We start from the raw sequence: 288,358 nt of genomic DNA on the forward strand, positions 1-288,358 counted from the left end.
TGTTTTTGTTTTTCTTAATAACAAGTAGATAATAATAGATAGAACCTCTTAATCTGCCCTTCATTTCTGAAAGACAGTTGTGCTGGATATAATGCTCCTGATGGACAGTATTTTTCTCTCAGCACCTTGACCACCACATCCCTGCCTTCTGACTCCATCAGCTCTGATGGGAAACCAGCTGTTAATGTTATTAGTCAGGATTTCTTGTACATGATGGATTGCTTCTCTCTTTCTGCTTTCAAGATTCTTGTTTTGTCTTTAGACAGTTTGATTATAATGTGTGTAGGCTGGCTCTCTTTGAGTTTATATTCTTCTTGGGGTTCTTTGAGCATTTTGAGTTTGTAGATTAGCATTTTTGAAATTAAGTTTCAGCCATTATTTCTTCAAATATTCTGCCTCCTTTTCTTTCTCTTTTCTTTCTGGGACTTCCCTTGTGTGCATGGTGCTATGTTTATTGGGATCTCACAGGTCTCTGAGGCTATGATCACCTTTCATTTTCCATTTTCTCCTCAAGACTAGGAATTGACCTATCTTCACACTCACTGATTCTTCTGTCTACTGAAATCTAACATTGAGTCCCTCTATTCAAGTTACTGTGATTTCCAAATACAGAACTTCCATCTGCTTTTAAAAATATCATCTCTATTCTCTCTTTAGTGAGGTATTTTTTAAAAAACTTTAATTCTTTAGACATGGTTTTCTTTAGCTCCTTGAACATGTTTAAAATAAATGATTTAGCTTCTTTGTCTAGTAAACCCAATGTCTCAGCTTCTTCAAGGGTCGTTTCTATTGATTGTTTTTCCTGTGTGTGGGTATTATGTTGTTTCTTGGCATATCTCCATCTTTTGTTGAAAACTGGGCTTTTAAAATAATATAACATGGCAGTTCTGGAAATCAGATTCATCCCCCTCCCCAGAGTTTGCTGTTACTGCTGCTTGTTACAGTTGTTTAGTGACTTTTCTGAACATGTTCTGTAAAGTCTGTGTTTTTTGCCATTGTGGCCAGTGAAGTCTCTACTCATTTAGCTTAGCAGTTAACTAATAATTGGACAGAGGTTTCCTTAAACATCTGAGACCAAAAGAACTCCCTGGTTTTTGCCAAAGGGCTGTGTATATAAGGGCACATCTTCAAAATGCAGCTTGGCCGTTGAAAACTGGCTTTCACTTCCTGTTTGTGCAGAGCCTCAAAATTAGGCACATGTAAGAATTTAGGGTAGCCTCGGTCTTATACAAGAAGCCACACAGACTCATGTGTGTGTGTGGCATTCCAGATTTCTTTTCAAAACTCTTAGGGACATCGCTTCCCCTAGCTTTTCTTTTCAAGCTTTTGGTTATCTGTTGCTTGCCTCAGCTCTTATCCACCTCCGAAGGTAAGGGCAACATTACAACTCTTGCCTGGCGCTGGGGAAACAGGAGAGCTACATGTAAAAGAATGAAACTAGAACATTCTCTAACTCCATACACAAAAATAAGCTCAAAATGAATTAAAGACCTAAAGGTAGGGTGGATACTATGAAACTCCTAGAGGAAAGCAGGCAGGACACTCTGACATAAATCACAGCAAGATCTTTTAGGATCTGTCATCTACAGCAATGGGATACAAACAAAAATAAACAAATGGGACCAAATTAAAACGTTTTTACACAGCAAAGGAAACTGTAAACAAAATGAAAAGACAGTCTATGGATGGGGAGAAAATATCTGCAAACAATGCAACCAACAAGGGCTTACCTTCTAAAGTGTACAGCTCATGGAGCTCAATGTCAAAAACAAACCAACCTAATAAACGTGCACAAGACCTAAATAGACATTTTTTGCAAAGAAGACATACAGATGACCCACGGGCACATGAAAAGATGCTCAGCATCACTAATTATTAGAGAAATGCAAATCAAAACTATAATGAGGTTATTACCTCATGCCAGCCAGAATGGTCATCATGAAAAAGTCTACAGATAATAAATGCTGGAGGGGGTGTGGAGGAAGAAGAACCGTCCTGCAGTGTCGGTGGGAATGTAAACTGATGTGGCCACCAGGGAGAACTATATAGAGGTTCCTTAGAAAACTAAAAAACAGAGCTGCCGTATGGTCCTGCAAGCCCACTCCTGGGCATATATCTAGAGAAAACCTTAATTGGAAAAGATGCATGAACTCCAATGTTCACTGCAGCACTTTTTACAATTGCCAAGACATGGAAGCAACCTATGCAACCAGAACACGGAATCAGGACATGGAAGCAACCTATCCATTGACGGATGAACGCATAAGGACGTGGGGGGTATGTGTACATACACAGAGATACAGACAGTGGAGTATTTACTCAGCCATAAGAATAATGAAATAATGCCACGTGCAGCAACATCAACGGATGGACCTAGAGATTATCATAGTAAGTGAAGTAAGCCAAAGAAAGACAAATTATTATATGATATCATTTATCCTATGGAAACTAAAAAAAAAAAAAAAAGATACAAATGAACTTACAAACAGAAAGAGACAGACATAGAAAATAAGCTTATAGTTACCAAAAGGGAGAGGGGAGGGGAGGGATAAATTAGGAGCTTGAGATGAACATATAGACACTAGTATACATAAATAGATTACCAACAAGGAGCTACTGTATAGCACCGGGAGCTATACTCAATATTTTATAATAACCTGTAAGAGAAAAGAATCTGGAAAAGGATACCTATATATGTGTGTATGTGTAACTGATCAATTTGCTGTATGCCTGAGACTAACACAATATTATAAATCAAATGTATTTCAATTTAAAAAATCCCCCCAAAATTCTTCCCTGTAATTGTTTTCAACAAATCTCTCTTCAGGGAAAATAACTTTCACAGTGGGTCAACTGTGAGTTTGCTCAACTGACATGGTAAGTGGGATCTTCCAGGGAACCATTGCGGCTGCTGCTGCTGCTAAGTCGCTTCACTCGTGTCCGACTCTGTGCGACCCCATAGACGGTAGCCCACCAGACTTCCCTGCCCCTGGGATTCTCCAGGCAAGAACACTGGAGTGGGTTGCCATGTCCTTCTCCAATGCATGAAAGTGAAGTCGCTCAGTCGTGCCCAACTCTTAGCAACCCCGTGGACTGCAGCCTACCAGGCTCCTCTGTCCATGAATTTTCCAGGCAAGAGTACTGGACTGGGGTGCCATTAAAATGATGACAGTTCTCGGGAGTGAGGCTTTGAGAGGACTCTTGTTTTGTTGTGCTCCTTCCCATGGCTGCCTGGCTGCACCGGGAACGTGGGCTTGGTTGTCAAGGCTCCCCAGAGGTGGAATGAGAAATGCACCTAGAGCAAGTTGTAACACCATGGAGGTCACTGATCTCATCGAGACTCAGCGGTCCTTGCTGTTTTCGCTGACATCACTTGGCAAACGCTTTTGGACCATTAGGAACGTCCTAGGTCCTACTCCTATTCCTCGCCTAACTGTAGGCAACCAGTGGCACTTCTCCCCACGTCCCTACCCTTACAAGCACCTAGAATGTGAGGAGAGAGACAAGGTCCTTCTCCAGACACCCCCTTTCCTTGAATTCTCTTCGTTCACATTCTGTCATTTCATACCAGGAATATCAGAACCACAGGAAACTGCTCTCTAGTATACTGGATCCCACCATCTCCATGGCAGGCACAACGAGGGTTCAAACCAGGCTACACAAGACCATGTCGAGTGCAAAACTTCCCGTGGACGTGAAAATGCATTGTTTCCACTAGGTCTGCGGCAATGTAACTCACAGTACTCCGCTATTACCAGAAGTGAACCACCTCTCCATGTTTGGGCGGGGTGTGGTCAACTTTACTGGAAAGCCTCTTTTAGAGCTTAGTGCTCACCTAACCTCAGTCACTGGGCCATGTTCATTTCAAGCTAAAGATTTAAGCGAGTTACATGTCACGGACTAGGGGTGGTGGAGCCTACAGGCATCTGAGAAACACTTTCGATTAAACCAGATCCCCTCTCTTTAAATGCCAACTGATGCTTGGGTTAAGCTATGACATGCTTTGGGCTTCCCTGGTGGCTTGGATGGCATGGAATCTGCCTGCAATGCAGGAGACTGCGGTTCAACCCCTGGGTTAGGAGGATCCCCTGGAGAAGGGAATGGCTACCCACTCCAGTATTCTTGCCTGGAGAATTCCGTGGACAGAGGAGCCTGGCGGGCTACAGTCCATGGGGTCATGAAGAATCAGACATGACTGAGCGACTAATACTTTCACATGCTTTGGGGTTAAACCTCAGGTTTGCTTTTGGGGATTAGGTTGCCATCTTTGTCTATCCTTTTCCTGCTTTTATTAATTTCTTACTTCAACATTCTTCCACTTTGTCGGCAAAATCTTATGGCATTTCACATCAAAAATTGTATGATTCTTGAGTGTATAAATGAGGGTCTTTTAAATCAAGGATTTCCCACAACTACCAAATATCACTTCCCCGACTAAAATGTATGCTTCTTGACGGCAGGAAGTTTATCCCTGCCATAGCTCCGGGCTTTAAGACAGTGCGTGCTGCACAGTATGGACTCAAAAAATGTTTAATGCTAAAGGCCTTAAAATCGAAAATGCAATTTTTCTTTAGGTTGAGAGATGGGCACAGAGAAGTTTTTAAAGATCAAATCAAAATCATGGCTTTTCAAATTAAGGAAATGCCACACCGCAGCCTGTATTTCAAACCTAATCAAGAAAGAAGGCAGGTAAGAATCAAAGGAAGGGAAGAGGGGTACAATACTCTCAAGGAAATGAGAAATAACACAGACGGAGGAAGGCAGAGAAATGGGAACTCATACGAGTGCTGGGGACGAGCTGAGGAGGTGACCTAGCTAGTGGAGAGCTGGAGCGAATGGTCACAATCAGACACTGGAGGGGAATGGCACGACATTGAAATCCAACACCTACCCTATCAGTTCAGCACTACCAGGGAAGAGCTTTCCAACTCCAAATTCATTTCTGCACCCCCCCTTTTTAATATCTGAACCTCCTACACCAGCAGGGGAACCACAAGAAGGGAAGGAGCAGGCAGAGAGCAAAGACTGCGAGGCATGTCCATGGATAAACCTAAAACAATGACAAGATGGTGTGGCTCATCACTTCAGGGCTAAGTTCATTGTGAACTGAACTCAAATTCTTCTCCGACAAGCAGCGCCAACTGCCCCATCTCGCTGAGGCTGGACTCGGCAGTGGCCTATCAGCCACTGTGACGCAGAGGCGTGACCTGTGTGCGCGGACGGCAGGTTTGCCTTCTTGTGCTCGGGTCACAGGAACACGGAGCAGGACAGATGGAGCCCAGTTCACAACGCGGCCAAGTCCACCCAGGCTCCAGCTTGAGCATCACCCAGCCAAGCCCACGGGCTACCTGCAGAGGCACAAGTGAGGATGTTAGCTTGACAAGACTTGAAGCAGCAATAGCAACAGAAACACGAGCAGCTGTCCTTCTCTGAGGCTCCACCAGGAGGACACACTCTGGTAACGCTCTGCCTTCTCCGCACTATACCCAGAGCCTAGCACAGTTCTTGCTTGGGACACAGCAGGTGCTCAGCAAACATCTGTTGCAGTACCTGTGTTTTTTTTCAAACTCGTGACCTGGGATAATAAAGCTGAAAGGAACTTACCTCATTTAGTTGTCAAGCATATGGTCCAGTTTCAAAATGGCCAATTTCAACAAGGACTAGAAGGCATTATCAGAGGTCATCAGGTGACCGAACAGCAAGGATGGAACAACTGCCTGGATGTGGACCTGATGAATTACGGGCCAAACAAGCTCAGGCTCACCTTTCTGCCTCATTCCTCCTGTGTTAAATGGTGCTATGAATAGGAGCTACCTCATAGGACAGTTGCGTGGATTAAGAGAGGGATTTCAAGTACTTACAATCTTGCCCGGTGCATGACAAACACAGTATATGCACTTTCTGTTACTATTATCAGCATTAAGACGATTTGGCAAAGTTATTCAAGTCTTGGCCTGCTCCTCCCTTCACTTATTTATATCTACTTGCTCTCACTTCCATCTAATCTCTGTGCATAATAAATACTTCTGTAGGTTTACATTCTAAGTGCTGATATCCATTCCATCCACCTCCCCTCCACCAAGCATTTTAAGAACTGCTGATTCTGTTCTCTCTCAGGCTATCATTTGCCCCTTCTCCACCTGCTCAAATCAGATTAGTTCCTCAATGTTCTGCCTAAACAGCACCTCTTCCAAGTCTGTTCTGATCACCCTTCCCACAGGGATCTCGCTGCAGTCTTGACTTGCTTCAGTTAGCAGTTCCTCAGTTACACTTTCACTTTCCACTCTTAGGTACGTGCCTTCCCGCGATGAAACTATAAGCTCCAAGCGGACCAGACCCCAATTTTGAGGCTCACTTTTTTCTCAAGCATGTAACAGGCAAGCAATAAGTATTTGTTGAATAACTGTATTTAAAATGCGTGTTTAGAAAGGGTCATCTAAATTCTAAAACAGCTTTATTGAAAATTCAGTTAAGTTAGTAAAGAAAGGTGAAAACCAGTTATAATTCAACACTAGTCAGATATTTTAAGGGAAAAAGAAGGTTGCACGTGAAAAAGAAAGACACTTGACTTACTGCATTAAAAAACTTTATTTAAAAGGTCTGACATAAGCCAAATTAAACCCCGAATCGACAGCTATACGTAGACAGCTCCTGAACTAAACGGTACTGTTTGAGTTGTGTGTCTTGTTAAAGGAGGTTATTTGCTATTATCACCACTGCCCTAAAAGTAGTTCCAGAGCAGAAGCTGGTATTATAATACACATCAGATACTTCAGATGTCATCTTCCATGCAGAAGTTAAAAAAGCAAACAGGCTTTTCTATTCTGTGTGAGTATAAAAACCATTACAGAATAGGGCCTGGACGCCTTTGATGCACAAGGTTTAACTATAAAGGAACTCGCGGGTGCTGTGTCCTTTCATTCAAGCAGTCCGCTGTTTCCCTCCAATACCAGTGCTCTTCCAACACTGCTCAGGACGATGCTTTGGGATTTGCTAACCAAAGGAAGCAGCTGATCAAGCAAGGGGACAGCCTATCACAAATGAGATCATAAAGCAATGGAATAGCTTCCCTAGTGGGCAAGTGATCAGAAGACCCACTTCACAAGTACTCCTAGTCACGGCATCATGTACGTAAAATGACGCAAGCTCTGAATTCTGGTGCGTGTGAGGATAAATTAAGAACAGCTTGTTACTTTATAGCTACACCTTGAGTTTCATCAGAGGCAGTAAATCTAACAGTGTGTCTAACGAGCCCTTCTGGAAACCGCTTCAGCAGATGAGTCCAGCAGCCTGCAGAAGAGGGCGTGTGTCATCCTGCCGAGGTTCTCCGCGTTCTCTTGGAGGACGGACCCGGGGCCCAAGGACCTAAGTTCCCGGGAGGGAGGGAGGCTTCAGCTCCACCTAAGGAAGACCTTTCTAACAGCTGGAGCTGCTCAGCAACTGAGTGGACTGCCTGGTGAGGTAGAGTCACTGAAAGTGTTCAAGGTGGAAGGATCACCCTAGTAGAAGGGGCCTCCTGCATTTGTTAAGAGGCTAGACTGGATGAACCTCAGGTCTCTTTCAATTCTGAGACTCTAGGAAATTCCCTCAGGGAATTCAGAAGAGAATTCCTAAAAGGAAAGAGAAAGTACACATATGCATACTTTTAGAATCCTCTTGAGTTTTTTTCTTTTTTTTCAAAAGGTACAAAAGAAAACGTAGTCTGCTGTCTTTAAAATGCATATAACACCTTCCTGCCACTAATAATTAGGAAGGGTCCGTTATGACTTCTTTATACTATAAAGAAAAGATGGACAATTACATTTATAATTTCTGTAAATATTTTAGAAAAAATGCTTAAAATCTAGTAGTCAATGCCCTAGAAACTTTATAGATCTTTAAGTAATATGCACAGATACAAATACATTATGCATTAAATACAACTCACATCTGTGTTTTATTATACTCTAAAATATACAGGAATCTTGATGTACTGAAAGAGTGCAAGTAAATACAATATTCAAGCAGTCACTATTTCTATTTACATGCTCATTAATTCTTCAAAAACCCACAAAATTATCAAATAGATCAAAATACTGTTCTGTGTTTTCACACTTTATATTCAGAAAAACCAGCTGATAATTTACAATGTCATAAAGTTTCCAGTTTCACGATACAAAAAGAATAAAATGAAATTGGGAATCACTTTGTGAAAATTCATGGAACTCTACCCCGACCTGGAAGACCCCCTACGTAAGTGAAATCATTTTCACTGGGAAGGGGTTACAGTAAAAGCAGGCCCATATAAACTGCCGTTTAAAGCCTAACATCAGCCTTCCACCCCCCTTTTTGTTATTTGAAAGGCAGTCTTCCAATCTGGTTGGCAGTTGCTTCTTTCCCTAAACAGTAGCATGTTATAAACATGCTACTTTAAATGTGAATAAGACCTAAAGGCTTTAGTATTTTAAACCTTGCCCAGTACAGAAATGCCTTCCAAGAGACCTGACGATGTTAACTCATGAGTAGCAAGGGAGTTTTCTTTTTGATTCTTCACTAAACAATGACAACAAAAATACCCTAACCCACTGGGAGGCACGGGGGTGACACAAAGGTGACAAAAGTATACCATCCAAAGTAGTGAGGCTGAAAACGCCACTCCCCAGGACCACTTGGCTGCAACAGGGTGAAAATCATTCACATCCTGATTTTATGAAATTTCCTTCTTTGAGGAAATCCTTTACATTTTCAAACAAAAATAGTTCAGTTTTAAACCTAAACCATTCAAAACCTGGCAACCAACAGCCTGACCCCAATCTATCGTGTGTCTACATCACAAATATTTTCACCCTGACTGCACCCAGTCAGCTGGTTTTCAATTCTAATATTATAAAAGTTGGAATTTTAAAATTTTTATGTAAAAGGAAAAAAAAATGTAAAAATACATCTGCTTTCTCTCATGGTTTAATACATATTAGAAGGCTTTCAGATGTTTTCTTTTAAAAAAAAATCAACATTGAAAACCAAATCTCAGCTTCATTTTCCGAAATACTGAAGTTTGGTTGAGATGATGTCTGGTTTCACCCGCTCCAGTCTCCGCAAAGTGGTGCTCTGCTAAAGCCCGAGTTATTTGGTCCTTTGGCAATTTGCTGTGCACATCATGCCTACTGTACCAAACTTTTATTGCCCTTAAATTTAGTTGCAGTTTTATTGATTAAATTGAAATCTAGTGTCCTTATCTCTTCTTACGATAGTGTTGCTTGTGTGAGCAGATTAGGGTGCAGTGTCCCACATAATCCCCGGCACTGCAAACCCGAAGTCCACAGCTTCACAAGGCTCTGTGCCATCAAGGGTCCTCTGCTCACGTCTGCTTCAAGACCCTAGAAGGTCCTCTCGTAAGACGTGCCTTCACAACTCTCCTTCCTAATGAGCTTGTATTTCTTCTGTTTGCGCACTCTGCTATCTCTCTTAGGTTGCACTTGTATGTGAGTAAGAAAGTGCCTTTTTCCTGAAAAGCACAGTGTGATGTGAAGCCTCCCCGGGTCTCTGGCTCAGCCTGTCAGTAGGTCTCTGAATCAGAGTCATTGAGCTCGTCCACATCCGTGTATAGGTACTCCTGCTCCCCGCCGATGTTGTTGAAGCTACAGTAGGAGCTAGGTTCATTTCTCATGATGGGCAAGGCTTCAAAGCTGACAGTTTTCGAGGTGTTGGTGTAACGGTTAATGGCATTGAATGTCAGGGATGATAAAGGGCTACTTGACGAGATAGGCATCATGGTGGCCAGAATGAGAGCGAGGCAGTCTGCCACATCCTTGTTGGGAGCACAGGCCAAAGCTGGGGTATAGCCTGGAATTAAAAACAAGTTTAAAAATCACTCATCCTGACACTCATTTCACTAAAGAAAGGCAGTAAACCTACCCTGGTCTTCAACTTCAGACATATTACTTGGCTTATATAATAAGCTGGCTTAATTAGAATGACTCAGAACTTTGTAATAAATAGTAAAAGAAGAAAGTCACAGAAACCTAGGGTGGGAGGAGACCTAACAGACTACAGAGGAATCTGAGGTCCCAGATAGATGATTCCTCCACTATCTCATAACTTACCTGCGTCCGTCCAAGGTCCCAGATGCTATCAGGCTAGACTAAGGGGGGAAAGTCTGGTAAAACTTCATTCAGAATGGTGGGGGAGTTTTACCATTAATTTGTAGTTCTGTAAGGAAGGGCTTACATGCCCTTCCTAAATGTGCACAGATTTGTGAACGAGGCTCTGAGCTGGTGCTCAAAATATGCAGTTCAGTGAAAACACATGGCCACCATTTAACTTCTTTTGGGGTCATAGTCCACTGAGAAAACCATAAACAGGTTTAAAGCTCCTAAATCAAACAAATGTTTCCTTTGTATATGTTCCCTTCTTCAGCAGAAGACTGACTTTAAATGCTGGGCTGGATGAATCAAAAGCTGGAATCAAGACTGACATGAGAAATATCAACAACCTCAGATATGCAGATGACACCAACCAAATGGCAGAAAGTGAAGAGAAACTAAAGAGCCTCTTGATGAGAGTGAAAGAGGAGAGTGAAAAACCTGGCTTAAAACTCAACATTCAGAAAACTAAGATCATGGCATCCAGTCCCATCACGGCAAACAGATGGGGGAAAGTAGAACAGTGACAGACTAGTTTCTTGGGCTCCAAAATCCCTGAGAATGGTCACTGCAGCCCTGAAAGCCAAAGACGCTTGTGCCCTGGGAGGAAAGCTATGACAAACCTAGACAGTGTGTTGAAAAGCAGAGACATCACAGGGTCCGTCTAGTCAAAGCTATGGTTCTTCCAGCAGTTATGTACCATAAAGAGAGCTGAGCAATAAAGAAGGTTGACTGCTGAAGAATTGATGCTTTCAAACTGTGGTGCTGGACAAGACTCTTGAGAGCCCCTTGGACAGCAAGGACATCAAACCAGTCAGTCCTAAAGGAAAACCAACCCTGAATATTCATTGGACGGACTGATGCTAAAGTTGAAGCCCCAGTACTTTGGCCACCTGATGTGAAGAGCTGACTTGCTAGAAAAGGCCCTGATGCTGACAAGACTGAAGGCGAGAGCAGAAGGGGTGGCAGAGGACGGACATGAATTTGAGCAAACTCTGGGGGACAGTGGTGGGCAGAGGCATCTACTGTGCTGCAGTCCATGAGGTCGCAGAGGGTCCTAGCGACTGAACACCACCACCACCACAAGGTATCCGGCAACAAACTGGAGCCACTTTGGCTGGGGCAGGAGAGAAGACAGTGAACACAGAGTCTAATTCAATCACCACCCTCTCTTGTTACTGGAGCAATTTATAACAGGATCATTAATCTGAAGGTTAGAACTGATTACAAAATAAGATGAGTACTTACTATGACTTGCCACCTTTGGACCCTGATTACTATCTCATAACTCTGGTGTGAGTTACACCACACCAGAGTCTCTTAGGTCAAGTGGCAAAGGATCTTTGTGTCAGGGAGACCAAAGCTAGTCTGAAAGGGAGTAAGTCTAGACTGGGTAACAGGTTCACAGTCAGGGCGGGAGGAGGGAGTGGGCAGAATTAGAAAGTATGCAAGAAGACATCAGGTCACAGGCGACCTTCACTGCCATCGGTTTATTATCCTTTCCATATGGAAAAGCGATAGAAAACCTTGAAAATGACCAACAAAGACCGTCTATTGGCTATCTGATGTACAGCCTCATAATGTGACCAAATATCTTCTACAGGTTAGCAATTAGGCTCTTCATTTTAATCTATATTGCTTATTTCCAGAAATGTAATTTGCTGACAGTGAAAGTTTCTTTTAAATTAGGTGAGACTGAACTTATCTTAGTGGGTGGTACCACTCACTTCTATGGATTTCATGACTATATTAAACTAACGACTCCCAAATCTCTGTGTCCAACCTGGATCTTGCTGACTCTGGGCTCCAGGTCCATCTGTCTATATCCAGTTACTCACCTGGAGTTGCCAGTGAGCTTTTCTCATGTTCCCAAATGAACCCAGCTCTTCCTCCGACATTCTCGTCTTAAAACAATGGCCTCCCCTCCCCTGCCCACATCACTCCATGCCAGACTGCAGGCCGCGTCTTCCCTCCCCAGGCTCCAACGCATGCCCTTTTGATGGGATTCACTGGAGCCTGGGGAGGGAAGAAACATCAACGTACTTTCATCTGCAACATCTCTGCCATAATTCTGCCCACTCCCTCCTCCCGCCCTGACTGTGAACCTGTTACCAGTCTAGACTTGCTTCCTTTCAGACTAGCTTTGGTCTCCCTGACACAAAGATCTTTTGCCACTTGACCTAAGAGACTCTGGTGTGGTGTAACTCAGTACTCACGCTGCCCTGCACTGTGTCTCTATTAAATATGCCACTCTCTCAGCTTTGAAAGTTTTCTCCCATAGTTTTACTTGTCCTTTGGATTCTGGCTCAGAAGGCACTTTGGGGGGGATACCTTCCCTGATATCTCTCACGGCATTCTAGGTTTATTCTAACTGAACTGCTTCAAGGGCCTTCTGACAGCCTATTTGTTCTCATTGTTGTTCAAGGCAGTAGGCTGTCCTGGACGCTACAGTGTGTCTGAAGGACTCAGCACACCATCACCTACAGACACCCGCTGAGCTCGATGTGGCCAGGGGCTCTTCTAACCACTCAGAACAGACTCCTGCCTCATAGGTTAGAAGATACACTCTGTGGAAAGAAGGAAAAGGAAGGAATAGAGCAGCATAATAAGAACTGAGAATGCGATGGGGGTGATCAGCAGGCTGTGGTATAAGAAGGGCAGTCGGGATAGGACTCACTGAATAGATGACACTTAGCTAAGACTGGAAGCAGGTGAAGGGTTTCGTCAAAGATCACTGGGGGCAGAGTGTGGAAGCCGGAAGAAAGAGGATGATGCACGTCCGTCACGTACATGGTGTGAGGAGCCGGCGTGGCAGAACTGGACAAGGGGGGAGGACGGGGGACAAGCGGGAGTGGTCACAGAGCGAGCTGACCCGGTCAGCCCCGAGAGCTCGTCTAAGGACTGTCAGTAAACTGAGGTGCGGAGGAGCGGCAGCTCCCCCCACACTTCTCTGGCCTCAGTGCTGGGCTTCTCCCCATGGTGGCTGCTCTCACTGTGCAGCGCAGGCCTACAGCACCCAGGCGTCAGCAGTTGCGGCTCGCGGGCTCTACAGCATGGGCTCAGTGGTTGTGGGCACATGGACTTAGTTGCTCCATGGCATGTCGGATCTTCTCGGACCAGGGATCGAACCCATGTCTCCTGCACTGGCAGGCAGTTTCTTTATCACTGAGCCACCAGGGAAGCCCCTTCCCACGCATTTTAAAAGGATCCTGGCCAAGGGTGCTAGTAGACAGGGAAAGTGGACATACTTGAATATACTTTGGAGGTAGATCAATAGTAGATGCTGGTGAATTGTGCCCTGGGTATGAGGGGGGTCAAGGAGCAATCGCAAGGATGGGAATGGTCATCAGTTGAGCCAAGTATGGCTGTGCAGAGAGCAGGCTTGGCAGTGGGCAGAGAGGGCCAGCAGTCCAGTTCTGGACCCGTGCATTACACATTCACAGGATACGCTGTCAGCCAGGCAGCTGGAGACGTAAAGTTACACATTCTCAGCCCAGATGCCGTGTTTGGAACCCCAGAACTGGAGGAAGTCGCCCAGAGAGTGAATGTAGGTAGTGTTGTTGTTCAGTCCCTAGGCTGTGGCCAGCTCTTTGCAACCCCATGAACTGCAGCACACCAGGCTTCCCATCCTTCACTGTCTCCCTGAGTTTGCTCAAACTCATGTCCATTCAGTGATGCCATCCAACCAACTCATCCTCTGTCACCCCCTTCTCCTTTTGCCTTCAGTCTTTCCCAACCAGGGTCTTTTCCAGTGAGTCGGCACTTTGCATCAGGAGGGCAAAGTATTGGAGCTTCAGCTTCAGCATCAGTCCTTCCAGTGAATATTCAGGGTTGATTTTCTTTAGGATTGACTGGTTTGATCTCCCTGCTGTCCAAGGGACTCTCAAGAATCTTTCAGCACCACAGTTTGAAAGTGTCAGTTCTTGGGTGCTTAGCCTTCTTCATGGTCTGACTCTCACATCTGTACATGATTACTAGAAAAAAACCATAGTTTTAACTATATAGACCTTTGTTGGCAAAGTGATGTCTCTGCTTTCTAATATGTTCTCCAGGTTTGTCATAGCTTTCCTTTCAAGGAGCAAGTGTCTTTTAACTTCATGGCTGCAGTCACCATCTGTAGTGATTTTGGAGCCCAAGAAAATAAAGCCTGTCACTGTTCCCACTTTCCCCCCATCTATTTGCCATGAAGTGGTGGGACTGGATGCCATGATCTTAAGTTTTCTGAATGTTGAGTTTTAAGCCAGCTTTTTCACTCTCTTCTTTTGCCCTCATCAAGAGGCTCTTTAGTTCCTCTTCACTTTCTGCCATAAGGGTGGTGTCATCTGCATATCTGAGGTTATTGATATTTCAGTTCCAGTAAATATAGTTATTTAACAACAAAATAAGAAGTTAGAAACCCTCATCCAGTCACTAATTCAAGGAACCAGATATCTGTGAAAGAAGAACATCCCTAAGAAGGACACTGTAATAAACATCATATGCATTCTCTCTGACCCTCCGCCTTATCCTGCCGTAAGAGATCTGCATCCGCTGGTCAAGGGAACAGCGTACTGCAAATGCAAGTGTGGAGACTACCTGGGGGAGCATCAGACACTAGCTAAGGCAGACGGCAAGCTTCACATCTGGTATTTCACATACATTTTAAATTCCACATTAAAAGCCTATTCCTAAGGAAGGAAGAATCGGTTGTGTTGAATTCTGTAAGTCAAGTCAAAGCAGAGTTGATTCCTAACACTGTGGAGGTCACTGGTGGTCTTGCTGAACACAGTGCTGTAGTGTGGTGGGGGTGAAGGTCTGACCAGAGGGGACTTAAGGGAGAAAGAAAGAGGAGAAGAACTGGAGACAGAGGGAGAAATGGCTCCTGAGTAACTGAGCTGCAAAGGGGGACAGGGAAATACGGCCGCAGCAGGAGCAGAGGGAGTAATGAAAGGTGTGCTATGATGAGAGAGATCCTATAAAAGCCATTATTATAGGACACAAAGAAAAGAGATGCCGCAGTGACTGCCTCAGGCAGGCAAAGAGGACAGCACCCAGCACATGGGTGGGAAGACTAGACTCTGATAAAACCTGGCATTCGAGTAAGGGCCTTGATAAATGTTTGCTGAAAGAACAAATTCTTTGAATACTAAGATAACAAAGGTGGTATCACCAAACCAAAGTTAATAAACCCTAACTCTGATTAGGGGTTCCCAGCTGGTGCAGCTGGTAAAGAGAATCTGCCTGCCAATGCAGGAGACCCAGGTTCGATCCCTGGGTCGCAAAGATCCCCTGGAGGAGGAAATGGCAACCCCTGGAAAACCCCATGGACAGAGGAGCCTGGTGGGCTATAGTCCATGGGGTCGCAGAGAGTTGGACTCGACTGAGTGACTGAGCAGGCAAACACAACTCTGATTTAACAGATACATGAAACTCAGGAGTTTACCTGTTAGATGGGCTTTCCCTGTTTCTCCTGCCCTTGTTCCCTTTGCACAAGGTAAGCCCTAGAAAGAAAGTGAAGTCGCTCAGTCGTGCCCAACTCTTTGCGACCCCATGGACAGTAGCCTGCACCAAGCTCCTCCATCCACAGGATTTTCAAGGCAAGAGTACTGGAGTGGGTTGCCATTTCCTTCTCCAGGGGATCTCCCTAACCCAGGGATTGAACCTAGGTCTCTCACATTGTAGATAGATGCTTTACCTTCTGAGCCACCAGGGAAGTTCAAGGTAAGCCCTAGTCAGTATTAACTCCAGCTCTCCTCCCTGACCAATAAAAAATCCCCAAGTCTCCTTTCCTTCAAGTATGGATCACTGAAAGGCCAACGCCTCTAATAGGTCAGGGAAAGAGGAAGCAGATGCTACTCACCGTTCTCATCGACCGCAAGCACACTTGCCCCTTTCCCCAGGAGTTCCTGAACCACCATTGTCAGCCCGTTTCGGGCAGCAACATGCAGAGGTCTGGAGAGAAAAAATACGCGTACACATCCATGTGTGCAGGCCCACGCATGTGTGAGCTCACTCTCTACCCTGGTTGCTGCAGGCCACTTATGCTAGGCTATGGAGACCCACAGACGACCAGAGGCCCTTGGTCCCAACGGCAGTGACGAGGGGAGCGAGGCCGGGAGAGCCAGGACCCAGAGCGCCTGTCAGCACTGCACCCAGCACCGGCCATCAGCAGCTCCCACTTCTTCCAGACCCTCGTGCCACCTTCCTTCAAGACCAACGTGCAGAAAGGTTTACTAACTAAACCGCATTCTTAAGTCGTTTTAAGAAATGTGGTTGGCAAACACACGTATTAAACAACAAAAACTGTACCCTGCAACAGCCCAAGTGCCAGCAGGCTTTGAAAGCAGTTTACAGGCTCCATGGCTCACTCTGGACCCTGAAGGGATCCGACTGAGACCTGAGTGGGAACACTGTTGTAAGATTCTTCTCTTTACTAAGTCTCAAAGCAGAACAGCAAATGAAAATGGTGAGCAACAACGGGAGACGCTGGGCCAGGATTTAGGCAGTCACCCAGGACTGGCGGCTCACATTAAGAGCCTTATTATTTCTGAAATGTCTCTAGCTACAGACACGTATAAAACTTTTTGCCTCATTTGTTAAGTGTATTATTCCAGTTGGTTGCCATAAAACAAAAAGAATAGTATTACTTTCCACCATAAAACTGGATTGACAAACGACCTATTATTTTCAAGAATAAGGGTTTCAATTGAAAAACTTTTAAAATAATGTCTTTTAATTATGATGGTTTTAGAAATGAGTTCTGTCAATTATAAGAACTGTTTTTTATTTTTTAATTGCTTCTGTGACAGACTGATTCCAATCATATTAGAAAAGAATTCCATTAATCACTTTTATAATGAAAGGTCACAAGGTTCACGCTAGACCCTGGAAGTACTCACGTTTGCAAAGCTGCATTGGTTGCATTGATGAGGTTTCTATCTGTTATCTTTTCCAGTATTAACAAGGCACTAGTTTCATGACCCTAAAATTATGACAAATAACTCTTAAAAACTTGGGCACCATCAAAGATAACTTTATACATTCAATACATCCCAGTCGTTGTCCATATTATATATGTGTGTGTGTGTGTGTGTGTGTGTGTGTACCACCATTAATATGCTATGCTTTTTCTTAGCTAATGTCTTAAATATACATCCAAACATGAATTGGTGTAATGGGGTTATAGAAGAGGACAAGAATATTTAAGATTAGAGAGATTAGAGAAAGACAATAATTACATTTAAGCCTGTGGTCCAAAACTTACTTGGCTTACCAGAAATTTCATATACCATGGTGCTTCACACATAAGTAATTTTTCTTCCAAGAAATCTGATGCCAGTGATTATCAGGTTTGGTCCCTAGCTCTGTCCATCTTAGCTAAGTGGAAAACCCTTAAACGCCACTGTCGGTATCAACAATCAGGAAATACTGTTAAGCTGTGCGCTTACCTTACCGCAAGCCAAATGCAGGGCGGTGCTCCTGCTGCCGTCTCGTGGAGTCAGATCTGCACCAGCACTGCTGACCAGCATCTCTGGGAGGAGAAATCGCATCAACTCTTTTGTATATGAACATGCACTTCAGATTACTAATAACTCACTGTAGAGAAATGAGGACAGAAAGGGAAAATATCCCTCTGACAAAAATGTGAGTGCAGAAACACACTGCGATAGAAAGGCCTATATTATATTCTCATATTCTCATGTGTGTGTGTGTTGTATAAGGAACAGACAAGAACAGCAGCAGCTGATGTTCATTCTGTGAGTGCTTACTAAATTTCAGACTGTTTTAAGCACTCTAGATTTACAGTAACTCATTTACCTCTCAAAACAACCCTATGAAGTAGGTACTGTTATTTTTGTCACTGTACGGATGGAAACACTGAGGCATGAGGCCACTCAGTTGGCAGATCCAGGACTCACATTCAGTCTGACTCCAGAGTCAGGTTTCTTGACCATCCTAACACTGCCTGGAACATGAGGGCAAGTGAAAATACTGTGGGCCTAAAAGAAAACACGAGTGTAGGCAGGTAAAAGGTTTCAAATCTCAGGAATGGTGAGGTAATGAATGGAAAATTCAATGAACCAGAGTCAGATGGAAGCTATATTGTACATAAGCAATATTCACACTTAGAACAATAAAAGCCTCAAGCGGTTTCTTTACCAACTGTGTTTGTCTGTCCGTTTTCTGCAGCCATCATGAGAGGTGTTTTCCCAGAGGAGTCCACAGAGTTCACATGAGCATTATGGCTGAGCAGAAGCTGCAGACACTCCACATGGTCTGTGAAGGCGGCTGCATGGAGAGGAGTTCTGCCCACAAAGAAATGCAAAGACTGGGCTAAATCTGTACGTGTATATTCTTAATTTATGACAAGCAACTTTCAAGGATTTTCATACCAGGCTATAAAACCATTGTCCAGATACAAATAGGCTTACTAATTCCTGCCACAAAAATTTGTATTTTTGATAACTATTGTTTAGGTAAACTAATATAAATAAGGGTAAATTATGAAACAGCCAAAAAAATTACATTATTAAAGGAAACTTTGAAAGAAACAAATCCGGCCCCAAATACTGTCATCTATTACAACTGTTAGACTTTTTGTAATTAGAAATCTGTTAACTTTATTTAAAAAGTCTTTATGGGGACTCCCTGGTGGTCCAGTGGTTAAGAATCCACCTTGCAATGCAGGCAACACAGGTTCGATTCCTGGTTCACAAACTAAGATCCCATATGCCACGGGGCCTGTGTGCTGAGACCCAACACAACCAAACACATTAAAAAACAGAAAGAATCCGCCTTGCAATGCAGGGGATGAGAGTTCGACCCCTGGTGGAGGAGCTAAGATCCCACTGAGCCTGTGTGCCACAATTACTGAGTCCACACACTCCCGAGGCTGTGTACTACAACTAGAGTCCTTCAGTCAAAACAAAAAACCCGGAGTGCCACAATTAGGGCTCAACACAGCCAAACAAAAAATAAACAATAACAACAGAGAGTCTTTGGGTAACAAGCACATGCTAAGTTGCTTCAGTTGTGTCTGACTTTCTGCAACTCTATGGACTGCGGCCCACCAGGCTCCTCTGTCTACGGGCATCTCCAGGCAAGCATGCTGGAGTGGGCTGCCGTTTCCTCCTCCAGGGGATCTTCCTGACCCTGGCAGGAGTCTCTTCCGTCTCCTGCATTGGCAGGCGGGATCTTTCTCATGCATGCCACCTGGGAAGCCCAACAAGAACGTATGTTTTTAACAAAGGGAAATCTTTAGCCAGTTTTCCTGGTCAAGGTAGAAAAGCCTTTTATAGTAAGAATATAATTAAGATTTTGTAACAATTTATACTTGTAAATATAAAACCAACCTTTAGGTAATAATGGGGTTTCTTTAAATTCTCCCATATTAATCTAATAACTAATGAAATCTTCTACATGGTTGAATTCCTACCTTCCTTTTGAATCTGTGGCGTTCACAATGCTGGAGCCTAACGTATCAATTAACATCTCAGCAGCACCTTCGTTGTCATTTATTCTGTGAAGGTAACAAGGTGGTCACTCAAAGCTATGCTTTATTTCTTAAACATTCAAATAAAACCTGAATCGTTCTGCCGTTACTTACACAGCACAGTGCAACGGACTGAAAGCATTTCCTTCTGTTTTCTGGAAAACGTCTTGTTCTAAAAGGAGTTCTACACATGTCTCATGACCTAGGTAAGCAAATGGGAATCAGATATTAAAATCCCAAGAAGATACTGAGGTGTCCATACGTATCCACATATCCCAACAGATTAAAAAAAGGCTTTACATGGATTACAAGTAGTCAGTTCAGTTCACTGAACCCATTAAACATCACAGTTTTAGGCACTTTGAAATCCAAAGTACAACTTCAGCAGTTTATTATTGACATGACAAATATTTACTTTGTGGGAGACAAAAATTAGTCTCACTTTTTCCATGGTGACCAATTAAGAGTTATTTGGGCATTATTTCTTGAAATGACCTATTTACGTATAATAGTGTAACTTTCAAAATAATATATATTTACGTAACTTGTTGTTTTAGTAGCTAAGTCACGTCTGACTCTCTGCGAGCCCATGGATTGTAGCCCACCAGGCCTCTCTGTCATGGGATTTTCCAAGCAACAACAATACTGGCATGGGTTGCCCTTTCCTTCTCAGGGGATCTTACCGATCCAGGGATTGAACCTACGCTTCTGCATGGGCAGGCAGGTTCTTTACTAGTAAGCAACCAGGGAACAACTATTTATGCAGCATAATTAACTTCAGAATTGAAATATTTTCTGGTTATAGGAATGAGCTAATGGTATTATTTTACAGAAGTGTTTAGAGGAAAAAAAAGAACGTGTCCCTGTCCGCACTCCCAGTTCTACTCTCTAGACCTACTGCCTTACAGTTCCAGAACGTTTTTAGGCACATAAAACTGCATGTACATAAAAACACACTTTTTCATTTTTATGCAATTGGGAGATTCTACAACTTGTTTTTTACTTAAAACACTATATGTCTTTTCATATGCAGACATCCTATTGCTGAATGTTTGGGAGAACGTCACAGTATCAGAACGTATATAAATGATTTAATCTCTAATTATGGATTTCACGGTGACTGCTAGTTTTTCTTTGTGATATTATCATCAATGTTATAAATGAAATAGTTCAGATCTTAAAAAGAATAGTATTCATTTCTTTTGTATTTCCAAGAACAATTTTCTGGAAATGATACTGCTGGGTTAAAGGGCAATTATTGATTACTAGTAAGTATCAGGTCCACACTCTTTTCAACAATTTCGTTTATTCTTGGCTGTGCTGGGTCTTCACTGCTGTGCAGGCGCTTCTCTAGTTGCAGAGACCAGGGGCTGCTCTGCCGTCGCGGTGCTAAGGCTTCTCACTGTGGTGGCTTCCCTTGCTGCAGAGCGTGGGCTTCAGGCGGCTCCAGGCTCTAGAGCCCAGGCTCCGCAGCATTCTCCATTCGGGACTGACCCGTGTCTCCAGCACTGGCAGTGGGTTCTTTACCACTGAGCCACCAGGGAAGCCCCCAGGCCCACAGTTTTCAATAGCAACTTTAAAAGCAGGAAAACCCAAACCTCAGATTTTCTTAAACCCAATTTTCAAAGCCAGGGTTTTAGTAAAAGTACCCCCACTGCTGTATTAATGATGGGAAATTAAATGTTGCTTCTACCTTGTTAGTCATTTGGGATCCACATTAGGAATAAAGTAGATTTTTAAAGAGCCTCTTAATTTATTTCCATGGCTTAATATTTAGTTAACAAAGTGATGCTATATTTCTTTTCTAATTGCTCTAGCAGTCTCAAACAACAGTTCAATTTAATTGTTATACTATAATCATTTCTACCAGGAAAAGAAAGTATGTTTTAGGAAACCTGTGGTTATGTTCCATCACCTGTGAGTTCTTTCATTTAGAGGTTCTCAACTGGAGCAATTTGAGCCCTCAGAGGACCTTGGTCACATCTAGAGACAGTTCTGCTTATGACACTGGAGATGGGGTAGCGAAGTGCTGTGGCATCTAGTGGGTGAAAGGCAGGGCTGCTGCTAAACCTCTTGCAAGCACAGGACCGCTACAACAAAGGAGTAAACATTATCTGGCCCCCAGTGTCAACAGAGCTGAGAAACCCTGCTTGAACTCTCCCTCTCCAAAGGTTAACTCATGGCCAAGAAGTAGCGAAGGACAATGGTCCAGTACTGATTCGAGGGTTTCCTATTTTCCTGGGATAGCAGTTCTCAAGGTGTGGTCTCGGAACTCCAGGGTGGGACCGTAAACTATTCTTTTCTTAAAACAAGCCATGGAAGAAATCTGCTACTGTATTTTTTAAAAAATAGTTATTTTTTCATAAAAATGCTATTTATATTAACATGTAATAGATTCATTATTATTTTAAAATAAACATCTTAAATTTTTCAGTCCTAATGTACCATACAGTAAATATTAATAGCTATAAGCCACAGGTCCTGAAATGGAAAAATATGAGAGTCACCACCTGAGCAGACTGTGGACAGCTAAAGGGGAGTCCTAGGGCCAGCAGTCATCGCTGGATCATGTTAAGCTGAAAAACTTCACTTTGTGTCCTGGTTTATCAAAGAAGGAGAAAACTGGTCTCCTCACGTTTTAGAGGGCTATTTTGAAGATGCTTACAAGCATCAGAAAAAATTGATAAATTTTTGAAAGGAACACATGAGATCATGTAAATATTCTTAGTTCTGCAACTAAATGACTCCACAAACCAAAAATCTGAATGTTAAAAGCTGACCATGTATAACTGGTTCTCTTCTAAAGTGCTGTCATCATTCCATTTTAAGAGACTGTTTTCTGTTCTGCTGGAGTGCTTCCAATTTTCTTTTCAACTGTACAATTACTAGTCAAAGTAAAACTATTTACATATTCTACTCTCAGAATGCCAAAACTGTAAAATAGCCTTTTGGCTGTAAATATGGTATTAGTTTTACACTGCCTGTATGTTCCCTGCACATAGAGGCAACACACATCTGATTTCTTCCAGCTCAATTCAGGATCATTACCAATTCTACTAGAGCCTGGAAACTAGACACATCTGTTATAATCTTTAAACGGCAACCGAGCATGTAGTTTGGGCAAAATTTTGTCTTGCACACAATGTGCTCAGAGAGGCTAAATTCAGCAGTGATGGAGTAGGGAACTCACTTAAAGAAAACCATGTTCTCCAGAAGGACCTGGTAGGAATGTTATAATAATAAATACCAACTCTCCAAAGGACAGATGCAACAGTATTTTTACAACTAAATGCTCTACCTGAGGAAAAATACCTTACTGTATGATGTTTCCAAGAGCTAATTCTCACTGATCAAAAAAAAAAAAAAGGCAATAAAAGTCTGCTTCAAAATAGTTTTATCTCACTGATTTCTTAAATAAATTTCCCATCTCTAGATGTCTTACTCCTATTTGATTTTCCCTGTACTTATAAGATGTCAAATTACACTGTAATGCAAAGGAAGAGTTGAAATCCAAAGGTTTTTATAGTTTCAAACCTGCTCTGGCTAAAGATCTGGTATAGTTAAAAAAAAAAAAAAAAGAAACTGACTAAGCTTTTGAATTAGCAATATATTTAACTATTCAAGTTTTCCATGGTACCATCAATATAGTGATGGTGTGATCACTCACCTAGAGCTAGACATCCTGGAATGTGAAGTCAAGTGGGCCTTAGGAAGCATCACTATGAACAAAGCTAGAGGAGGTGATGGATTTCCAGCTGAGCTATTTCAAATCCTAAAAGATGATGCTGTGAAAGTGCTGAACTCAATATGCCCGCAAATTTGGAAAACTCAGCAGTGGCCATAGGACTGGAAAAGGTCAGTTTTCATTCCAATTCCAAAGAAAGGCCATGCCAAAGAATGCTCAAACTACCGCACAATTGTGCTCATCTCACATGCTAGCAAAATAATGCTCAAAATCCTCAAAGCTAGGCTTCAACAGTACTTGAACCAAGAAATTCCAGATGTTCAAGATGGATTTAGAAAAGGCAGAGGAACCAGAGATCATATTGCCAACATCTGCTGGATCACAGAAAAAGCAAGAGAATTCCAGAAAAACATCTACTTCTGCTTCACTGACTATGCTTAAAGCCTCTGACTGTGTGTATTACAACAAACTGTGGAAAATTCTTAAAGAGACAGGAATACCAGACCACCTTACCTCCCTCCTGAGACACCTGTATGCAGGTCAAAAGGCAACAGTTAGAACCACACATGGAACAAAGGCCTGGTTCAAAATTGGGAAGAGAGTCCGTCAAGGCTATATACTGTCACCCTGCTTATTTAACTTCTGTGCAGAGTATATCACATGAATTGCCGGGATGAAGCTTACGCTGGAATCAAGATTGCCAGGAGAAATATCAATAACCTCAGATATGCAGATAACACCACCCTTATCACAGAAAGCAAAGAGGAAGTAAAGAGCCTCTTGATGAAGGTGAAAGAGGAGAGTGAAAAAACTGGCTTAAAACTCTACATTCAAATAAGGAAGATCATGGCATCTGGTCCCATCACTTCATGGCAAATAGATGGGGAAACAGTGGAAACAGTGTCAGACTTTATTTTTTTGGGCTCCAAAATCACTGCAGATGGTGACTGCAGCCATGAAATTAAAAGACGCCTGCTTCTCTGAAGAAAAGCTATGATCAACCTAGACGGTATATTAAAAAAGCAGAAATATTACTTTGCTGACAAAGGTCTGTCTAGTCAGAGCTATGGTTTTTCCAGTAGTCATGTATGGATGTGAGAGTTGGACCATAAAGAAGGCTGAGCATCAAAGACCTTTTGAACTGTGGTATTGGAGAAGACTCTTGAGAGTCCCTTGCACTGCAAAGAGATCAAACCAGTTAATCCTTAAGGAAATCAATCCTGAATATTCACTGGAAGGACTGATGCTGAAGTTGAAGCTCAAATACTTTGGCTACCTGATGTGAAGAGCTGACTCATTAGAAAAGACCCTGACGCTGGGAAAGACTGAAGGCGGGAGGAGAAGGGGAAGACAGAGGATGAGATGGTTGGATGGCATCACTGACTCGATGGACATGAGTTTGAGCCAGCTCCGGGAGATGGTGATGGACAGGGAGGCATGGCATGCTGCAGTCCATGGGGTGGCAGAGAGTCACACACGACTGAGCTACTAAACAACAACAATCAATATTCAGAGTTGCAAAATGACCAAATGTGGTCAATCCTCAAGAAGAGAGCAATGCTTTCTCAGAACAAAAGAATAGAGCTCTCAATTCTGATACAAGGATTAATATGAAAATTAAAATAGTGTATCTAGAAAATGCTCATGAAAATGTTTAAATTATTAATGTAACTTTGCAAGATTCATATTTCTCCTCTTTTACTGCAACTCAACAATTATTTCTCAAAATGGTTCCCAGTAAGAGAATCACGTGAAACAGTGTATTACAAAAAGATAGACGCCTCCTCTGTGGCGAGGCAGTTAGCTGAAGTTTAGAACAGCCACTATATTTATTCTTTTTAAGCAAGTGGATATTATATAAAGAGGTAATTTCTATTTTCTGTACATTTTGAGGGAAAGTTGTTAGAATTCTCAGCTAGTTTTATAGATATGTTCTTATGACTAACAATAACCTGAATGCTACACTGAAATTCAAAACAACAAATAAAAAATCCTTCATATCCTTGATAATACCCTAAGCACACACTTCAACAGAATTGATGTTTTACACTATACATAATAGAGTCAACTGTTATCTAAGATGAGCAAATCTCTCAACAGGCTGTTAGTTAAATTATTTTAGTGACATTTCAAAAGCCAAATCCTGTTTTTAACATCTGTGCATTAAAAATAGCTTTATACTTCTCTCACTGACCTTTGGTGAGATTACCTGTAAAAGGACTAATGGTGACAATTATTCTCCCAGAAGCTAAGTCTGTCGTAACCATGCAGCCAAGTCACTTAACTGTGAAAGTATCCAAAAGTTTCTAGTTTCCACTTCTATGATCTATTCTACTAGGACTCCACTCTCTTAAAATGTCGACCATACATGTCACTGTTGATATAAGGATCCTAACTTGCAGAGAGCTCAGAAAGCACCTGCAGACGCCAGTCTAGCATCTGACGTTCTCACGGCAGTCAGGACGTGGCACGCGACACAGCGGGCAGGGGATGCGGGTCTGTGTACTTAACCATTGTAGCAGGCCCAGTGGAGTGCTGTGTATCCGTGACTGTCCACCAGGGCTGGGTTTGCATCCGCAGACGCTGCTGACTGCAGAAGGGCTCCAAGAACACCGATGTGTCCACAGGCAGCTGACAAGTGTATTGGTGTCCGGCCCCTGCTATCTCGAAATAAGCAGTTAGCACCATGTTGAAGTAATGCATCCACACACTCTTCATGGCCTGTGACTGCCTGAAAAGAAAATTTTTGCATGCCACTGAATGCACTATGTTGGGCACTACATGCCAAGGACAGCGAACTAGGGATTTTCAAGTCCATACTCCCCATGTCCTCTCACCAGGCAAGGCATTTACCGTATTTTGAGTACTTTTTTTGAAAGTGGCTTGAGAATTTAGTTACAGCAGTGATTTTTTCAAAATAAGAGTAATATGAAAACTAGGAAAAAGGGCCTTTTAATTGAATGAAAATATTTCAAAGGTGAAAAAGTTAAGATTAAAAATGTGTAAGAAAGAAAAGAAAAAAAATGTATAAGACTATTCAAGATTTTAGGGTTTTTAAATTTTGTTTCAATATTATCTTTCTCTGGATTAAGTTGTGCTTTGTGGTTGCTTAAAATCAGAGTTCAAAACCTGAGACAGTGAAAGAAACAGTAAAGATTATTTGGTAAAAACTTAATGAAGAGAAACAGAAACACAGCCTTGTTCAGTTTTAGGTAAAATGAGGTCATAAAAACTTTCAGGCAAGAATGCTTCTGCTTACCCCTCTGTGCAAGGCCGTCCTTCCCCACCTGTCTTTGGCATCGACGTTTGCGCCTTTGTTGAGCAGTGAGTACACACAGTCTGTGTGCCCGTTGAGCACAGACAGCATCAGAGGAGTCCTGGGCAACAACAGGAGCAGCTCCGTCACCACTGAGACCTCGCCCGTGAGAGCACACTGAGCTGGCCTGCTTTCTAAACAAGTCTTTCTGTGACTCACCTTTAAAGTACACTTAAAAAGCTGTACTGGATGTTGCTTAGTTACACACTGTGCCAGACTTACCAAAATAGGGGCAAAAGTATGAAGACTGAAAATCCTTAAACTGATTTAAAAAATGATGAAAACTTACTGTCCATTTCCATCTTGAATATCTACTGCATTCTGTGGTTCAGCATTTCCTATTAGTAGCCGTAAGCATTCCGAATGACCATTGGTTGCTGTAAGGGATATTTATAAATTTCAGCAATTATATATACATACATAATGATACAGTAAAAAATGTCCATCTTAAACCACATTTTCTTGATATAATTTTAGACTACTCATTGAATTAAGCAAGAAAGAAAATGCTCATGTGATTTAGTGCTCTGGTGGCGGCAATGTACTTCGGAAGGGCAGCCTACCCCCAGACACGGGGTGACACCACGATCAGACAGGTCAGTCACAGTTTCCTTTGCCAATGGCTGGTTTCAAGCTCTGCCCACTGAGACGTTCAGAAGTCTGAAGGGCATCTGGGAAATATTTTTATCCCTGATAGTGAAAGTTCTCCTTCTTTCCTGATTTTAGATGTGATTCTTGTGGATTCTTCTAGGCAATTCGGTTTAGTCCCATCATTTTTTTCTTGTTTTTAAACTTATTCACTGATACTCAGTACACGGCAGCTAGCTACTGATGAGTGCACAGTGTACTGGGGATGAGAAACATACTCGACTAGGACTTCTTCACCTCTATCGGTCTTGAATTCGTTATTTAAAATGAACACTGCCTTGTAGTAATTCCAGTAGAGAGTGGTGACTCTTTATCTGTAGTGATACACAGAGAGTACCGAGTCATCACAGTGGCAGGGTTATGTGGCTTTCCATTTTCACAAATCCACAACATCACAAAACACTCCGAGAAGTAGTTCTCACATGGCAGACACTTTGTAACTCCTGTCTGATTAAATGTTTAATGCAGTACCCTGGTACAGTAAGTAAAATATTTATCAGTTGTTAAATGAAAGCACACACCAATCCAAGATAATTTCCATCAAAATGAAGTAAAAATGTATTGTGCTTTCTTGGTGTTGCTGATAAAAGTACTTCAAAAGTTAGAGTATTATCCAATTTCTAAAGTAGAAAATATATTTTTTAAAGTGATATAATCTTGCTGTTATCTTTTCCCTGAGAGTAGAATCATTATAATTTTTACAATCAAAATGTTTAAAACAATTACCAGGAGTATAATATACAAGAAAGTGAAAAAGAAGAGCGTATTAGATGGAAAGTAGTAAATAAAATCGTTCAGAGTCTTTGACATACCTGCTGCATGTATAGGTGTTCTCTTCAAAATATAGTCTTTGACTAAGATTGAGGCTCCCTGATTAATGAGAACGTCCACACATTCTACATGGCCCTTGAAGGCCGCCAGGTCCAAGGGCGTTCTTCCACTACTATTCCTCACGTCGAGATCTAACAAAGACTGTACTAACACTTCCAGGGCTTGATGGTGACCATGATAGGCCTAGGAACAAACAAAATATAAATTAAAATAATACATGTATTTAGACTGATTAAGTTCTTAGAAACCCTAGAACATAAAGGAGTAAGCAAACTTGTCTTCACGTCATTGTATTTAAGATGATCCAAAACTTCTGTATTGATAATTAAGAAAGTTAACTAAAATTTTTCTAATAATCAATTAGTAGGCTGCAGTGTTAGGGATGATTATTCCACAAATAATACAAGATCAAATGACAGGTGATCTTTTCACGAGTATATAACATCTGGTTTATGGCAGACACTCTGTGATGTGTGACGTGGGTTCTAAGGAAGACTTTGCTCTGAGTCTCTGATTCCAAAGCCCAAGTTCCTCATCATAGTTCAGGGCCCCACTTCACCCTGGCAGAATGCTACTACACCTCAATCATGAGAGTAGCAACTGAAGCTCAGCCAGCACTTGCGCCCTGTGATTTCTCAAAGTCAAATGATGACCCTATCCTACAAGGTGCCATATTTCAAACAAAAATTTTCTTTTCAAAAATATTTAAACTGAGCCCTGCTGGAATAACTGCTAGGTGCTAGGCACTGTCCTAGAGTACAGCAGAGCAAGAAGATTTTAAGATTTGTCTGAAACTCCCCCTTTACACAATCTGAAAAAGGGGCTCTCCAGAGAATTCACTTCAAAACCAACATGTCAACTGAACATCTATCACGCTTATTGGACTGGATGCTGAGCAGGACATAAAGGCAACAAAGACGGTTCTGGTGGGGAAGGAATGTCTTCTCTGTTCACTCATGTCACCCCTTTTAGACAAGGAACAAGTAATTTTCTGATGCTGTTCAGACCTGCAGCTTAGCACATACAAGCAAAACTGTAAATAATCCCGTGTGAACTTTTCATTTAGAATTGAAAAATATAAGATCCTACCATGTTTGTGCTAAATATCACTTGCTTCTAAAAAGAGGTATTTAGCTAGAAAGAGGGCCCCACACTGTATCAAAGGGCTGTTAAGCTACTTCTTGTGGAAAATGTCACAAAGGACCACCAGGAGATAAAGCTGCTCTGGGCCTTACTGATCTCTTGATGTTTCTGACTCCTTCAAGGTGAAATGACTGGAGATCACTGAGCTCTACTGTCTGAGGATCACCTCTAGGCTTGTTCTTCAATATCAGGTCAATAAAATGACACCTAAGAGAAGGACAGCTAGAGGCCAGGATGGTGTGCACAGGGCTCCTGTCCTCAAGGCGCCTCTGACAGGGCTAGGACAGGGGCTCGGGTGTCTAGCATGTGTGAAGGCAGAACCAAGGCCAGTTTCCTCAGCCCTCAGGCTGGTGTGTCTTCACTGCAGCAAGCTGTCCCAGATTGGGAGTTTAGAAGGAAAAAAATCACTTAGGTAATTTCTGAAAACCACCCAGGGACAGACACAAAATGCCAAAGTGGTGGTCTAACCATATTTCACTGAACCTGATTATAAAAATCACAAAACTGTTTCCATTTCAGCTTAAAAATACTATTTGGCGCACCCCTGTTCATAACAGCACTCTTCGCAATAGCCACGGAGTAAAATGACTAGTTAAAAGAACTAAACTTTTGGAGAGAATGTATTCAAAAACTTGACAGAGTGCTTGGTCTGGCACCTAGGAAGTGCTTCAGAGATGAGGTGCTATTATTGTGAGAGTGAGGATAACAACGCAGGGAGAACTGCCTCGTCATCTGCTCAGACATCAGTTCTTGCCACCCATAGTAAAATGGCTATTTTCTCCATGCTGGCTTTGCACTTCCAGATGACTTATTTACTATGCAGGTCTAGAAGAGTAGATAGTATTTCCAAAGACCCAAAGGGCAAGGAAGCAAGGAGCTTCAGCACGTCTTCTTAGTTATCTAGACCATGGTAGGAAGTACTGCTGGGGAGAAAGGGGCAGAAAGATAAGGCAGAAAATTCAGTGTACACGTGTCAGTGTCAGAAAATACGCCAGAAGGATATTAAGACAAAAAATGATAGCATTTGTGAGAGGAAACAAATGGGTCGCTGAACTTTTAGTGACACACAGTAAGTACAGACCCTTAAACCAGCTTACTGCACTTGAGACCAGAGGCCTCACAAACAGTGATAGTGCCCAATTCTCCTAGCCCTCGAAGTCCCCCACCTCCCACAACACGCTGTGCTTCAAAGGCAATTCTCTCAGCACAGAAGGAATGAGATTGAGCCCTGCCTGAAACCCTTAAGACCATCCATTCCTGTATATGACTTAACTGTCACACTCTCTCCTACCTTCTCCTCTTAGTGATGGACATTAGCGAAGCTAGAAAATCATGAAACTAAATCCTATAGCATGAGCAACCAAAGGACCAGTGAACACACTCTTACCACCCCCAAAATCACAAAGTAAGCAAAACGTTGTAGAAATGCACAGAAATTACTGTTCCTGTATTATCTGCTTAAGAATGCAAAGCCATTCCACTAGGGCGGGTCATTTTAAAGTTCACATCTCAGGCATATTCTCTCCTTAGAGCAGGTCTGGGGGAAATTAAACTCATCCCCCCTTCCTTTTTTAAAGACAAACAAACAAAAGCACATTAAAGAATTCTCTGCATCAATCAAGTTCTCACAGCTCTAATTCTACGACCATCATCATCAGGACCCAAAGTCCCCGGGCCCAGTTTGAGTCAGCACAAACAGCTATGAGATATTTTCAGTAAACCACCCATCAAGCTGGCTGTGAAGGCAGTACTTACAGCCAAGTGTAAAGGGCTTATTGTTGCTCTATTGTCTGAATCACTCAGCATGTCTGTTCCCGATGTTTCCATTAACTGAGAAAGAAAAGAATTTTAAATGTCAGAAATGGCACTTTTAGACGTATCATAGCAGTTATTCCTCGTCCCCCTCCCCCAAGTTCAAATCCATTTTTAGAGTACAAGTGGATACTTGAACATGAATTTAAAAATCCCAAAACATTATATTACGAAAACTAAACTCAGAAACCTTACAGAATGGATTATCCTGAAAATCTGGACCACACACTAACAGTTCTGAGGGAATGGCTACAAAATCCGACTTTGACAGAAATGCTATTTAACTGCCACCAAGTAAGAACCACCTCCGTCCCCCTCCCTCACAAACATGATTTCACCATCTTTGTTCCCAGGAATGTGTCAGACAGGCTCCAGTTCAAGTGAGAGCAAATACTGAAATACTCTGAATAGAAGTGGGAAAACTGAGTAATACTTACAACATCTAAAGGAGTTTCGCTTGCAATCTGAAATAAAATTTAAAATAAAAATATTGAGTTGAAGAAGCGGTCATATATAGTAAAGAGATAAATGCAAACTACATGTCTTTATTTACCTATGGCTTTGTTAAATTCCCTTCTGAACTTGTGCTTTGCCTCCAAAATTTTATAGTCTTTTAAGTAAACAACTGTACAATAGACCAAAAATCTATATACAAGGGTTTCAGATTCTAGTTTAGAAATACCATACTAACCTAAGGAAATAGTATTTCTGTAGCAGGGTTCTAAATGCTATAGTGAGTATGACAACCTCCGTTTTCTTTTTTTTACCCACCCTTCTTGAATTTTACTCCCCCTTTAAGGAAAGCAATGTTACTTTATAAGTAAACTTAAATGAAGAAACCTGTAACGTGAGGCATGTACCACACACCTGAGAATCATTTAACTTGCCTTTTGGTTTGGCTGAGTTGGGTGAATGGCGTATACATTCAGGAATGAGACCACATTGGAAATAAAAAGTTCCATTGCAGCCGACGAGTCTCCCTTTTCAGGACAGACTGCTATCAGACTGGGCCTTTCAGAACACCTAAATATGCAGGGGAATCTTCTCACAGGGACATGATTTCTCACATATGCCAAGGTTACAGTTCTTTAATGCCTTCTGGAAAACGTTTCACGAGGCAGGGGCAGTGAATGTTAGGTGGGCATAGGGCTTTCTAAGGGAAGGACACAAGGAGACCTCTCCAGAGATCTAACTTCTTTCTGCCCTTCTCTGTGAAAGGGAGAGGGAAAGAAAGAAGGCTTAATGAAGCAGTGTGAGTTTAAGATGGAAACGGATCTAAAGACCTTACAAGACAACTATTTCTTGATCCATCTACTCTCACTGTCATTGCGTTATCAGAACGTAAACTCACACTGGTCCTTCCACAAGAACTCAGGATTCTTACCAGCTGAAGACACAGACGGTGACCATACGCAGCTGAATAATGAACGGCATTGTATCCTTGCTTGTCCCGGATCCCTGGATTTGCATCATTTCTTAGTAAGTATTCCAGGCACCTATCACAGTAAGATATTTCAAAATTCTAAATCCTGCATTTTAACCAATGATAAAAACAAACTCAAAACTGGCAATTTTTCTTACCCTTGAATAATGTAAAAATGATGAATATACCTATACTACATAAATTTAACATTTAAATGACACTGACTGCATGTATCACAAAACTACAAATGAAATGTTCATAAGAGAATCTTCTTTATCCACAGCTTGTCCGTCAATGGCACCTGTCAGCCTACTCAGTTTGACAGATTAGACTCCCAGTGGTGGGAGGCTCCAATCTATCTGGACCACAGAATAAGTATGATATCTCATTAGGAAGCTCCAGAAAGGATGTAGAAATACCTCCCAAAACCAAGATCAGAATTCAAAGATCTTGCTTTAGAGAACTGGAAAGTGTGGGAAAAATGCACAACTGGTATACAGGTAACAAGAAAGATCTTCTCACAGGAAATACACTTTATTCCTGTGCTATTACACTATGAAGAAAGTAATTTTAAAAGGACTTTAAGATTCACAATTTGTTATAATTTTGATAACTGTTATTGTTACTATAGCCAAAAAAAGAGTACTGAATTAGAAATTAAAAGATTTATCTCTAGAGTTAGTTTGATACCATCCACCTTGGACAAATAGTTTTTCACCTTTATGGTGAAATGGTTTCTGTTTATTCACCTTACAGATGGAGGTACAAATTCAACTAAATAAACACCATTCATGTTTTTTATTAAGTTTGCTTTAAAAGCACAAACATTTCACTCAAGGGCATATCTTTCTATCTTTAATCAAGTTTTCTAGATGTGAATGATAAAGCAGAAATAGTTGTCCTTACCAAGACTTGAATACAAGGCAGATTCTATCAGTGGAACAAACTATTTTAAGATAACTGGCCGATACATGAGTACAGGGAAAAAAAAGATTTATTTAAGGAAAGAAAAACAAGTAGGTTAGTTCATTCTTACTTTCTGAAGTAGGAGGGCAAGTCTCAAAGCACTACTTACTGTGACTAACTGCAAGTGTACAGCATTAAATGGTCTGAAATAATTCAACCATAATACATGCAGAAGTTCCTATCATATAATAGTTTACCTTCACATTATTAGATGACTTGTCTCCTACAGCAAAACAAAGACTAAAAGTTGATTTACAACTATAAAATTACTTCTATTGCCATGTCTTTCAAATTTTGCGAAAGCAGTATGAATTTTCATAACTACTTTGTGAGCATTATCTTTAACAAATGAAAAAATTACTGACATTCAGGAAAAGTAAATCACTTGCTCCCAATCTTTGGGTTAGAAGCAAGGACTAGACCTTGTGTCTTTTCTTCAGGTGTTCTTTCCTTGCTACAAATGCTTCAGCACATGGGTTAATGAGTTAGTGACACTTTAACCTGGGTGTTTATAAAATACCAGACCACAAAACTGCTTAATCTTGAAAATCTAGACCTCACTTCTGACTTGCAATTGAGAAGGCAGAGAGTCGACCCTCACTTTCTCACTGTAAGTTAACACATGTTCATTTTTTAAAACTCAGAAAATTAAGACAGGGAAATTTTCTATGAAACCCTCGTTCCCCTAAAATTAACTATATGTATGCAAAATCTGGAGGAATATTTGTGGCTAAATACCTAAGTAATAAACCACACTCACTGGTAAATACTTTGTTTTCTTCATCTGTTAGACAAATTAAATATCTTCATCCCAAATAAGCCTCTAATTTAACCTGGGGAGATGCTCAAACCACTTAGATTCCTCCTACTCTCCCTCCACCACCAGGACTCCTACCACTTTTTCTGGACTGAATGCAACGCACGTGCTCCATGGCTGCTCAGAGCCCTGGCAGAGGAGCGTGCACCCACGGGCAGGGACTGTGGCCCTGTCAGCAGAGGCCTCCGACTCTCCCTGACCACAGGGCACACACAACAGCCAGTGCTTACATAAGACAGGCATTAACCAGAGTTTAAAAACTATGGCTCATCCATATAGGAAGATGGTAACGTATCAGGTATTGTTCAAGCAATTTTGATGCTCTATCTCATATGACACTCTACCTCAATATGCTAGAAGAGATCAGTGGAGAAATAACTCCAGAAAGAATAAAGGGATGGAGCCAAAGCAAAAACAACGCCCAGGTGTGGATGTGACACGTGATGGAAGTAAAGTCTGATGCTGTAAAGAGCAATATTGCATAGGAACCTGGAAAGTTAGGTCCATGAATCAAGGTAAATGGAAGTGGTTAAACAGGAGATGGCAAGAGTGAACGTCGACATTTTAGCAATCAGTAAACTAAAAGGGACTGGAATGGGCGAATTTAACTCAAATGACCATTATATCTACTACTGTGGGCAAGAATCCCTTAGAAGAAATGGAGTAGTCATCATAGTCAATAGAGTCCAAAAGGCAGTACTTGGATGCAATCGCAAAAACGACAGAATGATATCTGTTCGTTTCCAACGCAAACCATTCAATATCACAGTAATGCAAGTCTATGCCCCGAACAGTAACGCTGAAGAAGCTGAAGTGGAACGGTTCTATGAAGACCTATAAGACCTTTTAAAACTAACACCCCAAAAGATGTCCTTTTCATTATAGGGGACTGGAATGCAAAAGTAGGAAGTCAAGAGACACCTGGAGTAACAGGCAAATTTGGCCTTGGAATATGGAATGAAGCAGGGCAAAGACTAAGAGAGTTTTGTCAAGAAAATGCACTGGTCATAGCAAACACTCTCTTCCAACAACACAAGAGGAGACTCTACACATGGACATCACCAGATGGTCAACACCGAAATCAGATTGATTATATTCTTTGCAGTCAAAGATGGAGAAGCTCTATCAAGTCAGCAAAAACAAGACCAAGAGATGACTGTGGCTCAGATCATGAACTCCTTACTGCCAAATTCAGACTTAAATTGAAGAAAGTAGGGAAAACCACTAGACCATTCAGGTATGACCTTAATCAAATCCCTTATGATATACAGTGGAGTGACAAACAGATTCAAGGGATCAGATCAGATAAAAAAAAGTGCCTGAAGAACTATGGACAGAGGATCGTGACACTGTACAGGAGGCAGGGATCAAGACCATCCCCAAGAAAAAGAAATGCAAAAAGGCAAAATGGTTGTTTGAGGAGGCCTTACAAATAGCTGTGAAAAGAAGGGACGTGAAAAGCAAAGGAGGAAGGGAAAGATATGCCCATCTGAATACAGAGTTCCAAAGAACAGCAAGGAGAGAGAAGAAAGCCTTCTTGTGATCAATGCAAAGAAATAGAGGAAAACAACAGAATGGGAAAGACTAGAGATCTCTTCAAGAAAATTAGAGATACCAAGGGAACATTTCATGCAAAGATGGGCTCGATAAAGGACAGAAATGGTATGGACCTAACAGAAGCAGAAGATATTAAGAAGAGGTGGCAAAAATACATGGAAGAACCGTACAAAAAAGATCTTCACGACCCAGATAATCACGATGGTGTGATCACTCATCTAGAGCCAGATATCCTGGAACGTGAACTCAAGTGGGCCTTAGAAAGCATCACTACAAACAAAGGTAGTGGAGGTGATGGCATTCCAGTTGAGCTATTTCAAATTCTGAAAGATGATGCTGTGAAAGTGCTGCCCTCAATATGCCAGCAAATTTGGAAAACTCAGCAGTGGTCACAGGACTGGAAAAGGTCAGTTTTCATTCCAATCCCAAAGAAAGGCAATGCCAAAGAATGATCAAACTACCGCACAATTGCACTCATCTCACACACTAGCAAAGTAATGCTCAAAATTCTCCAAGCCAGGCTTCAACAGTATGTGAAATGTGAACTTCCAGATGGTCAAGTTGGATTTAGAAAAGGCAGAGGAACCAGAGATCAAATTGCCAACATCTGTTGGATCATCGAAAAAGCAAGGGAGTTTTAGAAAAACATCTACTTCTGCTTTACTGAGTAAGCCAAAGCCTTTGACTGTGTGGATCACAAGAAACTGTGGAAAATTCTGAAAGAGACTGGAATACCAGACCACCTGATCTCCCTCTTGAGAAATCTGTATGCAGGTCAGGAAGCAATAGTTAGAATTGGACATTGAACAAGACTGGTTCCAATAGGGAAAAAGAGTCTGTCACGGCTTTATATTGTCATCCTGCTTATTTAACTTATATGCAGAGTACATCATGAGAAACACTGGGCTGGATGAAGCACAGACTGGAATCAAGATTGCTGTGAGAAAGATCAATATCCTCAGATTTGCAGATGACACCATCCTTATGGCAGAAAGTGAAGAAGAACTAAAAAGCCTCTTGATGAAAGTGAAAGAGAAGAGTAAAAAGGTTGGGTTAAAACTCAACATTCAGAAAACTATGGTCATGGTATCTGGTTCCATCATTTCATGGCAAATAGATGGGGAAACAGTGGAAACAGTGTCAGACTTTATTTTGGGGGGCTCCAAATCACTGCAGATGGTGACTGCAGACATGAAATTAAAAGATCCTTACTTTCTTGGACAGAAAGTTATGACCATCCTAGATAGCATATTGAAAAGCAGAGACATTACTTTGCTAACAAAGGTCCATCTAGTCAAGGCTATGGTTTTTTCAGTGGTCATGTATGGATGTGACAGTTGTACTGTGAAGAAAGCTGAGCACCGAAGAATTGATGCTTCTGAACTGTGGTGTTGGAGAAGACTCTTGACAGTCCCCTGGACTGCAAGAAAATCCAACCAGTCCATCCTAAAGGAGATCAGCCCTGGGATTTCTTTGGAAGGAATGATGCTGAAGCTGAAACTCCAGTACTTTGGCCACCTCATGCGAAGAGTTGACTCATTGGAAAAGACTCTGATGCTGGGAGGGATTAGGGCCAGGAGGAAAAGGGGACGACAGAGGATGAGATGGCTGGATGGCATCACTGACTCGATGGATGTGAATTTGAGTGAACTCTGGGAGATGGTGATGGACAGGGAGGCCTGGCGTGCTGCATGGGGGTCACAAAGAGTCGGACACGACTGAGCAACTGAACTGAATTGAGTGACTGAAGTGAAACTCATATAGGTCAGACTATTACTCCCACTTCACAGATGAAATGCAGAGTTTAAGTAACCTACCCAAGGTCTCACAGCAATGATAGTACAGGTATCAAACCTAATGCTGTCCTACATGCATAACCAGAACAGTTAAAAAGGCTGCTGAATGCAAAATTATATACAATAGTCAAATGTATTTCTCTATTTCATAGCAAAAGGAAATTTAAAGATAAGATTTATTTTGGCAGTAAAAATATGAAATACTTAGAAATAAACCTAAGGATTATAAAAGTTCCAAGAAGAATGTATGATTCCACTTATATAAGGTTCAAAACAGGCAAAAATACCCAATGCTATTAGAAGTCAAAATATGATTTCATTTTTGTGAAAATCTATCTCCACTAAAGTGTATCTTAGTGAAATATATCTATGTATTCATAAATACATGTATCTATAACCACTTGAACACAGAAAGACTATATAGTAGGTCTGTAACTCGGATGACACTACGCTGCTGCTGCTGCTGCTAAATTGCTTCAGTAGTGTCCGACTCTGTGCGACCCCACAGATGGCAGCCCACCAGGCTCCTCCGTCCCTGGGATTCTCCAGGCAAGAATACTGGAGTGGGTTGCCACTTCCTTCTCCAATGCATGAAAGTGAAAAGTGGAAATGAAGTCGCTTAGTCATGTCCAACTCTTAGCAACCCCATGGACTGCAGCCTACCAGGCTCCTCTGTCCATAGCATTTTCCAGGCAAGAGTACTGGAGCGGGTTGCCATTGCCTTCTCCCGATGACACTATGAGGGACATGAAACGATCTACATAAATTTATGGAAATACCTGTGTTACTGGTGGTTATCACAGAAGAAAAGGCATGAGGACTTCTTCCTTATACGTAATCAGAATAAGCATCCTTAGCCCCAGGTCCTTACCCTTGTGCTCATAGCCAGCCCTATTTCTGTTCAAATGGCAAAGAGTTTTGTTTATAAGTACTGAATACATTTAATGCTTTTGTTTGCTGAGTCATGACTGCCTATAGCGATTGCAGGCATCAGGATGATGGGCACAACTAGCAGGGTGAGTAGAAACGATGTCATGTATTTTTCCAACACTGATGGAAATTGAAGATAGAGGGACACACAGAGAGTAGAATTGTGCTACTAACTGTACATTAATAATAAGTTAGTATTTGTCACTTTGAAAACAGAGAACCAATGGCAGCGTGTCAAAAATCCCACAGTGTATACAACGTTCCCTGGGGAGGGAAACAGGACATTATCGACCATTAAAGAAGGAAACCAATAGACACACATTGCTAGTAACAGTATTTGAAGCCATTGGGAATTTGTTTCTCCTTTTAGAAAACATTTCACTCTGGCTTTGGCAGCAGAATGAATTATTCCAGATTCTCTTATTACCTAACCTATTCCTGGGATTTATAGCCTTGGAATCCGAAAAAATAAACCAACGCTTTAATTCTATTATGTAAGCCTCCAAAACTTGCTGAGAGAATGCCTCTGGTCTCTGTGGTTACTGTGGCGTAGAGCTTCCAGAAGTTCCCAGGGAACAAATCAGAGTTAATAAATGATGGTGTTAGACAAGACCTCAGGGATTCTGATAGTTTAAAAAGAAGAGAGAGGCTCCAAAAACAGCACTAGATTCTTTAACACACATGACCTTAGTTTTCCCCACAATTCTGAGAATGAAGCCTACTTCTTAGAATTGTGGGGAAAACCGAGGTCATGTATATTAAAGAATCTAGCTTCTCTGGTGGCTCAGACGGTAAAGAATCTGCCTGCGATGCAGGAGACCTGCATTTGATCCCTGGGTTGGGAAGATCCCCTGGAGAAGGGAATGGCAACCCACTCCAGTATTCTTGCCTGGAGAATTCCACGGACAGAAGAGGCTGGAGGTCTACAGTCCATGGGGTCACAAAGAGTTGGACACGACTGAGTGACTAAGACTTTCACTTTTTCAGGATGATTCATTCTAATTTTATAGATAAGTAAGTTTTTGCCTAACAATTACTTGCTCAGGCTCAAAGAGGATAATATGAAGACCTCAACACTTAAACTGGGTCTTTTGGATAAAGCTCATGTTCTTTCTAGTACATCAGGCTGCTTGTATTGATACTGAGAATTAAGTGTCTAAGTAATAGATCTCTCTGGCCTACTGCTCAAAACAGCTTATATTAGTTGAGAAAACTAACAATTTAATTCACTTCAGTACTAAGTACAGTTCTAAAGAAAAAGTAGACTGGCTTAAAATAAAACCACAAATCTCAAACAGTATAGGTTAAGCATTGTCATTTTTATGTTTTTGTGTAGGAATTCAGGTTTAACTGTCTAAGGGCAGGAGGACCATGGGGTAATCTCTGTGTCTATGTGACCTCAACGCAATTTATGTACATCATTGGGTAACATCCAATAAGCAGTTTATGGGAACAGTGGTAAAGGACTATTGATGTGATATAGTCATTTTAACTATCATCTATTTTAGGAAAACCTATAAATCAAATCTTGAAATTACAAAATTTATAAAATAGAGAATAATCTACTTACCTAAATTTACCCAAACACTTTCTGATTTACAAAGTGTTTATCACAGATTTCTTTAAAGCTCTACTACCCAAAAACATAATTCAAATAATTTATAGCTTCTCTAAAAAATTATCTATATTTAACTATTCTGATATATATGAAACTATATAAATTATATATTTCTCCAAAAAGAAAATATAGTCATTCTTCAGTATCCAAGGGGGATTGGTTGCAAGAGTGCTTGTGGATATCAAAGACCATGAACCCTCAAGTCCCTTATAAAAAAGTGAACATAACCCTACAATGAATATAGTCAGCTCCCCAAATCTGCAGATGCAAAACCAGCAGACACAAAGCGCTGATAGCATATTTACTAGAGCTTTCAAGATTAGAATTTTAACCACAAATCCAACATAACAAAAGGGATTTGCAACTACAGACACAGAATTTATAATAAATTAATATTTGTGAATAATATCATTAAATTATGCTTTTTATAAGGAAACAGATCTCTATTAAATGCAACTTCCTTGAAGTATATTTTATAAAATCTTTCCCTCAAAACCATTATTTTTATTTTCTACCCTTCACTGACTCAGACTCATGGGGAATACCACAGATTCTGAAGATACCTTCTCTGACTAATGAGCTCATTTTCTTCCTAGAAGGTAATATACATTAAGGTACGGACATCTGACCAACTTCAGGTGAATATTAATTATGAAAGAATTTATAAATCTCTCATTTGTTTTTATTAAGTCATCCTTGGGCAACATTTATTCACTCGCTATCTACATAATTTACTTAAGTAATATTTAGCACTAACTATGTGTCTAATTCTGCCAGTTCAATTACTCCCCATTTAAGCACAAATTTACAGGGATCCCTTGGGGATATGAACGCTCTGCCTCTGGAGGACACTGGTAGTCCAGTCTCTGCCCATCTTCTGACGGCACTGTCCGTCTACCTCTTGCCTCTCCTTTTCCTGATTATACACTCAGCACTGCTGCCTCTGAGAAGTCAGGTGGAAAAAGCCTGGAGGTGATAGATACTAAGATGTGCTTCTGGAAGGGAGGACAAAAAGGGACCTTTATACTTCTTCTACCACCTCATTAGTTCAGAAGGCAGGTTGCTGGTAGAAGCAGGTAGTAATAACTATGATTAAGAATAACTATAAAAACAACTTATTTTCCACACTAAACACCCAGGGAAAGAAATAATAAAGAGCACAAAAAGGAAATACAAATTTGCTATGAAAGTCGCCACCCGTCTAGAAGGTGCTGGTCTATGGAAACAATGACCCTTCATTCTCACCACGTGACACTCACTTGCCATCTGTGTCTGACGTCGCCGCATAGTGCAGGGGTGTGCATCCTCTCTCGTCAAGGTCATTCACGCTTGCCCCTGAGCCCACAAGAGCAAACAGGCACTGGTAATTGCAGTTGGCAGCGGCATAATGCAGTGGAGATCTTTTTGCCCAAATTAAAAAAAAAGAAAAAAACAGTCAGGGACACACCCCAGGAAGTAAGAGCACAGTTGATCCACCCAATCATAAATACTGTATTTATAGTAAGTTGGAGGTTGATTTCTGCCATATACTAAGTCTTACAAAGGGCCAGACAGAAAGCTAGGAGGAGAAACCAAGATGCCTGAGAGCCTCTAAGAAAACAAAATAAGACAGAAAGACAGTTAAAAGTAAAAGAATGTAAAATAAGATAGAAACACAGTTAAAAGCATTTCATAGCTCAGACAGTAACAATTACAGTTTTTTGAGTGAATTATGGATGATACCCTTCATATTCTGCTCCAAAACTTGAAAACTTGTGTTCTTCTTCCTCCCTAATACCATCAGCAATCTGAGAATAGTTTTCATTTTAACAAAGCTTCCCTGATACTAATACAAATGTTTCACAGTACAGAGGTAGCAGCTTCTGTTACGTCTCAGTAGAGGAATAAATGGTAAGAAAAATACAGAAGTATTAAAAAGATTGCTGTAATATCAACTATGTGGGAGAGCTGCACAGTAATATCAGATTTCTCAAGCAAAAAATGCATAGTTTTGAAGATTTTTCACCACTTTGAAGAGCTAGGGTACTGTGTTAATTACCAGAGATGGAATATTTGTAGCTTATTTCTTTCCAGTTACTGAAATGAAAAAGAATGCTATTAAATTTAGGAGTTTCTGTATTTAGATTACAAAACTGTAATGATTCATATGACTTTTCATTTAAAAAAAGAGGAAGAAGAAAGAAAACAGAAAAGTGAAGGTGAATTTAGTCCAGAGTCTTCATGGCATATTGTTTTCTAAAATATATACCTGGGAAAATGACAGTGAAGACTTATTTTACTTCATTGGGTAATAGTATAATATAGTAATAGTATTTTTGAAGATGCAATTAATCCTGAATTATTTTCAAGCCTGTAAACTCAGAAGCCCTATCTGTAGCATACAGTGCTTCATGCACTACAAACTAACTAATGTGAGCTGGATTAAAGTCTGCTTACACCTGCATGCCCTAGAGCCTGTGCTCTGCAACAAGCCACTGCAACTGGAGGGAGCCCCGCTCACCACAACTAGAGGAGAGCCCACACAGCAAAGAAGATCCAGCACAGCCAAATACATAAAATAAATAAATCTTAAAAAAAAAAGCACACTTACAAATATAAATTAGCTATAAAAATATTGCACTCCAAAGAAAAAGTGATCTTTGATTTCCTGGGTCACTGGCTCCTTCAGTCAGAAGGCTTATGGGAACAGTCTGTTCCTCAAAGGAATGGCGGGGTCAGACAGTTGTTTTCACTTTTCTCTCACACACTTCTGATTCCCTACCACACCTGATTCTATTGACCTCTGCACTATACCATTCCCAGGCAGTGATACATTATTCACACATTTCCTTCCAACACATACTCTCTCTTATCACATGCTCTGATATAATTCTCAAACTCTTGACACACAATTTTGCTCATATTGCCACCTTTCTTTTTCTTTTTCTTACTGAGGTAACACTGGTTTATAACACTGCATAAGTTGCATGCATACAACATTAGACTTCTGTTCACACTATAACATGCTCAGCTGTTTTTCAAACTGCCTTCCACCCTTTCCTATATGGTTCTAACAGACATTGGGTCAATGCCCACTCTAAGTAACTTAGCAGACCCCGGTGGCTTTAATCACTGCAGTCACAGATGCAAGCAACAGTGAGGTCTGGGGCTGAACAGTGAGAATGCGGACTGGCTGAGTGACTACACAGGGAGCCTGCATTCACATTTGTGACCTGTTTCCTCCCTCCTAGTGCTCTGGAACCAAAACTAGGCCATAGAGTCTCTAAGAAAGAATGACTTGAGGGAATGGAGAACTACCACTGCTCTTGTAAGGTTCTGTTTAGGGAGCATGGGTTTAAATTTTCATAGCTATAAAGGAAGCGGAGGAATGTCATCATAAAAGGTGCATAGTGCTTATAAAGTAAAACTGTGGCTGGTAGGCTGGGGCTATGGGAGGGGCCCAGTTGGAAGAAGGTTGTGGGTAAGAATGAATATTCAGAAGTTATCTACTTATTGGAATCTTTCAACAAATCATGATCACAATGTAAAAGATGTGAATTTTTTTTAGTTAACTCACAGAAGCCAAATAACAAGGTTAAGAAACTCATTAAGGAAGTCATTAAGGACTTCCCTCATGGCTTAGACAGTAAAAAACCCGCCTGCAATGCAGGAGACATGGGTTCGAGCCTCAGGTCAGGAAGATTCCCTGGAAAAGGGAATGGCAACCCTCACCAGTATTCTTGTCCGGGAAATTCCATGGACAGAGCAGCCTGGTGGCCTACAGTCCATGGGGCTGCAAAGAGCTGGACATGACTGAGTGACTAACACACAGACGCCAAATTATAATTTAAGAAAGTCATTAAGCAAATAACATTAAGCAGGAGCCACAGAGGAACTGTACCACAGCTCACCTTCCAAACTTGTCTTTTTTGTTGAAGTCTGCACCAGTATTCAGCAGAAGGTTTAGGCACTCCAAATTACTACCCAGGAAAAATACAATGGGAAGATGCAACTGTCAATAACTTTATGATGAAATTGGGAGGTTTAAGTAAGTATAAAAGTATGTTTTCAAATGAGGTCAGAGTGAATAAAATACTATGACTTATATTTTACGAAACAACAACAAAAAAACCTGCCATGATCAGCTACATTTTTCTTAAAAAAAAGTAAAAATTTTGTTAACATACCCTCCAGCTGCAGCTGCATGTAGACAGGTCCTGCCAAAATCATCTGGGGTATCTATATCAAATCCTACAAGAATGAATACATCTTACATAATACTATATGCATGTTACTTTATGTTAAAGCATTACATTAACAATGTAAAAAAAAAAATCACACCCCATCATACACAAAATTTTGACTTACAAATAGGTACAAATTAATTGAAAACAGATTAATAATGTATTTTTTTTAATTACCACTAGAAGACTGAGGGTTTTTCAAAACAAATGTTAGAGTACTTGTTTAAAAGTCATAGGATACAATGGAATATTATTCAGCAGTAAAAAGAAATAAAGTACTGATACATACTTATAACACTGGATGACCCTTCAGAACATTTCTAAGTGAAAAACCAGTCACAAAACCACGTTAGGTGATTCTACCTTTACAACCTACCTAGAACAGGTAAATTTAGGGATGGAAAGTATATTATTGATTACTAAGGGCTGGGGGAGGGAAGAAATGGGGAACTGATGCCAAATGAAGTTTCTCTGGGTGTGGGCGGTAGCAAAAATGTTCTAAAACCCACTTAGTCATGGTCACGCATCTCTGTGAATATACTCAACTGTAAGATACGTGAACATCTGGGGGGGCAGGTGTGCCACGCTGCACGGCATGTGGGATCTCAGTTCCCAGACCGCAAACTGCACCCCCTGCCTTGAGAAGCACAGAGTAACCACTGGACTGCCAGGGAAGCCCCATGAATGATTTCTTAGTAAACTTTTTCCTTTGCTACCCGTGGATTACTACTAACACTGAGAAGAGAGTTTTATAATTCTCTTTCATAGATAAATGAGTATGTGATTACTTGTGGCATGCATACACTTAAAAACACTCAAAACACAATTACATCACTTAAAAGATATCACTAAGGGATTCCCTGGTGGCTCAGTGGTAACGAATGCACCTGCAGAAGCAGAGATGCAGGTTCAATCCCTGGCCCGGGAGGATCCCACATGCTGCAGGGCAGCTGAGCTCGAGCACCACAGCTACCGAGCCTGCCCTCTGGAGCCCGGGAGCCGCAACTCTGGAGCCGGCACGCCTAGAGCCAGAGCTCTGCACCAAGAGAGGCCAGCGCAACACGAAGCTGTCACCACAGCTACGGGGCAGCCCCTGCCCTCCCCAACCAAGAAGGAGCCCTCTCAGCAATGAAGACCCAGCAAAGCCAAGGCGGAAAAAAAGGTATCATTAAGAAAAACTCAGAAGGGTCTGCCTCACAATATGCTGATTTTTCCCAGAAACTCCCATAATTCTTTCAGCAAGCATAAGTATTAAATAATGTATAAAATTTGTTCAACTTTTGTAACATGCAAATAGAATACTATTTAAAGTAAAATCTCATATATTTAGTACTTCTATGCATTTTCATAATTATCTTTATAGTAATATTTATATTAACAGAAAGCTACTGATACTGTTTTGTTTCAAACTATGACTGTGGTATTTTAAAATAGTAATTAAATATGGTATAAATTTCAGACCTAGAAGAGACTGTAAACTGGTCACTGGCTCTTAAAAAGGAACCATGCAAATGAAGATATTTTGCTTCCAGACATAAAGGGACTACTTTAGAAATATTCCACATGCCATTCCCCAACTAAGAGAAAAGAAGAAATCACTAGAAAAATAAAACCTTTCCCAGAGTTGAAGGGAAAATCAAATCTTATAGGGCCCAACATCTTCTAAGAGGGGTTAATAAATGATCCATATGTGGACATATTTGTATATAATTTTGCAAAAGCAGGATAGAAGGGAGTTTGGGGGAAGCATAAAAGAGGATAATTTGTCTGTGAAGGTTCCACTCACCAGAAGAAAGAAGTTTCCTACAGCAATCTGAAAAACCACTTAAGGCTGCCAAATGGAGGGGGAACATTCCATGTATGCCACGTCTAAAGCAAAGAGGACAGTATCTTTATCACAATGTGAGAAAAATGCAATCACTTAAATAAAGTAAAAAGAAACTACTTAACTTCCCCAGCAACTTTCCTCTTGCAGTAGGGTTTTTCGAGCTCAGACTACTGTCACTGTGGACTTTCTGTGGGTCTGTGTGTGTGTGCTGGGGAGAGGGCAGCACATCACCAGTGTCCCTGGGCTCGACCTACATGGGATGGCAGTGGCACTCTCCCCAGATTAGGACAACCAAAAATGACTCTAGACGTTTGTCTCAGAGCAAAAACAATCCCACCTGCTTTGCCATCAAGAATCATTACCACAAGGCAAAATGTTTTGCTTAAGACTGTTCACTGCAGTAATTTTTCCTAGCAATAAAAAATCAGAAGTTGTGTTTGTAAATGAGAATGAATAAACTGTGAAATCTTTACACAAGAATTAAATTTTATAAAACGAATGAATTAGAGTTACTTACAGAGATTAGGAAAGGAAAAAAAGCCCAAATTTATATTCACATGGCTAAATCAACAACCGCGTGTAGAAAAAAAGCTTCATGAAGCATACAGTAGCATACCATTTTTAGAAAGCTTAAAAGAATATTTAAAACACATTTATGAACATATAAAAGTATAATAAAAATTTAAAACTACACATAGGAATGATAAGCATCAATTTAAGTAGGGTGTGTATTTCTGCAGAGCATGCAAGAGAACCCATCTTTCAAACAAAATTTTACATGGAAACTTAAACATATTAGTCATAATCTAGAAAGAACTGGGATAAAAAACATAAAAAGACCCAATGAAATTGTATTAAACATTCTATTACATCATCAACACAAACAGGAAAAAGCTCAAGCAATAGTACCATGTTAAGGACAAAAGTCACGCACTTCCCTGCCAAGCCATCAACACCTGGCAAGCACTTACTTGGTGGTGTCGGCCCCACTTGTAATGAGGGTGTTGATGAGCAGCTCGTGGCCATACCTCGCTGCTATGTGCAAAGGAGTGTTGCCATTCTTATCTTCACAGTCGATTATAGCTCCTGCAACAAAGGAGGAATAAAATCCATAGATTTCATCCACAGCACAGTTACTGGGGCAGGCACTGGGATTACAGATTTTATACTTGAAGCAATTTTGTGAACTGAGCATAAGATTTTAATAGATTTAAAAATCAGAAGACAGTCTGCAATGCCTCATGAATTATCTGATCAGGAGTTTACTCCTACCCTTTCCTTGCCAAATGAGAATAGCTGTTGTCTTAAGTATCAATACTACTTACAAACAGTTCCTTGGAACATGGCTTGTGAAACACTGCCTTAAAGTAATGTACCCAAAAGTCCTTTTTATTTAAAAGTTTAGCTTGTCTAGTACTAACTCAAATACAAAATACAAGTTTAGAAAAGAAATGAAAATGCTAAAAACAGTTCAAAATATTCAAAAAAGGAAACAGAAATGCAACTGATTTTGTCAATATATAATAAATTGCAGTGGAAAGGCAGAGTTACTTTTCTATTTAGCATGTTTTTTAAAAGCCAGTACTGTTAGTGATATTATATAAATAATCTAAGCAAAACAATACAGAAGTAAATAAAAAACGACTATAAAAGATACATGTACGTGGCATTTAAAATTCATTATCTGATTTTCATGAGATATGATATCAAATGTCAAAAATATGTATACTGCTATGACAATTCCTCAATACCATTCATTATGTGGATGCTTTTACTACACTTTAGAAAAAAAACAAACAGAAATACTTTTTACCACTCTGGATAATGGTTTGTGATCTGGAGAATCTACCATGGAGGGCAGTCATGTGCAGTGGAGTTTTTCCATCTTTGCTCTGAAACAGACATAAAAAAGATTTAAAATTCTGGTTCTATTCATAACACATAATTCTTCCTTTTATTTTGAATGTCCTCTTGCAACTTTATTTTGTGTAACTATCACCCAAGCATTAGGTCTAATAGATGCCTATGGCAGTGTAAAACAGTTATCTGAAATTATGAACTAATGTTTTAGTATGTGTACCATAAAGCACAAATACACAATGCCTACAGTTTATAGAAGGTCCCGAGTGGTAGCTGTCTTATAATCTTAATATCACTCCTATTTCACAGATGGGGGAACTGAAGAACAAGGATACTAATGATTTGACCAAGGTCACGTCATTGGAAGTGGTACAGCCAGGATTTGCTGCCCAAGGTTCAAAAATTTCACATTGCTATAATTCTTTTGTCCTAAAAGAAATGCTGAATCCCTCCCTGACCAAGGAAAAGTTGAGTGTCAGAATTAACTTCAGCCACTATAATTCACTTTAAAAACTTTATACATTATTTAGTTTATAATTACTTGTAATCAATATTGTTAGCTATTTTCTCAAATTACTTAAGATAATAAACTAGACTGGTTGTGCATGTGTATTCAATGTAGAAATTCTGAAATTTCAGAAGAATTCCAAATATGAAGAAAAACAATGCCTGAATTAGTGGTATCTTTTACTGTGAATTAGGTAAAGTCCCTTCTTTCCTAAATTATTTTGTTAATCAAAACATACATGTGATTATCACAAAGGAAAGAAGTATTTGGGGTACTCTGGTTATCTCACCAAAATTTAAAGTATAGGATGGGGGTGGGAAAAGGTATAACAGCTATCTGGTTTGACAACTGGATATATTGCATGAAATTGTATTTTTTTTTTTTGCTTTTAACATACATACTATACACAGTTTCTATCCTCTATAGTAACCGATTATAGAATAAACACTTGAAGAATGGAAGGAAAAAAGGCAGTAAGTGACATCATCAATGTAGCAGGGTTCATGATAAGCAAGGTTATGAAAAACCAGACCTATACTGCTCTTTTAAAAAGAACATCCCCTTTACATCTAAATAGTATTTTGTAGGACAATCAATTTAAAAACTTACAAACTGAATATTTATGAATCTAATTTACATTCCAAATGTAAGTCATCCACAACCTGATCAGGTCAGAAACATCAAAATAGAGAATGAAATGGGAGGAAAAGATGAAGGAGAAAGATGACTTGATAAGGAGGACCTGAGGTCAGCAAGTATGATTTTCTTTCTTATAAGGCAAATATTAAAGCCATAGTGCCTTATTCAAATAACCACCTGACAAATATAGGAAACGTTGGTGTCAGGAACGAAGATATATTCTTGAATGAAAACACATTCTTATTACTTGAAAACTCACTACTATCTACAGTTTTTACATTATGTCAGGGTTGGACGGTACCCAGAAATCGTCAACAACCCAGAGAGTATGTTTCAACGAGCTTGGCGCTAAGGTAACTGGACAGCTGCACATCAGCAGGAAGTCACACATCCTTAGTCAAGATCAAAGTAACTTTTATGAAATCTAGTTTTAAATCAATGTCATGGCCTGTTGTCTTCAAATCTACTTCACCACCACATCTTAACTGCTTTGCAAAATATTCCCTTGTCATGTGTAAAATCCACCACTGAATTTTCTAAATCATTAAGGAAGTAATGTCAAATAGGACCATTGATATGAGTAAGTAACCCTCTTGTAGAAATGATTCTCATCTCTATATTTCAAAAGAAAACACAGACTTAAAAATAACCACAGGTACTGGTCAGCTACATAGGCAATGACGCATGAACCAAGTAATTATCTTCAAACTATAGTAACTGTCTGTCTAAACAGCACTGTGTAAAATAAACAGCTTAATTTTTACTGAGCAATCGATACACTAAAACAGTTAATGATATAGGTGGCTCAGAGGTTAAAGCGTCTGCCTCTAATACGGGAGACCTGGGTTCGACCCCTGGGTCGGGAAGATCCCCTGGAGAAGGAAATAGCAACCCACTCCAGTATTCTTGCCTGGAGAATCCCATGGATGGAGGAGCCTGGTGGGCTACAGTCCATCGGGTTGCAAGGAGTCGAACATGACTGAGAGACTTAAGTCTCTCTTACTCCAAGACACTTAATATTTAACAAAGATAATTTTAACTATAGCCACTTTATCATAAACAGATCTATCTAGACTAAAAATATCTGATGAGATCTTTTCATTTGAAAACTGTTAGGATAATTTCAATTTTTTTTTATTTTGAAATACTCTTTACTAAAAAATATTACTAGGCTTTTGAGGAAACAAGGAACAAACTTTCCACTCCTGTAAGAATTTTTTTTTTTTCTGAGCACTGATTATCCAAACAGCAGGAATTCTTCAAATCAAGATAAATTCAAATAAATTCAAAATAAGTTAAAATTTATTATGACATTTTTAGAAGTTATTTAAATTATTAAAAATAAAACTTCAGTAGGTGATCTATCTGACTGAGAACTAAAAGCTTTAAACGTGTTTTCTTAAAAGAAACACTTGTACCAGAGAGGGATTTTTTTTTTAATATATTATGCCCTTTCCTTCCATGGTTTGATATGTATAAATTCTGTCCTTTAGCTGGCAGAGGGCAATTTAGAGCAATGACCTAAATATAGATGGGCTTGCTGCTGTTACAGCTGTCAGAGTGGGTCAGAGGCATTGTTATAGGATGTTTTCAAGTTAGAGGTGAGAAAATGGACTCCCTTTCCTATCCTCTGAAAGACACCAGCTCATCACACCTACAAAAAGAGCTGAAATGTTATGTAATGAAGCTCTGAAAACATTCAAATTCGAAGCTTAAATGTTTTTACTAATCCTAAATGGTTCCATTTTTTTTAATGGTTTATTTTTTTCATAGCACAAGCCATGGTTTGGCAAGTGCTCAAAGAATGAATTAATAAATTAATGCAGACACAATCAGTGAAAGCAACTTGGAAAATATAAAGGACAAGTACACATTATAAAGTAGTTATGTTCAGAATTGTGGTTACATGTGCATTTCCAAAGACTTATGCAGTAAAAGTACGTTTATTTTAGCTCCAGAACTTTTATGTATTTCTAAAACTCAAATGCTCACTCTTGAAAGCGACTGACCAAAAATCAACTATTCCTTGTACGTAAAACACTGATATTCGTCTTTTAACTTTTCTAATGTGAAAAAATTCAAAACAGGAACGTTGAAAGAATATTACTGTGAACACCCGTGTGCATGCCACCTAGAGTCTACTGCTAACATTCTACCATATGAACATTATCATACATCAGTCTCTCTCCACCCACCCACGCTATTAAGTGATTTTTTTTTTTTTTTTGACCAAGCTGCGTGGTATGCAGAACAAGGGATGAAACCCATGCCTGCCCCATAGCGGAAGCTCAGAATGTTAACCACTGGACTGCCAGGGAAGTCCCTAAATGATACTTTTCAAAATTAGCTACAGATAACGCTCCTTATTGCCTCTAAAACAGTTTGGTATGTGTATCATTAACTAAGGTTCAATATTAGCTTGGTTTGTAACCTTCTAAGGGAACATATACATGCAATGAGGCCTATGAAATCTTAAATGTACCACTTGATGAGTTTTGACTAATTCTTATTCATATAACCCAAGCTCTCAAAATACAGGACATTACCACCATACCAGAAGGTTCCCCCATGCCTTTTTATCAATCCCTCCTCCAGAGACAATAACTGTCCGGTTTTCTACCCCCAACTACAGATAGTCTGGCACCCCATTACTATTCGTCTGTTCTAAAACTTTATGTAAGTGGGAACAGTGAACAAATTCTTGTGTAACACTTTTACTCAGCATAGTACTTTTAAGACTTATCTGTGTATGTACCAGAAACTCATTCCTTTTCATCGCTGAATGGTGTATTAATATGGCACAACCCGAAACACTAGGCAGGGACTTTGATTTGGCTCCCTACCTTCATATTGACATCGGCCCCATTGCCCACTAGAAGCTCTAAACACAGTGCTCCGTGTGTGGATGCAGCGGCGAAGTGCAGAGGAGTGAACCCTTTCTCATTCTTCTGATTCACATTAGCACCAGAGTCTATCAGTTCATTCACGACAACATCCTGTCCATTGTAGCAGGCTACGTGAAGAGGTGTGTTTCCATAGGCGTTCGGTTCATTCATCTATTGGAAGACAAAAATGTCAATGTTAATGCAGTCTCCCTAATTACTAGTGTTGTAAGCTACCTTAACAATGTTGTGGTTGAAATCAAATTATTAAAGTGAGAAACAGGGATAAATAATACCGATAAGGCTTATAATTTTAAACTTATTTTTAAAAAATGAATATAACTACAGCATTTGGTGTCAAATGAATTTTGTATCATCAGGGAATATAATTCATATAGACAATGTCTATTTCAAGACAAAATTGAATGATTCCAAGAGATATTTTAGGAAAATGAAAACAAATATTTTAAAAAGCATTCTCGATAAGAGACAATTATAGCATTAACTCTAAGAATCATGAAAAATGAACACAAACTGAAAATTGACATATACTGAAAAACACACATATTTTCTCCCGGTTCATTTACAGTGACCAAAGACGAAAGTTGGTTTTTAGTAGACGGCAAGATTTTTTAAAAATGAGTGACATCCTTTCCTATTTATTTAACTCATTTTTGCAACAAACTTAGGCTCTAGATATTTTCCAGCCTACATACTGATACACTGATACGTTACCAAAACGAGTATGCTCTAAACAATGTAATCAATACTGAGAAATAATTCATGTAACTCAAGTTTATCTTTCTATTCCTTAAAAAATATATTGGATTAATATTTTCAAGTTTACACAGCTTTCCTGTAATGAAGAATTTTACCTTTGCCCATCCTCTGGGAGGTAACCCATGGTACACCTGATAGACATGTCTCTGTCTAGGGTGGGGGCTGGCTACTCTGCCCCTGAGGGAGGGTCAGCAGAGCGGATAGTCTTCAGGGGGCAGGGCCACACAAACAGCCATGTGATCAGGGGGCAGGGCCACATAAGCAGCCATGGGATCTGGGGGAAGGGCTTTGGATCACTTGGTCTCAGTGGACTGAAATCAGCCACATGAGCAATTCTGGCCAACCCTGCCTGTGTAGTGGGATCTCAACAAAACTCTGACAACAAAGCTCAGGTGAGCTGCTCTGGTTGGCAGCACTGTGTGCCTATGTACACTCTAACTCTGCAGGGAGAGGCCAACGGGAGCTTTGTGTTTAGAATACTTGTGTGTCTCTTCCTTTGGCTGATCTTAATTTGTATTTTTTCTGTGTAATAAATCATATCTGTGAGTATAATAGTGCTCAGTAAGTTTCTGGAGTCCTCCCAGTGAATTATCAAAGCTGAAGGTAGTTTTGTGCCCTCTATCCTTGTGGTTGGGCCCAATTTATCACAACTTTAACATTTTCCTTTCTCAGATATCCAGTAACAGAAATTAGAGGAACTGAAAAAGTCACATGTAACTTTAGTCAAATCATCTAGATTTCATCACCAAAAGCTGGCGACCTAAAACAGATTCTCCCTTGGAGCTCCCAGAACTTTGAGAGATTACATTTACTGCCTTCAGGCACCCACTTCATGGCCATTTGTTATGGCAGCTCTTAGAAGCGGAGTCATGCAATCAGAGGCCATGGGTCACTAAGCGGCTCAAAGGCTGACCACTTTTTTTGAAAAACACTCTCACCAGAGTTTATTTTGTTGCCAATAAAATATGCTTTGTCCCAGTACAGACTTGAAACACTGACCAGAAGCAGGCTGTCTCATTTGTCTAGATTCAGGGTCTCTTGGGCATTATAATCTCTGTGCTGAAACAGAGCTATAGGAAGTGCTGAGTTGAAAAAAAAAAACAACCTTTCATCTGTCTGCACTCTACAAGATTCTACCTAACTGTGTTTGGCTTCCTGATCCCTATCTTTCAAAAATTAAGAGCTTCACACAGTCTTTAAATTAATAAATAGTTCAACCAGATCACCTCATCAACTATCTTTGTCTTTGCAGCTGATCTGAACTACCTCCCTCTCTCCTGGTTGTTTTAAATCAGTGGCTTAGTGGTAAAGAATCTGCCTGCCCATGCAGGAGACAGGGGTTCAATCCCTGGATTGGGATGATCCCCTGGAGAAGGAAATGGCAACCCACTTATTCCTCAGAAATCCCACGGACAGAGGAAACTGGTGGTCTACAGTCTATGGGGTCATGGAAGAGTCGGACATGACTTAGCAACTAAACAACAACAAATAATCTTTGTTTTAAAGAACGAGATGAGCTTGTCAGACCTGTACCTAAAATAAGAGTAGATCTACTAAGTCAAAGTTGCTCAGTCGTGTCCAACTCTGCAACCTCGTGGACTATACAGTCCATGGAATTCTTCAGGCCACAATACTGGAGTGGGTAACCATTCCCTTCTCCAGGGGATCTTCCCAACATAGGGACTGAACCCAAGTCTCCTGTCCTGCAGACAGGCTCTTTACCAGCTGAGCCGCCAGGGAAGCCCTGAGTCTGCTCAGGGTGGGATGGGACACACGTGTGTGTAAAGCATGGACTGTGGGGGCTCCAGGCATTCTTAGCTGTCCTGGTTCTACTATCAGAGATATTCAGATGAAGCAAGCAACCCCTCCCTAGCCAAACAGATTCATATAGTAAGGAACACTTGCAGCTAACTAGAGGCCAGAAGCCTCCAGTTTCCCTGCCTACTTCTGGCCAATACACTGTAATCTGAACAGCTACAATCATTTAAAGGAAATATTAGACAAACTGGGCAAATACTACTAACAAAAACCAAGCCACTTAGGAAAATAATTCAAGTATGTCTGATCTGCTGGTTTCCACAGTTGAAATGAAGCTACAGGGGGCTAGAATGTGATGGAAAAGGAAAACCTCTGTCAATCAATCATTCATCTTTGGAAAATATTCTACCTGTTAACACATTTGACTAACTTCATGTCTAAGTCAGACATCAGCAGACTGCATATTATGTAAAGGAGTATAAACATAACACTATTAAAAGACAAAAACGTTACTGTAAGAAAACATCTTTTAAATTTGAAAAAAGTTCCACCGACAATGAAATCACAAACACACAGAACGCTCCACTCTTCATCCTGCTTAGTCTGTACACCTACATCAACCCCAAGATCGAGAAGGTACTTGACTACGCTGATCATCCCGCTGGAGGCTGCTGCGTGGAGAGGCGTGTAAGACTTCTTGTCCTTGCATGTCACCTCAGCTCCGTGTGCCACAAGTAATTTCACTACTTCAATGTGACCTAAAAATGTGTTTATAAAGAAAAAAACAAGCAGAGAGCGTATGGAAAATATGAAATACAATACGGTCCTGAATATCTTTAAAGACAGGTAAAAATACAAATTAACTAGACAATGCTCGACAAGTCACCAATTAATCGTGGTATAACCAGAGAGTGGACACAAGGGAAAAATAAGAATTTAGGATAATTTTGATAAATGTTGACAGGAGCAACAAATAGCTGAAAATAATACATTTAATTATCTTATCCAGTGATGACCCTGCAATCTTCCTTTCCCCTAGATCATGTTTCCAAGGTTGTTTTTAATACACTCTCAAGTTACTAAGCTAGCTTTTTATGTCTAATATGAGACACGAGTTTATGTTTGCAAGCTTTAGTGGAATCTTCTATTCAGAAATCTGGGAGTGAATTGGGCATACTTACTAAAAATGTCAGGTCTTTGGAACATTAAGCTGAAAACTTCTCTCTCACTATTTCCACCAGCTGTCCTTAACAATCTTAGTTTGTTACTCACCCATGCTAACTCCCAAATCTCAGTGGTCTAAATAACTAGTGTTTTCTCATTAGCATTATCAGAGAAGGCAATGGCACCCCACTCGAGTGCTCTTGCCTGGAAAATCCCACGGACAGAGGAGCCTGGTAGGCTGTAGTCCACGGGGTCACTAAGAGTCGGACACGACTGAGCAACTTCACTTTCCTGCACTGGAGAAGGCAACGGCAGCCCACTCCAGTGTTCTTGCCTGGAGACTCCCAGGGACGGCGGAGCCTGGTGGGCTGCCATCTATGGGGTCGCACCGAGTCGGACACGACTGGAGTGACTTAGCAGCAGCAGCAGCATTATGACAGCTTGTCAAGAGGGCTCTGCTCAGTCCCTCAAGGATCCAGACTCATGGAGCTGACAATCTTGAAGGCAGCTGGTCACTGTGCCAAGAAAGGGGACTTCAGAGCTTCATACCATTGATCAAATGCTCTGGTCCAGAGACCATGCTGCTTTCATTAGTCAGAGCTAGCCTCAGGCTCACCCAACCACACAAGGAGGCCCAGAAGGGGGGCCTGTATCTGAAAGGTGAGAGAACCCCTGGTCTCCCTTCCTGTCTCCTCACATCTTACCAGATTAGGCCATACAGTGCTTTCTCCTCCTCCCCAAAGCTTTCCCACCACTGTGCCTTTGTTCATGAAACCGATTTCTTCATTATACAGAATGTTCTGCTGGGATGTTTCTAATCACTGCTATTAATCCATGAAGAAGGCCATGTCAATTCCTATCTTCCCTACAAAGTCTTATAAATAAGCCTTTCTATAAGGTTTCCAGTTCCCTAGAATTACATGGCCAAAAACATCCTCTACCCACAAATACTATCTAATAAGCACCTAATACCTTGTGATGTTTCTTATACTTGAATCATTATTTAACTAACACTTTAATTACTTTTATGTATGAGGTTCCCAAATATGGATCTTTAAAGGAAAATGTCATAGGTTCTTATGTTCTCCTTCGTGGTACACTTTAAACAAAACAGACACCCAATAAATATTTGCTGCATTAAACAAGTTGTTCATGATGTCCTTTTTAATATGCCTTTATAGGAAAGGAGTATATAAAGTTAATAACTATAAATATGAGATTTTCAAACATAGGACTCACTCTCCTGAAAAAAGGATACTATAAGATGTATAAAGAATCAAGTATATTTAGTTGTTTATATATATAAATTATCAATTAATGTAGATACTTTCAGACATTTTTTTCCCATCTTTATATGAAAAATATCTACTACATTTTTAGGAGAGGAAAAATCAAAAGAATATCTATTAAATCATTAGATGTCAAAGTAAATGCGACTATCATATAAGAGCAGTAGCTGGTATAAAAGCTCTCTCAAGACAGACATGATACTTCTCTGACCCATGGCTCTAGAAAAAATAACTACTTGGGTTTGTCGTAATGTGTTAAAAATCAGGACCTATAATACCCAGGAGGGTCACACATAAATGGAGCTTATTTAAACCAGGCAAATGCATATTATTCACTAATAGGCCAAAAAGAAACAAATTCTTCTGATTTTTAAATCTAGAAGGCCCATAACACAAACATACTGGAAAAACTGTACAAAATCAATATATCACTCTAAGTAAATGACACAGATCGTATTAACTATGTAGATTCCAGGAAGTGTGAACTTTTCCTGATGTCGATAAAAACCTATTTTTAAAAGGTGCCACATGTAAGCAAATTTACTGTCTTAAAACTGACAAATATTTAAGCACGTTTCTGAAATATGCATAAATTGCTTTAATGGACCACTGAAAACATGAAGAAGAGGTCTTTCCATAGTCAGTTTGGTGTGACTTATTTAAAAGAAAAAAGGCAAGAGATTTCTAGAGTGAAATAAATATACTGTTCTAGCTAGGCAGACCCTAGCCAGAATATGTATGTGTTTTCCTTATCAGTATATAAAATGATGGTACCCAAGGGGACTAGATTTCATTCAATTTATCTGAGTTTATTTTCAGAGGATAGCATTCAGTAGATAAGCATGGCATACTTAATTCTGTAATCAGTAACAACATTCTTTAAAAATAATTACATCCAAGCAATGTAAGTTTGGTAAGTATAATCATTATCCTTCATGAATTTGGAAAATTCTCTGTATTTTTCTTTTGTTCATGAATGTATAAATAAAACAAGCTGTGTTTGCTTCTTTTTTTTCTTCACTTGTTACAGGCGTATAGTTGGCTTAAAATGTGTTAGTTTCTACTACAGAGCAAAGTGAGCTAGTTACACATATACATATGTCCACTCTGTTTTAGATCCTTTCCCCACACAAGTCATTACAGATTACTGAGTAGAGTTCCCTGTGCTATACAGTAGGTCTGCTTATTTTTATGGAAAGAAAAGGTGCAGGAAAAAAAAAAACCCAAAACCAAATCATTTCATAAATTATGAACTGCTTTTAGAAGAAATAATGTAATGAATTGCTAAGGTAATTAACCTTTATTTAGTATCCTCTATCTTAGAGTCATCAGTCAGTGCATTTTGTTAAAAGCACTGTGCAACAGAAAAGATGAGTGAATAAACGGGCTCTTAATGAAGGTTCATAGTAGCAGCAAATACAGGGGAAGGAGGGGAAAATGATCAATTCATTTGGGGTGAGGATGGAGCTGAGAATTCAGAGTATTTAGTCATAGCTCAAGGGTAAGAGGTAGAGCCTAAAGAGAAAAGTAGTCTCAGCCAGGAGACAGCAGGCAAAGGAGGAAGCCTGGGAGAAATAAATTACCAGAACACATGTGATTCCAACATTTCCTGGGCTAATACTGACAGTCTCTAGAGGTGACAGTGATCTGGACTTCAGGCCTGTCTAATAGACCAGGTAATAAATAGCTCCCTACTTTTATATTTAGCTCCTTTTAATTCTGAACACCTAAAACAACTGAACAGCTTTTGAAATTGGGTATAAATACTCTTCTTTCTCCAAGCTTAAAGAAAGGAAGAGACAAAGAAAAAATATTAACCTCTGAATGTTTACACTCAAAAATTAAATGGACTGTGAGGCACAAAAAATACAAAATCCGCAATCAGCCTAAAAAAATGACATTTAGCAGATCAAGAAAAACAAAGCCATCCAAGGACCCTGAGATACACACACACTCAATTAGAGGCAGCCCACAAAATTCTGTGGCCTTTAATTTTATGAAAACTGCTGGTGAGCCAAGCCTAACTCTTTGAAGATAAAAAGCCTAATGCTCTCTGCTTAATGTGTGACACTTTTACTCAAGACTCATTGTTCCCAAACTGTCTTCAAGAACAAGCTACTCTAGAGTATTCAGGAAAATCCCCAAGACTTTAATACAGAAAATCTACAGGCTGTGAGGAGACGGCAGGAGGACATTGCAGGAGGCTTGCTTCTAGATGTTTTCCCTTCAATTAACAGAAGAGAACTGCCCGTAACATAACTAGAGGCACAAACCTCAGGAGTGAGAGAAACACCAACAGCCCCAGCGTCACTTCCATGGTAGGTAAAGGATCTTCCTGGACATGGCGTTATTGACAAATTGCTTTGAGTTCATTTGGTTTCTTACATTTTTCTATTTTACAATTTTATACAGTAATTTTAAAGCAGTAATCTTCCATCAGTCTTCTAGTTTTAAGAGAGAGCTAGGAAAAAACAAAGGTGAATGCAGGAAGTAATGGGAATAGCCCATGCCTGTGTGCAGAGGGGCTAGACTGCCTGTGTGGTCAGCACGAGAGGTACTCCAGTATGAGAGGGAAGAGAGCGGCATGACACAGCAGCGCCATCAGTCCGTGTGACTTTTTCTAAGCAAGAAGAGACAGCACAGCAGAAGCAGAATGGACTTCTAGGAGGAAGATAAAAAGTCCTGAGCTCCATGGCTGCAGAGAGAGGAGCTCCTCTCCACTTTAAGATGCCTCCATCCACGGCTCCTTCCTGAGGCACAGCCAAGCCCTGCAGGACGTGCAAAGTGAGGGGCAGGCTGAGATTCACTTCAGCCTGCGTGGTTTCAGCATCCACAATCCAGCATCTTTTCTGTTCTTTCGTAAGTATCCTGAGGAAGGCTGACGCTTCTCCCTCGCTGTCCAAGTCACCTCGAGAACCCGTGAATGCTTTGGTAGTGCTCTGCTCATGGACTGACACAGGTCTTAAGCGGTCTGCCCCAGTACCATTTCCCCACAGACTGTTTCAGACAGCAGATTCTGGAGATCCTAAGACTTTTCAAGAATTCCAGCTCCCTTCTGGCTGTGTGGCGCAGTTTGTGGGATCTTAGTTACCTGACCTGGGACTGAACATATGCTCTTGGCAGTAAAACGCAGTCCTAACCACTGGACCACCAGGGAATTTCCTCAAGAATGTTAGAAGCAGAAAAGTTGATGTCTACACCTGTTTCTTTCTGTGAAATTACTGTGGTAGAAACCAAACATGATATGCCTATTTAGTCCAGTGCTTGGCCCAGTGGGTTTTCAAAAAAAATTATTTGTTTATTTTTGGCTGTGCTAGGTCTTCACTGCTTGCTCAGGCATTTTTCTAGCTGCGGTGAGCAGGTGCGACTCTCCGGCTGTGGTGCACAGGCTTCCCATTGTGGAAGCTTCTCTCACTGCTGTGCATGGGCTGCAGGAGTTATAGCGCATGGGCTCGGGAGCTGTGCTGCATGGGCTCGGGAGCTGTGCTGCATGGGCTCGGGAGCTGTGCTGCATGGCCTTAGTTGCCCTGCAGCATGTGGGATCTTCCTGGACTAGGGTTGGAAGCTACATCCCCTGCACTGGCAGGCAGGCAGGTTCTTATCCACTGCACCACCTGGGAAGTCCGGTAACAGGCTTTCTAATACATCTTCACAACTTCTACCTTAATATCCCCATACAAACAAAGATGTGTTCAGGATGGGTTTAAGAATGAGCTTTTAGTAAACACCAATCTAAACTGTATCCCAGGCTTCTGTCTAGGAAGTCTCTCCCTTTAAACGTACACAGAATTAATTTTAAACAGCTTCCAAGGGAAATGGGGAGAAGGCACTGGTGACCCACTCCAGTACTCTTGCCTGGAGAACCCCAGGGATGGGGGAGCCTGGTGGGCTGTCATCCATGGGGTTGCTTAAGAGTCAGCATGACTGAGCGACTTCACTTTCACGCATTGCAGAAGGAAATGGCAACCCACTCTAGTGTTCTTGCCTAGAGAATCCCAGGGACGGGGGAGCCTGGTGGGCTGCCGTCTACAGGGCTGCATGGAGTCAGACACGACTGACGTGACTCAGCAGCAGCAGCAGCAGCAAGAGAAGTGGACCCAAGGTACTCCTGTCCTTCCTAGCCTCCCCCATGGCAAAGCTGGTTTCCTCTGGGTAGCAAACTGAAATATAACTTCTCATTATCCTAAAAGATGTGCTATACAAATGCAACAATGACAACGTCCAACTTTTCCTTAATACTTAACGTAAAAAAATTTTGAAAAATACGTACCCATATATGCTGCCCAGTGGATAGCACGTCTATCTTTCTTGTCAAAAGCGTTAATATTGGCACCTCTAGACAAGAGTAATTTGACCATCTAGAATAAAAATGAACATAGTTTCATCAAAATTGAGAACTGTTCATGAATATCCATCATCAAGACTCATCTCAAATCTCTCTGGCACTGAATTTCTGCACTTGCAGAAACACTGGATTATATACTGAATGCTTTAACATAATTTGATAAACAACAGGACAAAATACAACAAAAGGTTTTCTTGTAGTTGTTATTGAAGTCAGGCATCAATATCTTTTAAAGATGCCACTTTGTGTCCTGGTTTTTTATGAACAGCTGAGCACAAATCTGGGAGGTATAAAGGGAGAGTATTTAACAACATGTTTTATTCCTTTTTTTATAGCTCAAAGTATTATTAAAATTCAAAGTGCTTTCTGATTCCAGAAATGTCTTAAATTTAATTCAAACACAAATGAAGTGTCCATAATATGATTAGACCTGAAGGCCACTGCAGTCTACTTAGCTCAAAATGTACCAAGAGTGGTTATTTTCATTATGTCTAAACATATTTACAGTAGTTTCCCTGTTGGAAAGGGCACTGCAGATGTCAAAAAGGGACTCATCTAGTGACTGGAACTGCAGTGGAGGCAAGAACTCTTTATGTTGCAAAAACCGGGAAGAAGCTGCAGCAGCGAGCGCTCAGCCAGCGAATCCAGGGAATGTCACTTTCTTTTTTAAATCAAAATATAGTCGATTTACAAGGCTTCAGGTAGACAGCAAAGTGATTCAGTTAAATATACATATATATATATTTCAAATTCTTCTCCATTATAGGTTATCATGAGATATTAAATGTAGTTCCCTCTGCTGTACAGCAGGACCATTTATATTTACCCCTTTCTGCATCTGCAAAAAGAATGAAGGTCTGGACAAGCTGGCCTCAAAGGCCCTTCTAACCGAGTCTCATGTTTTCCTACATCTTCCGTGCACGTACATAAGCCCCACTCTTTGCCACAACACACCCAACATCACCCAATGCTTGCTGCATAAGATAACTACTATTTTTTTAAACTGTTTTCTTTTGATGGCCTGTCATCAATGAAATCTTGACTAAATGTTCAAAATAAACTGTAAGAAAAATGTTTTCTATACCTTTCTCTGCTACCATCTTTCTGGGACAACAATGAAACTGCTCTGACTTCCTAGATATTTTTTCGTTCAATGACAGAATAAACTTTTCAGATTGTTTTCCAGTTAGTAGTGTCAGTACTCTTGCCTGGAAAATCCCATGGACTGAGGAGCCTGGTGGGCTGCAGTCAATGGGGTCGCTAAGAGTAGGGCACGACTGAGCGACTTTACTTTCACTTTTCACTTCCATGCACTGGAGAGGGAAATGGCAACCCACTCCAGTGTTCTTGCCTGGAGAATCCCAGGGACAGAGGAGCCTAGTGGGCTGCCGTCTATGGGGCCGCCCAGAGTCGGACACGACTGAAGCGACACCGCAGCAGCAGCAGTGTTGGTTGGGGCTGTATCTGATAAACTTCTAAATGTGAGAAAGTTAGATCATGAATTATGATGAAAAGAAGTCTGAGGGTTTGAAGAAGGCAAACATAAATGAAAAGGAGCAGGACAGGCGAGTTCACTACTAATGGGGGTGGGGGGTGCAGAGAGTCACTGGGGGAGGGGCACCGCCTACCTCCCCATGGCCGCTGAGAGCCGCATGGTGCAGTGCAGTCCTCCCAGCCCGATCGGACACGTTCACATTGCTCAGAAGAGGCACTAAGGCCTCCGCGCACTTGACGGCTTTGTTAGCGGCCGCTGTGTGCAAAGGGGTTTGCCAGTTTTTGTCTCGAGCGTTAACATCTGCAGAATGCTTCAAGAGCACCTGAACTGCTTCCTGAAACACATGAAGATATAAGTTACATAAGACAAATGACTTAACAGCTTTAGAAATTGACATGCAAGATGGAAAACCAATTTCTTGAGGAAATAAAAAGTTTGGTAGACCCTGCTATAAACAAGCCAGAAAACAAAATACCTTGAACTAAAGGCAGTACTCAGAGCCCTACAAGATACAGCAAGATAAAATATTCCCTTTGTTCATCCTCCAACTGAGGCACAGCCATCAATCTCCACCAAAATGTCCAAGAAGAAATACTGACAAACATTCTTCAAAAGCATTCATCACTACTCTTGCTTTTCTAGATGGTGAGATACAATTAATTTCTAATTTCAAAGCTTTAAAAATTAGATTTATCACTTTGCCATTAAATACAAAAAAATTTAAAACATACTATTTCCTAAGGTTTTACACATGCTGTATTTTACAAAATGAAAAATCACTAGGATCTAGTTCATTAGAGAGAGAGAGAGAGAGAGCGAGGGGGGAGGGAAGAAAGGAAGTTTTTGCTGTGATTCTACCTTGTGGGAGAGTTGGTGTTAACAAGGCAAGCTAACAGTTTACTATTCAAAGTGACTGGTCTCCCAGAACACAAGGAAAATGTCACAACACATCCATAAACTGGACTTATGGCAAAATCAAAAGGAATCCAGTAAGCCATCAATATTAAGTAGTATAATCAGAACTAAACATAGCAAAAATCTCCTTGCAGGGACAATCCTATTCTTGGCAGATGACTGACAAACTATACACGAAATGAAAAAGGCCATAACCAAATTACCTCACTTCTGTCATTTACAAGGTATAACTATTCAAGTCTAGTAGAACTGAGCCCCTGGTCTTCTTATCAGTAAAGGGGGGAACTAGCACCTGCCCACCACTCCTTTCAAGACTGTTATCAAGCAAAAAAAGCTAATGTACACAGTGTTCAAAAAATTAAAATAACTTTAACTATGCAACATAGCAAGAAACACCAAACAAAATACTATTATTCATGATTCACTTATAGCCTTTGAAATAAAAAGTAATCGGGACTGTATGAAATCTGGGAAACGGCAAAAGGCTGGAAGATGCCCATCAACCTATCAATCTTCTAAGTAGTTAATCAAGGACATACAGAGGCTTGCCCTGTGACCTCGCAACTCTATTCCAACTATTTTGCCCAAGAGAAAATTTAAAAGATGCATCTGAAAATGTCATAGCAATCTTTTATTTACTCATAAGAGTCAAAAAAGAGATGCAAATGTCCACCTATAGGAAAACAGATACAACTGTTGCATATACATACAGCGAAACACTACTTCGCAATACAAAGGAATGAACCACCAATGTACACAACAAAAAGGACAAACTGCAAAAGAAGTCAAGGTGTAAGAGCACACTGTATGATTCCATTCTTACAAAATTTTAGAACAGGCAAAATCACTCCGTGGTGAGAGAACTCAGAACAGCGCTTGCCGCTGGGGACAGGTGGGACTGACTGAAAAGGGACATGAAGGCACCGGCTGGAGTGACAGGATCGTGTGAATCCAGACTCGGAAAAAGGCTGCATAGCTGTACACACCTGCCAAAGCTCAAGACTGCACACCTAGAGGCTGTGCACTTTACTGTAGATTACATTTCAATTTAAAAAAGGGAACACAGGGAAAATCCACATGCAGAGCAATATGTGCTCAGAATCATGGAGAACGGGGTACAGGCACTGTCCGGATCTCTGCAACACGCTCAGGGGAGAGAATCAGAAGCAACATAAGGAATTTATGATTAGGTAAATGGGGCAGATACAGCGCGCTGCAGGTGACAGGTGTGCCTGCCTTAATCGTGTCCAGCTAGGGTGTGCATGCCCACCTGTAAGCTTCTGAAGAGTGTGTGGAGGATTTATGTTCCATCAGTGCAGAGAGAGAAACCAAAGCTATACTTTTGTTTCACAGAAAAGCAAGAATAAATCCAGTTTATGGTTGACGGTGGGTAAGATGGCATCCACCACAATGGCTAAGACTCTAGAATCAGGACAGATTAGCCTGAATCCTGAGTCTACTGCTAGGGACTTAACTGTGTACCCCGACGCTCACACGGTGAAGTCCTGCCTCCCCCCACCACAGCGTATTTAGGAGGGGAAGGGAGATGAGGCGATTAGGGAGGGCCTAATCTGACAGACTGGTGGCCTTCTGAGGCCAGGAAGAGAACCTCCCCTGTGCCTGCCTCACCAGCGTGGGGGCACAGTGAGAAGGCAGGCGTCACAGCCTGGAGGAGAGGCCATGTCGAAGCTGACCCTGGGAGCCTTCCTCAGGGACGTCTAGCCTCCAGACTGTGAGAAAACGCAGTTCTGTTGTTTAAGCCACCCAGTTTGTAGTATTCTGTTGTGGCAGGTGAGCTAATATTGACATATCTACACTACAACTCAGAATAATATAGGCCAGTGTCATATCACAACAGCAGTGACCTTCGAAAATTTGGAGAAAACTGGCTTCCCTGGTAGCTCAGATGGTAAAGAATCTGCCTGCAGTGCAGGAGACCTGAGGGTTCAATCTCTGGGTTAGGAAGATCCCCTGGAGAAGGGAAGGGCAACCCACTCCAGTACTCTTGCCTGGACAGTTCCATGGACAGAGGAGCCTGGCGGGCTACACAGTCCATGGGGTCGCAAAGAGTGGGACACCAACGAGTAACGCTTTCAAAGAACTAAGGACAGCAGACATCAAAAACAAAAATGAAAAAAGGGTACATTTCTGGAAACTGCAAACCAATGAGCCTGATGTCAAACCCTTGTAAAATTCTAGATTTTATTATCAACACATTCCAAGCATTCAGGAAAAAACCTGTAGGGATAACTATGTAGGATATACATGGTTTTACTAATGACAAAATTACCAGAATAACCTTGATCTTAAAGTGAAGTCACTCAGTTGTGTCTGACTCTTCGTGACCCTGTGGACTGTAGCCCGCCAGGCTCCTCTGTCCATGGGATTCTCCAGGCAAGAATACTGGAATGGGCTGCCATTTCCTTCTCCAGGGGATCTTTCCAACCCAGGGATCGAACCTGGGTCTCCTGCATTGCAGGCAGATGCTTTATCCTCTGAGCCACCAGGGCTCTTAATTTCCCCATTATTAGAAGGTACATAATATGTGTTTCCCTCATAGCTTAGTTGGTAAAGAATCTGTCTGCAATGCAGGAGACCTGGGTTCGATTTCTGAGTTGGGAAGATCCTCTGGAGAAGCAAATGGTAACCCACTCCAGTATTCTTGCCTGGAGAATCCCATGGACAGAGGAGCCTGGCGGGCTACAGTCCATGGGGTCGCAAGAATCAGACACGACTTAGCGACTAAACTACCACCAGAGGTACATATGTGTACATATGTGTAAGAAATGTTGCAGGTGGCCTTGACTTCAAACACACAAGTTATACCCTAGGACACTGATTTACATATGATTATGAAATATGGGGATGGGGGGATAAACAAAAGTTTAAATAATACCTGAAGAGTATTTATTCATAGCTTGGGGTCAGGCACAGCGAAAAGAAGGGCTAACCCATTTGCAAATAAATGCAATGTTCGGGTGAACCACTAATACTTCACATGGTGATCTATTTTAAACTCAGTTATCTTGACAGAACTAAAATGATAATTCTTGGGGTTATGTTAAAAGACAATAAATGCATATCCTTCAGAGGACCCAGTGTGATGTGGCTTTTAAAAAATAAATAAATAAATACATCCCTCCCCCCCAACATTCAGAAATCAATCTATTCAGAATACAGAATGCATTTACAGAGAGGTGAACTGTGTGCGGCACTTGAAGAATGACAGTCACAAACCAGTGCCGGAGGAAAGATGAGGCAGCCAGGCAACGTGAGCAGGTGGGTCATGGACGGAGAGCTGGAATGGGGGGTGCTTCACTGGAAGCAGTCTTTCTCAACCCAAGCTCAGGGAGGAAACTAACCCTTAAGACATCCACTATCCATAAAGAGTTAACTTCTGTGGAAGACTAAACTTAGTTTTAGGTTGAAAAGCTTAAACTTATTAGGATTAGCTTTCTAACCCACAGCTTGCCCTTAAGTTCAAGCTACATACATAATTTTTAAAAATCAGCAGTTAGGTCTCTGGGTGGAACCTGCAATCTGCCTCTAACGTTACATTTTAAGAATTTTTGGCCTGTTATCTCCACAAATATACAAAGTGTTCTTCCTGATAATTTAATCTGGTAAAATTCCACTAAATTTAAGTCACATTCCCAAGGGTCATGCCAACAAAATAGGCAAATATGATAAACTTACCCAAAAGTTACAATGATGGTAATGCTTATCTTCCTTAATTGCCTTTATCTAAAGAAACTTCTTTACAAGAAGGCTAGCCACAATCTCAAAGTGGCAACCCACTCCAGTGTTCTTGCCTGGAGAATCCCAGGGACGGGGGATTCTATGGGGATTCTACGGGGGATTCTCTGTGCTATCTATGGGGTCGCACAGAGTCGGACACGACTGAAGTGACTTAGCAGCAGCAGCAGCAGCCACAATCTCGATAATATGACCATGAATTTCAGAGTTCAAAGTATTTTGGTTAATATGTCTTAAGTTTCCAGAATTTCCAGATTTGCCTAAGATCACCCAGCTAGAATGTGGCAGGTGATATCTGAAGCCAGTTTCCCCTAGTCCGGGCCTCACAGTTCATCAGTTGTAGCCACCAAGACCCCTGTTCCCTCCCTCCTTCTCCCAACCTGAAGGCGTATGGCCAACAGACCGCCTCTGTCACACCCCAGCATTCACAGTCCTTTCCAGGCACTTCGTCCTCCGCTCCTCTTCACCTGCCCAGCTCTTGCTTTGTGTTCAAGATGTAGTTTGCGATTAGTACAGAGAATGGGCAGACTTAAGAAGGACCTGGTCCCGCAATGGGGAGGAGCAGGAGTGACCCTCTCCATCTCTCACAGTCTCAGTAACTGAAGAAAATGCTACTTCACACCATCACACCCTTTTATACTTTAAATTATTTAAAAAAATGTTTTCAGCAAGAATCAAATACAAATGGGTAAAAGGTGTGCTCTGGGCACAATGCATCTGTAACACACGCACAATCCATTTCAGAAAGGCAGTGAAATGACGGAAAGAGAGAGGGTCCACATATTCGTTATCACCTTTGCTACCCAACAGCTGACTGGTTTCTAGCAAACTGTTAACTACACAGTTTCTTCAAAATATTTTTATTCTTCAAGGATTTTATGAGGGTTAGAAGATAATGACAAATATAAAAATGAATTCTCACAAAATGTCAGTGATCTTGAAGATCAAATAAAGCACAGGATTATAAATAAGAAGGAACTGTTGTTCTTCATAAGACACTTAACATATTTTAAGATTATATTTAGAACTGGCAACACAGGAGAACTAGTAATGTTTCCAAAATGAATTTTGCAGTTTTCCTAAACAATATTTCATTTAATCATCACATTATTTCCTGGTCACAACAGCAGCACCTCTGAAATAAGTCTATCAGGCTACTATGAACCAGTCAGCAGAGACAAGACTTGATGAGGGATTTCTAAGATAGAAAGATAACTGCTGTCCTGTAGGAAGTACAACAGGGGAGTTTTCTATTCTCTGCCACTTCAGACTCTCCAAGGGGTCTTAGTCACAAAAGGAACATGGAACAATTAGCTTGGTTTGTACAAACTTCAACGTGAAGTGACCCGTCTAGGTAGTTTCAGTTGCTTGTTCCTTTTTTAGAAAAGACAGGATCTGCACATGGGCTCACAGGCAGGCTTGCGTAATGATTTCACATACAATGTGTTTACCAAGAGAAATCTCATACCTCACTACAAGATGCAACTGCTCTGTGTAAAGGTGTCAACCATTTGCTGTCTTTGGCATTAACTCTAGCTCCTGCAACAAGAAGAAAAAAATTAAGTGAAATATTTTGCATAAAATAATTTAAAATAAATAACTAGTTATATACAGTCCAAATTGGATAAACAACAATTGAAAATGTAGTACTTCATTTTTTACTTTTTGCTAATAAATTATCCTTAAATTATAAAACAAAACTATTCTTTTTAATTGATATCCAGTAAGGTATTAGCTCTTTTTATTAAAAATCAAAGAAATATCATTTTATATGTAGGCTAGAAAAGCCACCTTTATACAGAGCATATCCAAAGTGAAAATCAGACCCCACTGCAGAGTGTGTATTAAAAACCTGATACTTAAATAAATAAATAAGAATATTCAGACATAAAGTATAGATCATGACAAAGTCTTCTTCTTTACTAATATAAATATACATTTATATATAATTATATAAACATAATTTATACAATTATATAAATATAAAATATTTACAAACATATTAATTTATAATTTTATAAATATATAAAATATAAACATAAAATATTAATTATATTCTTTACTAATAGAAATATAAAACATAAGACCATTCATTACAAAGTCTTCATTTCTTTACTAATGAATGTATCATGTTATAATGCAATACAGTAATATCAAAATGGTTCTCCAGTGATTATTTAAAATGCTCTAATACTATAGTCATTTTATAAATGGATACAATGGCTTTAAACTTAGGGGAAAAAAATTAAGAAATAAATCAACTAACCCACATGTCTTTCCAGGTTATACCTGAAGTTCTGAAGAAGTAGTCATTAAAACAAATCAACTATGTATTTTTTGCTTAAAAATTAAGTCAACAGACACAAATTTTCTTTAAAAGAATGGAAATACCATTTAGTAAGACAGTAAGTGTATTACATAATGTGGGGGGGGGGGGGTAGGATTTATCACCTACGTAAAATCTGCTGACTTGGTGCTTAAATCCCTACACATCAGAAGCAGCACACCACGGGATCACTCCAAGCAGAAACAGCCTTGGCTCTCAGGAGTGCAGAGGATCTAGTGACAGGCCCAGCACGACGAGCAAGCCTCAATTTACGTCTAGAATCACAACTAGCTCATGAAAAGAGGCTTTAGGTACCTAGTCCAGCCCCCAAACTTTCCAGATGGTGAAACACTGGTACAAGGAAGCGGCTCAACGCCATCAACTGCGGCAGAACCAAGGATAGAACTCAGACATCCTAAGGTCCTAATGTTTCATTCTATGTTTTGAGTGTGAGAGTCTAGGTAACAATCAAGTGCAGTGACTCCAAGCTACAGCCTGAATGACCTCTAGCTGTAGGTCCCTAACTAACCGAGTGTGAGCTTCTAGGTAACAATCAAGCGCAGTGACTCCAAGCTACAACCCCAGCGAGTTCCGTGATCCCTCTGGACCTACATTCTCATCCATAAGACAGATCTCCCAATACCCTGTTACAGAGGTTAACGAGGGGAGTTCCCTGGCGGCCCAGTGGTTAGCACTCTGTGCTTCCACTACAGAGGGCACGGTTCCATGTCTGGTTGGGGAACTAAGATTTCACATGCCGTGCAGTGCAGCAAAAACATAAATAAACTGACACATAACCACTGTATATAGTACACACAGGGCACAAACCCAGTAGAGGTAGATTTTACAAGCCTGAACGCGAAAGGAAATGAATGAAAGGCAGGTGTGGGAAGCCATCCACAATGCAGCAGCTGAAGCTGAACTCTGTGTGGGCAGGGTCAACCAGCAGAACACTCGAAAGAATCCTGAACCAGCAGGAGAGCTTTCAAGACTGCTTAAGGCTGTGGGAGAAAGAAGGGGAGTCAGCAAAATAAAACAGCCAGAGACAGTGTGTACATCCATGTAATAAACATCCGAACAACTACCAGCCAAGTTCTCTGGAGGCCAAAATGGTGACAACAGACCTTCCTGACCACAATAAAGCCGGTGTTTGTTCTGGGTAAGAACACAAGCCCCTGAAGGCGGAGCCCTAGACTGTGAGGGGCACCTTCCTTCTCCCTATTCACCCCTTGGTTCTCTATAATCCCCGCACCTCTTTCTAGGATTTTGTATTTATGTGCACAGGAGAAGGGCAGGTCCTGGCATTTTATGCCTGAAGGGTAGTGACATAGACACTCAGAAGACACAAATACCCTGGAAAGGTAGAGGCAGAGAATTTCTAGAGGCCAGAAGATGTTTTTGAGCCTCCACAAATGGGAAGGGTCATTAGTCTGACCCTAGGTATTAACTGACAAGGAAACAGAGAGTAGCTGTCACAAATAATGAGGATGACGTCTGTGTGCTGATAAAGATCCGAGAAACGAAAAGTGGAAACAGCAATAAGAATTGTAATAAATAATGTTCTTTGCTTTTACATTGTAAAAGGAAGATTTAAACATCTATATTTACATAAGGAAACCCTGGAGGAAAGCTAAGCCATCAAAAATGGTGGCTGCCCGTCTGTCTGTATTGGCAGTGGGGATGCTGGGACCTGGATGATGTGAGGGGAACTAGGGTGCAAAAGCAGCTGTGAGGAGCTGTGCGGCTTTAAAGGTGTGTCCACTTTAATTTGGAAATGAAACAGAAATACTATATATTTAGAAAGTGAAATTTACTGATGAGGAAATAAAAAACACTCCAAGATTTGGCTTTAAGTACAAAGAAAAAAGTTGCAAAGTAGGAAGAAGGTAAAAATAGTCTTTCTTTTGGAAATGGGTTATCAGATAGACGAGTGAACGAAGAAAATCTAGTTTTTATGGTGCACTTGGCAGCCCAAAGTAAAAAGTCCTGCTGGCTTCATTCTTCCATTTTAAGTTACAATAATTAATTAAATCATCTTTCTCTTTTAATAACAAAGTCAAAGTTAATTTTATCAAAAACATGAGTGGTTGTAACAAATAATTCACTAGTGGCTTAATGAGGATACATCATGCTGCCATTAGCAACTAGTAGAAAACCTGATAAAAAATTCGGCTTGCTCTTTTTGAAGATTCTAAAGATACTTCAGGAAGATCAACACAATGGAATTTTGGACATCTGATCATATCCTTTCTCAGAAGACACTTATATTCCATTAAATCATATTTCTTTTAATAACACTAATTAGATATTTTAATCCCTTGGAAATTAAAGGTCATGTGAGAAACGGCTGGGCTACCTCTAAGGGCATAATACAACAAATTCCCCTGCCCACATGGGTTAATTAGCACGTGCTTTATATATTAACAGACAAACATGGCAATGTGCATTATAAGAGCAGCAGTTGGGTGCACAATGAAAAATGGCTTAAGAGTAATAAACATGGCAGGGCAAATCAGACGTCCAGGCTACCAGAACTCATCTCCTGTGAGCTCTCCGAAGGTAACCAGATGTCCGATCCACACAGAGAGCGCCAAAATTAGTTACATATTCATATAACAAATTACAAAGTAATTCCAGTAATGGAAAAGACATTTCCAAAGTAAAGCAACTAATCCAACAGCTGAAGACTAGCCACGAAGAAGATGAAGACAGGCAAAAGAGAAGGAGAGAGGAGGGAGAGGGACCAGGAGAAGGAAGGGAGGAGGGGTGAAAGAGGGAGGGAAGAGGGGGAGGGGAGAAGGGGGGAGTAGAGGGGGGAGGGGGGAAGTAGAGGGAGGAGGGGGAGGGGGGAGGGGGAGAGAGGGAAAGAGAAGGAAATCCTATCCACTTAAAACACAGAACAGTCTTCCTACAGAGAAATGAAACCAAAGGTAACAGCTCTGAGGGCTCCATCACAGGCTCTCTACCTGGCAGAGTACATAGTATCTGTGATGTAAAAGGAAGACCGTAAGTCACTAAGAAAAGATTCCTTACTATTTCTCAATCACTAAAATAGAACAGAACAGAACATAGCAGCACTGTCTCAACTGCTGAAATCAGGCTACTGGGAGGCCGTGCGGTAGGAGAGGCACGGCTTGGAAGCAAGACCAGACAGCAATCTGAGGAGGCATCACCAATGACCACTGCAAACCAACACCCACAGAAGGCCTCCTGAGCACCAGGAGCATACCTCCCTAAACCCTGGCTATGCTCAACTGCGCAAATCACACACAGTCTTTACTAGAATCCCCCCTTTCCTAGTAGATCAGCTGAGCTTTCCTTTAAGAAAAATAAACGGCCAGAACCTACACCACATAAAATATCTGAATCTGGATTTACCTTTTTAGAGCAGAGATGTGATTAGACTTGGTAGCACAGTTATATTAGACGGAAAAACCCACATAATCTTCCTTTCACCAATCTTTCCTTTTACTACTTCATACACATAGAATACACTCAGAAACAACAGCTTTTTAAAGATACTTAAGGTAAGAGTCCTTTCAGAATTACATAAAAGTCTACTTCATTTGGAGATAAAACAAATTAATTTTTAAAAATAAAAAAATCTGGTTTACCTACATCAGTCTATCATGGGCTCTTGCCAGCAGTGCAGCCCGAGAGGTCTGCACAGGTGAGGAGACAGGCGGGTTGTGGACAGAGGGGCCCAGGAGGAAGACCTGTGATCTAATAATGGCTCTGTAATCAGCAGGCTGTGACTCGCAGCTGCGCCCTGTTACCCCTGGAGCTTCATTTTATGAAATGCAATCTCCTTGTGCACGTGTGTACATGACCACACCATGCACGCACACGTCTCTGTCTCTCTAGGGAGGCTAGTCAGTTCAGTTCAGTCACTCAGTCCTGTCCGACTCTTTGTGACCCCATGGACTGCAGCACGCCAGGCCTCCCTGTCCATCACCAACTCCCGGAGTCCACCCAAACCCATGTCCATCGAGTCGGTGATGCCATCCAACCATCTCATCCTCTGTCGTCCCCTTCTCCTCCTGCCCTCAATCTTTCCCAGCATCAGGGTCTTTTCAAATGAGTCATCTTTGCATCAGGTGGCCAAAGTATTGGAGTTTCAGCTTCAACATCAGGCCTACCAATGAACACCCAGGACTGATCTCCCTGAGGATGGACTGGCGAGGCCCCAGGTTAAAACACCATAGGGAGCACCTGTTTCTGCAAAGTGAGTTCTCTGAACTCAGGCATTCAAATCACCAGTGTCCCAACTGACTCTAGGTCTTTCGGGTCTTCTCTGCAAGAAGACTAATTCATCTGCTCTCTCCCTGATCTGTTTGCTCACCAAGATCTGCCAATTCTTTGATTTCTGAACCTGTTACCAGTAAAACAAGTGAAAGTATTAACTGCTCAGTCTTGTCTGACTCCTTGTGATCATATGGACTATAGCCTGCCAGGTTCCTCTGTCCATGGAATTTTCCAGGTAAGAATACTGGAATGGGTAAAATAAGGGCTATGGCAGATGATCTTACGATCCATTTCCAGTGATGATATTCTATTTTATTTTGAAATATTCAGAATAAATTATTTCATGCTTATTAAATACCCTACCCTACTTTAATAAGGCAGTATCACTATATTCAATGTCAGGGTTCTTCAAATTCAGCCCACAGGTTGCCAGTCACCTATTTTGTAGTTTTACCACCTTAAAGGAGTCAAGATGAGTAGCTGCCACTGCCTGGATGACCCCTCACATAAAGTTATCAACTTCTGATCTGGGCAAAGAGCTTGATAGTTGACACTATTGAAGTTATTTCTCTTTTCCTGTGTGCTGTAATAATCACAGTCTCACTAATAATTTTCTAAAACTCCTGCTTACAGAGCATAGCTTTCTTCTTTGCTCCTAAGCCACAGAGGAGACAGTCCATATCCAGAGAGCTGGGCCAGCAGCCAAGTATTTTAGCACTCTTCCCAAACTGGAAATAATGCTTTCCTTTGGCTGACTACCAAAGCCAGGGTCAAAGCTTCAGATTCTGTTTTGAGGTTGGGAGTAGAATGAGCAAAAGGCAAGTACACTTTCGCTTTTCCACTTGTGATGCTGGATCATCCCCACCCCACCGCCCCAAGCTGGTGCACTATACCATTTAAGATGGCGTTACTGACACTAAGGGGCTTCCCTGATAGCTCAGTTGGTAAAGAATTAGCCTACAAAGCAGAAGACCCTGATTCCTGGGTCAGGAAGCCCGCTGGAGAAGGGATAGGCTACCCACTCCAGTATTCTTAGGCTTCTCTTGTGGCTCAGCTGGTAAAGACTTCGCCTGCAATGCAGGAGTCCTGGGTTCAATCCCTGAGTTGGCAAGATCCCCTGGAGAAGGGAATAGCTACCCACTCCAGTATTCTGGCCTGGAGAATTCCATGGACTGTATAGTCCAAGGGGTCGGACATAACTGAATGACTTTCAAGAAAATAAAGTGTCACTGTTTCCATTGTTTCCCCATCTATTTGCCGTGAGGTGATGGGACCAGACGCCATGATCTTCCTTTTTTGAAAGTTGAGTTTTAAGCCAGCTTTTTCACTCTCCTCTTTCACCTTCACCAAGAGGCTGTTTAACTCCTCTTTGCTTTCTGCCATTAGGGTGGTGTCATCTGCACATCTGAGGTTACTGATATTTCTCCCCGCATTCTTGATTCCAGCTTGAGCTTCATCCAGCGTGGCATTTCGCACAATGTACTCTGCATAGAAGTTAAACAAACAGGGTGAAAATATACAGCACTGATGGACTTCTTTTCCAATTTTGAACCAGTCCTTTGTTCCATATCCAGTTCTAACTATTGCTTCTTTACCTGCATACATGTTTCTCAGGAGGCAGGTAAAGTGGTCTGTTATTCCCATTGTTCAAGAATTTTTCACAGTTTGTTATGATCCACAAAGTCAAAGGCTTTAGCATAGTCAATAAAGCAGAAGTAGATGTTTTCCTGGAATTCTCTTGCTTTTTTGATGATCCAGCAGATGTTGGCAATTTGATCTCTGGTTTCTTCTGCCTTTTCTAAATACAGCTTGAACATATGGGAGTTCTCAGTTCACGTACTGTTGAAATCTATCTTGGTGGATTTTGAGCATTACTTTGCTAGCATGTGAAATGAGTGCAATTGTGTGGTAGTTTGAAAATTCTTTGGCATTGCCTTTCTTTGAGACTGGAATGAAAAGTGACATTTCCAGTCCTGTGGCCGCTGCTGAGTTTTCCAAATTAGCTGGCATATTGAGTGCAGCACTTTCACAGCATCATCTTTCAGGAATTGAAATAGCTCAGCTGGAATTCCATCACCTCCACTAGCTCTGTTCATAGGATGCTTCCTAAGGCCCACTTTCTAGGATGTCTGGCTCTAGCTGAGTGATCACACCATGGTGGCTATCTGAGTCATGAAGATCATTTTTGTATGGTTCCTCTGTGTATTCTTGACACCTCTTCTTAATATCCTCTGCTTCTGTTAGGTCCCTACCATTTCTGTCCTTAATTGTGTCCATCTTTGCATGAGATGTTCCCTAGGTATCTCTAGTTTTCTTGAAGAGATCTCTAGTTTTTCCTATTCTATTGTTTTCCTCGATTTCTTCACATTGTTTTCTTAGGAAGGCTTTCTTATCTCTCTTTGCTATTCTCTGGAACTCTACATTCAGATGGGTATATCTTTCCTCTTCTCCTTTGCCTTTCACTTCTCTTCTCAGCTATTTGGAAAGCCTCTTCAGACAACCATTTGCATTTCTTTTTCTTGGGGATGGTTTCAAAAATACAAGCATTAAATGAATAGCTCCCAAGAAAATATCTATAGTAGGAGATCAGAAAATTAAGCTCTTAAAACAGAAGTTCTTCAACCAGTCACTGCCTACACAAATCCTACTACATGCTAAGTAGATGGGGGTGGCGGGCAGAGTGCAGAGGAGAGAAGAGTGGTTCAGAATGTAGCAGAGTTAAGAACAGAAACCTCACAGTCACACAGCCTGGGTCTGAAAGCTGGCTCTAGCTATTATTAGCAATATTATTTTCAAGCAGTTACTGCATCTCTAAATGCTTTCAGTGCAGTTCAGTTCAGTCACTCAGTCATGTCCAATTCTTTGCGACCCCATGTACTGCAGCACACCAGGCTTCCCTGTCCATCACCAACTCCTGGAGCTTGGTCACACTTACGTTCATCGAGTTGGTGATGCCATCCAACCATCTCATCCTCTGTCGTCCCCTTCTCCTGTTGCCTTCAATCCTTCCCAGCATCAGGGTCTTTTCAAATGAGTCAGTTCTTTGCATCAGGTGATCAAAGTATTGGAGTTTCAGCTTCAGCATCAATCCTTCCAATGAACATTCAGGACTGATTTCCTTTAGGATGGACTGGTTTGATCTCCTTGCAGTCCAACGGACTCTCAAGAGTCTTCCCCAACACCACAGTTCAAAAGCATCAATTCTTCAACATTCAGCTCTATTTACAGTCCAACTCTCACATCCATACATGACTACTGGAAAAACCATAGCTTTGACTAGACGGACGTTGTTGACAAAGTAATGTCTTTGCCTTCGAATATGTTGTCTAGGTTGGTCATAGCTTTTCTTCCAAGGAGCAAGCATCTTTCAATTTCATGGCTGCAGTCACCATCTGCAGTGATTTTGGAGCCCAGGAAATATTCAAGTCTGTTACTGTTTCCACTGTCTCCCCATCTATTTGCCATGAAGTGATGGGACTAAATGCCATGATCTTAATTTTTTGAATGTTGAGTTTTAAGCCAACTTTTTCACTCTCCTCTTTCACTGCCATCAAAAGGCTCTTTAGTTCCTGTTCCTTTTCTGCCATAAGGGTGGTGTCATCCCCATATCTGAAGTTACTGATATTTCTCCCGGAAATCTTGATTCCAGCTTGAGCTTGTCCACCCCAGCATTTCTCATGACGTACTCTGCATATAAGTTAAATAATCAGGGTGACAATATACAGCCTTGACATACTCCTTTCCCAATTTGGAACCAGTCTTTTGTTCCATGTCTGGTTCTAACTGTTGCTAAATGCTTTAGTTTCCTTTATTGATAATAATACCTTTAGAGATAAAGCGGTATAATGCGATCATACATGAAAGAGCTACGCTTAACACAGTACTTGAGAGTACACTCACTGCTTCCTATTACTTCATCCCATTCAATAATAATCATAAAATTAATTCTACTAACCTCTAGTGTTAATATAGATTCTACAGATGAATACACTTGTTTGAATTACATGTAACATGTCAAGTTATACCCCTCATTCACAAATCTTGAAGATGCATTATGTACAAATATCTGATTTCTAGTGAATTTATTCTGGACTGCAGGTTAAAGGGAATAAGTAGTTTTACGCAGAAAAGGCAAAACAAACCTAACTGGCCAAAATACAAAAGAGAAGGGGAGGAAACACCACCTTCAGTAGAAGCAGCAAACAGTTACACTCACAGACAGAAGTATGAAGAATTTCTACCAAATACAGCGAAATCTGTACCAAATGAAGGGCGTCAGGTGAAGCTTCTTCAATCCTCGGGAAAGCTACAAAGTCATCTAAGCCACACTGATGTGCATGTCCTTCTGACCCATTCTCTCCTCTGTCTGCGTCCCAGAATCCCTACCACCCTTTCAGATGATCGAGAGGTCACCCACAGGAGAATCTCCCTTCATACCACAGAAGAACAAGCTAAGGACGCTGCGTGAGAGACCAAGCAAGCACCTTCATTATTTTTGATAGAGCTGCTGGAAATTGAGGGTAAGAATCAATCACCATCGATCACAACCTAAGTAAGAATCTATGATCCACGTTGCTGCCAGTCACCTAACTGTCTGTAGTCCATCAAGAATAAGCGAAGCTAAGCTACCAGGACTGACAGAAAACACATTCAGTCTGAGAGTGAGGTAAAGAAATAAACACAAGGGATGCTCACTTTTGCCCCTCCTTATTCTATTCTTTACTGATGGATGCTTTGGGAAAACATATTCCTCAGTGATATATAACAGAGGTCCAGTGGTTAGGGCCCTGTGCTTTCACTGTCGAGGGCTCAGGTTCAATCCCTGGTCAGGTCACATCCCACCAACCAACAATCTTAAAGGATTCAGCACAGGACTAAAGCGAAAATATACAAAGGCAGAGAAAACTGAGCAAGATAGTTAATAGGTAAATATATTTGAAAGTAATCCCAGGAAAGGAGAGGAAGAATTTGTGAACTACCTATTATACACAGGGGCTTCCCAGGTGGTGCCAGCGGTAAAGAACCTGCCTCCCAATGCAGGAGACACTAGACACGCGTTCAATCCCTGGGTTAGGAAGATCCCCTGTAAGAGAGCATGGCAACCCACTCCAGTATTAATGCCTGGAGAATCCCATGGACAGAGGAGCCTGGTGGGCTACAGCCCACAGGGCTGCAGAGAGCCAGACAGCACTGAAGTGGCTGAGCATGCACGTGTTATACACAACTGCAGAGAAATTAAATTCTGAGCAGAGACCTCAAAGAGCTCCAAGAAAGATGAAAGACAATGCAAGGAGATGAGAGCTGGCAGACCAGGATCGAGAAAAGGAAAAAAGCAGTTAAAGATGAAAGCCTAGAAACAACAAAAAGCAAAATAGATATGCCTTAAAACATAGTCAATAATCTGAAGCCACAGCTAGAACGAACCTTTAAAAACCCAGGTCAGGCTCTGTCCCTCCACTGGTTTTCCACATCACTTTAGGGGCCAAAGCAAGTCCTTAATTGGAATGCTCCTACCTCTGCTTTATTTCCTACTGCTTTTTTCACTTGCCTTCATACATGCTACACTTTGTGATATTCATTCTCATTAATCTCTTCATTTCCACGAAGTTACTGCACCATACGCAAGGCTCTCTCCCTTATTTGCTTCAGTTATCTCCTCGTATGTCCCTGAATTCTTTCCTCATAATCCAACACAAATAGCAACTGATCCCCGCCCAACATACTATTCTTTGACCTTATCCATAGCAATTATCATCACATGACAAACTATATATATTAACTTGCAATTATGTCCCCATTAAAACATAAAACCTTTGGGATTGAAATGAAAACTGACCTTTTCCAGTCCTGTGACCACTGCTGAGTTTTCTAAATTTGCTGACATATTGAATGCAGCACTTTCACAGCATCATCTTTTAGAATCTGAAATAGCTCTACTGGAATTCCATCACCTCCACTAGCTTTGTTCGTAGTGATGCTTCCTAAGGCCCACCTGACTTCACATTCCAGGATGTCCAGCTCTAGGTGAGTGGGAGTGATCATACCTTCGTGATTATCTGGGTCGTGAAGATCTTTTTTGTACAGCTCTTCTGTGTATTCTTGCCACCTCTTCTTAATATCTTCTGCTTCTGTTAGGTCCATACCATTTCTGTCCTTTATTGAGCTCATCTTTGCATGAATGGGCTTTATTGAGCCCATCTCTGCAGCTGCTCAGTGGTGTACAACTCTTTGTGACCCCATGGACTGTCCATGGGATTTTCCTGACAGGAATACTGGAGTGAGCTGTGATTGGCAAATTACTTTCACCTATTTTGTAGGATGCCTGTTCATCTTGTTGGTTTCCTTTGCTATGCAGAAACTTTGTAGTTTGATGTAGTCTCACTTGTAACATCTGCTTTTGTTTCCTTTGTTTTTGGTGTCAAATCTAAAATGTCATCACCAAGACTGATGCCAAGGATCAGTCTTACCGTCTATGCATTCGTCTGTGAGTACGATTTTTACGAGTATGATTCTTATGCTCAAGTCTTTAAGCCATTTTAAGTTGATTTTTGTGTATAGTGTAAGACAGTTGTCCAGTTTTCCCAAAACCATTTATTGAAGAGATGGTCCTTTCCTCATTATATATCCTTGCTTCCTTTGTCATAAATTAACTGACCATGATATGCATGAGTTTATTTTGGGACTCTCTTTTTGTTTCACTGACCAATGTGCCTGCTTTTACGTCAATACTATGCTGTTTTGATTACTACAGCTCTGATCCTTTTACAACTACACAAGGCATTACCAAAGAACTCAGTGTTGACAGGTCTATGGTTATTTGACACGTGAAGCAAACTGGAAAGGTGAAAAAGCTCAATAAACGGGTGCCTCATGAGCTGACCAAAAATTTTAAAAATCGTCATTCTGAACTGTCATCTTCTCTTACTCTATGCAACAACAACGAGCCATCTCTTGATCAGATTATGATGTACGACAAAAAGTGGATTCTAAATAATGAAAACCAGTGTTCATAGTTGGACCGAGAAGCTCCAAAGCACTTCCCAAAGCCAAATTCGCACCAAGAAAGGTCGTGGTCACTGTTTGGCTGCCCGTTGCCCATTCACTACAGCTTTCTGAATCCTGACAAAACCATTACATCTGCAAAGTATGCTCAGCGAATCAGTGAGATGCACTGAAAACTGAAACGCCTGCAGTAGATACCGGTCAACGGAAAGGGCCCAATTCTTTTCCACGACAACGCCTGACCGCCTGTTGCACAACCAACACTTCACAAGTTGAACTGGGCTAAAAAGTCCTGCCACATCTGCCATATTCACATGACACCTCCTGCCAACCGACTACCATTTCCTGAAGCATCTCAATAACTTTTTGCAGGGAAAATGCTTCCACGACCAGCTGGAGGCAGAAAATGCTTTCCAAGAGTTTGTCAAACCCTGAAGCACAGATTTTTATGCTATACGAATACAGAAACTTATTTCTCATTGGCAAAAATGTGCTGATTATAATGGTTCACATTTTGATTAATAAAGATGTGTTTGAGCCTAGTTATAATGATTTAAAATTCATGGTCTGAAAGTACAATTATGTTTGCACTACCCTAATATAACTCTATACACTCATGCAACTTGTTATAAAAACCACAGTAAAAAAATTTATTAATTTATTATGGCAAAAATTCTGTTCAGGCTACTATTTAGTAGGATTTTCACTCAGAATGTCTCTTCAGTGCTCCTTCTCCCAAATATCAAAGGAATGATACTATCTCTCCAGCTGCCTTATGCATATCTCTGTGCAATCTGACAACACAAGCTGAATTTGAACATAAGCATCCTTTCTCAATAAATATCAGATTATTGTAAAATAATCTTGGTACCACAAAAATATTTCTAAGCTCTCTTTGATCACCTATTTTAGGTTTGCAAGAAGTCTGACCACCATAGGAGCTATTCTATAGGAGACTGTTATATAATTTCTTCATATATAAGGTTCTGAACAGTTCAGAAGTTAAAAATAAAGTACAATCTCCTAAAATAAATTTTATAGGCCCTCAAAAAGAATTAGATATATGCTATTTAAAGACATAAATCTTGCTGCCATCATTTTCAAACTATACCTACTATCATATAATTTCTTATCCCTCCAACGCTAGACTAGCGCCAAGCTACCATCAACTCCTCCTTGAAGAACTGTAACCATCTTCCAGTAACTCCATGGTCAATGAGGCCTTGTATGACTACTTTGTGTAACACCTAACACTATATAATGCTTATCCCACTCCATCATAGCTATCCCTCATCATTCACAGGGAAACTGGTTGGAAGACTCCCTGTGGATATCAAAACTCACAGATGCTCAGAGTTCTTATATAAAATGTCATAGTATCTGCATATAACCTATACATATGCTTCTGAATATTTTAAATTCTCTCTAGATTACTTATAATACCTAATACACTATACAAATAGCAGTAAATAGAATATAATGCTATGTAAATAGCTGCCACTGAATGGTAAATTCAAATTTTCCCCCTGGAATACTGGCATATTTTCAGTCTATTTTTCACCTGTGGTTGGTTCAATCCATGAATACACAACCCGTGAATACAGAGGGCTGACTGCATTCTGATCTATTTTTTCATTTTTCCAAAGCATTTATCTCATTTTACATACTGTAAAGTTTACTTGTATCTGTAGCCTGTTTTCCTTCAGAGTTACATGCTCCACAAAGGAGGTGACTTGTTTTCCAATGTGAGACCATTACTTCTAGAACAAACAAATAAGTTTCAGGTTGTCTAACAAATATGAAGAAATAGTGAGGTTTAATAAATATTAATGACAAAAATATACATGATGTGCTCTTACACAGAGCTGGCCATACCAGATAAAATAAGCAATTCAATGATTTCTGCATCTCCAAGATAGGCAGCAGCATGCAGTGGAGTTCTCTTTTCATTGTCCTGTGATAAGAAGGAAAGGTGGAACATAAATTTCAATATAAAGTTAACTTTAATATACTTTAAATGAAGAAAATCCACTATAAACTATAGCTTACTACTTCCACAACTCTAGTATGCAAGTCCCATTAATGGAGTATTTCTTTGCTAGGAGAAGAAAAGCCTAAAAAATATATTTTGGCTTTAAAAGAATAGTATAAAATATAGCAAAGAATAAAAGATAAATCTAAGATGACAAAGCAATAGCTTCTTAGACTTTCTTTGAATAAAGATGACTATATTGCTAATATATATAGGAAAATTTCCTTTACTTCATACTACTTGCCCACCTCCCCCAAATATACTTCCACAATTTCACAGTTTATAAAACAAACCCTAACAAACCAAAAGGTTGATTATCAAAATGTTCCCCACCAGGAAAGCCCCTATCAAAATGTTTCCATAGAACTACAGTGGCAAAAGTAGAAAATATCTCTGGGGATCTGAAATTATCTCTTCAAATAACCTTAAGGTTTTTCTTAAAGTTCCTGCCAATTTTGGTTTTGGCTCTAAAATATACTCCTATCCTATACATAGTCTTCCAACCTTCCTCTAGAAATAGAAGCTACATCTAAATGCACAGCTGTGTATACTTCTTGCCTCAAACAATAAGATCCTCCAGTTTGAGAAGCAGGATCTTAGAGTAATGTCACATTTAGAGATTCAGTTCAAAGTATACCTCATCTAAAGTTTCAACAGTGTTGCTGAAGTCACTGCATCTGAGAAAGCTATTCAATTACAAATATTTATTTTGAAATTTACAACCAAATTTTTAGATACTGGTTTTTGAGCCAGATTATTAGTTTTTTTCCTTGCCCGTTTCCCTCTTTGTCCAGAGGAATGAAGTTTTACCTGGTTATTGACCGACCCAACAAGAGAACAGACGCCTAGCATGCCTTGAAGCGTTGCTACTTAGTGTGGACAGATCATGTGTGGGAGGAAGGAACGGCACAACTTTGACACCTTCAGCCTAAAAGAAACTACTCCAGAGCCAAGACTAACATTTCCCACCTCCCTCACCCTGGACAGCATGTGTGAAACTGTGCCAGCTTTGACCAGGCAGAGGTAGGCTAATATCCTACAAGACTTAAGCAAAACATATGGAATGATCTTGCAGAGCAAAGCTGCACCAACAACACACAGTTAAGAACCACTGACTTCTAGACTATTAAGAGAAATAAAATTCTTAAATAGGTATCAGGGACATCCCTGGCAGTCCAGCGGTTGGCAGCCCGCCTGCCAGTGCAGGGGACATGGGTTTGATCCCTGGTCCGGGAAGATTCCACATGCCACTGGGCACCTAAGCCCGCGTGCCGCAATTCCTGAGCCCGTGCTCCACAATAAGAGAAGTCACAGCAACACAGAAGCCCCAGCACTGCAACTAGAGAAAACCCACGCGGCAGCAACACAGACCCAGTGCGGCCACACACGAGCAAGTGAGCAAATAACAACCGCAGAGCGGGCGTTTTGGGGGGGGGCCTCTTGCATTACGATAATATTGTTAACCTTCAAGACTAAAAAAATGAAAAATTTCACATCACAATAATTTTCCAGTTTGGCAATACTCCAGTTATACTAAGAAAAGATTGTTAGGCAAATGGGAATAAATTAGGGGAAAAAACTGCTATTCAAAACAGGGGTTAAAAATATTCACAGGCCATTCTAAAAAGGTTTAGATGTATTTCTATAAAATTATTAGAAAATGTGTATAATACATAATTATAACTGGCTCCATAAAAATTTCTTCATATAATGTTAATATATTTGTGTCCTTAAAATAGTAACAGGTGAGAAAGAAAAAAGAGGTTGATATAGTGGTTGTTACTGTTTTTTAATAAGCTAAGAGTTCTTGTCTCTCTAAAGCCCAGTTAATTTCCACAAGATTGTATTTTTTATTCCAATACATACCCCATTAAACAAATGGTTTGCACAGAGATTATTGGACAAACAGTCATTTGCCGGAGTCCAGCTCCAGCAGCCAGGGAATCAGCCTGAAGAGATGAGCGGTGTCGGCGGAGAACGATGCAGCCTCTGACTCAAGGTGCGGGACTGCATGTTTATTTCAAGCGTCAGGTCTTCTTTTATACTTTGACAAAAGCATCAGATCAGAGGTTTTACATTTCAGCTCCCCCTCACCCAGACTTTGTCTCCATAAATCACTGTTGTCCTTCAACCAGAGTTACACTGTAACTCATGCTTATGTCTGGCTGCATACCACATCCCTCAGTTTATTTCTTATCTTTTTAAATCCTGCTTGCCCCTAGTATCCTAAGCTGACTATCTCCTAAAAAGGCTTCCAGCTATTTTTAATTATTCCTAAACCCTAAGCTCAGCAAACTTCCTTTGCCATAAGCATTCCCCTCACAAACAGGTCTCAGATAACAATCTTTCCCATGGTCTCAAGCTGCAGCCTATGTGCTCATCCTGGGACATTCTTTGCAAAGATCCTTGAACATATGTCAATGGTTTCTTTATAGATTATTTTCTGGGCACAACTGCAGAAGGCTTTGTGCTTTCTCATGCTTCTCTCAAGAACAATAAGCACCTTAACATTCTTTCCAGCCAACTCAACCAAAGAACAAAGAAGGCAATGGCACCCCACTCCAGTGCTCTTGCCTGGAAAACCCTATGGACGGAGAAGCCTGGTGGGCTGCAGTCCATGGGGTCACTAAGAGTCGGGGCACGACTGAGCGACTTCACTTTCACTTTTCACTTTCATGCATTGGAGAAGGAAATGGCAACTCACTCCAGTGTTCTTGCCTGGAGAATCCCAGGGACGCGGGAGCCTGGTGGGCTGCCGTCCATGGGGTCGCACAGAGTCAGACATGACTGAAGCGACTTAGCAGCAGCAGCAGCAACCAAAGAAAGGAAAGAACAAGTCAGAATCACAAGACCTAACTCCTTCATCCCGGGACCGTGCCTGCAGGATGAGGAGAGGAGCTGGGGCCGTGCCTCCATTTTGTCAGTAATGCCTAATGCAGCTCCTGACAGTCATTGAAAAAGCTAACACAGAACCACTAAAATATAAGGCTTTATTCAAAGCTGAGTCCTAAGCTTAATCACTTTAATAAAAGGATCCTTGGCTGAAGGCTTTCCAGTGTTAATCACTAACACATCAGACTTCCCTATGGTATTTGGTGGCCAGTGGTTTAGTCAACAACTAGTGTCCAACTCCTGTGACCCCATGGACTGTAATCTGCCAGGCTCCTCTGTCCATGGGGATTCTCCAGGCAAGAACACTGGAATGATCTGCCATTTCCTTCTCTACTCTATGGTATCCCTGGGTCAGGAAGATTCCCTGGAGAAGGAAATAGCAACCTACTCCAGTACTCTTGCTTAGAAAATCCCACAGATGGAGAAGCCTGGTAGGCTATAGTCCATGGAGTCGCAAACAGTCAGACACAACTGAGCAACTTCACTTTCTTTCTTTAAACCCACTCAAACTGAGGAAAACATCTCCTCTGCAGTATAAACCACATACACAGCACTCACATAACACACACACACACACACACACTCACATTTATGTGTGAGAGATGTCTGGAATTCTATGACTCAATGCCTTGAATCCTATTAATGTATTTTATGACTATAAATGTTTTTTCCCTTTGATCTGTAGAGAGGAAAAACTAAGGAACAAATTAATTTTGAAAGAAAAAATTTTACCTATCATATTTAGCTGCAATTAAATACTGAAAATGATACAATAAAACACATTCCTTTTAACAAAATTTATTAGAATGAAAAAATGACTATCCTCTTACAGACACTGAATTTCACTTCAAGGATTTTTTTTTTAGATAAAGATACTGCTATGTGTGAGAAAGTATATTTATTGACCATAGCTGGAAGCAAAATGCTGAAAACAATGTAAATGCCCATCAACAAGCAAACGGTTATTAAAAATTATGAAACACAAGCAGTTCCTAACCAACCTTCAACATTCTGTTTCCCGAGTAAAGGTGACTTCGGCACAGCATGTGTTTTGAGTATTAGACCGCTGCAACCAAGGCCCTGCGCGCGCACCCATATCGCTGGGTGTGTGTGCACCAAGCGGAAGAGAGGCGTGCTAACACAACTGCTTGTGCCAACTGTGCCTGCAATCATACATGCGATTTAAATACTATTTAAACTGATGAAACAGGAGTGAGGAAAAAGCAAATTGTCTGTATGATCACTAGGTTAAATACTATATAAAGACTCAATACAGGCAAGCTACCAAAAAAAGTACTGTTGGAACTGGGTGCAGCCAAGACAATTGATACACTAAGGCAGTTAACATATGCAGAGCTTGTCTTGGGTATCTAAATTCTTACATCACTTTAAGAAACCCCGAAGAGGAATTAGAACTAATACCCTGGGCAATGGTCTATGCAAGGAAAGTAACACTGAACTCCTGTTAGTGGACTCCACATTGTCAACCAAAAGCCTTACCCCAATTTTTAAAAAACCGGCTGGAATATTACACATTATTACAGCAAAATGATTAAAGATCATTTAAAATACTTCCTTTTGTCAGACTTTGATTAGCTTATCAACTACCAGTTATGAACATTTTTTTTTTTTAATGAACATTTTTAGATGAGAGTCTTGGAGCTGTATATCCATGGAATGAAACACTATGTCCAGTTCCAAAGTGTGTGGGTTTTCCCCACACATCCACACAACGTTCCAACGCCAGCTAGCTGTCCTACAAATTAACACAGTTCTGACACTACCTGCCAGGGGACAGCATCAGATGCCACAGGTTAAGGACTCAGTCCTGCAAGAGGGGCTCCCCGCTCCACCACAGAGGTCAACAGCAAGTTCAGGTTGTTATCAGATCTCTGACTGGGTACAAATCCAGGTTCCGCTGACCTCCTTGGGTGTGACTAATTGCTAGAGCAGCTGACAGGACTTAGAAAAGCAGTTTACTACCTAGATTACCAGTTTATTACACAAGATACTGGAGGACGTGAATTAAAACAGTCAGATAAAGAGGAACACAGGACAAGATCCTAAACAAAGGAGCTTCCGTCCTCAGAGTTTGGAGCCTAGCCCAGTGGCACATTTAAGCATTTCTGGTTCAACAGCCTGGAAACTCTCTGAACACCTCACCTTGTGGGTTTTTATGAGTTCCTACTGACTGCAGGCAATTGAACTCAATTTCCAGCCCTTCTCTCCTCAGAGATCAGAGGGTGAGACTAAAAGTTCCAATCAAGTTCTTGCCACGTGGTTGGCTACATAGGCAAGGACCCCACATTTAGAGCCTTTCCAAAAGTCATCTCATTAACATAAGGCACCACGGTTTTCCTCCTAGGAAATGTCAAAGTTTTTTCTGTGCTAGAAATAGAGACTAAGACTAAATATATATATTTCCTATTATAAACCATAATATTACACTATGCTTTCAATTTAAAATAACAAGCAGACCCCAATGCTCCTTATCAATGGAACATCTCTAAAGCGAAGTGTTAAATGAAAAAAGCAGCCTAGCAACAATTGTGTTAAAGATTCTATACACTCCTAGACTCTCCTAGACTTGAATATGCATAAAACATCTTTCAAGGATACTCAAGGACATCCTGTATATTTAAGATACAGTGACGGCCTCTAGGTGAAGAACACTGACACACCAAAGTCTGAAGGTGAGAGAGTTACTCCTCACCACCTGTGGCCTTTGGTACTGCCTGGAGTTACTACCATGTACCTCTTTCAAAAAGTAAAATTAAAAATTAAAAATAACATTTCAATCAGCTGAAAAGCATTTCAGTAACTTGCCATACCAGGCAAGTCCAAGTGCCCATTAAAAAAAATGTTTCTTGGATAATCAGTTTTTAAAGAAATTATTACCTCCATGTTGTATTTCAAACAAACTTGACTAGAATTATTAAATACACAAAATAGACACAAATTAAAAATTTAACTCATTTGTTCGCAAAGCTTTTTGATTATATCCACAGAAGTAAACACATTTTTCTTGTAGTTCTCATGTGGTGCCCTGAAAAGATATTTTGTGCATATGATCAGGACTATAAAAATTATTTACCCTCCCCCATTAAAAGCAAAACAAAAAATAGCTATAGTTCTTATAAGTGATTATCCCAAAGATGAAAAAAAGGACACATATTAATGGAGACTAGTGACTGCTAACCACTTTGAGCTGATAGTGTTACTGTTAGTTGCTCAGCTGTGTGACTCTTTGCAGCCCCATGGACTGCAGCCCACCAGGCTCCTCCATCCATGGGATTTCCCAGGCTAGAGCACTGGAGTAAGTTGCCATTCCCTTCTCCAGGGGATCTTCCCAACCCAGGGATCGAACCCAGGTCTCCCACACTGCAGGCAGAGTCTTCAGCGTCTCAGCCACCAGGCGAGCCCCGCAGGCAAATGCTGTGCTGGTGCAGCACACACCAGTGACTGGACAGCGAGGACGTTCCTTTGCGGTGGTACAACAGCTCTCCGTCTTGAACCTGTGGGCGGTTATACAAATCTACACATGTGGCAAAATGTTCTAGAATTATGTACGAAGACATTACTGCTACTCTGCTCCTCCTCCCCCAAATGAGTGCATGCATAAACTGGTGAAACCCAAGAAAGGTGTGTTGTCTAACTGAGTTGTATTGTGCCAGTATCAACTTCCTGCTTTGGGGGTTTCCCTGGCGGTCCATGGTTAAGACTCCATGCTTCCAATGGAGGGGGCATGGGTTCGATCCTTGGTTGGGGCACTGAGATCCCACCTGCTGTAGTGCAGCCAAAAAAACTAAACTTCCTGCTTCTGATAATGCACTGTAAGTAACAGGTCATCATAGCAGGAATCTGATAGATGGAAACACAAAACCCTCTCTCTACTATTTTTAAAAATTCTGGAGTGTCCATAAATAATTTCTCCAAAATAAGGCTTTTAAAAAGTGTTCACAAACATCCTGAATTATACTTTCAGTTTTTATGCTCTCTTACGGTAAACTCTGAAATGCTCACCAAAATACAGACAAGCAAGGTTAACAACTTGTGAGAAAGAAGGAAATCCATGGTGTATCTAAGCACAAAGTGAAAGAAAGTGAAAGTGAAGTTGCTCAGTCGTGTCTGACTCTTTGCGACCCCATGGGCAGTAGCCTGCACCAGGCTCTTCTGTCCATGGGATTTTCTAGGCAAGAGTACTGGAGTGGGTTGCCATTTCCTTCTCCAGGGAATCTTCCCAACCCAGGGATCAAACCCAAGTCCTCCCGCATTGTAGACAGACGCTTCACCATCTGAGCCACCAGGGAAGTCCTATCTAAGCACAGGCCAGGAAAAGGGTGAGATTCACTAGGAAGTGCCTTATGTCAAACCTGGGAACTCAAACTTCACCTCTACGTTCTCAACATTTTCTGTGGAAGTTTTAACTTAAAGCAGATTTGGGGACCTGGCTGGAATAGAAGGAAATGTTTATGTGAGTACTCAGTGGTATCCAACTCTTGGGGACCCCACGAACTATATAAAAATAGGTAAGTGAAAGATAGAAATGATAAACTGAGAGATAGAACATCTGTATAAGGAGAAATAGAGAGTCTAAGAATTCATCTATTGATACGGATTCAACCACATCCTCCACAGCAATGACTCAAATCTGTAACGCGGCCCTGCTCCAGGTGCTGAAGCTTTCACGTGTATTAGCCAAAACCAGGAAGAACAGTAACACTAGCATCCCACAGCTTGCTTTATATGCTAGGACCGCTCTAAACACTCTACCTCAACAGGTTAAGAAAACGAATACAGAATAGGAAATCCAGTCACAGAAAAAAGTTTAAGGAATTTACTCATCTGGAATTGGCAGAATCAGGACAGAAGCACAGGCAGTTGGGCTTCAGGGTGCATGCTGAACTTATTTGACCCAGTGGACCCTAGCCCGCCAGGCTCCTCTGCCCACAGCATTTCCCAGGCAAGAATACTGGAGCGGGTCTGCCATGCCTTGCCTTTCTCAGGGGATCTTCCCGACCCGGGACCAAACCTGCATCTCTTACATCTCCTGCACTGACAGGCAGGTTCTTTACCACTAGCGCCCCCTTGGGAATCTCAATTTTACTATACAGACTCTATAAGGCTCCACTGAATACTGAACCATTGTTCGTTTAAAACTAATCACTCTCCCTCAAAACCTGTGGCCTGACTTCACTTTTTCTTATCAACTTCTTATAATTTTCTAAGCAGTTTTTTCTCTGTTTTCCATTTACTTTCCTCTAATGGCTACTTCCTTGGCTGCCACTGATCATTTTTACTTTTGTTTCTACTAATATCAGACTGAAACTTTCTTGTTGAAAATCTGGGTATCATCTTTCAAGGTTCAGCTTCTGGTCCACATAACTCAGCTGGAATTACCCAGGAACGAGTCAAATCTACTCTTTGTCTTCACCTCTTCATAAAGTAAGTTATGACGGCTGACTGTCCTCAAGACCCTGCACTCAGAGAAGCCCTGCGGCTAACCTCTGCCTTGGGGATATAGCTCTACAGGGTGCTGGTGGGTGTCTAAGATACTTCATATAAGAGAACCCTAGTTTTCTTCAGTATGGAAGTGACGCTCTGTACACTTAAGAACCATCTGGAAAAATCCTCAGACTGCATTTTTAGTTTTTACGTGGCAGCAGATCAAAGCTGGAAGGCAATTTCACATTCACTAAATCGTAAGCTCAATCACCTTTAGTGGCACCAATCGTCTCCACTCTCCCTCATTAACCTGATGTTTGAAAGCATTAACCTATCACTGAAACCAGTTGTGGTTCAGTTGCTCAGTCATCTCCAACTCTTTGTGACTCCATGGACTACAGCATGCCAGGTTTTCATCCTTCACCATCTCCTGGAGTTGGCTCAAACTCACGTCCATTGAGTCAGTGATGCCATCCAACCATCTCATCTGTCGTCTCCTTCTCCTCCCGCCTTCAGTCTTTCCCAGAGTCAGGGTCTTGTCCAATAAGTCGGCTCTTCGCATCAGGTGGCCAAAGTATTGGAGCTTCAACTTCAGCATCAGTCCTTCCAATCAATATTCAGGGTTGATTTCCTTCAGGATGGACTGGTTTGATGTCTTTGCAGTCCAAGGGACTCTCAAGAGTTTTCTCTAGCACCACAGTTCAAAAGCGTCAATTCTTTAGCACTCAGCCTTCTTCCTGGTCCAACTTTCACACCCATATGTGACTACTGGAAAAACCACTGCTTTGACTATATGGACCTTTGTCAGCAAAGTAACGTCTCTGCTTTTTAATATGCTGTCTATTGAGACTAGTTAATCTCTACTAATGGAAAGAATAGTGGCACCTTTTCATCTTTCACCTTTGTTTCCTTAACCAAGAATGCATTTCCCCTGCCCAAATCCTTCCTACTCTTTATGGCCCAGTTCAAATTTCATCTCCGTCACAGTCTTCAGGACCATGTCAATTCACTGGGATCCTTCTACCCCGTGCTTCTATTACGACATTATCATCTGTACTATTCAGGTGGCAGTCCTGTTATTGCTCAACTCTGGTTTATATCATGGTTTCATAATTAGGTAATAAGTATCTGGAGGAAGCAAACTATCTAATTTTATACCCACACAGCACGTGGCTCAAAGTTACATACCCCACAGGCACTAGAGAGGTTTAAACAAATTAAAACATTAATGAAGGAAATTCACCATCAATCAATGATGCACTAATGTAATGCAGCTCGTGAGAGACACGTGTGTCGATTTCTGGGTCCCAGAACACAGTGCACGCTAGAAGAGCCTCTGGCAGCCAACTGCCCAGACCTCTGGGCACACACCACCACAGAAAGAGCCAGAACCACTAGGATGCTTGTTATGATTCTTTTCCAAGGAATACTTTGAGAACCTCTGTGGAACCTTTACGTTTCAGATTACAACACGAAAAATCATCTGCATTTAGCAGAGCGATGTGACTTTAAGGAAAAAGTATTTCCGACTAGCAGGTGGTCTATGTCTCTCTCACTATCCCTAAGAGTCACTGTCTATTGACCACATGCCTTAGATGGCATTACTGGGCGCGAGGGAAAGAAATCTAAATAGAATCTGTTCAGGTGAAATGAATCTGTCAGAAGGGTGCCGGAATACTTCATGGAGCTGAGCACCAAACAACTACAGTTTTGGTAAGGAAGGCACGTGGCAAGGCCACAAGGGAATATGAAACATTCAGGACTCTTGTCTTTTTCTGTTTTTTTTCAGCATCAGTTTCTTTTCTTTGCCTTTACCAACAACACTTCCCCTCACATTAGGAAACAAAACTAATAGAGATCCTGGGGTTTACTTTTAAAAATTCAGCAGCCCCAAGAGAAGTCTTTAATTTTAAACCTGAGAACAGTATTCTGATAGACTCCACTTTGGTAGGTTGCTTACCTGTATACCAACAGAGTGTAGTAACCATGTGGGATGACAAGCTTCTCAGAACAGGAGTGCAACCCACGGATCTTTATTTTGTGGCAGGCACTGCACAAGGCATTTCACATATCTGCTTTACTTTGCAAAATGATTGTATGGTTTAGCTTGCATTATTCTTAAGAATATGCCTACTTTTAAACCCAGGCTCTTCACCAAAACACTGTTAACAACAGACCAATTAAAAGTATTTATCAAATTTGGCAAGCTGTGGCTTCTCATGGGAACTGTGAAAAAAGCAACACTGCGACAAGTACACTGCTTAGCTCTCTGGATTGGAGGCTGGCCTTCCCCACACTTGGGGACAGTGAAATCTCACTTATTCCTTCTACGCACAGAGCAGAACTATCACTAGCCTATAAACGATGTCCCTCTAATATTCTCTTTCTATATTCACACAGGAAGGAAAAGGAATGGCTAAGGAATAATTGGGCAGGCTATTTCTCCTTCCATTTCTTTAGAAAAGTGTGCTAGCCAGAAATCCAGGATTGCATATACATTTGACCCTTGGACAGCATGAGTTTGAACTGTGTGGATCCATATATAAGCCAGTTTTTTTCAATAAATATATTAGGAAAAATTCTGGAGATCTATGACAATTTGGAAAACTTACAAGTGAACTATGTAGTCTACATATACTGAAAAAACTAAGAAAAAGTTAGGTATCATGAAGGCATAATATACATGTAGATACTAGTCTATCCTTACTTAGGCATAAAGTGAGTGATATTTAATATATTTATGTTAGTTTTCTTACTGTTTTATAACTTTGCTTTCAAAGAATTATATTACTATATGGTATTCCCTCCTTCTCCTCCTCCCCCATCTTGTAACTGGAGAAACTGCGTTACCAGCCTATCAATGACACAAGTAAGTGGTTTTTGTACAGGCTAGGCTTCTGAGCAACAATTGATTACACCAGGCTACCCCAGAGCAATCATATTGTTGTTGCTTCAATATCACTGCATGAATTGTACTTGTAAATAAACATGAGTTTCTTTTTCATATTTTCTTTTTTGATGTCTAGGGTTAGCAACACATATAACATCTAGTGATTTGTTTTATTATAAGACAATATTGATGGGGGTGGTGAGAGAGATGATTCATCTTATAAACAGATGATGCAAACTTACAGTACTGATAAATGCAGTCAAGTACTGTAAATGTATTTTCCTATAATTTTCTTAATAACATTCCTTTTTTCTAGTTTAAGAATATAGTGCATGCATGGTCAGTCATGTCTGACTCTTTGCGACCCCTACTCTCAGTAGCCCACCCAGCTCCTCTGTCCATGGGATTTTCCAGGCTAGGATAGTAGAATGAGCTGCCACTTCCTTCTCCAGGGGATCCTCCTGACCCAGGGATCAAACCTACATCTCTTGAGTCTCTTGCATTAATAGGTGGATTCTTTACCACTGAGCCACCTGGGAAGCCCATACAATACGAATAACATACCTTATCTGCGTTAATCAACTGCTTATGTTATTGGTAAGGCATCCAGTAAGTTATTAGTATTAAGTTTTAGATAAATCAAAAAACATACATGAATTTTCAGCTGCACCTGCTGGGTGCAGAGTAGAGGTTCAGCTCAGTTCAGTCGCTCAGTCGTGTCCGACTCTTTGCGACCCCATGAATCGCAGCACACCAGGCCTCCCTGTCCATCATCAACTCCCGGAGTTCACTCAAACTCACATCCATCGAGTCGGTGATGCCATCCAGCCATCTCATCCTCTGTCATCCCCTTCTCCTCCTGCCCCTAATCCCTCCCAGCATCAGAGTCTTTTCCAATGAGTCAACTCTTCGCATGAGGTGGCCAAAGTACTGGAGTTTCAGCTTTAGCATCATTCCTTCCAAAGAAATCCCAGGGCTGATCTCCTTCAGAATGGACTGGTTGGATCTCCTCGCAGTCCAAGGGACTCTCAACAGTCTTCTCCAACACCACACTTCAAAAGCATCAATTCTTTGGCGCTCAGCCTTCTTCACAGTCCAACTCTCACATCCACACATGACCACAGGAAAAACCATAGCCTTGACTAGACGGACCTTAGTTGGCAAAGTAATGTCTCTGCTTTTGAATATACTATCTAGGTTGGTCATAACTTTCCTTCCAAGGAGTAAGTGTCTTTTAATTTCATGGCTGCAATCAACATCTGCAGTGATTTTGGAGCCCAAAACAATAAAGCCTGACACTGTTTCCATTGTTTCCCCATCTATTTCCCATGAAGTGATGGGACCAGATGCCATGACCTTAGTTTTCTGAATGCTGAGCTTTAAGCCAATTTTTTCTCTCTCCTCTTTCATCAAGAGGCTTTTGAGTTCCTCTTCACTTTCTGCCATTAAGGGTGGTGTCATCTGCATATCTGAGGTTATTGATATTTCTCCCAGCAATCTTGATTCCAGCTTGTGCTTCTTCCAGCCCAGCGTTTCTCATGATGTACTCTGCATAGAAGTTAAATAACCAGGGCAACAATATACAGTCTTGACGTACTCCTTTTCCTGTGTGGAACCAGTCTGTTGTTCCATGTCCAGTTCTAACTGTTGCTTCCTGACCTGCATATAGGTTTCTCAAGAGGCAGGTCAGGTGGTCTGGGATTCCCATCTCTTTCAGAATTTTCCACAGTTTCTTGTGATCCACACAGTCAAAGGCTTTGGCATAGTCAATCAAGCAGACATAGATGTTTTTCTGGAACTCTCTTGCTTTTTCGATGATCCAGTGGATGTTAGCGATTTGATCTCTGGGTAGAGGTGGGTGCCCTTTATTCCCATGCTGTTCAAGGATCAACTGCATTTAAGTACCAGGGATAGTACTGGGCATGAATGTCTGTACTCCCGCACTTCTGAAAACACTTAAGAAAATATATACCCAACAGTTCACCAATGAGTACATAGTAAGTCAGCTATATTAACACAGCAACAGATGCTTTACAAACCCTAATCTCAGTACAACAAATGCAAGCCAAACTTTAAAAACTTCATAGCAGTAAAATGGACGCTTAATAAATATCTGCTGGTTTTTATCAAACTCACAGGCAAATCTCATAAGACAGATAAAAATTAAAGTCAATGAGTAGCATAATTCAAAACTGAAAGGAACCTGAAATGTTTAGCTTTTGACAGTAACAATCATTCTGGATAACAGACAAGGAGATTTTACCTGACCTTCAATCATCCTTGTAAAAGGTCACAGTTATAAAAATATTCTAGGGAAGTTGGGGAAGGGGGAAAAGGCGGCAAAGAAGAGGGTGAAAGTTATTCTCTTGGTTTAATATGTTATTAATGAGATTTTGAAAATAGCACCATCTTTTAGGACAGAAAATGTTTACAGTTCTTTAATTGTATCCTCTTATTTTTCAAGTACAGGAAAACATCAATTAAAAATGGTTTTAAAATAAAAAGGTCTCCTCTCAGAAGGGCAGGGACAACACTGGTTGTCTCAGCAGCTCAATGACATCAATGAGGTCTCTCTCAGAAATCCTACCTGTCCACTTTGCTGCCAACCACAACTATATGTTCCAACCACAGTGTAAAGGCCCATCTCAAGCTGGTTCACCTCAGACCACATCCAGCAACTATCCAGTAGCAGAGGTCATCTACTCCCTGTGTGTCTACTGTAATTAATTACTTAATGGAATTTCAAAAACAGTTTTAGGTTTTAAACACATCAATATATGACAATCACTCAAAGTCAGAACCTTAGGGTTCACTCTTGATGCTGTAAATTCTATGGGTTTGGACAGATGTTTAATGGTATTTATGTATCTATCATGATGGTATCAGAGCATTTTCACTGCCCTAGAAATCCCATGTGCCCTGCCTATTCATTCCCACCCCCTAGCAACCCCTCATGTTTATAATGTCTCCACAGTTTTAACTTTTCCAGAAAGTCATACAGTTGGAATCATACAGTATGTAGCCTTTACGACTGGTTTCTTCATGTCTTTTCATGGCTCGACAGCTCATTTGTTTTTAGTGCTGAATAATAATCTATTATTTATCCATTTACCTACTAAAGGACATCTTTGTTGTCATTGTTGTTCAGTCACTCAGTCGTGTCCAACTCTGCGATTCCGTGGACTGCAGCATACCAGGACTCCCTGTCCTTTACCACCTCCTAGAGTTTGCTCAAACTCATGTCCATTGGGTTGGTGATGCCATCTAACCATCTTGTCCTCTGTCGCCCCTTCTCCTCCTGCCCTCAATCTTTCCCAGCATCAGGGTCTTGTACACTGAGTTGGCTCTTCACATCAGGTGGCCAAAGCACTGGAGTTTCAGCTTCAGCACCAGTCCATCCAATCAATGTTCAGGACTGATTTCCTTTAGGATTGACTGGTTTGATCTTCTTGCTGTCCAAGGGACTCTGAAGAGTCCTCTCCAACAGCACAGTTTAAAAGCATCAATTCTTCAGCCTTCAGCCTTCTTTATGGTCCAGCTCTCACGTCTGTACATGACCACTGGAGAAACCACAGGTGTGACGAGACGGCCTTTGTCGGCAAAGAGGTGCCTCTGCTTTCTAACACGCTAAGTGTGTCACCACTTTTCTCCAAGGAGCAGGTGTCTTTTAATTTCATGGCTGCAGTCACTGTCGGCAGTGATTGCAGTGCCCAAGAAAATAAAGTCTATCACTGTTTCCATTATTTCTCCGTCTATTTGCCATGAAGTGATGGGACTGGATGCCTTCATCTTGATTTCTGAATGTTGAGTTTTAAGCCAGCCTTCTCACTCTCCTCTCACTCTCATCAAGAGGCTCTTTAGTTCCCTTCACTTTCTGCCGAAAGGTTAACGTCATCTGCGTAGCTGAGGCTGTCGATATTTCTCTGGCTATTTTGATTCCAGTCTATGCTTCATCCAGCCCACTGGGTTGCTTCCAAGTTTTACACCTTCCTTCACAGTCTGTATGCCATTTATTTCCTTCCCTGTTGTTTCCACATTGGCCAGAACTTTCAGGATGATGTTGAGAAGAAGCTATAAAAGGGAACACTCTTGTCTTACACCCAATCTTAGTGGGAAAGGTTTGAGTTTCTCACCGTTAGCTGTAGATTTTTTTGTCGACATTCTTTATCAAGTTGAGGTAGTTCCCCCATTATTCCTAAGCTTAAGGAGAGACTTTATCACAAAGGTGTTGGATTTTGTCAAACACTTTTTCTGCACTACAGATATGATTTTGTGATTTTCTTTTTTAGCCTGTTGATATGAGAGTTTACATGAATTAACTTTCAAAGGTTAAACCAGACTTGCATAGTTGGCATAAATCCCAATTGACCACGTTGTAGAATTCTTCTTCCATATTGTTGTATTTGGTTCGTTAACATTTTGTTGAGAAACTTTCACATCTTATGTTCATGAGATACTGGTCTGTATTTTTCTTTTCTTATACTGTTTTTGTCTCGTTTTCATATTAGGGTAATGCTGGCCTCAAAGAATGAGTTAGAAAATATTCCCTCTGCTTCTTGCCTTTGAGAGAGACTGTAGAGAACTGGTATAATTTATTAAGTGTTTAGTAGAATTCATCAGTGAATCTGTCTGGGCCTGGTGCTGTTTTAGGTTATTAATTGTTGACTCAATTTCTTAATAGATATAGCCTATTTGTACTGTCTGTTTCTTGAGAGAGTCTCAGCAAAAGAGTTTTTCAAAGGAACTGTCTCTTTCATCTAGGTTGTCCAATTTCTGGGCACAGAGTTGTTTGCTCCACTCCTTTATAATCCTTCTCAGGTCCACAGGCCCCACAGTGACAGCCCTTCTTTCATTTCTGATATTAGTAATCTGTGCCCCTCTCCTTTTTTTCTTAGCTGGTGGAGGCTTATCTATTTTGTCAATCTTTTTAAAGAACTAGCTTTTCTTTTCACTGAAAACAGAAAATCAATAGAGAAAAATCAATTTAGTTGACTTTTGCTCTAATTCTATTTCTTATGCTTTTTTTGGATTTAACTTGCTCTTCCTTTCCTAGTTTCCTAAAAGCTTAGATTACTAATCTTCTCTTCTAATATGTACATTCAATGGTGTAAGTTTCCAGAAAAAGCAATGCTTTCATTGCAAGCAATGCTTTCATTGCATCCTCCAAATTTTGATAAGCTGCGCTTTCACTCTCAACACAAAATCTTTTATATTTCACTTGAGATTTCCTCCATGGCCCATTGTTATTCAGAAGTTTGTTGCTTTAATCTGCATGTATTTCGGATTTTCCAGTTAACTTTCTGTTAGTGACTTCTAGTTTAATTCCATTTTGTTCTGAGAGCAGACATTACATAATTTCTATTCTTTTGGATTTGTTAAAGAAAGTGTGTTTTATGGCCTAGAATGTGTTCTATCATGGTAAATATTTCATGTGAACTTAGAAGGATGTATACTCTGAAGCTGTTGGATGAAGCAGTCTACAGATGTCAACTATATCCAGCTGTTTGACAGCGCTACTGATTATGTCCTTACTCATTTTTTACTACTTGATCTGTTTCTGATAGAGGAGTGTTGGAGTCTCCATCTCTAATAGTTGGTTCATCTATTTTCCCCCTGCAGTTCAATCAGTTTTTCTCTCACATAGTTTGATACTCTATTCTTAGGTGCATACATATTAAGGATTGTTATGTCTTCCCAAAGAATGGACCTGTTATGCCTATATAAGGCCCTTCTTTATCCCTGATAACTTTCCCTGCTTTGAAGTATATTGTATCTGAAATTTATATGGCTACTTCTGCTTTGTCCTTTTTTTAAAATTGAAATATAGTGATTTATAATGTTCTGTTAATTTCTGCTGCACATCAAAGTAATTTCAGTTATATACAAATACATATATATGAAGTGAAGTGTTAGTCACTCAGTTGGGTCCAACTCTTTGTGACCCCATGGACTATAGCCCACCAGGCTCCTCTGTCCTTGGGATTCTTCAGGCAAGAATACTGGAGTGGGTTGCCATTTCCCTTTCCAAGGGATCTTCCCAATTTAGGAATTGAACCCAGGTTTCCTGCGTTGCAGGCAGATTCTTTACTGTCTGAGCTATAATGTATATATATTACATACACACACACACACACACACACACACTCTTTTTAGTGCTATTTTCCATTATGGTTTATCTCAGGACACTGAGTATAGTTCCCTATGCTATACAGTAGGACCTTGTTGTTTATGGTTTCCTGCATTGCAGGCAGATTTTTTTTTACTATCTGAGCTATAATGTATATATACTATACACACACACACACACACACACACACACACACACACACTCTTTTTAGTGCTATTTTCCATTATGGTTTATCTCAGGACACTGAGAAGGATCTTGTTGTTTATCCATTCTATATATAATAGTTTGCATCTGTTAATCCCAAACCTCCAGTCTATCCCTCCTCCATCCACTCTCCTCCTTGACAGCCACAAGTCTGTCTCTCTATGCCTGTGAGTCTGTTTATGTTTTGTGGATATGTTCATTTATGTCAGGTTTTAGATTCCATATATAAGTGGTATCATATGTATTTGTCTGACTTACTTCACTCAGTATGATCATATCTAGATCCAACCATGTTGCTGTAAACGGCATTATTTCATTCTTTTTTTATGGCTGAGTGGTATTCAACTGCATATTTGAGCCACATTTTCTTTATTCATTATCTGTTGATGAACAACAAGGTTGTGTCCATGTCTTGGTTACTGTGAATAGTTATGAGCACAGGGGTGCATATATCTTTATGAACTGTAGTTTTGTCTGGGTATATGCCCAGAAGTGGGATTGCTGGATCATATGGGGTAACTGTTCTTAATTTTTTGAGGTACTGGCATAATATTTCCACAGTGGCTATACCAACCTACATTCTCATACTTCTGCTTTCTTTTGATTAGTGTTAGCATGGTATTTTTTTTCTTCATCCATTTACTTTTATTTATGTCTTTCTGTTTAAAGTGGGTTTCCTATACACAACATATTGCTGTTCTTCAATCCTTCAGTTCAGTTCAGTAGCTCAGTCGTGTCCGACTCTTTGCGACCCCATGAATCGCAGCACGCCAGGCCTCCCTGTCCATCACCAACTCCCGGAGTTCACTCAGACTCACGTCCATCGAGTCAGTGATGCCATCCAGCCATCTCATCCTCGGTCGTCCCCTTCTCCTCCTGTCCCCAATCCCTCCCAGCAACAAAGTCTTTTCCAATGAGTCAACTCTTTGCATGAGGTGGCCAAAGTACTCAAGTTTCAGCTTTAGCATCATTCCTTCCAAAGAAATCCCAGGGTTGATCTCCTTCAGAATGGACTAGTTGGATCTCCTTGCAGTCCAAGGGACTCTCAAGAGTCTTCTCCAACACCACAGCTCAAAAGCATCGGCTTTCTTATCTCTTCTTGCTATTCTTTGGAACTCTGCATTCAGATGCTTGTATCTTTCCTTTTCTCTTTGGCTTTTCACTTCTCTTCTTTTCACAGCTATTTGTAAGGCTTCCCCAGACAGCCATTTTGCTCTTTTGCATTTCTTTTCCATGGGGATGGTCTTGATCCCTGTCTCCTGTACAATGTCACGAACCTTGTTCCATAGTTCATCAGACACTCTGTCTATCAGATCTAGGCCCTTCAATCTATTTCTCACTTCCACTTGCAACCCCATGGACTGCAGCATGCCAGGCTTCCCTGTCTTTCACTATCTCCCAGAGCTTGCTCAAACTCATGTCTGATGAACTGGTGAGGGCATCCAACCATCTCATCTTCTGTAGCCCCCTTCTCCTCCTGCCTTCAATCCTTCCCAGCATTAGGGTCTTTTCGAATGAGTTGGATCTCCGCATCAGGTGGCCAAAGTATTGGAGCTTCATCTACTGCATCAGTCCTTTCAATGAATATTCAGGGTTGATTTCCTTTAGGATTGAATGGTTTGACCTCTTTGCTATCCAAGGAACTCTCAAGAGTTGTCTCCAGTACCAGAGTTTAAAAGCAACTTTCCATTGGCTCATTTAGAGCACTGACTACTGATACACTTGGATTAATATTTACTATATTCATTACACTTTTTCCCTCATTCTTTATTTCTATTTTTATCTTCAACTCTTTTCCTGCCTTTTGCAGTTTTACTTGAGCATGAATTTAATAAAAATCCATTTTCTCTACATTCTTAGCCTACCAGTTGCACTTTAAAATAATTTTAATGGTTGGACTAGAGATTACTGCACACATTTCCAGCCAATCTATCTACTTTCATAGGTACTTTCAGTTCTGTTAGAAACAAAGTAACCCTGATTCCTCAGCCTGACCACAAAGTCAGACCTCTGCCCATCAGAAGGAGGGGCAAAATTAATGAACACTAAGAAGCCAAAGTTTCTGCTACTTTGAGTTTGCTAGACAATGTGGTATGAGGAAAATATCAGAAGAAGCAAGACACCGATTAGAGAAGAAAGTCAAAGCAATTTTGTGACAACCCACTGAAAAGAAAAATGTAATGAAAGAAAAAAGAATCATTAGCTGTATTATAAGCTAAAATGTGACCAAGCATCCCGTTGTCACCCCTAAAATCACTGTGAAATAACCCAGGCTTCAGAGATATATTATAATTCACAGAGCAAATAGAATAGTTCGCAGAGCTGTCACCACTGCAGACAAAACAGCCTCAGAGATCATCTAGTTCAAGTGCTTTATCTTACAAATGAGAAAAACAGGTTCAGAGAGGCTGAGCCTTGGAAGGGCACACAGGCTAGCATCTGGTTTGTCTGACTTAGGAGCCACGGTTCTCTTGCTATTACATTCTGAATCTCTTTACCTTCTTACAGTTTAATAAGTTAACCGCACCAATGTGGTAGCTAGCATTCTTTATATTCATGTGTTTAGCTGTAAATATCTGCACATATTTGGATTTTGGAAAATAATATATTTAAAAAATCATAGCAGTGGGCTTCCCTGGTGGTATGGTAGGTAAGGATTTGTCTGCCAATGCAGGGTACATGGGCTTGACCCCGGCCCAGGAAGACTCCACACGACGTGGAGCAATGTAAGCCGTGGGCCACAAGTACTGAAGCGAGAAGGCTCAAGAGCTGGCGCTCTGCATCCAGAGGAGCCACCGCACTGAGAAGCCAGTGTGCCACGATCAAGAGCAGCCCCTGCTCACCCAAGCAGAGCAAGCCAAGACAGCAACGAGAGCCAGCGAGCCAAAAGCAGATAGATGCATAGCTTTTAAAGCAGTAACAAAGGACTCATTACTATCCCATAACTGTAGAAATGTGGTCCCACTTTAGAAAAAATTTCCATATAGCATGACAACCTTAATGTTCTTTTTTATAGCCCTCTATCTGTGGTAATTACAATTATGAAGTGAAACTCACAGTACAAAGTCCAAGAATAAGAGACATTTTCAGTTCTTACAAAAGAATCACATAAAACATGAGACTCAATCGTTAGATAATTTAAACACTAAATATCACATTGCTTACTAGAAAATACATGTAACTGAAAGTTAACATTAAAATTTATTAAATTAATGCTTATTAAAACATTTATTAAAATTATTAGCAGTTTTTTATGGTTAGTAAACAAGAAATGGGCTTTCCTGGTGGCTCAGCTGGTAAAAGATCCGACTGCAATGTGGGAGACCTGGATTCGACCCCTCAGTTGGGAAGATCCTCTGGAGAAGGGAACGGTTACCCACTCCAGCATCTTGGCCTGGAGAAGTTCATAGACTGGATCGTCCATGATGTGGGAAAGAGTCAGACATGACTGAGCGACTTTCACTTTCACTTTCAAATAAGGAAGATACACACAACAATTCATCGTATTTCTTGGTAAAGCTTACTTTGAACAGTCTCTGTTTATAAACAAATATTTTAAATAAGGCTAACTCAAACATGCCCTCACTCAACTATAAGTATTAATCTTCAGCACGAGATAACATTTTATATTATCAGCAGCTTGAGAAAAAGAAATCTAGTCACAAATATATGCATATGTCCTAAGGTCATGATATTTAACTATTAAATCAAATGCACATTCTCAATTAATAGATAATCTAAGTATGTTCCACCAGCAAATTACATGTATTATATATAACCTTAAACATTAATTTAGAATAGGGCTAAAAAATCAACTAAGAATCAGATTTCACAGATACTATTAAGGGAGTGGTCTTCATCCTGATTTGAAATATACCAGTTAAAATCATTAGATACACTAGAAAGATCTGATCTTATCTCGAAAATCCTATGCTTGAACTCTACCACGGTGAGTAAATACAAACATGGCTTTTTGTGGTGGGTAAGAACCAATGTGGCTCTGTAAATGTACGACACACAGAAACCTCTTCTGGGTGTGGGAAACAAAATGACCAACTTTATTAAATGGGTTTATGAAAATGTATTAAAGTCAAGTCTATGCGGTAGCATTTTACTTATTAAGTGATTTTGTTATTAAGTGACTTATATAATTAATATTTTTTTCCATTCAGCAGCTGAACCAAAAGGAAGACTTTCCCCAGTTACATAACAAGAGTTGTCAATACCTTTAAAGAAATTATCCTTGTATTCAGTAAGATTTTCACCATAACTATCTGTTCTAATACAATATCAATTTGGGAAAATATACAAAAATTAACATTTGTGTCACTGGAGCCCTAGAAGGAGAGTAGAAAGAAACTAAGAAAAGAAAAAAATTCTGAAGAAATAACAGTTGGAACTTTCACAATTTTTGGTAAAGATATAAACTTATACATTCAATACATTTAGTGAACAACAAATAGGATAAATGGAAAGAAAACCATGCTGAGACACACCATTATCAAACTGTTAAACCCAATGGTAAAGAAAAATTGTTTTTCTCAGGCTACTTTTAAAGAAAAGTTACATATGAAATAAATACTCAAATACTGTAGATTTCTTATCAAAAACCAGGGAGGCCAGAAGACTGAAAAAAAAATTAAAAAATAAAAACCTGTCAAATAAGAATTCTGTATGACATGAAAGGATCTTTTAGAAATGAAGGCAAAATAAAAACATTCTCAGATAAAACAGAACTAAAGGAAATTAACTCCCAGCTGACTTGGTCTATAAGAAATGCTAAAGGAAGTTTTTTCAGGCTGAAGGGAAATGCTACCAGAGGGAAACAGACCTTCAAATGTGAAGGAAGCAGGATTTACTGAAAGCAAGGAGTTTACCGTTATCTGGGAAGGACTTCAGTGTGCTACACTGTATTACATGGCAAATCTAACACAGAGTGGGGAGTAAGGATTTTTGGATTTCTTTAAATTTGAGGTGGTAAAATTGACTGAAAAGATATATATTTATGTTACAATCCCTAGAACAACTACTATGAAAATAGTAAAGATATGGTCAAAATGCCATTAGGCATGCAAAAATAGTATATCCAAATAATCCAAAAGAAGGAAAGAGGGAACAAAGGAGCAAAAATTAAAAGGGATGGACAAAATTAACAGAATCCAGCCATATCAATAAACACATTAAATGCAATGAGCTGAACACAACAGGGTCAAGTCATGAAACAACAAAACAAAAGCAGAAAGCCATCAACAACATTAATGTCTTCATGCCTGATAACAGCTTCAGAGTGCATGGAAGCGAAAGATGATTTTATCAGGAAGGGACAGACAGATAATCTACAATTATGAAAAACTTCAGCATGTCTCTCCCAGTATCAAAAAAGAAGCACCAAAAAGAACAAGTAAATAGAAAAATTAGCAGAGATACAGATGACCTAAACAATGCTATTAATCAATTAAGCCAGTGTTTACAGAATGCTACAGAACATTCCACCTAAGAACAAAAGAATATACATTATTCTTAACTGCACTTAACACATTCAGCAATGCAGACCATATTCTGGGCCAAAACCTGTAACTTAACACAATAAAATAAAATGAAAGCATACAAAGGATGTGCTCTGGCCATGAGAGAACTAGACCAGAAGTCAGTGAGAGAAAGACACTGGGAAATCCCCAAATATTCGAAAATCAAAATATATTCTTTAATAGTAAAGCATATTGAATAAAAGGGGAAAACTAATTCTAAATATCCCATGTAAAGAGGAAATCTAATAGGACATTAGAAAGCATTTTGAACTGAATGAAAATGAAAATATATCAAAATTGTGATATGGAAATTAAAGCAGTATTCAGAGGACAATTTACATATTAAATGTTTCTAGCACAAAAGAGAAGGCAATGGCAACCCACTCCAGTACTCTTGCCTGGAAAATCCCATGGATGGAGGGTCCTGGTAGGCTGCAGTCCATGGGGTCGCTAGGAGTCGGACATGACTCAGTGACTTCACTTTCACTTTTCACTTTCAAGCACTGGAGAAGGAAATGGCAATCCACTCCAGCGTTCTTGCCTGGAGAATCCCAGGGATAGGGGAGCCTGGTGGGCTGCCGTCTCTGGGGTCGTACAGAGTCGGACACGACTGAAGCAACTTACCAGCAGCAGCACAAAAGAAGTTCTCCCAAAAGTAGGAAGTCAAGAGACACCTGGAGTAACAGGCAAATTTGCCTTGGAACGCGGAATGAAGCAGGGCAAAGACTAATCGAGTTTTGCCAAGAGAATGCACTGGTCACAGCAAACACCCTCTTCCAACAACACAAGAGAAGACTCTACACATGGACATCACCAGATGGTCAACACCGAAATCAGATTAATTATATTCTCTGCAGCAAAAGATGGAGAAGCTCTATACAGTCAACAAAAACAAGACCAGGAGCTGACTGTGGCTCAGATCATGAACTCCTTATTACCAAATTCAGACTTAAATTGAAGAAAGTAGGGAAAACTGCTAGACCATTCAGGTATGACCTAAATCAAATCCCTTATGATTATACAGTAGAAGTGAGAAATAGATTTAAGGGCCTAGATCTGATAGATAGAGTGCCTGATGAACTATGGAATGAGGTTCTGACACTGTACAGGAGACAGGGATCAAGACCATCCCCATGGAAAAGAAACGCAAGAAAGCAAAATGGCTGTCTGGGGAAGCCTTACAAATAGCTGTGAAAAGAAGACAAGCGAAAAGCCAAGGAGAAAAGATACAAGCATCTGAATGCAGAGTTTCAAAGAATAGCAAGAAGAGATAAGAAAGCCTTCTTCAGCGATCAATGCAAAGAAATAGAGGAAAAGAACAGAATGGGAAAGACTAGAGATCTCTTCAACAAAATTAGAGATACCAAGGGAACATTTCATGCAAAGATGGGCTTGATAAAGGAGAGAAATGGTTGGACCTCACAGAAGCAGAAGATATTAAGAACAGGTGGCAAGAATACACAGAAGAACTATACAAAAAAGATCTTCACGACCTGGATAATCATGATGGTGTGATCATTCATCTAGAACCAGACATCTTGGAATGTGAAGGCAAGTGGGCCTTAGAAAGCATCACTACGAACAAAGCTAGTGGAGGTGATGGCATTCCAGTTGAGCTGTTTCAAATCCTGAAAGATGATGCTGTGAAAGTGCTGCACTCAATATGCCAACAAATTTGGAAGACTCAGCAGTGGCCACGGGACTGGAAAAGGTCAGTTTTCATTTCAATCCCAAAGAAAGGCAATGCCAAAGAATGCTCAAACTACTGAACAACTGCACTCATCTCACACGCTAGTAAAGTAATGCTCAAAATTCTCCAAGCCAGGCTTCAGCAATACGTGAACAGCGAACTTCCAGATGTTCAAGCTGGTTTTAGAAAAGGCAGAGGAACCAGAGATCCAATTGCCAACATCTCCTGGATCATGGAGAAAGCAAGAGATTTCCAGAAAAACATCTAATTCTGCTTTATTGACTATGCCAAAGCCTTTGACTGTGTGGATCACAAGAAACTGTGGAAAATTCTAAAAGAGATGGGAATACCAGACCACCTGACCTGCCTCTTGAGAAATCTGTATGCAGGTCAGGAAGCAACAGTTAGAACTGGACATGGAACAACAGACTGGTTCCAAATAGGAAAAGAAGTACGTCAAGGCTATATACTGTCACCCTGTTTATTTAACTTCTATGCAGAGTACATCATGAGAAATGCTGGGCTGCAAGAAGCACAAGCTGGAATCAAGATTGCCGGGAAAAATATCAATAACCTCAGATATGCAGATGACACCAGCCTTATGGCAGAAAGTGAAGAGGAACTCAAAAGCCTCTTGATGAAAGTGAAAGAGGAGAGTGAAAAAGTTGGCTTAAAGCTCAACATTCAGAAAACGAAGATCATGGCATCTGGTCCCATCATTTCATGGCAAATAGATGGGGAAACAGTGGAAACAGTGTCAGACTTTATTTTTAGGGGCTCCAGAATCACTGCAGATGGTGATTGCAGCCATGAGATTAAAAGACGCTTACTCCTTGGAAGAAAAGTTATGACCAACCTAGATAGCATATTCAAAAGCAGAGACATTACTTTGCCCACAAAGGTCCGTCTAGTCAAGGCTATGGTTTTTCCAGTAGTCCCTATATGGATGTGAGAGTTGGACTATAAAGAAAGCTGAGCGCCAAAGAATTGATGCTTTTGAACTATGGTGTTGGAGAAGACTCTTGAGAGTCCCTTGGACTGCAAGGAGATCCAACCAGTCCATTCTGGAGATCAACCCTGGGATTTCTTTGGAAGGAATGATGCTAAAGCTGAAACTCCAGTACTTTGGCCACCTCATGTGAAGAGCTGACTCATTGGAAAAAGATTCTGATGCTGGGAGGGATTGGGGGCAGGAGGAGAGAGGACGACCGAGGATGAGATGGCTGGATAGCATCACTGACTCGATGGACGTCAGTCTGAGTGAACTCCAGGAGTTGGTGATGGACAGGGAGGCCTGGCATGTTGCAATTCATGGGGTCGCAAAGAGTCGGACACGACTGAGTGACTGAACTGAACAAGGACCTGCTATATAGTACAGAATACTATACTCAAGATTTTGTAATAACCTGTTACAGTTAAACTAGATAAAGAACAGAAGCACCACAAAGCAAGCTGAAGAATAGTATTGATAAAGAATAGACATTAACGAAGGTGCAAACAGAAAAAGAGGGAAAATTAATGAATCCCAAAGCTAGTTCTTTGGAAAAAAATCATAAAACTGATAATCCTCTAGCAAGAATTACAAAAGAAGACACAAGCTTGCATCAGGAGTCAAAGAGGGGATTATCTATACCTTAAGGCATCAAAAAGATTAAAGGAATACTATGAAAAATTTTAACACAAAAATCCCACAATTTGGCAGCGTCCTTGGCAGCTCAGTGGTGAAGCACTCACCTGCCAACGCAGGAGACAAGGGCGCGTTCCCTGAATGGGACGATCCCACATGTCATGGAGCAAGGAAGCTTGGGTGCCTCAGCTGCCGACCTCTGGAGCCTGAGGGCCAAGACGCCGAAGCCGCGCCCAGAGCCCGTGCCCCGCAATGAGAGAAGCCACAGCAAGGAGAAGCCACGGGCTGCAAGGGGGCACTCCCCAAGGAGAGAGAAGCCCACATAGCGACAGACACCCAGTGCAGCCAATAACATAAGTAAACTTTCTTTTAATTCCACAATCTGGATGAAACAAGCACTTCCTAAGAGACATACAAATTACTCAAAGGAAAACAAACAAAAAACAGTAACCCAAATAGTCCTACATTTATTTTAAAAAGTTGAATTCATAGGTAAAAACACATTCTAAGACAGAAAACTTGAAACCCAGACAGTTTCAATGGCAAATTCTACTAAACATTTAAGGAAGAAATGATACAAATTTGAACATCATCTAGTAAGCAGAAAAGGAGGGAAGGCTTTCCAATTTATGAAGCCAGTATGTTATTATCCTGATACTCAAAACAGGCAAAGATATTACAAGAAAACCATAGATTAATGCCACTTTATCAACACAGACACAAGTACCCTCAAATAAATATGTATATAGCAGACTGAACCATGCAGCACGCTAGAGGAATACTGCGTCACAGACAAGCGGGGTTTATTTTGGGATCACAAGTCTCATTCAAACAGAACCAACATACTTCAACATATTTAGACTAAATAAGAAAAAAAAATCATCATTATCACATTTTTTAAAAAGTATTTTTTCATGATTAAAAAAAACTCTTAGCACACTAGGAATAAAAAGGAACTTCTATAACTTGATAAAGAGTATTTACAAAAATTACAGCTAATATCCTAAGATCAGGAACAAGGCAAGTTTGTCTATACTTTTGTCACTTCTATTCATTCTCATACTGGAAGTTCTAGTTGGCAAAGTCAAGAAAAAGAAATAAAAGGCATATAGATTAGGAAAGAAGAAATAAAACTGTCTCTATCCACAGATGGAGTATTATCTATAGAGAAAATCCCAAGGAATCTATTAAAAAAATCCTAGAGTGAGTTTAGAAAAATTGCTGAATGCAATGTTAACATACAAAAAGCAACTGTATTTCTAAATATTAGCAATTAACAACTACAAGTAAAAATAATTTTTTAAAAACTGTACATTTACAATATGAAAGAATGAAAGAATAAGATAACAGAAATGCTTAGATATGAATCTGACAAAAATTTTGCAAGATTTGTATGCTGAAAACCACAAAACATGAAAGAAATAAAGACAACCTGAATAGACAGAGAAACCATGTTCACAGATTGGAAGACTCATTATTGCTGACATAATAATTTGATCTATTGATCTATAGATCCAGTGCAAGCCTAATCAAAATCCCAGCAGGACTTATAGTAGATATAACCACCTCAGATTTATGAGGAAAGGCAAAGACTTTAAAATAGTGAAAGCAATTTTGATAGAACAGAACATAGCTGGGAGTCTCACACCACGTGATTTCAAGGATTACTACAAAGCTGCAATAATCAAGGCAGTATGGTATCAAAAGGGAGAGCCGTAAGCAGAATAAAGAGTTCAGAAATCAACTCACACAAATATAATCAACTGATTTTTGGCAAAAGTACAAAATCAATTGAATGGATATATAATCTTTTCAACAAATGGTTCTGGATACCTGTGTGCCAAAAACATTAACATTAATCTATACTTAATACCTAACACATATATTAACTCAAAAACATCATAGACCTAACTGCCATATCCAACATTTTAAAACGTCTAGAAAAAAAGACATGAGAAAACATGTAGGTTAGGCAAAGAGTTCTTGGATATGAAACCAAAAGCACAGTCCATGACACGGATATTTTAAACCTGATCAAAATGAAAAACTTTTGTTTAAAGGAAGATATCAGTTAAGAGGATAAAGACAAGACATACACTGGCAGAAAACATCTGTAAATCACACATCTGACAGAGAACTCGCATTTGCAATATATAAAGTACTTTCAAAATCCAAAAATAAGAAGAGAGTCCAACAAAATGGGGGTAATTGAATTGTGTTGGGACAATGCAGTATCCATTTGGAAAAGAAAAAGAAGAAAATCCACTAACTTATGTTATATGCCTAATTTAACTACAAGTGTATCATAAAGCTAAATTTAAAGAGTATAATGATAAAGCTATAAGAAACAAATACATTACCTTTGTGACTTAGGTTAAGGAAAGACTTCTTGAGGTAACAAAAACTCAAAATCATTAACAATAACGGAAAATGCTGAAAACCTTGACTACATTAAAATTAAGACCTCATGTTCAATGACACAATAAAGAATGAAAAGGCAAACTGGAATGGGAGACGGTATCTGTAAAACACACGGTTCACAAAGGGATCATATCCAGAACACATCAAGGGCTGCCACAAATCAGTAAGGAGAGAGAGAAGGAAAAAGAACAGGCGAGTGCTTTACAGGCACTTCATCTGTGTGAGTGCGCTCAGTCGTGTCTCTGTCTCTTTGCGACCCCGTGGACTGTAGCCCACCAGGCTCCTCTGTCCATGGGATGTCCCAGGCAGGAATACTGCAGTGGCTTGCCATTTCCTTCTCCAGGGCATCTTCCTGAGCCAGGGATAGAATCTGCATCCCCTGCATAGGCAGGTGGGTTCTTTACCATTGAGCCACCTGGGAAGCCCCAAGAGACTACACAAATGTCCAATGAACATCTAAAAAGGTGCCTGACACTATTAGAAAAAACAAACAAACAAACCTCTCCAACTTCATAAATAATAAGATACTACCACATACCACAGAATGGCTAAATAAGGAAGTATGACAAAAACCAAGAACATGGTTCAACTATGCGGACCAACAAGAATTCTCATACAGTGCTAATAGGAGTGTAAACTGTTTAAGAATATGACATTCTCTACTGAGTTGAATATATGCATAGTCTTAAATATCAGGAATTCTATGCCTACATCTATACCTTATAGAAATGCATGGTTATGGGCAACAGAAGACAAGCTTATGAACAACTGCATTGTTTACAAAAGGCGAAAACTGGAAACAACCCAACTATCCACCAACAGAAGAATACGGAAAAACCGTGGTGCAAGCATTCAGTGGAATATTATGAACAATCTTTAGCAACACATAACACAGGCAAATTTTTAAAATGAGATAGTTTCTGCAAAAGACCCAGATCCAGAAGAATACATGTGGTATGACTCATTTAATTAAACATGCAAAATTAAATTATATTGCTTAGGAAAGAATAATTAGGTGGCAAAATTATAAAAGAACACTAAGAAAGAGACTATAATAAAGTCAGGCTACTGGTCACACTGTGGTGTGGGAGGAGGCAGTTCTAATCACTAAGGGGCACCAAGGGCCCTTGTGAGGCGCCAGCATGTTCTGTTTCTTGATCTGGGTAGAGGTTACATTTAAATAATTCACTATATTCTCTACTTGTTTAATGTTTTAAGTGAGCTATATTTCATAATTTTAAAGAGATTAAAAGGAGAAAAATTCAGATATAAGTGCTTCAACATGCTTTCAAAATATCAATTAAAACACATTTAAACTAAGAGGAAACGTACATCAAGAAATTGGCAGAAGACACAGACTGAAATGATATTTCAGCTTCAGAAAAGTAGCTTCTTTTGTTGGTTTGTCAAGTTTCGCTCTCCTGAACTAATGTTTGAAATGAAAATGAAAGTCACCTGAGTATTGGAAAAGAAAGCTACTCACCCTTACACCCATGCCTTTCCCCCAACTATCATTTGGATCTACAAGGGAATTAAGAATAAAAATAGAAATTTTATTACCAGAAATTTGCACAAGGCAATCTGAAAAAATTCAAATAAAAGAATTAATGTAATACAGTTTCTATGTAAACAAAATCCCCAAATCCTCACTGTACATATCTAGCTTCCAAACTAATGATAAAAGCTTGACATAAAGCATTTTGTAACTGTTTTGTTATATACAAAGACAAATATATTTTTAAATGAATAGATAATTATTTTTTGAGCTTGTACAAAGGAATATGCTTCATTATCACTTGGGTAAGAAATATTCAAATCACTGAGTCTCTAGAAAAACTACTAAGGGAAAAAAATGATACATTAATAAAATATTTATGTAATTTACATGTTTTCCTCAAAAAGTAATTATACTAAGATATGAAAAAATATCTCAAGGTTTTATCATTATAATTTAATAAAAATGTATATTTGTTTAATTGACTCAAATCATTCACTTTCACAGTAGATATTCTAAAATTATCATCTAAAATATTTTATTTGTGAATACATGATTTGGGATGGGACATCAGAAGTTTCCTTTCCCAAATCTGACTCTGGCTAGTACAGGTTCTTCGGTTTATACAAAATTATCAGTGTATTAGGTAGCTAGACTTGTTTTCGTGTGCTGTTCTGGCAGCATGACCTGAATGAAAACTGAAGCCCATATCATCAAAAAATGGTTTTATTACACAGTTCTTGGCTTTATTAGGCAGTTCTTAACACAGAGTAACGTCCCTGAATCCCCTCTTCACCTGTGACCTTTCCATTGTTTCCTGTGCTGCTTTTGAGCTTTGCTCAGTAATCCTGCAAACTTTACTTTTATTTACTGATTATGAGTGAGACTTGTCATTAAACAGTAAAGTTTGGCTTTTGAGGGCTGACAGGGAAATGCAATGCTAAAAACTTAATTAAATGCCTTCCTTAAGAACCAGCGTCCATCCCTCAGCATTCAGGAAGCCTTTGGCAGAGAACAAAAAGCCACCTCCTGCCGTCCCCTTTAAGATCAGTATTCTTGACAGACCTCTAGCAGAATGGGGCATACAATAAGATTATTCTTTATAAGAGCCTTTGCTTGCCTGCATTTCAAGTGCATTTATTTTTTTGGTTTTGGTCCCCTCTTTTTTTTTTTTTTTAAAGCATTCACCCTTCCTCTGTTATAGTTATTTGAACTGTCTAAGCAAGTACTGATGGGAATACAAGAAAGGAAGCCAGTTTACCTTAGTAGGAGTTGGGCAACTGAGTAGTAGGGGGCTTCCCTGGTGGCTCAGTGGTAAAGAATCTGCCTGCCAATGCAGGACATGAGGGTTCAATCCCTGAAGAAGGAAATGGCAACCCGCTCCAGCATTCTTGCCCAGGAAATCCCATGGACAGAGAAGCCTAGTGGCCTAGAGTTCATGGAGTCACAGAGTCGAACACAACTTAAGAGATGAAACAACAACTGACAGAAGATTGCTCCTATCCACTAAAACCAAAACCAATACACGCCTGACACACAAAAAAAACACCGACAAACAACACAGCCAAACTCAAGACTATAAACCTGCTGAAGTCAAAGATTATGTCTTATTATTCATTCATTTCTAACACTATACAAATGGCTACACAGGACTGGAAGAGGTCAGTTTTCACTCTAATCCCAAAGAAAGGAAATGCCAAAGAACGTTCAAACTACCACACAACTGCACGCCTTCACACACTAGCAAAGTAATGCTCAAAATTCTCCAAGCGAGGCTTCAACAGTACGTGACCCAAGAACTTCCAGATGTTCAAAAGCTGGATTTTGAAAAGGCAGAGGAAACCGAGATCAAATTGCCAACAGCCATCAGATGACAGAAAAAGCAAGACGGTTCCAGAAAAACATCTACTTCTGCTTTATTCACTATGCCAAAGCCTTTGACTGTATGGATCACAACAAACTGTGGAAAATTCTCTAATAAGAGATGAGAATACCAGATCACCTTACTTGCCTCCTGAGAAATCTGTATGCAGGTAAAGAAGCAACAGTTAGAACCAGATATGGAACAACAGACTGCTTCCAAATTGGGAAAGGAGTATATCAAGGCTGTATATTGTCACCGTGATTATTTAACTTACACGCAGAATACATCATGCAAAATGCTGGGCTGGATGAAGCACAAGTTGGAATCAAAACTGCCGGGAGAAATACCAATAACCTCAGATATGCAGATGACACCACCCTTATGGCAGAAAGCGAAGAGGATCTAAAGAGTCTCTTGATGAGTGAAAGAGGAGAGTGAAAAAGCTGGCTTAAAACTCAACACTCAAAAAACGAAGATCATGGCATCCATCCTGTCCCATCACTTTATGGTAAATAGAAGGTGAAAAAATGGCAACAGTGACAGATTTTATTTTCTTGGGCTCCAAAATCACTGCAGATGGTGACTGCAGCCATGAAATTAAAAGACGCTTACTCCTTGGCTAAGACCAGCCTAGACAGCATATTAAAAAGCAGAGACATCACTTTGACAACAAAGGTCCATCTAGTCAAAGCTACGGTTTTTCCAGTAGTCATGTATGAACATGAGAGTTGGACCATAAAGAAAGCTGAGCATCGAAGAACTGACGCTTCTGAACTGTGGTGTTGGAGAAGACTCTTGAGAGTTCCTTGGACTACAAGGATTTCAAACCAGTCCATCCTGAAGGAAATCAGTCCTTAATATTCATTGGAAGGACTGATGCTGAAGATGAAGCTCCAATATTCTGGCTACCTGATGCAAAGAACCAACTCATGTGAAAAGACCCTGATGCTGTGTAAGATTGAAGGCAGGAGGAGAAGGGGACGACAGAGGATGAGATGGTTGGCATCACTGACTGGATGGGCATGAGTCTGAGCAAGCTCCAGGAGTTGGTGATGGACAGGGAAGCCTGGTGTGCTGCAGTCCATGGGGTCACAAAGAGTCAGACACAACTGAGCAACTCAACAGAACTGAACATATAGTTAGTCCTTTGTATACCTGGATCATATATACTTGAGAAAAACAATTCCAGACAGTTCCCAGGCCAGCAGCTATGTATAGCATTTACATTGTATTTACAACTATTTATACAGTATTTATTCTGTATTAGATATTGTGAGTCATCTAGAGATGATTTAAAGTATATGGGAGGATGTATATGGGTTATACAAATGGCATATACTACTATTTCATACAAGGATCTTGTTGATCATCCACAGATTCTGGCTACCTGGCAGATGAGATAGGGTAACAGTGGGGAGTTCCTAGAACCAATACTCTACCAATGAGGGATGACTATACTGGGTCTAAACATAGAGAATTCAAACAAACTGTCTATCTCCAGAGAGTTACTGAACACGACACAACTAAAGTAAGACGCTACGAAGCAGATCAGAGTAATACAGCCATCTAATCAGGGTGACAGAATACCACCCGGGGGAGCAGGAAAGGTGCTCCATCAAAAGAGATGCTTAAACCTCATATTAATTTTGTATTACGGCGTAAGAAATGACCGTTAAGTACAGCAGCTTAAAGCAATAATCATCTACTGGTTAGAGTTCTGTCGGGTAGAAGTCCAGGTATGGTGTTGGCTGGGTTCTTTGCTGAGGGTAGCTGGTAAAGTTGGAACCAAGGTGTCAATGGGCTGTGCTCACAAAAGGAGGCCTAAGGAAGAATTCACTTCCAAGGCTCATTCAGGCAAAATCTGGTTCCTGCGGTTGTGAGACTGAAGTTCCAATCTTCCTTCCTGTCAACCAGAAGGTTCCTTCCTTCTGCTCCCATAGACAATCGTTGACCTGTGGCCCCTCCATCTTTAAAACCAACAACAGAGAATCTGTCTCATATCACATTCCTTACTCCCTTTGTTTCTGACTCTAGACCCAGATTTAAACAGTTCACGTCATTAGGTCAGGCCCACCCAGCTAATCTCACCTTTAGAAAGTCAACTGTGCTGGATGTCATAAACTCACACGAGTGCCATCCTATCGTACTTACAGTACCGGGGATTCTACAGGATATGTGCACCAGGAAATGAGGGCTTTGTGGACCACTGGAAGCACCCTGACTGACACGAGCTGCGACTTGTAGGATGAACAGAAATGGGAGGCAAGACAGAGAGAGCGGGGAGCAGTGTGGGCACAGCTGACCCCCCGAGTCGGGACAGAGCATCAGCAACATGGGGAAAGGCATGTATGACGGTCTCCCCAGGACCCAGCACAGCTGACAGCACCTCGTTGTTAAGGGAGTGAACCAGCATACCAAATTACATCAAGTTAGACTACCAAATATTTACTAAGCGTTGGCTCAGATGGTAAAGCATCTGTCTACAATGCCGGAGACCCAGGTTCAATCCCTGGGTCAGGAAGATCCCCTGGAGAAGGAAATGGCAATCCACTCCAGTACTATTGCCTGGAAAATCCCACGGACAGAGGAGCTTGGTAGGTTACAGTCCATGGGGTCGCAAAGAGTCGGACACGACTGAGCGACTTTGCTTCTACATACTTACAGCTACAAGAGAAAAGCTAAGAGATTTGTTCTAATCCTAAGTCACTGGGCAGAAACAGGGGTGAGAAGCCAGTGCGGACAACACGGACAGAAAACGGAACTGGACATTAAGAACATGAGGCTCTTACGCTATCTCTGCTAAATGCAAGTGACCACATCAAACTCCAGGGGTCTTAGCCGAAAGACATAACTACTACACCTCCAAAACCCCTTTCCAGTGCTATCTATCTTACACAATGGAAGGCTTGATTCTTGCCCTGGAGCAAATTCTATTTAAGAAGTTTTGAATCTAGTTTTAATTCATGTTGTAATCTAGATATTGCTCTATCAGTAGTAATATTAAAATGACAAGTCCACAGAGCATCCTAAACATTGAATTTACTCTCTGGTGTACGCATTTAGCAGCAATCAGATATTCCTAGGCTAAGGCTTACTTGCTTTTCATTAAAAAGAAAGAAAGAAAGAAAAAAACACCAAGATTCCGTATCAATAAGAGTAAGAGGAGGCAAAGGTAATGCCATCTATGAATGGGCAATTTTAATTATCAGATACAACACAATTGTTTCAAAAACTAATGGAGAGAAATTCTTTTTCAAAAAGACTGCTGGACTATCATAGAAAATTGCCATTCCACAAAATATGTAAGGTGCAAGTGTGAAAACACTCACTGGAATGTCAGCTGTTTCAATCAGTAAAATGCTTCTTAATGGCTTTTTACAGAGCTAAGTATATTTTTAATAGGCATATTTCCCTGAGCTGAAGAGACAGAGCTGGCAGTCTGGGGAGAAAACTGGGATAAGAGTTCTCAGGGCAGAGTATCAGAGTGGAGAGATGATACAAAAAGAGAATCCTAAAGACCTGCAGAATATCCTTTGTGCTAAGAACTGAGCAGCACATGTGCAAGGGACTTTTAACGAGTGGAGACTTGTGAAAAGAACCACCCAAAATGACTAAAGCAGTGCTTTTCAATCTTTTTTTCTTTATCACTTGAACCCAAGAGACTTTTTAGATGACTCTTTCTTAATTGCCTTGAGGAAATTTTAATGACTGTGTACCTAATTTATGTTCTTTGGCCCTTGGGAGGGCCACGAATTATTGTAATATGAAAGACTTTTCACACACACTCATGCATCCCAACAAAAAACACAATTTGGAGGTGATAAGGAAATGGCAACCCACTCCAGTATTCTTGCTTAGAGAACCCCATGGACAGTGGGGCCTGGCGGGCTACAGTCCATGGGTTCAGAGTTGGACACGATGAAGTGACTTAGCACAGCACCACATATCATCGCCAACAGGAATGCACGCATCAGAGGAGACAGTACTCAGTCTTCACACAGGGAACCGTGTACTGTTCCTACCAGCCAGGCTTGAGAAACTTACCACTCCCAGAGCCTTGGGCAATGTACTCAGGAAAAATTACCTCAGGAGTGGGGAAAAATTATCCTACTTTGAAATTAAACAACATTTATAGTAGGAACAAAATGTGTGAGATATGGACAAATCTGAAAAAAAAAAAAAAAATGTAATGGACATGAGTTTGAGCAAACTCCGGGAGATAGTGAAGGACAGAGGAGCCTGGCGTGCTACAGTTCACAAAGAGTCAGACCTGACTCAGTGAATGAACAACAATAAAACTTTTAGAAGATAGGAGAAAATCTATGTGATGCTGAGATAGAGACTTTTTTTTTTACATACCCAAACCAAAATCCATAAAAGAATAAATTGAGAAACTGGATATCATCAAATTCTTAAACCTCTGCTCTCCAAACACACTCATAAGACTGAAAATAGAGCCACAGATTGAGGATTTGTGGTCAGAACATATAAAGAGCTCTCAAAACTCAAGAGTCTATCTAGTAAGACAAAATATTACCAAAAACATTTGAAAAGACATTTCCCAAAGGATATAAAGACTCCCTAGGAGCAATGAAAAGATGCTCAACATCATGAGTTATCTCAGAAATGTAAATCAAAGCTACAGTGAGATACTCATCTATTAGAATGTTTAAGATTAGAAAATACTAATCATACCAAACATTGGTGGGATGTGGAAAAAATTGGAATTCTCAGTCCTGTTAGTGGGAATGTACAATGGTTGATCCAGTTTGGAAACAGTTGGCAGTTTCTTAAAAAGTGAAACATACACCTACCATATGGTCCAACCATTCTGCCACTAGGTATTTACCCAAGAGAAAGGAAAGCATATGTTCATACAAAGACTTGTAGACATACCTTCAAAGCAGCTTTATTTGTAACAAATAAAAAAAAAATCCCTCATGAACAGGTGAGTAGATAAACAAATTGTGTATATCAATACAAATGAATACTATTCAGCAACAGAAAGGAATGAACTATTAGCATAAGCCTCAAGATGGATGAATTTCAGAACACTTATGCTGAGTTAAAGGAGCTAGACGGAAGAAGGACCTATCGTATAAAGCATTCAAGTTAATCTATCGTGACACAAAGTAGATTAGAGGTCAGGGGCAAATAGAATCTTTTGAGAATAAGAGGAATGTTAACTATCTTGACTGTGCTGATGGTTTCACAGGCGTACACCCATATCAAAACTTATAAAATTGTACACTTCAAATATATGTAACTTACTGCATGTCAATTATATCTCAATAAAATTTAAAAATAGACTGAGGCACTAATTGAGACTTATCAGAGCAATTAGCAAGTTCAGCTCAGTCTGCAATTCAGGACACAATCTAAGACATTGTTGTTATATAATTATCATTATTTATCTACCGCCAATTTATATAAACATGTCCATTAAAATTGCTTCAAATAAAGAACTTACAGAACATTTAGTCTATTTGGGAAGCTGATAATATATTTACAGTAACTCATAATAAATTCCAATATTATGAAAGTTTTGCTAGCATGTGCTCACCTTGGGTCAGCCTACACTGTCTATGAAGTGTGTGTGCATATGTGCTCAGTTGTGTCCGACTTTGCAGCCCATGGACTGTAGCCCACAAGGCTTCTCTGCCCATGGGACTCTCCAGGCAAGAATACTGGAGTGGGTTGCCATTTCCTCCTCCAGATGATCTTGCTGACCCAGGGACTAAACCCACGTCTCCCACACTGCAGGCAGAGTCTTTGCCACTAAGTCACCAGGGAAGCCCCATCTATGGAGTATGTATCTCCCTAAATAAACCTTTCACTTTAAAAAAAAAATTAAATAAATAAAAATTCTGCTTGCTCATTAGAATTTTTCTTTACTTGGTGAATTTATCTCATTTATTACCAATCAGCAAGACTAAAAATAACTCAAATGTCCTCTAAGAGGGGGACTGATTAAATACTCATAAACACATAACGGCAGAACTATGTGAATATAAGGAATAAGGAAGCTCTCTCTAGGCTAACTAGTATGGACTAATTCTCCAAATACATTGGGAATTAAAAAAAAAGGAAAAATGGGGAAACATATTTGTTAAATAAAAAGCAGTTAGTGGAATAGAGAGATAAGTCACCATCAGAGATAAGTCATCATCAGTTTCTAGCTACAAAAACTGCTGGTTTCATTGGACAAAACTTTCTTTGTTTCAGGCCTATCATAATAAGACATTCACAGACAACGACATGGAACATATGCTCATTTATGGATTCTGGAGGAAAGCTGAACACTGGTAAAGAAACTTTGAAAGTCTGAGGCTGAAACCTAGAAGCACTAGCAAGAACAGAGGAGAGGCGCAGCATTTAGGGATGGAGAAACTACAGGTGGCCCTCTCAAGGGTGGGAGCGAAGCTGGCTCTTCTCTCGGTCCTTCCCTGTTTTACCTCATGCTCAGTGGAAGCCAGCTGGGAACCGTGTGGGTACACGTGAGATGGGGGTTTGTGGGCTCCAATACTAATTACTGTAAAGAGCTGCAAAAGACTAGGCACACAAAAACGTTTTGGGGACAGAGAGTACACGTAATAACCTTAAGTAACAGAGAGGAGGTTGTTAAAAACCTCTTCCAGAACATGAACAGCTTGGTGTACTGACAGCCAGCAGAGGCACTGTGTGGTCACCAGAAGGATTTATTAAAGATTAGGGCACTTCTTGGTAATTTCTAGAAAAGGCTAGAGAACAGTGAAGAATGAGGGTGGGTAGAATTCAGGCAATTTGTGTAAACTTACAGTTTACTATTTTGTGTGAACTGCCAACAATCTTATTACAATAATACTGAAAACAAATGATCTGCTTGTGTGATGTATGTACACATATATGCAGATGTATGTATTTGCCAAACAACTTCATCTGACAGAGTAAAGCAACCTCATTTCCATGATCCCAGAAAGTATTTTTTGAAAGCTTAACAGACATCAATATTTTTAAGACTACTTTGGCAAAATCAATCCTAAAAATTTTTCAATAAAAAAGTACATCTAAATTTAGAAACCAATATGCAAAATATACAAGGCAGCATTTTCAAAATTATCAAGCTTATATGATACAGGCAAGATCTACTGACTAGTTCTTAACGACTCTTCTGAGTTTAAAAAGGGTCACAGTCATAGAATTCATAATCTAAGACTTCCTCTGATTTAAACACTTTTAAAAGCACTGTTGGCTGGATTATAATTACCCCTGGTTTGATACTACTTTGAATGACATTTTTATCCAGCCAAAAACTATGGCACTAAAGGAGGCTTGTTTATTCACTTATTTGCAATGCTAAAATTTACCAGTATTTGATTATGAAATTTAGGATTACATTTGTATACAGAATGTGGACATAACTTTTAGGGGAAAGAAAATCCATTTTTTTAAACTATTACTGTTTTATGGCACTATTTGGCAAAAGAAACAAATATCTTGAATTTACTTTTTAATTTCCCCAGGTTCTGTCAAAACTGCTGCCACTGCTGCTGCTAAGTCGCTTCAGTCGTGTCCAACTCTGTACGACCCCACAGAGAGCAGCCCACCAGGCTCTGCCATCCCTGGGATTCTTCAGGCAAGGACACTGGAGTGGGTTGCCATTTCCTTCTCCAATGCATGAAAGTGAAAAGTGAAAGTCAAGTCGCTCAGTCATGTCCGACTCTTCGAGACTCCATGGACCGCAGCCCACCAGGCTCCTCCGCCCATGGGATTTTCCAGGCAAGAGTACTACATAGGTTCAAATTCCTGTTCTGCTAAATACTTCCTGAGTTTTAGTTTTGTCACCTATTGCTGGGATGGAAATGTCAACCTACCAACTTTACAAGATTGTTGTGTGAGTTACAGCAAGTAACCGTAAAAAGGTTTAGGCACACTGCTGCCTCTGAAATACAAACTCAATAATTAACACCAATTTATATCACTCTGGATAGAAAAAAACAATTCTTGCTTGTGGAAAATTTTCCAATAAAGTCATACCTTTTCTCTGAAATGTGTAATTAATATTTCAAATTATTTGGGCTCCATAATATGTCATTAAATTCTGATAATACTAGGGAAAGGTATTATTATTATTGCCATATAAATCTGAAAACACAAATGAAAACTTCTGGACAAAAGCAGGAGATCATTCGTCTGACATTTTTAGAGCCTCACAAGTTTAAGTTTAGGGTGTGAAGAAAACCATGAGGGCCATTAATGTAAACCTACACGTTTTACAACAAAAAAAGTGAGTCCTAAAGAGTCAAATGGATTTGTGGCTCAGCTGGTAAAGAATCTGCCTGCAATGCAGGAGACCTGGGTTTGATTCCTGGGTTGGGATGATCCCCTGGAGAAGAGGAAAGACTACCCACTCCAATATTCTGGCCTGGAGAATTGCATGGACTGTATAGTCCATGGGGTCACAAAGGGTCGGACACAACTGAGCAACTTTCACTTTCACAATAAGGGTGACAGAAGCACTTAGACCTTTCAAATTATATTCCTGTTCAGATAATAATCTTGTAAACTGTTCTTTACATTGTTGCTGTTCAGTTGCTCAGTCATATTCAACTCTTTGCGACCCCATGGACAGCAGCACACCAGGCTTCCCTGTCCTTCTTGTCTCCCAGTTTGCTCAAACTTACAGCCATTCAGTCAATATGCCATCCAACCATCTCATCCTCTGTCACCCCTTTCTCCTTCTACCCTCAATCTTTCCAGCATTAAGGTATTTTCCAATGCATCAGCTCTTTGCATCAGCTGGCCTGGACAGAGTTACTGAAGCTTCAGCTTCAGCATCAGTCCTTCCAGTGACTATTCAGGGTTGATTTCCTTTAGGATGGACTGGTTGGATCTCCTTGCTATCCTAGGGACTGTCAAGTCTTCTCCAGCACCACAGTTCAAAAGCATCAGTTCTTTTTTTTTTTTTTTTTTTTAATATTTGAGACTTGGTACATATTCAAAGTTAAAATAACTCCAACTTTTATAGCTATACATATTGTTTTTAAAGCAACTTAATATATTTTAAATTTCATATATACACTCTCAAAGGTTCTTCAGGTGAGGTATGTAAACACTGTCTAATGAAAATTTTTCAATGTTTCAAACCAACAAATTCACAGCATACATTGAATTTTCATCCATAACAGACACAGTATTTTCCTACACTCACTAACATAGTGGAAATCCAGGCCCAAGGGAAACATGCTGATCACCAGATTACCATTTGCAGGATTTCTCATGTCACTACTTTTGACAAGACCATCTTCACACAGGTCAGGAGCACACACATGGTACCAGGAAGGAGCGAGGCCCTCTGGAGACTGTCCTTGGGCAACTCACAAGACAGCACACCTGAACAGCTACGAGACTGACCTCGGCAAGGACAACAAAAAGCATCAATTCTTCAGTGCTCAGCCTTTTTATGGTCCAACTTTCACATATGTACATCACTAATGGAAGAACCATAGCTTGACTATACTGACCTTTGTCAGCAAAGTGATGACTCTGCTTTTTAATATGCTGTCTGCTGCTGCTGCTGCTGCTGCTAAGTCACTTCAGTCGTGTCCGACTCTGTGTGACCCCATAGACGAGAGCCCACCAGGCTCCACCATCCCTGGGATTCTCCAGGCGAGAACACTGGCGTGGGTTGCCATTTCCTTCTCCAGTGCATGAAAGTGAAAAGTGAAAGTGAAGTCGCTCAGTTGTGTCTGACTCTTTGCAGACCCCATGGACGGCAGCCTACCAGGCTCCTCCGTCCATGGGATTTTCCAGGCAAGAGTACTGGAGTGGGGTGCCATTGCCTTCTCCAAATATGCTGTCTAGGTTTGCCATAGCTTTTCTTCCAAAGAACAAGCGTCTTTTAATTTCATGGCTGCAGTAACCATCTGCAGTGATTTTAGAGCCCAAGAAAATAAAGTCTCTCACTATTTCCACTGTTTCCCCATCTATTTGCCATGAAGGGAAGGGACCAGATACAATGATCTTCATTTTTTTTGAGTTTTAAGCCAGCTTTTCACTCTCCTCTTTCACTTTCATCAAGAGGCTCTTTACTTTCTCTTCACTTTCTGCCATTAGGGTAGTGTCATCTGCATATCTGAGGTTACCGGTATTTTTCGTGGTGATCCTGATTCCAGCTTGTGTTTCATCCAGCCCCGCACCTGGCATATAATGAGCAGGGTGACAATATACAGCCTTCATGTTCTCCTTTCTGAATTCTGAACCAGTTCATTGTTCCATGACCAATTCTAACTGTAGTTTCTTGACCTGCATACAGATTTCACAGGAGGCAGGTATGGTGGTCTGGTATTTCCACCTTTTAAGAAAATTTTCCACAGTTTGTTGTGATCCACACAGTCAAAGGCTTTAGCATAGTCAATGAAACAGCTTTTTCTGGAATCCTCTTGCTTTTTCTATGATCCAGTGGATGCTGGCAATTTGATCTCTGGTTCCCCTGCCTTTTCTAAATCCAGCTGGTACATCTAGAAGTTTTTTGTTCATATACTGTTGAAACCTAGCTAAAGGATTTTGAGCATTACTTTACTAGCATGTGAGATGAGTGCAACTGTGCGGTAGTTTGAGCATTCCTTGGCATTGCCTTTCTTTGGGATTGGAATGAAAACTGACCTTTTCCAGTTCTGAGGCCACTGCTGAGTTTTCCAAATTTGCTGGCATATTGAGTGCAGCACTTTCACAGCATCATCTTTTAGGACTGGAAATGGCTCAGCTGGAATTCCATCACCTCCACTAGCTTTGTTCGTAGATGAGATTCCTAAGGCCCACTAGACTTCACACTCTAAGATGTTTGGCTCTAGGCGAGTGATCACACCATATTGGTTATCTGGGTCATTAAGATCTGTTTTATACAGTTCTTCTGTGTATTCTTGCCACCTCTTCTTAATATTTTCTGCCTCTGTTAGGTCCATACTGCTTCTGTCCTTTAGTGTACCCATCTTTGCATGAAATGTTCCCTTGGTATCTCAAATTTTCTTAGAGAGTTCTCTAGTCTTTCCCATTCTATTGTTTTCCTCTCTTTCTTTGCATTGTTCACTGCAGAACGTCCACTTGAGAAGAGACACAAAAGGCAACAGAGGAGAGGAAAGATACACCCACCTGAATGCAGAGTTCCAAAGAACAGCAAGGAGAGATAAGAAAGCCTTCTTAAATTCTTTAAATTATGACTATCAAGCTTCCTTTGAATTTTTGTTTTTAACTGTTTTACCTATTTGGCATACAGTGCTTCTTCCACATCCGAGTGACCTATTTTTCTAAAAGTTTGCTATTCCAACTGTTTTTAGGCAATCAAAAATCTTCTACTAGGTTACCTAGCCAAACAACTATTCCCTTTATTCCTTCCTGAAAACGCTGATTTTCTCCAGATAGAAATATAATCACTGAGGATAAGCTGCTACTCTCATGCCACAGGATGAACCTGGTGATGAACAATGACTTATCTAAACAAAAAGCTAATCCCATTCTACCTCTGCTGATGGACTGGTTTACAGTGGGCTGGTAACCAAGGAACCTCAGGAAGTTTTGTAGGGATTCTGAAAAAGATCTTTTGCTTGATTGAAGAAGAAAAAAAGGAAATTTACAGAGAACTTCCTTTGCCAGTTTCTCTGGCAGGATGCAGCAGGTATCCCTTCACCAGGAGGAGAAGCAGAGAGTCGCCCAGAGAAGCCCACCTAGGGCCACGATACTACTGTCTGAACCAACCCCCAAACACCCTGTTCTGGACTAAATTCCTGTATAAGCAACAAATTCCTGTATTTACTCAGATAATCAACCACTTGTGGGCCAAAGTCTCCAAAAAGAAAACTCCCATATCTTCTAGTGAAATCATCTCAGGTAGCTTCCACAATAAAAGACTTCCTTCTCAGACCAAATTATATGAATGCATAATATTTTTTATCAGTTTTTAAAAAATCAATTAGATACGTTACTAAGAAAGATGCTATTTAGTGGTCCATAGTATTCAATACTTCAGGATATGACTCAAGAAGCTAACCTAAATTAATAATGTTTATTTAACAGTATAGAGACAAATCTGAACTCTTTTACTCACTCTAAGAACAAAAGTAACTTTAAAAAATTTAAGTTTCAAAAAGATGTCATTCTCAAATACTCATCTGAATAAATTATTTTAGAAAACACCACTGTTGCACTGACATAAAGCTTAAAAATATTTTATTACCTATCTAGAATGAGTAGGTTTTATATTATAGAACAGTGTAAGTTTTATTACAAACATACACACTTGCCTCTTAAAATCCTATGCAATTCCTTATCATGAGGATAAAAATAAGGGTAAAAAATTGCCACCCTAAATTAGAAGGATAGCCAAAGACAACAAATATGATGATGACAATACTGTCAACTATCAAGAGTTACAAGAGAAAAGGAACCATTAAAAAACTGTCAAAACCCCATGAATCATTAAAGACAAAGTCTCCCTCAAGAAGGGTCTACTGATTTGAAACACTAACCAAGCTTTTAGTTCTAAGCTTGGTTCTATGTTTCAGACAAGAGATCAAGCTAGCAGATGTTAAGAAACAATATTTTAAAAGTAAGCAAAGAAAGGAATCTATAAGGAGAAAAGCAAAGACTAAAAGTCATAAAAGTTAAGAGGTCACACACTAGTTACAGACACAGAACGGTTTCTAAGGATATCACAGTGGAATAAACTGATTCTTAAAAACAATCTTTTGAGGATAAAACTTTTAAAATTTAAGATAATTTGATTATTATAGCAGAAAAGCAGTTGGCTATAATGAGGCTTTATAATGATAGAAATATTAACCATGGTTAGTAGGATTATAGACCAAACTTCCTCAATAAGATGAGATTTGTTAGAGTTCTGTTTAAAACAACAAAAAATAGTATATTAAATAGAACAAAATGCCTTTTTCTCCTTCTCCTAAGTGTATACCCCTACAATTATTTTGTCTTGAGTATACTCTCCAGGATACCCCAATTATATAAAGTAACCAGCACTTCATTTAAAATAAATCCTGAATGAGGTAGATGTTTCCAGTAAATATAAACTTAAACACAATGTTTAAGGGAAAAATGTAATAATAGCATTTTGGTTACATTTCAGAATGTGAGGATGAATCATTTTAGCTAACGATTCAAATTTACTCAGTTAATTCAACCTTAAAAAATAAGATACTTCTTATATCTACTTAACATCAAGTGGTCATGATACACTGTCCAAAAGAAGAGGGGAAAGATGAGTGCTGGAGATGAGGTGGCAGAACACGGCTTTCTTAGAACTGGCCAATCAATTCCAGGTCATCTGTTTTGCTGTTGCTATAGGGACCTTATGAATCACGACTTCTCCCTACTCTCCATCATTTAGAGAACTGAATCACGTATGAAAAAGATACTGAAAACATTAACTTCCAGTAAAAATATATACAGTAAAAAATTTGATGTTATTATAGTTAATTATGTATTTTCACCCACCTCAGCTTAGTAAATTAAAAAGTTTCGCCACTGGAGAAACATACACAGAATTAGCTACATAGCCACTCTCCAAAACTGTCCCTCACATCAGTCCTGAATGTTAAATCCACTGTATCTTTAAAAGTCTGAAGAACTTTCAAACAATGTTTTTATTTACTGTGATACCCAAATAGATGCATCTCTGTGTATAATGTTTACCATGATTACTTACAGAAAGCAATTTAACCTCAGAACCAAGTTAGATATATTATAAATTTAAGGCATGTCTCTTATTCTAAGTTCACAATAAAGAATCCTCATCTGAATATTTAACAGTGAAGTGTCATGATGTCTATAACTTACTTTCAAATGGGATTCAGAAAAAGAATAAATATATGTGTAGTATAAATATAACTTGTGTAAATATTGGAGAGAAAGCAAATACGGCAAATGTTATCAATGCTGGAGGTTATATGGCTATTCAAAGAAGTTTTTCAATTTTTCTGTGAAAAATTTCAAAGTAAAAGGTTGGGGGAACAAAAATCCTTCACTGACTCCTACTTGTCCTAGGTTTTAGTAATTACCCTGAATATACACGTCCAGTCCTTTCCTTTTTACCTCAAGACCTTTCTACCTTTGCTTAGAGAAACTTACAGAATTATGTTAGGTCTTTTAACAAAAATCAACTCTAGCAAAGTACGCTTCAAGGCTGGTATCAGTGAAACTGTTTTACCTGAAAGTTAACATCTTCTTTCTTAAATATTAGTGCTCGAACTTCATCAGGATCTCCATTAAATATAGCTTGCACCAGTGAGGGCTAAAATACAAGAGAGTAATAAAAACATTAATCACACCACAGGGATGATGCTAAAGCTATTTCCACATAACTTTTAAATCTAAGATTTTTCTTCCCTATCACAACAAAAATCACTTGGCTTTTGACACGAACCAAGTTTCATGAAGTCAAATCATATGAAAGTACAAGATTCCTCTGAAATCCCTGGAAAAAAGAGTAGGCCTAATTGAAAAAAAAAATCAATTCCACATGACCAAAATTAGGTAGTATTATAACCATAATTAGATTTTATATGAGTGGAAACCTTTTTTTATACAGATGGTAAAAAGAAAGTATCTTCCAAATAAATACAAGTGAGACATCTCAACACATACTTGCAGGACACAGCTCGTCAAACAGGCATTTGACAAGGAGCCCACAGAGGAAGCCTCTTTGAGCAGCTCTGTTCCGGGGACCCGAATAATTTGCATGAGTTAGCATTCCATGTGTAAAGATAAAAATCCAAAGAAAACCTGACAGCTGATGAAAATCATTATTATTCAAAGACCAAAAATTACTATAAATCTGAGTAACATGAAGAAGCAGACACATGCATGTCTAAATGTAACAAGTTCTTAATCAACGATATAGCCTCTCTGATAAGGTATCACATTATACTCTCAAACAAAAAGTTAATTGATAAGGTTTAAAAATAAAATTAAAGATGAAGTCTGATTCTTTCTCTGTAACAGCCCTGCATGTAAATATATAAAATTCACGACAGAGAAGGCTGTGTCTCGGTGTTGCTGACAACAGTCAACTTTCCTAAAACGTACAGTTCCTCATACTTGCTACATTAGTTTCTAAAACCACAAAGTAAAAACTGAAACATGGGTGCTGTAGCCTACTATCCTCAAATTATTTTTTAGACTCATTTTAAGAGATTAAGAGATAAAGTCTGAAATGTTACCGAAACATCTGAAAAAGTGAAAATAGGAAATGTGTGCATTTATACACAAGTAATATTACATCATACTCACACACCTATATTGCTTTCACTTGAGTTTTTAATGAAACTAGCGGAAATTAATTTGCATTTATTCTTAAAAAATAAAATTTACCCTGCTAGTTCAGTAAAAGATAGTAAACATATAAACTCTCGTATCTTACCAATACATTTCCCGAAGGTGGAGAATGTAGGGATTTATTTTCCTGTGGCAATTTAGAAATGAATGCAGGAGACTCATCTTCTACCTCCTCCAAAACAACAATACACACTCGACTCATTCGTTCTTTTAAAAAGCTGAATTCTAAGCTACGTGGTAAAAGTCACAGTTGGAAGAGCACAAGTAGCTTTTCCTCCTCTTCTGTACAGCACTTAGAATCATCCTCTAAAAAGCACAGCTGGTGTTTTTAAAGTTAACAAGCACTATCAGAAAAACTAAAGCTTAAAATTATAACTACATAACTCCCTAAAAAAAGAAAAAAAAAACCCCAATTCTATTATTTTCTGTCGGTTAACTGTAAAACTTAGAAGAAATTTCACATCAACATGTCAAGAACTAAAACTGAGTCCGGAATCAGCTCATTTAAAACTATTTTTCCGCTACCAAAATAGTCATATTACTACTCTGTTTTACAGAAATTCACTTGCATAAAAAGATCACTGTTCGGGTGATAGCACCACACACAACAGAATAAGACGAGAAGCAAGTGCTGAGACAGACGGTCACAGCGATGCCCACTCCTGCCTGCAAGGTCATAGTTACCAGCAGCTGGCTTGCTTATCATTGAAAATAAAATATAAAATCTCACTATTCGGTTTCCACTTCTAATTTGTCTTCACTTCTTCAGCTTCGCTGGTTTAATACAGATACTATCCAGAGGGAAAAAAAAAAAAACAAAAAACTACAGCTAGAGCTCTCAAAACGTTGCTCAGAGGTTGACAATTCTTTCTGTGTTTGAGAAAGAAAAAAAACAACACTCTGCATTAATAGCAAAGCTGCAGTACATTTACATGCAATGAGTCAGACCACAAGAGACAATAGGACTCTTGGTACTAGAATACGGCTTGATTAGTCCAGATATTCCATATAAGAGAGGAAAACAGTTAGCTTTATTCCCATCGACAGCACAGGAAAAGCAGAGTGTTCACTGCTCCTCCATCAGGCAGTGGTCTGTGGCTGCTTCAGCGAAAGGGCACAGGCACCAAGCAGACGCGGTGTTAGCGGAGAATCCTAACGGAACAGGCAGGCTGTGAAGGAATTAGAAGGCGTCTGAGCTCAAATTACGGCTTCAGGCTTTTCATTTTTAAAAAAGAGAGGGAGAAAACTCCAGTAGTTTATCATTCCAGTGTTTTCTTTGATCTCCACATGAATGCAGCTTCCATCAAAGAGTCTTCATTCAGAGGAAAAAACAGCAGACTGTGCATCTTCTCTGAGCCAACTACTTTATTCAGTCATCTGCCTCTGTGCCAATATAGTTTCCTTCCACTGTGAAAACCGCTACAGTTTTCCTTTTCAGTCGATTTCAGATGCTTTCCTGTTCCTCATATGATCTTACAAACCGCCACTGACACCTCTGAATGAGTAGTAAGTCCTTAAAAACCAGAGAACCTCAGGATCGGCCCCATTGAAGCATTCCAACTGAGCAACACTCTGAAGAGCAAGGACTGCAGAACCGCAGGGTGAAATGCCTAGTAATGCTCACATGTTTCACTTACCAGAGAGCTGAGCTACTGCTCCGGATGTGACTTCCTCTAGCAGGAGAAAAAAACGGTGCGTTTGGACAGCCTTCACAATTAGAAGGTTCATGCCAGTTCTGTGACTAATCCAGATCAAACTAAAAAATTCTATAACTGAAAAATGAGTGCGCTTTTAACATTTTCCACTAAAAGCCACAAGGAAATCTGGTGTACTGCCTCTGCTGACTAACAGTGGTTTTAGCAAGTAAACAATTCCAAACAGTTTAACTGCTTTCGTATGTTGCAATATGGCAAATGTTTAACCCTACAGTGACAGCTGCAGTGAGAATGCAGTGAACCCATGAAAGAACTAGAGATGGAGGAGCATTTCATGAGAACATAAATACCATAAGCCCAAGGTTTTCTGCCTATTTCCTCTAGACCATTTTTAATCTACTAGATGTATGTTATTTTCAAGAATGTAAAGAAGTTTACACAAAAGAAATTTAAGATTTACTAACAACTTGAGTTGTTAAATTCAGTCAACCAAATCATATTTTGAAAGAGAAAAATGAAAACCCCATATTGGAGAAATTCTAATTGTAAAATTCTACTAATCACTTGAATTTCACAAAAGAAATAATACTGTCTTCCCATCTGGATGTGGAACAAAGCCTTAAAATCTGTTGAATAGCTACATAAATCTATTCTTTCAAGTCCTTGGTAGTGAATTATCTATATGCCAAAAAGGCAAAGGGTTAACACAAAGCAAAGAATCTTCTCCCTCCCTATAAAAGTAATTATCCTGAAGCCACAAATAAGTGTCAAAAACAACCAATTTATAATTGGCTTTCTCCATTTCCTCCCCATTTCTTGGTTTTACTCAAGGATGGGGTTATTTTCCCACAGAAAAATGACAAAGAGAATACTATGATTCCGCCTCAATCTTTGTTTTCATCTGTCAACCAGCATTTTTATTAATAAACATAATAGCTATTCCTGTGCTAAATGTTACATTCTCATTTAATATTCACAATGGCCTTGCTACATTCCCATATGTAGAGAGAAAAAACAGACTTAGAAATTATTATATCCATAGTTGGCAAATTAGTAAAGCTGTACCTAATTGTAAACACATGCTCTTTCTAATCTACTCTGCTTCCACTGACTATACACATACAGTCTCATCAAAGAGTTCTGTGATCTATAACACCAGACTGCAAAAGTCATCTTAGGAGACAAACAATCTCAATGATTGTGAAAAGTTTAGGTAACAAAGTAACATACTATTTACTGCAATAATATTCCCAAACAAGTTATTTTTAAATAGGTTCTTCAGGGCTAATGTTACCTCACACACTTAAGTCAGTTGATTTATCAGAACACTAAAAAAAAAAAAAAAAAAAAATCCAGCATAATATAAACAAGAAAGCCAGAATTTAACAACAAAACCCATTATCAATTTATGTAAAAACCTATAATCCTAACGTAACTGTACTAAAATGTGCTAAAAAAATCACTTAGTTATTTTAAAAAATGTAAATGGTTTTCAGTCAAATTAAAGACATGCAAGTATTCTGACATGCATGAAACCACTATAGTAACAATATACTGTCACTGTCAGGGGGCCTCACCCCTCAAACAAAATCTTTTTTTTATACAGACAATTTTAGCTTGTTCTAAAGTCTCCAGTATGTAAGTTCACCTACTTAGACCTAGGCAAGTACATCCTGTTTTCTTGCTCTAGGTTAAATTCCGTACTTTGGTTTTTCCCAAACAGAAAGCAAGCTCCTTGAAGGCAGGGGCTATGTTACATACATATTGTTTCCTCCAATATCTTCCGTCTGTAAATAATCTCACTGAAATAAATTCTATTATGTCACAAGACTCTGGAATAGAGTGGCAAAAATATGAAAGACAGTGGGGGTAGGATTCATGTATTTTAACCAGTAAACATGGTGGTATTAAAGTGCAGCAAAATGAATGCTGTGTCTCTAGTGGGACAGCAGCTTAAACCTGTAAGTTGACAGCATATAAAACAATGATACAGAATGACAGTTAAAGCTGTGGGCTCAGCAGTCAGCCTACCTGGAGTTCAGATTCCAAGACAAAGCTGTGTCTTTGAGCAAGCTGCTTTAGCCCTTGAGTCTAAGACTTAGACTTCTGAGAATAATAATCTCCAGAGATGTTCACCTTGGAGACACACCGTAACAGAACAGTGACTGAGAGGATAGGCTCTGTAACCAAACTAATCTAATCCGGCTTCCTACTAAGAAACATAACTGTGTGACCTTGAGCAAGTAAGTTACTTAACATTTCCGTGAATCATTTCAGTATCTATTAAAGAGCTGAACAGAATCTACTTTGTGGTGTTATTAAGAGTAAAGTTTAAAATAAAGATAATAGTATTATTACAGATACTTAGGATAGTTAAAAGATATTCCTTGTGAAACCCTGGATACTGACAACCTCCCCCTACTGGGGAGGTGATTCCGTTTGGGGGTCCGGAGAGTCCATCCTGTCACTAAGTCTCTATCCCTTTCAGGCCTCTAGAGAGCCTGCTAGAAACTTGTCCTCACACTCCTGTAACCAGACTAGTGCTTACCAAGTGTTACTGGGGAAGAGAGCAATAAACTTAGGCAAGAGGTTTTTGTATTCCTCCACATTCACTGTATTTCACAGTCTAGGGAAAGAGCAAGAATAAAAAATATTGGCCCATAATACACTGTTATTAAAAAAAATACTGAAATATTGTATGTTAACAGTGCCATACAGCACTGTTTTACATTTCCTATTGAATATGACAGGCCCCCTAATTTCAAGGAATTCACATCTTAAAGGAAAAGGACACAGGTAAGTGAGAACTGAAAAAACTGCTGTGGTTTAGTCACCAAGTCCTGTCCCGACATTGAGCGACCCCATGGACTGTAGCCCAACTAGGCTCTGTCCATACTGGGCAGGAATACTGGAGGGAGCTGCCGTTTCTTTTTTCAGAGCATCTTCCTGACCCAGGGATGGAGCCCAAGTGTGCTGCACTGGCATGAGGAGTCTCTATCGCTGAGCCATCAAGGGAAGCCACTGAAGAAATCAGGAATGGAGAAAATGAACAGGATGAAAAATTGACAGTAACTGTGCTAATGTAATGCAACAATGGGTTTTTGCCGTTTTCGGTTGAACAATGCAAGAAAATGCTTTTTTTTCTCTTGAGGCATTTAATTTTTAGGCCATATCAGATTAATTTAATAGGTCAACAATTTCAATGACAACTTCATAATCCTTCCATTCTTTAGATTAAAATGTACCCTCTCAAAAGCTTACTCCTACTTTTCACACAGAGTCAATTCATGGAAAAGCTGGCTCAAAATTCTCATTTTACTGATAAAAAGTTTAACATCCTGGAAGATTATTTTTAGTTTCCCCATTTTGCTACAACAGAATTTCTTTTCTTGACATAAATGATTTTTCCTTTCTAAACAGTCAACTCAAAGCTCATCTTATCTCTTAAAAATCCATAAACTCCAGACTGATTATTACAGAATAAAATATTTTATTGAGGGTATGCTAAATGATTACTCTGCACCAAATTAGTCTGAGTATTAAAAAATAAAAGCTTGTGGTAAAAAATGGTGGGTTCAAATTATGTTTCAGAAACACTTCTCACGATCTCTTGAGTTATATGCCTCTCCAGTCCAGATACTTTGGAAAAAGTCTTGTGAACAGATTTAAAAGCAAGTAGGGTGTGAGGAAGCAGGGTTAGGGGTGAGGTGCAGAGAATAAGAAACAGCTGCTCTCTAGGCTACCGGTGAGGTTTCCGTGTGATTAGCACAGCCACTGCAAAACCGGCACTATATGTGTTTTAAATGGTGAATTCAAAATTCCTGAAAGAGATCAGATTAGATTCTCCATCTGTAATGTATTGCTCAGCTAGGAAAAGGTCAGTTTTCATTCCAATCCCAAAGAAAGGCAATGCCAAAGAATGCTCAAACTATTGCACAACTGCATTCATCTCATACACTAGTAAAGTAATGCTCAAAATTCTCCAAGCCAGGCTTCAGCAAAACGTGAACTGGGAACTTCCAGATGTTCAAGCTGATTTTAGAAAAGGCAGAGGAACCAGAGATCAAATTGCCAACACCTGCTGGATCATTGAAAAAGCAAAAGAGTTCCAGAGAAACATCTATTTCTGCTTTACTAACTATGCCAAAGCCTTTCACTGTGTGGATCACAATAAACTGGAAAATTCTGAAAGAGATGGGAATAGCAGACCACTTGACCTGCCTCTTGAGAAACCTGCATGCAGGTCAGGAAGCAACAGTTAGAACTGGACATGGAACAACAGACTGGTTCCAAATTGGGAAAGGAGTACGTCAAGGCTGTATACTGTCACCCTGCTTATTTAACTTATATGCAGAGTACATCATGAGAAATGCTGGGCTGGAAGAAGCACAAGCTGGAATCAAGACTGCTGGGAAAACTATCAATAACCTCAGATATGCAGATGACACTGCCCTTACGGCAGAAAGTGAAGAAGAACTAAAGAGCCTCTTGATGAAAGTGAAAGAGGAGAGTGAAAAAGTTGGCTTAAAACTCAACATTCAGAAAACGAAGATCATGGCATCTGGTCCCATCACTTCATGGCAAATAGATGGGGAAACAGTGGAAACAGTGTCTGACTATTTTTGGGGGGCTCCAGAATCACTGCAGATGGTGATTGCAGCCATGAAATTAAAAGACGCTTACTCCTTGGAAGAAAAGTTATGACCAACCTAGACAGCATATTAAAAACCAGAGACATTACTTTGTCAACAAAGGTCTGTTAAGTCAAGGCTATGTTGTTCCAGTGGTCATGTATGGATGTGAGAGTTGGACTATAAAGAAAGCTGAGTGCTGAAGAATTGATGCTTTTGAACTGTAGTGTTGGAGAAGACTCTTGAGAGTCCCTTGGACTGCAAGGAGATCCAACCAGTCCATCCTAAAGGAGATCAGTGCTGGGTGTTCATTGCAAGGACTGATGTTGAAGCTGAAACTCCAATATTTTGGCCACCTGATGCGAAGAGCTGACTCATTTGAAAAGATCCTGAGGCTGGGAAACATTGAGGGCAGGAGGAGAAGGGGACGACAGAGGATGAGATGGTTGGATGGCATCATCGACTTGATGGACAAGAGTTTGGGTAAACTCTGGGAGCTGGTGATGGAAAGGGGGGCCTGGCATGTTGCAGTTCATGGGGTCACAAAGAGTTGGACATGACTGAGTGACTGAACTGAACCAATTTTCTAAACGTTTACCCAATCATACTTCTAAAATAGCCAATGTTGTCTGAAGACCTCAAGTGGTTGCAACCTACCAGTACTGTATAATGATAAATAATAAACTATTAACCTTTTCATCTTTAATATTACTATATACTTCATAGTGCTAACAGATTCAGTTCCGTTGCTCAGTTGTGTCCAACTCTTCGTGACCCCATGGACTGTGGCCCAACAGACTTCCCTGTCCATCACCAACTCCTGGAGCTTGCTGAAGCTCATATCCATCAAGTCGGTGATGCCATCCAACCACCTCATCTTCTCTCATTCCCTTCTTTTCCTACCTTCAATCTTTCCCAGAATCAGGGTCTTTTCCAATGTGTTCTCTGCAAAGAACGCATTTTGCACCCGTTTTTGCCATTTTCCATGTAAGTATAACATACAAGTTTTCCGTTAAGTATACTCAGATGACAAAGACAATACCTCCCAGTTTCCCGTTAGCAAGGAGCCACAGGACAAACTTCTAACCAGTATTTTACGTAGCGGTGTCATGTGGCTTCCAGAAAACTTTCTAGAAGAACAAATGGCATATCCATCCTGCTTCCTGGAAGATGAAAGATTGGCCACCATCTTCAACCACATAAGGACCAGAGACTAGCATAGTGGAAAAGCAGGCTGCAGGGGATCTGGATCCCTGAGGACTCTGTGGGACAGAACTGCCATCAAAGTCCTGGACTGCCTACCTTCTGAAGAGTGGAAGTGTTAGTCGCTCGGTCATATCCCACTCTTTGCAACCCCACGGACTGTAGTCCACCAAGCTCCTCTTTCCATGGAATTCTCCAGGCAAGAACACTGGGGTGGGTATCCAATTCTTCTCCAGGGAATCTTCCTGATCTGGGATCAAACCTAGGTGCTCTGCACTGCAGACAGATTCTTTACTGTCTGAGCCACCAGGGAAGTCCACTTACTTCCTGACTTTTACAGTAGAGAGAAATACTTCTGCCTTGTTTTAAGTCACTGTGATTCTCAGTCTCTTTTCACATGGGGCTGAACCTAACTCCAAATGAGACTCTTATTCTTTCTTTAATCATCAATCATACCCGTCCAGCCCTGTTCTTCTACCATTCATACACCAGTACACGTTATAGCCACTTATATTTTCAGTAAATGAAATGTATTATAAATATTAGCCACAACAAATTTAATAGAAACAATCACTTATATACACTAACTTATAAACACAAGCCACAAAAAATTTAATGGAAACAATAAGTGACCAGAAAACAGCTTGAAGAACAACCCACTGTATTACGCTGTATAAGCAAAGGAAAATCAACAGAGGGAAAATGAAACAAATACTTATCACACATACTCTTGGCTGAACCCTCCACCACCACTGGTGGGTACTATTTTACAATTTATATATCGAATATACAACTGTACATACGATTTGTATATTGTAAATGGAGGCTCAATAACATCCAGTCAGTCAATGACTCATCCATTCATCTGCATTTATTCCTCATCTACTATGTGTTGGGCTTTCTGCTAGGTCAAGAAAACAAAATTGTGAATAAAAAGTCAATCTGTGTTCTAATGAAGCTTACCCACAAATAAATATCTAGATCTAGAAACTGTGACAAACTGTAGAAGGAAAACAGTTCTGGAAGGGAAAGAGCTAAAGGAGGCCCATGCGGTTGGCGCAGCCATTATGAGGGACAAGGGCAGGCGCGGCTGGAGAAACCGCAAACTCAGCTTACCCAGGGCTTTGTAAACCCAGTTATAAAGTCTGTGCTTTTTAGAAAACGATTTCATTTCTGTGCTCAGGCCTTTCTCCAGCTGCAGGGAGTGGGGGCTGCTCTCTGGCGGCGTGTGGGCTTCTCACTGCAGGGACTCCTCCTGTGGCAGAGGACGGACTCCAGGGAGCTCAGGCTTCAGGAGCCGAGGCACAAAGGCTCAGCAAGTGTGGCTCCCAGGTTCCAGGGTACAGGCTTAACAGCTGTGGCACACAGGCTGAGTGGCTCAGAGGCACGTGGGATCTTCCCAGATCGGGATCAAGCCATGTCTCCTGCATTAGCAAGTGGATTCTTCATCACCGAGCAGGTGGACTCTTTACCAAACTTAGCAGGTGGACTCTATCAAACTTTACAACTAAAGTTTGTGGTTTTGATTAAGTGACTGAAAAGTTATTAAAACTTTTACAGCAAGGTTTGCTTTACAAAGATCACCATGGTTTGCTTTAAAAAGATTAAGTGGCTTCAGTGTAGAGAGGACGGGAGTAGAAGAAAGGAAGCCAAAGGCCCAGTTAGGAGACCCCTGCAGCGATCCAGAAGATGAGTGATCTGATCTAGGGTGCTGGGCATGTAAATGGAGCAACAGACACATTTTACAAGTGGGAGCTACTGGCCATGCTAAGCTGGATGCAGGAGGGAGGAATCAGGTGGTTTCTGGCTTGGGAGACTAGTGCTAACTAGAGGTCAAGCAGTTTGGGTCTTCTTCAGTTTCTGAATTTATAAAATGGAGACTATGATTTGTTTTATCTTATCTATAGTTCCTTCAAGCTCTCAGTTGGTTTCAAATGTTAACCCAAGGTCTCTTAGTATATACTTTCATGATTTGAAAACGAAGGGTTAACAATCCCAAAGCTGCCTAATTCTAGGTGGGTATAAAAACATTCCTAAAGAATGCTAAGATTTGGTTCAATCCTTCTCAAAGTCTAGTACATTGAAATAATCTAAAAACCTTTTGGCAAGAATACTTTATTCCTAAAGCATTCACTGAAATAACAATACCAAATAATTCAACAAATACCTAAATATTAATATTTCCACCCCATTCTGTATCCCACACCAAAGGATCACAAAATGTCATATATCATCATCACCTTCAAAGACCTCAAACAACCTAGTGATTTTTTGGATATGACACCGAAAACACAGACAACGGAAGCAAATATAATCAAGTGGGACTGCACCAAACTAAGACACTTCGAGACAGCAAAGGAAACCACCAACAAATTGAAAAGACAACCTATGTAATGGGAGAAAATATTTGCAATCCATATATCTGTTAAGGGGTTAATATGCAAGATATACAAGGAACTCATGCAACTCAACAGCAAAACAAACAAGCCACACACACACACACACACAAACAAATAACCTGATTTTTAAAATGGGCAAAAAACCCATGTAGGTATTTTTCTCTTTCTTTTTTTAAAGAATGTATTTTTCTAAAGAAAACATACAAATGACCAATGGGTACATGATGTTCTCATGTACATGACATACGGTGCTCAACATCATTAATAACTAGCATTATTCAAAGCAAAACCAAAATGAGATTTCATTTCACCCCTGTTAGGACAGCCAGTACCATAAAGATGAGACAAGTGTTGGCCAGAACATGGGGAAAAGGAAACCCTTTGTACACTGTTGGTGGGAATGTAGACGGGAACAGCTAGTATGAAAACCAGAGGGAGGTTTCTGAAAAAATTAAATATAAAACTACCACAAGATCCCATGATCTCACTTCTAGGTACACATTAAAGGGAAATTGAGCCAGTATCTCAAAGAGTTAGCCCTACTCGATGCCGATACAACGCAGAGCACACCATACTCCTGTACACAATGCTCCATTACTCGCAAAGCCAAGAAACGGGAACAACCTAAGTGTCTACTGACAGAGGAACGCATGAAGAAAATGCAGTATATGTGCACGCAATTCAGCTGTAAAAATGGAGGAAACTGCGCCATTTCCAACAACATGGATGGATCTGAAGGATGTTACAATAAATGAAAGAAGCCAGACACAGAAAAATACTGTGATTCCATTTATATGTGAAATCTTAAAAAGCTGAGAAGCAGAGGGTAGAATGGAGGAAATGAGGTTGGCAGTCGAAGGGTACAAACCTTCAGTTAGAAGATGAATAAATTCTGGGGATCTAACATACAGCCCGGTGACGACCGTTAACCACTATATGAAAGCTCTGAATCTGCTGAGAGTAGATCTTGTGTTATCACAAAAGCAAAAAAAAAAGATAACTATGTGATGAGAGACTTTCTAGTTAACATGTTCAGCTTGATTGTAGTAGCCATTTCATAATGTATATGTATATTTTATTGTCATGTCATAAACCTGAAACAAACACAATCTTTACTTGTCAATTATACCGAAATAAAGTTGGAGGAAAAAAGACCTCATGCGGCCTAAATGAGGTACTAAATGAGGTAGCTACCAGAGGATCAGGGGAAAAAATCAGAGGATTTTTTTCACACAGGAAAAAAACTAACATGTACAAGGTAAGAACCCAAGATAGTAAGAAGCAATATATACAGAAGACTTAAGTTAGAGGCACAGACTATACCCGTCACTAATGCAGTCACTGGTAAGAGTACAGTATATGAACTTATGAACTGTAATTGGTATGTAAAGATACATTCTAACTGCCCACTTTCTTAAAAAAACTGATGTTCTTTATAAAGCTATCTATTAGGTTAGTGCAAAAGCGACTGGGTTTCCACCGCTGAACTTTGCTGTTTGATACCAGAACACATTCTTAAATAAATAAAGGTGGTCATGTTACATGTCATTTTAATGCACATTTGTCGCTTTATGATTTTTGCTCATGATTTATTACTTGCTGTTTATTTTATATTCATTTTAGACTATGGAAATGATGTTGCACAAAAAGCACATCTGAGCAATTTTCTTACTGGAGTTCAAAACGGGTCGGAAAGCAGTGGAGACAACTCACATCAATACATTTGGCCCAGGAGCTGCTAACGGATGTACAGTGAAGCAGTGGTTCAAGAAGCTTTGCAAAGGAGACGAGAGCCTTGAAGATGAGGAGTGCGGGGGCCGGCCATCAGAAGCTGGCAACAACCGACGGAGAGGATCATCAAAGCTGACCCTCTGCTAACTACAGGAGACGCTGCTGAAGAGCCTCAACGCCGATCACCCTATGGTCGTTCGGCACTTCAGGCAAACTGGAAAGCTGAAAAAGCTCAAAAAGTGAATGCCTCACATGCTGTGTGCTAAGTCACTTCAGTCATGTCCGACTCTTTGAGATCCAAAGGACACTAGCCCACCAGGCTCCTCTGGGGATTCGTGCCTCGGGCAAAAAAAACCGTCGTTTTGAAATGTCATCTCCTCTTATTCTACACAACAACAGTAGACCATTTCTTGGTCGGACTGTGACATGCGGCCAGAAGTACATTTTATATGACAACCAGCGATGACCAGCTCAGTGCAAAGACAAATTTGCATCAAAAAGAGGTCACGGTCACTGTTTGGTGGTCTGCTGCCCGTCTGATCCACTACAGCTTTCTGAATCCCAGCAAAACCATGACATCTGAAAAGCATGCTCAGCAAATTAATGAGATGCACCAAAACCTGCAACAGCTGCAGCAGCACCGATCAACAGACACAGCTCAACCTTCTCCACAACAATGGCCGGATGGGCGCACGCCGCACACCAGCACTTCGAAAGCGGGACGCGCCGGGACGCGCCGGGACGCGCCGGGACGCGCCGGGACGCGCCGGGACGCGCCGGGACGCGCCGGGACGCGCCGGGACGCGCCGGGACGCGCCGGGACGCGCCGGGACGCGCCGGGACGCGCCGGGACGCGCCGGGACGCGCCGGGACGCGAGGTTTGCCTCACCTGCCATATCCACCTGACCTCTCGCCAGCCACCTACCACTGCTTTCTGCATCTCAACAACTTTTTGCAGGGAAAATGCTTCCACAGCCAGGAGAGAGACATATAATTCTTTCCAAGAGTTCGTTGAATCCTGAGGCACTGATTTTTATGCTAAAGGGAAAAAAAAATCATTGACAAAAATGTGTTGATTGTAGTGGTTCTTAGTTTGATGAATAAAGATGTATTTGAGCCTGGTTATGATGATTTAAATTCAGTCTGAAACGGCAATTACTTTTTTACCAACCTAAACAAATTTCAGTGTTGATAATTTTTTCTCCTTGAATATACCAGAAAGGCCTTCTCAAAGAAACCAACAGTCTCCTAGCTAGAACACTTAATGTCAAAACTCATTCTCCACCATCTTTCAGAGAAACGCATGTTGGAACACTAAAACTATTTCAGGGCGAAACTGTTTATGATGCGAGAGCAGCAGCCAGTCACCCGACATGTAGATGATTACCGTCTGCTAGAAATATAAAGTGAGCCACACGGGTAAATGAAAATTTTCAAGTAAACACATTCTAAATTGGTGAGGCAGGTAAAATTGATTATAACAATACTCTGTTATCAAATATATCCAAAATATTGCATTAACTTGTAGTCAATATAGTTATCAGATGCTTTACTATTAAAACTATCTTCAAAATTTCCTGTGGAGTTTAGAGTTAAAGCCTATCTCAATGAAAACAGCAAATTGTCATTGGAAATAACTGCTCTCTATTCAGATCGCGTAAGTTTACAAAACATGCACTCAAGTTGTTCCAAGCATACTTAAAAGTTTTCCAATAACTAAGACAATTAAACACAATTAAGAATTTAGTTCCTCAGTTACAGTAGCCAGCCATTTGGCTGGTGACGATCAGGTTGCACAACACTGACTTAAACCTATAAGAACCAACTTCAATATGCTATCTACATTACTGTCTAAAGAAAAAGAACACAGCTTTATGGCAGCTCAGAGTCACTAGTACTAATATGCACTGTTCTACAGTAAAATAAACGCCTCAGGAGATAACTGCCTTAGCTGATATTTCCTAAATATTTCTGTCTTAATTTGAATGGCTCACCAGTTCTTTCTTTGTCTCTTATCTCAAAACATAAAAACATCTAATTTTATCACGGTATAAATCTTGGCTTGAAGGCAATAACATACTTTCTTATGAAACAAACTACATGAACTTTATAGGTGCTGTTTTCTTTATTCAGAGGCCTCTTCACATATATTAGTATTCCACATAGAGTTCACAAGCATAACTTAACAAAAATTGGCTAGTCATCAGTCGGCACAGTATTTCTTCAGGTACTTTCGCTCTGGCAAAACGTTGTCCACTGGAGAAGGGAACAGTAAATCACTTCAATATTTTTGCCTTGAGAATCCCATGAGAGTATGAAAACACAAAAGATACGACACTGAAACATGAACTCCCCAGGCCGGTAGGTGCCCAATACGCTACTGCAGAGAGCGGTGAAAGTGCTCAGAAAGAATGAGGAGGTGGAACCAAAGTGAAAACAACGCCCAACTGTGGATGTGACTGCTGATGGAACTAAAGTTCGATTGTGTAAAGAACAATACTGCATAGGAACCAGGAATGTTAGGTCCATGAAAGTGAGGTCCATGGAATGTTAGGTAAATTGGAAGTGGTCAAACAGGAAGGAGATGGCCAGAGTGAACATTCACATCTTAGGAATCAGTGAACTAAAATGGATCAGAATGGGCAAATTTTATTCAGATGACTATTACATCTACTACTGTGGGCAAGAATCCCTTAGAAGAAATAGTGTAGCCCTCATATGCAACAAAGGGGTTCAAAATGCAGTAATTGGGTGCAATTCCAAAAACGACAGAATGGTCTCTGTTCATTTCCAAGGCAAACCATTCAACATCACAGTAATCCAAGTCTGTGCCCCAACCACTAATGCCAAAAAGCTGAAGTTGAACAGTTCTATGAAGACCTACAAGATCTTCTAGAACTAACGCTCAAAAAAAACGTCCTTTTCATCATAGGGGACTGAAATGCAAAAGTAGAAAGTCAAGAAATACCTGCAATAACAGGCCAAGTTTGGCCTTGGAGTACAAAATGAAGCAGATAAAAGGCTAACAGAATATTGCCAAGAGAACGCACTGGTCATAGCAAACACAGAGACGACTCTACACATGAACATCACCAGATGGTCAATACCAAAACCAGACTAAATTCTTTGCAGCTGAAAATGGAGAAGCTCTACAGAATCAGCAAAAACAAGACCAAGAGCTGACTGTCGCTTATCATGAACTTCTTATTGCCAGATTTAGACTTAAATTGAAAAAAGTAGGAAAAACACTACACCATTCAGGTATTACCTAAATCAAATCCCTTATGATTATTCAGTGGAAGTGCCAAATAGATTCAAGGCACTAGATCTGATAAACAGAGTGCCTGAAGAACTATGTACGGAGCTTCCTGACATTGTACAGAAGGCAGGGATCAAGACCATCCCCATGTAAAAAAAAGGCAAAACAGCTGTCTGAGGAGGCCTTACAAATAGCTGAGAAAAGAAGAGAAGCAAAAGGCAAAGGAGAAAAGGAAAGATACATCCATCTGAATGCAGGGTCCAAACAAGAGCAAGGAGAAATAAGAAAGGCTTCTTCAGTGATCAGTGCAAAGAAATAGAGGAAAATAATAGAATGGGAAAGACTAGAGATCTCTTCAAGAATATAAGAGATACCAAGGGAGTATTTCATGCAAAGATGGGCACAATAAAGGAAAGAAATGGTATGGACCTAACAGAAGCAGAAGATATTAAGAGGCAGCAAGAATACACAGAAGAACTATACAAAAAAGATCTTCATGACCCAGATAATCAAGAGGGCATGATCACTCACCTAGAGTCAGATATCCTGGAATGCAAAGTCAAGTGGGCCTTAGGAAGCATCCCTATGAACGTAGCTAGTGGCAGTGATAGAATTCCAGTTGAGCTGTTTCAAATCCTGAAAGATGATCCTGTGAAAGTGCTGCACTCAATATGCCAGCAAATTTGGAAAACTCAGCAGTGGCCACAAGACTGAAACAGGTTAGTTTTCATTCCAATCCCAAAGAAAGGCAATGCCAAAGAATGCTTAAACTACCGCACAATTGCACTCATCTCACATGCTAGTAAAGTCATGCTCAAAATTCTCCAAGCCAGGCTTCAGCAATACGTGAACCGTGAACGTCCAGATGTTCAAGCTGGTTTTAGAAAAGGCAGAGGAACCAGAGATCAAACTGTCAACATCTGCTGGATCATGGAACAAGCAAGAGAGTTCCAGAAAAACATCTATTTCTGCTTTATTGACTATGCCAAAGCCTTTGACTATGTGGATCACAAGAAACTGTGGAAAATTCTGAAAGAGATGGGAATACCAGACCACCTGACCTGCCTCTTGAGAAATCTGTATGCAGGTCAGGAAGCAACAGTTAGAACTGGACATGGAACAACAGACTGGTTCCAAATAGGAAAAGGAGTACGTCAAGGCTGTATATTGTCACCCTGCTTATTTAACTTATGCGCGGAGTACATCATGAGAAACGCTGGGCTGGAAGAAGCACAAGCTGGAATCAAGATTGCTGGGAGAAATATCAATAACCTCAGATATGCAGATGACACCAGCTTTATGGCAGAAAGTGAAGAGGAACTAAAAAGCCTCTTGATGAAAGTGAAAGAGGAGAGCGAAAAAGTTGGCTTAAAGCTCAACATTCAGAAAACGAAGATCATGGCATCTGGTCCCATCACTTCATGGCAAATAGATGAGGAAACAGTGGAAACAGTGTCAGATTTTAATTTTTTGGGCTCTAAAATCACTGCAGATAGTGACTGTAGCCATGAAATTAAAAGACGCTTGCTCGTTGGAAGGAAAGTTATGACCAACCTAGACAGCATATTCAAAAGCAGAGACATTACTTTGCCAACAAAGGTCCATCTAGTCAAAGCTATGGTTTTTCCTGCGGTCACGTATGGATGTGAGAGTTGGGCCATAAGAACGCTGAGTACCGAAGAATTGATGCTTTTGAGCTGTGGTGTTGGAGAAGACTCTTGAGAGCCCCATGGACTGCAAGGAGATCAAACCAGTCAATCCTAAAGGTTATGAGTCCTGAATATTCATTAGAAGGACTGATGCTGAAGCTGAAACTCCAATACTTTGCCCACCTGATGGAAAGAACTGACTTATTGGAAAAGACCCTGATGCTGGGAAAGACTGAAGGCAGGAGAAGGGGACGACAGAGGATGAGATGGTTGGATGGCATCCCCGACTCAATGGACATGAGTTTGAGTACACTCCGGGAGTTGGTGATGGACAGGGAGGCCTGGTGTCCATGGGGTTACAAAGAGTCGGACATAACTGAGCAACTGAACTGAACTGAAGGGAGATAGTAGAAATATTACTGTATTTAAGTAGCAGTTTTAAAAAATAATAATGTTGGATTATTTCTTTCATAATTTTGATTACCTCAACCAGTAGTTTAAAATTAAGCAAAAGTCTTATCATTCAGACTGGATTGAAGGCCAGACTGAATTAAAGTTTTTTACATTGTATTATTTGGAAAAATATCCTATTTGATCTCTTATTTGTACAAGATTTGGCTGGAATTTATGTTAACTAGCAGCATGTCTGGCATACCACTTATGTTTACCAGATTCATGATAAACACATCCTCTAAAATATAATTAACATTATTTGCATAATTAATAATCTTTCAGCAACTGTTTCAAAGACAACTTTGTTGTTTTCAGTTGCTCAGTCATGTCCGATTCTTTGTGACCCCACGGACTATAGCAAGCCTGGTTTCACTGTCTTTCACCATCTCCCAGAGTTTGCTCAAACTCATGTCCATTGAGTCAGTGATATCATCTCATCCTCTGTCAAGAAGATGGAGCAGAAATACTGGGCCTAAAGACAACTGAGGCCCAATATTTCAAAGAAGTAGGGTATAAAATTTTTACATTAAATAGTCTGAATTTCTGCCTTTCTCAAGAAAAGACTGAAGAAAAGTTATTTGCAATTCATTTTGGTTTCTATGATGTGGTGACACTGGGGTAAATGCAGCGTTAAGTTACTGTACTTTACAGTCTGAAGGAAGAAAAATTCCAGTTTAAAACGAAGTTGCTATGGTTACTCAATGTTTGCCTTTATAAGCAATAATTACGTGAGCCATTCAGGGATTTCCCACTAGTGCAGGAGAATCAGTAGCTGAAGTATACACTAGTCATTTCACACACAAATTGGGGCTGCATACGCCACTTCCATTTCAAAGTAGCTATCATTGGGAAATGCTAAAGATGATTCACATCTTTCTAAACCATAGAAGGGTGGAGACAAAAACACTAAGAGTAACTATTTGAAAATCCAAGTGATGACTCAGATAGTTTTCGACATTTTTCATATTCCTTCGTTTCCTTTAGTAAAGAGTGCTATCTAAAACTGTACAAAGCAGCTTCAATTGTTGAAAGAAGGAAAGGGCGTTTCTAATGTGTTTCAGTGGAGGTTTTTTTTTTTTTCTTCATAAATAGATGTTCGTGCTCTTGATAAACCTGTAAAAAGTCATGCCTATAACTTAGTATTAATTTAGAGTAAGTGTCAATTCCTTTAGATGTAGTCAATTTTTAACTTAAGTGAGAAGGGGTTCCTGTCAGAATTAATGACTAGCTAGCTCATTCTTGAATAACTAGTGAAATGTACTGTCAGTTATTATATTTATAGAAGCTTTTTGTCTATCTTGTTCACAATTAGAACACTCATTAATGCAAGAATATTTATGAAATTGTGACCCCCATACAGTTGTAATGTTATCTTAAAATTACGCAGCCCATTACATCTTAATGGGCATTCCACAAAGTATCTAGTTTTCTGCACAAGAGACTATTAAATATGCTTGTTGTTTAATATTAGGGCTATTCTAAACTAAAACAGCATCTTACACCAAACTAAACTATAGAGTCTTATCACCACAAACAAAGCGAAGTAAAAGAAGGGGGCTCCAGGGTGAGTCACTTGGTTCCTCAGTGTTATCACATAGGACACCTCGGCTCCTCCCAGCTTTTCTGCCAGACTCAGCATGGACCTTGGAATAACTCCCTTCACAGCCACAAAATAATAATACACTGTTGCCCAGCAGGAGGGGGAGTTTTCTTCTCTGTCTCCTTTTTTAGGTACAGATATTCCCTGATATGGGACCAGATCTGGCTCACTAGCAGGCAGAACAGAACTGCCATGATTAGCTCGCACAATTAGGGGATTCTCCAAGTCGTGTAGGGTACAGGTGGGCAAACACACAACACTGGGGGCCTGTAGGGAAGGAAGTGGGCAACAGTCGGTGAGTAGGCAACTAACAGCATGCTATTTACAATATAGAAAATTAAATTTGGGCGTTTTATTTCAGTAGTTTAGTTTTCTTCCCTTTATGAGATACTTTGAGAGTTCTGTAGATTTTTAAAGGGGGAAAATATTAGTTATAAATAATTTATCTTGAGAAAGATTAAAGGTGATCATTTTATGAATGCTATTGAGCAAAAAGAATAGTATACTTTAGAATATAGAGCTGTAAAATTATACTTTACTTCTGACCAATTAAAATGAAAGTTTTATATCAAAAATGTTTCCCGTTAACCTTACTTTTCACCTCTAGGAAAAGTAAGTCTAACTACTAGACACAGGTCAAACTGCACCGAGAGTAATAAGACCAGAAAACATTCAAAAAGGGCAGCCAGGAAGATGGTGGACCCATGTCCTCAGGGTCAGTGAAGCTGAGGGCTCCATCTGAAAAGGAGGCACAGACAGTGGGGCAGCTCTAAACTGCGTGAAGTGCTGCCACTGCCAAGAGACGCCGGCCTGCACAGGCCTTGAAAGAAGAACTAGCATCGATGAATAATCACAAGCAGGAAGATAAACTCTGGTTCAAGAGAAGACCGTACTTTTTGCTTTTAATCTAGCATTTTATTTGAAAATGGAAGAGGCTGGCTGCTCGCATGGGGCAGGGATTAGTATCCCAGGTCACCCGAATGCCTCCTTATGATGGTTCTAGGCACTGAATCTGTACTTAATTTTTAACAACATGCCTGCAAAATACACTCTATTTCACAGATGAATTCTGAGCTAGACAAGTTAAAACTGGAAATCATACAGCTAGGAAGTGGAGAACACTGGATTCTTATCCAGGCCCATCTGTCTCCAAGGCCTGGCTCTTCCCACACACCACACACCTAAGAAAAGTTAAATCAGCAGCTAAGGAAGCAAATGGGATTTCTCTGTTGGTGAGAACTGAGTGTCATCTGACTGAAGTCCCTTTTAGAACTGAGATGCCAGAAATGACAAGAATTCCTCCCTTCCACTCACACCAGCTCTTCACATCTGCTCTACAGGATAAGGAAGCTGGGGAAGCTTTCTCTCTTGGCATTCTACTCAGAGAAGAAGACAACAAAGTTAGATTCGTTCAATGTCCTTCTGGTTTACCCCTAAAATACCTATTTTCCATTTTTTCCCCTCTTATCTTTCATTCACTTAGTAGTCATTCACTAAACACCTCTTACACGCCAGATACCGAATCTCAATGGCTTTGCAATCTGACAGGAAGAACCTGTAGGCACAAAAGGTGAAAGAGTCCTTTTTTTAAAAAAAATATTTCCATCTCCTTAACAGATTTTCCTTTACCAATTCCAATCCTTTCTTATATCACTTTGCTTTACTCCTCCCTGCAGTCTCTGCTCCTTTCTCTCAGCCTCCAGAAAACTCTGGCTCCCTAACCAGCTACCACATCTCTCTCGTTTGTCCCTGCTGCGGCAGACTCCATTCTCAATCGCTGGTCAAGCGATACTGCTCCAAGGTCACCAATGACAATCGCCTATTGAATCTTCGTTTTTCTCCACTCACTATGCGGCACTGGGCATCAGTAGTGCTTATCGGATTCTCTGCTGGCTACTTTCGTGAGGTTTTCACCTATTTTTTAAGCCTTTTAAGTGCCTTTTATTTGGCTTTCCTTCCACCCTCTAAACTTAAATACTGGCTTTCCTTTCAGCCCACTTTGCTTCCTCTTGGTCTTCAATCTCTTCTTGGACAATCTCATCTATTTCTATGAGTCATCAGTTATGTGATACTTCCAAGACTTTATTTCTAGTCCTAATCTCCAAGTACAACTTCCAAATGCTTGATGGGCCTTTTTACCTGCATATTCTGTATATTTCATACTCAGCACGGCAAAATTCAACTTACCACCTCTGGCCCACTCCCTCAAAGGGCTCTGTTCTGAACTCCCCAGGTGGGCTGGCAGCACTGACATAGCCATACACACAGTGGGCCAGAGCACAGAAAGGATGGCCTAGAAGACTTCCCTTGCTTGACCTCTCACTCTCAGTTGCCAAGTTCCAAGCATTCTACACAAAATCTTCCTGAACTCTTCCCCCACAGGGACCTAGCTCAGACCCACTTCAGTCCTCTCAAAACCCACCTCCGAACTGGTCTCTCAGCGCTTGGCTCTCCATTCTCCAGTTCTATCCATCCTCACAGCAGACAGGTTCTTTCACCAGAATCTCTTGCTTTAGGGAGTGCATCTGGTCCAAAGATAAACAAAAGACCCAGGGCTGGTGAGAGTACCACCTATTCCTTAGTTTAATTCAAGGATGAACATAAAATCAAAGCCAGACAGGAATTTCCTCAAGATTTTAGTTTCCTGCCAAAGGTATGAGGGAAAACACCCTTTTTCTTTTGGGATTGTAATGAAATGTAAGCTAAACTGCCTTACAGGAGAGAAGAGGACAGAGCTTTGAAAGGGTAAGGGATGAGGGAACTCCACACTGTTGCCAAGTCCCAGAACCAGCTCTGTCTGACCATGCCTACTGTCTGGCTAATCAGTTTTCTTTTGCATTTAAGCCACTTTCAGTTAGGATTTCTGCCATTTGTAACCAACAGTCCTGATTAACAATTTTCTATACCACTAGTCATTTCTCTAAATTACAATGTTATTTGCCTGCTTTTATTTAGTGAAATAAATTTTACAAAACACAACATTGAAGATACCCACCACTACTGTAACTTGTTACAATTTCAATATATCACATCATTTCATGTGGCTGGGCCACCATATACCATGTTCCCTCTGCCTAGAATGTGCCCTTTCTACCTAACTAGCCACAAAATATACAATAAGGTTGCATAAAATAAAGCTGGAAAATTAGGCAGGAGCCAAACCAGAAAAGGGCCTTATATGCCACACTGACATATATACATTTTAACTGCAGACAGGTGGGGGAGACTACTAAAAAATTTTAAGTCCAAAAAATGACATAATCAGATTTGCATGTTAGAACCCTCACTGTGGATGTAGCATGAAGGAGGATTTAAAAATGAAGTGATACTAAAGACAAGAAAACAACAGCAGGCCACTGCAACAGTCTAAGCCGGGAGCCACAGGAATGGAAAGAGGAGTAAATTAGGACATCTCTGGGGAAATAAATTTTGCCAACTGCTGTCAAATAGCATTACTAAATCTTTCAAAGTCTTTAAACTAGCATTTCTATTTGCAAGAATGTAGACATTGGGAAGCGCTCCTGGAGGAGGGCATGCAACCCACTCCAGTATTCTTGTCTGGAGAATCCCATAGACAGAGGAGCCTGGGGTGGGTACAGTCCAAGGGGCAGCGCAGAGTTGAACACAGCTGAAGCGACTTAGCATGGGACACAGCACAGACATAAGGAAGTAATGTGAAGCCTATAAAAATGTACATATCAGGAATTTACTGAAGGATCATTGATAACAAACTATTAACAACAACCTAAGTGTTAAATAAAAGCAATTTAAAATTTAGACTATATCATACAGTGAACCTGAATGATATTTACAAACTGAATTTCTCTTCTATAATTAAATTTATTTTTAATTGAAGAATAATGGCTTTACAGTATTGTGTTGGTTTCCGCCAACATCAACATGAATCAGCCATAGGTGTACCGTGCCCCCGCCTCTTGAACCTCCCTCCCACCTCCTGCCCTATCCTACCACTCTAGGTTGTTACACAGCCCTGTTTGAGTTCCCTGAGTCACAGAGAAAATTCCACTGTCTATCTATTTTACATATGGTAATGTTTGTTTCGATGTTCCTCTCTCCATACAACCCACCCTCCCCTTCCTTCACTCTGTATAGGCTATCGGCTCATCCACCTAATCAGAACAGACTCAAATGTGTTCTTTTTCGTGGCTGAGTAGTATTCCACTGTACATATGTACCACAGCTTCTTTATCCATGCATCTGTTGATGGGCCTCTTGGTTGCCTGGGTCTCAGCTACTGTAAACAGTGCTGCAATGACACTGGGGCACATGTGGCTTTTCAGTTTTGGTTTCTTCAGGGTATGCCTAGCAGTGGAGTTGCTGGGTCATATGATGGTTTTATTCCTAGTTTTTTAAGGGATCTCCATAGTGGCTCTATCAACTTACATTCCCACCAACAGTGGAGAAGGAAATGGCAACCCACTCCAGCATTCTTGCCTGGAGAATCCCATGGACAGAGGAGCCTGGTGGGCTACAGTCCATGGGGTCGCAAAGAGTCAGACACGACTGAGCGACTTCACTTAACAGTGCAAAAAGGTTCCCTTTTCTCCATACCCTATATGGCATTTATTGTTCATAGATTTTTTTTTTTTGATAGACATTCTGACTGGTGTGAGGTGATATCTCATTGTAGTTTTGATTTGCATGTCTCTAATAATGAGCAATGTTGAGCATCTTTTCATATGTTTATCAGTCATCTGTATGTGTTCTCTGGAGAAATGTCTTAGAAACTGAATTCTTTAAAGCATGAGACAATACTCATAAAAATGTGCAACACATCACAACACACAATATGAGTCTAATTATGTTAATAAAGATCAGAAGAACTTCTGATTTGGTTTTTTAAAAATCTTTTTAATGTTTTGAAAAAGGACTATCAGTTCAGTTCAGTCATTCAGTCATGTCTGACTCTTTGCTACCCCATGGACTGCAGTACACCAGGCTTCCCTGTCCATCACCAACTCCCAGAACTTGCTCAAACTCAAGTGCATCAAGTCAGTGATGCCATCCAGTCATCTCATCTTTGGTCGTCCCCTTCTCTTCCTGCCTTCAATCCTTCCCTGCCATCAGGGTCTATTCCAGTGAGTTAGTTCTTCGCATCAGGTGGCCAAAGTATTGGAGTTTCAGCTTCAGCATCAGTCCTTCCAATGAATATTCAGGACTGATTTCCTTCAGGATGGACTGGTTGGATCTCCTTGCAGTCTAAGGGACTCTCAAGAGTCTTCTCCAACACCACAGTCTGAAAGCATCAATTCTTTGGTGCTCAGCTTTCTTTATGGTCCAACTCTCACATTCATACATGACTACAGGAAAAACCACTGCTTTGACTAAATGGCCCTTTGTAAGCAAAGTAATGTCTCTGCTTTTCAATATGCTGTCTAGCTTGTTCATAGCTTTTCTTTCAAGGAGCAAGCGTCTTTTAAAGTAAAGCTGCAGTCACCATCCGCAGTGACTTTGGAATCCAAGAAAATAAAGTCTGTCACTGTTTTCATTGTTGAGTGGTAGGATTATCGATAATTTGCTCCTTCCTTCAAATATTCGTATACTTAATTTTTCCTGTTGGAGAAGACTCTTGAGAGTCCCTTGGACTGCAAAGAGGTCCAACCAGTCCATCCTAAAGGAGATCAGCCCTGGGTGTTCTTTGGAAGGAATGATACTAAAGCTGAAACTCCAGTACTTTGGCCACCTCATGCGAAGAGTTGACTCACTGGAAAAGACTCTAATGGTGGGAGGGATTGGGGGCAGGAGGAGAAGGGGATGACAGAGGATAAGATGGCTGGATGGCATCACCACCTCGATGGATGTGAGTCTGAGTGAACTCCAGGAGTTGGTGATGGACAGGGAGGCCTGGCGTGCTGCGGCTCATGGGGTCACAAAGAGTCGGACACAACTGAGCGACTGAACTCAATTGACTGAACTGAACATTATTCCTTAGTCATGATTTGCTAAAGTCAGTGACTATTTTAAAGAAAAATAAGTCCTAGAGGGGTTAAATGACAAAAATTCACATTAGTAAGAGTTAAGACCAATACTGAACATAGTTAGAAGGCGCTCTGTTAAGCAGCAGACTCATGAAGGCAGAGCCGCTTACGTGCACCTCCAGAGAACCTGCAAAAGTTGACCACTGAGCACAGACCAAGGCTGCTGAGGCTTGACACTAGCCTCTAAATCCCGCCTCAAAGGCATCAAACCACTAGTGAAAAGGAGACTATAAGAAGGGTTAAATACTTGTTTCTATAACTTTACTTTTACATAAATCTTTCGAAGAACGGTAAAGGAAATAGTAATGACAAACTAGACTGGAGAAAGACACCATCAAGGAAAAGTGTTTGGAGACACTGATGTTTTATTGTCTGTACTTACTTTGCTTTTTAAAACACAGGAATGCTTTTAACATGGGACTATTATTTCCTTCAAGTGAGACTTCCACAACCTTACTACAATCCCAAATAAACTCTACAGACCCCAAGTATGCAATTTATTCAAGTAAAATAATTATCAAAAAGTCCTTTGATAACCTTTGATTCTCAAAAAGAGAATCTGAATATAATATTTGTGAAATAAAAGGCTTCAACGAAAGATGTTTGGATGGCTACTGGATAGGAGAAAAAGACAAAATGATCAAGGACAATTTTCAAAGTCTGAGCTATCTGAATTTTTTTAACATTACAAATCAAGAACCGTGTTTTATTTAGATGCCATTTAAATTAAGGTACCACCTACAAAATCAACATCTAAGACGGTAGACTGAAGATTATATTAAAGTCTAGTCAGTAGAGCGCTTAACCCGTTCATACACTTATATCTGTTTTTTAAAAAGATTAAACCACCTATTAGATCACAACGATGGCTTTGTTGCACTGGCTTTAACTTCCCTATCCATGTGAGCAGCTATGTGCTGTGCTCAGCTGCGTCCAACTCTGCGACCCCATGGACTGCAGCCCGCCAGGCTCCTCTGCCCATGGGACTCAGGCAAGAATACTGGGAACGGGTTGCCATTCCCTTCTCCAAGGGATCGTCCCAACTCAGGGGTCAAACCCGTGGCTCCTGCATTGGCAGGCAGATTCTTTACCATCTGCACCACCTGGGAAGCCATGAGCAGCCATACCACTATCTTAATTTCACTGCTCTTTATGAGGAATTTTTAAATGGTTCCTCATGTAAATTCAGAAAATTTGCAGAAACCAATGCAAAAGCACCATCCAGTGGTAGAAGGTGAAAATTGCAACTTATACCGGGATCACATTTTTGTGACTCTACAATGTCGCTAACACACATTACCAGGAGACAAAAAGATAAATGGGCTAAAGGATGTTGATGGTGTCTGCTATTTGCTACCATTTTCCTAATCAAACCTACTATCTTAAGTTTGACGTTTTTCCTTTTTCTGACTTGCCCGCCCATTACCCAAAAGCTTGACTAAATTAAGAAGGGGTATTTCAAGACTTCTCAGAACCTTTACTGAGCTAAAGGTTAGAAAAAGTTACAAACAACAGAAATAAGGTATGTGAGGGGTGAATTTCCAATGAAATTTTACTCAGCAAGGGCCATTCTCAGGACAAATGAGAGGCATCCTATGTTTCACTTTTGTTTTTTAAGTGATAAGTCGGTAGATAATCCTAAAAAGCCAGGTAAAGATTCACAACTGGTTAATTCCTTCAGAATTCAGAATTCCTAAAGAGAATATGAATAATTAATGTCATCAAAATTATTTCAAGTTGACGAATACAACATCATAATGCTTGCCAACAATCTGCTCCCCATCTACCAGAGTACAGATGGATACAATTTTTCAGCTTCCATTAAGGCCTCTGGACCACCCTCTTCTAAAAAATAAAGTTTAACAAAGAATTAATAACAACAACAAAAAAAAACACCCCAAAGCTATTAAGGGTGATTTGTTTTTGAAACAATGTTGCATTAAGCCTACTTAATATCAAATGGTATTGCCATTTGGATCATAAACTATCAAAAAGCACCGCAGGCTGCAGCTTGGTAAGGCAAAGAAGCTAGTGACTGGGCTTCAGCTCCTTCCTTTCCACAGTCTTTCAGAAACATGCTTGAATCTCACACAAGAAGCAATCCACAACACTGGTGTCTAGCTGGCTTATGCTGCGTGCGCTAGTGCCTTCCATCTGACGCCTGGAGACTTTTAAACTCTTCACTAACAAGGCCAACCCTCGCATGTGAGGCTCCCCAGGGATGGCTGAGTGGCTGACGCATCTGCAGTGCGCATCACAAACACAGACCACAGAGGAGAAAGAGCTCAGAGCAGGGGGACACGCCAGGCAGACAAAGAAGGAGGACACTCCCATACAACACTAAGTGTTTCAGGATAAAATAAAACCAACTGCAGCGTCACCATAGTTAATATTCTCTTCCCCAAACTCCAACAGCAAGAGCTTGTTAGATTCCTAAGCACTGAAAATCTATTTGCTCTCCTAAAGTTTTCCACAAATACAAGGACCACCACACTTATAAACAAAACGCCTACAACACAGGATGACACTAAGTATTCATTCACATACATTCCTACATATGAAAAAAATTTAAGTTAGGAGGCATCAGTTCAGTTCAGTCGCTCAGTCGTGTCTGACTCTTTGCGACCCCGTGAATCTCAGCACGCCAGGCCTCCCTGTCCATCACCATCTCCCAGAATTCACTCAGACTCATGTCCATCGAGTCCATGATGCCATCCAGCCATCTCATCCTCTGTTGTCCCCTTCTCCTCCTGCCCTCAATCCCTCCCAGCATCAGAGTCTTTTCCAATGAGTCAACTCTTCGCATGAGGTGACCAAAGTACTAGAGTTTCAGCTTCAGCATCATTCCCTCCAAAGAAATCCCAGGGTTGATCTCCTTCAGAATGGACTGGTTGGATCTCCCTGCAGTCCAAGCGACTCTCAAGAGTCTTCTCCAACACCACAGTTCAAAACCATCAATTTTTCGGTTCTCAGCCTTCTTCACAGTCCAACTCTCACATCCATACATGACCACTGGAAAAACCATAGCCTTGACTAGACAGACCTTAGTCGGCAAAGTAATGTCTCTGCTTTTGAATATGCTACCTAGGTTGGTCATAACTGTTCTTCCAAGGAGTAAGCGTCTTTTAATTTCATGGCTGCAGTCACCATCTGTGGTGATTTTGGAGCCCAAAATAATAAAGTCTGACACTGTTTCCACTGTTTCCCCATCTATTTCCCATGAAGTGATGGGACCGGATGCCATGATCTTCGTTTTTCTGAATGTTGAGCTTTAAGCCAACTTTTTCACTCTCCTCTTTCACTTTCATCAAGAGGCTTTTCAACTCCTCTTCACTTTCTGCCGTAAGGGTGGTGTCATCTGCATATCTGAGGTTATTGATATTTCAGCAACAAAATAACAAGAGCTGCCTCTATTACTGCAGAGAGACTAGGGGAGAAGCAGCTACCATAATAGGAATTTCCACACTGTTTCCTCTGGTGGAAGCAGTAGTGGTATTGTTTCAATTCCGATATTAGGCCTGTAGCAAAAAACAAATATCAAAAGCAAGGATACGCTGACTCTAGAAATGAAGGGCTACGTTATAAAGTAACTAATACTTTGAACTGTTAGATAATATTCAAAAATCTCAGTAGTTCAGAACTTAGTTTTACCCTTCTATCAAGAAAGGAAATTATTTTTAATAAAAGTGCAAGAAAATTATTAATTAACGTAATGAGACAGTTTTTTAAAGGTGTTCTTTACATATGAATCATTTCTTGCTGGATTCTCTGAAGAGACTCAAAATGTGGGGTTAGATTACAAGGATCCTAGCAACAGGATAGTCTAATTAAAAAAATTAAAACCTATCCAATGTACTTAACATTTCTCAAATAATTTCATGGGGATATCTTAATCTAAGAAACTGTCTATAAGGTATAAAGTATTCAAACTACATATTGTCTGAATATTAAAAATATGTTCATTTTAGATATATACAAACAAGAAATAACAATAATATTAACAAGGATAAACACTGATAATTATTTTCTATATAGATATGCACTAAAAAAATCTGTGATAATGTACAGTCTAGGGACTCCATCTTCTTCCACTTAACAATGTGAACACTACCCATGTTCTTGAATATTGTCTACAACACCTCGAATAACTGTATAATATTATATTCAAAAGTAATACCTCATTGTATTTAACTAATTTCCTAAGATTGAACATTTGGATTACTCTTCTTCTTTTACTCATATATAGTAATTTTTCTAGGCTCATATCTCAACATTTATTTAGAGTGAAATAGTTTGTTTTCAAAGAAATAAAATTAGGCCTAAAATATTCTGGACCCGTAATTCTCAGATGCAATAACTTAGAAAGACCAAATGTTGGAATTAAATTCTCTGTATATAAGTATTCTGTCAACCATATTTATTATTAGTCTGAATCATTCGAGTTTATCATTGTTGTCATAATGATTATTGCTAATGTTCTAATATGCCTTTCCAGTATGTTATGTTAGAAGGAGACAGAAACCATCCACCCGGCAGAAAAATGTTTTAGCTACAGTTCTAAAGATATCAAAATTTGTTATGTCTCCTCTTACCAAAAATCTTTATGAACAAATTAACTGTCAAAAAATATTCAAGGAGCAGTACTTTTACTACTGTGCTGGAGAAGACTCTTGAGAGTCCCTTGGACTGCAAGGAGATCAAACCAATCAATCCTGAAGGAAATCAACCCTGTAAATTCATTAGAAGTACTGGTGCTGAAGCTGAAGCTCCAGTATTTTGGTCACCTGATATAAACAGATGACTCACTGGAACAGACCCTGATGCTGGGAAAGACTGAAGGCAAAAGGAGAAGAGGGTGGCAGAGAATGAGATGTTTAGATAGTATTACCAACTCAGTGGACATGAATTTGAGCAAACTCTGGGAGACAGTGAAGGACAGGGAACACTGGCATGCTGCAGTCCATGGGGTTGCAAAGAGTAGGACACGACTTAGCAACCAAACAACCATATTATATTAATGCAACAGACAGTAATATTATTAACTTGCCATTTGGTGGCAGCAAACACAAAAGGAAGTACGTTTCCTCAGTACTACTATCGATCGTATTATTACCAATTCAAAGGTAGTCTTCCCTGAATCTCAAATTTTAAACAAGAATTTCAAATGAAAAATGGTGCTTTACAGGTTTTAATAGTTATGTTTTAATCTTTTTGTGTTGACAGTCAAGCTCAAAACAGTATTATAAGTGAATCTGTGATTAATATTAATAACCTTCTGTTATTATAGCATTTACAAATACAATTTAATTACCTCAAAAACTATGGGAATCTTTTGATGCTTATCAAGCAACAAGTAGTTGCAATAACTTTTATTTGTACTAATATTTATATATCTCATGTAAAAATTACATTTTTTTACTCTAACTAAATCCAGCTAGTTTCCTATCATCATACTCATCCAAATAATCACTTAATAACTTCACATGTACTAAGTACAAGGAGAAATTGTTTCTGGCTTCATGAAATTTACACTTGTGAAAGGAGGCAGCAAAAGGCCAGCTTGAGAGTCTAAATTGTATACAAATACACGTGTGTTCTGTGTTAAGTCGCCTCAGTCGTGTCCGACTCTTTGCAACCCTAGGGAGCACAGCACATCAGGCTCCTGTGTCCATGGGATTCTCTAGAAAAGAATACTGGAGTGGGTTGCCATTTCTTCTTCCAGGGGATCTTCCCAACCCAGGGATCGAACCCACATCTCTTACATCTGTCTCCTGCATTGGCAAGCAGGTTCTTTACCACTAGAGCTACCTGTGAAACCCACAAATATACATAAAATAAGAAAATATTGTCTCCCTCTACATTTATTTTAACAGCACACACAAAAAAATTAGAGCAAGGAAATGCAACATAGTTTTATTTTTCATATTACAATTCCCTTAACAGCCTCCTCTTCTTCCAAAATATCAAGTTCTGTCCAAACAGAAAATGTGCAGCACTCTTTTTTTTTTTTTTTAGTTTTTTATTTTTTAAATTTTAAAATCTTTAATTATTACATGCGTTCCCAAACATGAACCCCCCTCCCACCTCCCTCCCCATAACATCTCTCTGGGTCATCCCCATGCACCAGCCCCAAGCATGCTGCATCCTGCGTCAGACATAGACTGGCGATTCAATTCTTACATGGTAGTATACATGTTAGACTGTCATCCCAAATCATCCCACCCTCTCCCTCTCCCTCTGAGTCCAAAAGTCCATTATACACATCTGTGTCTCTTTCCCTGTCTTGCATACAGGGTCGTCATTGCCATCTTCCTAAATTCCATATATATGTGTTAGTATACTGTATTGGTGTTTTTCTTTCTGGCTTACTTCACTCTGTATAATCGGCTCCAGTTTCATCCATCTCATCAGAACTGATTCAAATGAATTCTTTTTAACGGCTGAGTAATACTCCATTGTGTATATGTACCACAGCTTTCTTATCCATTCATCTGCTGATGGACATCTAGGTTGTTTCCATGTCCTGGCTATTATAAACAGTGCTGCGATGAACATTGGGGTACATGTGTCTCTTTCAATTCTGGTTTCCTCGGTGTGTATGCCCAGAACTAGAACAAATAATTTCAAGATTTGTATGGAAATACAAAAAACCTCGAATTGCCAAAGCAATCTTGAGAAAGAAGAATGGAACTGGAGGAATCAACTTGCCTGACTTCGGGCTCTACTACAAAGCCACAGTCATCAAGACAGTATGGTACTGGCACAAAGACAGACATATAGATCAATGGAACAAAATAGAAAGCCCAGAGATAAATCCACACACATATGGACACCTTATCTTTGACAAAGGAGGCAAGAATATACAATGGAGTAAAGACAATCTCTTTAACAAGTGGTGCTGGGAAACCTGGTCAACCACTTGTAAAAGAATGAAACTAGATCACTTCCTAACACCGCACACAGAAATAAACTCAAAATGGATTAAAGATCTAAATGTAAGATCAGAAACTATAAAACTCCTAGAGGAGAATATAGGCAAAACACTCTCAGACATAAATCACAGCAGGATCCTCTATGATCCACCTCCCAGAATGCTGGAAATAAAAGCAAAAATAAACAAGTGGGATCTAATTAAAATTAAAAGCTTCTGCAGCGCTCTTAATTCACTACTCTATGGACTCAACTCACAAGATGCTAAGTGACTGGAATAATTAAGTTATAACAAACTGAAAAATGTATGGAGAGCATCTTTTCACATAAAATTCTCACACAGCAGAGTATATCACATTTTGCATTAACTGATTTGGAGAAATCACTGCCGAAGTGTCTTATGATCCAAGACACAGAAGCCTGATGCTGGAATCATGAGTGGACTCACACAGAGGCCTCATAAGGACCCAGGAACCACAGTTTCACTCCCCCTCCCTCACAGCACAGCAGCTCCTCTAGGGCGGGGCTGCACTCCACTCATATGAATCTTCCCAGCTCTTTGGCTCTGCATACCACAGCCATGAGCAATTTGCTGTGTATGGACGTTTATTTCTCATACTGATAACTGAATCTTGTCAGCAGAATAGAAATTCCTTTTCTTTTCTTTCTGTTTTTGTCCCAAGCAGATGCAAGATTTTACAGGTTAAAAACGAATATTGGCAATTTCATATGGGCTAACCAATTATTCACAACTTAAGTTCCTTGAGGGGAGGCACCATTTCTTAAGCCCCTCAAAATGTTCATCTTCTAGTAAGGGCAAGAGATAAGTAAGAAGTAAACTACCCAGCAGTGCAGCAAGTATTTTGATAGTTCAAACTTCTCTGTGAGTGTGTGTGTGTGAGAGAGAGAGAGACGTACATACATATAATGCATTAGGAATCACGAGATACTAGTCAATGAAAGCTATCAGGAAAAGTGGAAACCAACCGAAAAATAAAATAGGACTCCGTTGCTAAGTGATCATTATACTGAACTGTATCCATTTATAGAAATATAAAAGTACTAGGGAACTACTGACTGATTTATCTCTGAGAGGGGAAGCAAGTTCAGGGATGCCTGCCCTCACCACTCCTATTCGATTTATCAAAAAGAACTCCTAGCCACTATGACAGGACTATAAGAAGAAATAAAAGGCAAACAGATCGGAAAGAAAGGAATAAAACTGTCTGTATTAGCAGACAAACTTGACTGTCTACATAGAAAATCCATGAACATATTAAAAAAGTTTCCAGAACTAAGGATTAAGTGTAGTAAAGTCATAGAATACAATTATATTTCTGCATACTACCAATGAACTAGAAATTTAAAATAAACTTTAAGCAGTACCATTTATAACACCACCTCAAACTTAAAGTACTATGGTATAATTTAACAAGATTTGTACAAAATCTGAATGCTAAAACTATAAAATACTGATGAAAGTGAAAGTCGCTCAGTCATATCTGACTCTTTGGACCTCATGGACTATACAGTCCATGGGATTCTCCAGGACAGAATACTGGAGTGGGTAGCCTTGCCCTTCTCCAGGGGATCTTGCCAACCCAGGGATCAAACCCAGGTCTCCTGCATTGCAGGCGGATTCTTTAGCAGCTAAGCCACAAGGGATAGAGGAAACCAAATAAGTGAAGATACTACATCTGTGTACCGGAAGACTCATTATTATTAAGGTGTCAGTTTTTCCTTATGTAATCTATAATATAATCCAATCCCAACCAAAGTCCCAGTAGTATTTGTAGAAATGAATAAGCAGAGTAAAAAATTTATATGTAAAGACAATGGATCTAGGAGAGCCAAAACTATTTTTAAGAAGAAAGAAATTGCAGTCATATAGATCTAATGGAATGGAATGGACAAATCCAGAAATATATCCATACATACATGGTCAACTGATTTTTGACAAAGGTGAAAAATGCAGTTCAACAGAAAAAAAAAAACAGTGTTTCCAACAAATGGTCTTGAATAACCAGATAATTCATTTGCCAAAACAACAACAGCAAAACCTTAGACCTCTATCTAATACTGCTGCTGCTACTGCTAAGTCACTTCAGTCGTGTCCGACTCTGTGAGACTCCATAGACGGCAGGCCACCAGGCTCCCCTGTCCCTGGGATTTTCCTGGCAAGAACACTGGAGTGGTTGCCATTTCCTTCTCTAGTGCATGAAAGTGACAAGTCGCTCAGTCGTGTCCGACTCTTAGCGACCTCACGGACTGCAGCCCGCCAGGCTCCTCCGTCCACGGGATTTTCCAGGCAAGAGCACTATAATTAACTTACAGTGCGTCATAGAACTAAATGTACAGTCTGAAATTATAAAGCTTTTAAAAGAAAACAGAGGAACTCTTTGTGATGATGAAAGCAAAGATTTCTTAGAGGTGATACCAAAAATACAGCCCATAAATAAAAATGATTAAAATTCATCAAAACAAAGAATCTCTGCTCCTTGAAAGACACCATTAAAAGAATAAAAACACAGGCCACAGACTTGTAAGTTAGATATATGATAAATTATATCCAAAATAAATGAAGAACTTCTATAACTCAATTTTTAAAATGTAAACATTTTGATACTTCACCAAAGAAGATACATAAACATTAATAATTAGAAAACTGCTAAATAAAAACATGAAATCCTATTACACACCTACTAAAATGACTTTTCTGTGTGTGTATAAAACTGACAATACCAAACGCATTATGCTAAGTGAAAGGCTATATACTGAATGATTCTATTTCTTAGGACCTTCTGCAAAAGCTTAAAACCTTAAGGACAGAAAGGCTTCCCAGTTGGCTCAGTGGTAAAGAATATGCCTGTCAACGCAGGAGATATGCGTTCGATCCCTGGGTCAGGAAGATACCCTAGAGTAGGAAATGGCAATTTCCTTCTTGCCTGGGAAACTCTTCTGGTAGTCAAGTACTCTGGCCTGGGAAATCGCATGGACAGAGGAGCCTGATAGGCTACAGTCCATGGGTCGCAAGAGAGTCAGACATGACTTAGCAAGTAAACAACAAAGTTGCTAGGAGCTGGGGACCTGGGGAAGGGACAAACACAAAGAGGCAAAAAGGAATTTTTAGCGGTGATGGACTTGTTCTATATCTTGACTGCAGTGGTCATTACACAACTATGCATTTGTAAAAGCTCACAAAATTGTATACTAGAAAGGGTAAATTTTACTATAAATTAATCCTTAGTAAAAAATAGAAAAAACTATAAAACTACTAGAAGCCACAGAACAGTTTAAAAAAATAATCTCACAATAGGAGAAGACACAAAAATTTAGAAGACATAATTCATAAATTTAAACAGTTAAAATTATTACATTTCTTCATTTAAAAATGTAACCAAGAGATAAAATAAATGACGAACATTGGCGGGGGGTGGGGTGGGGGAACCACTATTAAAATAGGCAAAGAATAGGAACAATTCATAGGAAAGGAAACATAAATGTCTCAAACATACAAAGAGATGCTCGACCTCATAAAAGAAAATCAAATTAAATTATATGGATGTATCATTGTTTATATCTCAAACTGGCAAAGATCAAGAAGACTAAAACTACTGAGGTCCTACAGTGAATGAAGTATTAATATAACCTCAGTGGGAAAGTGATTTATTAATAGCTAGCAAAACTTTGAACACATTCTAAGCTGATATGGAAATACATTTCTAGGACGTTTTTAAGCAAAAAGAACAAGTTACACTGGGTCTATAGAGTGTGATGCCTGGTGTGTAAGAAAGAGAGTGCCAACTGAAAACCATTTTTAAGGACCGAGTCACGGCAGTCGTCGACCTTTAACACAGTCAGCAAGGAGCTCAGGGCAGAGATCGGCGGGGTTGGGGAGACTGACACACTGTGCTTTGGGAAAAACTGGCAGAACAGGCCTTCAGACGGTTAGGTCTTTTTAAGAGAAAACTCCCTGAACCCCAAGCTCTTGCATCTTCCCATACAGAGAAAAGCACTAAATCCATTAACTAAGATACCCGCTCCTCACGACCAGCGGTGCCTCCTACCAAGATGCATGCCTGGCTCCACACACCCACTTGGCCAAAGTCACAAATACGCTGACCTCTCCCCTCACCTCCTTGGAACAGTTTCTCAGAGCTTTCTGGGAAGGAGTTTCCCAGTCTGAATAAACCCGACTCACAGTTTCTGCACTGTGAGTTTTTAACTCGACGAGAAAAAGATGTATCTGTTTATTTGCTTTTCTCTGCATACAGAAAGACTAAAGATACACAAGAAGCAAACATGGCTATTCATTTAAAATGAGGTGTACAAGTTAACACGAGACAAAATGGGAGAGACGCCTCAAGTATAGCTTTACCTGATTTTGATTATTATATCACATGAAGGTAGGAAAAAAGAGGAGAAGGAGGAATTTACTCCACAGTTGACATATTTGCACATGAGCAAAGTGATATACGTAGGTGTTACACTGAAAATAAAAAATAATTTGGTCTTTCTTTATCCTGGGCACCTGAGAGCATGGGTACCCTTGGAATTTCCCAAGTGATGTAAGTGTCTTTGTTATTCATGGGAAGCTCCAAGGACCTCGCACTAGTTTATGCTGATGAAGTGATTCTAGGCAGGTCCCTAGATTGTTCCAGACTGGGGTTGATCAAGCTGAAGGAACCACTGTGTGATGAAAGCACTGAGGCTGTGAGTCACATGATATTAGTTTGACCTCCTGAACTCCACGAAGAGGATGAGGCTAGAGACTGAATTCAATCATGTGGCCAATGACTCAGCCCATCATCCCTATAAACTGAGTAATCTTGATGCTGAGCTACCAATATGCTAGAAGGGTGATCGGTCTGAGACAGGCTGGGACCCGGGACCCTTTGCTGCAATGCTCACACTTGGACAAACATCTCCTCGGGCAACAGAATACGAAGAAAGCTATAAGGGACTAAAATAACTGCATGCATGCAGCTGGGGCAAATTACGAACAGAGAGACCAAAAAATCCAACTGCCACTTCAGAGGTATTCAGAGCAAAAAAGCAGGGCCCCATGCGTGAAGCCTGTGCATGGCGCCACCAACGGGGCGGGCAGGCCGCCTTCATCACTTCTCTGTCCCTACCTACTGACCTGCCCCTACTGCTTTTGTTCAGTCGCTAAGCCCTGTCCAACTCTGTGCCCTCGTGGGCCTCAGCATGCCAGACTCCTCTGGCCTCCACTATCTCCCAGAGTTTGTGCCAATTCACGTCCACTGCATCAGTGTTGCTATCTAATCATCTCATCCTCTGCTGCACGCTTCTCCTTTTACCTTCAATCTTTTCCAGGATCAGGCTCTTTTCCAATGAGTTGGATCTTCCCATCAAGTGGCTTCAGCTTCATCATTAGTCCTGCCAATGAATGCTCAAGGTTGATTTCTTTTAGGATTCACTGGTTCGATCCCCTTTGCAGTCCAAAGGACTCCCAAAGAGTCTTCTCCAGCACCACCATTCAAAAGCATCAATTTTTTGGCGCTCAGCCCTCTTCATGGTCCAACTCTCATATCCGTACATGATGACGGGAAGAACCACAGCTTTGGTCGGCAAAGCGATGTCTCTGCTTTTTAGTAAGCTGTCTAGGTTTGTCATCGCTTTCCTTCCAAGGAGCAAGCATCTTTGAATTTCATGGCTACAGTCACCATCCCCAGTGATTTTGGAGGCCAGGAAAATAAAGTCTGTTACTGTTTCCACTTTTTCCCCTTCTATTTTGCCAGGAAGTGATGGGACTAGATGCTATGATCTTAGTTTTTTGAATGCTGAGTTCAAGCCAGACTTTTCACTCTCCTTTTTCACCCTCGTCAAGAGGCTCTTCTTCACTTTCTGCCATTAGGGTGGTACCATGTGCATATCTGAAAAGTGAAAAGTGTCAGCTGCTTCAATCATGTTTGACTCTTTGCAACCCATGGACTGTAGCTTGCCAGGCTCCTCTGTCCATGGGATTTCCCAGGTAAGAATACTGGAGTGAGTTGGGATTGAACCTGGGTCTCCTGCATTGCAGGCAAACTTGTTACCATCTGAGCAACTGAGCTTGTTGATATATCTCCCAGCCATCTTGATTCCATCTTGTGATTCATCCAGTCCGACATTTCACATGATGTGCTCTGCACAGACATTAAATAAGCAGAGTAACAATATACAGTCTTGTCATACTCCTTTCCCAATTGTGAACCAGTCAGCTGTTCCATGTCTGCTGGAAACTGTTGCTTCTTAACCTGCATACAGGTTTCCCAGGGGACATGTAAGCTGGTCTGGTACTCCTGTCTCTTTAGGGATTTTCCACAGTTTGCTGTGATCCAACAGCCAAAGTCTTTAGGGTAATCAACGAAGCAGAAGTAGACGTTTTTCTGGAATTCCCTTGCTTTCTGCATGATCCAACGAATGTTGGCAATTTGATATCTGGTTCCTCTGCCTTTTCTAAATCTACCTTGAACATCTGGAAGTTCTTGATTCACACATTGCTGAAGCCTAGCTTGCAAGGATTTTGACCATTACTTTGCTAGCAGGTGAGATGAGTACAGTTGTGCTGAACATTCTTTGGCATTGCCTTTCTTTGAGACTGGAATGGAAACTGACCTTTTCCAGTCCTGTGGCCACTGCTGAGTTTTCCAAATTTGCTGGCATATTGAGTGTATCACTTTCACAGCATCATCTTTTAGGATTGGAAATGGCTCGGCTGGAATTCCATCACCTCCACTAGCTCTGTTGGTAGTGATGCCTCCTAAGGCCCCCTTGACCTCACACTCCAGGCTGTCTGGCTCTAGGTGAGTGGCCATCCATCGCGGGTGTCTCAGCTCATGAAGGTCTTTCTTGTACAGCTCTTCCGTGCATTCTTGCCACCTCGTCTTAGCATCGTCTGCTTCTGTTAGATCTTTACTCTTCTGTCCTTTATTGTGCCCATCCTTGCATGAAGCGTTCCCTTGATAGCTCCAATTTTCTTGAAAACATCTCTACTCTTTCCCATTTTGTTTTCTTCTATTTTTTAGCATTGTTCATTGACAGTCTTATCTCTCCTTGCTATTCTCTGGAACTCTGCATTCAGTTGGGTATAATCTTTCCCTCTCTTCCTTGCCTTTCACTTCCCTTCTTTCCTCAGCCATTTGTACGGCCTCCTCAGAGAACCACACTACCTTCGTGCATTTCTTTTTCTTGTGGATGATTTTGGTCACTGCTTCCTGTACAATATTACAAGCTTCCATCCATAGTTCTTCAGGTTCTGTGTCTACCAAATCTAATCCCTTGAATCTATATGCCACTTCCACTGTATAATCAATCACAAGGGATTTGATTTAGGTCATACCTGAATGGCCTAGTGGTTTTTCCCTACTTTATTCAATTTAATTCTGAATTTTGCAATAAGGAGCTCATGATCTGAGCCAGTCAGCTGCAGGTCTTGTTTCTACTGACGGTATAGAGCTTTTCCATCTTCGGCTGCAAAGAATACAATCAATCTGATTTTGCTATTGACCATCTGCTGATGTCCATGTGTAGAGTTACCTCTTGTGTTGTTGGAAGAGCGTGTTTGCTATGATCAGTGTGTTCTCTTGACAAAACTCTGTTAGCCTTTGCTTTGCTTCATTTTTTACTCCAAGGCCAAACTTGCCTGTTATTCTAGGTATGTCTTGACTTCCTACTTTTGCATTCCAGTCCCCTATGATGGGGCTTCCCAGGTGGGGCTAGTGGTAAACCTGACTGCCAATGCAGGAGACGTAAGAGACGAGGCTTCTATCCCTGGGTGGGGAAGATCCCCTGGAGGGCAAGGCAGCCCACTCCAGAGTTGGACACAACTGAAGCGACTTAGCACAAACACCCCTATGATGAAAAGGACATCTTTTCTGGTGTTAGCTCAGAAGGTCTTGTAGGTCATGTCTGGCTCTTTGCAGCCCTATGGACTGTAGCCCGCCAGGCTCTTCTGTCCATGGGCCTTCCCCAGACAAAAATACTGAAGGTGATTGCCATTTCCTTCTCTAGGAGATCTTCACAACCCAGGGACTGAACTCACGTCTCCTTGTCTCCTGCAGTGGCAGGTGGACTATCTACCACTGCACCACCTGGGGAGCCCGAGGGCAGCCTCGCTCTGCCCAAACTCTTAACCAGTAACATCTTCAGAACTGCACTGTGGCAGGCAGGTAATCACTGCAGCCTTGCTTGCATTAGCAAAAGAACAACCTAGATATCAACAGGGAACTGGGTATATGTAATAAGAAAATTGGGCTTCCCTGGTGGCCCAGACAGTAAAGAATCCACCTGCAGTGCTGGAGACCTGAGTTTGATCGCTGAGTTGGGAAGATCCCTGGGAGAAGGCAATCATTACCCACTCCAGTATTCTGGACAGGAGAATCCCACAGACAGAGGAGCTTGGCAGGCTACAGTCCATAGAGCCGCAAATTGAAAATACTAAGCAGCCATGAGTATTAATAATAACAACAGAACTCTTTAAGTATTGATAGGGAACAAACTCAAGACCCTGGAGGCGGAGAGAGGAGACAGGATGCACCACAGTGTGTGATACACTATCTACCATGGAAAAGGCAGTAGTCACAGGTGTTTGTCTATACAATAAAGTCTCTAGGAATAAACAGGAAAGTAATATTGGCTGGCTATAGTAAGAGGAACTAGACAACTTGGGGTGAGTAGATTGAACAAGAAAATATTTTTCCATTCAGTTCAGTTCAGTCACTCAGTCGTGTCTGATTCTTTGCAACCCCATGAATCGCAGCACGCCAGGCCTCCCTGTCCATCACCAACTCCCAGAGTTCACTCAAACTCACGTTTATCAAGTCAGTGATGCCATCCAGCCATCTCATCCTCTGTTGTCCCCTTCTCCTCCTGCCCTCAATCCCTCCCAGCATCAGAGTCTTTTCCAATGAGTCAACTCTTTGCATGAGGTGGCCAAAGTACTGGAGTTTCAGCTTTAGCATCATTCCTTCCAAAGAACACCCAGGGCTGATCTCCTTTAGAATGGACTGGCTGGATCTCCTTGCAGTCCAAGGGACTCTCAAGAGTCTTCTCTAACACCACACTTCAAAAGCATCAATTCTTCGGTGCTCAGCTTTCTTCACAGTCCAACTCTCACATCCATACATGACCACTGGAAAAACCATAGCCTTGACTAGACGGACCTTAGTCGGCAAAGTAATGTCTCTGCTTTTGAATATAATATCTAGGTTGGTCATAACTTTCCTTCCAAGGAGTAAGCGTCTTTTCATTTCATGGCTGCAGTCACCATCTGCAGTGATTTTGGAGCCCAAAATATAAGGTCTGACACTGTTTCCACTGTTTCCCCATCTATTTCCCATGAAGTGATGGGACCAGATGCCATGATCTTCATTTTCTGAATGTTGAGCTTTAAGCCAACTTTTTCACTCTCTTCTTTCACTTTCATCAAGAGCCTTTTTAGTTCTTCACTTTCTGCCATAAGGGTGGTGTCATCTGCATATCTGAGGTTATTGATATTTCTCCCAGCAATCTTGATTCCAGCTTGCGCTTCTTCCAGCCCAGCGTTTCTCATGATGTACTCTGCATAGAAGTTAAATAAGCAGGGTGACAATATACAGCCTTGACATATTCCTTCTATTTGGAACCAGTCTGTTATTCCATATCCAGTTACATTATATTCTTTCTATTCCTTTAAAATGATGAACCATACAACTGCCTGATAAAATTAAATTTTAAAAGCTTCACAGATGAATCAGATGCATACCAATGGTAAGAATTATTTAGAACAATATTTTGTTCAATACTGGAAATGCAATCTATCCTCTGAAGAGTAATTCAGATTACTTAAGTATCTAAAGGGCAGAAGGATAAATCACCTTGATGTTATATGATGCAACCATTAAAAATCATAATTAGGAAGATTACATAGCAACTAGGTGAAGTGTTACACTAAAATGAGAGGGAGCTGAGTGTCAACCCAAAGTAAATATAAAAGTCTCATAATTAATGTGTTCTTGACAAAACATTTTCATGAAATAAACAGAGCTGCCATGATATATATAGCATGTAGTGCAATGTATTTATTTAAATGAAAAGGTTATAAAGCTGCATATTCCCTCTGTTTAAAATTATGCATCACTCACTCATTGCAACAGTTACTGAGCTATTACTATGTGCTAAGCACTGGTAACAAAGAGCACAGTATTGTTCTGAAGGAGTCACAGTTTAGTAAAGGAGACAAGCACACACACCCAATGTACTGATGACAGAAAGATACACACGGAAAACCAAGAAAGCCCAGGCCTAAAAGGGGACAGGAAATGCATAAGTACTAAATTAATGAAATACATTACACAGTCATACCGAGAGTGCGACTCATCCAATCTTGAGAGGCAGGAGAACCGAGCGTGTGTGCATGCACGTGTCAGGTATCACTTCTGCCAGAATGACTCGGACTTTAAACAAGATGACCAAATACAGGTAAAAAGTCATTTATAATAAAGAGGGCAGGGTGGAAAAATAGAAAGCAACATACTACAGAAATATAAATTAATATATCTTCTGTGGAGAGCAACTGACAATACCTAGCAAAATTATATATGTACATCCCACTGGAAAAAACTTCCAAACTATATCAGCTGGGAGAAAAATGTACACAACAGTCTAGTAGCCCACCTTATGCATTAAAAGGAGAAGGAAAATAAGAACAGATATGCATTGACGTGGCTTGTCTACTGTAAAATCTGCATCACTGATACCCACTTCTATAGTTTCCTCTGCCTCACAGGCGGAAGTCTGGAACTACATTTCCCAGAATCCCGTTCCCTCAAATGATTCAAAGATAGCATTTCTCTGCCAGTGAGGGAGATCAGAGGATTTTAAGAGGAGGAGGAGCCATTATTGTGTGATGGCAACTGTGAGTAAATGCATGGGCAGGCAACAGGCATGAGATCCGAAAGGGCCACTGCACAACAATCATCTGGTTTTTTCCAGACTCAATATTGTACAATGTCAATTTTCTAAATTAAACCCATAACTTCAATAGAATAATCATTAAAAATTGAGTTTCCACGGCAATTTTAAATTTATAATGTACACGGAAAAAAAGAGAAATCAAAGGGTAAGGAAGAATCCATTTTGAAGAAAAATGCGAACTTCTCAGCATATACAAAAACAAAATTCCAGATGGGTCAAAAAACTAAGTAGGTAAAGAAACTGAAAATTTTTAGAACACGATATTTTTAAGAGCTTGACTGCTTCTCACACAAGAAAGGAAAAAAACTGCAAAAGATTGGGAAGTCTGATTACACTACAATTTAAAATGTTCATAAATAAAGTGAAAAGACTTGTAACATACTGAGATGTATACAACAAAACCACCACCAACAAAAAACATAGCATGTATACACACACACACACACACACACTGTCTCAAAACTGCACTGTAAGGAGAAGAAAAACAAACAGGCAACTCACCCGAAAAGCTCCAATTGGTCAAAACACATGAAAATATATTCTATCTCAGTATAATCTGGGAAATACAAATTAAAACAAGACACTACTTCATGCCTATCAGATTGTAAACACTGAAATCAAATGAAAACAATTGCCAACAAGTTTGAGAGTAGAGGCAATACAGCTGGCACAGCCACTTTGGAGAAAAGTAAAATTACATCGTAAAAGTGAATGGCCCCGAGAGACGGCTTCCACATGTCAACCTCAGGAGACGTGCGCATGTACACAGAGACGCCAGGGTATCAACTGTGGCTCTATCTGTAATCGCTCAACACTAGAAACTACCTAAGCGCAGTGTGTTGGGGAATAAACTGCATTTACCTGTATAAGATATAGAGCAATTATAACAAAAGTCTCACCATGAATAAAGTTTAAAAACAATGTTGCAAAAGACATATCATTTCCAAGTTTAGAAAACACAAAAACGATGGTACATTGTTTACAGTGCTACTGACGGGTATATAAACACAGGGTAAGCGCAGAAACCTGGATGATGCGAGTCAACTTTCAAGGCTGGAAAGGACGGGAATGGGGCTCTAGTTGTATATGTAACTATTTTATTCCTTTTTAAGAGACAACACAAATACGGCAAAGTATTAATATCTGTTTATTCCTGGTAACAGGTGAGTAGGTTTCTACTGAATTTTGTTTTATCCTGTGTGTCTGAAAATCTCAATCTGATTTAAAAGTATTTTTGAAGATAGATCATTCTGCTTCGCTTCAGCACAGAAGACAAACTGCAATGGGCAAGCCTGGGGAGGGCAGACTGGGGCGAGGCTGCACTGACCCAGCAGGAGGCAGAGCAGCATCAAGATGCGCAGAAGCGGGCAGGAAGAGACCTGCTGCTTCCATCTCCGGCCGGGCTACAGAGCCCTCCACACACTCACGAGAGCCTTGGATGCCTGTCAGCTACTCCCTTTTAGGATCTCCTGTATTGATGAGACGTTTGTACATGTGATAATTTAAAAAACCAAAGGTCCTTCAATGTCAGCTTGATTTGGGGGCTGTCATAAAATTCAAGTTCAGTTATATCAGCTTCTAGACAGTGAACTTCGGCTGCCTTTCCACAGAACCACTTAGTAAAAAAATCAAAGCTTGAAGAGCCATAAACCCTACACTGCTATTATTAAATCTGATTCACAGTATTATCATCACATCTGTATTACTAGCACAATGTCAAAGACACATCCTTGTCAATCTGCACCAAAACCTGTCACTTTCACTATTTGGGTATCACATAAAAGATGGCAGCTTCTGAAGAAAATCTAAAATTCATCATCTGTAATCATCACCTCCAAATAATTCTACAGACATAGGCCTCAAGAGTCATTAACATCAGATCCCAACAGAATTATTGGCAAAGACACTGAAAATTCCAAAAAGACACATAAGAACACCTAGATAATGAGTCAGCCCCCACTTATGAATCAAGTACATATATGATGATTCAAAAGTACAGTTTGAAACTAACAGCATGCTTTGATCAACACTACTATTTCAGATAACCTCCTCAAAGTGTGTATGCACGTTCACACATTCACGAGAATGACACGGTGATCCAAACGGCCCAGCTCTAGTGAAGAAGAATGCAGGCCCAGAGGTCCCCCAGGTCACCACTCCTATCACAAACCACTGCAGCAGGACCCTAGGACCCTTATGAAAAGTATTGATAGCAGACAACTCCCTCAAAATATATGCTAAGCCCCGGAAACCACTGTGTGTTGTTTTTCTTGTTTAAATACTGAGGTAATGCACTTTTAGAACTGAACGCTAGTTCTTTCATGGCTGTCTGCTTATCAGCATGAACTGCTTAAGAGAGAGGGGACGGGACATGCACTCTTTCCCTTACACATGGCTGTTTCTCAGCTTATAGCGCCAAGGTCATATCACCCTTTGGGTGCTCCACACGTGTATTCTTATTTCTCTTGCAAAAAGGAAAAATAATTTGTTTCTGTTAACTCAGAAGTAGACCAAAATGCCCTTGTCTTTTGAGACTCATTTTTAAAGGCAGAGATGGAAGTGCTATAAGTTGGGCTGCCTGACGCAGCTCTATTCACTGTGACTGATGCACTTCTGGGCACTGGGACTACGATACAGTTCACTTGGCTATTACTACTGACCTATCATCATTTTTGTGTTTCTTATCCTTTTAGTCATTTATTGACTCACTTTCTTCTTTGGTTTCTCCTCTGAACCTTTGTCCTGCCTCTTTTATTAGATGAAGTCAGATGCAACTAACTCTGATCTTTGACACACATGAACTATTGCCCACTCTCTAGCAGTTACATGAAATGATGTTTAGAGTTAGACCTGCTACCTTGAATAAAGTCACTTAACTTCTCTGGGTCTGAACCTCCCTAACTTTAATAAGAATAATGCTGCTTACCTTAAAACTCATAAAAAGTACTCTGTGCCCTGCAGTGACTCAGTGAACGTAAGCCACGCACCCATTTTCCTCGTCCTCTCCTCGAACTACCCCCGGATCAGCTGTCCTGTCTCTCGTCTTTACAGACCCATTCAGAAGACAACGTGAAGTGAAAGTCACTCTGTTGTGTCCAGCTCTTTCCTACCCCACAGACTATACTGTACATGGAATTCTCTAGGCCAGAATACTGGAGTGGGTAGCCTTGCCCTTCTCCAGGGGACCTTCCCAACCCAGGGATCGAACCCAGGTCTCCCGCATTGCAGGCAGATTCTTCACCAGCTGAGCCTCAGGGAAGCCCTCATATAGGAGAGGAGGGGGAAAAAGTCTCTATCACATGAGGGCGCCTCAGACAGTAACTAAAAGGAGACAGAAAGGGGGCAGGAAGAAGGGGCCAGAGCTCCAAACACTACTCTGCCTCATCCTAAGATACTGGTACACAACCATAGGCCAATTCGGTACAATGGATCCAACGGTTTTTAAAAAATGCATTCTGAAAAGTCACCAGAGTTGACGTCCCATCTTTCCTCAGTACAAACACATACATACAAAAACTGTGCCTTTCCCAGCCAGTGAGGCGACTGTCTTCTTTAGACATTCATTTCTTCCCTGTCAGGGGGTTTGCCCAGCCCATATCTCCTCTCTCAAAAATGACCGGTACCATTCAAAGCCCACCACTTCAAGCTTCTGCCAAAAGAAAGAGAATTAACGGAAATACTGGAGCAGGATGGGGGCAGCAGCCTCACATAGGAGAAGGGTAGAATAACGAAATCGCAGCAATGGTAGGCGTGCAGCTGAGTGCCAGGAGCCACCGAACCAGGCGCTTACAATCAGCGTCACTCCTGTCAAAGCAGGCTGCTTCCTTCAAGGAGTGGCAAACACAGACAGCTCTTACATTCTGCATCCGACCACATCCACACCCACAGAGGGATGAGTCTCCTTCCTGATTTCACCTTAAAACATCCAGGGAATTCTGACTGGCCCACGTAAAGCAAGGCAGGCAACAGACCAAGCAGTGAGGACTCTGGGAAGTCCCAACGGAACCATGTGGTAAGGGACCGAGATGGACAGACAGAACCCCAAAATAAGAGGGTGCTGTCCCCAGGAGGCAAAACACGGCAGGCAGGCAACACAGCTTGCTACTACAGTGAGAAAGCAGGAGCAGTTTCTGGACTCGAAAGAGACCTTGGTTAAAACCTGCTTATTTCAGGTAATCAGAATAAACCTCGGGTAAGCCATATACCATCTCTGAATTAATCTCTTCATGTATAAAATGAGATTAAAGTAAGATTTAGAAAAGAAAAATCATAAGTTACTAGCACAATTCTAGTACCTAATAGGCATAAGACAGAAATGTTTTATTAAATCACTAATTCATTACATCTCACTTTTTTCACCAGTGAAGCTAGAAATCATCACATAAATGTTTAAATACTTGATGGTTTCTGAAAGTTAACATGTAACAGGCCTTCTTCTGTCATTCAAAGTCACAGACTTTCACAGGAATCAACCCAATGCTTGATACTTCCAGGAAAGAGTATACTATACTACCTCTACACCGGCAGCTTGCTTTCACTGAGCTTACGTCACTTCCTGCAGCTTTCATCCACCAGCCACTAGTGTGACATACGGTGAAAGCCCACTCCTGCTTCCCGACGGCAGGCCTCCAAATATCTGAGGCAGCCATGATGCCTCCCATCCCCCTGCCCGGGTTAGTTTCCCAGCTACACATTCCTATTTGCCTCGGTCACCAACATCACACAATTTCAAGGGCACCTCCCACCTGAGACTGCACCTATAGCCACAAAGGTGGTAATCTCAGGCCTGGAGTAAGCCAGGGTCGAGGCCCCTGTGTCGTCTCTGTGCACCAACCAGACACTTCTTTGCGTCACACGTGCTGATGAAGCTAGCAAGCTGCCTCCCTCAGTCTTTATCATCAAGGATTAGTTTTGGGAACAAAGGACAGGATCTTCCACTCCTCTCTGTTCATTTTCCCTTTGTCAGATTCAGCGGATCACATCAGTCTATCAGGCTCAATCCTCTTGGGTCCTTTAATCTGTCATCCAAAGTCCTCACTATCTCAGAGTCAACGCTGATGTGCAGTAACATTTCTGGGTCTCCTCCTTCCAAATTATGGAAGGATTATGCTTTCCTATCCCACAAACACCCCAGCTAGGTGTGGTCACAGAACCTGCTTGATCAGTTTAACTGTGAGCTGAAATGATGGATGGAGCCTCTGAAGGCTGATGTGCCATCCATCATGTGCTGTCTCTTGTACCACAAGTAAAATCAATATTCTAGAAGGCAGAAACTCCAGAGGTTCCTCTGTGAGGACAACACAAAGCAGAGAACCCTGCCGACCTGAGAACAGACATGCAATGTAAGCAATAAATAAATCTCTACTCCTTGTCAGTCACTGAGATTTGAAAACTATTGCTACAGCAAAACCTAACCCATATCAGCTATCACACTACCCCTACTGTATCTGTGCCAGCTGCGAATGTGATGAGTGATCTGTATACCTCATGCAACTCACTGAAGACAGGAGGCTGCCCCCACAAAAAGAGAAGTTAGACTGTTTTAGTTTGTTCTTAATGAATTAAGGCTAATTCTTACTGTTAAGTACTTCACCTCCCCTGGAAACAAGTAATTCTTTTAATCTACTCTAGAATCTCACCTGAGGGCCACATCAAACTCTGTAATCTTGCTTCTTTCCCTTTCTAAAAAGTAGGCAAACTTTTTCTGTCTGAAATCATCAGGTGCCTCTCTCCTGAACCCTCCAGACCTGAAAACAAAAAAAGTTATTTAGAAAATTCATTTTCAAGTTCTTACAATCCAAAGATACAATTAATTTAAGTCAAGAACAAGTAGTTGCTATCTTTAATCATCTCTCTGGACTTCATTTCCCTCATTCGTTAACCTCTCGCAACTCTGCTTTAATGTAAAGACTGACCTTTTCTGAGCATGGCCAGTCAGAAGAATCGTTTCTGTGAGGTGTAATGTCTTCCCACATTCGGCTAGTCTCACTATCCTGTACCATTCATAAGCTCATTACTTAAAATGTATTCAACATTTACCAAATATCTACTATGTATTAGGCAACAGCTTGGTCTGGGACATAACTGTCTTCAAGGAATTTATAGTTAAAAATGTCAACTGAACATAACAAGAGTGGGTAAGAGCAACAACACAAGGAATCTTGAATGCCCTACTTAGGTAGTGTAATATAGTGCCTAGGAACATAAACTTTGAAAGCAGACAGTCCTGGTCTCAATTTCCTCACCTGTAAGACAGTGATAATTAAAGCAAAGAACTGTTTGAAGAATTAAATCAGACAACACAAGAAAGGGGCCTAGCTATATTTAATGCTAATGTTACCCTGAAGCGAAAGGCTAAGGAAAAAAAGAAAGAAATACCCATCTGAATGCAGAGTTCCAAAGAATAACAAGGAGATATAAGAAAGCCTTCCTCAGGGATCAATGCAAAGAAATAGAGGAAAACAATAGGATGGGAAAGTCTACAGATCTCTTCAAGAAAATTAGAGATACCAAGGGAACATCTCAAGCAAAGATGGGCACAATAAAGGACAGGAAAGGTATGGACCTAACAGAAGCAGAAGATATTAAGAAGAGGTGGCAAGAATACACAGAAGAACTGCACAAAGAAGATCTTATGACCCAGATAATCACAATGGTGTGATTCACTCACCTAGAGCTAGACATCCTGGAATGTGAAGTCAAGTGGGCCTTAAGAAGCATCACTACGAACAAAGCTAGTGGAGGTAATGGAATTCCAGTTGAGCTATTTCAAATCCTAAAAGATGATGCTGTGAAAGTGCTATACCCAATATGCCAGCATTTTGGGAAACTCAGCAGTGGCCACAGGACTGGAAAAGGTCAGTTTCCATTCCAATCCCAAAGAAAGGCAATGCCAAAGAATGCTCAAAATACCTACCGCACAACTGCATTCACCTTACACACTAGCAAAGTAATGCTCAAAATTCTCCAAGCCAGGTTTCAACAGTATGTGAACCAAGAACTTTCAGATGTTCAAATTGGATTTAGAAAAGGCAGAGGAACCAGAGATCAAATTGCCAACATCTGTTGGATCATTGAAAAAGCAAGAGAGTTCTAGAAAAACATCCACTTCTGCTTTATTGACTACGTCAAAGTCTTTAACTGTGTGGATTACAACAAACTGGAAAATTCTTCAAGAGATGGGAATGCCAGACCATCTGACCTGCCTCCTGAGAAATCTGCATGCAGGTCAAGAAATAGTTACAACGGGACGTGAAAAAACAGACTGGGTCCCAATCAGGAAAGGAGTCCGTCAAGGCTGTATATTGTCACCCTGCTTATTTAACTTATATGCAGAGTATATCATGAGAAATGCTGGGCTGGATGAAACACAAACCGGAATTAAGATTGCCGGGAGAAATATCAATAACCTCAGATATGCAGATGATACCACCCTTATGGCAAAAAGCAAACAGGAACTGAAGAGCTTCTTGATGAAAGTGAAAGAAAAGAGTGAAAAAGCTGACTTAAAACTCAACATTCAGAAAACTAAGATCATGGCATCCAGTCCCATCACTTCATGGCAAATACATGTGGAAACAATGGAAACAGTGAGAGACTTTATTTATGGGGGCTCCAAGATCACTGCAGATTTTGACTGCAGCCATGAAATTAAAAGACGCTTGCTCCTTGGAAGGAAGTTATGACCAATCTAGACAGCATATTAAAAAGCAGAGACATTACTTTGCCAACAAAGGTCCATCTAGTCAAGGCTATGGTTTTTCCAGTAGTCATGTATGGATGTGAGTGTTGGAAGCCGAAGAATTGATGCTTTTGAACTGTGGTGTTGGAGAAAACTCTTGAGATCCCTTGAACAGCAAGGAGATCCAACGAGCCCATCCTAAAGGAAATCAGTCCTGAATATTCATTGGAAGGACTGATGTTGAAGCTGAAACTCCAATATTTTGGCTACCTGATGCGAAGAGCTGACTCATTTGAAAAGACCCTGATGCTGGGAAAGACTGAAGGTGGGAGGAGAATGGGACGACAGACGATCAGATGGTTGGATGGGATCACTGACTCGATGGACATGAGTTTGGGTAAACTCCGGGAGTCGGTGATGGACGGGGAGGCCTGGCGAGCTGCAGTCCATGGGGTCACAAAAAGTCAGACACAACTGAGCAACTGAATTGAACTGAATGGTTAATAATTGAAAAAACTGACACACTGATATGACTAATCATAATCATATTTTAGAAGTATTATGCTTTGGACCCAGTAGCAAGAATAGACTGAAGAGCAGGTCTAAAGTCCAGGTGAGGTGTGTGAATCCATGCTGTCATGTCTGACTCTGCAACCCCATGGACTGCAGCCTGCCATGCTATGTCCATGGGATTTTAATCAGGTTAAAAGGCTGTTGCAGTAATCGACAGTGCAGTTAGAAAGAATGAGAGAAAAATCAGCAAAGATTTTTGGCTGATAATAACTATCATCAGCCAAGACTATCATTTAGTCTTGGCTCTGATAATAACTATATAATCTTGCACAAGGCTTCAGTTCTCTCATCATTAGATCTGACCTATATGATCAAAGTCTATTTCCAGAGTACTACCTGTTTTTACTTCCCTGTAAAAACTTCCCTGGTGGCTCAGCTGGTAAAGAATCTGCCTGCAATGTGGAGACCCAGGTTTGATCCCTGGGTCAGGAAGATCTCCTGGAAAAGGGCATGGCAACCCACTCCAGTATTCTTGCCTAGAGAATTCCGTGGACAGAGGAGCCTGGTGGCTACAGTCCATAGGGTCACAACGAGTCAGACACAACTAAGTGACTAACACTTTCACCTGTTTTTACAACTTTCACAGTTTATATATCTATAATGTCAGTTACAGGCATCTCTTATACAAATATCTGCAGCAAAACCCCCAAAACTCTAAAGCATAACTGAATGGTAACAACTGCCTTCAAAAGCAAGCAGAAAAACAAAAGCAGGCACAACGTCAAGAGCTAGAAGAAAAGTGGGTCTGTGATTAGACTTTCTCAGAAAGGGAGAAAAGAACACCACCAAAAACCCACCTACTAGAAATCTAGAAACTGCGAGTTAAATGTTCTGTGTAATGCAGACTGTCTCTATCACTTAAATTCCCCAATTCATGGAATACCATGAAAAACTTTTAAAATATGCTTTCCACAGTGAAGCTTCAGAAAAACAAATTTCTAAATCATCTAATACCATTTCTCCATCTATTAATATTAAAACTAATAGACAAGAAAAAGAAAAGACATCCAAACTGAAAAGGAAGAAGTAAAAATATCCTTATCCACAGACAACATAATCTTCTATGTAGAAAACTCTAAAAAGTCCACAAACAAAAAAGAATATTAGAACAAATGAACTCAAGGTTGCAGGATACAAAATCAACACACAAAAATCAGATGTGTGTGTGTTTTTTTTAATATACTAACAAGAAACAGAAAAGAAATTTAAGAAGACAATTCCATTTACAGTAGCATAAAGAATCAAATACCTGGGAATAAACTCAACCAAGGAGGCAAAAGACTTTTACACTGAAAACTATAAAACACTGCTGAAAGAAATGAAAAAAAAGACAAATGGAAAGATGTGGAAGACTTAATAATATTAAAACATTCATACTACATAGGGTATTCTATAGATTCAATATAACCCCTATCAAAATTCCAATAGTTTTTTACAGATTAAAAATTCATCCTAAAATTCATATGGAATCTTAAGGAATTCTGAATAACCAAAATAATCTTTGGGGAAAAAAAAACTTGGGAGATTTCACATTTCTTGATTTCAAACTACAAAGCTACAGAAATCAAAACTGTGTGGAACTGGCATAAAGACAGACATATAGACCAGTGCAAAAGAACAAAGCCCAGAAATAAAGCCTTGCATACATATGGTTCACAGACTTCAACAAGGGTGCCAATATCATTCAATGGGAGAAAGGACAGTCTTTTCAACAAATGGTGTTGGAAAAACTAGATATCCCTGTACAAAAAATGAAGTTGGACCCTTACCATATACCATACACAAAAATCAGCTCAAAATGGATTAAAGACCTAAATGCAAGAGCTGAAATTTATAAAACTCTCAGAAGAAAATGGGGAAATCTTCATGGCACTGAATTGGGCAAGGATTTCTTGGATATGACCAAATCACCAGCAACGACAACAACAACAAAAAGACAAAGTGAACTTTATCAAAATTAAAAGCTTTTGTGCATGAAAGTGCTTTCACTCTTGAGTGTACAGTCACTCAGCCATGTCCGACTCTTTGTGACTTCATGGACCATACAGTCCACCAGGCTCCTCTGTCCATGGAATCTTTCAGGCAAGACTACCGGAGTGGGTTGCCATTTCCTTCTCCAGGAGACCTTCCCAACCCAGGGATCGAACCTGGGTCTCCCTCATGGCAGGCAGAGGCTTTACCATCTGAGCCACCAAAAGGATGCAATGAAAAGGCAACCTACAGAATGGGAGAAAGTACTTCCAAATCACGTTTCTGATGAGGGATTAATATCCAGAATATATAAAGGACTACAAAACAGTAACAAATGAAAACAACCCAATTAAAAGATGAATATTTCTCCAAAGATATACAAATGGTAATACACACATGAAAAGATACTCAATATCACTAATCACTGGGAAAATACAAATCAAAACCACAGAATACCACTTAACAAATATCACAACGGCTATTATAAAGAAAACAGAAAAGAACAAATGTAGGTGCGGTACAGAGAAATTAAAACTCTTAAGCACTGCTGGTGAGAATGTAAAATAGTACAGCCAATGGTACAACACAATTACAATATGCCAATTCCTCAAAAAATTAAACACAGAATTACCATATGATCCAACAATCTCACTTCTGGTGATACATCCAGAAGACTGAATGTAGTGACTCAAACAGGTATGTATACACCAACGTCCATAACATCATTACTCACAAGAGCCTAAAGGACACTTAGAAAGCAATCCAACTGTCCATGGATGGATTAACAAAATTTTTTTAATGGGGCAGATACATACAGTGGAATGTTAGTCAACTTTAAAAAAGATATTTTGACATATGCTTCAACATGGATGACCCTTGAAGGCGTTATGCCAAATGAAATAACTCAATCACAAAAGGATAAATATTGTATGATACACTTAAACAAAGCAGAATGGTGTTTGTCAGAGGTTGGAGGGTGAAGGGTACAGGAAGTTAATGTTTAATGGATACAGAGTTTCAGTGTGAAGATAAAAAAAATTATGGAGATGGTTGGTGGTGATGGTTGCACAACAATGTGAATGTATTTAATGTCACTTAATTGCATATCTTAAGATGATTAAAGTGATAAACGTTATGTATGTTCATTTCACAACAATGAAAAACAAATAGAAAAATAATTTTTTGCTTTCATATAAATGAAAAATTTATGTTTTTGTTTAATTTTAGAATGAGAATTTTTTTAACATCAGAGGTAAAATAATATTCTGATGAATCCTATCACACACACAAGAAACATTTATTATGACCAATACTCCTAAATATCCCCTGTCATTGTTCAGATAACAGAGGGATACGTTCAAATCATTTGATCTAAATAAAAAGGAAAATAGGGACTTCCTTAGCAGTCCAGTTATTAGAACTCTGCATTTCCACTGCGGAGTACATGGGTTTGATCCCTGATCAGGGAACTAAGATCCCACAAGTCACGTTGTACAAAGAAAAAAAAAAGGAAAACAGAAAATAATGAGAAAAAAATTAATATGAAATTTAAAAAGATAACTGTATCTACTTAAATATTTCAAAAAAAAGTTGGTGATCAGGAAAAAAATCTTTTCAAGGCAAGTTTTTAAAGACAGAAGTTCCTCACATTAAACTAGTGAAAAACATCCAAGGATACAAGTATCAATGCTAAATATTATTTGTATTCGAACTTGAGAAAGGCAAATTGTGGTCTTTTTTAATAATCCAGTTCCTAACCCCCACTATGAAATGACTGTGGGTTACTTTAAAAGGTTACAAGGGTCCTAGGGATTAAAATGGTACCCATAAAAACTACATTTACAAAATCTGCTTACCCAAGATATAATATCTAGGGGGAAAAATCAATGCCTTTAAGTTTTTAAGTCAACTCTTGACAGGTTTTCCTCCCTGATTTCTTCTGGCTCTTCCACAGCTTTGCACAGCGCACAACACTTACTTATTGACCCACAGACACTGTGTTTAGGTCACACACCAACCTTTACAAAGGCTTGATCAAGCAAGACCAGAGCTCCAATCATGGTAATGCTAATGAATCTTATACAGATAAGAAAACACCTGCGGAAAGTCTCTTTACCTCTAAATCACTTTCACTATGGTTCTCCTGAATGCTGCCTTAAACATAGTAACGCATAACAATTCATTCAAACCTAGAGTTTATTTTCACTGCTTAAGGAAATAGGAAGCCTATCCTTTCTCTATGATTAGATAAAGCTCTAACCAATCACTTAAATGCACTACCATACTTTCAGTTCAGTTCAGTTCACTTGCTCAGTCGTGTCCGACTCCTTGCGACCCCATGAATCGCAGCACGCCAGGCCTCCCTGTCCATCACCAACTCCCGGAGTTCACTCAAACTCCAGTCCATTGAGTCCGTGATGCCATCCAGCCATCTCATCCTCTGTTGTCCCCTTCTCCTCCTGCCCTCAATCCCTCCCAGCATCAGAGTCTTTTCCAATGAGTCAACTCTTCGCATGAGGTGGCCAAAGTACTGGAGTTTCAGCTTTAGCATCATTCCTTCCAAAGAAATCCCAGGGCTGATCTCCTTCAGAATGGACTGGTTGGATCTCCTCGCAGTCCAAGGGACTCTCAACAGTCTTCTCCAACACCACAGTTCAAAAGCATCAATTCTTCGGCGCTCAGCCTTCTTCACAGTCCAACTCTCACATCCATACATGACCACAGGAAAAACCATAGCCTTGACTAGACGGACCTCAGTCGGCAAAGTAACGTCTCTGCTTTTGAATATAATATCTAGGTTGGTCATAACTTTTCTTCCAAGGAGTAAGTGTCTTAATTTCATGGCTGCAATCACCATCTGCGGTGATTTTGGAGCCCAAAAAAATGAAGTCTGACACTGTTTCCATTGTTTCCCCATCTATTTCCCATGAAGTGATGGGACCAGATGCCATGAGCTTCATTTTCTGAATGTTGAGCTTTAAGCCAACTTTTTCACTCTCCTCTTTCACTTTCATCAAGAGGCTTTTTAGTTTCTCTTTACTTTCTGCCATAGGGTGGTGTCATCTGCATATCTGAGGTTATTGATATTTCTCCCGCCAATCTTGATTCCAGCTTGTGTTTCTTACAGTCCAGCATTTCTCATGATGTACTCTGCATAGAAGTTAAATAAGCAGGGTGACAATATACAGCCTTGACGTACTCCTTTTCCTATGTGGAACCAGTCTGTTGTTCCATGTCCAGTTCTAACTGTTGCTTCCTGACTTGCATACAGATTTCTCAAGAGGCAGGTCAGGTGGTCTGGTATTCCCATCTCTTTCAGAATTTTCCACAGTTTCTTGTGATCCACACAGTCAAAGGCTTTGGCATAGTCAATAAAGCAGAAATAGATGTTTTTCTGGAACTCTCTTGCTTTTTCCATGATCCAGTGGATGTTGGAATGACCTAAATCAGGTATGACCTAAATCAAATCCCTTATGATTATACAGTAGAAGTGAGAAATAGATTTAAGGGCCTAGATCTGATAGATAGAGTGCCTGATGAACTATGGAATGAGGTTCATGACATTGTACAGGAGACAGGGATCAAGACCATCCCCATGGAAAAGAAATGCAAAAAAGCAAAATGGCTGTCTGGGGAAGCCTTACAAATAGCTGTGAAAAGAAGAGAAGCGAAAAGCAAAGGAGAAAAGGAAAGATATAAGCATCTGAATGCAGAGTTCCGAAGAATAACAAGGAGAGATAAGAAAGCTTTCTTCAGCGATCAATGCAAAGAAATAGAGGAAAACAACAGAATGGGAAAGACTAGAGATCTCTTCAAGAAAATTAGAGACACCAAGGGAACATTTCATGCAATGATGGGCTCGATAAAGGACAGAAATGGTCTGGACCTAACAGAAGCAGAAGATATTAAGAAGAGGTGGCAAGAATACACAGAAGAACTGTACAAAAAAGATCTTCACGACCCAGATAATCTTGATGATGTGATCACTAAACTAGAGCCAGACATCTTGGAATGTAAAGTCAAGTGGGCCTTAGAAAGCATCACTACGAACAAAGCTAGTGGAGGTGATGGAATTCCAGTTGAGCTGTTTCAAATCCTGAAAGATGATGCTGTGAAAGTGCTGCACTCAATATGCCAGCAAATTTGGAAAACTCAGCAGTGGCCACAGGACTGGAAAAGGTCAGTTTTCATTTCAATTCCAAAGAAAGGCAATGCCAAAGAATGCTCAAACTACCATACTCTATGATTAGATAAAGCTCTAATCAATAATTTAAATGCTCTACCATACTTCTTTTCTTATGGGTATGCAGTCTCTTACAATGAAGGTGTTTGCTAAACCTATTCATAATTTTTCTCTAAGATTCTCATAACATTTTTTCCTCAATCATTTGTTGTAAATTTACAAATATTGCAACAAATTATAAAATTGTAACAAACTGTTGTAAATTTACAAATATTGTAACAAATTATAAAATTTTAACAAATATTACTACAAAATAATTTACCATTTCCTGTGATTCTTTTTGTCATTCTTCCAGATATAATTCTCTACTTACCTAATCTACAAATAATGCTTTTGTAGTCCTATGAAAGTAAAAAATTTAATCTTCAAAAATTTCGCTATATATTTTATACATTAAAAACACACTCAAATCAAGATAAAAAGCCAAAACTTTACATCAAAGCTCAAGGAATTTAAATCTTCTTGTCTATGTAAGCCTAACCCAACCAGAGACAGAAATACAGGTCTAACAGGATCTGAGGGACCAATATCAGGATATCATCTGTTCAGAAAAATTTTGGTCTCAAGACCCCTTCACACCTTAAATTACTGAAGACTCCAAAGAGTTTTATGTATTGGGAGAGGTTATTTATAATGATATCTAATTATTCAAAATGAAAAGCTGTTTATGTAATTTCAAAATTTTAAGCTTCACGGCTTCTTCACCAGCAGATTTCCTCTCAAAAAGCCACTTTCTCTGCTCACCTATAAAAAGTAACTCCTCATCTGTTAAAGTTTTGCCGTTAGAGTGCAGCAATGCTGTCCCGTGTTCAGGCTCCACTTCTAATTCCAGTTCTCTTGCTGTTTCCACTTCTGCAGTTGTTTCCTCCACTGAAGCCTTGAACCCCCTCGAAGTCTCCATGAGGGCTGGAATTGACTTCTTCCAAACTACTATTTATGTTAATATTTTGACCTCTTTCCATGAATCATGAATATTCTTAATGTCATCTAGAATAGTGAATCCTTTCCAGAAGATTTTCAATTTACTTTGCCCAGAGGCATCAGAGGAATCCTTATCTATGCCAGCTATAGCTTTACAAAATGTATTTCTTGAAAAATAAAACTTGAGGTTTTCCCTGGCAGCTCGGTGATAAAGAATCCACTTGCCAATGCAGGAGATACAGGTTCGATCCCTGATCCGGGAAGATCCTACATGCCACGGAGCAACTAAGCCTGTGCCCCACGACTGCTGACCCCGTGTGCTAAAGCCGGGGAGCCACAACTGCTGACACCCACGTGCCGAGAGCCCGAGCCCCACAAGGAAAGTCACCACAACAAGGAGCCTGTGCCGCAGACAGACAGCAGCCCCCGCTCACCGCAACCAGGGAAAAGCCCGCAGAGCAATGAAGACCCAGCGCAGCAAAAAAATAAACACACAACCTGAAGTCAAAATTACTCCTTGAACTATAGAATGGAAGCTGTGTTAACAAGTATGGAAACAACCATACGTGAATCTGTGTGTATACTGCCCTCAGCTCTTGGATGACCAGGTGCACTGTTACTGAGCAGTCATCTTGAAAGGAATCTTTTCTTCTGAGTAAAAGGTCTCAACAGCAGGCTTAAAATATTCAGTAAGCCATGTTTTAAAATTCAGCCTTTGCTGCTCCATTTATGGAGGACAGGCAGCATAGACGTAGTGTAAGTCTTAAGGTCCCAGGATTTTCAGGATCAGAGCGCTGGTTTCAACTTAGTCACCAGCTGCATTGGCCTGGAGCAACAGTCAGCCTGTCCTTTGAAGCTCTGAAGCCAGGCACCGACTTTCCATTTCCAGTTACGAAAGTCCAAGATGGCATCTTCTTCCAAAAGAATGCTGCTCATCTACATCAAAAATCTACTGTTCAGTGTAGCCACTTTCACGGTCTCAGCTAAATCTTCTGGGTCATTCGCTGCAGCTTCCGTATGGGCACTCACGGCCTCATCTCGCAGGTTGGGTTTAGAGACGGCTTCTCGCCTTGCACCTCATGAACTCTGCGAGCTTCGAACTTTTCTTCTGCAGCTTCCTCACCTCTCTCAGCCGTGACCGAACTGGAGAGAATTAGGGTCTTGCTCTTGATTAGGCTCTGGTTTAAGGGAATGTGGTGGCTAGTAGGATCTATCCAGATAACTGAAACAGTCTCTGTATCAAGACGAACAAACTACTAAAAATAAATAGGCTACAAGGATACACTGTACAACAGAGACTATAACCAATACTTTATAACAACTATGAGCTGTGCCTGGAGTAGAACCCTGAAAAACTGAATCACTACTGAAGCCCATGTGCCCGAGAACCTGTACACCTGAAACTTACATAATATTATCAGCTACACCACAATTAAAACAACGTTTTTCTCCATATCAGCAATAAGGCTGTTTCACTTTCTTATCTTTTGTGTGTTCACTGGAGCAGTACTTTTAATTTCCTTTAAGAACTTCTCCTTTGCATTCGTTCATAACTTGGCTAATTGTTTGGTTCAAAGGGTTTAGTTTTTGGCCTGTGTGGGCCGTTAACATGGCTTCCTCACTAGGCTTCATCATTTCTAACTTCTGACTTAAAGTGAGAGATGCGTAACTCTTCATTTCAACAGGTACTTAAGAGACCATGAGTAGGGCTATTTATGAACTGGCCTAATTTCGACAGTGCTGTGCCTCAGGGAATAAGGGGGCCCAAGGAAAGAGAGAGCTGTTGGAACACACGTTTATGGATTAGGATTAAGTCTGCCACCTGACATGCAGCATAGTTCATAGTGCCCAAAAACAACTATAATAATAACATCAAAGACCACTGATGACAGATCACCAACACACACACACACACACATATGCTCCATGGATTCATAATTGCCAAACTCGTAGTAACTACTAATGCTTTCTCCAAGTGATTTGTTTAAAGCAGAGTTTCTCAACTTCTGCAGTAATGACACTGTAGACCAGGTGATTCTTTGCAGAGGGTAGATGTCCTGTTCATTGTAGAACGTTTCAGCTTCACTCCTGGACTCTATCCAACAGATGCCAGTAGCATCCTTCCCCTTCCTCAGTTATGACAGTCAAAAATGTCATTGAAGAGATACCACCTCACACCAGTCAGAACGGCCATCATCAAAAGAACAATAAATGCTAGAGAAGGTGTGGAGAAAAGGGAACCCTCTTGAACTGCTGGTGGGAATGAACATTGATACAGCCACTATGGAGGACCATATGGAGAGTCCTTAAAACACTAGGAATAAAACCACCATACGACTCAGCAATCCCACTACTAAGCATATACCCTGAGGAAACCAGAATTGAAAAAAGATACACGTACCCCAATGTTTACCGCAGCACTATTTACAATAGCTACAACACGGAAGCAACCTAGATGTCCATCAACAGGTGAATGGATAAAGAAGCTGTGGTACATATATGCAATGGAATATTACTCAGCCATTAAAAGGAATGTGTTTGAGTCAGTTCTAATGAGGTGGATGAACCTAGAGCCTATTATACAGAATGAAGTCAGTCAGAAAGAGAAAGATAATATATTCTATACTGACACATACATATATGGAATCTAGAAAGATGGCACTGATGGATTCATTTTCTGGGCGGCAGTGGAGAAGCAGACGTAGAGAACAGACCTATGGACACAGGGGGAGGGGGGAGGGGGGAGATGTCTGGAGAGAGTAACAGGGAAACTTCCATTACCGTATGTAAATAGATAGCCAACGGGAATTTGACTCAGCGAACTCAAACAGGGGCTCCGTGACCATCTAGAAGAGTGGGATGGGAGGGAGACAGGAGGGAGGTTCAAAAGGGAGAGGACATGGGTGTACCTGTGGCTGATTCTTGTTGATGTTTGACAGAAAACCACAAAACTCGGTAAAGCAATTATCTTTCAGTTAAAAAAATAAAGTGGCAACAAACAAACAAAAACGTCATTGGAGAAGTCCCATCACCCACCAGTGAGAATCGCTATTTTGGAGAAACATCATCTAGGAAGCCTGACTTCGCCTTTTGTTGTTATTGTTGCTTAAGAAAGAGGACGGGGCAATAAATTCTATTCCAGCTCTTTCTTCTCACCACTCCTAAATTATCTGATGGTGGAAAGCAACTGTCCATTGTGAGTACACACACACGTGTGTGTGTATCTTCTGTGTCGTAAGCACATTACTGCATAAGGAAATGACAGGTCAGCGTTTCTCAACCTTGGGAGTGCATATCAAAGTAACCTTTAAAAATATATATATATACACACAGACACACACACACACACCAGGGTCCTGTCTCAGACACACCTTTACTCATACTCATCCAGCAAATATTTGAATGTCCACTCTATGCAAAATATCACTGCAGGTGATGGGGATACAGCAGTAATAACAGACATGGTCCTGGCCCTCTTAGAAATCACATTCCAATAGAGAGAGAGAGACCATAAATACAGAGTCAGATAAAGAGTATTATTTCAGATAGAACTATGGAGACATAAAAGTTTAATAGGACCATTTTCTGCATTCTCACCAATAATATTCAGTAGATAGTATCAAAGTACTGAATGAATTTCTTGTTAAGAGTTTGGTACAGGGCAAAACCGTGGCCTTTACTCTCTGGGAAATTATAAGCTCCAGACTAAATAGTTACATTCTCTCACAGTTCCAATTCTAACTTCCATGAGTTCAATGAAAACACTACATTAAACCCTTGAAAATGGTAAAGTTTAATGATTTTATGAATGGGGGAGGGGGGAGTTCCTGCACTTCTGAGGGCAACTGTAGGCTGTAAGAGAGAGTAGTCTGGGAACAAGGCTGTCTCCTGAAGAAGTTATTCAAAGGAAAATAACATCCGCTGACAAGCTGACAGTCAAGGATTGTTCACAACAAATCTGGCAAGACTGAGGAAGAGGACTTTTTTCTCTTTCATTTTATACTTCTGTGAAAAACTGGTACCAAAAACCTTAAATAGTAAGTTTTCGGCTCTTCAACTTTTCCTAAGAAGCAAAACAAGTCACACACACCCCTGCCCCACCCGCCAAAACAAAAAAAACAATAAAAAGACTCTTCCATATCTTTTCTATGGTTAAAAAACCGTTGTGAGTGTGGAGAAAAGGGAGCCCTCCTACACTGTTGATGAAAATGTAAATTGGTACAGCCACTATGGAGAACATTATGGAAGGTCCTTAAAAGACTAATAAAATGAGTGCTGCCATACGATCCAGCAACCCCTCTCCTGGGCATGTATCTGGAGGAAACTAGAACTCAGAAAGATACATGCACCCCTAAGTTCACAGCAGCACTAAAATAGCCAAGACATGGAAGCAGCTCAAACGTTCATCAACAGATGAACAGATAGAGATGTGAAATATTACTCAGCCATAAAAATGAATGAGATAATGCCATCTACAGCAGCCTGGATGGATCCAGATATCACCGTGCTAAGCAAAGTAACTCAGGAAAACCACCACCATATGACGCTACGCACACGCACACGCAGGATCTAAAATGCGACACAAACGAGCTTGTCCATGCAACAGAAGGGCCTCCCAGGCGGCTTGGTGGTAACAAATCTGCTTGCCAAGCAGGAAATGCGAGTTCTATGCCTGAGCTGGGAAGATCCCCTAGAGAAAGAAATGGCAGCCCACTCCAACACTCTTGCCCGGGAAATCCCATGGACACAGGAGTCTGGCGGGATACAGTCCACGGGGTCGCAAAGAGTCAGACACGACTTAGTGGCTAAGCAACGACAACACCAAAACAGAAACAGATTCAGAGACACAGAAAACAAACTCATGGACGCCAGCTGTTTCATTTATGTATAGATATTTATATGGGATGGATAAGCAACAGGGAAAAATATCCTGTAGTAAAACACAATGGAAAAGAATACGAAAATGAAAGTACACCTAGGCAGAACTTGATCAGTTTGCTGTACAGCAGAAACTAACACTGTAAATCAAGTCTGCTTCAATAAAAGAAAGTTTATAAAAAGAAAACAAATCTATGGCTTCCAAAGGAGAAAGAAGATGGCGGAAGGATATATTAGGAGTTTGGGATTAACGTATACACATTATTGATAAAATAAACAATAAGGTCCTACTGCATAGCACAGGGAACCACACTCAATATCCGATAATAAACTATAATGGAAAAAATATGGAAAGGAATATATATGTGTGTGTATACATACATGTACAAATATGTATCACTTTGCTATATACCAGAAAGTAACACACTGTAAATCAACTACATGTCAAAAATAAACAAACAAAAGTTGTGAGTATCAAATAAGAAAAAGATTAAACACTTCTCTGTCATATCAAAACTACTTAAAGGTACCACTTAAATACACCCAGCCTTTAGGAATCAGAAAAAAGGTCAGATGCCAGAAAATGTTTATCTAATGTTTCAATATATACTCCACTCCATACACACAAACAGCAGCAATCTGTTCATCTTCTAAGAGTGATTCTAAAATGGATGTTTCACAAACTTCCAAGACAGCTCCCATGGGTCCTATTCCACAAGTGTGTAACTCACGAATTTGTAAGTATTCCACGCCTGCAAGGAAGGAGCTACATTTAATAGCTTTTAATTACTCAAAGAAACAAAGAAGCAATTGCAGAGAAAAAGGCAGATTCATCTTCCTCTTAAGAGCCTGAGGTTTGTTCCTGCCATCTCTAAACCAAGCATTCAGAACAAGCTTTGTTCTTTCCTCAAAACTCTAATGTGATGCAAGAACTCTATAAAATCTTCCAATGGCTGCTCCCCAGTTTCAAACCCCAGTTTAGAACACGAGCTAATCCAGGAACTGGCCCTTACACACCATGATAATAAGAGCACAAAGAACACAGGAGGAAACAGAGCTATAATAATACTAATGCTGGAGTCTTATCAGCATTAAATCGGAAGGAGGCTCTGATAAACTCAGATGCACACTGTAACCCCTAGAGTAAACACTAAGAAAAATAGAGTTCTTAAAAATCAAACATTTTAAATGGTAAAAAGAAAATACAAAAGGTAGTAAAAGAGGAACAGAAGAACAAAACTGACATGACATATACAGAAAATGGAAAGTAAATGGGAGACGCAAATCCAACCATTTCAAAAATAGCATTAAATAGGAAAGGATTATAAAACACTCCATTAAAAAGGCAGATGGCTAGACTAGATTTAAAAAACCAATGCCCACCTATATGCCTTCTACAAGAGAAACTTACAAACAGGTTGGAAGGATGGAAAAAGATATAACATGCAAACAAAAACTATCAGAGGACCAAAGCAGCTGTATTAATATCTGACAAAATATGACTATATAAAAAAAGGTTGAGATAAAAAGACATTTTATAATATTAAAAGTACCAGTTCAATAGAAGATATTAATGAATATAAGCATATGCACCTAAAAAGCAGGCCCAAAATAGGGGAGGCAAGAAAATGACAGAAATGAAGGGAAAAATAGGCAATCAGTAACAGCAACAGACTTCAATACCCTACCTTCTTAAACGTATAGAACAAGTGAACAGGAAATCAGTAAGAATAACCCGAACAACACTGCTAACTAATGTGATCTAGGTGACACATATTCAAGACTCCACCCAGCAACAGAATTCACACTCTTCTGAAGCATCCGTGGAATAATCTCCCGAATCTCCAGGACAGACTGGAGCATGACAGACAAGAAAGTGAAAGTGTTAGGTACTCAGCTGCGTCTGACTCTGCGGCCCCAGGGACTGCAGCCTCAGGCTCCTCTGTCCATGGGAATTTCCCAGGCAAGAGTACTGGAGTGAGCTGCCGTTTTCTTCTCCAGGGGATCTTTCAGTCCCAGGGATGGAACCCAGGTCTCCTGCACTGCAGGCAGATTCTTTACTGTCTAAGCCACCGGGGAAGACCAGACAATAAAACAAGTTTCAAATTTAGAAGAACTGAAATAAGACAAAGAATATAAATAATATTCCCCAATCACAATGCAATTAAATTAGAAAACAAACAAAAAATTGGGGAAATCCACAAATGTTTGGATACTAAACAAGACACTTCTAAAGAACACTTGGGTCAAACACAAAATCATGAGGGAATTTAGTCAGAATGTATTTTGAACTAACTGGAAACAAAATCAAAACATATAGGACAATAAACAGAAGTATTTAAAGGGAACTTTATAGCTGTACACACCAATATGAGAAAAGGAAAAAAGTATTTTTTTCCTGATTGCTTAAGATGGAAACCAACTAAACCCAGAGCAAGCAGAAGAAAAGAAATTATAAATGTTAGAGGGAAAATCAGTATCATGGAAAAGAGAAAAAATAGAAAAAAATCAATAAAATCAAAAGTTTGTTCTCTGAAAAGAAAAATAAACAAATCTTTAGCTAAACAGACCAAGAAAAAATAATGAAGACAAATTACCAAACCAGGAATGAAAGGTGTATATCACTGACTTAAGAGAAATTAAAAGGATTATGAGGGAATATTTTTACGATGTTAAGCCAACAAATTAGACATAACAGATAAAATGAAAAAAAATTACCTGAAAGACACAAACCAACAGAACTGACTCAAGAGGAAACAGAAAGTCTAATCAGACCTAAGTGAAGAAGCAGAATTAGTAACTTAAAAGACTGCCACAAAGAGAAGGTCTGGCCAGTATAGCTTTACTGGTGAATTCTACCAAGCACTTAATCCTTCACAAACTCTTCTAGAAGAGAGCAGAGAACACTTCACAGTTCATTCTATGAGGCCAGCATCACCCTTTTACCAAAGAAAAAGATATCACAAGAAAGAGAAACAAAATATGACCAAGCTAAACCCAGCAACACACAAAAGGGATTATATGTGTCTGGCTGTTCTTAAAACATTAAACATAACATTATCATAAATACAGTGTATTAAAAAGCAGAGACACTTTGCTGACTAAGCTCCGATAGTCATAGCTATGGATTTTCCAGTAGTCATGTATGGATGTGAGAACTGGACTATAAAGAAGGCTGAGCGCTGAAGAACTGATGCTTTCAAATTGCATCTGGAGTAGACTCTTGAGAGTCCCTTGGATAGCAAAGAAATAAAACCAGCCAATCCTAAAGGAAATCAACCCTGAATTGACTGGAAGGACTGATAATGCTGGGAAAGACTGAAGGCAAAAGGAGAAGAGGGAGGCAGAGGATAAGATGGTTGGATGGCATCACCGACTCAGCAGACGTGAATCTGAGCAAATTCAGGGAGATAGTCAAGGACAGGGGAGACTGGTGTACTGCAGTCCATGGGGTTGTAAAGAGGCAGACACCACTTAGCAACCAAACAACAATCGTGCAATTCAGCAACTTGACTCATATGAATCTTCCCAAGAGAAATTAAAACACACATCCACACAAACTGAAGGTTTGCGGCAACCCTACACTGTAAAATGATGGTTCACGTTTTTTAGCAATGAAGTATTTTTAAATTAAGGTATGTATATTGTGTTTTCAGGCATAATGCTATTGCACACTTAATGCACTGCAGCACGGCATAAACATCCCTGGTGGCTCAGATGGTAAAGCGCCTGCCTGCAATGCAGGAGACCTGGGTTCAATCCCTGGGGGAAGATCTCCTGGAGAAGAAAACAGCAACCCACTCCAGCACTCTTGCCTGGAAAATCCCACGGACGGAGGAGCCTGGTAGGCTACAGTCCATGGGGTTGCAAAGAGTCAGACACGACTGAGCGACTTCACTTTCACTTTCACTTTCATACATGCACTGGGAAACCAACCATTTGAGTAAGTGACTTGTTTTACTGAAATACTAGCTTTACTGCAGTGGTGTGGAGTCAAACCTGCAATATCTCCAAGATATACCTTGTCTTTGTTCTTTGTTTAGTCATCAGGTCATGTCCAACTCTTCTGCGACCCTCTATAGACTACAGCCCACCAGGCTCCTCTGTCCATGGGATTTCCCAGGCAAGGATACTGGAATGGGTTGCCATTTCCCTCTCCAGGGGATCTTCCTGATTCAGGGGTTGAACCCACATCTCCTGTACTGGCAGGCAGGTTCTTTACCACTGAGTCACCAAGGAAGCCGCATACTTGCAAATGATAGTGGGTGCCTAAAGCTGAGCGGGCTTCCCACATGGCTCAGGGATGAAGTACTACCTGTCAATGCAGGAGACAGAGACAGGAGTCTGATCCCTGGGTCAGAAAGATCCCCTGGAGAAGGAAATGGCAATCCACTACAGTATTCTTGCCTGAAAAATTCCATGGACAGAAGAGCCTGGCAGGCTAATAAGTCCATGGGGGTCACAAAGACTCAGACATGACTGAGCACACACACACAAGGCAAAGGCTAAGAGAAAGGAGAGGCGGTTAGGAGAAACAAAAGTAACTGCTCATTGGCACAAGGTTTCTTTCGGAGGTGATAAAAATGTTCCAAAATTAGACTGTGGCTGATAGTTGCAAAATCCTGTGAATTTACTAAAAAACAAACAAAACACACTGAATTATAAATTATTTAATAGGTAGATTTTCTTAATTATATCTCAAAAAGATATTAAAAACAAACTCCAGCTTAGATTTAGTTTGTTGGCCCAAGATCATACAGTCAGAGAGCGGCAGAGCTAAGTTCCAAACCCAAGTCTTTTAATACAGTAGCAGTTGCCATTTATCAAGTACCAACTACATGCCAGGGGTTTTACACACTCTCATTTAATTCAACAATTCTGGGAGCAAAACACAACTACCTTGCACTTCTAGGTGAGTAAACACAAACTTAAGTGAAATAACTTGCCCAAAGTCACAGAGCAGATAAATTAATGAGCTACAATTAAAAGTATATGTTCCAGCATTCCAGACATTCAATTAAGACTGCTGCTGCTGCGTCACTTCAGTCGTGTCCGACTCTGTGGGACCCCATAGGTGGCAGCCCACCAGGCTCCCCGTCCCTGGGATTCTCCAGGCAAGAACACTGGAGTGGGTTGCCATTTCCTTCTCCAATGCATGAAAATGAAAAGTCAAAGTGAAGTCGCTCAGTCGTGTCCAACTCCTAGCGACCCCATGGACAGCAGCCCACCAGGCTCCTCCGTCCATGGGATTTTCCGGGCAAGAGTACTGAAGTGGGGTGCCATTGCCTTCTCCTCAATTAAGACTATCATACTTGTTTTCCATATCCATGAATGACATCTATTATTATTTACTTAACATTTAAGTCATTTGCTCCTCTTGCCTGAGAAAGCCACAGAAAAGAATGACACTGTAACCTGAGAGGGTAAAATCGGGGCTACAGACAGGAGTAGAAAACACGGCAGGTGAGAACTTAAGACTGACATAATGGCACCCAGGGGAGGAACGGCACATACAGTGCCCACTGAGAGACAAGGCCTGCTGAGAAGGGGGCACAGCCTGACAGACAGATTGCAGGAGGCAGACCAAGATGAAAGGGATGAGACTGAGATGCAAGGTAGAAGTTGAGGCCCAAGAGGTGCCAAAGGACTTGAGAAAGGAGACTCAGGTGGAAAAACAGACGAAAGCTGAGTACGTATGACTAATACAAAAGGGTGCAATGGAAGAGCTGGGAAACCCCTAAAGAGGCCGTAGGAAAAGCTGTCCTGTGATTCAGAAAACACTACCCTAGCCAGGACTGCTAGAGGCAGCAGGTCAAGTTTCTCCAGAGGTCTGTTTATGGCCAAACTGAACCTAGCCAACTAGGTGAAGTAGGTTCTGACAGAGCAGAGCACAGGTGTGGGTGAAGAAACAGGATAACCGATGATGAAAGACATTAAGGTCAGAGAAAAGCAATCCCAAGCTCAAAAGTGTGGCTTCTAGGTGCTGAGGAAACTAGGCGAAGGGTAGGGAGTTCTTTTGACTTTATAAATAGAACCTGGAATCTTAGTCGGTGGAACACCACTAGTAAGCAAAGAAAATAGACCGAAGTTAACTAAGCAGCATCTCAAAAGCAGTAATTCAACAGCCAAAACACAGGAGGTTCTAAACCAGTGATGCACCAGGACACACAAAACAGTCCAGATACTACTGATCATCTCTAACAGTCAGGCAATCCAGTCAGTACATCTACATTTAAGTGAAGATGATATACAGAAATCAAGCTTTATGATAAAAGATAAAGTGAAGGACAATTTGTTTCATTAAGGGACTATTTAAAATAAGTTTCTTTAAAATAGCAAGGTCACTCACTGTTAAATAAGTGGTTTAACCATATACACAAATTTCCAGGGCATTTCTATAGTACACCTATACAGTGTTTCATTTAGAACTCTTCACCAGTTTCTGAGTTAGGAAATACTTCTATTAGGTTCCCTCTCTGACCTGCGACAATATCAGCTAAGAATGTCTGCAGGCTGCAGTCCCCCAGTCTCCTCGACTGAGGTCTCTGGATTCCAGGCATCTGTTCAAATCATTTAACCAACAGACACGCTGGTTTTTAACTTACCTGCCCATACCTTGGATTAGGCTACTTACTGGCCCTACATGAGTAATTCTACAGTTGCTATTCCAATTTGTTCAGCTGGCTTCCCTTCATGCAGCCCACCCTTCATGCAGCAGTTTGCTCTTACATCCCTTTAAAGCCAGCTATTGCTAACTTTGAAGTCCAACTAACTCCATTTCTCCAGGACGTGACTGTCCCTTCCCTTGCTGTTCAAAGTCCTCACTCCTGGCATGACCCAGTCTGACACTCTGGAACTACACATCGCCTAGCACAGAAGCTTCCGAAAATGGGGGAAACCGCCACCACTTAGAGAACTACCCAATAGAGAAGCTCTTGTTTACCATCTACGTACATACACACCAAACACATATATAAAATCTTCAAAAGCTGTTTGAATTATCTGATTTTACCCTAATTAATTTACACTAATAAAAACATAATACTGAAGATAGCGAAGTAGGTCCTTTCTGACTTTCATCCTTCTTAATCTGAGAGTTTCCTCAAACGGAAAAGAGGAAATGCAAGCAATGAGCTATTTCTTAAAAAACAAACAAACAAAAAGCCCTTTAGTTGACTGCAGGGAAAGTTTCACGATTTAATCTGCATCAACACTAAGATTTGCAGTTCTCCTAAATAAAATATTTGATCCTATTTTGAAGGCAACGAAAAACATATTCAAATGAAACAGCCCCATATAACACCAAATTGCCAAAAATATACTTGTAGTTTTGGCTCCTCTAAAAGAATATTAAAAGATATTAAAAGGATAAAAGACCACCTGACCTGCCTCTTGAGAAACCTGTATGCAGGTCAGGAACCAACAGTTAGAACTGGACATGGAACAACAGACTGGTTCCAAATAGGAAAAGGGGTATGTCAAGGCTGTATACTGTCACCCTGCTTATTTAACTTATATGCAGAGTACATCATGAGAAATGCTGGGCTGGAGGAAGCACAAGCTGGAATCAAGATTGCCAGGAGAAATATCAATAACCTCAGATATGCAGATGACACCACCCTTATGGCAGAAAGCAAAGAGGAACTAAAGACCCTCTTGATGAAAGTGAAAGAGGAGAGTGAAAAAGTTGGCTTAAAGCTCAACATTCAGAAAATGAAGATCATGGCATCCAGTCCCATCACTTCATGGCAAATAGATGGGGAAACAGTGGAAACAGTGGCTGACTTTATTTTTCTGGGCTCCAAAAATCACTGCAGATGGTGACTGCAGCCATGAAACTAAAAGATGCTTACTCCTTGAAAGGAAAGTTATGACCAACCTAGACAGCATATTAAAAAGCAGAGACATTGCCAACAAAGGTCCGTCTAGTCAAGGCTATGGTTTTTTCAGTGGTCATGTTTGGAAGTGAGAGTTGGACTGTGAAGAAAGCTGAGCGCCAAAGAATTGATGCTTTTGAACTGTGGTGTTGGAGAAGACTCTTGAGAGTCCCTTGGATTGCAAGGAGGTCCAACGAGTCCATCCTAAAGGAGATCAGTCCTGGGTGCTCACTGGAAGGACTGATGTTGAAGCTGAAACTCCAGTACTTTGGCCACCTGATGCGAAGAGCTGACTCATTTGAAAAGACCTTGATGCTGGGAAGATTGAGGGCAGGAGGAGAAGGGGACGACAAAGGATGAGATGGTCGGATGGCATCACCGACTCAGTGGACATGGGTTTGGGTGGACTCTGGGAGTTGGTGATAGACAGGGAGATAGAACCGCGTGCTGCGGTTCATGGGGTCGCAAAGAGTCGGACATGACTGAGCGACTGAACTGAAAAGGATATTTTACTCAGGCTATGTATGGCTCTTGTCCACCAAGAATGAGAGAAAAAAATATTATAAGAGGAACATGGGTAAATAAAATCTCTTTAAAATACACTTTAAGGACCCCTAACTCCACGACTGGGTTCAATTGGCCATTTGCCCCTTTGATGCTCTCAAAGCACAAGTAGCATAACTGTTCTTATCTAATTACAGATTATCCCATACTAGAAAACAGAGCCCCTGTTTTATACATAGATATAGCTTCATTTTCAAGGGCCAGCAGGTAGCAGGCATACAAATGTTTGTTATCTAATAATATAACCAGGATGTTAATTATAACGATTTCCACAAAAATAATTCCAAGGAAAACAGCACACACACACACACACACACACACACACACACATATATGGTCTGGAAGTCAACAACTGAAGACTAATCTATCAAATTATTGTTGCTGTTTGTTATTTTAATCGCTAAGTTGTATCTGATTCTTTCGGGACCCCACGGACTGCAGCCTGCCAGGCTCCTTTGTCCATGGAATTTCCCAGGCAAGAATACTGGAGTGGGCTGCCATTTCTTTCTCCAGGCGATCTTCCTGACCCAGGGAAAGAACCCGCATCTCCTGCATTGGCAGGAGGATTCTTTACCACTGAGCCACCAGGAAAGCCCAACCTACCAAACACATGATTTTAAAAATACAAATAATACAAACCAAGGGCAACTGCTTCTAAATTATAATTTGGATAATAATCTAAGGAGTTATATCAATTAAAGTTATAGTGTGTGTTCTAATAAACAAACCCCCCCCGACTGTGGCATAACACATGTGCTTACGTTCAGTTGCGTCCGACTCTCTGAAACCCCATGGACTGCAGCCCGCCAGGCGCCTCTGTCCACGGGGATTCTCCAGGCAAGAGTACTGGAATGGGCTGCCATGCCCTCCTCCAGGGGATCTTCCCAACCCAAGGACTGAACCCAGGTCTCCCGCACTGCAGATGGTTTCTTTACTGTCTGATCCAGATGGCCGAACGTAATAGTTAATTTTTATTTCATGTCTTTAGGGTTTACCAGGTGGCAATGTTCAATAAGTAGATTAACCATATACACAATCTTCCAGAACATTTCTACAGCACACCTATACAGTATTTAATTTAGAACTCTTAATTAGTTTCTACATTGGGAAATACTCCTATTAGGTTCCCTCTAATAGGTAAAGAACCCACCTGCCAATGCAGGAGACCTAAGAGACATGGTTTCGATCCCTGGGAGGGAAAAGAGCCCCTGGGGGAGGAAATGGCAGCCCACTCCAGTCTTCTTGCCTGGAGAATCCCATGGACAGAGAAGTCTGCTGGGCTACAGTCAACAGGGTTGCAAAGAGTCAGACATGACTGAAGCAACTTAGGACTTAGCCTGTATGAAATCCAAAAAGACAGGTTAATGATCAGCTTGGGGCGTGAAAAAGCTGGAGATAACCCAGATGACAAATATCCAGCTCTCTGGGAACCCTCTTTTCCAAAGTTGCTCTGGCAGCCAACATCCACTCAGCACGTGAAGAAAACAAAGGGCTGTTCAAAGGAGGCTTGTGTTTGCCAGAGTTGAAGAAACACTCAATTACGTATTTTTTAGTAGCTTAATTTTCTACAGCCAGTTCTCAATCAAGTGCAAGAGGGGCTGGTCATTATAAGTTAGCTGGGATCCAAGAGGAAAAGAAACAATACTGGTGAAGAGCAAGCCAGTCTTCACCTAAGAGGTTTTAAAGTACAGAGGCGGGGGCACCGCACCAGCTGATCCTCACTCAGATCTAATGGGATCCCCAAAGCCTGTACTTCAGACGGCTGAGCGATTCTAGTTTGTGTCTGCGTTAGGAATGGCTGACTTAGGAAGAAGAACTTGAGGCAAACAGAAACTTCCACGGAAAAGTTTTAAACAATGTGTGGATAAAAAGCCCTAAAAGATGAGGAGAGAACTGAGTCTCTGGGCCTGAGGAGCCACTGGGACCTTCTCTCTCCCCTCCTGGAGCGGCCTTCCTGTGGCCCTCTGCCCTGCACTGGGGGGACGCTTCTCTGGCTTCCCTGCCTCCACGCCTTCCATACCCCCCTCACACTCTCCTCGGCCAGGGACTCTTCTCATTCACTTCACTACCACAGAAAACGCTTTTCTCTGAGCCCAGCCTCTGCCTATCTAACAACACTTCTACATTAAATGTCCCACTAGGAAAGCAGTACATCCAGAACTGAATTCATCTGCCCTCAAACCAGCTCCTCTTCCTCATGCCCTATTCGCCTAGGCTCTTGAGTCAAAACCCTAGGAATCAAGGATAAATTGGACTTCATAATTAAAAGCTTTTATGCCTCAAAGAATATTACCAAGGGATAGAGAGACGACCTACAGATTAGGAGAAACTTTTTGCAAATCATATTTCTGTTAACGGACTTGTAGTATAAAGAACACTTACAACTCAATAGTAAAAAGACAAATAGCCCAATTAAAAAAGGGACAAGGATCTGATGAAAAGATGCTCAGCATCATTAACCATCAGGGAAATGCAGATCAGAACCAAAAGTGATGCCATTTCACACACACAGGATGACAGACAGTAAGCGTTTCTGAGGATGTGGGGAAACCAGAACCTCATACACTGCTGGTGGGAATGCAAAGTGACACAGCTACTCTGGAAACTGGACTGGAAGTTTCTTAAAAGGCTAAATACAGAGTAACAATATGACCTAGCTAGTTACACTCCTAAGTATACATCCAAGAGAAATAAAAACTGATGTTCACACAAATGTTCACAGCAGCATTATTCATACTTAGCCAAAAAGTGAAAATGTGGCATACGATACAATGAAATCATTATTACTCAGCAATAAAAATATTGATACAAGCTACAACATGAATGCCTTCGCTGGTGGCTCAGAGGGTAAAGCGTCTGCCTGCAATGCGGGGTACCCTGGGTCGGGAAGATCCCCTGGAGAAGGAAATGGCAACCCACTCCAGTATTCTTGCCTGGAAAACCCCATGGATGGAGGAGCCTGGTGGGCTACCCATGGGATCACAAAGAATAGGACATGGCTGAGCAACTTCACTTTCAGAACATGAATGAGCTCAGAAAACACACTAAGGCAAATTTTAGAGACAAAAAGTAGGTTAGTAGTTGTCGAGGGTTGGTGATGACAGGAGCTTGGAGGAATAACAGATTTAGGAGTTAGAGGTATCTCTTAGGCAAGATATAATGTTCTAAAATTGTGAAGATACACAGCTCTGTGAATATACTAAAAACCACTGAACTGTATAATTTAAATTGGTTTGTGAATCTTATCAGTAAAGGTGTTTCAAAAAGGAAAAGCTGTAATTCAACAACAAAAAAACACCTCATTAAAAAGTGGGCAGAGAAACTGAATTGACATTTTTCCAAAAAACATGCAGATGGCCAAACAAGCACATGAAAGATGTTCAACATCACTAGTTACTAGTGATTTTTAAATTAGAAAAAATTTTAAAATAAGGTATCACCTTACACCTGTTAAGAATGGCTATTATCAAGAAACCAAGAAAAAACAAGTGTTGGCAATAACGCGGAGAAAGGGAACCCTCATACACTGTTGGTGGTAATGTAAATTGGTGCAGCCAGCATGGAGAACAATATGGAAATTCCTCAAAAAATTAAAAACAGAACTACCATATAATCCAGCTATCCCCCTTCTGGGTATTTATCCAAAGAATACAAAACACTAGAAAAGATGCATGCACACCTATGTTCATCACAGCATTATTTACAATAGCCAAGATATGGAAGCAATGTAAATGTCCATGAATAGGTGAAAGGATAAAGATGAGGTATATAATGGATACTACTTATACATTACTATTTAACTTATATGCAGAGTATCTCATGCAAAATGCTGGGCTGGATGAAGCACAAACTGGAATCAAGATTGCTGGGAGAAATTTCAGTAATCTCAGATATGCAAATGACACCACTCTTACGGCAAAAAGCAAAGAGGAACTAAAGACCCTTCTGATTAAAGTGAAAGACGAGAGTGAAAAAAGTTGGCTTGAAACTCAACAATCAGGAAACTAAGATCATGGCATTCAGTCCCATCACTTCATGACAAATAGACGGGGAAACAATGGAAAGTGAAAGACTTTATTTTTGGAGGGCTCCAAAATCACTGCAGATGGTGACTGCAGCCATGAAATTAAAAGACGCTTACTCCTTGGAAGGAAAGTTATGACCAACATAGACAGCATATTAAAAAGCAGAAACATTACTTTGCCAACAAAGGTCCGTCTAATCAAAACTATGTTTTTTCCAGTAGTCGTGTATGGATGTGAGAGTTGAACCATAAAGAAAGCTGAGCACTGAAGAATTGATGCTTTTGAACTGTGGTGTTGGAGAAGACTCTTGAGAGTCCCTTGGACTGCAAGGAGATCCAACCAGTCCATCCTAAAGGAAATCAGTTCTGAATATTCATGAAGGACTGATGCTGAAGCTGAAACTCCAATACTTTGGCCACCTGACGAGAAGAACTGACTCAATGGAGAAAAACCCTGATGCTGGGAAAGACTGAAGGCAGGAGGAGAAGGGGATGACAGAGGACAGGGGACGTGAGTTTGAGCAAGAAGCTTCGGATGTTGGGGATAGAAGCCTGGTGTGCTGCAATCCATGGGGTCACAAAGAGTCAGCCACGACTGAGTGACTGAACTGACTGACTGACTTATCCATTTTAAAAAAAAAAAGGTGAAATTCTGCCCTTGTGGAAACATGGGTGAACTTCGAGGGCATTATGCAAAGTAATTCAGACAGAGAAAGACAAATACTGGACGCCTTCACTCATGGATGGAATACAAAAAATAAAACCAAAATAAATGAATAAACCAAACAAAAACAAACAGAGAACAAAGTAATGATTAGCAGAGGGGAACGGGTGGGGATAGGAGACGGAAGTGGTAAACATGCTGTAGTGCATGCAGAGATAGAAATGCAATGTTGTACACATGAAACTTATAGAATGTGATAAACCAGTTACCACAAGAAACATATATTTTTTTAAAAAAGAAAAAGCTATCAAACTTTTAATCCAGAAATTGAAGCAAGAGAAAAGGTTGCCTCTCCAGATTAATCTATATGACAAAGTTTATGGAGACTTTTGAGTACTTTTTAGGTAACAGGATATAAAAAATATCATGCTCGACAGTAATTACTTTCATTCTAGGCTTTTAGAACAAGCCTTTGTCTTAGAAACAACTGCTTCCCGATTTCCCTTTCAAAAAATTTTAACTGTCCTGTGATGCATGTTTCAATATTATCTGTGGCCTTAAATCCTTAACAGTAGAAAAGACATACCTTTAACTTTATAACAAACAAATGATGAAACCATCACCAATTAAGAATTTGAACTTAAATTTACTAGGTAAAAGTGAACTTTAGTTGTGGGAGCAGTAACTCCATCTAGACTTTGCTTTAAAGAATCCTGGCAATTTTTCTTAAAATCAGCATCACACAAGGAAAGTGGATGGATGAATCAATTAATAGTATAACTAAGAACTGGTTTATGGATATGAGTGGGAATCAAACCTTAAGTACTTGAGAACTGTAATCACTGTGTACCATATACTGTAACACACTAAAAACAAACAAACAAACAAAAAAAAACCATGATTGGTTTCAGTAACTGAAGATTTCATTAGCTTTTACTTTAAATTAGAAGTATTAGTCAATGATTAGTTTGATGTGACTTGTCCATAGGAGACATTATGCAAAACAAAAAGGCTTAACCCTATTTCGTCCAGGCACAGAACATTTTCAGGTGCGTCTTATTCTAGCCCACGGAGAGTGCATTCGCTGAATTTTATATTAGGCTAGAGAAACAAAAAGGAAATAAAATGCTGAGAAACCTAATACACCCCAAACCTAACTACTTGGATTATCTGCTCTTTTTCCCCCCAACTACCACAATCAGTGTTCACTTGCATTCATGTATAATTGACCCTGGTGGGACTACTGGGCTTCCCTGGTGGTTCTGACAGTGCAATGCGGGAGATTTGGCTTCAGTCCCTGGGTTGGGAGGTTCCCCTGGAGAAGGGCATGGCAACCCACTCCAGTCTTCTTGCCTGGAGAATCGCCATGGACTGAGGAACCTGGCGGGCTCTCTCAGGGTCGCAAAGAGCTGGACAGCACTGAGCAACTAAAGCACAGCACAGTGTGACTATGCACACAAAAAGTTACCAACTGTTATATGACTATAAGACACAATTCTATACATAAATAAGTCATCATTATATATACAAGGATCATTTAAAGATGTACTCATTGCTATTCGAACTTCAGCTTAGTAATTAATATATGCAGTTTACACTAAATGAAAAGGTTTTACATATGTTCTGAATTACAGCAGTAGCCACCTAACGAATCTTGGGTGTCCCTATTTGTCTTTTATAATCTACCCTTCTAAAACCTGTAATTTAGCAGTTATTTAACTTTAGGGTTTCATGTACCTCTCAAAGGACCTAATGAAACTATGAACTGTCTTGAAAAAAGTACACATATACACATTCCCTCTGAAGCCCTTCACAGAGCCTACATCAGACTTCCCATCAGTCAAAACTTCTTAACCTTGTACTCTGAGTACTTCATAATGTAGTCACTGTTAATTCAACTAATCTATCTCCAGTCCTTTCCAACTACAACCACCAATCAGGTCTACCTCCTCACTGTGTGTGTGTATCCTCAGTTATGTCTGACTCTTTGCAAACCCATGGACTGTAGCTCACCAGGCTCCTCTGTCCATGAGATTCTCCAGACAAGAATACTGGAGTGGGTTGCCATGCCCTCCTCCAGGGGATCTTCCCCATCCAGGGATCGAACCCAGGTCTCTGACATTGCAGGCGGATTCTTTACTGTCTGAGCCAAACACCATCCTTTATTTCTGGCTTGCCTTCAGGGATTCCCCTTGTTGCTTTCCTGCACCGATGTCTGCTTTCGACAAAGTCTTTCTGTGAACCTCAAACACCTCCCTAGCCATGAGGGTTTCCGTCTTCCTAAAATCAAATCATCTGATTCTTTCTGAATTTGGAATCATGTTATCTGCAACTCTTACAAAGCACTGCATGTTCCACACTGTATCATACAAGGTATTAAAAAAAAATTAAGAAACATTTATACTTAAAAAACTTATTTTTAAACTATATGTTAGTTACATTTTCAGAGAATATGCCCCATGTTTTCCTTCAGCCTCTCTAAAGCTTTTCACGTGAAGCGTCTCCAACTCTGTGCATTGATTTATGTGTGTCTTCAGCTAGTGGCTCAAAAGGTGAAAAAAAAAAAAAAATGCCTGCAATGAAGGAGACGCAGGTTCAACCCCTGGGTCGGGATGATTCCCGGGAAAGGAAATGGCAACCACTCCAGTATTCTTGCCTGAAGAATTCCATGCATAGTCCATGGGGTCACAAAGAGTTGGACATGAATGAGTGACTAATACTTTCACTCAGTTTCTAGCCAGTAAGACTCTTCAGTGCAGAGACAGCAGCGACTGCACCTCTGTGTCCCCCACAGTATCCAACACAAAGTAAGGAGACACTTGATACGCAACACCTGAACATCTGAGCACCAGTGTCTTTTGAGCACATCACACATCCTGCATCCCCAATTACAAGGCTTTTCAGAACCATTTTTTTTCCTACTGAAAAGTCATATAATGTTCTACCCTTGACAAGATAAGTGAAATACTTAACAAGTAAGAAGTTACTAACTATCCAAAATAGTGATTTAAATCCATCCAACATGTACTCATTGATATGTCAACTCTGCTCCAAAAAAAAGACTTTTCAATATATCAAGTTCAGTTCAGTGCAGTCGCTCAGTTGTGTCCAACTCTTTGCGACCCCATGAACCACAGCACGCCAGGCCTCCCTGTCCATCACCAATGCCCGGAGTTTACCCAAACTCATGTCCATTGAGTCGGTGATGCCATCCAACCATCTCATCCTCCGTCATCCCCTTCTCCTCCTGCCTTCAATCTTTCCCAGCATCAGGGGCTTTTCAAATGAGTCCGCTCTTCGAGTCAAGTGGCCAAAGTACTGGAGTTTCAGCTTCAGCATCAGTCCTTCCAATGAACACCTAGGACTGATCTCCTTTAGGATGGACTGGTTGGATCTCCTTGCAGTCCAAGGGACTCTCAAGAGTCTTCTCCTACACCACAGTTCAAAAGCATCAAGTCTTCGGTGCTCAGCTCAGTCATCCATACATGACTATTGGAAAAACCATAGCCTTGACTAGATGGACCTTTGTTGGCAAAGTAATGTCTCTGCTTTTGAACATGCTATCTAGGTTGGTCATGACTTTCCTTCCAAGGAGTAAGCATCTTTTAATTTCATGGCTGCAATCACCATCTGCACTGATTTTGGAGCCCAAAAAAATAGTCAGGCACTGTTTCCACTGTTGCCCCATCTATTTGCCATGAAGTGATGGGACCAGATGCCATGATCTTAGTTTTCTGAATGTGGAGCTTTAAGCCAACTTTTTCACTCTCCTCTTTCACTTTGATCAAGAGGCTCTTTAGTTCTTCATTTCTGCCGTAATTGTGGTGTCATCTGCATATCTGAAGTTACTGATATTTTTCCTGGCAATCTTGATTCCAGCTTGTGCTTCCTCCAGCCCAGCGTTTCTCATGATGTACTCTGCATACAACTTAAATAATATATCAAGAATTCTTATCTAATGAACTTTAACCAAGGAGGCTGACAAAGATGGCTACTACACACACACAAATCCCAAAGTGAAAGTTATTATCCTTTAGTATTACTACAAACAAAATTTAACTCAAAATGAAACAAACTCAAAAAATGGAAACAGAAAACATCCAGATTATAAATATGCACAGAGGCAGTAAAACAGCATGCTACTGCTTCTGCTAAGTCACTTCAGTCATGTCCGACTCTGTGCAACCCCAAAGACAAAAGCCCACCAGGGTCCCCCATCCCTGGGATTCTCCAAGGAAGAACACTGGAGTGGGATGCCATTTCCTTCTCCAGTATAAAAGTATGTAAACTTTTTAAAAAATTCTTAAACATGATATAAAAATTTATGACCAACTGATTCATGCTACTACATGGATGAACCATAAAAATATTATGTATGGTTCAATTTATATGAAATATAGACAAATGTATAGAGACAGAAAGTAGTTAGTGACTACTGGGGGTTAGGAGGAGGGGAAAACAAAAAGTGACTGCTAATGGATTTTTAGAGTAATGAAATGTTCTAGAATTAGGTAATGGCTGTACAATTCTGTGAATATAATAAAAACTACTGAACACTTTGAAAGGGTGAATTTCACGCTATGCAAATTATATCTCACTTTCTTAATTTTTATAACCACTTTGGCTATTTTATCTGAATGAAAATTGTTTCTTAATACAAATCTTATCGTATAATAGTTTGATTCTTCAAGCTGATCTACACTAGAGGTTATAAATTGGTCCTCTTAGTTCACTTCATCACTGAGTCATGTCCGACTCTTTGCGACCCCATGGACTGCAGCACACCAGGCTTCCTTGTGCTTCACCAACTCTAGGAGCTTGCTGAAATCCACGTCCATCAGTTGGTGATGTCATCTAACCATCTCATCCTCTGTCATCCCCTCCTCCTCCTGCTTTCAATCTTTCCCAGCATCAGCGTCTTTTCAAATGAGTTGGCTCTTTGCATCAGGTGGCCAAAGTACTGAAACTTCAGCATCAGTCCTTCCAATTAGTATTCAGGACTGATTTCCTTTAGGGTTGACAGGTTTGATCTTGCAGTCCAAGGGACTCTCAAGAGTCTTCTCCAACACCACGGTTCAAAAACAGCACTTCTTCAGCGCTCAGTTTTCTTTATGGTCCAACTCTCACATCCATACATGACTACTGGAAAAACTATAGCTTTGACTGGACGAACCTCTGTTGCAAAGTAATGTCTCTGCTTTTGAATATGCTGTCTAGATCGGTCATAGCTTTTCTTCCAAGGAGCAATCATCTTTTAGTTTCATGGCTGCAGTCACCACTGCAGTGATTTGGGAGCCGAAGAAAATAAAGTCTCTCATTGTTTCCATTGTTTCCCCATCTATTTCCCATGAAGTGATGGGACTGGATGCCATCATCTTCATTTTCTGAATATTGAGTTTTAAGCCAGGTTTTTCACTCTCCTTTCACTTTCATCAAGAGGGTCTTTAGTTCCTCTTTGCTTTCTGCCATGAGGGTGGTGTCATCGCCATATCTGAGGTCGTTGGTATTTCTCCCGGCAATCTTTTTCGCAGCTTGTGCTTCATCCAGCCCAGCATATCGCATGATGTACTCTGCATATAAGTTAAATAAGCAGAGTGACAATATACAGCCTTGACAGACTCCTTTCCCACATTGGAACCATTCCATTGTTCCATGTCCAGTTCTAACTGTTGCTTCCTGACCTGCATAGATGGCTCAGGAGACAGGTCAGGTTGTGTGGTATTCCCATCTCTTTAAGAATTTTCCACAGTCTATTGTGATCCACACAGTTAAAGGCTTTGGTGTACTCAATAAAGGAGATGTTTTTCTGGAACTCTCTTGCTTTTTTGATGATCTGACCAATGTTGGCAATCTTATCTCTGGTTTATCTGCCTTTGAATAGCTTGAACATCTGCAAGTTCTAGGTTCACATACTGTTGAAGCTTAGCTTGGAGAACTTTGAGCATTACTTTGTTAGCATGTGAAATGAGTACAATTGTGCAGTAGTTTGAACATTCTTTGGCATTGCCTTTCTTTGGGATTGGAATGAAAACTGACCTTTTCCAGTCCTGTGGCCACTGCTGAGTTTTCCAAATTTGCTGGCATATTGAGTGCAGCACTTTCACAGCATCATCTTTTAGGACTTGAAATAGCTCAGTTGGAATTCCATCACCTCCACTAACTTTGTTTGTAGTGATGCTTCCTAAGGCCCACTTAACTTTGAATTGCAGGATGTCTGGCTCTAGGTGAGTGATCATACCATTGTGCTTATCTGGGACAAGATCTTTTTTGTATAGTTCTGCATATTCTTGCCACCTTTTCTTAATATCGTCTGCTTCTTTTAGATCCATACTTTTTCTGTCCTTTATTGTGCTCATCTTTGCATGAAATGTTCCCTTGGTATCTCTAATTTTCTTGAAGAGATCTCTAGTCGTTCCCATTCTATTGTTTTCCTCTATTTCTTTGCACTGATCACAGAGAAGGCATTCTTATCTCTCCTTGCTATTCTTTGGAACTCTTCGTTTCCTACTAACCCCCTTTTAAAACCACAGCTTTAAGATTTCCTCAATGGTAACTAACAACTTGCCAACATTTATAAATAGAAATTTTTCGTAAGAATCTGTATTTCTGGCTTCCTACAAAAACAACTGGAGTTCTCAGAATACTAGGCACACCTTCCCAGCGACAATGAACTGGAGCTGATTAGCAGCTAACATACCTGTTATCTGCCATGATCTCCATCATTCCCAATTGTCTCCTAGATACTGAAGCCAAGTATCAGCTGCCATTCAGCTCCCTGTTTGTGAGTTTTTATCCTTTATCCAAACAAAGATCATCTACCTTTCTTATTAACGTATACTATGAATCACTGCCGATAAAATATAACCCTGGAATTGGTCTAAGGGTACAAATGTCCAGCTATAAGATGAGAAAGTTCTGGAGGTCTAGTGAATAGCGCAGTGAGTATAATTTACAATGCTCTATTGTATATACATAATTGAAAGCTGCTATAAGACATAGACCTCAAATACTGAAAGTTGTTACAAGACATAGATCTTATATATCATTTACACACAAAATGATAATTAATTACATGAAGGGACAGATGTGACTGTAGCCACGAAATTAAAAGATGCTTACTCCTTGGGAGGAAAACTATGACAAACTTAGTGTATGAAAAAGCAGAGACATCACTTTGCCGACAAAGGTCCAGAGAGACAAAGGTATGGTTTTTCCAGTAGTCATGTATGGATGTGAGAGTTGGACTATAAAGAAAGCTGCGTGTTGAAGAATTAATGCTTTCTAATTATGGTGCTGAAAAAGACTCTTGAGAGTCCCTTGGACTGCAAGGAGATACAACCAGTCAGTCCTAAAGGAAATCAACCCTGAATATTCATTGAAAGGATTAATGCTAAAGGTAAAGCTTTGATACTTTGGCCACCAGATGCAAAGAGCTGACTCACTGAAAAGACCCTGATGCTGGGAAAGATTGAAGGCAAAAAGAGAAGTGGGTGGCAGAGGATGATATGGTTAGATAGCATCACCGACTCAGCAGACGTAAATCTGACCAAGCTCCGGAAGACAGTGAAGGACAAAGGAGCCTGTCATACTGCAGTCCATGGGCTTGCAAAGAGTGAGACACAACTTAGTAACTGAACAACAACATGGAAGTGTTGACTAACTTACTGCAGTAACCCATTTCACAACACATTCATGTATCAGAGCAGTGTCGTACATTTCAAACTCACATATGTTATGTATGAATAATACCTCCACAAAGTTGGAAAATGTACAAAAAAGATCTTCACGACTCAGATAATCACAATGGTGTGACTACTCACACTCACCTAGAGCCAGACCTCCTGGAACGTGAAGTCAAGTGGGCCTTAGGAAGCATCATTACGAACAAAGTTAGTGGAGGTATGGAATTCCAGTTGAGCTGTTTCAAATTCTAAAAGATGACGCTGTGAAAGTGCTGCACTCAGTAAGTCAGTAAATTTGGAAAACTCAGCAGTGGCCACAGGACTGGAAAAGGTCAGTTTTCATTCCAATCCCAAAGAAAGGCAATGCCAAAGAATGCTCAAACAATCGCACAATTGCTCTCATCTCACACACTAAAAAAGTAATACTCAAAATTCTCCAAGCCAGGGTTCAGCAATACATGAACCATGAATAATATGTGAACCGTGAACTTCCAGATGTTCAAGCTGGTTTTGGAAAAGGCAGAGGAAACAGAGATCATCTGTTAGAGGATCGAAAAAGCAAGAGAAACATGTTCCAGAAAAACATCTATTTCTGCTTTATTGACTATGCCAAAGCCTTTGACTGTGTGGATCACAACAAACTGTGGAAAATTCTTAAAGAGATGGGAATAGCACACCACCTGACCTGTCTCTTGAGACCTGTATGCAGGTCAGGAAGCAACAGTTAGAACTGGACATGGAACAATGGAATGGTTCCAATGTGGGAAAGGAGTCTGTCAAGGCTGTATATTGTCACTCTGCTTATTTAACTTATATGCAGAGTACATCATGCAATATGCTGGGCTGGATGAAGCACAAGCTGCAATCAATAGCTGCAAGCACAGCTTGCAAACAAGCTGCCGGGAGAAATATCAATAACCTCAGATATGGCGATGACACCACCCTCATGGCAGAAAGCAAAGAGGAACTAAAGACCCTCTTGATGAAAGTGAAAGGAGAGTGAAAAACCTGGCTTAAAACTCAATATTCAGAAAACGAAGATGATGGCATCCAGTCCCATCACTTCATGGGAAATAGATGGGGAAACAATGGAAACAATGAGAGACTTTATTTTCTTCGCTCCCAAATCACTGCAGATGACTGCAGCCATGAAACTAAAAGACGCTTACTCCTTGAAAGGAAAGTTATGACCAGTCTAGACAGCATATTCAAAAGCAGAGGTATTACTTTGCCAACAAAGGTCCATCTAGTCAAAGCTATAGTTTTTCCAGTAGTCATGTATGGATGTGAGAGTTGGACTATAAAGAAAGCTGAGTGCCAAAGAATTGATGCTTTTGAACTGTGGTGTTGGAGAAGACTCTTGAGAGTCCCTTGGACTGCAAGGAGATCCAACCAGTTCATCCTAAAGGAGATCAGTCCAGGGTGTTCATTGGAAGGACTGATGCGGAAGCTGAAACTCCAATACTTTGGCCACCTGATGCGAAGAGCTGACTCATTTGGAAAGACCCTGATGCTGGGAGGGATTGAGGGCAGGAGGAAAAGGGGACAACAGAGGATGAGATGGTTGGATGGCATCACCAACTCAATGGACATGGGTTTGGGTGGACTCCGGGAGTTGGTGATGGACAGGGAGGCCTGGTATACAGCGGTTCATTGGGTTGCAAAGAGTCGGACACGACTGAGCAACTGAACTGAAAAGTTGGAAAATAAATAAATTTTAAATGCAACCATGCAAGGAGAAAAAAACTTGACAGTGACACCTGTTGAATAAAACCCTGCAATTGTTACAGATTCATGCTGTATAAACACATCAAAGTGGGAAAAAAGTCTAGGGGAAAATTCATGTTTCCACTACTACAAACAGCAGACATTCCTTTTATTTCATTTACAGTTATTTTCACCTACAAATAAAAAATAGTACAGTAATAACTCTTTACCCCCATATTGGGGTTGGCACAAAATGGGGGAGAGCTGTCTCATTCACTGATTGGATAGGAAAACAAACTACTGTGTTTACTCACTGATTCTATGTTTAAACCAACTATAACCCCCCTGACACTTATGTGCACAAAGAGAAACAACCCCTACCTATGTTTAGTTTCTATGTAACAGACTGTAACAATGGAAAAAAGCAAAATACAGTGTAAATATGGAAATAACAGAGAAAAGCTCAAGTGAAAATGTGGACTGAGTAAAATGGTGTCAAGCACCTTCGAGCTTTACAATTCTGTGTATTTAAACGGATCTCCTCCTTTCCTCCAAGTAAAATAATTCATCTAGCTGAATGGCCTGTTCGTAGATGGAAAAGGTTAAAATGGTATTTGCAGGCTTCCCTGGGGGCTCAGTTGTAAAGAATTTACCTGCCAAAGCAGGAGACAGGCGTTCAATCTCTGATCTGGGAAGATCCAAAATGCCTAGGATCAACTAGGCCCGTGGGCCACAATTATTGAGCCTGTACTCTACAGTTTGGGAGCTGCAGTCACTGAAGCCTGTGCTCTAGAGTCTGTGCTCCACAGCAAGAGAAACCACTGCAATGAAAAGCCTGTGCACTCTCTATCGGGGCTCAGTGGTCAAGAATTTGCAAGCCAATGCAGGGGACTCAAGAGATGAGGTTCCACTCCTGGGTGGGAAAGATCCTCCGGAGAAGGAAATGGCAACTCACTCAGGTATTCCTGCCTGAAAAATTCCATGGACAGAGGAACCTGGTGGGCAACAGTACATGGGGGCTGCAAAGAGTTGGACAGGACTAAGCACGCACCCGCTCACTTAAAGCCCGTGCAGCAACGAAGACACCCAGCACCGCCAAAAATGAGTAAAATTATTTTTTTTAAATATATTTGCATTCCATTTCATTTTTACCATTACTTTCAATAGCTAATAAAATATCAACATATAAGATGACTTCTAAAGTGGCTATTCCCTTTTAACCAGGCAAAAACAAACTCACTTTTAGAAGTCTTCCAAAAGACAGACCAAATGAGCCAACTGCTAGTAGTTTAGAGGTAAACCCTAACACTCTTTCCCCCATCTGAGCCATGCCACTTCATTAACTCACCCAAATATCTTCAAGTTTACAGGTGACATTTTACATATCATCCTTAGTTCAGTTCAGTCACTCAGTCATATCCAAGTCTTTGCGACCCCATGGACTGCAGCACGCCAGGCCTCTCTCCATCACCAACTCCCAGAGCTTACTCAAACTCATGTCCATTGAGTCGGTGATACCATCCAACCATCTCATCCTCTGTTATCCCCTTCTCCTTCCGCCTTCAATCTTTCCCAGTATCAGGCTCTATTCAAATGCAAAATCTTTATCATCCTTACCATGGACATTATATCTAAAACTGGAGTAGCATCACAATTGCTTCATAACTGCAGTTCCTAAATACACAAAGGTGCCACTAGGTTTTATGTGCAACTGAAACTACAACCCTGTTTCTGTAAAATGAGATGCTCTCTTTCCTAAAAGTTAACCAAGTTTCTAATGCACACAATGATCCAAATAACTTTCTTCAAAAGTGTAGGACTAAAAACAAAAACTGTTACCTCAACTGTAAGTTATGGAAACACAACGCGCCACTGGATCAGTAAAGATTAGTGGAGTACCTAGATCAGAGTTTCACACCATTAAAAGCATAACGTGAATGAACTGTACAGTAATTAGCATGAATTGGTTTATGCTTTACCTGTTATTCTTTAATAGTGCCACCCCATAGAACTTTCTGATATCATCTGTGCTGTGCAATACCACAGTCAAGAGCCGCACAGGGTATGCGACAGTTGAAATGTGGCTAGCAGGAATGAAGAACCGAATTTATTTTATTTAAAATTAGAGTTAATTTAAGTTGCCACATGTGGCTACTGGCTTTCATGTTGGACAATGCGGTTCAATGATTTGAAATACAATGTATAAACTTGACTAAATGCTACAGTTTTTCAAAGTATCAAGTCTTGATGACCTTAACACCAACTAAAACCTTCCTGTTATCAAATGATACATACACAAGTTCAACCATCGGCCTCCACAGAAAAGTCACTAATGACATGACACTACTTAGATTCAAACTTTAAGGTACAATATTTGCTAAGAGACAATATTGAAAAATACATCTCAAGATTCCCCCCCCCCCCGTTTTTCAAAAGGGTATTTCACTTCTCAAACAGTTTCCCAATGCATCCAACTACCTTCCCTTTAAATCTGCTCAATACCTTCTGTTCAGAAAAACAAATGGCAAAAAAACAAATTCTCAGGAAGAATAAGCCTACTGTGACTCGGTGTATTTCACACGTTCATTTCCTTTTTCCTTCAGAGGAGATTTCAAATGTTTGCATTTGCCTAGTCTTGCTACCCATCATTCAACGTTTTAAGGTAGACAAATCATTCCGATATAGTGGCGATTTCGTCCCTAGACACAAAAGTATCTCCTCCATCAAAGAGAGTCACGATTCTTTCCCGCACTTCAGGTGTTCGTGAACCCGCTCTTCCTGAGTCAAGAAAAGTAACCAAAATGGTGCACAAAACGTCAGAAGAAAACGAGTCTGGGGACTTGCACGGTGAATAACTTAGTCCTCGAGCGAAAAAAAAAAAACAAACCAACCTCCTTTGACCCGGAGAGGCGGCCTCCAACTTACCCGGCGACGCCAACAGGCGGACAAGGTCGTGACCCGCGGTCCCGGCCGCGGGCGGCGCCCGGCCCGGGCGGCGGGAAGCCACCTGTTAGGCCCGGGCCTCACTCACCTGGAGGAGCGGAGGCGCGGACCCGGACGCGGGCGCCCGGCGCGAGCGCGGACCCGCCCCTCAGGCGGCGGCGGCGGCGGCGGCCGGAGGCGGCGGCACGTGGGCTTCCCCGGGCCGGGCGGCTCTGACAGGCGGACCCCGCGACCCCCGGGGCGCCCCCGCCGGCCTCGCGCCGCCCAGCCCAGCGGGCGCCCCGCGGCCCGCCCCGCCGGCGCCCCCGCCCCGCAGCCTTTCCCGCACACGCCCGGAGCCCGCCGCCCCTCGCCTACCTGGTCGCGGAGTTTGAGGAACGCCATGGCGGTCGCCGCCGCCCGGCCGGCGCTGCCGCCTCAGGAGCCTCTCCAGCGCCCGGAGCCGGCAGGTCGGCGGCCGTGCGCCGAGGAGTCCGCGGGTAGGGGGGCGGCGCCGCCTCCCCGCCTCCAGCCGCCGCCGCCGCCGCCGCCGAGAGGTGAGGAACCGGAGGGTCCCGCCTCCTCGGCGAGGACTCCCCGCCCTCTTGCTTCCTTTCTTCCTCTACCCCGTCCGCCGCCTCCTCAGCCGCCGCCGCCTCACGCCCCCTTTCCCCGACACAGCCGAGCGGCCCCCGCGGCCCCGCCGCTCCAGCCTGCGGCCGCCGCGGCATCCAAACTCCACTCCACAATATTACCACCACCGCCCGCCGCGATTGGCGGCCGCGCGGGGGAGAGGCCAGAGTAAGCCGGGCGCCCATTGGCCACGCCGCCGCGCTCGCCCGGGGCCCCGCCTCCCGGACGGGGCGGGGCCGGGCAGGAAGCGGCGAGGGTGGGCGCGGAGCCGCGAGCGCCGGGCGGGGGGCGGGTGTGAGGGAGAGGCGCGCGGAGCCGGGGGAGGGGCGGCCAGGTGCCGGGGCGCGCGCCCGGGGCGCGGGGGGCGGAGCCCGGCCGGGGGTGCGGGTCCCGGCTCCGTCAGTGACTGCCCGCCGGCTCGCGCGGGAGGGGAGCCGGGCAGACGCCCGCCCCCTTCAAAGCCTGAGGAGGCTGCGGGGACCGGGTGAGGGGCTGGAAAGGGCGTGAGGGGTGGGGGGCGCTCGGGCCCTGCCGCCTTCCCGGGAGCGGCGAGGGCACGGGGGCCAAGCCGACTCTCACGTCTGGGCTTCCTCGGGGTGCACAAAACCCGAGGGAGCGGGCTGAGACGTGGTCCCCGGGAGGCGGCTGTCCCCCCTCGGGTGGCCGCGCGGGAGGGCAGAGGCCGGAGGGGAAGGGGCCGAGCCAAGTGGCCGAGTCTGACACGTCGAAGGAGAAGGAGCTCTCTTCTCTCCGACCCTTGGCCCTCCGCACCTGAGGAGGTTAGAAAAGGGGGGCGTCCGGGGATGGCTGCCCTCCCCCGGGGGGCGCAGCACCCGTGGGCGGGGGAGGGGACGACGACGCCGGCCTTCTGGGCGGAACGGCAGCATCTCTGCAGCCAAACTGGCTGTGGACGCCCGAGTCTTTCTCTCTGCCCCACAGTTCCAATCCGAAGCAAGGCGATGATGGTTCTCTCCCCCCAAAGCCTCCTGCCTGGCTTGCATTTTTTTTTTTTTCCGCCCTCTTTCTTCTTTCTCATCTGAAGGGTTTTGCCTCCCACTCGAGAGAAATCAATTAAAAAAAAGAGAGAGAGAGATGTGCTGGATGCATCCTTGGATGGAGGAGGAGAGGAATGACTCCCTCACCCTGCTATACACGCCCCCACGCCACCCCACAGCTCTGAAACGGCTTTTCTTTCTTCGGCAGCCGCACTCTGTTGCCATTCCAGGCTTGTGTGGGAGAAGACTGCTGTGCGCCTGTGTCTGTCCGCCCGGGCGACTCCAGCCCTCGGTTAATGAAAGGTACAGATGGTTAGAACACAAATGTGTGACGTCAGGCTTGGTTTTAGAAAGTTCTCTGTTCCCTGCATCAATTGTGTCTCTTGGGACAGACTTATTTAGAGGATCGATTTTGGTCTAATGGCAAGCAGGAAAAAAGGGAACCTATGCCAAGAATGTCAGTGTCTTGTAGTTCTACGCTTATTACAAAAAAGCTTCTTTTAGCCCCATAAAAAAGGAAAGTATCAGAGTGCAAAACGAAAAGCACCGCTGATTGATAGCCTGATCCTTCCAGTATTTTTTGACATACCAAAAGTTCGATTCTGTACAGTTTCTTGTCTAATGACATTTCTCATCATAAATTATATTTCCTACGTAAAATGAAGAGATTTGCGCAACTGCGAGGTAACACTCATGATGAAACCGAACAGCTCTTGCTTTGCATCCTCAGTACCTCTCGCCCCTTCATCAACTCCTGCATGTTAAATAGGGATACTGTTTGCCACCCAGTCTCTCCTTTCAGTTCAGTGAAGGTAAAGGAGTTAACACTGTGAAAACACTTGAGTTCAAAACAGAGATGCCGTGGTAATATTACTGGAGTACTTCTGATCACAAGTTGCCGGTATAAACAGTTACCCATGTGCTGTGTCCACTACAGAGTTCCTAGTCCAGGAATGTAAGAATTTACTCTCATTCATACACAAGCCTATTAAGCCCTCTGGATGTCTAGCCAGGAATTATTAATACGTCACCCTATCCCAGCAACCCACTCCCAATAACCTCTTCTAAGTTTAAGTTCTAGAATTGAAAAGCACAACAGGAACTTGATTAGGAACAAGGCAAAGATTCACTTTTGGGAAAACAAATGCCTTTGAGAATGTGAACAAATATCATGGGCCAAAGATGCATTTTAATAGATTTTAGGCTTGAGCTAGTGAAACTTTTCAGGGCTCTTCTGAAGTTTTCTAAGTAATAATAGTTGATGAAAGTATTTTATAAGTCACCATCCCCGACACCCTTGCAAATAGAAGGCTCCAAACTCTCCTGATAGATAATGTTTAATATCCAGGTCAGATCTAACCCTCCTCCACCCTAACCACCATTTAATTTATGTCTTAATTTCACCATTTGTAAAAACTAAGCATAACATTATCTGGCCTACACATCTCATACAACCAAATAAGATAATGATATGAAAGGCTGTAGGAACTCTGCAGAACCGTTCAAATATAATGTTATTGTAGCAACTACATTTCCATTATCAGAACAGAGGGTAACAGTCATTCTGAAAAATAGGAATAAGAAATCTATGTAATTTAGCAATAGGATTAAATAAGGGTTATATTCAAATTCTGACAATAATTTTTATCTCTTTATTATAAGATTATTCCAGCCTATATATATATAAATATTTGAATATTAAATCTATAGTATTGAAAAGTCTTCTGTAATTAAAGCTGATGAGGCCAAGAGCTAGAATGGTATCAGTAACCTCTCTCCAGCTCTTGTCACCCCATCCTTTTCTAGCTGTCACTTTCATTCTCCTTTACTGCACCCAGCCTCTGAACTCACATCTTAAGTACTCTGCCGTCTATTTCCTTTTCAAAAGGAAACCTCAAATTTTAAAAGTATCAAGAAATAACTAATAAGTTAGGCTAGACTCCTGTGCCCATGCTTCAGCCAATTACTACAACAAGCAGGATCTGAGAACTGACAATAGCAGGATCTGAGAATTGATGATAGCTTCCATACAGTTATTCAGTTGCTCAGTTGTGACCAACTCTTTGCAACCCCATGGATTGTAGCACACCAGGCTTCCCTGTCCTTCACCGTCTCCCAGAGTTTGCTGAAATTCATGTTCATTGAGTCGGTAATGCCACCCAACCATCTCATCCTTTGTCATGCCCTTCTCTTGCCTTCAATCTTTCCCACCATAAGGATCTTTTCCAGTGAATTGGCTCTTCCTGTCAGGTGGCCAAACTATTGGAGCTTCAGCTTCAGCATCAATCCTTCCAATGAATATTCAGGATTGATTTCCTTTAGGATTAACCGGTTGGATCTCCTTGCAGTCCAAGGGACTCAAGAGTTTTCTCCAACACCACAGTTCAAAGCATCATTTCTTTGGTGCTCAGCCTTGTTTATGGTCCAACTTTCACATCCATACATGACTACTGGAAAAACCACAGCTTTGACTGTACGGACCTTTGTTGGCAAAGTAACTTCTCTGTTTTTTAATATGCTGTCTAGATTTGTCATAGCTTTTCTTCCAAGAAGCAAGTGTCTCCTAATTTCATGGCTGTAGTCATGGTTTGGAGCCCAAGAAAATCAAGTCTGTCACTGTTTCCAATGTTTCCCATCTATTTGTCATGAAGTGATGGGACCCGATGCCATGATTTTAGGTTTTTGAATGCTGAGTTTTAAGCCAGTTTTTTCACTCTCCTCTTTCACTTTCATCTAGAGGCTCTTTAGTTCCTCTTTGCTTTCTGTGGTATCATCTGCATATGTGAGGTTATTGATATTTCTCCAGGAAATCTTGATTCCAGCTTGTGTTTCATCCAGCCCAGCGTTTTGCATGATGTACTCTGCATATAAGTTAAATAAGCAAGGTAACAATATACAGCCTTGATGGACTCCTTTCCCAATTTGGAACCAGTCCGTTGTTCATGTCCAGTTCTAACTGTTGCTTCTTGACTTACATGCAGATTTTGCAGGAGGCATGTAAGATAGTCTGGTATTCCCATCTCTTTAAGGATTTCCCACAGTTTGTTGTGATCCACACAGTGAAAGGCTTTGGTGTAGTCAATGAAGTAGAGGTAGTTGTTTTTCTGGAACTCGCGTGCTTTTTTGATGATCCAGTGGATGTTGGCAATTTGATCTCTGGTTCCTCTGCCTTTTCTAAAACCAGCTAGTACATCTGGAAGTTCACAGTTCACGTACTGTTGAAGCCTGGCTTGGAGAATCTTGAGCATTACTTTGCTACCATGTAAGATGAGTGTAATTGAGCGGTAGTTTGAGCATTCTTTGGCTTTGCCTTTCTTCGGGATTGGAATGAAAACTGACCTTTTCCAGTCCTGTGGCCACTGCTGAAATTTCCAAATTTGCTGGCATATTGAGTACAGCACTTTCACAACATCACCTTTTAGGATTTGAAATAGCTCAACTGGAATTCCATCACCTCTACTACCTTTGTTCGTAGTGATGCTTTCTAAGGCCCACTTGACTTCACATTCCAGGATGTCTGGCTCTAGGTGAGAGATCACACCATCATGGTTATCTGGCTCATTTGTATAGTTCTTTTGTGTATTTTTGCCACCTTTTCTTAGTATCTTCTGCTTCTGTTAGGTCCATACCGTTTCTGTCCTTTATTGTGCCCATCTTTGCATGAAATATTTCCTTGTACCTATAATTTTCTTGACGAGATCTCTAGTCTTTCCCATTCTGTTGTTTTCCTCTATTTCTTTACATTGATCACTGAGGAAGGCTTTCTTATCTCTCCTTGCTATTCTTTGGAACTCTGCATTCATATGGGTATACCTTACCTTTTCTCCTTTGCCTTTAGCTTCTTTTCTTTTCTCAGCTATTTGTGAGGCCTCCTCAGACAGCCATTTTGCCTTTTTGCATTTCTTTTTCTTGGTGATGCTCTTGATCACTGCCTCTTTTACAATGCTACAAACCTCCGCCCATAGATCTTCAGACACTCTGTCTATTAGATCTAATCCCTTGAATCTATTTGTCTCTTCCACTGAATAATCATTAAGGGATTTGATAGGTCATACCTGAAAGGCCTTGTGATTTTCCCTACTTTGTTAAATTTAAGCCTGAATTTGGCAATAAGGAGTTCATGATCTGAGCCACAGTCAGCTCCTGGTCTTGTTTTTGTTGACTGTATAGAGCTTCTCCATCTTTGGCTGCAAAGAATAGAATCAATCTGATTTCAGTATTGACCATCCAGTGACCATGTGTAGAGCTGTCTCTTTTGTTCTTTGAAGAGGGTGTTTGCGATGACCAGTGCATTCTCTTGGCAAAACTCTGCTAGCCTGTGCTGTGCTTCATTTTGTACTCCAGGGCCAAACTTGCCTGTTACTCCAGGTATCTCTTGACTTCCTACTTTTGCATTCCAGTCCCCTATGATGAAAAGGATATCTTTTTTGAGTGTTAGTTCTAGAAGGTCTTGTAGGTCTTCATAGAACTGTTCAACTTCAGCTTCTTCAGCATTACTGGTTGGGGTGTAGACTTGGATTGCTGTAATAGTGAATGGTTTGCCTTAGAAACAAACAGATCATTCTGTCATTTTTGAGACTGCATCCAAGTACTGCATTTCAGACTCTTGTTGACTGTGAGGGCTACTCCATTTCTTCTAAGGGATTCTTTCCCACAGTAGTAGATATAATGGTCATCTGAGTTAAATTCACCCATTCCTGTCCATTTTTGTTCACTGATTCCTAATATGTCAATGTTCACTCTTGGTCACCTATTTGGCCACTTCCAATTTGCCTTGATTCATGGACCTAATATTCTGGGTTCATATGCAGTATTGTTCTTTGCAGCATCGGACTTTACTTCCATCACCAGTCACATCCACACCTGGGTGTTGTTTCTGCTTTGACTTAGCCTCTTCATTCCTTCTAGAGCTATTTCTCCACTCTTCTGCAGTAGCACATTGGGCACCTACCGGCTTAAGGATTTTATCTTTCAGTGTCATATCTTTTTGAGTTTTCATATTGTTTATGGGCTTCTCAAGGCAAGAATACTGAAGTGGTTTGCCATTCCCATCTCCAGTGGACCACATCCAGAATTCATGTCTAAAATGATGGAAGGAAAGATATCATGTAGCTGTGACCACCTGGGTAATAACTGTGAGCTAGGCAACCACACTCAAGTTGCTTGCTGTGCTACAGTGTGGTGGGTATTTACCAGCACTTTACATGGGTTATGTCCTTTAAATTTTTCAGTAACCTTTTAGGGTTGGGAAACTGGGGCCCAAAGATAGATGTGCCCTTAGTAGGGCCTGAATATACAAGGACCTGGAAAGCCAAAAGCTTCCTAGTTTATGTTGTAGGAGATAGACAACTACTGATAACTTTTGAGCAGATAATCCTTATATGATAAAATGATTTTTAAGATGAACCTGAAATATATGGAAAATGCATAAAAGAAATTGCCAAAGCAGCAAAGGTATGTTCAGGGACCTAGAGCATAGAATTGGAAGACCTCATATACATATGAAAGTGTTTCTGGAGATGAGGAAATAAAGTATGAAGGAGAAGCAGTCTCCATAGCAATAATGTGTGAGAATTTGTCAGACTTAATGAGAAATGAGTTATCAGATCAAAGGAAGATGCTTAGGCTCAAGTGGCAATTTTTTTTTTTTTAATTGAGACCCATGCATAAGAGTGAAATTAGAGAATACCAAAGACTTGGTGTTTCTTACCAAGTAAGAAACGTTCAAAGATACCACTGAGAAAAGTGAACTTATTTAAAAGGAATGACAGCCATCCCGTTAGCAAATTTATTAGCAACAATTGGCTACAGAAGACATTGAAAATATCTGCAGTGTATTGAGAGTCCATAACTGAGAAGCTAGAACTTCATTCCTAGCTAAATCATTTTTCTCAAGAGGAAGAACAGAATAAACACATTTTTAAATTTAGGACTTACAGATGGTCATTGAAAAAAATACAAAAGAATACACTCCAACATGAAAAAAGCTGAACCCCAAAGGAATGAGTGAGTGAGTGGGAGAAGGAAGAATAAACAAATAAATCACTGGATATCTTGGTTAATCCAAATCAACAGTATTTTTTTTTTAAAGACTAGTATTTGGGGATTTTAAAACCCTGTGAAATTAAGTTATTAGCCCTTCAAAATGTGACGAAAAAAAGTCTCACTGTGCGACTGTCTGACTCTTTGTGATCCCATGTACTGTAACCAGCCTGGCTCCTTTGTCCATGGAATTCTCCAAGCAAGAACACTGGAGTGGGTTGCCATTCCCTTCTCCAGGAGATCTTCCCAACCCAGGGATCGAACCTGGGTCTCCTGTGTTGCAAGCAGATTCTTTCCCAACTGAACCACTAGGGAAGCCAAAATGCTGTAGATGCTGGCAGAAAGGACTTCTGAGTTAAGCATGACTTTTTTTTATTCAGAAGGAGTGAGGTAGTTTTAAATTTGACAAGCTACTACATTAGTAAAAGTTTTTTGTTTCAAACAAAAAAATCCAAGCAAGAGTTTCTTAAATTGACCTTCTGCGGCTCCCAGAGTCACTGAGAGAGCTGAAAAAAACAAGCTTGGGCTGAGCTTCTAGAAAAAGTGCTCTAAACCGTGTGATAGAGCTAGTGTGATAAAGATACTGCTGCTGTTCCCAATAAGCACCAAATGTTAGCTCAACCTCTCTTTATCTGCTCCCACCATCAGCATCAATGCCAGTTCTGTGTCAGAAACTTAGTCTTGCAGCCACGGCCACCTCCACAAACTGGATGTTGGCCTCTTCCTACACAAGGACAGTGGGAGCCACATGCAGAGCTTATATCCTAACACCCTCACGTTTCCACTTGTGCTTCTGGTTAGCAGGGCCAGTGGTATAGGCCTACATCCTAGCTGCAAGGGAGGCAGGGAATTGGAGTTCTCAATTTTATAGTGGGGAATAGGTATCTATAACCAGGGAATCATCCCAAATATAAAAGTCTTTTTAAAAGGTTATGGCAGCCTTGAATATGACAGGATCCGCTAGTGATATACTTACTAAACCTAGAAGGAGATTCACCAAAATAAGAGAAATAGAATGTGTACCTTCTAAACCTATAGAGAGAGAAAAATAAAATGACCTAGAGAAAAGTCCAGGTTAGCAGACAAGAAAGAAAAAAAAGCAAACTAAAGTTATGATAAATAGGAAACTCCAATTAGATTGTAGAAAGAAGTCCAAGTATATTCAGTTCAGTTCAGTTCAGTCACTCAGTCTTGTCTGACTCTTTGCGACCCCATGAATTGCAGCAGGCCAGGCCTCCCTGTCCATCAGCAACTCCCAGAGTTCACCCAAACTCGTGTCCATCGAGTCGGTGATATTATTAATCACAAAAAATATATATGGTTTAGGCCTGTCTTTTAAAAAGTAACAACACCAAAAAGAAAAAGTTGCTCAGTTGTGTCCAACTCTTTGCAACCCCGTGGACTATAACTCACCAGGCTTCTCTGTCCATGGGATTTTCCAGACAGGAATACTGAAGTGGATTGCCATTCCCTTCTGCAGGGGATCTTCCTGACCCAGGGATCAAACCCAGGTCTTCTGCATTGCAGGCAGTTTCTTTACCATCTGTGCCAATTGGATCCCCAAAAGCAACAATAACACAACAAATCATTCAGACTGGATTTTTAAAGAAACCCAACTATATGCTGTTTGCAAGATACATGGTTAGAACATAGAAGAAGTGTGAGGAAAGGCGACTAAAGAAAACTATATACCGAGAAAATACTAACCAAAAAATTGTTCCTCTAGTAACATTAATACCAGATGTAATTTAAGCAAGAAGGATTAATTGAGATAAAGATGTGATTTGTAGGAATCATAAAAGGAACTATCCCCCATGATATATTCATAAACTTGCATGCACTTAACTACATAAAGCAAAATTTAATGGGACTCCATAGAGAAATTGGCAGATGTACCATTTAAAAACTAATAGACAAGCAGACAAAACATTAAAATATAATTAAATCAATAAGCTTCATACCATGTGAGATACCAATCTACAGGAAAAAAATAGTTCATGCTACTCTCCAGACACTAAATACAGCCATTTTACATGTAGACTTTACCAACATATAGGAAAAAATGCCTTTTGTTTATTATGTTTCACAAAGAAAGAAACTGAAAACCAAGTAAAACCAAGACTGGTGATGACCAAGTGCTGGTCAGTCATCTTGTCTTCCAAACCAACCCTGGACCTGTCCAGTTCTTTGGCAAGAGCAATTATTTCAACAACAGGGCCCTTGGAACCATTTCACTGAGTCAAAAGCTCTTCTGAGGGGGTCTCTGCTTAACTGCTTTAATTATTTCTGCTGGTAATTGCTCCACTGTGGTTGAAATACATGGAAAATGCATATAATAGACTGCCTGAGGTAAAAATATACAGTTGTATACAGAGTTTGATATAAACTCTGAAAAACCAAGCCAAAAAAAAAATTGTTTGAGCTCTGAAAGGAAATATTTGTTGTTTAGTCACCTGGTCATATCTGACTTTGTGTGACCCCATGAACTGTAGCCCACCAGGCTCTTCTGTCCATTGGATTTCCCCAGGCAAGAATACTGGAGTATGTTGCCATTTCTTCTTCAGGGGATCTTCCTGACCCAGGGATCAAGCCTGCATTTCCTGCATTGTCAGGGGGTTTCTTTACCACTGAGCCACCAGGGAAGACCATACAAGAAAATAGACTGCAACATTAAATAAAGTTTTGAGTGAAAGAAATATGAATCCTTTTTTTCTATTTTTCTGTATTGTGCATATTTTATTTGGTGAGAATTGTTTGAGTAGTTTACAGATGTATTGGCGCTTCATGATTTCATTACTTCGTTGGAATAAAAAAAGGCTTGAGATGTAGAAAATGGCAAAAAGAAAATGTGACTGTATCGATAAGCACATTAAATGTGATCGGACTGAACACCCTACTGAAAAGGCAGATTTTATCAGGCTGAATAAAACACCAAGATCTGACTCTGTGTCACAGGTCAGCAAGAGACACACTGAAATTCAAGGATATAAGTAGGTAGAAAGTAAAGGATGGAGAAGATACAACGTGTGAAAAACAGACACAGGGGAATGTAAATGGGCGCAGCCACCACAAAACCAACAGGGAGGTTCCTTAGGAAGCTGAAGATAGAATTGCGGTATCATCAGCAATCCCACTCCTGGATGTATATCCAGACAAAATAGTCATTCAAAAAGATACATGCACCCCTATGTTCACAGAAGCACTATTCACAACAGCCAAGACATGGAAGCAATCTAAATGTCCATCAACAGGTGAATGGATAAAGAAGATGTCGTGCATATATACAATGGAATACTGCTCAGCCATAAAAACAAACAAACAAAAAGAATGAGTAATACCATCTGCAGTAACATGGATAGGCGATGGTGCCCCACTCCAGTACTCTTGCCTAGAAAATCCCATGGATGGAGGAGCCTGGTGGGCTGCAGTCCATGAGGTCGCCAGGAGTCGGACACGACTGAGCGACTTCACTTTCACTTTTCACTTTCATGTATTGGAGAAGGAAATGGCAACCCACTCCAGTGTTCTTACCTGGAGAATCCCAGGGACAGGGGAGCCTGTTGGGCTGCCACCTATGGGGTCGCACAGAGTTGGACACGACTGAAGCGACTTAGCAGTAGCAGAGATTATCATACCAAGTGAAATAAGTCAGAAAAAGACAAATACCATGTGATATCACTTACATGTGAAACTCATATATAACACAAATGAACCTATTTACAAAACAAAAGCAGACACATAGACATGGAAAACAGACTTATGGTTGCTAGGAGGAGGGTTTTGGAGGATGGCTGGAGTGGGAGGTTGAGTTTAGCTATCTATGTAAGCTATTATTTATGGAATGGATAAACAATATGGTCTTACTGAAGACATTTTGATAAAAGGTTGAAATATCTAGGAGATGTAACAATTATATATACATCTAAGAACCAACTCCCAAAAGGTATGAAACAAAACCCAACAGAAATGAAAGGAGAAATAGATAATCAATAACAGAAATTTCAACAACTTTAAATAATTGAGAGTACAACTTTAGAAGACTTTTAACAACACTGTCAATCAACTTGCATTAACTAGTATTTATAGAACACTCCACTCAATAATTGCAACATACACATTTTTTTTCAAGTGTTCACATGGAACACTTTCTAGGAGAGACCATACACTGGAGTCCAAAATAAGTTCCAATAAAGTAAAGCATATTTAATTTATACAAAGTACATCCTTTGATCACAATGAAATTAGAGATCCATAACAAATAAATCTGAGAAAATACCACAAATTTGGAAGCAACACCCTGCTAGATAACCAGTGAGTTAAAGATGAAATTGTAAGGGAAATTGAATAAGTTGGACTGAATGAAAACAAAAACACAACATATCAAAAGTTATGGGATGGATCTATAACAGTCCTTAGAGTGAAGTATATAGCTTTAGATTCTTATATCAGAAGAAAAAAGGTCTTAAATAAAAAATCTAAGATTCCCCCTAAAAAAACTAAAAATCAACGAGCAAAAGAGACCCAAAGCAAGAAGAAGGAGTGAAATGATAAGTGTTAGAAAAACAATAGACAAAATACTTTAATTTGGTTCTTAGAAAAGAGCAACAAAATTGGCAAATCCTTAACTAGACTGACTAAGGAAACAAGAGAAAAGGCACTAATTATCAACATCAGGAATAAACAAAGGGTATTGCTAGCAACCCTACAGAAATTAAAAGTATTCTAAGGGCATATTATCTGGAGGACAAAATGGCAACTCATTCTTATATTCTTGCCTGGGAAATCCCATGGACAGAAGAGCCTGGAGAGCTATAGTCCATGGGGTCACAAAAGAGTCAGACGTGACTGAGCAATTAAACAAGGGAATATTATTGACAACTTGATGCCAACAAATTAAAAAACTTGGATTAAGTGAACAAATTTCTAGAAGTACACAAAACCAACTCAAGAAGAAAGAATATTTGATTAAACCTACAAGTAAAGAATTTTAATTGCTTTTGAAAGTGGTGCTGGAGAAGACTTTTGAAGTCCCTTGGATGGCAAGGAGATCAAACCAGTCAATCCTAAAGGAAATCAGACCTGACTATTCTTTGGAAGGGCTGATGCTGAAGCTCCAATATTTTGCCCACCTGATGGGAAGAGCCGACTCACTGGAAAAGACCCTGTGCTGGGAAAGACTGAGGCAGGAGGAGAAGCTGGCAACAGAGAATGAGATGGTTGGACGGCATCGCCAACTCAGTGGACATGGGTTTAAGCGAACTTTGAGAGATAGTGAAGGATAAGGAGGACTGGCATGCTGCAGTCCTTGGGGTCACAGAATCAGACAAGACTAAGCAACTGAACAAAAACAACAATATATTGAATTAGTGATTTAAAATCTCACAAACAGAATCTCCCCCAAATGGCTTTACCAATGAATTCTATCAAATGTTTAAAGAAGGAATAGTACTAGCCTTTCATAAACTCTTTCAGAAGATGAAAAAGAGAACACTTTCCAATTTATGAGGCCAGTGTTACCCCCAATACCGTAGCCAGACAAAGACCTCACAAGAAGAAAAAAAAAAAAGCTACAGAACAATTCTTCATGGACAAATATTTTAAAATCCTTAGCAAAATATCAAGTTCAACATTAAAATACATATGTATGTATAATACATAAAAATTGTGTATATATATATATGATTTCCCTGATGGCTCAGTGGGTAAAGAATCCACCTGCAATTCAGGAGACACAGGAGATGCAGGTTTGATCCCTGAGTCAGGAAGATCCCTTGGAGGAGGAAATGGCAACCCACTCCAGTATTCTTGCCTGGAAAATCCCATGGACAGGGAAGCCTGGTGAGCTACAGTCCAAAGGGTCCCAAACAGTCAGACATGACTGAGCAACTAAGCACAGTGTATATATATATATATATATATATATATATATATATATATATATATGTTGTTCATTCACCCACTTGTGTCCAACTCTTAGCAACCCTGTGGACCATGACCCACCCAAGACGGACAGGTCATGGTGGAGAGTTCTGACAAAATGTGGTCCACTGGAGAAGGGAATGGCAAACCACTTCAGTATTCTTGCCTTGAGAACCCCATAAACAATATGAAAAGGCAAAAAGATATGACACTGAAAGATAAACTCCCTAGGCCGGTAGGTGCCCAATATGCTACTGCAGAAGAGCAGAGAAAGCTCCAGAAGGAATGAAGAGGCTAAGCCAAAGCAGAAACATTACCCAGTTGTGGATGTGACTGGTGATGGAAGTAAAGTCCAATCCTGTAAAGAACAATACTGCATATGAACCCAGAATGTTAGGTCCATGAATCAAGGCAAATTGGATGTGGTCAAACAGGAGCTGGCAAGAGTGAACATTGATGTTTTAGGAATCAGTGAACAAAAATGGACAGAAATGGGTGAATTTAACTCAGATGACCATTATATCCACTACTGCGGGCAGGAATCCCTTAGAAGAAATGGATTAGCCCTCATAGTCAACAGAGAGTCCAAAATGTAGTACTTGGGTGCAGTCTCAAAAATGACAGAATGATCTGTTTGTTTCCAAGGCAAACCATTCAATATTACAGCAATCTAAGTCTACACCCCAACCAGTAATGCTGAAGAAGCTGAAGTTGAACAGTTCTGTGAAGACCTACAATACCTTCTAGAACACACACTCAAAAAAGATGTCCTTTTCATCATAGGGGACTGGAATGCAAAAGCAGGAACTTAAGAAATACCAGGCGCAACAGGCAAATTTGGTCTTGGAGTACAAAATGAAACAGGGCACAAGCCAACAGAGTTTTGCCAAGAGAACGCACTAGTTATAGCAAACACCCTCTTCCAACAACACAAGAGGTGACTGTACACATGGACATCACCAGATGGTCAACACCAAAATCAGATTGATTATATTCTCTGCAGCCAAAGATGGAGAAGCTCTATACAGTCAACAAAAACAAGACCAGGAGCTGGCTGTGGCTCAGATCATGAACTCCTTATTGCCAAATTCAGACTTAAGTTTAAGAAAGTAGGGAAAACCATAAGGCCTTTCGGGTATGACCTTAATCAAATCCCTTATGATTATTCAGTGGAAGAGACAAACAGATTCAAGGGATCAGATCTGATAGACGGAGTGCCTGAAGAACTACGGACAGCAGTTCATGACATTATACAGGAGGCAGGGATCAAGACCATCCCCAAGAAAAATAAATGCAAAAAAGCAAAATGGCTGTCTGAGGAGGCCTTACAAATAGCTGAGAAAAGAAGAGATGCAAAAGGCAAAGGAGGAAAGGAAAGCTATACCCACTTGAATGCAGAGTTCCAAAGAATATCTCCAAAGAGAGATGAGAAAGCCTTCCTCAGTGATCAGTGCAAAGAAATAGAGAAAAACAATAGAATGGGCAAGACTAGAGACTCTTCAAGAAAATTAGAGATACAAGGAAATATTTCATGCAAAGATGGACAGAATAAAGGATAGAAACGCTATGGACGTAACAGAAGCAGGTATTTCCCAACATCAGGGACTTCCATTGAGTCATGTTCGCATCAGATGACCAAAATACTGAGCTTCTGCTTCAGCATCAGTCCTTCCAGTGAATGTTCAGGGTTGATCTCCCTTAAGATTGACTGGTTTGATCTCCTTGCTGTCCAATTCTAGCACTACAGTTCAAAGGCATCAATTCTTTGGCATTCTACCTTCTTTACTGCCCAGCTCTCACAACCATACATGACCACTGGGAAGATCATAGCCTTGACTATACAGACCTTTGTCAGCAGAGTAATGCCTCTGCTTTTCAACACACTGTCTAGGTTTGCCATTGCTTTCCTGCCGAGAAGCAATCATCTTCTGGCGTCATGGCTGCAGTCACTGTTTGCAGTGATTTCGGAGCCCAAGAAGGGTAAATCTGTCACTGCTTCCACCTTTTCCCCTTCTATTTGCCATGTAGTAATGGGGCTGGGTGCCATGATCTTAGTTTTTTAATATTTAGTCTTAAGCTGGCTCTTTCACTCTCCTCCTCAACCCTCATCAATAGCCTCTTCAGATCCTTTCTGCTTTTTGCCATTAGAGTGGTATCATCTACACATCTGAGATTATTGATGTTTCTCCCACCTATCTTGATTCCAGCTTGTAGCTTATCCAGTCTGGCGTTCCTCATGATGTGCTCAGCATATAGATTAAACAAACAGGGTGACAGCAGACAGCCCTGCCATACCCCTTTCTTGATCTCGAACCAATCAATTGTTCCATACAGGGTTCTAACTGTTGCTTCTAGCCCTGCAAACAGGTTTCTCAGGAGACAGGCAAGATGGTCTGGTATTCCCATCTCTCTAAGAGCTTTCCACAGTTTGTCATGATCTCATTCAAAGGCTTTAGTGTAGTCGATGAAACAGAAGTAGTTGTCTTTCTGAGATTCCCTTAACTTTCTCTATTATCCAGCGAATGTTGGCAGTTTGCTTTCTAGTTCCTCTTACTCTTCTGAACCCAACGTGGACATCTGGAAGTTCTTGGTTTGCATAATGCTGAAGCCTAGCATGCAAGATTTTAAGCGTGACCTTTCTAGCATGGGAGATGAGTGCAACTGTCCGATGGTTAGCACATTCTTTGGTACTACCCTTCTTGGGAACTGGGATGAGGATTGACCTTTTCCAGTCCTGTGGCCACTGCTGGCTCTTCCAGATTTGCCGACATAATGAATGCAAATCCTTGATGGCATCATCCTTTGGGGATTTGAATAGTTCTGCTGGAATTTCATCGCATCCTCTATCTTTAACAACAGTGCTTTCTAAGGCCCACTTGACTTCTCACTCCAGAATATTTGGCTCTGGGTGACTAACCACACCATTGGAGTAATCCAGTTCATTACAATCTTTTTTATCCAGTTCTTCCTTGTATTCTTTCCATCTCTTCTTGATCTCTTCAGCATCTACTAGGTCTCCACCGTATTTATCCTTATTGTGCCCATCTTTGGGCAGAATGCTCCCTTGACGTTTCCAATTTTCCTAAAGAGATCTCTGGTCTTTCCCCCTTTGTTGTTTTCTTCTAATATTAAACACTGTTCACTGAAGAAGGCCTTCTTGTTTCTTCTAGCTATTCTTTGAAACTCTGCGTTTAATTGGATTCCCTCTCTCCCTTGCTTTTCGCTTCTCTTTGTTCTTACACTATTAGTAAAACCCCCTCAGATAACCACTTTGCCTTCTTGCTTTTCTTTTTCTTTGGTATGGTTTTGTTTACCACCGCCTGTACAGTATTACAGGCATCTGTCCATAGTTCTTCAGGCACACTGTTATCTCAATCTAGTCCCTTGAACCTATTCATTACCTCTACTGTGAATTCATACGGGATTTGATTGAAGTCATACCTGGCTAGTTCAAGCCTGAATTTTGCTATAAGCAGCTGATGATCTGGGCCACAGTCAGCTCCAGGTCTTGTTTTTGCTGAATGTGTACAAATTCTCCATCTTCAGCTACAAAGAATGTAATTGATTAGATTTTGGTATTGACCATTTGGTGATATCCATGTGTAAAATTGTCTCTTGTGTTGTTGAAAAATAGTATATGCTATGACTAGTGCATTCTCTTGGCAGAATTCAGTTATCCTTTGCCTTGCTTCATTTTGTTATCCAAGGCCAGACTTGTCTGTTACTCCAGAGATATCTTGATTTCCTACTTTTGCATTCCAATCCCAGATAATGAATAGAACATCTCTTTCTGGTGTTAGTTCGAGGAGGTCTTCTAGGTCTTCCTAGAATTCATCGAGTTCAGTTTCTTCAGCATTGGTGGCAGGATCCTAGACTCAGATTACTGTAATGTCGATTGGCTTGCCTTGGAAATGAACCAAGATCATTCTGTACTTTTTGAGGTTGTACCCAAGTCCTGTATTTCAGACTGTTGGTCACGAGGGCTACTCTGTTTCTTCTAAGATATTCTTGCCCGCAGTAGTAGATGTAATGGTCCTCTGAATTAAATTCACCCATTCCCATCTGTCTCCTTTTGCTGATTCCTATGATGTCAGTGTTTATTCTTACGTGAATTCTCCTCTGCTCTTCCCCAGTAGCACACTGGACACCTTCAGGCCTGGGGGACTTGTCTCTCGGCATCTTGTCTTTTTGACCTCTTATACAGTTCATGGTGTTCTCACGCAAGTACACTGGGGTGGTTTGCCATTCCCTCCTCCAATGTATCACGTTTTGTCAGAACTCTCTGCTATGACCCGTCCATCTTGGGTGGCCCTGCAGAGCCTGGCTCATAGCTTCTTTCATAAGCCCCTTCACCACGACAAGGCAGGGGTCCATGAAGGGGATATATATACTGTGGCCAAGTTGGGTTTATTTCAGGAATACAAGGTTAGTTTAACATCTGGAAATATCAAATTACCAAATAGTTTAACATCTGAAAATATCAAATTATTTTATAATATCGAAAAGAGTTCAACATTAACATTAAAATATACTTTATACACACACACACACACACACACACACACACACACACACACGCACACACACACACACACACACACACCCCATGAGTCAGTTGGGCTTATTTCAGGAATGCAGTTAGTTTAACATCTGAAAATCAATTAATGTAATATACTGTATTAATAGAATACAGGACAAAAATCACATGCACATGTGCTGCAGGTAAGGAAGTATGAACTCAGTGAACCTGAATCTTTTTTATGGGACAATAAACATGCCTGTGAGCTTTCTTGATGGGTCTAAAAGAATCTGCCTGCAGTGCAAGAGACCCAGGTTCTATCCCTGGATCAAGAAGATCCCCTGGAGGAGGCCATGGCAGCTCACTCCAGTATTTCTTCCTGGAGGGTCCCATGGACAGAGGACCCTCACAGACTACAGTCCACAAGGTCTGAAAGAGTAGGTCATGACTGAAGCGACCGAGCATGCATGCACACACATGCCTGTCCTTTGCTCCAGAGAGGGACAGTGCCTTCGTTACAGTGCTCAGTAAGCTTCCCAGATGTTGGTTCCAAAGGAAGATACCGTTCCTATCCCCAAAGCTGTCCACTCTACAAAACATCCTTAATAAGAGAGCCTGAAGCAAAAGCAATGTGAGACACATGGAGAATCGGCTAAACAGAAACTGTAGCCATAATTGAGAGCACAGATACTTCATCCATCTTACAGTGTGGAGGCTGGGAGAGGAGAGAAGATGAGATAAGTGGACAAGATGCTGTTAGCTCTCTTTTTAGTTTTTTTGTTTTCTTCGCAGTGTCTCAGTAGATGAGAGTTTCAGATGAGAGGGAGCACTGGGCATAGGGCGTCTGGAAGACTGAGGGCAGACAAAGGAGGCAGAGTTACGGGGCCCTGTCCAGGGCCCTCCTGCAATTGATGACCATAGGTTTAACTAAAGTCACAGTTATGACAGTTTTAACCAGGTTTGTTCCACTTCTTGGGTGTAAGGACAAAGTAGGCAGAGGACTGGCTTTAACCAGGATTGTAGTTTTTCTGGGCAAGCTTGACAGACAAAAAGTAGATGCACCCAGGCAAGAGAAGACAGTGGCGGCCCAGGGAGTGGAGGCTGGATGAAGAAGAGAGCGGGGAGAAGAAGGACAGTGAGAAATGAGTGGGGCTGAAGGACCAGAGCGGCCAACGCGGGTGGACGGTGGTCGGAGTGCTGCAGGACATGAACAAGGAGACCGGAGGTGGCGGTCAACTAATGAAGTGCTTAAAGTCGAGGCTTAGAGCCATGCAAACATGGGCATGGGTAGCTGAGGGGGGAGTGAAAGATCACTGGAAGAGAGGTGTTCAGGAAAGTGAGTGGCCAGAGTGTCGGATGGGTCATTTATGAGCTTGTCGGAGTCACCAGGAAAAGCTGGAGTCAGGTGGAGAGAGAGACAGGCAGGTGTTAAACTGTTCAGGGAATGACGGGGGAGGGGTAACTAGGAAGTTACTAAGAATTACGACTGGGAGGGTGGCAGCTGCTCTGGACTGGTGGCAGACTATTCCTTCGTTTCATAAGTATTTCTTTATGTACAACTAACTAACGTTGTGGGAGAGACTAATTATTATCACTGTCCTCAAGAACTGTATGAACTAACACGCAGATAATGCATGCACCTGTAAGAAGCTAAGCAACAGGGCAAGCATTGCAGTATGTGGAGGCAGAAAGAACAGTGACTCGAGGCTCTGGAGACTGGAACTCTGGTTCCAGCCCCGCCAATAATGAGCCGTGAAAGCATTGGTCGCTCAGTCATGTTCGAGTCTTTGTGACCTCATGAACTGTAGCCCGGCAGGCTCCTCTGTCCATACAGTTCTCCAGACAAGAATACTGGAGTCGATAGCCATTCCCTTCTCCAGGGGATCTTCCTGATCCAGGGATCGAACCCAGGTCTCCTGCATTGCAGGCAGATTCTTTATCGTCTGAGCCACCAGGGAAGCCCAATTAGCTGTGAGCTGGGGCCAATCACTTGATCTCACCTGGCCTTGGTTTCTACATTTGGATATGGATTAAGTTATTCCCAAGTGACCTCAGGCTCTAACATTCTGTGATATAAAGTAGTACACCTATCCTAAGGAAGTTAGAGCTTAGGATGTTACAGGAAGAGGAAATAGAAGCATGAAGAATTTGCCAGGCAGCAGGCTAAATCAGGTTCATCGTTTGTTAGTCCATTCTGAGTGCACAGGGGGCTTCCCGGATGGCTCAGTGAGTACAGAATCCACCTGCAGTGCAGGAGACACAGAAGACTCAGATTCAGTTCCTGGGTCAGGAAGATCCCTTGACGGAAGCAGTGGCAACCCACTCCAGTATTCTTGCCCGGAAAATCCAATGGACGAAGAGCCTGGTGGACTACAGTCCATGGGGTTACGAAGAGTCAGACACGACTGACTGACTAAGCGTGCGCACACACACGCGCACACACACACACACACACACACACGGGGTGCAGAGAAGATACCCTCATCCGCACTTGTTTCCCTCCACTTACACAGAGCTGTGTTTTCCTTCCCACTGTGTCTATTTGGTTCTGGCTAGGTCATGATTGCTTATGTCAAAGACCAAAGAAATACCATTAGAACCCATCACTGGAACATCTACATTTCACACAACCCTAAAGGGGTACATTTTTATAGGAAGCAAAGAGGTATGTTGCCCTCTAGGAATTGTATGTCACTTTAGGGTGATTAGGCTGACATGCATTTCCCTGATGGAAAACAGGTACGATAACCCTTGACATCAGGCTAATGTCGAGGTGAGATTGGAGGTCAAGGTTTAGAAGGATATAATCGAGGTGAGGGGGATGGAAACAGCTTTTCTTCTGGAACAGACTCTTCCTTTATAACTTCAATGTGACTCCTATATTTTTTAATGGATGCCAGCACATTCACTCATACAGTTAACAGATGTTCACTGAGATCCAGTTGTATGCTAGGCCCCATTGTAAGGGCGAGAAGTATTGTAGAGAGCAAAAGAGCTAAGAGCCCTGGCCTCTCTCCCTTTGCCAGTGTATACTGAATGGGGGAGAGGGACATAATAAGACAATGAATAAGGTATTTTTCGGGGAATGATCAAAACTGTGAAGCCTGTTAGCATATGTTCATGCCTTACTAGGTTCTGGTAACTACCAAAGGGTACAATGATGAATAAAAGCCTCTTGCCCTAGTTAGTGAATTTTAGCCATGGGCTCCTTTAGCTGGAGTTGTCTGGAAAGTGAGACCTCAAAAATGAATTTTCAGTCACGCAGAGATGGAGGGGAAAGAGCAATGTTCCAAGGAGGCAGCATGTTCAAGACACATAAAGAAGGCTACTGTGACTGGAATGTTGCAAGGACAGGGGAGTGTAACAGAAGGTGAGGCTGAAGCCCGAGTCAGGGGCTTAGAATAATCCAGGCCTTGTAAGTCAGATCAGAGGGTGAAAGTTTGACTTCTTATTTCTCTACTGTGGTAAGCCATTGGAGGGTTTTAAGGAGGGACATTCTGTGACTTTACTTTTCATTTTAGAAGTTTACTCTGGCAGTTGTGTAGGGAATAGACCCAGGGACGCGTGAGGGGAAGCGGGAGCTCTGTTAGAAGCTGAAAGGTTATGGAGGCCTGGTGCGGGGGAGGAGTGTGGAGAAGTTGAATTGGAGATCTGTTCCGAAGGCAGGACAACAGGGCAAGCTGACTGATGGCATGTGGGGTGTTAGAAAGAGAGGAGTCGAAGGACAAAAGCCCCTGCATTGGACGCTCAGAGTCCTAACCACTGGACCCCACCACTGTGCTCTTGGAGCCTGGAACTGTGTTCTTGGTTAAGCACTGGTAGAATGAATGAATACCATAGCTGTTGATAGGGTTAGGGTCTAGGCCTAAATCAAGTGCCCTGCCTCAAAGGAGGGCTTTCTCCCTTTTGCCTGACAGATGTTATCTCCACTTGGGACCCGCTGGGATTTTACCAGTATACACACTGAACTGCAGTATAAAACAGTATTTCACTTTTCACCACCCTAAATGGACCATTTCCACAGAGTCAGCTGATGCTGAAGCAGGTCAGAACAGGGCATGTGTCTGTGGTCTGTATAAAGCGTATAATCCTGTTACAACCTGTGGTAAATGGTCTGCAAAGATGGCTGGGACTTCCCTCGTAGTCCAGTAGTTAAGAAACTGCTTTGCAATGCAAAGGAAGCAGGTTCTATCCCTGGTCAGGGAACTAAGATCCCACATGCTGCGGAGCAACGAAGCCCACGAGCCACAGCTAGAGAGTCCGTGTGCCACAATGAAAAGTCCTGCGTGACACAAGGAAGTTCCTGCGCGCTGCAACCAAGGTCCAACACAGCCAAATCAGTTCATTAAAACAACATTTTTTTTTCGTCTCTGTGCATATGTTGCCCCTCCCAACAACAGACAGAGTTTGTTCCCCATCCCCTTGAATCTGGTGGCCTTGAGACATGCTCAATAGAAGTTAAAATAACATCCTATGACTTTGGGCCTGGGACTTAAGAGCCCTTGCAACTTTCAGTTTTAATGCCTTGGGATCTAGACACCAGGTTTAAGAAGCTTGTAATTCTAAATGATGTGAAACCACAGGGAAAGAGGGAAGCCCAGCCAGCGTCCAGCCATCCCAGCCTCTGCAGCTGAGGTGTAAAATGTGAATCAAGCAGTCTTGGATTCTCCAGCCCAGCCAAGCTGTGCCAGCCAGCCAAATGCAGCAGACAAAGGAACCCAGCTCAAATCGTCACGATCATGCGAGATAATAAATGGGGCTGTTTTAGGCCACTGCTTTGGGGAGTTATTTGTTATTTAGCAACAGATAGCTAAACTAGAATCTGTTCCAGGATTCATTTTATGGCACAACTTCTAGAAACACACTGTATTTAAAAGCAGAGTGCCTTCAATTTCTAGCAAAATTACAGATGTAGTTATCTCTTGTCTCAGCTGTGTCCCTTCTAGGAATCAGTTCCAAAGGTATCCTGGCAAAAATACAGAGATATATTGGCTATTAATTTCAGCACTTTTTGCAATAGCATCAAACTTCAAACACTTCAAATATCTATCAGCAGGGACTGGATGAATAAGCTATGTAGCATCCATGTGATGGAGTGCTAGGCAACTGTAAAAAAGGACACTGAACCACCTCTGAACTACTGTGCAGAAACGTGCGTGTGGTATGTTATGCTACTGTTTATAATTATTTTTTTAATGGAAGGATTAAATATAACATTTTCAAAAAAAATTATTGCCTATAAGGGGAGAGAGGAGATAGGGTAAATTTTACCACAGGAATATAATCTGCAAACTCTAGACTGTGGGAAACATTATGAAACAGCCGACCCAGTTTCTTCAATAATTCAAGATTTTTTTTAAAGGGTGATAGAATGGGAACCTGGTGATTAAAAAGAGGGACTTAAGAGCATGTGAAACAATTATAATTTATGAACCTATTGGTATTCTGATTTGAATAATTAAACTAAAAGTTTATGAGACAATGGGAAAGCGAAAACATGGGTTGAATATTCAACAATATTAAGAGTTTGTTATGCAAGTGTGATAATGAAAGTGTGGTAATCTTCTTAAAAGAGTCACCATGTATTTGAGATACACATCTCTATTTTGTATAGTTGAAATCCTGTGGCACTGGGAGTCACTTCAAAAGAATTACATGGATTGGTTAAGTGAGTGAAATTATAGATTAAACCAAATTGGCTATGAGCTGAAAATTATTGAATCTGCACAGTTTCTTCACGAAGGTTCATTATGTTGTCATCTTTACTTTTGCTTATATTTGAAATTTTCCAAAATAGTAAGAAAAAAAAAGAAGGGCCCCTGAGCCCCGGTGTTTTAAGAGTGCTGAATCCATTCTCCTCATAATAGCACAGCTTACGCCCATCATCCCCAAGTCACCGCATCTACGTCAAATGGAAATCATGTCTGTGAACCATGATGGGTATTTGGAACTGTGGGTGATTGACACCATGTCAGTAATTTTAAAGTTACAGTGAGTTCTCAGGCGGTCCAGGTGTGTGTTTTTTTTTAAGAATTTCCTGTGCAACAGGGACCTACTATATAGGACAGGGAACTATACTCAGTGTCTTGTAATAACGTATAAAGGAAAAGAATCTGAAAACAATGTATGCACATATTCACATGTATGAATAACTTTGCGGTACACTTGAAACTGGCATGACATTTTAAATCAACTACAGTAAACAACTTTAATGTAATTAAAAAGAGAATTTCCTGTGTCGTGTTATTTCTTACACTTAGGAGAAGGTTTAAATAACATGTAAATAGTCCCCTTCCAAACACATGTCTTTCATTCACCCAGTCATTCAGCACTCCTTGGTCGAGGGACTGTGTGAGAGGTTCTGGTGTTGGGGACAGGGTGCAGCCACCCAAAAGGCTGTCAGCACGTGAGTCCACTGCTTACTGCACTGTGGGACAGGAGAGGGCTGTGATGGTCTGCGCAAGCACAGAGGAAGAGCCTAGGTGCTCTAGTAGGAGTGGGGAGAAGTTTCAGAAGAGGCGGTGTCTGGGGCATGGTTCTGGAGAATGGGCTTCCCTTGTGGCTCCACTGGTAAAGAATCTGCCTGCAATGAAGGAAACCTGGGTTCCATCCCTGGGCTGGGAAGATTCCCCTGGAGAAGGGAAAGGCTACCCACTCCAGTATTCTGGCCTGGAGAATTCCATGGACCGTATAGTCCATGGGGTCGCAAAGAGTCGGACACGACTGAGCGACTTTCACTTCGCTTCACTGGAGAAGAATAACTAAGAATTGGAATTAGCTTCTTTTGGAGGCAAGATGTAACCTGAAGCTTTCCACTTTACAAAATTCTTTTACTTTCAAATACCAAAGTGTCCTCCTCTCCTTCTTCCAATTAAACGAATGATGTTGGTTGGCCAAAAGATCTGTTCAGGATCCAAATGAACTTTTTGGTCACCCAGTATGTATGAGTCATCCTCAAAGTATGGTCCCTGGACCAGCAGCATTGCCATCCCTTGGGAACTCTGAGCCCCATCCCAGACCTGCTGAATTTGAGAACCATAGATTCACTTCCATAAATGCAGCTTGAAGAAGTTAAGAAAGAAACCTGTCCTTTTGTCCAAGTTTTTAAAAATACATGATTACAGGGGAAATCTTGAGTGAATCCAAGATAGAAAAATAATTTAGCATGGCTGAGAGCCTGTCGAGCAGGGCTTGTGGAGACCCCAGAGTTCCACACAGAGAACCCCGAGTGCTGGGCTGGGCAGCTGCTGTCAGCCACCCAGGAGCAGCTGCACACCAGGGAGGTCAGAGACGTGAGGGGACCAGACTGCCAGTCTCCTCCTCTGCGATAACAGTCCTGAGGCCAAATGCCAGATAAGAAGATTATTCTCTGAGAGGGAGAGTATGTAGGACAGAGGATAATAAGTAATAAAATTGTATGGTAAAATTTTTGTGAAAACATGTAGAAACATTTTACTTTTTTCACATGACTACTAGGAAATGTTAAATAGTCTGTGTAGCTCTCCTTCGTGGCTTGTATAATATTCCTCTTAGCACAGGTGGTATGTAAGGTGTATATGAAACGGAGGATGGGCAGGATACAAAATTTGACTATTTTTTCTCCAGCAGGAGAGTGGGTGTCCAGAACCACAAGTGATCATTTCTTATTCATATGTCGTTTGTGTTGGTATCATGAAAATAGCTTGATGATACCAGCTGTAGAAATCCTGCAGCAAACATCTTTTATATCCATACTCAAAAGCAGTTTTTAAATTCTAGAAAATAGACTTCCCATTGGAAGAGACTGCATCACTTTGTAAAAACTAGAACATACCACAATATATAGCAAAATAGCCACCCCTGCTGCTCCCCTTGACTGCTTCAGACGTCGGTCATTAATCAGGACTTTTTTTTTCCTTCCAGTCTCAAACATAGCGTCAATGTCCTTATCAACTGAGTGGTCTGAGGAGCTATGCAGCTGGTGAGAGGTGCAGCCATGGTAGAAAGTTAGGTCAAGCTGACTCCAAAGACTGAATTTCTTCTTTATGCCACACAGAGTCCCACTTCATAACTGGGGCACACTTATATTTCTAGTTAAAGTCAATAAATCAATGTCTTATAAATTTGGTTGGTTGGCACAAGTCCACCCCTGAGAGATCACACATCTTTGGATGTGCTGGCAACTAAGAGCTGGCTCTCGCCCAGGAATGGCCTGTGCAGAGTGTGGATACACTTTTCCCTGCAGTCTGACAGACCTTGCCCATCAACTGAAGCACTCTTTTCTGTCAAACCTAGACAGTAGCCTCACAGTCCTCTTCAACGCTGGGCTGCATGAAGCCACTGCTTTTACGTTTTGGACCGCAGCATTTGGGATCCTAGTCCCCTGACCAGGGACCAAACCCACGCCCTCTGCATTGGAAGCTCAGTCTTAACCACTGACCACCAGGGAAGTCCTAACTGCGTCTGGTCTAGAACCCACCAGGGAGTTTTGGAATGGAATTTACAGCAAAGATTGTAACAGATGGTACTGTATTATGGTTATTCTGATATTATCTAATGTAGTATCTAATATATCTGAAATATACCTAACATATTTCTATATTCAGAATGTTGACATTGCTGCTATTCAAGAAAGTGTACGCTGGACTTCTCTGGTGGTCCAGTGGTTAAGACTTGGAGCTTCCATTGCAGGGGGCATGGATTCTATCCCTGGATGGGGAACTAAAGTCCCACATTCCACATGGTGCAGCCAAAAAAAGAAAGAAAGTGTCCACAGATAAAAGGCAAATTTATAAGTATAAATAAAGGGTGTGGCCAAAAGGTGGTGTCCCAGAAGAAGTACACTATAAAAATTTCACATTAAAGGAACTCTCAAGGATATTTGACTGAAAGTGCAAAGGATGAAATATTGAAAGCTGATCTAAAGTTAGAAAGGGTGTGACATTTGCTAAAGCATAGAAAAGATTCCCTGAAGGGGGGCACTATTCAAACTATTTGATACAGTTTTTACAAAGAGGTAAAACATTTTATCAGTGTTTCTGTTTGAAATAAGGAAATGGCAACCCACTCCAGTATTCTTGCCTGGAGAATCCCATGGACGGAGGAGCCTGGTGGGCTACAGTCCACGGGGTCGAAAAGAGTCAGACACGACTGAGCGACTTAACTTTCTAACTAACTTTAACTTTTCTGTTTTAAATAACAATCTTTTAAATAAGTATTAGTTTTGCCATTTAAAAAAAATTATTGTATTGAAGTATAATTGATTTACAATGTTGTGTTAATTTCTGCGGTACAGCAAAGTGATTCAGTTTTATATATACTCTTTCTTATGTTCTTTTCCATCGTGGTTTATTACAGTATATTCAATACTTCCTTGCGTTATACAGGAGGACCTTTGAGTTTTTCCGTAAGATGTTACATAAGATAAACGTTTTGGCCAGCTCAATAAGGTTGCATCTGGTAATCCCAAACTCCCAATCCATCCCTCCCCAACCCCTCTTCCCCTCGATATCTGTGAGTCATATCTGGTTTGTAAGATATATTCATTTGTTTTGTATTTCAGACTCTCCATATAAGTGATATCATATGGCGTTTGTCCTTCTCTTTCTGACTTACTTCACTTAGTACGATAATCTCCAGGCCCATCCATGTTGCTGCAAATGGCATTATTTCACTCTTCTTTATGATTGAGTGATATTCTATTGTGTCTACTCATTTGCTGATGGACATTTAGGTGTTGTACCTAGATGGACATTTAGGAAATGTCTTGGCTGTTGTAAATAGTGCTACTATGAACATAGAGGTGATATGTCTTTTCTTATTTATTTTTAAATTTTCAAAATTAAATTTAAAGTTTTTATTTTATCCTATTCTTAAAATTTTTTATTATTTTAGCATGTGTATTTTTGAATTAAATTCAAATTGTAGTTTTGTACAAATTCAATTTGTAGTTTTGTTTGGATATAGGCCCACTCCCAGTCCACACCTCCCTTCCCCCACTGCCCTCCATGGGGGATTGCGGGATCATATGGCAACTCTATTTTTAGTTTTTTGAGGAAGCTCCATACTGTTTTGCATAATGGCTGCACCATTCCCATCAAAAGTATGAGAGGGCTTCCTTTTCTCCACACCCTCTCCAGCGCTTGTTATTTGTGGACATTTTAATGTCTGACCGAGGTGTGGTGCTACCTCATAGTAGCTCTGATTTGCATTTCTCTAATAATTAGCAATGTTGAGCATCTTTTCATGTGCCTGTTGGCCATCTGTCTTCTCTGGAGAAATGTCTATTTAGGTATTCTGCTCAGTTTTTGATGGTGGTGTTTGTTGTTTTGTTGTTGGTTTTATGAGCTGTTTGTACGTTTTATAAATTCAGCCCTTGTCAGTTGCATCATTTGCAGTATATTTTCCCAGTCCATAAGTTGTCTTTAATTTGTTTATGGTTCCTTTTGCTATGCAAAAGCTTTTAAGTTTAATTAGGTCCCATTTATTTATTTTTGCCTTTTTTCCCCCCTATTGCCTTGGGAGACTGACCTAGGAAAACATTGGTATGATTTATGTCAGAGAATGTTTTGCCTATGTTCTCTTCTAGAAGTTTTATGTTGTCATGTCTTATATTTAAGTCTTTAAGCCATCTTGAGTTTATTTTCATGAATGGGGTGAGGGTATGTTCTAACGTCATTGATTCACAGTGTTGCTGTTTTTAAACTATCCCCGTACATTTACAAATGAAAGTAAGAAGGTTTAATATTTTAGCAAAAATTTTAATGAAACAATTGTCATTTGTCCTATTGATTATTAAGATTACTTTGCTCTGTTTCAGCTTGCATGGTTATTTTTATGCTCCTGAACTACCATGCAATGTGAGGACTGCCTGTATGTTGATAAAACAAGAAGAAATTCAAAATCATAGAACTGTACTAATGCTTTGGCAGTGTAAGTGTGTTTTAAAGTCTAATTGGGGTTAGAAAAAAGATAAAGATGCACTAATATTGTAGACACATCTGCCAGTGCAAACCTATACCTCACCTAGCTGTTTCAAAGGTGTGTGATGCATCTGAGACACAGGTGATCTGGATATTCCTTGCCCAAAGGGTGGGGATATGAAAAGGAAAAGATGGAGAGCAAGTGTGAATCACTGTGTAATGTCTCAGCCCCAGAAAACATGGCGGTCCTTGTCAAGCCATCTTTACATTTGCTTCCTAAGGAATGAGTCTGCACCAGTTAATTACAAGGCCAGTGGCTGCGAGTTCCCTGGGCTCCAGCTCCTCTTGCTGGGCATTTCTGCCTTCTACTTGCACGTTGGCTCTGTTTCAGGCTGGTGGCAAGTCAGGACAGCTGTCCCAGGCATCATATCCAAATGCCACATCATCACAGAGGCAGAGAGAGGATGTCTCTTCCAGTGTCTCCTTCTCAGGAGTAAGGAGAAGCTGTCCAGCCTATTGGCCAGAACTGGACCACACGGCCATTGTATCAGTCAGGGTTCAGGTGGACAACTAAGGCCATTCTATGCATTCTGGATATAAAAGACTTAATACAGAGTTAGGGGCACACATGACTGCTGGGAGAGCTGGGAAGCAGAGTTCAGGAACTATCCTTGACGATCAGGGAGTTTGAGCCTGACCGATCTTAGCCCGAAACACCTCCTGAGTGTGTGATTCCTCAAGTCTGTGCCAGGAAGCTGCTGACAATCTCTCACCTGCTCACATGCATAGCTCAGCCAGCCCTAGAGGAACGACACCATCCTTTTGACCTGAATTCCTCTTGTGAGCAATCCTCTGGAACAGGCAGAGACAGTCACCCCAGGGAAGCTTGTTTCCTAGACTTAGAAGGGAATACGACGGCCACTGGCCACGGACCATCCAGCACACCCGTCCCTGCACCAGCCCCAGCACAAGGGAACCGTCCCTGAGATTGGCTTAGGAAGGCAGGATTTCCCTTTGATCCCGGGAGTCGGGAAAAGTCACTCTCCACTGTGTCACATGGGGGAGGCTAGACACCCATCCCCGCTCCCGAACCAGTGCTCGACTAAAAAGGAAACCGGGAGGAAAAAGCTGTTGGTGAGACAACCAGCCGTGCCTGCTACATGCTGTTCGCACCATAATCGTAATTTTCTTTGCAAATAAGCATGTTTATTACCAAAGTAGCTAGCTATATATTTTAAAGAAATGTGCTCTGTAACATTCACCACCTTACCTGTTATTACCCATGCGGTATACTCTCTTGCAAGCTGCTCAAATCCTGTGCTAAATGGTAAAATTATAGCCAGCTGATTGATAATTTATAGTATTACTGCATTCAGTAAAAAGTTAAAGCTCCTCTTAGAAAATTTCTCCACTAGCTTTTCTTCTCCAGATCACCAGCCAGATTTATTTGTCTGCTGCTGCTTTATATGCCTTGCCAGCACCCTGAGCACATCCTTGATTTAATGAACTTATTTGTGTGGCTCAAATTTACAAGATCGGCCATGCCCCTTCCTGTGCGCCTCTTCCTGATCAACATTTGGCTATTTTTCTAACATCCCAGTTGATGCCATCCCAGTTTCCTTAGAGACTGTAGGACCAGTTTTCCCCTGAGAGAAGGAAAGTGGATGTCTGTGAGTCACTTTAGAGGCCCGAGGGGAAAAAATGCACGTGTCAATGATGCTGACTGCTGATTTTCTTTCCACAGCTCTTTACAGTAAATCCTTGCCATCAGTAAGCCCGGAAAATGAACCTTTTTGGTAGAGGAATCAGGAAAGTTATATATGTGCAGGTGCTAGAGAGTGGTTTCTGTTCTAGAAGGGCCTCAGCGTTTCCTCCCACGGGCCTCCTTGGGTATGCAAGCTGCATATGTATTTATAACTCTGCAGTGAAAAAAGTGAACTTTATTAGCAGAGATAACTGTCATAATTCAAGCAACTGCACTCTGTATAGCAACCGGAGACTCTAGGCAGCAGGATAATGTATGTTCTGTCAAACTGTGTGCAAGTATAGGCGCCTTATGAGTCACTAACTGGGCACAAACAAGGAAGGGGAAGCATGGCTCCTATGGAGGCCCGTGGGCGGGGGGGGGGGGCCTGCAGAATGTGTCCAAATGCTTCTTCCAGAGAGCTGGCTTGGCCTTGAGGTCAGTGAAGTCATCATGAATTTTTGCATCCTAGTAGCAGCCTGCTCCAGTATTCTTGCCTGGTCTGGAAAATTCCACGGCCTGGGCAGCGTGGTGGGCTACCATCCACAGGGTCACAGAGAGTTGACAAGACTGAGCTTGTACACACGCAGCTGCCTTCCCTAAATGTTTGCTGAGGGAACGAGTGAAGGAAGTGTTGACCTACAGATGCGCCGTGGCTCCTGAATCGTCCTCTGTGTGTGTGTGTACTCCTCCCCTTCCTAGCCAAACGTTTATTCTAAATCAGTGGAGCCACAGCTGTGCCATTGAAGAGCCTCGCTCGCAAACAGTCAGCCAAGCGAGGAGGCTCTAAGCCAGCGACTCTCCAACTAGCTGCACATGAGCCTCACTTGGCGATGTTTGGAAATCCCAGTGCTCACACTCGAACCTCAGACCAGCCGAAATCAGAAATCTCCAGAGCCGACACCAAGGCATCGGAACCCGGCCAGTGAGAACCATGGGTCCAGGAGGGCGTGGAGGCTGCTCTGGCTCAGGGGCTGGGGTACCCAGAGGACACCCCTCAGCCAAAACCTTTCTAAGTTTAGCTCAGCTTCCAGTGTTTCATCCTTTGCGCTTGCAATCAGATATCCTCGAGAGGTCCTTTAATGTGATACGCTTGTAGTGCTAATTCCCTGAGGGCTGATAGTGCAGACAGGAAGGAAGGACGCATGATGGGACTTAGCAATTTGCACATCTCTAGGATCTGAGGTGGGGAGGGCGTGTCCCGTGTCTCAGGAATTCGGAATACTTGAAACAACAAAACGATGCCCAAGTTAGTGCCCCACTTTCCAGCCTCCAGGCCGCCAGCACTTGTGTGCTTGGGACTCTGCCTGCTGCCTGGCGGCTACAGTCCCTAATCACAGCTCCCCCCACCCCAGGTCTCTCTGGGGACCTCCTCACTCTCTTGCTGGGGAAAGGTAGACCAGGGTTGTTTTGGTTTGTAGCCCTCTTCGGAGTGGGGGTTGGCTGAGCCGTGACTCAGGGGAAATTCTAAGTTGCTGCAAGCTGCAGCAAGCGTGTGTCAGTGGGAGGTGAGAATGACAAACAAGAGAGCTGAAAACCGTGCCAGGAACCTGCCTGGTGGATAATCAAAACTTGCCTATAAATAATAATGGAACGATGAACATGTTGGTGAAGTTATTTTTTAAAGCAGTGCATAGGCAAAATAAGCGCTTCTCATGAGCAAAACCTCAAACTGTTCCGGAAGGCCAAGGAAAAATCCAGAATGCCTATCTGCTGGTGGTGCCTTTATGAACAATTTTTCCAGACAACTGAAAGCTACCCTCATTTGATACCAAGAAACCTGAACTTTTAATTGTGTAAGGGGACTTTTTCTCAAAGGGATTATCCTCTCCCGAGAAGAGATCACAGAGTGCCTAGTCATTCACTGACTTTTGGGGGTCCGGGAAGCAGAACCCAGATTTCCCTACAATCACCCTTTTCACGTGGTCTCATGCTGGGGCCCAGGAGTGGAGCGTGGAACCCAGGCTGAAGGCTGTCAGAGTGGCTCGTTTCCTCTGGGTGCCAGCCAGGGCCTCTAGTGCACAGGCTTTATGACAATTATTCTCCTTGTTTTGAGCCCTTTCTGGCTTCCAAACACTCAGGTATGTTTTGAATAGATACAATGACTGCCAATCTGGCCTTTGTATAAATACAGAATACTGAGATGAATGTACTGTTATTTCTTTTAGCGTTCTTAACATTTACTTTGGCTTTTTGAACATCTTCAAAAGACTCAGGAAGCTGTTCCTATCCCATGACTTAACCATACACAATGGAGAAACAGCTCAGGAAAGGGATCTAAAATAATCCATACCAAATTTCAGGCTCATTTCTCAAACTATTTTGTGCACAGTCTTATTCTGCCTTGGGACCCTAGCCATGACAACATTTGACGTTACTGATGCACAGTTAAAGTAAAATAAAACATCATACCATTTATCCCACAATCAGCTTTTATGAGACTTGCACTGTCATAGACTCTTAAGGAAAAAAAAAAAGGGTGTTTGTGGAAAATTTTGTACAAAACTCTGTGTACCTGACTCAGTTGTGAAGTTCCCCCAGGCCTCATGGTTTAGAATTGTGGGTGAAATTAAACCCACTGATGGATTAAGTGCCTACACTTGGTTCATTGCCGAGTTAGTGAAGGGAGGTGGGATGCTGTCAGAAGCTGTCACATCAGGATGTGACAAGGAGGGAAGAAGCTGCCACTCACTCCCGGTGGCAGAGGTGTGCCCTGTGGGGAAGACGCCAGCCCTGGCAGCCTGGGGCCTGTTCTCAGGGCCCCATTGTATTACCCAGCGTGACACATGCGCATCACAGTTACAGCTTTGTGTCATTCAGAAAAGTCCACAATTACGGCCACATGGCTTTTTTTTTCCTCCCAAGGCAGGAAAGTGCTTAATACATTTCAGAAAGCCTTACATCAAAGAATGGTTAGGTCTAGATGTTTAAAATGACAAATTTGAATTATCTGGTAAGACCACTAATCTAGGTTTCCCAATTCCAACTAATAGGATAGAAAATTAGAAAGAAGAGTCCCAGCTTTTATTTCCAGTTGTGTTATTAACTAGCTATGTGGTCTGGGAGCCCGGTTTTCATATCTTTAAACTGGAAAGGCCTAGATTTACACTGTCTAGTATAGTGCTACATACAATTATTTAAATTTAAGTTAATTAAAAATAAATAAGATTTAAAATTCAGTTCCCCTTGGGACTTCCCTGGTGGTCCAGTGGTGAAGACTCTTTGCTCCCAATGCAGGGGGTCCAGGCGCCATCCCTAGTCAAGAAGCTAGATCCCGCATGCCACAACTGAGTTCGTATGCCACAATTAAGAGTTTGCATGCTGGAACTGAAAGATCCCACGTGCCACAACTAAAGATTCCACAGGTTACAACTAAGACCCAGTGCAACCAAATAAATAAAACATTAAAGAAAAATTGAGTACCCCGGACATATTAAAGTGCACCATACTAGGCAGTGTAAATCTAGGCCTTACCAGTTTCAGTTCAGTTCAGTACAGTAGCTCAGTCGTGTCTGACTCTTTGCAACCCAATGCACTGCAGCACGCCAGGCTTCCCTATCCCTCACTATCTCCTGGAGTTGCTCAAACTCATGTCCATTAAGTTGGTGATGCCATCCAACCATCTCATCCTCTGTCGCCCCTTCTCCTCCTGCCTTCAATCTTTCCCAGCATCAGGGTCTTTTTAAATGAGTCAGTTTTTTTTGCATCAGGTGGCCAAAGCATTGCAGTTTCAGCTTCAGCATCAGTCCTTCCAATGAATATTCAGAACTGATTTCCTTTAGGATGGATTGGTTTGATCTCCTTGCAGTCCAAGGGACTTTCTAGTTTAAAGGTATGAAAACCGAGCTCCCAGACCACATAGCTAGTTAATAGCACAACTGGAAAGAAAAGTTAGGACTCCTCTCTTTTTAATTTTCTATCCTATTACATGAGTTGGATGGCCATGATATCGGAGAGTGCAGATATAGAACATTTCCACCATCACTGCAAATTCTATGGGTCTGCCCTGCTTTAGATCCTGAAGGTAAAATATGTTTCATATCTTGTGCCCCTGCATGTTGGTGGATAATGATGATGGAAAATGTCCCAGGCTATCTGCCCAGGTTGTGAGCCATCCTTGCTCTCTCTGAGAACTGCTTCCTGGTCCACATGACTGAGCACAGCATAGATGCTTGGAAAGCTGTCACTTCTTTTAGACTATGGCTGACCGGGCCGGCAGTGGTCCCCCTGATCCAAGTATGGTCCCTTGGACCCCCTCTATTGTGAATTTGGTGCTAAGATTCAGATATAGTCTCTAAACATGAGTACCTTGAGTCTGAGTGACCACATGATCTCAAGCAGCTAGAAATGCAGAGAAAGCCTGACTGCAGACAGAAAATAGTGAGGGAAGCATGCAAAAACCCAGAGATCGAGGACTTTCAAGTTCCTGGTCGCTCAGGCCCAGCTGCATTCTTGCAGTTGAGTTTGGGGAGATATCTTTGTATGTTTGTACGAAATTTCTCCCTATTTGGCTCCAGGGAGGCTCAAGTTGGTTTCCATTACCTGTAACTGAAGAATCTACTATCTAAATCAAGAGTTGTTTCTGAGAATTGAGAAGAACTCTAAAGATCTATTCAGACACAGCAGAAGAATGTAGTGATTGATTGACGATGTCTGTCATGGGTACGGATTGGGGAAGCGGAAGTATCTGTGCTAAATATTTGCCAACTCTGATTAGCTAATTTCTGGAAAGCTCTTCAGCTCTCAAATTCTTTTTGTTTCTCTGATGAATACTTATGGATTTTTCTTCTGATAACGCTGGATGAACGGCATACTTTTGCTTCATACCCTAATGTTTTCTATTAACTGTTTCCATTGGTGAAATAAAGTTTAATGACACTTTACAACCTTAGAGAAATAATGAATTGGAGCTATTAAGCATCAAAGTCTCCAAGCTTTACATAAAATGTGAGCTCTAAATCCAATAAAATTTTAGCAAACTTTTATTGGATTTAGAAAAACATCTACTTCTGCTTCATTGACTATACTAAAGCCTTAGACTGTGTGGATCACAACAAATTGTGGAACATTCTTAAAGAGATGGGAATATGAGACCACCTTATCTGTCTCCTGAGAAACCTATATTCAGGTCAACAAGCAACAGTTAGAACCAGACATGGAACAACAGACTGGTTCAAAATTGGGAAAGGAGTACGTCAAGGCTGTGTATTGTCATCGTGCTTATTTAACTTATGTGAATACATCGTGCAAAATGCTGGGCTGGATGAAACACTAGCAGGAATCAAGATTTCTAGGAGAAATACCAATAACCTCAGGTATACAGATGACACCACCCTTATGACAGAAAGCAAAGAACAACTAAAGAGCCTCTTGATGAAAGTGAAAGAGTAAAAAAGTTGGTTTAAAACTCAACATTAAAAAAACTAAGATCATGGCATCTGGTCCCATCACTTCATGGCAAATAGATGGGGAAACAATGGAAACAGTGAGAGACTTTATTTTGGGGGGGCTCCAAAATCACAGCAGATGGTGACTGCAGCCATGAAATTAAAAGACACTGGCTCCTTGGAAGAAAAGCTAAGGCAAACCTAGACAAATAAGAAGCTATTACAGAGCTTTAAAAAGGTTTGTATATTAAAAAGCAGAGACATTATTCTGCCAACAAAGGTGTGTATAGTGAAAGCTATGGCTTTTCTAGTAGTCATGTATGGATGTGATAATTGGACTATAAAGAAAGCTGAGCACTGAAGAATTGATGCTTTCAAACTGTGTTGTTGGAGGAGACTCTTGACAGTCCCCCAAGAGATCCTAGAGGAAATAAATGCTGATTATTCGTTGGAAATACTGATGCTGAAGCTGAAGCTCCAACACTTTGGCCACCTGACGAGAAGAGCCAACACATTGGAAAATACCCTGATGCTGGGAAAGATTGAAGGCAGGAGGAGAAGGGGACAACAGAGGATGAGGTGGTTGGATGGCATCACCAACTCAATAGACATGAGTTTGAGCAAGCTCCAGGAGAGAGTGAGGGACAGGGAAGTGGGCATGCTGCTGTCCATGGTGTTGCAAAGAGTCAGACACAACTGGGTGACTGAGCTGATTGAATTTTTAGCAATCCAGTCAAATTCTCTAAAACTTGTATCTTATGTTTTTTTTTTATTTTAAGTCACACTATGTAGCCACCATCACTCTGATACCAAAACCAAAGACACTACCAAAAAGGAAATTACAGGCCCATGTCTTTGATGAATATAGATCTGAAAGTTCTCAACAAAGTATTAGCAAATGGAATCTAACAACATGTAAAAAAGATCACACACCACAATTAGGTAGGATTCATTCCAGGATCATAAGGATGGTTCAACATATGTAAATTAATCAATATGATACACCACATTAACAAAAGACAAAAACCACAAGATCATCTCAGTAGATGCAGAGAAAACATCTGGTAAAATTCAGCATCCTTTCATGATAAAAGTCTCTTACCAAAGTGAGTATAGAGGGGCCATATCTCAGCATAATATGGGACAAACCCACAGCCAATATAATATCCAATGGTGAAAAGCTGAAAGCCTTCATGCTAAAATCTGGAACAAGCTAAGGATACTCACTCTCACCACTTCTATTCAACATAGTATTGGAAGACCTAGCAGCAGCAATCACACAAGAAAAGGAAATAAAAGGTATCTAAACTGGAAAAAAAGAGGTAAAATTGTCATTAGATGCAGATGGCGTTAAGCTGTAAATATAAACCTTTAAAGATGCCACACAAAAACTACTAGAACTGGTAAGCAAATTCATCAGGGTAGCAGGATATAAGATTAACACACAGAAATGAGTTGCATTTCTTTACACTAACAATGAAATATCAGAAAGAGAATGTAAACAAGCAATCCCTTTTAAAATTGCAGCAATAAATAAATAAATAAAATACTTAGGAATAAACCTCACCAAGGAGGTGAAAGACTTACATGCTGAGAACTACAAAACATTACTAAAGCAAACTGAAGATGATTCAAAGGAATGGAAAGATGTCCCATGCTCTTGGATTGGAATAATTAATATCATTAAAATGACCATACTACCCAAAGCAGTCAATGGATTTAATGTGATCCCTATCAAATTACCCATGACATTTTTCATAGAATTAGCATAAATAATCCTAAAGTTTATATATTATAAAACAATTTAAAAAGACCAGAACTGCCAAATCAATCTTTTGGAAAAAGAACAAAGCAGAAGGCATAACCCTCTCAGACTTTAGACAATACTGCAAAGCTACAATAATCGAAACAGTATGGTCTTGGCACAAACACAGACATATAGATCAATGGAACAAAACAGCGAGCCCAGAAATAAACCCACACAACTATCAACAATTAATCTTCAACAAAGGAGGCAAGAATATACAATGGAGGAAAGACAATCTCTTCAGCAAGTGGTGTTGGGAAAGTTGGACAGCAACATGTAAACCAATGAAGTTAGAACACACCCTCACACCATACGCAAAAAGAAACTCAAAATGGCTTAAAGACTTAAATATAAGACATGACAACATAAAGCTCCTAGAAGAGAACATAGGCAAGACATTCTCTGATACAGATCATACCATGTTTTCTTTTGTTGACTGTGAAGGCTACTCTATTCCTTCTAAGGGATTCTTGCTCACAGTAGTAGATATAACGGTCATTTGAATTAAATTTGCCCATTCCTGCCCATTTTAGTTCACTGATTCCTAAAATGTCAATGTTCACTCTTGCCATTTCCTGTTTGACTGCATCCAATTTACCTTGATTCATGGACCTAGCATTCCAGGTTCCTATACAATATTGTTCTTTATAACCTTGAACTTTACTTTCAACACTAGATACAACCAAAACTGGGCATCATTTCCACTATGGCTCATCCTCTTCCTTCTTCCTGTAGCTATTTCTCCACTCTACCCCAGTTGTATACTGGACACCTACCTGTCTAGGGGGGTTCATCTTTCAGTGTCATATTTTTTGCCTTTCTTACTGCTCATGGGGCTTTCAGAGCAAGAATACTGAAGGGATTTGCCATTCTTTGTCCAGGGGGACATGTTTCATCAGGCCCTAACTAGCAGAGACATGCCCTCCAGCCACTCAGTGTAGCTGGATAACATGCCTGGAGCCCTGGTTGTCCCACTGCCGATCCTCTTTGAGCATGTAAGCCATCACTGGCCATCAGATGTTGGCTGACCTGTGGCTGGGGGTCGAGGCAAAGGCCCTGCCTGAGTGGCTGGGAACGGGGTCTGAGGAAGGCTGAAGCCAGTATTGGAGGCACCCGGGAGTGGAGGGCACTCTGGCCTCACTGCTGCTGCTGGTCACCCTGGAGCTGATCCGCCACCCAGGAGTTCACAACAAACTGTAGACTGTTCTTAAAGAGATGGGAATACCAGACCACATTACCTGTCTCCTAAGAAACTTGTATACAGGACAAGAGGCCACAGTTAGAGCCAGACTTGGAACAACAGACTGGTTCAAACTTGGGAAGGGAGTACGTCAAGGCTATATATTGTCACTCTGCTTACTTAACTTATATGCAGAGTACATCATATGAAATGCTGGGTTGGATGACTCACAAGCTGTGATCAGATTGCCAGGAGAAATATCAACAATCTCAGATGTACAGATGATACCACTTTAATGGCAGAAACTGAAGAAGAGATAAAGAGCCTCTTAATGAAGGTAAAAGAGGAGAGTGAAAAAAGCTGGCTTAAAACTCAACATTCAAAAAAAGATCATGGCCTCTGGCCCTATCACTTAACAGCAAATAGATGGGGGAAAGTGGAAACTGTCAGATTTCATATTCTTGGGCTCCAGAATCAATGGGGATGGTGACTGTAACCACAAAATTAAAAGATGCTTGCTCCTTGGAAGAAAAGCTATGACAAATCTGGACAGCATATTAAAAAGCAGAGACATCAGTTTGCCAACAAAGGCCAGTATAGTCAAAGCTATGGCTTGTCCAGTAGTCATGCATGGATGTGAGAGTTGGACCGTAATGAAGTCTGAGTGCCAAAGAATTGATGCTTTCAAACTGCTGTGTTGGAGAAGACTCTTGAGAGTTCCTTGACTGCAAGGAGATCAAACCAGTTGATCCTAAAGGAAATCAACCCTGAACATTCATTGAAAGGACTGATGCTGAAGCTGAAGCTCCAATACTTTGGCCACCTGATGAGAAGAGCTGATTCATTGGAAAAGACCCTGATGCTGGGAAAGACTGAGGACAAGAGGAGAAGGGGACGACAGAAGATGCAATGGTTGGATGGCATCACTGACTCAATAGGCATGAGTTTGAACAAGCCCAGGGAGATAGTGAAGAGCAGAGAAGCCTGGTGTGCTGCAGTCCATGGAGTTGCAGAGTCAGACATTACTTAGCAACTGAATAGCAACAATAATGTCTTCTTAGGCCAGTCTCCCAAGGCGATAGAAGTAAAAGCAAAAATAAACAAATGGGACCTAATCACACTTACATGCTTTTCTACAGCAAAGGAAACCATAACAAAGAAAAAGGACAGCTTACAGACTGGGAGAAGATATTTGCAAATGATGCAACTGATAAGGGCTGAATTTACAAAGTATTCAAACAGCTCATACAACCAATAACAAAAAAACAAACAAGCCAATCAAAAAATGGGCAGAATACCTAAATAGATATTTTTCCAAAGAAGGCATACAGATGGCCAATAGGCACATTAAAAGATATTCAACATTGCTAATTATGAGAGAAATGCATACCAAAACTACAATGAGCTCCTACCTCACACTGGTCAGTATGGCCATCATTAACAAGTCTACAAATAACAAACGCTGGTGAAAGTATAGAGAAAATGGAACCTTCCTACACTGTTGACGGGAATGTAAATTGGTGCAGCCATTATGAAAAACAGTTTGAAGGTTCCTCAAAAACCTAAAAATGGAGTTGCCATATGATCCACCGGTCTCATTTCTGGGCATATATTTTCAGAAAACTATAATTTAAAAGGTTTCATGCCGCCCGATCTGCCAATAGGGGCACGATTTGCAACAGCCATAACGTGGAAACAACCTGAATGTTCACTAACAGATGAATGAGTAAATAAGATGTGGTGTGTATATATATATATATATTATTTAGCCATAAAAAATGAAGTAATGCCATTTGCAAGAACATGTATGGGCCTAGAGATTATCATACTGAATGAGACAAGTCAAAGACAAATACCATATGATATCACTTATATGTGGAATCTAAAATATGACATAAATCTTCCCTGAGGAGTGTATCTGGACCAGTAATCTTGTGTTCTCTCCTCAATTTGTTGTGGGCTTCCCTGATAGCTCAGTTGGTAAAGAATCTGCCTGCAATGCAGGAGACCCCTGTTCAATTCCTGGGTTGGGAAGATCCCCTGGAGAAGGGATAGGCTACCCACTCCAGTATTATTGGGCTTCCCTGGTGGCTCAGACGGTAGAGAATCTGCCTGCAATGCAGGAGACCTGGGTTCGATCCCTCAGTTGGGAAGATCCCCTGGAGAAGGAAAAGGCTACCCATTCCAGTATTCTGGCCTGGAGAATTCCATGGATGGTGTAGTTCATGGGGGTCACAAAAAGTTGGACACGACTGAACGACTTTCACTTTCAATTTGTTGTATGATTTTTAGACTGTTCTCTGGAGAGTTTCATCGCAGGTCACCGTAAATTCAGGAGAACCAGCCAGTAACCATTCCTTGCCCTCCACCCAGATACAAATGAAACAATTCTTCTATTTGTTATATATATTGGGCTTCCCAAGAACACTGTCTTCGGCCACGTTTCCTGGAAGCAGAACCTGAAACAGTTTAGATGCATATAGTTTATTGAGGGATTCCCTGGAAAGAAGCCCGTAAGGGAGTAAGGGAAGCAGGATGTGATCTCAGGTAACTTCCTGACCCATGGGCACTCTACAGTGTAAGGTGCACCACGGAGTTGTTCTGCCTTGAAACTAGGGGGCCGTATGCCCCTGCATCCATCAGTCATTGGCTGCTTGGGGTGAGAATGGGGGGTGATGCATCTCAAAATTGTCTGGGTGGGACCCCCTCATGCAACAGCGATTGTCCAAAGAGGGCATCCAGAGAAGGCCGCAGGCAGGCGCTTTTATCCATAGGACTTGCAGTAGGCAGGAAGCACTGCCTGGTGGAGACAGTTGGACAGGACACCATCAGCCTGTGAAGGCCTAGGTAGAGAAGCCCAGGCCACGACCAGGCACTTTATCGCCATCTGGTATTTTGGCCTCAAGCATCAGTGTGGAATCCCAGTGAGCAGGGCTGGACCCTGAGAAGCCACAGGGGCTCCCATGCAAAGAGGCTCAGGGTCTAGAATCCTGATAGTTCGGGCATTCTCGTTGGCCCTTTCTTCCTGGGTCGACATGCAATCTCAGCCTTGTGCATCACACTTTTGGATGATTAAGAAAAGTGAGAAAAAGAAAAAGCAGAGAGACCAAATCCACCCAAAGATACAAACCCTGATACTGTGGCTTAGCGCGAAGCAAAGCCCTGTTCTTCCTTCACTCTCCTAATGCAGATTTAGTTAAGTGCTTATGCTGGGCTCAGCACCATGAAGGCAAATACCAAGGAGCAGTTCCAAGGCCATTTTGAGCAAATGGCAACATGACTAAAAATAAATGCTGCTGTAGAGTGTTTGGTGTCCACAAGCAAGGACAGGCCAAGAGAGGTGGGACTTGCGGAGAGTCTGGGTCAGTGGGGAGTAAGAGAAGTATAGCAATAGCCCCCAGTGAGCCTGCCAGGGACTCTGAGGAAAGAGCTGAGGTCAGTTTGGGGCACCAGCCAAGTGCCAGTGTCTAAGGAAGCAAGTTAAGGTCAGTGTTCAGAAGCCTGGGCCAAGGAGAGGGAGTAGGCACAGAGGCACGGCAGGGCCAGGCGCTAGGTGAAGGAAGATGATGGTAACATAGTTAGCACCTACTACTTGCCAAGCACTTTGAATACATTGGCTCAGACGGTAAAGCCTCTGTCTACAATGTGGGAGACCCGGGTTCGATCCCTGGGTCAGGAAGATCCCCTGGAGAAGGAAATGGCAATCCACTCCAGTACTCTTGCCTGGAAAATCCCACGGATGGAAGAGCGTGGTAGGCTACAGTCCATGGGGTCTGAAAGAATCAGACGCGACGGAGCGACTTCACTTTTTCACTTTTAATCCTCACAATAACCTTGCGGGATAGGCAAGGATTGGCCAAAAAGTTCATTTGGATTTTCCATAAGACGTTACTGGGAAAACCCAGACAAACTTTTTGGCCAACCCAATGTGAGGTTCGGAAAGATGAAAACAGTGTTTCTCAAATTTTAAGGGGCATATTAATCAACTAGGAGTATGCTAAAATACAGACTCTGCTTCAGTGTGTCTGGGGTGGACCCAAGGTTCTGCATTTCTAACCGGCTGCAGGTAACGCTGATCCTGCTGGCCCACAGCCCATCCTTTGAGTTTCATGAGGTTAACACCCTCACCACAAAGTCCATGCCTTTATTATTATGAAGGGAAGGGAAGGAGTGAATGGCAGGAAAACAAAAGCATTCTAGTTTGAGTCTAGTCTTCCAGAGTCATGGCCGTGGACTCTGGACTGTGGCTGTCCGCCCTCCTGGGTGTGGGCAGGCGTGGGCAGGAGTGGGCAGGGACGTGTGCTGCCCTGAAGAGGGCACTGGCCTTCTCTGGATGCTTGGAGGAGGGGGGCTTAACAGTTTTCAGAGGTGACTTACTCATTTCAATGCACCCGATTCAGTGTCCTTTAGTCACTGCTCATGGCTGGTTTAATGGTCAGTTAATTTGGATAAGACAAAATGATAGAAATTACTTTTCAGCAGCAACTTTCAAGTTGCTAGCCTCAGAAGGAAACCGAATCCACTTCTCAGAACTTCTCTTGATCTTTTTTGAAAAAATGGTTGTTTTTTATCTAAGACTTTCTCATGGGCCTTATTATTAAATTTCCTCCTCTGTTATCATTGTGAATATTGGTACAAAAGCTTTTTGAAACATTACTTAGGGCCTTCTGCTAGTTTTTAAGTTGTGATAATTATCATTATGTATTTTTTAAAAGACCTTGCATTTGTATGATGTGCTATAGTTTCTAGAACGCTTTCATTGGCGTTTTCTTCCTTATCTCCACACAGGAGATCACTGACCCAGGAGGTCACTGTTGTTTTCCCAGTATATGGAGAAATGAGGCAAGCACAGAAAGGTGAAGCAAGCTGTTAAGGTCCTGTGGCCACATAAGGGTAGAGATACTAACATGTTTTGAGTATTCGCTGCTGTCAGGCACTGGTCTAAGCCTTATATGTAGTAGGTCACTCAGTTCTTGCTCTAACTCCATTATTACCCCCATTTTACAGATGAGAACAACTGAGGCCTCGAGGTATTACCTATTTATTCAAGGCTACATGGCTAGCAAGAGGAAGAACCAGGGTCAGAGCTGAGGCGTTGGGGCATCTAACTCCTACACTAGAAAGGACCTATTGCAATGTTTGGGGCCATAGCAGAAGCAAAACGCAGTTTTGAGGCACTCTCCACCTCTGTCCTAGAATAAACAGCGGCCTGGGCAGCCACAGGGAGGACCTTTAGAGGCTTGGAAACATCACTCTCAAATAGGAGGAGGGATTTACCAGGCTACCAAAATGGGTAGATGGTAAATAAAGCCTGTTAAAGTCATCTGTGGGGCCCAGCCAGCACCGCGTCTGGAGGGTATCTGAAGCTGACACTTCGATTCAGGGCCAGCGGCCGAGCCAACTCACCGCAGTCGGCCCCTCGCTAGGTCTTTTGACTCTCCATTTGCTCAGCCCACATGCATCACTTTGGTATCCAAATCAGAGTTCCAGCACGAAACCAAGTTCACCCAGAAGGTACAAGGAAAAGACTTTAATGAAGGAACTGCTTGTTGAGGGATGAATGAGGTCAAGGGAACAGGTGAGGGCTTAAGGCACCCAGAGACCAGCAGCGGCGGGAAGCTGTCCCCATCCTTCCAGGCTCGGAAGGGGGAGGGGAAGGGAGGCTGAGCGGAGGCTGATGAGCCACAGGCCTGGAGGGACTGCGGTGTGAAGGAGCGGGGAGGAAGAGAGAGGGGAAGAGCCGCTGTTCCCGCTCTCCTCCCGCCCTTCGTTCTCCCGTCAGCGCCTCTCATGGCTGGGTCTGCTGGCCAGGGAGCAGGCTGATGCGGTGCCCTGGGATCAGCCTCCTGAGCGCAGAGCCGGGCAGGCGAAGGCGGGGAGCGTGTGCAGGAGAGGCGGGCCGGACACCGAAGGACCCGCGCGGATCACTAGCTGGGTCTCCTGCCCCCGCCCTCCCCGCCCTCCAGTCCACCAGCCGGGCTGCGTTCTCCGATCCCACGTCATTTATGTCCTTGGCTCTGAGTTTTCCGACCCAGAGGACTTTTTCCAAATAGGCTTCCCTGCTATGAGGAGTACGGAAGACTGGCGAATGGCAGGGCCCTGGTATGTCTGAGTCTGGGTGTGTGAGCTGGCCCTCCCGAATGTGCGTGGCTCTCGTGTGGGGCCGGCCGGGAGCCATGCTGGGTGACGGAGCATGAGGTTACAGACTGAGGGGGCCGTGGGAGCCAGATGTGGCCTCGTGGCTGCAGGGCCTCCTGAGGAGCAGTGGGCGCCCCTGGGTGCGAAGGGCACGTGAAGCGCCTGAGGTTGGGAGAGCACACTCTGGAGCCAGTCGGCTTGAATCCAAATCTAGACGCCGGCACTCACTGGCTGGCTGACCTTGGGCAAGTTCATCCTCTTCTCTGACCTCATTTTTCTCATCTACAAAATGGGGAGAATAATAGTACCCACCTGTGAGGGCTGTTGTGAGAATTAATGGAGTTAATCCACAAAGTGGATTTTAGAATCCCATATACAGTAATCACCGTCTAAAAACTAAACTTAATAACCACGAAGGGCTACTGGACAATCAGATAAGGATTTTTACCAAAAATCGGTGAAAATACTTAAAAGTAAAAGGAGACATAGGCGGGTAGTAGGAACTCAAACATATAAAAGGGTTTGGGGGATGTATCTCTCTGCACGTATTTTGTATTTCAGTCTCACCAGGAATCAAACTGCTGTGGTGAGACTTCATGTCACTAAGTTGGGTGAATATTTATTGATGACCTCTCTCTCTCCTAGGGAGATTGTCTCCTAATTTAATGCTCCACCCAATTCCCATCGAAAGCTCTTCCCAAAGAGAATTGACTTCACTTAGCATTTGACGAAATATTTGAGGAGATGTTTTTTAAAGTCAGTTTAATAAGATTTCCTACCATCTTATTTTCTCCATTGACAAAATTAGGAAATAACAGTCCTGCGCGACAGGCTTGTTCTGAAGAACAAAAGTGCCTGCTGGTGCATGACGCTCATTAAACACGAGCTCTCAGTATCGTATTTTGTGATTTTACCATTGAAAAATGTGACAGGGTTATACAAGAAAATACACTCTGTATTTTGGCTGCAGCTGCTGCTGCTAAGTCACTTTAGTCGTGTCCGACTCTGTGCGACCCCATAGACGGCAGCCCACCAGGCTCCTCCGTCCCTGAGATTCTCCAGGCAAGAACACTGGAGTGGGTCGCCATTTCCTTCTCCAGTGCATGAAAGTGAAAATTGAAAGTGAAGGCACTCAGTCGTGTCCGACTCTTCGAGACCCCATGGACTGTAGCCTACCAGGCTTTTCCATCCATGGGATTTTCCAGGCAAGAGTACTGGAGTGGGATGCCATCGCCTTCTCTGTATTTTGGCTACTTTGAGGAATTGAGTTCTGTGTTTGGATAATTAAACTATAAGACTTCCAATAAATGTGAGATTCGTGTATATAAAGTAATATTATAGATGGAGATACAAAGTTCTATTATGAAACTATATTTTATCAAAAACTAAATCTTTATCTGATCAAGCATCTAGACCTAGTTATAAAGCTACCAAAAATACAGAGGACAGAAGAATATGTCAAATGACATCATGGGGATGCAATGAACAAAATCCAGACGGTGTGTGTAATGGAGTGAATTGAGTCCCCTCCTTCCCTTCTCCCTCTGTTATCATACATTGAAGCCCTAAACCCCAGTGTGGCTGCATTTGAAGGCAGAACCATAAGGAGGTAATTCAGGCTAAATGAGATCATAAGAGTGGGGCCCTACTCCACTGGGACTGGTGTCCTCATAAGAGGAAAAGACAAAGGTGATGTCTCCCTTCCTTTTGGCGTGCACGCACAGAGGAAAGGCCATATGATGACCCACAATAAGGAAGCTGTCCACAAGTCTGGAAGAGTTCTCACCAGAAGCCAACCCTGCTGGCAACATGATCTGAGACTTCTGGTCCCCAGGACCGGAAAAATAAATCTCTGTTGTTTAAGCCACCCAGTCTGGAATACTTTGTTATGGCAGCCCATGCAGGTTAATCTGGTAGAAAACTCTACACGACATGCAACCTGGTTTCTTCAATGAATGATTTCAACAAGGAGAGAGAGAGGGAAAGAGAGAGAGAGAGAGAAAGGGCACGTGCTACACGGAGCTGGATTCTCAAATTCAAAAGGTTTAAAAGACACCAATCAGGACTTCCCTGATGGTCCAATGGCCAAGACTGCGTGCTCCCAATGCAGGGGTGCCAGGTTCTATCCCTGGTCAGGGAACTAGATCCCACGTGCCACAGCTAAGAGTTCTCATGTCACAACTAAAACCTGCTGCAACCCTACCCCCACCCCCACCAAAAAAAAAGACACCAGTCATTTGCCTGGGGCTTCTTTGGATACAGTTTTCAAACAAACTGGAAAAGAAGAAAAAGAGATAAATTAAGCTCCATTATCTCTTAGATTTCATCATCTCCCTGTATATGAGGTATTAACATCATTTTGTAAATGATAATACAGGCACTTGTTGAAGCTAAGCAATTTTGCCCAAGATCATTGTAGAAAATAAACATGTCAAGTGCTTAGAATAGTATCAAGAGTCTAGGAAGCACTCCGTATATTTTAGTTGCTAGCAAAAAAAGAAAAAAAAGGGGGAAGAAGAAGGAGAGGAGGAAAAAGAGATAATTATATTATTTATGACATTTATGGGACAACTGAAAATTTGAACATTGGATATTTTATGATATTGAGGAATTTTTATTGCTTGAAGTATGATGAAATTATTCAGGTTTGGGCTTTTTGTTAAAAAAGAAGTATATATCCAGATACATGCTGAAATATTTACAGATGAAATGAATTGATATCTAGGATTTATTTCAAAATAATATGCAGGGTAGCAGGTGGTAAAATGGGGCTTCTCCAGTGGCTCAGTGGTAAAGAATCCACCTGTAATGCAGGAGACGCAGGAGATGTCCGTCTGATCCCTGGGTCGGGAAGATCCCCTGGAGGAGGGCATGGCAACCCACTCCAGTATTCTTGCCTGGAGAATTCCACAGACAGAGGAGCCTGGAGGGCCACAGTCCATATGGTCGCAAAGAGTCTGACATAACTGAAGTGACTGAGCACATAGGTGATAAAATAAATGAAACCAGACCAGCTATAAGTCATTAATTGTTAAAGTTGCTTATGGATTTGTATAGTTGCATTATACTGTTTTCTCTATTTTGTACGTATGTTTGAAATTGTCAAGAACTCAGATACTTTTAAATCTATAATCAACACATCTTTATACCTCTCTGTCTTCACCCTCCCCCTTTGCAAGCAAGCAATCAAGAAAGAAAGAAAGAGAAGAGAAAACAGAATTACCAGCGCTGTTTCACCAGTGCTGGTCACCAGGCATTACCAGTGACCAGGGAAAAAAATTAGTCATGGCAGGTTGTATCCTTACTCAAAAAACAGGAATTTTTCCTGTAAAAAAAAAAAGTGTTTAATGATTTCAAAAAGAGAATTTTTATAGAATCGGAAGAGAGGAAAGAAAAAATGGCCCCAAAATTGGGCTGTGGTTTTATGTGAAACTGCCACTCCTTTCAGACAAAACCATCTGCGAGGGAGACTCCCTTGTCAGTCTCCATTGCCGTCCCAGTCACTTCCAGGAGCTGCCACCAGCGGATTCCTCCAGAAAGATGCAGCAATATTTGTTACGTTCTCAGCTGCCACCAGGGTCCCTGGACTTACGGACAGGCCGAGTCGGTGGGATATTGTGTCCAGTGTGTGCTTGTACCTGGCAGATAAAAACAGCAAGGAAGATCTGCATATGTGCAAACATAATCAGTCCCCACAGTGGTTCTCACTGTGAGCTTCACACTGTGCTGGCTTTGTACGTGGAGCAGTTGTGGTTTTATTCCTATCCTCAAGGAACCCACAATCTAGTGGGATGGTGTGATGAATACACACAGAATTAATGATTTAGCCAGTAGATTAGGGCTTTTGAGCTTACCAAGTGTTTTCACAGATACGGTTTCATTTGATCCTTATAACAGATCCTGGAAGCAGCACGGAGTGACTATAGCAAAACAAATTCCAAACTTGGAGCTACAAAGTGAGTTTGTGATGAACTAGAAGGAAATCTCCTTGACTTTTTTTTGAAGTATAGTTGATTTATAATGTTGTATTAATTTCTGGTGGACAGCAAAGTGAGTTCAGTGCAGTCACTCAGTCGTGTCCAACTCTTTGCGACCCCATGAACTGCAGCATGCCAGGCCTCCCTGTCCATCACCAACTCCTGGAGTCCACCCAAACCCATGTCCAATGAGTCGGTGATGCCATCTAACCATCTCATCCTCTGTCGTCCCCTTCTCCTCCCACCTTCAATCTTTCCCAGCATCAGGGTCTTTTCAAATGAGTCAGCTCTTCGCATCAGGTGGGCAAAGTACTGGAGTTTCAGCTTCAACCTCAGTCCTTCCAATGAACACCCAGGACTGATCTCCTTTAGGATGGACTGGTTGGATCTCCTTGCAGTCCAAGGGACTCTCAAGAGTCTTCTCCAACACAAAAATGATTCAGATATATACATACACACACACATGTGTGTGTGTGTGCTGTCTTGTCTGACTCTTTACCACCCTAAAGACTGTCTCTGTCTACAGCTTCTCTGTCTACGGAATTTTTCAGGCAAGAATACTGGAGTGAGTTGCCATTCCCTTCTCCAGGGGATTTTCCTAACTCAGGGATCGAACCAGCATCTCTTGCAACTCCTTCATCAGCAGGTGGATTCTTTACCACTGTGCCACCTGGAAAGCCTGTATGTATATGTAAGAAGTGCTACCTGTTAATCCCAAGCCCTTTATTTACCACTTCTCCCCACTCTCCCCGTTGATGACCAGAAGCATGTTTTCTATGTCTATGGGTCTGTTTCTGTTCCACAGATAAGGTCATTTGTATCACTTTTATAGATTCCACATGTAAGAGATGCCATATAATATTTCTCCTCTGTCTGACTGACTTCATTTGATATGATAATCTCTAGGTTCGTCCATGTTGCTGCAAATGGCGATACTTCATTCTTTTTTATGGCTAAATACTATTCCATTGTATATATACCACATCTCCCTGACTTATAATCATTCATTGGATGCCAAGAGAAGATGGGTGTTATCTGAGGCAGGCAAGAGAGGATTATGACCATATTTAGAAGAGCTTAACTCCAACCAGGTACATAATACATAATATGAAAAAAATGTTTATAAAATATGTTTTTTTAACTGACCCCCACTTAATATGTATTGTTTTCTCTGTGAGACATACTGATCTCAAAGAGTACTTCCGGCTGGTGGTCTGCTCTCTTATATGCCTACTGGTTATATTGTGGGCTTTCCTAGAGTCAATTAGTTGAGCTTGTTTCCAAACCTGTTTGTGCCAGTTGTGCTATTTTGTAATTACGCAGTTCAATTAAAATATATGTTAACCCATGAAATAATGAGTACAAAAAATAATGGGTTATTGTTTTCATGAAAATTAATTTGGGTGCTATGGAAGAACTTAAAGAAAGTTTTTATTAAAATAAAGTTGTGTCTCCATTTCTGCCCTGCAGGTAGGTTCATCAGTACCATCCTTCTAGATTCCACGCATATGTGTTAATGTACAATATTTGTCTTTCTCTTTCTGACTTACTGCACTGTGTATAATAGGCTCTAGGTTCACCCACCTCATTAGAACTGATTCAAATGCATTCTTTTTTTTATAGCTGAGTAATATTCCATTGTGTATATGTATCACAATTTCTGTGTCCATTCGTCTATTGATGGACATGTTGATGTACGGCAGAAACCAACACAATATTGTAAAGCAACTATCCTCCAATTAAAAAATATAAAGTTGCTATTGAATAACTCATAAAGGGAAAACTGATGAAAATTGTAAAAATCTCAAATTATTTTGTAGCTGTCTTTACGTTGTTGCTCTACTTTAAAGAAACTTAAACTAGAGATTATAGATGATGCCTTATGAGTAGGCTTTACACAAAGGAAAGGAGGTCAGTTTTAAAGAAAAGATATTTGTCCTATATCAAAAGACTGGCACACAAAGAAAGGGACTTTTAAATGTTTTAGAATAAATGCTAAGCACATTCTTTTTTATGATTTTCTCATTTTTTTCAATGAACTTTTAAAACACATTTTCCCAACAGCATTTCTCAGTTTGGTTACATAAGAGGGCTTGTACTGAACTGTATCTGCGTGGAGCCTAAATAAAGAAGAGTCAAGGAGCATAAAAGTTGATGGCAATCTCCAAGGCTGTCTGCTCGAGAGAGGAACAGACGCAGATAACTGTCTCTATGGCCTCTTGCCGAGTGGAGGGCATGGGTGGTTGAGTTCATCTAGACTGATGTCATTGGCCACTGGGATTGTTTAACATCCCGCTTGTTCTGATTTCTTCTTCACCAAGAGATTCTCTGTTTACAATCTGGCCATCCATGTGCGTTTCCTCCTAGAAGAGAAAGTGCTGATGAAAGTCTTGAGTCCTGATTCCTGAAGCTGTCAGTGTTTTTCATCATAAATTAGAGAATTATTACAATGATGTTTAACTTCTAGAAGACAATATCTACCGCCTCTTCCGATACATCTTGTGAAAACTTGCCTTGAAGAGGGTGGAAAATACCCAACAGTGTCAATATGTCTGCCAATTTTAGAAATATCGACCACAGATTCAAAGTGTTTCAATACTCTTCATGATCCAAATGAAACTGCTAGTTTGCGATCCACGCTCCAGAAGCCATGATGCAGAAGAAGGAGACGTTCCTTTTGTGGTTGTTTTGTTATCCAACTTAGAGTCTGAGTCTCTTTGAATCAGCAAATGTGTTCATTTGCCATGGATTGAGGACCTACTATGCATAAGAAACCGTTCCAGGTGACTTACATACATTCAAATCGTCCTCATAATCTAGCAAACTTTGCATTTTACCAATGAAGAAGCAGACAGTCAGAGAAGTTAGTTAACACACCCAAGCACACACGCTAGGGCTGATACTAGAGGTCAGGTTTCTCCTGCTTCAGCATTCTTCTTCACTAGAAATATCACATTATTACATTTATCAATGTTCCCCCTTTCTGCAATTAAAAGTTTTCTGTCATGCTAACTGGAAATCATTTTTTTCCCTTCATTTGGTAAACAATAATTATCACAAGTTAAGAATTCCAGGAGAAATAAGTAATTTGTATTGTCAGGAGACATTCTGAAAGGAGACATTCTGAAAGAAGACAAGGTCAGCCCCATGGCCAAATAAGTGGCAACCTCAGTGGTGCTTGGGTGACTCCCTGAAATGCAGAGGTGCCAACAGCAGGTCACACAGCAGGCAGCTGCTCCAAGGAGAGTTAAACTTGGACATTTCAACAGTCAACACAAGAAAAATGATTATCAGTTGCTTACCATGTGTCAGGAACTGTGCTAAGCACTTGGAATGCATTGAACTCTTACAGCAAACCCATGAAGAAATTGAGGTGCAGAGATATGAGGTAACTTACTCAAGGTACCATACCTAGTAAATCGGAGAGACCAGATTCAAGTTCAGGTTAGTTTGGCTCCAAAGTCCACGTGTTAGTACGCTAAGAATCTATCTTCCAGCTACAATAAACTTTTACTGAATGAACACTTTGTGCCTGGCACTGTGGTCATGATGTTGTTGTTGTTCAGTTACCCAGTCGTGTCCGACTCTTTGCAGCTCTTTGGACTACAGCACACCAGGCTTCCCTGCGGTTCACCATCTCCTGGCGCTTGCTCAGAATCATGCCCACTGAGTTGGTGATGCCATCCAACCCCATCTAATCCTCTGTCATTCCCTTCTCTTCGCATCTTCAGTCTTTCTCAGCATCAGGGTCTTGATGCTATATGCACATAGTCTTTCATAACTTAATTTTTCTTTTCCATTAATTTGTTTGAGTGGCATAAGGCAGGCAGTTTATGCTACATGGCCTGGCCCCTCTTAGATGTTCAAGTAATTTTTGACAATCTAGCTACAGTGATGCTAAAGCAATAAATTAAGGATTACAAGCTACCATGATGATGATAATTACAGTCTACTGGCATGCTGCAATTCATGGGGTCGCAAAGAGTTGGACACAACGGAGCAACTGAACTGAACGGAACTGAAGGGCTAACTCTGTGGCAGGTATCTGACTAAGCACATTATGTGTAATATCCTATTTGATTATTGTTGTTGTCCAGTCACCAACTTGTGTCCTACTCTTTGTGACCCAGTGAACTGCAGCACATTAGGCTTTCCTGTCGCTGACCATCTCTTGGAGTTTGCTCAGACTTATGTGTGCTGAGTCGGTCATGTCATTCAACAATCTCATCCTTTGCTGTCCCCTGTCCACCTGCCTTCAATTTCTCCGAGCCTCAGGCTCTTTTTCCAATGAGTTGGTCCTCCCCATCAGGTAGCCAAAGTATAAAACTTGAGCTTCAGCATCAGTCTTTCCTATGAATATTCAAGGTTGATTTCCTTTAGGATTGACTGGTTTGATCTTGCCATCCAAGGGACTCTCAAGAGTCTTTCCAGCACCACAGTTCAAAAGCATCAATTAATTCTTTGGCGCTCAGCCTTCTTTATGGTACAGCTCTCATATCCGTACATGACTACTGGAAAAATCATAGGTTGACTAGATGGATCTTTGTCAGCAAAGTGATATCTTTGCTTTTTAATACACTGTCTAGGTTTGTCATAGCTTTTCTTCCAAGGAGCAAGCATCTTTTAATTTCATGGCTGCAGTCACTGTCTTCTGCGATTTTGGAGACCAAGAAAATAGAGTCTTTCACTGTTTCCACTTTTTTCCACATCTATTTGCCATGAAGTGATGGGACTGGATATCATGATCTTAGTTTTTTAATGTTGCATTTTAGCCAGCATTTTCACTTTCCTCTTTCACCTTCATAGAAAGGCTCTTTAGTTCCTCTTCACTTTCTGCCATTAAAGTGGTATCATCTGCATACCTGAGGTTGTTGATATTTCTCCCAGAACTCTTGATTCCATCTTGTGATTCATCCAGCCTGGCATTCTGCATGATGTACTCTGCATGTAAGTTAAGTAAGCTGGGTGACAGTATACAAATGTTTATGTACTCCTTTCCCAATTTGGAACCAGTCTGTTGTTCCATGTCCAGCTCTAACTGTTGCTTCTTGACCTGCATACAGGTTTCTCAGGAGGCAGATAAGGTGGTCTGGAAAATTCTCTTTAAGAATTTCCCACAATTTATTGTGATTCATACAGTCAAAGGCGTTAGCATAGTCAATGAAGCAGAAGTAGATGTTTTTCTGGAATTCTCTTTTTCTATGATCCAACGAATGTTGGCAATTTGATCTCTGGTTCCTCTGCCTTTTCTAAATCCAGCTTGAACATCTGGAAGTTCTTGGTTCATGTACTGTTGAAGCCCAGCTTGAAGGGTTTTGAGCATTACCTTGCTAGCATGTGAAATGAGCACAATTGCCCAGTAGTTTGAACATTCTTTGGCATTGACCTTGTTTAAGATTGGAATAAAAACTGACCTTTTCCAGTCCTGTGGTCACTGCTGAGTTTTCCCAATTTGCTGGCATATTGGGTGCAGCACTTTCACAGCATCATCTTTTAGGATTTGAAACAGCTCAACTGGAATTCCATCACCTCCACTAGCTTTGTTCATGGTAATGCTTCCTAAGGCCCACTTGGCTTTACACTCCAGGATGTCTGGCTCTAGGTGAGTGACCACACCATCGTGGTTATCCAGGTCATTAAGACCTTTTTTGTACAATTTTTTAGTGTATTCTCGCCATCTCTTTTTAATCTCTTCTGCTTCTGTTAGATACCATTTCTGTCATGTATTGTGCCCATCTTTGCATGAAACATTCCCTTGGTATCTCTGAGTTTCCTGAGGAGATCTCCAGTCTTTCCCATTCTGTTGATTTTGGTGTTCTCATGGGAGGAGAAGAGCACATGACTTTCACTCCTCCATCCCGACTGTACGCCTCTTTGATTGCTTTGCACCGATGCTGTGATGCAGGTACAGAGTAACCAAATATCTCCAAGAATCCTTAGACAAGGTAAAGATAAAGGCACGACTTCCCTACACTGATCGAAGCACAGTTGGAAGGAAGCTATAGAAGAGAGGGATTTTGAGAAATGAAACCCATGGAAAATAACTGAGCCCAGAAGATGCCCCATGAATGAGTGGAAACTTTATCTACAACAGAGCTGGCACTGCATATTGTTGGAGAAAGTGTAGACCATTCAGTAGTTGGTGTAAGGAAAATAATGGGATCCCTACCTCACACCACACACAGCAACCAGTTAGGTATGCAAAGGAAAGCTTCAAAACTTACAGCAGAAAACATAGGAGAATATCAATCGATGTAGGAAAGAATTTTCTAAACAAGAACAAAAAGTACAAGTCATGAGGGAAAGTATTGTCAAACTCAGTGCCATTAAAATTAAAAAATTCTGTTTATCAAAAGGGGCAAAATGAATGTGAAAGAAAGCTATGGTCTGGGAAAAGAAACATGCCGAACATATAACCAACAAATGAATTTATCCAGAAAAAAAATATGTTTTATAATATACATATTGTATGTATAAAACACATATATGCACTTGCTGCTGCTAAGTCGCTTCAGTCGTGTCCGACTCTGTGCGACCCCATAGATGGCAACCCACCAGGCTCCCCTATCCCTGGGATTCTCCAGGCAAGGACACTGGAGTGGGTTGCCATTTCCTTCTCCAATGCCTGAAAGTGAAAGTGAAAAGTGAAAGTGAAGTCACTCAGTCATGTCCGACTCTTAGCGACCCCATGGACTGTGGCCCACCAGGCTCCTCTGTCCATGGGATTTTCCAGGCAAGAGTGCTGGAGTGGGGTTCCATTGCCTTCTCCGATACGCACTTGATAGCAAACAGATGTATAACACACATATCTTAGAAATTAATTTTCAGAAAGACAAAAGCTAGCTGAAAAAATAAACAAAAGGCACGGAAAGGCATTTGACAGAAGAGAAAGCATGTAAAGTAAGTAAAGTCGCCCAGTTGTGTCCAACTCTTTGCGACCCCATGGACTGTAGCCTACCAGACTCCTCTGTCCATGGGATTTTCCAGGCAATAGTACTGGAGTGGATTGCCATTTCCTTCTTCAGGGGATCTTCCCGACCCAGGGATTGAACCCAGGTCTCCCGCACCGTAGACAGACGCTTTACCGTCTAAGCCGGAAGTCCAAAACACTCTCAGTCTCATTTATAATTAGGAATGTGGAAATTAAGCCTGGAAGAGATACCATTTTACAGCCCCCAAATTGATAAAGCATTTTAGAACATGTTGGTGAGGCAACTGTGATATATATACACACAAATTATATCCTTATATACTGTTGATGGGAATATAAATTATTCCAAACATTTTGAAGATAATTTGGCATTATCTAGTAAAGCTGAACACACACATAAAATGTTCTGTTACCTAGCAATCCCAGAGATGTGTAAACACACCACATACACACTTAGCCCCAGATAACTCTAATGTGTGAGACATGAGACATCTACAAAAATGTTCATGATAGCATCTTCTTTGTAGTCACAAAACAATAAGAAACAATTTACCAAGAGAAGAATGGACCATTTCTGCCATACTTAACATAATACCTTACCATAATGAAAAGGAATGAACTTTAGCTATATGTATCAGCAGGAATGCGTCTTTCAAAAAAAAAAGCCAAGTGAAGAAACTCACATTGGGAAGAATACATGCAATATGATAACATTTATGGAAAGTCCAGAAACAGGCAAAATGGAACTGTAGGTTTCTAAGGCATGTGTGGAAATCTATTTTTCTTTTCTGAATGATGGAATCCTATACACAGACTTTAGAGTTGTGCTTACCTTGGGAGAAAGAAGATCAGGGGAACGGCATGAAGGTGGGGTGCGAAGAGGACTCCAACAGAACGGTAACATTCTCTTTCATGAGCAGAGTGGTAAATCCATGAGGGTTCATATTATTAGTAGTAGCACTACCTTACACATTTGTTTCATTATACTGTTTTGAAAGTATGCAATAAAGTAGAATAGAGATAAAAGATGAGAAGATGGTTGGAATTGTTGGCTATATATAATATATATATTATATATATACTGCTGCTAAGTCGCTTCAGTCGTGTTCGACTCTGTGTGACCCCATAGATGGCAGCCCACCAGGCTTCCCCGTCCCTGGGATTCTCCAGGCAAGAACACTGGAGTGGGTTGCCATTTCCTTCTCCAATGAATGAAAGTGAAAAGTGAAAGTGAAGTCGCTCAGTCGTGTCCGACTCTAGCGACCCCATGGACTGCAGCCCACCAGGCTCCTCCGCCCATGGGATTTTCCAGGCAAAAGTACTGGAGTGCGATGCCATTGCCTTGTCTGATATATATACTACTATATATGTATAATAACCCAAAGAAATACTATCAGTGGAGATACCAACCCAATATTCTCTTTTATCTTTTCCATCAACCTTCCACATCCCTCTTACCTCCTCCTGCCAATACAGAAAACAAAAACCAAACAGATGAGTGAATAGCCCATAATTTAAGTGGAATCGATTATTTAAAAAAGCAAGCCATATAAAAAACTGGTTGGTAAAATGAAGATACCAAAGATATTCTCCTAAAGTCTGAAGGATGTTCTGCCATGACATTTGGCCTTCAAACATTGGTTTATTCTGTAAACTTAAAAAGAATTGAAAAAACTATGTGCAATGCATAATTTTTATGTTTACATCTAAAACCTAAGTTTAAAAAGAAGGCAGTTCCCTATTATAAATACTGATATTTTGAAATAAACCTTATATAATTTAAAACATGTTTCCAGGACTTCCCCAGTGGTCCAGTGGCTAAGACTCCACACTCCCAAAGCAGGGGTCCCAGGTTCAATCCCTGGTCAGGGAACTAGAGCCCACATTCCACAAAGAAGATTGAAGATCCAGCATGCTGCAACCAAGACCTAGAGCAGCCAAATAAATAAATACAAATATTTAAAAACTGCTTTATAAAAAAATGTTTCCAGTGAAACCCATGTGTAATCATCCATTAAAAATATATAGGAACAAGCTTTTCTTAAAATGTTGACATTTAAAGCAAGTGAAAGTTAGTCACACAGTCATGTCTAACTCTTTGTGATCCCACAGACTGTAGCCTGCCTGGCTCCTTTGTCCATGGGATTTTCCAGGCAAGAATACTGTAGTGGGTTGCCATTCCCTTCTCCAGGGGATCTTCCCAACTCAGGGATCGAACCTGGGTCTCTTGCATTGCAAGCAGATTCTTTACCAAATGAGCCACTAAGCAAGACTGTTATATAATTTTAAAAAACTTTCCAATGGAATCTATGTACCATAGTGATTTGATATCATTATCTGTTTAGAAATATTTGAATGAGCTCTTCTAAATGTTGCCTCATTCTTTCCTCTCTTTGATTCATATTTTCATCCCTTTACCATACAGAACTTTACCCCTGTGAAACATACTTTGCATCATATTTTTCCACAACAAAAAATATGCACATAAACTCAGAGCTCAAAAGTCTCTAAGGGTTAAAACATTTCGCTAGATTGAGTCATACAATGTGAATGGTAAACAATGGATAAAAACACAAATATGTTTTGATAGTTATTATTATCAAACAATTTTTATTGGAAATGGATCTCTTCATGATTGGATCCATTTTTTCCTTTCTTTGTTCTACTTCCTAAAGACAACTAAGTAATAGTTCTATGTTGACTTAATGCTAAAATGGAATAAGATTCAGCAATGTTGGACAATTCTCTGCAAAGAATAATTTGTGGTCTTAAGATTTGCAATTCAGAACGCACAGATTCTGGTAAAATCATTAAGAGTGTTCTGAGGAAGAAAGTCAGGAGCTTATAAAGGCAAAAGTCACAAGGTTGTTAGTTGTCTGGCAGGAATTAAATTGAATTTGATGCAGGAAAATAAATATTTATCCATAAAGGATAGACTGTCATAAGTATTTGATTTTTTGTCATGCGTTATTTTAGGGTAGGGGTCCAACAAGTAGCTTGGGTTTCCGGAACATTGGGCAGGTGTTCTGGAGGCCTGTGTTAAGAAAGTAAGCGGTCAAAGTTCAGATTTTATCAGGACTAAGACCTGCGTAAGGCCCGCTTTCTCAGTGGCCTCCCAGCTCCATCTTAGAGAGTCATCTTAGCAATACAAATTCCAGTTTGACTTTCCCTTCGCAGAATCAATACTCACCTTTTTTTTTTCTTTTTTTTCAATAGAATGCTGAGAAGTTTTGTTCAAATTTAAGCAGCGGGGTTGGAAGTTTTGTTATAGAGATGTCATTAAATTCTTTGAATTCTTTTTGAATAAATGCTAAAAATCACAGTGATTTTTTTTCCTCAAAATTATCTAAAAATAACTATTAGCGAATAATTCACATCTCCTTCAGCTTTGTTGAGAGCAATGAATCAACACCATTTGACTTGTGAAAATATTTGTAACCAGTTATTAGAGTTAGTCACTTTCTCAACAGTAACACGAATATTTCAAACTGTTGCTTTGCTTGGGAATCGGTGGGTTTCTGCGCCCTGAGGCAATGCACCATTGTAAGCTTTGAGATGGAGGAGAGGAGGGAAGAGAAGCAGGAAGAAGTCTGTTGTAAAGGGGAGCACACAGCTTTGATCTCACTTTCTTAGTTTTTAGGAAACAGTGAAAATAGGTTTTGAGGATCTAGAAATCGATTCCTTTAAGACCACTGAAGACTCTACAAGGAGAGTTCTCCAGACTCTCCGACTTGGACAGGCAAGTCTGTGGACAGGGAAGTTGGCGTTGCTGGGAGCTTGCTAGACGAGCATCATCTCCACCCCGTTCTGAACTGAAAGAATCAGAAACCGCACTTAACAGAACTCTCATGGCTCTATCATTAACACATTGAAGTTTGCGAAGCGCTGGACTAGACCGTTAGTACTCCCCTGTCCCCCAAACCTCAGTTTAGGCATTGGCTCTTGTGTGGCTTCCTTCAAAGCATGGGTAATCATTTAAACCCCTCGCCAGCATCTGCGGCTCATGATTCTGACTTCAGTTCTCCCAGACGTCCCTAGTTCCGTTTCCAGCTGCCTCTGAGACTGACTGAGCTGGGCTTCTTGACTGCAGATAATTTAAAGGCTGCTTATGAAAAAGCAGATGGTCCCTAAGGGCCCCCGGTAATAAGTGGCAGCTGATGGCGCTCACTTCCTTCTCACTAATGACCAGATTTGGGAAAGACATCCGTTTTCTTCCCTGCGTGTCGCTCAGACCAGCGATTTTGAATTACGGGATGTTAAGACTGGCAAGGCTCGCCTGTGTCACAGAGAGGTTTCCTCTTATCACCCTTGTGGACATCGTGACCTTGTCATTAGGAGAGCTACAAATAGAACAGCCTTTTCTTTTTTTTTTTTTAAGGAAAAGAAAAGCCTATTCAAATAGAGAGTCAAAAGCTGTTGGCTCCAGCAAGAAGCAAATGGCTGTGATTGTATCTCTGAAATGTTTTTGCCTTCCCCTGTAGTATTTCTGCTGCGTTGACAGGCATGCCATCCAAGCTGGGCCTGGCTCTCCACCCGCCCGGGGCTCTGTGTTCAGTTCTTGTGTGTGTGGGATCCCAGACCTGTATGTAAACAAGGGGCTTGGCGCCAAGGCCTCCTTCTTGGGTGCAAACACCCAAGTGTCAGACGAGCAGTCCATGGGAGGAAGCATTCCCCTGGCATTGTTCTCGTTTTGCCCCCGCAGCAGGAAAGCCTGCTTTATGCTGAACGGAGCAAGGACAGTTCAGAGTTCAAACCCCGCTCCACCACTCACTGGCTGGGTGACTGGGAAACTGACCTAAACTCTCTCAACTGCTAAATCTCTATCTTGAAAATGGCATAACGCAAATGGTTTCAGGAGAATTAAATGTGACTTGGAACACAAGCAGGTAAGTAGATTCTCTAAAAGAGATTTTTCGCCTCCTCTCACAACAAATGGACAGTGCTTCTTAAATCCATTGCTTCAAAAAGTCATGGACTCTTCAGCTGGGGAAATTCTTAAAAATTTATTATTTGCTCTCCCTGGTAGCCCAGTTGTTAAAGAATCCACCTGCAATGCAGGAGACCCGGGTTCAATTCCTGGGTCGGGAAGATCTGCTGGAGAAAGGATAGGTTACCCTCTCCAGTATTCTTGCCTGGAAAATTCCATAGTGTCGCAGAGAGTCGGACTAGACTGAGCAACTTTCACTTTCTTTCTTTTTTTCCACCTGAAAAAACTGGAGGGGAAAATAATCTGGATGAGCCAAGATGCAGATCTGACAAAGGGCCTAACTGTGCTAATGATTATTTAAGATGATGGCGGCCAAGAAGGGACACATTTCTCTATAGCTGATTGGCCACAGACCCATGCTACGGGTGGGTTTCCTTCATAGCTGAGTTGGTAAAGAATCTGCCTGCAAGGCAGGAGACCCTGGTTTGATTCCTGGGTCAGGAAGATCCCCTGGAGAAAGGAAAGGCTACTCACTTCAGCATTCTTCGGCTTCCCTGATGGTTCAGCTGGTGAAGAATCTGCCTGCACTGCGGCCTGGGTCGATCCCTGGGTTGGGAAGATCCCCTGGAGAAGGGACAGGCTACCCACTCCAGTATTCTGGCCTGGAGAATTCCATGGACTGTGTAGTCCATGGGGTCACAAAGAGTCAGACACGACTGAGCGACTTTCACTTTCACTTTACGTGCTACAGGTAATGAGAACCAAGTCAGAACAGGAATAGACAAGAAAAGAGACAGGCAGGACAGCGGGAGCACAGCCCTGAGAGCCCTTCAATGCGCTGTATTTGCTGCTTCGAACAGCATTTCAAATACTGAAAGTAGGTGTTAATATCAGTGCTTCTCAAAGCTCCATCCCCAACTGGCAGCTTCAGCATCACCTGGGAGCTTGTTAGAAATGCAAGTTCTCAGGCCCTGGAGTCAGAAACCCTGGCAGTGGGCCCAGCAATCCGTGTTTTAGCAAGCCTGATGCGCTTCAGACATATGCTAGAGGCTCAAAATTACTGGTTTACATGATAGCACCTTAACCATCTTTTCTAAAGCAAAGTAAAACGACATCATAAATGTCTAAGTATTTGAAATTCCTCAACTCCTTGACATATGCTGTGAGAATTCCCAGATATTATTGTCTGCTGATTCTTGCACAGTCAGATATAACTTCCTCCACTGCCTTGGGTGGGATTTGTTTCATCAGGAAGCAGTTAAAAAAAGAGAGAGAATGATTTTGAAAATTAAGCAAATGAATCTGATCTCTTTTCTGTTCTCTAGAAATACCTTTCCTCTGACATGACAGTATATTTATAACTTTCTTGCAAATTGCACCAGTCACCCAGGTTTCATTTCCCCACCTTAACAATCCCAGCTCTAGAAGCAGTCACAGTGAAGCCCTGTGTGGTCTGGAACGTTGCAACATCTGCGATGATGTGGTAGTGGCCTGCGGGTGGAAACTCTGCCCCCCCCCCGCCCCCGCCCGCCACACTGAGGGTCATCATCACTTGGTCTCACCTTCTGCTTGTTCTGAGTTTTCTGTAGGTGGTTAGAAGTCACAAAGATAGCCACAAATTAAAATCTGTAGCATATTCCACTTCTTATTCATATCCTCTTATCACTGGCTAGATACGTGTCTGCCTCAACCCCCCAGCTGGGGGCTCCTCGAGGGGAGGTGTCACCCATTTAATCCCTGTCTACAGGGCAGATGTGAAACAGACATTTATGAACACGGCTAAAACGGACGCTCAGGGAGACCGGGAGGCTCGCCCAAGGCTGGGGACCCTTCTGGGCGCCCAGGGTGGTTCCACCGCCTCTGTTTACTCTGTGGGGGTTTATTACTTACTTCATCTCCACGTGGCATTCTCTAGACTCTGTAAATGATTGACTGCAGTCACCTCCCCCTACCCCCCATCTGCAGAGACCAGGCTTTGTAAATATAAAGGCAGCCAGCAAGTCACAGCTAAAAGCTTTGTAATGAGGACAACTCCAACATGTTATTTTCAACATTCGACTCCCAAGTTTGAATAATTCATGGAGGGGGAAAAAAAATCTGTTGAGCTAGAAGTGACTGGGCTATTTTAATGAAAGCTGAGATTCGGAATGGTTTAGAGCTAGAGAGTCTCTGAGGGGAGCAAAGGCAGGAAGGGAATGCCTGGCACCCAGCAACCTGGGGAGCTCAGGTCTCCTCTGCCCCGCAAGTTCACTGGCCAAGGCCTCGCAGCGGTCCGCGGTCAGTCCCAAAGCTGCACTCAGACCTGAAGAGGCCACGCCCAGCGCTTGGCCTCGAGCCCCGCAGCCTGCCACCTGACACCAAAGGTCAGGTCCAAGGGCCTTCTCCCTGTCACTGCGGGCCACCGAAGACCCAGGGAGCTCAGGTTTCCTTCTCTGTCTTCAATCTAGTTGTCTCCATAGGCTTCACATTAAACCCCCCTGGGGAACTTTTGAAAAATTGGATGACCAGGACTGGACCCAGAGCAATTACATCAGCTTCTGGGGTGGAGGTGGGGCTGGGGCCTCAATCTTTTTAAAGCACCCCCACCCCACCCAGCTGATTCCAACCTGAAGGGGAATTTGAGAAACATGGAGGGCAGCCCTGTCCTCTCGTCTCAAATTCTCTTGAAGGCCAGCACCCTTCTCTTCTTCCTCCTGTTCTCTTTTGCTAATTCTTGGGCTTGAACACGGTAAGCACAGTTTACATTATGGGTGCTGCCACTCATAATGAAGCCGCTTGACACTGGCACAGAAGATCCTGGGTTGGGAAGATTCCCTGGAAAGGAAATGGCAACTCACTCCAGTATTCTTGCCTGGAGAGAGTCCCATGGACAGAGGAGCCTGGTGGGCTACAGATCGTGGGGTCGCAGAGTTGAACACAACTGAGCACGCGCGCACGCGTGCACACACACACACACACACACACACACACACACACACGACCCTGCAGTCCTCTCCCGGCCCTGTCTCTGAGTGGGTTGTCTCCCCTCCCGGTGGCCCGCCTCCAAGCCTCCACCAGGTCTCCACTGGGCCTCACTGTCCCCTGGCAGGACTACGGGCAGCCATTGCTGCACTTTCATCGGAAGCCCCCTTCTCCTGGGATCCCAACCCTCGGGCAGGACCGCTAGCCTCAGGGAGGCTGCCCTGCGGCGATCGGTCCCAGAGGGAACAATCCTTGCAGCAGCTCTTCTTCTGTTCTTGCTGGCTAAGCGTGTGGGCGTGCAGCAGGCATTTGCTGGGGAACGTCGGCAAAAAATAAAACTTCTCAAGCTTCACTCTTGTAGACAGATTGAGAGGCCTCCCAACAGTTCAGAACTGCCGAATCTGGATCCATCCGCCCACTTACCCCCCCAGGAAGTGGTAGGTTGAGTTCGATGTGTTTGCATTTAACAGTGGCCTAGCTTATGGGACTTGACATCATAACGGCAATGTTTTAAGATGAATAAGTCAACAGGTGGATTTTGGACCTCACTGCTCGTGGAGCACCAGGCTAGGCACTGACAAAATTGAGGGGGAGGCCACCTCTGCTAAAGGTACCTTATAGCCCATGGCCTTGGGGAAGAATCAAGGCTTGGGGTGGCAGCAGTTGGTCTGAAGGTCAAGAAGAGCAGAGGGCAAACACTCAGCCCCACACTCACAGGGATGAGGAAGCGAGAGAGAGCCATAAAGCGGGGAGGTCCGGGAGGGGCAAGCTGACAAGTGTGTGTTTAACTTCCCAGGATTTCAAGTCCTGCAGCTATTTGCCTAACCCACGCTCACCAACCATACTGCGGCCTCCACACTGTTTTAATCTTGCCCTTCTGACCTCCAAGCACATTTGCAGCCGGCAGAGAGCTCGGCAAACTCTATCCCAAGCCAGCTGCAGCCTCCTCCCCAAGCCTCTCTCTCCCTCTGTGGGTGTGTCTCTCTCCCTGGCTGACTCCCACACGCCGTCGCCCTTGCCATCTCTTAGTTACAGAACATTTTTTTTCCCCCCATGGCTAAGTAGAGAAATCCAAGCTCTCAGCCTTTTCTCAAAGCAATAATGAACATAACTGGCAGAAATAATCAATACAAAACAAGATCGACAACGTCTAACACTACATATCGGGGGAAAAGAATGACTTGACTGCAAATTACCTGAAGAATCAAAACTTGACAAAATGTGGACCTGCAAATCTGGGAACAGCTGGATTTGGTAGAAATGCTGGCCACAAAGAGAAAGTCACAAAGGCAGATGTTATAATTGGTAAAACTTGGCCTGGACAAAAACCAGATGGTGAATCAAATCTCATTATAAAATTTAAACAGGAAAAGAATTGATGCCAATGAAGATAATTCCAATAAACTTTAATAAAAAATGGTAAAACTGGAAACTAATTGTGCTGTAGGGAAAACTAATGAGTGAATTTCTCTACTTAATGACACTTGTTCTAGAAGTTACTTTCTTGGTAGAAATCTATCAATGTTGGCATAATTCTGATTAAAATATGTAAAGGCCAAACTTCCATTGGCATTTAAATAACGATCAGTAACTATCAGGCCTCCCCAGAATCAGCAAAGTGGGAGCTAAATTGCCACTCCAGGACGGGGCCTGGGAATCTATATTTCAAAAATAATGTTTCGAACAAGCCATCTGTTAAAAAATATATTGAGGGGTGGTGACTAGAGAAGTTTGAACATGGAAGGATATTAAATAGTGCTAAGAAATTGTTTCTATTATTTGTAGGCATAACGATGTTATGATCATGTTTCTTAAACATGGACAGAAGTCTTTCCCCCTAAATTCGTTATGTTGAAGCCCTAACTCCTAATGTGACTGTATCAAAGATCAAATCAAGGTTGCTGCTGCTGCTGCTGCTAAGTCGCTTCAGTCGTGTCTGACTCTGTGCAGCCCCATAGATGGCAGCCCACCAGGCTCCTCCATCCCTGGGATTCTCCAGGCAAGAACAATGGAGTGGGTCGCCATGTGCTTCTCCAAGGTTAAGTGAGGTCATAAGGGTGGGGTCCTGGTCCTACAGGACTGGGGTCCTTATGAAGAGAAGGAGACCCCTTGAGTGCCCGCATAGAGAAAGGGACTCCTGAGGATGCCGAAAAGCCGAGAGAAGCCAAACTTGCCAGCACCTTGATTTTAGATGTCCAGCCTCCAGAACAGTGAGAAAACAAATTTCCATTGTCGAGGTCACTGAGGTTACGGCATTTTGTTTTGGCAGCCCTGGCAAACCAAGACAAGTCTTTACATAGTAGAGATCCCTACTGAATTATTTATGAGTGGAGCAGTATGATGTCTGAGATCTGCTTTAAAATACTCCAGAAATAAAAATCGAGAGCTGGTGGGGGGATAGATGAAACAAGACTGGCTAAAAATGGACAATTCCCAGAGCTGAGGAACAGGTACACAGAGGCTTAGCATGCTCTCCTCTTCTACTCTAGGGCGTGTTTAAAATATTCAAATAAGTTTAAAAAATTGACTTGGATCGTGAAAGGTGATTTTGATGCACGTCCAAGTAGACGATTACTGAAAGGGGTTCTCATTAACTTGTGTTCTAACCTGGGTTGGTATGACCTGGGATAAACGTGTCACTAACATTTATCTATAAATAAAGTTTTAACTAAATATAATAAGGCAGTAGGGAAAGGAATCAAAATGCCAACTGCAGGCAATGGAACTGTTGGTGAGGGAAATCTGGCAGGGAAGAGGGAATCAGCATTTATTGAGCACCTGATGAATACTGGGTGCTTCGTAGCTGTTAACTTTGGATGCTCACATTGGTTTTAAATTTTAAAATCTTTTTATCAAGCTATAATATGAAGAAACTAAGGCCCAGAGAGGATAAATAAATTCACATACTACAGAGTGACTAACTCAGCTGGGAGTCGAATCCTATCCATCTGCCTCCTTTTCCCTAGCCGTTACCTTGAAGAAGGAAATGGCACCCCACTCCAGTACTCTTGCCTGGAAAATCCCATGGGCGGAGGAGCATGGTAGGCTGCAGTCCACGGGGTGGCTAGGAGTCGGACACGACTGAGCGACTGCACTTTCCCTTCACCTCCTCCCCGGATATTGCCACGTGACAGATGACGAAGGGCGGGGGAATTCTGACGAAGATGAGGTCATGCAGAGATAGGCCCAGGCCGGACTAACGGAGGACTTGAACTCGGAGGGAGGTCCTGGAGGTGGAGTGGAAGGGCCTCCCTGGATTGCGGAGGGACGGCCGGAGGAGGAGCCTGACAGCGCACGGAGCAGAGGCCTCCGCGGCTCCGGGGGAGAGGCTGGGGGCAGGATGGGGGCGCGGGCCGGCAGGGACGCTGTCCCAGGCCTGCGGCCCGGCAAGACTGGTGAGAAGAGCAGATTTCAGAATGAGGCGGGAAGATGAGGCCTCATCGACAGGTGAGGGAAGTCGGGAGGAGGTTGTTCCTGGTGGGGAGCAGAAAGGGCTCGAGTCAGGTCGGACGCGCAGAATTGGGGATGACGGCGGAACACCCGAGTGAAGAAGGCCCAAAGACAGCCGGGGTGTCAGAATGTTGGATTTGAAAAATCATCTGACCTGCTTCTTCATTCAAGAAATGTGGATCCTGGGGACTTCCCCGGTGGCCCAGGGGTTGAGAATCTGCCTTCCACTGCAGGAGACACAGGTCTGATCCCGGGTCACTGCACTAAGATCCCACATGCCTCGGGCAACTAGCCCGTTTGCCGCAATTACGTGCATCACAGCTACAAGCCCTCAAGCCAAAACAAAAGACCCCACGTGGAGCAACTAAGACCCGCTGTGGCCAAATGAATAAACTAATATTTTTTTTTAAAGAAGAAAGAAAGGAGAATCTGGGAAGTAACCAGGGAGTGCCCTGGGATACACAGAAGATTTTGGCTCCTTAATCTAGCTTACATCACGCTACAGAATGTAACCGACCGTTCTTTGCTCTCCTGTATGTTCCAGCAGAGTATTGGGGATTCAGCAGAGGTAGGGAGATGCCTTTTGACTGGTCTTCCTGCCTCCACCCTGCTATCCGCTCCAATTATTTTTTTCTCAGGCAGTAGCCATTAGAGTTGCTCTGCTACCTGGAATAGCCTGTGTAAATGGGCTAAACGTAAAAGGAACTTTCTGGATGCTGATGGAATGCACACCCCGTGCAGTTATGTAAGATGCAGGCCTGGGAAAGCGATCCTATAAAAAGGATCCGGCCCTCCTCCGCTGCCTGAACGCACGAGCCACACCCTAGCCTGAGAACCTGTGCATAGGCGCCGCCCTCTCTCTAGAAAGCTCTTCGGATGCTTTTTTTTTCCCGTGTGTGGTGTTTGATTATTTGCTTCTTTTTAATGTAGTAGGCATTTTAACTTAAAAAAAAATTGACCATCTGCTCTCATTGGAATAGAAACTTGACAAGGGCAGGGCTCTGTGTCCTATCTGTTTATGGCTATAAAAACAGTGCCTGGCACAGAGCAGGCACTCAGTGAGTGAATTACAGCGTAACAGGGCGACAGGCTAAAATAAAGACCTGGACAAATTGCCGGGGAACTTAAAAGGGGCACCGCTCCCACCTTCCTGACAGTGTCAGGGCAAGTTTCCCAAAGAGATGACCATCAAGCTGGGACTTGAAAGAGAGGTAAGTGGGTGAAGGCAGATGTTGCTGGTTGAATAATGACCCCCAAAGATATCCAGGTCTTGATTCCTGGAGACTGTGAATGCTACTGCATAGGATAGAAATGACTTACAGATGTGATTAAGTGGTATCTTGAGATGGGGAGAGAAAGTGTTAGTTGATCAGTCATGTCTGACTCTTTGTGACCCATGGACTGTAGCCCTCCAGGCTCCCCTGTCCATGGAATTCTCCAGGCAAGAACACTGGAGTGGGTGGCCATTTCCTTTTCCAGGGGATCTTCCCAACCCACAGGTTGTACCCAGGCCTCCCACATAGCGGGCAGATTCTTTACCATCTGAGCCACCAGGGAAGCCGGTGAGATGGGGAGATTATCCTGTATTATCCTGTGGTGGGCCCTAAGTGCAACCACAGGTATCCTGGAGGAGGGATTTAAAAGCAGCAGAAAGTTTGATGAGGGAACAAGGCCCTTCACTGCTGCCTTTGGAGGTGGAGGAGGGAATCATGAGCCAAGGCATGCAGAGAACGAAGCTGCAAAGGCTGGAAATGAGGAGGAAGCCAGTTCTTCCCCAGAGCTTTCTGAGGGAGTGTGCCCCTGCTGGCATGCTGGCTTTGGATGAATGGAACCAACATCAGGCAAGAGAATAAAAAGTCAGATTGGTTTCAGTGGTGGTGTTGACAACTCAGGTGTGAGGATGACTAGGTTCGGAGGAGGGCTCAGGAAACTGGGGCAAAATTACAAGTGCAATATCCAGGTGATGTCCTGGACAAGGCTGGA

General features: G+C 41.2%; 1 protein-coding gene and 1 long non-coding RNA gene across 10 annotated transcripts; one reads left to right on the top strand and one right to left on the bottom strand.

The window, feature by feature from the left end:
- Positions 1-6,569: 6,569 nt before the first annotated feature.
- On the bottom strand, positions 6,570-219,653 carry ANKRD28 (ankyrin repeat domain 28). Of its 9 annotated transcripts, none has more exons than XM_069568341.1 (29): positions 219,243-219,585; positions 129,563-129,646; positions 113,490-113,527; positions 83,026-83,104; positions 69,046-69,116; positions 63,040-63,240; positions 61,337-61,424; positions 55,229-55,371; positions 52,037-52,249; positions 48,000-48,078; positions 47,158-47,272; positions 46,145-46,227; positions 44,302-44,365; positions 44,026-44,094; positions 41,395-41,535; positions 32,413-32,524; positions 31,466-31,492; positions 30,972-31,046; positions 28,055-28,256; positions 26,884-26,971; positions 26,538-26,655; positions 25,790-26,009; positions 19,708-19,795; positions 19,537-19,620; positions 18,261-18,406; positions 17,549-17,631; positions 17,000-17,082; positions 15,961-16,052; positions 6,570-9,822 (listed from the first exon to the last, which is right to left on the bottom strand). In XM_069568341.1, exons 3-29 carry the CDS (start codon positions 113,499-113,501, stop codon positions 9,536-9,538), a joined length of 3,063 nt encoding a protein of 1,020 aa, XP_069424442.1. In that variant the 5' UTR covers positions 113,502-113,527; positions 129,563-129,646; positions 219,243-219,585; the 3' UTR covers positions 6,570-9,535. The 9 variants fall into 9 exon arrangements, with proteins under 9 accessions (XP_069424442.1, XP_069424459.1, XP_069424450.1 ...); XM_069568358.1 differs by lacking the exon at positions 219,243-219,585 and adding an exon at positions 132,327-132,514; XM_069568349.1 differs by lacking the exon at positions 219,243-219,585 and adding an exon at positions 130,775-132,260.
- Positions 219,654-219,729: 76 nt separating this feature from the next.
- LOC138428210 (uncharacterized) lies at positions 219,730-229,230 on the top strand. Its single transcript, XR_011252345.1, has 3 exons — positions 219,730-220,276; positions 220,701-220,795; positions 229,062-229,230. It is a non-coding gene; the product is annotated as an uncharacterized lncRNA (long non-coding RNA).
- The last annotated feature ends 59,128 nt before the right edge of the window (positions 229,231-288,358 follow it).

This window comes from Ovis canadensis, chromosome 1 (genome assembly GCF_042477335.2).
Source record: "Ovis canadensis isolate MfBH-ARS-UI-01 breed Bighorn chromosome 1, ARS-UI_OviCan_v2, whole genome shotgun sequence".
Taxonomy (NCBI): domain Eukaryota; kingdom Metazoa; phylum Chordata; class Mammalia; order Artiodactyla; family Bovidae; genus Ovis; species Ovis canadensis.

Excerpts from the sequence above, each read along its gene's own strand:
- ANKRD28 (XM_069568322.1), bottom strand. The coding sequence starts at position 130,891 with ATGAGTCGAGTGTGTATTGTTGTTTTGGAGGAGGTAGAAGATGAGTCT. Across the intron at positions 26,972-28,054 it reads AACACCTATACATGCAGCAG|CAACCAATGGTCATTCGGAA; the intron begins GTATGTCAAAGA and ends TATCCCTTACAG. Across the intron at positions 17,632-18,260 it reads CGGACAGACAAACACAGTTG|AGATGCTGGTCAGCAGTGCT; the intron begins GTAAAGAAACCG and ends TTCTCCTCCCAG.